Genomic DNA, 255,405 nt, shown 5'->3' on the forward strand with positions numbered 1-255,405 from the left:
TCTTGGTTGGTACGACTGTAATGAAACCCAATTTCCCTCAGGATCAATAAAGTATGTCTGTCTGTCTGTCTGTCAAGCCAAAGACAATATGTCAGGAGAGGAGAACTTATTCTGAGTGATCTAGTTTAGATCTAGCACCCCAGAGATAAAAGTAGCTCACCTTATTAAAGAGCCTCCGCATCCAGCACATAATTCTCCGTAACTTCCACCATTTCCAACGGGATCCCACCACCAAGCACATCTTTCCCCCACCCCCTCACTTTCTGCTTTCCACAATTCCCTTGTCCATTCCTGCCTCCTCACTGATCTCCGTCCTGGGATTTACCCCTGCAAGAGGAACAATTGCTATACCTGCCCCAATAACTCCTCCCTCACTACCATTCAGGGCCACAATCAGTCCTTCCAGATGAGGCGACACTCCACCTGTGAGTCTGTTGGGGTCATTTCCCGTGTTCGGTGCTCCCGGTGTGGCCTCCTGTATATCAGTAACAGCCGACGTAGATTTATGTGCTGGACTCAGAATATTAAAGAAGAGTGCATCTACCTGCCCACAAACTAAGAGGTGCAAATAACATAGTTACATCACTCACGACCTGCTTGCTTGTAGGAATGAGCGCAGAGATCACCTGTATATGGCCCTGTTCCAGATCTGCTGACTCACTCTCCTCCAATTCGACCCCTCTGCGCTTTCACCCCATCCGTCCGTCTGGTCTCCTGTTGTCCTTGCCTTCTTCAAACAGAGAATCTACTAAGACAGACAATATTCTCTGAGAGTTTGTTACAAATAGTACTGATAATTTGCTGTCCATCACTGATCTGCTGGCTTGATTTTGAACCTTGGCCTTCTGGCAGAATGAGTCAGTGCCACATCAGTTATTAAAGCTCCCGCATCTCTTTTGTGTATGTCTCTCTCACTCTCACACTCAACCTCACACCCTCACACTTGCACTCACTCACACTCAAACTTGCACTCACTCTCACACTCACAGTCAAACTCACACATTCTCACTCACACTCATTCTCACTTACACTCACAATCACACTCATAGTCACACTCACTCACAACTCCTCTCACTCTCACACTTGCACATGCACACTCATACTCAAACTTAAAATCACTTTCACTTGCACTCACACTTGCACTTCTACTCACACTCACACTCTTGCATTCACACTCGCTCTCATTCTCACTCACACTCTTGCACTCATACTCACTCTCATACTCGCATTCACTCCCACACTCAATCTCACTCTCACTTGAACACTTTTGCATCACACTCTCACTTACATTCACACTTGTACTCGCGCTCACTCTCACACTCACTCTCATTCTCACTCACACTCTCACACTCACATTCTTGCACTCTCATACTCTTGTAATTGCACTTGCACACACTCACTCTCACGCTGACATGATCACACTTGCAGTCTCTCTCTCACTCACACAAATTAACACTCACTTTCACCCACACTCTCACACTCGTGATCACACTTGCTCTTACACCTACTCTCATTCTCATTCACACTCACACTTCCGTGCTTGCACTCAACACTCACTCTCACTCACACTCATACTTGCACTTGCTCACACTTGCACTTACTCTCACACACTTGCACTCACACTCACACTCTCATACTTGCACACACAAATCACACTCACTCTTGCACTCAAACTGACTCTCATACTCACTTGTACTTGCACTCTTGCACTCTCACTCACTCTTACATTCACACTCACTCTCCTCACTGCCCCTCATACTAGCACTCTCGCACTTGCACTCACTCTCACATACACTCTCTCTCCTTCTCACTGTTACTTGTACTAGCATTCTCGCATTCACACTCACTCTCACTCGCACTCCCGCACACACTCATGTTCTCGCACACTCACATTCACATTCACTCTCACTCTCACATTCACTCATACTGTCACTCTCACTCACTCACTCACTCTCACACTCACACACACATCTTCCTCACACATTGACAACATCCTCAAATGGTGCTGCCTCACTATCTGCGACATGCCCTCTTTTCATTACAACTCTCAGGAAGGCCTGTAGACCCATATTTAACATTTTAGTATCAGCTACTTTCCCTCTGCAATCAAAGAATGGTCCATGAACACTGCCTCACTATCCACCTTCTGCAGATTTCTGTAATTTACTGTAATTATTTTATGTCTTGCATGCTTCTGCTCCCACAAAACAAGACATTTCACAATGTACATCAGTGATAATAAAACCAATTCTGATTCTCAGCTTGATCTTTCTTTCTCTCTCTCCACCCTCCCTCTCTCCCTCTCCCTCTCCCCCTTCTCTCTCTCTCCCCCCTCCCTCTCTCCCTCTACCTCTCTCCCCTTCTCTCTCTCTCTCTCTCCCTCTCCCTCCCTCCCTCCCTCTCCCTCTCTCCCTCTCCCTCTCTCTCTCCCCCCTCCCTCTCTCCCTCTCCCTCCCTCTCCCTCTCTCCCCCTTCTCTCTCTCTCTCTCCCTCTCCCTCCCTCCCTCTCTCCCTCTCTCTCTCTCCCCCCTTCTCTCTCTCTCCCCCTCCCTCTCTCCCTCTCCCTCCCTCCTTCTCCCTCTCTCCCCCTTCTCTCTCTCTCTCTCTCTCTCTCCCTCTCCCTCCCTCCCTCCCTCCCTCTCTCCCTCTCATTATTCCTTCTGTTTTAGCTTTAGAATTCTTACTTGAGGAGGTCCCTGTAGCTTTTGACACATGTTGCTATGCAGTCTTTTTGTAGCTGAATAAAAATCAACAATCAATTGCCAACAACTGTAAAAGTAGCCAACTTTGAAATCATTATAAAGAGCAGAACATGTGAATCAGGAGAGTGCTAATCCTTTCTCTCTTCCCTTGATCCTATAGTCTATTATCAATCAGATGTGCATTTGTCACGGATTTGCCCAGGGACACATACTGTATGCACAGTCATCCATTCAGCAGCCTGTTGATGAGATTACTAATCTCCCACAGGAGAAAGACAGCTGCTGCTCTTATTTTAGAAAACCCCTGTTGTCTTCAGTGATCTCTGTCTGCTTCCCTTGCACCCTCACAATGTGAAGACTTTGTTCATAAAACAAAAATTCTAACATAGAAACAGAAAGACCTACAGCACAATACAGGCCCTTCGGCCCACAATGCTGTGCCGAACTTGTACTTTATTTAGAAATTACCTAGGATTACCCATAGCCCTCTATTTTTCTAAACAATTTTTAAAAATTCTAATACTGGGGAAGGCTAATAATCAGTCAATGCAGTTTTTAGAAGATGTCAAGGAGAGATAAAGAGAATTTCATTGCTAGTTAGTAAGATGGTTTGGTCTGGGAGGTACTGTCTCAGATGGGAATGGAAACAGGTTCAGTGTTAACATTCAGAAGAGGTATGGATGAAACCTACAGAGGAAAGGGCGGTGTGAGTGGACCATGTCTGGAAACAGAGACGTGGGGAAAGCCAGAACACCTGGAGGAAGCCCACACAGTCACAGGGAGAACCGGAGTCCAGGTGTACACTTGGGATCCCAGAGTTGTAATGCAGCATCTCTACTTGTTACACCAGTGTGCCAGCTACATTGGATCCCTCCTTCAAAGAGCCAGTCAGGCACAACAGGCCAAATAATCTCTTGTGTATTTTCTATGATTCTAAAAGCATGGGTCCCTGATTCTCTCTGTCCTTGTTATAATTTTTCAAAGGTTGCCCCTCCAGTTCAGAAGTTGGTGGAAGCAACAAACTCTTAAGTGGTGAAGTAGTTGTTTTTAACAATAGATACAGTTTTAGGGGTTGGTGCACTTAACTTTTAGCTCTGCAACCTGTCCTGTGAGTGCCTGACTCCTCGCCTGTACTGTACCGCCTGTACTTTCCTGTACTCGCCTGCACTGTGACCCATTTGCTTTTTGAATCTTCATAGCTGGATTCCTGTAGAAAACTAACTCTGATTCAGAAGTTACGAGTCCTCTCATTCACCATACTTGCAGCTTTCATTGAGACTCCATCTGCTACACTCAAAACTCCAGCCACTATTTCTGTCTTTGGGCTGCTCTTCAAAATATCACCAAAAACCCTCCACTAATTCCCTAGGAATTTAGAATTTAGAACATATCTAGTCTTGCAAACATTAAGACCTTAAGACCATAAGACACAGGAGTAGAATTAAGCCATTTGGCCCATCAAGTCTGCTCTGCCATTCAATCATGGCCGATCCTTTGTTTTTTCACCTTCCAAACCATCTTTACCAGTTGAGGATTTTGGAGATTTGATTTTTGCAAATTGATAGGCAGAATCCCTTTACACGCTAGTACTCTGCAACCCAATAGCAGCAGAGTCTCTGTTCAGAATAACTAGAGCCTCTCTGTTCTTCGTCTTCCTCTATTATTTATAGATCTAAACCATTTTAACTCTTCTGTTAAGTTGGAAGTTGATCTTGCCACTTCTCCATGATTTTATCCTAATTGGTATTTTGCGAGAAACTTAACTCACCCCGTTTTGTTGCTTCTAAAACTCCAACAGTGTTGCAGTTCTCACAATGCCAAGCATTATATCGATTGTTCTTCCTCTGGCGTGGTACCTGAAAACACTCCACTTCTTTCATTTTAAAATTCAATTTAACAATCAGGCCCTCTACAATATTTCATCAATCCCAGAACCAATTATAGGAAAACATTTATGTTTTATTGCTGCAAATGTATTTGCTCCCAGTGGAGGGTCATCTGCTGTTCAGTTAACAATATAAAAGTACCATTCATATCTCTCCCTGCAGTCCTATTCTATTCTGCTTTCAAACATACAACCATTCTGTCTGTTATATCACTGGCGTTTAGGGCAGCAATGATATAGAAGGATTTTTCATTGCTGTTTCCATAACAATTCTTTTTTTGACCAGTCAAGGTTGTTAGCCCTGAGCTGTACCCCCAAACCTGAAGGACTGGTAGACCACTCTTAGTCTGCCCTCTACCCTTTGACGTGTTTGGAATGGGTGACCCTACCGACAGCCAAAGCACAAGGCCCTGACTCCAGCCAACATAGCTCTCTGGGTCATTGAAGCATGCAAGCCTCCAAAACCTACACCAAGCTATAGCTCCCTTCGAGTTTCAAGCACTCAGGTATATGGGTTATGAGTAGGAGTATGGTCATCAGCCCCTCAGACCTGCACAGTGTCCTCATGGACCATTTGTCTGCAACCTCAGCTCTGCTTTCCCATCTATCTGCAGTAACCTGTCACCCGCTTGCGTTTCAAGCATTTGCTCTTGCTTTTAAAATATTCAAAGATACTGCTTGCACTGTGAATTGTCCTCAGAGAGTAGGCCAGAAGTAGAATTTGGAACCAGATGTGAGGAGAATAAAGTGAGATTAGATTGGTGATGCATCTTCACTGCAGAATTTTGGCAAAACATTGTGGCCAAAGGGCTTCGAATGTCACAGTGTTGGCAATCTAGTCACTTAACTAAGATGTGGAACTAACAATCTAGGGATATGAATTCATATCCCGGCAAGTGCGAATTCAGATCAATAAATACATCTAGAATAAAAGTCAATGCTGGAACCATTTAGAGGTTTTAGAGATTCTTTTAGAGGTTCGTCTGGTTCACCAGTCTTCTTTCCCAGGGTAGAAATGTCAAATAACTAGATGGCATGGATTTACAATGAGGGGAGAAAGTTTAAAGGAGATTTACAAGATAAGTATTTACACTGAGAGTGATAGGTGCACGGGTGGTGGTGGCAGTTGGGAAGCGTGGGGCAGTAGAGTTGGGATGAGGGCAGTGGGGTCGGAGTGGTGGTAGCAGATGCAATACAATTGTTTAAGAGGCATTTGAACAGCAATACAAACAGGCAAGGATGGAGGGATTATGGATCATGCATAGGGCAATGAGATTAGTTACAATTGACATTATGGTCAGCACTGACACAAGGAAGTTTTTCTTTAGCTAAGTACCAGAACAAAAATGAGAAAGCATTTTGGAGTGCGCAGTACAACATATTGGTGGAAATAGATTCAGTAATAACTTCTGTAAGAAAATCAAATGCATAGCTGAAATTAAAGACCTATAGAGACCAAGATTACCTTACCGCACTGTCATGGGATGACAGTGGAGCAACACACAATCTGCTGGAGGAATTCAGTGGGTTGATCTTTACCTGTGGGAAAAAGAGATTGGTGAAGTTTCAACTTCTGATTCAGGGTTTAGACCCAACACATCAAACGTTCCTTACTCCCCACTGGTAATGCTAGATCCACTGAGTTCCTTCAGTAGATGGTTTGTTGTTCCAAATTGCAGACTCTTGTGTCCCCAGAGACCAGCATGGGTTCTGATGCCTACCACAAGTCCAGAACAGGGCTGGGCTCTTCTGCCCCTTATGTCATAATAATCTACTCTACACCTCCCCCTCACTGTTCTGTTTCACAACCAAAGAGTGGAAGAGGTTCGAACAGCTGTACAAGCAAGTACAACACCATTGCACCAGACCAGATGATCCTTGCTCGAGACGGCATTGCCAGCGAAATGTCAGGTTGCAGGAACATGTATTTATATAATGGAAAGATGTGAGAAAATGTTCCACAGTGACAGGCTATGGTCAAAGTGCTCTCTCTCCCACTGCATGGTCAAACTGAACACGAGCAGCCAGTTCACTCTGTAACAACTCTTGGTGAGTGCTGTGTATGGTCAGGATTTAAGAGGTACCCTCCATCGAGCAGGTAGAGCATGGTATCTCTGCCTCTCTGTGGCAAAGGCCAGGTTAACTTAACAGGCTGTCACAAAATAGAAATGTTTCAACTTATTGTTCATCATATAATTTGTCACAGGACACTGTATATAATGAATACATGTATGATAACTCACCTGATATTAAACAGAATAGAATATAAAGTTGGCAGCCAATCAGCTCCAGTCACTCCTGCAGAAAGTGGCACTTACAACAACGTAGCATCCCTTCTAAATTGCACTGGGACCCACAGCCTGGGTAGGGTGTAACTATGGCAGTTAAATTATGGGACTCCTAATCTCAGGGTCTGAAATAACAATCTTCTGAGCTGAGCTCAAATCCCATCACATGGTAGTTATGAAATTTAAAGTTGCTAATGATAGGGATGATTTAAAAATTGGCCATTAGTAACAGTGGCCTCAGGACTGTTGGAACTTCTGTAAAAAAACATTGATACTTTTCAGGCATGGGCACGCCATACCCAGCATGGTCTCTGTGTAACTCCAATCCCACCAAAGTGGTATATTCTTCAATGCCCTGGATGGACAATAAATGCTAGGATTGACAGGGGTGCCCAGAAACAGAAAACCACAAACTAATTTCAGGTAGAGAATCTGGTCTGGTTTAAACCCCTCTGGTTCAGGTGAGTGATAAAACCGATCCACCTAACAAGGCAGGCCTTTCGACATGTGATACATTGTCAGATGATGTAATAGCACACAACAGTTAAAGCGTTCTCGGTGTGTGGTGTGTTTAACACTAAACCATGAATTTTGCTGTGCACTAAATAGTTATTTTAACAATAGATTGTTTTTGCACAGAAAGAGCAGATTGGAAAGTAATAACTACAGGTTTTAAAGAGTGACTCCTTGCAGCTGGTAGCAGAGCAGCAGAGATCCCTATTATTCGAGATTAGAACAAACTGAAGTGCAAAAGATTTTTATTTATTTTAATTTACTCTATTTGTCTTTGTGTTTATATTGCAGTTTATGATTCAGAAGTGCTGATAGCTGATGAAGTAGCTTTTCAAATGCAGTTATTGTTGTAATGTAAGAAAATAATAGGTATTTGCTTTGTTAACCATTGGCATTGGAAGAATAGACTCAGGAATGTAGGGATAGAGCACCTCCAGTTTCACACACGTTTCAATTTGCTTTCACCCCTTCATCTTTGAATTTGAATCTTTCATTTTCCCATCCTCACCTATCCTCCCGCATGTTCTGCCTACTCACCCAAGCTGCGTACCAGCCATGACACAGCTGTAACATGCTTATTTCTTAATTGGGAAGATCATGGATTCGAGTTCCTTTCTGGGAAATTAAACACATAATCTAGGTAGAGCAGGAGGAAAGGGGCCTTGTTCTTTGAGGTACATTTGCACAGATTATCTGCCACAATCACCAGCACGTCACTGACTACACTGCAATACGATTCATTGACCGTGGAAAGCTGACCCATAAAAAGAGACGTTCAAATGAAAGTTTTTGCTTTAATTACCCTGCATCTTCATACAGCTCTCCATGAAGCAGCCTGGATGGATTACCCTCACTAAAGGCACCGTGTAAATGGAGGTAGTTCAGTTGCGCTTTGATGGTTTATGCTGACATTCTAAGTGAGTTGTGTACATTTCCGCAGGATTCCACATCGGGGGCTGTCTAGCTGCCAGACAGGCAGGCTGTTATCCTGGGTATCATTCAATTTGCTTCACTCTCAAACACTCAGCTAGCTGCCTGGGCTGTCCAGGAACTACATGGAGATACTGCTCCCTCCTCACCACCATCTCTGTGAGCGGCTTACTTCATGCCTCTCCTTAGTTAGGAAAAGTGAAATGAGATACTCTGTAATAGTGGTCACCAACCTTTTTAAGCCCAAGATCTCCCAGTTCGGCCTTACTGAAAGGCAAGATTGTTTAGAGAAAAAACAGCTTAGATTGTACTTCCAACTTGAGGCCCTTTATTTGGGCTAATTGTATTTTAATTACATAAAATGCTTTTGGCAAACTTTCGAATTAATTCAACCAAGAAAACACTGTAACTGGCATATCAAACAGGCCATAGTGGCATCAAGCTAATCCAATAACGCCTTGAATAAGCGGTGCTGAAGCGCTTTTGCTTTAATCAAGTTTATCAGTTTGACCACCAGTGTCATGCTGTGAGAAAAGTCCACGACCTTCCAGCCAAGGCCTGCTGATGAATCACATAGTGATAATCCAGGAAGTCGGGAAAATCAGGGTCATTACGGCACAGTGCTATAAAAGCAACGCACACACCGTGCATTGCTGGGGCCCCATCATAGTAATTGCCATCAGTTATGAATGGGGATGTCATTTTCACAGACATTTTTTTTAAACTCATTATAAATATTCTCACCTCTCGTTCTCTCCTTTAATTGCAAAAGTGTGAGGAAGTCCTCCTTTGTTGTAAAATCCTGGAAAGCCATTCTGACAAATACAACAAGCTGAGCTATTTGCATTACATCCAGGGATTCATCGAACTGTTGTGAAAAATATTCACAGAGTGACAAGTCCTCAAATATTCACAGAGTCAATCCACGTCCTCTGAGCCTTCAACCCCGATTTCAGCTCCTCAACTTTCCTGGTATTAGTAAACTGTTACTGAGACACTAGTGTAAGTTTCAGGGGTACGCACACTAATGACACCACTGTTTTTGTTTCCCATTTCTTTACATTTGGGGAATGTTGGAATTTTAAGGGGGAGAAGGGTTGTAATGTGAGCATTATAAAGATAAGTTAATACCAGTTAGGATCATGGTAACATAGCAATACTCCTGCTACGGAAACTGTTTGTAAAGAGAGATTGTTTCCAGCACTGTGGGGCTTTCCTTCTGGTCTTTTCTGCGCATTAGTGAAAACTTCAGTATGCGAATATCGTTTTACCGTCCCAGATAAAGTTGTTCCTTTTGGGCACGAAGTTGTCAAGAGGTCCTTTTCCAAAGTAGAAGTTACTACATATTTGCATCACAAGGTTTATCAGGCATAATGTATTTGTGTATTTATTTTTCATTTTTTTCGGGATCTACTGGGAAAGTCTCAAAGATCGACCGGTCGATCGCGATCGACTGGTTGACGACCACTACTCTGTAACATTATTCAGCTGCAGTTTGAATGCTACCCAAAAAGTGAATGGGACAAATCTCCTCCTTCACTAGTACGGACCCAGCCAAAAACTGTAAAAGACCAGGAAGGTCTTGTAAAATACAGGGTACAATGTCTTTTCTTCCGAAGTTGTAATTGCGCAATTTCCATGAGATATGGAAAGAGTGAGGACTTATTTGCATCCACTCAGCTGATAATCCCAATGCCTTGAAAGCCCCAAAGCATTCTACAAGTATGTGAAGAGCAAGAGGATAGGAAGTGAAAGAATAGGAGCTATCAAGTGTGACACTGGGGAAGTGTGTATGGAACTGGAGGAGATAGCAGAGGTACTTAATGAATACTCTGCTTCGGTATTCACTATGGAAAAGGATCTTGGCGATCATGACTTATAGTGGACTGAAAAGCTTGAGCATATAGACTTTAAGAAAGAGGATGTGCTGGAGCTTCTAGAAAGCAGCAAGTTGGATAAGTCACCCGGACCTGATGAGATGTACCCCAGGCTACAGTGGGAGGCGAGGGAGGAGATTGCTGAGCCTCTGGCAATGATCTTTGCATCATTAATGAGGACAGGAGAGGTTCTGGAGGATTGGATGGTTGCAGATGTGGTTCCCTTATTCAAGAAAGAGAGTAGGGATAGTCCAGGAAATTATAAACCAGTGAGTCTTACTTCAGTGGTTGGTAAGTTGATGGAGAAGATCCTGAGAGGCAGGATTTGTGAACATTTGGAGGGATATAATATGATTAGGAATAGTCAACATGGCTTTGTCAAGGACAGGTCGTGCCTTACAAGCCTGATTGAATTTTTTGAGGATGTGACTAAACACGTTGATGAAGGAGGATCAGTAGATGTAGTGTATATGGATTTCAGAAAGGCATTTGACAAGGTACCCCATGTAAGGCTTATTGAGAAAGTAAAGAGACATGGGATCCAAGGGGACCTTGCTTTGTGGATCCAGAACTGGCTTGCCCAGAGAAGGCAAAGAGTGGTTGTAGACAGGTCGTATTCAGCATGGAGGTCTGTTACCAGTGGTGTGCCTCAGGTATCTGTTCTGGGACCCTTACACTTTGTGATTTTTATAAATGACCTGGATGAGGAAGTGGAGGGATGGGCTAGTAAATTTGCTGATGACACAAAGGTTGGGAGTGTTGTGGATAGTGTAGATGGCTGTCAGATGTTACAGTGGGACATCAATAGGATGCAAAACTGGGCTGAGAAGTGACAGATGAAGTTCAACCCAGATAAGTGTGAAGTGGTTCATTTTGGTAGGTCAAATATGATGGCAGAATATAGCATTAATGGCAAGACTCCTGGCAGTGTGGAAGATCTTGGGGTCCGAGTCCATAGCTGCTACACGGGTTGACACTGTGGTTAAGAAGGCATACGGTGCAATGGCCTTTATCAATCGTGGGATTGAGTTTAAGAGCCAAGAGGTAATGTTGCAGCTATATAGGAACCTGGTCAGAACCCACTTGGAGTACTGTGCTCAGTTCTGTTTGCCTCACTACAGGAAGGATGTGGAAACCATAGAATGGGTGCAGAGGAGATTTACAAGGATGTTGCCTGGATTGGGGAGCATGCCTTATGAGAATAGGTTGAGTGAACTTGGCCTTTTCTCCTTGGAGTGACGGAGGATGAGAGGTGACCTGGCTTTTTCCCAGAGCTGAAATGGCTAACACGAGAGGGCACAGGTTTAAGGTGCTGGGGAGTAGGTACAGAGGAAATGTCAGGGGTAAGTTTTTTACTCAGAGAGTGGTGATTGGGTGGAAGGGCAGTGGTGGAAGTGGAAACAATAGGGACTTTTAAGAGACTCCTGGATGGTAAGATGTTAAGGACATGTTTGGCACAGCTTTGTGGGCTGAAAGGCCTCTATTGTGCTGAGGGTTTTCTACGTTTCTAATTTGAATGCCAAGTGGTTGAACCTTCCTGACCAGCCTCCTATGCAGGACCTTGTCAAATGCCTTCCTGAAGTCCAGGTACACAACATCCAGTGCCTTACCTTCATCAACTTTCCTGGTAACTTCCTTGAAAAACTCTGTAAGACTGGTTAGACATGACCTCCCATGCACAAAGCAATGCTGACTATCCTTAATCAGTTCCTATATACCCAAATACTCATTTATTTGATTCCTTGGAAAACCTTCCAATAACTTTCCCACTACTGAGGTCAGGCTCTCCGGCCTATAATTTTCTGGTTTATTTTTAGAGCCTTTCTTAAGCAGCAGAACAATATTAACTATCCTCCAATCCCCGGGCACCTCACCTGTTGCTAAGGATGAATTAACTATCTCTGCTAGGGCCCGGCACTTTCTACACTTGCCTCTCACAGGGCCTAAGGGATCCCCTTGACAAGCCTGAGGAATTAGTTTGTCTCAAGACAGCAAGCACTTCCTCCTCTGTAATCTGTATAGGACCCATGATCTCATCGCTGCTTTGCTTCACTTTTGTGTCTTTCTACTGAGTAAATACAAATGCAAAAAAAAAATCTATTTAATATCCTCTCCATCTCTTTTGACTCCATTCTGATCTTCCAGAGGACCAATTTTGTCCGTTGCGATCCCTTTGCTCTTAACATATCTGTAGAATCCCTTAGAATTCCACTTCACTTGCTCTGCTGGGGCAAACACTTGCCCTCTTTTAGCCCTCCTGATTTCTTTATTAAGTGTTCCCTCGCATTTCTTATACTTCGTAAGTACCTCAGTACTTGAGGTGAGTAAAATCAGAGCTCATGGCATTGGGGGCAGGGTTTCAACATGGATAGAAAACTGGTTGGCAGATAGAAAGCAAAGGGTAGCAGTGAATGGGTGTTTCTCGGACTGGCTGGAGGTGACTAGTGGGGTACCACAGGGCTCTGTATTGGGACCACAGCTCTTTACGATTTATGTCAATGATTTAGATGAGGGCATTGAAAACTATATCAGCAAGTTTGCTGACGATACTAAACTGGGTGGCAGTGTGACATGCGAAGAGGACGTTAGGAGAATACAGGGAGACTTGGATAGGCTGGGTGAGTGGGCAGATACTTGGCAGATGTCATTCAATGTGAATAAATGTGAAGTTATCCACTTTGGAAGCAGAAACAAGAGGGCAGAGTATTGTCTGAACGGTGTAGATTTAGGTAAGGGAGAAATGCAAAGAGACCTAGGAGTCCTAGTTCACCAGTCAATGAAGGTGAATGAGCAAGTGCAACAGGCAGTGAAGAGGGCAAATGGAAGGGGAATTGAATACAAGAGCAAGGATGTTCTTTTGCATTTGTACAGGGCCCTGGTGAGACCACACCTGGAATATTGTGTACAGTTTTGGTCTCCAGGTTTAAGGAAGGACATTCTGGCAATTGAGGAAGTGCAGTGTAGATTCACTAGGTTGATTCCTGGGATGGCAGGGCTGTCTTATGCAGAGAGATTGGAGAGATTGGGCTTGTACACGCTGGAATTGAGGAGATTGAGAGGGGATCTAATTGAAACGTTTAAGATAATTAAAGGATTTGATAGGATTGAGGCAGGAAATATGTTCCAGATGTTGGGAGAGTCCAGTACCTAAGGGCATGGATTGAGAATAAGAGGTCAGTTATTTAAAACAGAGTTGAGGAAGAGCTTCTTCTCCCAGAGAGTTGTGGAGGTGTGGAATGCACTGCCTCGAAAGACGGTGGAGGCCAATTCTCTGGATGCTTTCAAGAAGGAGCTGGATAGATATCTGATGGATAGGGGAATCAAGGGATATGGGGACAAGGCAGGGACTGGGTATTGATAGAGAATGATCAGCCATGATCTCAGAATGGCAGTGCAGACTCGAGGGGCCGAATGGTCTACTTCTGCACCTATTGTCTATTGTCTATTGTCTATACCTCGTTTGTTCCTATCTGCCTGTATCTGCCATGTACCTCCTTTTATTTTCTTAAACCAGGGCCTCAATATCTCTTGGAAACCAAGATTCCCTAAACCTGTTATTTTACCTTTTATTCAGGCAAGTACATGCTTTGTACTCTCAAAACTTCAGTTTTGAAAGCCTCCTACTTAGCAAGGACACCTTTGCCAGAAGACAGCCTGTCCCAATCCACACTTGCTGGATCCTTTCTGATACCATCAAAATTGGCTTTTCTCCAATTCAGCATCTCAACACATGGCCCAGAACTAACTATCTTTTTCCACTTTTACTTTCAAACTAAAGACATTATGATCACTAGATGCAAAGTATTCCCCTACACAAACTTTTGTCACCTGTCCGATCCCATTCCCTAATAGGAGTTCAAATGTCACACATTTTCTCATTAGGACTTCAATGTACTGATTAAGGAAATTTTCCTAAACACACTTGACAAACTATCCTATTTATTCCTTTTACAGTACCGGAATCAGCTAATGTCTGTCATTATTCTTTTTCTCCACAGACTATACTAGTGGGGGACAGTGGAGTGGGGAAGACTTCATTGCTCGTACAGTTTGACCAAGGGAAGTTCATCCCAGGATCATTCTCAGCTACTGTGGGAATCGGATTCACTGTAAGTTACTGGTTTGGGGTGGTCATTGTACCTGGCAGAAGTGTCTATTTCTTGGCTCTATCCTGCTGTTTCGAGGACAGTGAATGACCCATCTTGTATCTTATGGGCAAAACTATTACTCTATTGATTGTTAAAGGCTTGTTGCTGATCTCAGAATGGCAGACAGTTGGTGCAAGTGCAGGGCTGAGTGCTGGGCTAACAGCAACTATAGTAGTTATTGAAAATAGCTTTTGTTACTGTGATAAAAAGTATAATAATTGTGTATTTATCTTCTTGAGATATGGATGTTATTGACAATGCCAACTTTAAAACCCATCCAGTCATTGTTGAGGGGCTGATGTGATGGCTACTTGAGCTGTTACACCTCATGTAGGGAAGCTGCTCCCATTTTGCTTGACATCACATGGTCCAAAAACAAAGAAAAAGTGGTCAATAAACGTCCAGTTCTGGCACATGAATGTGAAGAGAATTGGACCGTGATACTCCCAACCATGTACCGGGCTTGTCCTTGTGGAGTAAGGAAGTCACAAATATGGGTGTGGAACCTATCATGGAATACAATGCATTGGAACATTCAGAATTAGATTTATTATCACTGACATATTTTGTGAAATTCGTTGTTTTGCAGCAGCAGTACAGTGTAAACAAAGTAAAATTTTAAACTGTGAAAATGTAAAACCATTGAAGCAAAGTGTGTGGAATTGAGGAGAAAGGGGGAGTGATAATACATGAGAATGTTGGTGCATGGGACTGATCAATGTGGAGAGACTAGGGAATGATGAGAAAATGGAGAGCTAGATTTGAGGAATAATGTGAGAACGTGTCTAAATGGAGAAATGTGGTAGGTGTGTGAGGTCGAAGGGTCTGGTCAGACTGAGATTAAATTTAAAACAAGAGACAGATCCTCGCTGTTTCTTAAATTGCACAGAGGGCACTCTTAGGTGTAGGAGTCACTGAAACCCAATCAAGATAAAGACTTATTCAACTACAAAGAAAATCATGTCTGTTGGTGGTGGTTACATATCTTCTAGTTAAAGCTGTTCATATCCTGCAGATCAGGCAGCATACAGCATCATATCTCATAGTGTAATTAGTACTTACTTCACCCTCAAACAATGTATAGTCCACCAGATATCAAATGGATTAATTCACAAATATCTACAGACCAGACAATCTGATCTGCCTATTGTGTGGTCAGTAGGTATGTACCCATCTTGTACATAACCCTGAAAGTAAAGCTGTCTTGTATGTATGTATGCCACTGCTGACTGTTTGGAAGGTGCATTTTAGGGAGTCTTAATGAGTTGCTTCAGTACTAGACACTAGACACTAGAATACTACAGCACAGTACAGGCCCTTCGGCCCTGGATGTTGTGCCGACCCATATATTCCTTAAAAAAAGTACTAAACCCACACTACCCCGTAACCCTCTATTTTTCTTTCATCCATGTTCCTGTCCAAGAGGCTCTTAAATACCCCTAATGTTTCAGCCTCCACCACCATCCCTGGCAAGTCATTCCAGGCACTCACAACCCTCTGTGTAAAAAACTTACTCCTGATATCTCCCCTAAAATTCCCTCCCTTAATTTTGTACATATGCCCTCTGGTGTGTGTTATTGGTGCCCTGGGAAACAGGTACTGACTATCCACCCTATCTATGCCTCTCATAATCTTGCAGACCTCTATCAAGTCCCCTCTCATTCTTCTACACTCCAAAGAGAAAAGTCCCAGCTCTGCTAACCTTCCCTCATAAGATTTGTTTTCCATTCCAGGCAACATCCTGGTAAATCTCCTCTGCACCCTCTCTGTAGCTTCCACATCCTTCCTATAATGAGGAGACCAGAACTGAAAACAATACTCTAAGTGTGGTCTCACCAGAGATTTGTAGAGTTGCAACATGACCTCTCTACTCTTGAACTCAATCCCCCTGTTAATGAAGCCTAGCATCCCATAGGCCTTCTTAACTACCCTATCAACCTGTGCAGCAACCTTGAGGGATGTACGGATTTGAACCCCCAGGTCCCTCTGTTCATCTGCACTCTTAAATAACTGACTATTAACCCTGTACTCAACCTTCTGGTTTGTCCTTCAAAAGTGCATCACCTCACACTTATCAGGATTGAACTCCATCTGCCACTCTTCTACCCAACTCTGTATCCAGTCAATATCCTCTTGTAACCTTTGACAACTTACAGCTTCATCCACAACTCCTATCTTCGTGTCATCCACAAACTTCCTCGCCTATCCTTCCACCTCTTCATCCAGGTCATTTATAAAAATCACAAAGAGCAGGGGTCCCAGGACAGATCCTTGTGGCACTCCACTAGTCACCGACCTCCAGGCAGAATACTTTCCTTCCACAACTACTCTCTGCTTTTTTCCTGTAAGCCAATTTTTTATCCAAACAGCTAAGAATCCACTGATCCCACGCCTCATGACTTTCTAGATGAGTTTCTCATGAGGGACCTTGTCAAATGCCTTGCTAAAATCCAGGTAGACCACATCTACTACCCTACCCTCATCAATTTCTTTTGTTACCTCTTCAAAAAACTCAATTAGGCTTGTGAGACACAACTTTTTCCTTCACAAAACCATGTTGACTATCCATGAGTAGACTGTACTTCTCCAAATGCTCGTAGATCCTATCCTTAAGAATCCTTTCCAATAGTTTGCAGACCACCGACATAAAACTCACTGGTCTATAGCTCACAGGATTCTCCCTATTACCTTTTTTTAAACAAGGGAACTACACTTGCCATTCTCCAATCCTCCAACCAAAGAGGATTCAAAGATCATAGCTAATGCTCCAGCGATCATTTCTCTCACCACCCACAGCAATCTGGGGTGTATCACATCCAGCCCTGGGACTTATCAATCTTGATGTTTTTAAGAAGATCCAACACTTCTTGCTTAATCTCCACTTTGTCCAGCACACAAAGCCGCTCTACTTCAACCTCACCCTAATCAAGTCCTTTTCACTTGTGAATACTGAAGCAAAGTATTTATCTAGGACCTCTCCAACCTCCTCTGCCTCCAGGCACATGTTGCCGCCTTTATCCTTTAGTAGCCCCACCTTCATTCTTGTCATCCTTCTGTTCTTCACATAGGCATAGAACACCTTGGGGTTCTCCTTAATCCTACATGCCAAGACCTTCTTGTGCCCACTTTGAGCTCTCCTAAGTCCTTTCTTCAGCTCCTTCCTGGCTACCCTATATTTCTCATGAGCCCCTCCTGCTTCCTGCTTCTTATATCTAACATATGCTTCCTTTTTCCTCTTGACGAGTTGCCTCACGTGTTTCGACAGCCATGGTTCCCTTTTCCTACCATTTTTTCCTTGCCTCAGTGGGACAAACCTATCCTGAACCCAGCACAAGTGGTCCCTAAACTTCCTCTACATTACTGCTGTGCTTTCACCCTTGAACATCTGTTTCCAATTTACTCTCGCTAGTTGCTGCTTCATCCCTTTGTAGTTAGCCCTTCCCCAGTTAAGCACTTTCTCATTTTGTCCATTTTTATCCTTTTCCATAGCTATACTGAAGCTAAGGGAGTTGTGGTCACTCTCACCAAAATGCTCCCCCACCAGGAGGTCTGTCACCTGACCAGGTTCAATACCCAGAACTAGATCCAGTATAGCCTCTCCTCTCGGCCAGTCCACATACTGTGTCAGGAATCCTTCTTGAACACACCTGACAAGTTCAGCCCCATCCATTCTCCTTGCAGTCAGGAGGTGCCAGTCAATATGGGGGAAGTTGGAATCACCCGTAATTACAGCCCTGTATTTCCTGCACCATTCTAAAATCTGCCTGCTTATCTCAATAACATTGAATGTCCAGGGTGATAGCTGGATTTCCTCGTTAGGTATCATCATTGCTTGGCACAAATGTTACTTGTCAGGACAGACCTGGATGTTGTCCATGCCTTGGTGCTTTTAGTTGTGGACTGATTCAGCATCTGTGGTGACTCAATGGTATTGAAAGTTGTGCAAACATCAGTGAATATCCTTACGTCTGATCTTACAATTGAAGGAGGGTTCATTGATGTAGTAGTTGAAGATGGTTGGTCCTAGCACACTACACTGAGGATCTCCTGCAGTGCCGTCCTATGCCTGATTTGATTCAATCCAATCACCACAACAATCTCCCTTTGGGCAGGGTATGGTTCCAACCAGTGGTGTCTTCCCCCAGTTTCCTTTGACTCGTTTGCTACAGTCCATTGATGCCTTGTAGGTAATATGCCACAATCCAATTAATACATATCATAGTCCAGATCTCATCAAAACTTACTGCACAATTGATCAATGTGTAAACCCCAGTCCAGCAGTAATTAATGCTGCTGCATCTATATATCAGTGTATGGTATTGTCCAGTCTCTACAAACACTATTTTTGGAGCAGTATTTACAGCTACTCAGTCTGTATTTTATATCTGAAGCTATTCAAGCTTAAATGATCATATGGAGTTGAAGATGAAGGAAAGTTTAAGAAATGAAATCCAGAGTTTAGCACTTCCGCAGTCAATAGTGAAGTGAAGAAATAGAGACTAAACCACATTTGCAAAGCAATTGAATTCTTAAATAGTTAAAATAGATGGGGATGGTTCTGTAAAATTCTTCAATTTTTTTCCTCAGTCTCACCACCAGGCAACGAGAACAAAGTTCAGGCATTTACTTATAACTCCCACACTCTGGTCATCTGGCTGTACCCAGTCTGCGGACATAGATCCAGTTGTGGAATGATCAGGCATGCTGTAAATGACTAATGCTGCAGCTTTGTAACTCATTCTTTTGTCACTGCTAGAAAGTGTCAACCAAACAAACTCACACATCTTTCACTCAAAAACTGAAAGTTTAACTGGAACTGAAAGAGAAGAAATTATGAAAGTAGATATTCCAAGACTGAACCTTATCTGACAGCATGCTAAAAAGCAAGTCTTGTATCCCAAAGTGAGTCATAATTGAATGAAGTACTGTATTTTGCCTCAAAGCTGTTTGATATGTAAATGATGTTGAACATCTACACATAACTAGATGCTATACACAGACTGAACAAGATGAGTAAGTACTCAGAAACAGAATTAGGTTTATCATGCTGACATATGTCATGATGTTTGTTGGTCTTTGGTAGCAGTACTGTGCAAGATATAAAATTACCATAATTTACAATCAGAAAATATATAATAAAGCTATAGTGCAAACAAAAGGAGCAAAATAGTGAAGAGGTGTTCAAGGTTCATGATCCATTCAGAAATCTAATGTCAAGGGGGAAGAAAGTGTTCCTAGAACATTGAGTGTTGGTCTTCAAGCCCCTGTACCTCTTCCCTGAAGGTCACAATGAAAAGAGGGCATGTCCTGGATGGCAAGAGTCCCTAATGATGGATACCGCCTTCCTGAGGCATCGCCTTTTAAAGATGTCCTTGATGATGGGTTGGAGTGTGCCTGTGAAGGAGCTGGCTGAGTTTACAACCCTCTACATCTTTTTCCAATCCTGCACATTGGAGCTTCCATACCAGACTATGATGCAACCAGCCAGAATGTTCTCCATGCTACATCCGTAGAAACTTGCAAGAGTCTTCAATGACAAACCAAGTCTCCTCAAGCTCCTACAGTCACTTTGACCAATTTGTTGATTTTGGCATGCCATCAAGATCTTGATAGATATTGACACGTAGGAAGTTGAAGCTGCTGACTGAAGTGTGTTCTCTGATGTCTCCTTTCTCCAGTCCACAATCAATTCCTTAGTCTTACTGACGCTCAGTGCAAGGTTGTTGTTGTGGAACCACTCAACCAGCTGATCTACCTCACTCCTGAACACCATATGAGATTTTGCCACAACACTGTGTCATTGACAAATTTATAGATAGCATTTGGGCTGTACCTATCTACAGTTGTGAGTGTAGAGACAGTAGATTAATGGGCTAAGCATGTATCATTGAGATGTGCCTGTGTTGATTGTCAGCAAAGAGGAGATCTGCACTGACTGTAGTCTCATCATGAGGAAGTCAAGTGACAGAGGGGGAGTTGGAGGCCCAGATTTTGAAGTTTGTCGATTAGTACTGAGGGATGATGGAGTTGAACGCTGAGCTGTAATCAATAAACAGCAGGCTGACAGAGATTTTGTTGTTGTTCAAGTAGTCCAAGACCAAGTAGAACACCAGTGAGATTGTATCTCCTGTAGACATGCTAGCTGGTAGGCAAATTGCAGTGAGTCCAGATTCTTGCTCAAGCAGGAGTTAATTCTAGCTTGACCAACCTCTGAAAGTACTTCATCTACTTCATCACAGTAGATGTAAATGCCTGGGCAATATTTGCTGAGGCAGCTCACCCTGCTCTTCTTGGACACCGGTGCAATTGATGTTTTAAAGCAAGCGGGAACCCCCGACTGTAGCAGTGGGAGATTGAAGATGTCTTTAACAACTCTACAGGTTATCACTGCCCTGCCAGGTACAGCATCGGGGTCTGACACATTGTGAGGGTACACCCTCTTGAAAGGTGGTCTGACATCAGCCTCTGAGACAGGATATTACAGGGACACCAGATTCTGTGGGGATTCACAGGGATTGTAGGGCTATAGTTTAATTCTCCCTTTCAAAGTTTGCTCAAAAGGCTTTTAGCTTATCAGGGAGTGAAGCATCACAACCATTTATGATATTAGGTTTTTCCAAGTTACTGTCCCATCCCACCATTCAAATGAACCTTCTCCATCTAGTTCACAAGGACGATGCCTCCAGAAGTGAGATGAGACAAGATAGATAACAGGGACACATGACCCCAGGAGATACATCAGTCTGGTACCGTGCAGGGAGCTTGATACAAGGTCTTAATGGAGGATGAGCCCTTACATCAGTTGGATACCATTACTGCACTGAGTCCATGACTGCACAATGAGAGCATGTGGCATGCAGGAGATGGCAGGGACTGAAGTGTCTAACTCTCACTGGAGGGTGTGCAGAGACGAGCAGCCACTTTGCATATATGGGATGTACTTGTGTGCGTGACAATAGATTCTGACTTTGAAATGAAACCCAAACCCAAACCCTTCTGCCACGTTAACTTCCTTAAGCTGCATGTCTCAGTTCCAACCTCTAGGTGGCTCACATTCAACAACACTGGGATTGTGTCAGCAGTGGTGCTGTCTTGCGACAGAGCTCAGAATTACAATTTTAGCTGAAGTCAAATAAAGAGGAGTCAGGAAATGGAGAGGTCACCTGACCCAAAAGTAGAGCAGAAGAGACAATTTAGCAATAAATGATATTTTTGCCTATAGACAGAAAAATAACAAGCCAATAGGGACCACAAAACATGAGAGAACAGAAACTAAACACAACAGGCATCAAGATAAACTTTAGGCAGGGAGAGTGAAAGCTCAGAGCAACGAGTTGAGGCTGGTTCAATGAGTGAACAAGAACTGTGAATGAGAATTGGGATTAAATAGGCTGCAGGTGATGAGTCTGGAATGAGCGACAGGTGAATTCTGACAACACACACAAACTGCTGGTGGAACACAACAGGCCAGGCAGCATCTATAAGGAGAAGCACTGTCGACATTTCAGGCCGAGACCCTTCGTCAGAATTAACTGAAGGGAAAGATACTAAGAGATTTGAAAGTAGTGGGGGGGCGGGGGAAAAGCGGAATGATAGGGGAAGACCGGAGGGGTTGGAATGAAGCTAAGAGCTGGAAAGGTAATTGGCAAAAGTGATGCAGAGCTGGAGAAGGGAAAGGATCATGGAATGGGAAGCCTCAAGAGAAAAAAGTGGAGGGAGCACCAGAGGGAGATGGAGAACAGGCAGAGTGATGGGCAGAGAGAGAGAAAAAAAAACATACAACTAAATATGTCAGGGATAGGGTAAAAAGGGGAGGAGGGGCACTAACGGAAGTTAGAGAAGTCAATGTTCATGCCATCAGGTTGGAGGGTACCAAGCCAGTATATAAGGTGTTGTTCCTCTAACCTGAGTGTGGCTTCATCTTGATAGACATATCAGAATGGGAATGGGATGTGGAATTAAAATGTGTGGCCACTGGGAGATCCTGCTTTCTCCGGCGGATTGAGCATAGGTGTTCAGCGAAATGGTCTCTCAGTCTGCGTCGGGTCTCACCAATATATAAAAGGCCACACCGGGAGCACCGGACGCAATATACCACACCAGCTGACTTACGGGAGAAGTGTCGCCTCACCTGGAAGGACTGTCTGGGGCCCTGAATGGTGGTGAGGGAGGAAGTGTAAGGGCAGGTGTAGCACTTGTTCCGCTTACAAGGATAAGTGCCAGGAGGGAGATCGGTTGGAAAGGGGGGGAGGGAACGAGTGGACAAGGAAGTCACGTAGGGAGCAATCCCTGTAAAATGCAGAAAGGGGGGGGAGGAAAAGATGTGCTTGGTGGTGGGATCCTGTTGGAGGTGGTGGAAGTTACTGAGAATTATACGTTGGACCTGGAGGCTGGTGGAGTAATAGGTGAGGACAAGGAGAACCCTATCCCGAGTGGGGTGAGGGCAGATGTGCGGGAAATGGGAGAGGTGAGTTTGAGAGCAGAGTTGATGGTGGAATTCTACAGGTGAATTCTATTAGCTGGGTGGAGAGTGGGACATGCCTGTCTGTGTAGGCCTGACTCCTGATGGCCCAAGATGATCCAGATGGGTTCAGTGGAAATCATAAATGAGCACTGGATCCAGGATGTATCTGAAGGCACCAAAGTCTCCTCCTCCAGGCCGTACCCTTCCCAGTTGACCAGCTACTGTGCACCTTGCCCATGGCGATGTAAATCCATCAATCAGCAAACTGTGTACACTGAACCATCTTCCACCATCATAGGTCCTGGGTGTACAAGCTCAGCTGGATTGAGTGGTCCATAGTCAATGGCTTGACACAAGACATGTGGAAGGCAAGTGGGATCTTGAGGGATGGTGAAAGCAGGAGATCATAACTGACTCGATTGAGATGATGGGTGATCTGAAGATATCAATGAATTGGGGCAATAGCTTGTGGGAGTCAGTGCGCAGGGGCAAATCTCGGGTGGACAGCCAGAAATGTTCCCCAGGCCAACCAAGCATTGACAGCAGTTGGCCTGGTGGCAGTAGGTGTGGATGGCAGCTAGAATGGCCTTCCTTGCCCTCCTCCACTCCAGCAGTGGTGAACCAGGGCTCTGGTGGACAGAACTTCCACCTTGGGGAATGATGGGGGTTCGTAGCCACGAAGCAGTTCAAAGGTCATATCCTTGGCAGAGGAGAAGTGTAGAGTATGGGACAGCTCTGCCCAGAACACATACTTTTTCCATGTGGAAGGGTTAGAAGCGATGAAGCATCATAGAAACTTCTCCACTTGCTGATTGTCTCTTTCTGACTGACTGCAGATGATAGCCAGAAGTGCAGAGGAAGCTACAGGAAGTAGGAGATGAATTAACCATATATACAGCACAGAAACAGGCCATCTCAGTCCTTCTAGTCCGTGCCAAACGCTTACTCACGATTACAAATTGTGAGCCCTGGTCTGAGACAATGTGCCAAGGGAAGCCTTGGAGGCAAACTACATGTTGGAGAACCAGGTCTGCCATCTCAGCAGCTGAAGGAAGCTTAGGGAAAGCTGTGAGGTGGGCTGCCTTGGAGTACTGGTCCACCATTGTCATGATCACCTTGGCCCCATTGGAAGGTGACAAACCTGAGATGAAATCCATGGCAATGTGTGATCATGGATATTGAGGGACTGGTAGGGGATGCAGGAGCCCAGAGGCACAATGAGTGGAGGAAATGGACCAGGCACATTGATGGTAGGCAGTGATGAACTGTCATATATCTATGATTATGATGGGTCACCAGAGTCGGACTGCAGAAAATCCAGACTTTGTCATATGACTTGTTGGCCAGAGAGTGGTGAAGAGTGGGTCCACTGGAGTGCTTCAGAGTGCACGGACATGGGCACGCGCATACAATTGTTGGGTCTGTCAGCTGGAGCAAGCTCATGCTGTAGGGCCTAACAGATCTGGTTCTCAAGGTCCTAGATGATCTGAGAGGATGGAATGATGGACTGAAGGTCAGATGCCATTTCATCTGGGCCAAGCTATCGTGACAGGCCTTATCCAGGTCGAGAGGAGGTGGTGAAGTTGAATTGTTCAATGAAGAGGTCCAATGAGTCTAACATGGGTTGAGTTGGCAGGTTTGTTATATGAATATGAGGTTCTGGTGGTCAGTCCAAATCAGGAAGGGCTTAATGTTTTCCATCAGTCCAAGGCCCATTTAATGGTGAGTAGCTCCTTCTGTCCTACTCCTTAATAGAGCTGTGCGGGCTTAAACACAAGGGTGTGTCTTTCCGCCCATTCCTCGCAGGGAAAAGATGGCCCTGGTACCCACAAATGGTCTGGAGGGGTTTGCATGTCATCGTGTGGATGTGATGATGAAGGATGTCTTTAACTCCTTAAATGCATGGTCCACAGCAGCACACCAGGTTATCCAACAAGTAGGTGACTTGGTGAGGGAAGTGAGAGGAGCAGCAATTTGGCCGTAATTTCTGATGATACAACAGTAGAACTTGGAGAAACCCAAGAAACATTGTAGTTGTTTGAGAGTGCATGGTCAGGGCCATTCAACGATACTGCACATTTGGTTATGCTTGCGCTGAAATGACATAACCCAGGAAGGAAATGACTGGGGTGTGGAACTGTCATTTTTCTAACTTGCAATACAGTTGGTTTTCAAGGAGGCCATAAGACAATAAAACAAAGAAGCAGAATTATTCCATTCAGCCTATTGAGCCCTCTGGCATTCCATCATGGCTGATCCCAGATCCCACTCAACTCCATTCACCTGCCTTCTTGCCATATCCTTTGTTGCCCTGACCAATCAGGAAACTATCAATTTTCACTTTAAATATACCCACGGACTTGACCTCTTCAGCTGCCTGTGCAGAGCATTCCACAGATCATTACTCTCTGGCTAAAAAAATCCCTCCTTAACTCTGTTCTAAATGGTAGCTCCCTCAATTTTTAAGCTGCGCCTTCTAGTTCTGGATATCCCCACCAGAGGAAACATCCTCTGCACAACCACCTTATCTAGGCCTTTCAACATTTAGTAGGTTCATTGAGATCCTCCTGTATTCTTCTAATTTCCAGTGAGTACAGACCCAAAGCTGCCAAACGCTCCTCATTTGTTAATCCCTTCATTTCCAGAATCATCCTTGTGAACCTCCTCTTGATTCTCTCCAATGATAACACATCCTTTCTGGGATACGGAGCCCAAAACTGTTGACAATATTCCAAGTGCGGCCTGACTAGTGTTTTATAAATGCTCAGCATTATCACCTTGCTTTTATATTCTATTCTACTCGAAATAAATGCCAACATTGCATTTGGCTTCTTTACCACAGACTCAACCTGTAAATTAAACTTCTGGGAGTCTTGCACGAGGACTCCTAAGTACCTTGGTACCTCTGATGTTTGAATTTTCTCCCCATTTAGATAATAATCTGCACTATTATTCCTTTTACTGAAATGCATTATCATACATTTCCCAACACTGAATTCCAGCTGCCACATTTTTGTCCATTTTTCCGATTTATCTAAGTCCTTCTGCAATCACAAATGCTTCCTCAGCATGATCTACCACTCCACCTATTTTCATATCATCCACAAACTTTGCCACAAAACCACCAATTTCCACTATCCAGATCATTGACAAATAGGCCCCAGTACTGACCCCTGAGGAACACCACAAGTCACTGGCAGCTAACCAAAAAAGGCCCCCTTTATTCCCCCTCACTGCCTCCTGCCTGTCAACCATTCCTCTATCCATGCAAATATCTTTCCTGTAATGCCATGGGATCTCAACTCGCAAAGCAGCGTCATGTGTGGAAACCTTATCAAATGCTGTCTGAAAATCTAAGGCAATGAATTCACTGCCTCTCCTTTGTCCACCCTGCTTGATACTTCCTCAAAGAACTCTAACAGATTGGTCAGGCAAGATTTCCCTTCACAGGAACCATGGCGACTTTGAATTATTTTACCATTAGTCTGCAAGTACCTCAAAACCTTATCTTAATAATGGACTGCAACACTTTCCCAACTACTGAGCTTAGGCTAACTGGCTTATAATTTCCTTTCTTTTCCCTACCTCCTTCTTAAAAAGTGGAGTGACATTTGCAATTTTCCAGTCCTCTGGAACCATGCCAGAGTCAAGTGATTCTTGAAAGATCATGACCTATGTATCTGCTGCCTCTTTAGCAACCTCTTTCAGAACTCTGGGACATGGTCCATCTGGTGACTTATCCATCTTGTAGTTTGCCATGTATTTTATTCCTTTCTCCTGCTCCCTGACACTCACAGACCTCTGGCAAGGTGCTGCTGCCTTCCACCGTGAAGGCTGATGCAAAGTGCTTAGTGATTGCGTCCGCCATTCCTTTGTCCCCCAGTACTACCTCACCTTCCTTTTATTCTTTAACTGAAAAAACTTTTAGTATCCTGCTTTATGTTATTGGCTAGTTTCCCGTCATATTTCATCTTTTCCCTTCTTTTGGCATTTTTAGTTACCTTTTGTTAGAGTTTGAAAGCTTCCCAATCATCCAACTGCCTAGCCACTTTTGTTACATTGTATGCCCTTTCCTTGGCTTTTACGCAGTCCTTAACATCCCTTGTCAGCCACGGTTGCCTACCCCTGCCATTTCAGAATCAGAATCAGGTTGATTATCACTGGCATGTGTCATGAAATTTGTTAACTTAGCAGCAGCAGTTTAATGCAGTACATAATATAGAAGAAAAAAAACAAAATAAAATAATAATAAATAAATCAATCAATTAAAAATCATGTAAAAAAATAATATATACTAAAAAAGTGAGGTAGTGTTCAAGAGTTCAATGTCCATTAAGGAATTAGATGGCTGAAGCTGTTCCTGAATCACTGAGTGTGTTTCTTCAGGCTTCTGTACCTCCTACCTGATGGTAACAGTGAGAAAAGGGCATGTCCTAGGTACTGGAGATCCTTAATAATGGACACTGCCTTTCTGAGACACCGCTCCTTGAAGATATCCTTTTGGTAGGTCAAATATGATGGCAGAATATAGTATTAATGGTAAGACCCTTGGCAGTGTGGAGGATCAGAGGGATCTTGGGGTCCGAGTCCACAGGACACTCAAAGCAGCTCTGCAGGTTGACTCTGTAGTTAAGAAGGCGTACGGTGTATTGGCCTTCATCAATCGTGGAATTGAATTTAGGAGCCAAGAGGTAATGTTGCAGCTATATAGGACCCTGGTCAGACCCTACTTGGAGTACTCTGCTCAGTTCTGGTCGCCTCACTACAGGAAGGATGTGGAAGTCATAGAAAGGGTGCAGAGGAGATTTACAAGGATGTTGCCTGGATTGGGGAGCATGCCTTATGTTGAATGAACTCAGCCTTTTCTCATTGGAGCAATGGAGGATGAGGGATAATCTGACAGAGATGTATAAGAAGATGAGAGGCATTGATCGTGTGGATAGTCAGAGGCTTTTTCCCAGGGCTGAAATGGTTACCACAAGAGGACAAAGGTTTAAGGTGCTGGGGAGTAGGTGCAGAGGAGATGTCAGGGTAAGTTTTTTACTCGGAGAGTGGTGAGTGCGTGGAATGGGCTGCCGGCAACGGTGGTGGAGGTGGATACGATAGGGTCTTTTAAGAGACTTTTGGATAGGTACATGTAGCTTAGAAAAATAGAGGGCTATAGGTAAGCCTAGTAATTTCTAAGGTTGGGACATGTTCAGCACAACATGGTGGGCCGAAAGGCCAGTATTGTGATGTAGGTTTTCTATGTTTCTATGTCCTGAGTACTTTGTAGGCTCGTACCCAAGATGGGGCTGACTAAATTTACAATCCTCTGTAGCTTCTTTCGGTCCTGTGCATTAGCCCTCCATTCCAGACAGTGACGCAGTCTGTCAGAATGCTCTCCACGGCACATTTATAGAAGTTTTTGAGTGTATTTGTTGATATACCAAATCTCTTCAAACTCCTAATGAAGTATAATTGCTGTCTTGCCTTCTTTATAACTGCATCGATATGTGGGGATCAGGTTAGGTCTGAGTGCAATCACTCTATTTATTCTTCTCATGATTGCATATACATCTATATACAGCTATATTTTTTCATCCTTGCAATTTCTTAACTCTACCCGCAAAGATTCGACATTCTCCAACCCTATGTCACCTCTTTCTAAAGATGTAATCCCGTCTCTCTCCAACAGAGACACACCACCGCCTATGCCTTCCTGCCTGTCCTTTCCATACAAAGTATATCCTTTGATGTTAAGCTCCCAACTATAATCTTCTTTCAGCCACGACTCAGTGATGCCCGCAATGTCATACTGACCAATCTCTAACTGCGCCACAAGTTCATCCACCTTACTCTGAATGCTACGTGCTTTTAAATACAGAACTTTCAATCCTGCTTTCTTCATCCTTATGAATTTTGCCTCTGATACAATTTAACTCTTTGCTCTGTCTACATTTGTACCCAATCATTGGCTTGTCCTTCCTTACATTCATATTACACCCGTCATCTAGTTGTAAACCTGCTGGTTCATCCTCAGCTCTGGGTCCCATCCCCCGCCATATAACTGATTCAGAAATCTGAATACCTGCCCTTTGCTCCAATTCTTCAGCCGTGCATTTATCTGCCACCTCATTCTATTCCTATCCTCACTGTTGCATGGTAAGGCAGTAATCCCAAGATCTCAGGATCCCAGGACCCGTGAAGTCCTGCTTCTGAACTTCCTTCCTATTACCCTGTTTTCTGTTTTCAGGACCTCCACCCTTTTTTACCTGTGTCATTGGTACCAACATGTACCACGATTTCTGGCTGATCATCCTCCCTTTTCAGGATATTGTGGATGTGGTCATAAACATTACAGATCCTGGCACCCAGAAGGCACACTACCATCCATGTTTCTTTAGCGCATCCACAGAATCGCCTATCTGTCCTCATAACTACAGAGTCACTTATTACTGCTGCCATCCTCTTCAGTTTCCTACCCTCCTGATCCACAGGGCCAGACTCAGTGTCAGAGGCATGGCTGCTGTTGCTTCCCCACAACAGTACTCAAAATGGAGTACTTACTGTTGAGGAGGATGGCCTCTATCTGACAGTCACCCATTTATCTGTCTCATGCAGCCTTGCGGTGACTACCTCCTTGTAACTTCTGTATCACCTCCTCACTTTCCCTAACAAGCTGAAGGTCATCAGGCTCTAGCTCTAGCTCCCTAACACCGTCTCTAAGAAGCTGCATCCTGACTCCCACACCCCCTGGTGAATAAGGATCAGGCTGTCCTCACCCCATAGATCAGGCCTGGGGACTCCACATGGTGAAGGGTCTCAGCACGAAATGTCAACAATACTGTTTGCCATAGATGCTACCTGGCCTGCTGAGTTCCTCCAGCATTTTGTGTGTGTTGCTTGGATTTCCAGCACCTGCAGATTTTCTCTTGTCTGCAGATACCTCGCTGACTACTAAAGACCTGTGTTGTTCAGCTGGCTGAAGTGTTCACTGATATATTTAACCTCTTACTTTGGGAGTCTGAGGTACTCACCTGCTTCAAGCCGCCTTCAATTATACTGACGTCTAAGAAGAATATGGTAACCTGCATCAATGGCTGTTGTCCAGTAGCACTTAGAGTGCTATGTAAAAGTCCTGGGCATCCTAGATTATTTTAATCACAAACAAGAGAAAATCTGCAGATGCTGGAAGTCCAAGCAACACACACAAAACACTGCAGGCCAGGCAGCATCCATGGAGAAGAGTACAGTCGATGTTTCTGGGAAGGGTTTCGACCCAAAACGTCAACTATACTTTTTACAATAGATACTGCCTGGCCTGCTGAGTTCCTCCACCATTTTGTGTGAGTTGTCTAGATTATTTTATGTTTTCAGATGGTTTGGCCTTCACAGATCCCTGAACTCAACATCATCATGGCTGTCTGGGATTACTTGGAGAGGCAGAAGCAAGTCTTCTCCAAGATGCTTGGAACAACCTACCAGGCAATTTTCTTATAAAACTGCACAACAGAGTACCTAAGAGAATTGATGCAATTTTAAAGGCAAAGGGTGGTCACACCCAGTATTGATTTGATATAGTTTGCTACTATTTACTGCTCTTTATAGTAACTTTTTGATATTTAGACAATTTTCATTTCATTATTTTTGAAAGCATCTTCACTTTACAGAATATTTTACATGTGTCTAAGATTTACGTAGTACTGTACATCATCTGTGATGAAGTGCTTTGAGAGGTTGGTGATGAAGCATATCAACTCCCCCCTGAGAAGTGACTTGGATCCATTCCAAGTTGCCTCTGTCACAACAGGCCAACAGCAGATGTCATTTCATTGGCTCTTCACTCAGCCCAGGAACATCTGGTCAGTGAAGATGCCAACAGTGCAATACTTCAGTGTAATGCCCCCCCAGTACACACTCGCAACACAAATATCAGACAATACACCAAAGGCGAGTCAATAATTACAACTTTATAGTTATTTCTTAGTGATGGGTTAGTAGAAACAGATAACCTGAAGGTGTCAAATCTGTAATTACACATAATATTTTATTACGTTGGAGCTCATGCCTCCGGTTCCATCCACAACGACCTTCCGTGCCTTCGGCCACCGTCCGAACCACCAACTTCCAGTATCCGCTGCCCTAGAACCACCGTCCGCTCCTCACACGTCCGTCCTCCTTGCTCGCTTCCCGAAAAAGACCGCGAACGCCCGCTCAGCTCACGCATATACAACAGTTTAACAATTCTCCTTTGGTTAGTTCCCTCCTTATCTGCAGTTATAACCCAAACATTCCAGCTACAGAAACCCACTACAGCATTAAATAACATTACAGAGAAGCCATTTTGTTAGCCTGAATAGTTAACACCACAGTTAATGGTACTGAGAGCCCTACATATGGTTGAATGACAATTTTTAAACTTGAATTTGATTTGATTTTGAATTTTGATTTGAGACTCATAACCTGTAATCCACACATGCATCATCATTGTTCAAATGATTGGACAGTGAAGATTTCTGTGTTGGACATTTATAGCAGGCCATGTATACTGGACAATGAAAGGAAGGTCTGCTGGTGAGGAGTGTAAGCAGTGCTCAGGTCAGACCTGGGCAACTTGCAACAAGCTGCTGGAAGAACCTGTTCCACTTCATGAGATAAGGTAAGCTCTGTTCAAGATCATCCAGGGTTAAAAAGTTATTGAAGTTACCAAATAGCAAGTGAGGGAACTTCAAACAGACTTGACCAACTGTGGAAACAGAGAAGGGTGTAGGGGAATGTGTACAACTCAGGTTATAGTTAAAGAATAAGGCTGTGTAACGTAGAGAATACCGAGATTGCTATAGAGTACTCTCCTGCTTATACTGCCATTCAATATCACATCTGATCTTTCATCTCAACGCCATTTTCATACACAATTCCTACTTTTCTTGATTTCCTTAATATCCAGAATATTGTCAAACTCTCTTTTTGGTGAAGAACTCCAAATATCCACTACTGCCAGAGAAAGTGGAAGAGGTGAGTATGAATGGAATGTTTAAAAGACATTTGGACATGTTCATGCATAGGAAAGGTTTGGAGGGATATGGGCCAAATGGGACTGGCTCAAGTAGGCATCTTGGTCAGCATGAATGTGTTGTTCTGAAGGGCCTGTTTCCTGTTGTATTAACTAGAGAACTCTGATACTATGACACTCTCTGATACTAAGACATTCCAGGTGAGGTCACCTGTTGTATAACTCGAGGACTCTCTGATACTAAAACAGTCCGAATGATGAATTTTCCTCTGACCTGAATTGTGAGTATTTCACACCTTGTTATTTGACTTGTGACCTCTGGTTCTAGACTCCACAGCCAGAAAAACAAACACTATCCCTACATCAATCTCTAAAGGCTATAGGAACTTGGTATGTTCCAGTGACATGGTGTCTCATTCTTCTCAGAGAGTACACACACAGTGTGCTGAATCTCTCCTTGAAAGGACAAAAGCCCCATCCATACCAGGAATGAAGGAGTGAACCTTTCCTGCATTCCCTCTCATCTGACACGCTGTGTCACCGTGAATCTCAGTGACTTCACAACGAAGCAAGGAAAGTAACTAAATCCACACTTTTTCTGGCAAACAGTCACTTTGCTGTGGACTTGGAGGTGATTCAATGTGGTAGAACCGAGGCAGAGAGGGGATCACCCAGAGCAAGGAGGCTAATGAATTGGAAAGGTTGATCCGAGGAGGTGGGGTCCAGGCACCCACTGCGTATTGGGGTGATTGAACCTGACATTGGAACATTATTTAGGCGCTGGCCAGATTGAAACTGTTAGGGTGTCGGGGCAGAGGCAAGGGGTGGGCCGGGTCAGTATGCTGCTCTGCGATGTTTGCTCCGTTCTGCAGACTTTCTTTTTAGGCCTCAGAATGCTATCTGCTTGCGGCTATTTGCATGATTTGTTTATTTTCTCTCTGCGCGTTTGGCGTTCAACATCTTTTTTGCAGGGGCTCTTTTGAGTTTCGTGGCTGCCTGTAATGAGATGAATCTCAAGATTGTATAATGTACACATATTTTGAAAATAAATGAACTTGGACCGCTGAACTATCCTTCTTAGAGCAGAGAGGCCAGAAGTGATACATGAAAACTTGTTGATACCATCGGAATTGGAAAAGGAGGCGGGGGTGCAGTCTGACCAAAATGGCCGGACCGAGTTGGAGGCATTCAACACAAACAAAATCCTGCAGGAACTTAGCAAGTCAGGCAGCATCTATGGAGGAGAATGAACAGTTGACCCTTCATCAGGACTGGAAGGTAAGAGAAGGGGGCAGGAGCCAGAATAAGAAAGTGGAATGGAGGGAATGGGAAGGAGTACAAACTGGCATTTGATGGGCAAGACCAGGTGAGGGAAAGGTGGGTGAGTGGGGGGAGGGGACGGAGTGAGAAGCTGGGAGGTATACTCAGAGGGAATCAGTGAGAGGTTTCACTGGTAAATACCAAGAAGATGGGCAGAGAGAGACTAAATCTGTGGGATCAAAGAAGACAGAACAGAATGAAAATCTATGATGGTGAATAAGTATTGGTACAAAGAATCAGAGACCTAGGAAGAAAAATAAGAAAGAGAGGACATGAGGAGTGAGAGATGGATCACGTTCAGAGGAGCTGCAGTGACACCGTGTGGTTGCTGCTGAGTGTAGCAGCCTCCAGGGACCAGGGACTGTGAATTCAGAAAATTATTACTCATATCAGCCATGTTATTCCTTCTCCTAAATACAAAACAGAGAAAAGGTACCAGGTATTCCTTGTCAGACTAGCACTTCACAACAGTCTGCCCGGTACAGGACTTTTTGCACTGGATCTCAACGAACTGTTCTCTTCACTCAAAACCTGTTGCATTTCCTGCACATCTCAGCAGCTCCACCTGAAGAGTGCCCTCCTCACTGACTTATTCACCCTCACCCCTAATCCTTAGAGAAGCATCTACCTTTTCTAACACAGTCAAGACCCTCACTCCTCAACTCCAGATCCCTCATTCCAGAATCCTCAGATCCCTTATTCCTCAATTCCAGAATCTTCACTTGTCAATTCCAGAGCCCTCACTCTTCAGTTCCAGAATTCTCACTCCTCACACTGCCAGACTCTCACCCTTCACACTCACAGGCCACTCCCTTTTATCTTTTAACCCCACACACACACACCCCTCACTCCTTGCATTCCTGACCTTTCATTATGTGTCAGATGCCTTGTTCCTCACACTCCCAAATCCTCTACTCCTCTAGTGCCCTCACTTTTTGCATTCCTCACTCCCAGAATCTTCACCCTGTACACTCTAACCCTTTGCATTCACCCTCCAGACTCTTCATTTCTCACACTTATTAACTCCTCATTCCTTAGACAGAGACTCCTCACTTTCCTAGGCTCCTCATTCCTGACTCCCGGACCATTCATTCCTCTCACTCCCAGATCTTTGAACTGCACACTGAGACCCTTCACCCTCCCACTCCCAGTCCTCTCATTCCTTATAGAACAATGGAACAGTAGACCACCACAGCACAGGAAACAGGCCGTTCGGCCCTTCCAGTCTGTGCCGAAACTTTATTCCACTCGTCCCATCGACCTGCACCCAGTCCATAACCCTCCAGACCTCTCCCATCCATGTATCTATCCAATGTATTCTTAAAACTTAATAGTGAGCCCGCATTTACCATGTCAGATGGCAGCTTGTTCCACACTCCCACCTCTCGCTGAGTGAAAAAGTTCCCCTTAGTGTTCCTCCAAGCCATTCCCCTTTCACCCCAAAGCCATGTCCTCTTGAATTTATCTCTCCTAATCTAAGTGGAAAGAGCCTACTTGCATTTACTCTGTCTATACCCCTCATAATTTTGTAAACCTCTATCAAATCTCCCCTCATTCTTCTACGCTCCAGGGAATAAAGTCCTAACCTGTTCAATCTTTCCCTGTAACTCAACTCCTGAAGACCCGGCAACATCCTCGTAAATCTTCTCTGCACTCTTCCAATCTTACTGATATCCTTCCTGACCAGAAGTGACCAGAACTGCACACAATACTCCAAATTTGGCCTCACCAATGTCTTATACAACCTCACCATAACTTCCCAACTCCTATACTCAATATTTTGATTTATGAATGCCAGGATGCCAAAAGACTTCTTTTATAACCCTGTCTACCTGTGACGCCACTTTCAGGGAATTATGTATCTGAACTCCCAGATCCCTTTGTTCCTCCACACTCTTCAGTGCCCTACCATTTACTGTGCATGTCCTACCTTGATTTGTCCTTCCAACCTTGTCTGCATTAAACTCCATCTGCCATTTTCTGGCCCATTTTTCCAGTTGGTCCAGATCCTTCTGCAAGTTTTGAAAGCCTTCCTTGCTGTCCACAACGCCTCCAATCTTAGTGTCATCAGCAAACATGCTGATCCAATTTACCACATTATCATCTACACATTATCATCTACAATTCTCTTTTGGAACGAGACAGCGAGGCTTTGAGAGGAAGTGCGGAGGCGGCCATTTTCAAATTGCTTCTCAGATCGGAGTTCTGAGAGGCAGGACTGCGCAGGCGCGTGAAGGAGGCCTGGGAAGGACGGAAGATATAAAAAGAACACAGCCTTAAGCAGCGGGCAGTGGAGTGAGCCAGGCGCAGAGTGTAGGGCTTGGGCTCAGAGGGCGTAGGCGGAAGAGGGCACAGTAGGCTTATCTTTTAGTTCTCCTTGTATTTTTCAGTTATTCGGGAAGTATGAGTGTGAGGGCAGCTTGTTGTTCTCGGTGTCGGATGTGGGAGATCCTGGAGTCTCCGAGCCTCCCGGACGTCCACATCTGCGCCAGGTGCGCCGAACTGCAGCTCCTGAGGGACCGAGTTAGGGAACTGGAGCTGCAGCTCGATGACCTTCGTCTGGTCGGGGAGAGTGAGGAGGTGATAGAGAGGAGTTACAGGCAGGTGGTCACTCCGGGGCCACGGGAGGCAGATAGGTGGGTCACGGTCAGGAAGGGGAAGAGGCAGGTACTAGAGAGTACCCCAGTGGCTGTACCCCTTGACAATAAGTACTCATGTTTGAGTACCGTTGGGGGGACAGCCTACCTGGAGGAAGTGACAGTGGTTGGGCCTCCGGCACAGAGGACGGCCCTGTAGCTCAGAAGGGTAGGGATAGAAGAAAGAGGACCATAGTAATAGGGGACTCGATAGTCAGGGGTTCAGACAGGCGGTTCTGTGGAGGTGATCGGGAGTCCTGGATGGTAGTTTGCCTCCCTGGTGCCAGGGTTCGGGACGTTTCTGATCACATCCAAGATATCCTGAAGTGGGAGGGTGAGGAGCCAGAGGTCGTGGTACATGTAGGTACCAATGACATAGGTAGGAAAGGGGAAGAGGTCCTGAAACGAGAGTATAGGGAGTTAGGAAGGCAATTGAGAAGAAGGACCCCGCAAAGGTAGTAATCTCGGGATTACTGCCTGTGCCACACGACAGTGAGAGTAGGAATGGAATTAGGTGGAGGATGAATGTGTGGCTGAGGGATTGGAGCAGGGGGCAGGGATTCAAGTTTCTGGATCATTGGGACCTCTTCTGGGGCAGGCGTGACCTGTTCAAGAAGGACGGGTTACACTTGAATCCTGGGGGGACCAATATCCTAGCGGGGAGGTTTGCTATGGCTACAGGGCAGACTTTAAACTAGTAGGATGGGGTGGGGGGGCGGGAATCAATTTGAGGAAACTATGGGAGAGGAGGTTAGTTCACCAGTAGAGCAAGTAAATAGACAGTGTGTGAGGGAGAAAAGGCAGGTGATGGAGAAGGGATGCGCTCAGCCCGAAGATGTAGGGGAGAAGAAAGAAAAGGATAATTAATTTGAATGCATTGTTAGGGATGAAAAGAGAGGAGGATGTGGAGAGTATTTTAAATGTATCTATTTTAATGCTAGGAGCATTGTAAGAAAGGTGGATGAGCTTAAAGCGTGGATTGATACCTGGAATTATGATGTTGCAGCTATTAGTGAAACATGGTTGCAGGAAGTGTGTGATTGGCAACTAAATATTCCTGGATTTAGTTACTTCAGGTGTGATAGAGTAGGAGGGGCCAGAGGAGGAGGTGTTGCATTGCTTGTCTGAGAAAATCTTATGGCGGTGCTTTGGAAGGATAGATTAGAGAGCTCCTCTAGGGAGACTATTTGGGTGGAATTGAGGAATGGAAAAGGTGTAGCAACACCGATTGGAGTGTATTATAGGCCACCTAATGGGGAGTGTGAGTTGGAAGAGCAAATGTGTAAGGAGATAGCAGATATTTGTAGTAAACACAAGGTGGTGATTGTGGGAGATTTTAATTTTCCACACGTAGACTGGGAAGCTCATTCTGTAAAAGGGCTGGATGGTTTAGAGTTTGTGAAATGTGTGTAGGATAGTTTTTTGCAACAATACATAGAAGTACCGACTAGAGATGGGGAAGTGTTGGATCTCCTGAGGGAATGCGATAGGTCAGCTGACAGATGTATGTGTTGGGGAGCACTTCGGGTCCAGTGGTCACAATAGCATTAGCTTCAATATAATTATGGAGAAGGACAGGACTGGACCTAGAGTTGAGATTTTTGATTGGAGAAAGGCTAACTTTGAGGAGATGCGAAGGGATTTAGAGAGAGTGGATTGGGTCAAGTTGTTTTATGGGAAGGATGTAATAGAGAAATGGAGGTCATTTAAGGGTGAAATTATGAGGGTACAGAATCTTTATGTTCCTGTTAGGTTGAAAGGAAAGGTTAAAGGTTTGAAAGCACCATGGTTTTCAAGGGATATTAGAAACTTGGTTCAGAAAAAGAGGGATGTCTACAATAGATATAGGCAGCATGGAGTAAAGGAATTGCTCAAGGAATATAAAGAATGTAAAAGGAATCTTAAGAAAGAGATTAGAAAAGCTGAAAGAAGATACGAGGTTGGTTTGGCAAATAAGGTGAAAGTAAATCCGAAAGGTTTCTACAGTTATATTAAAAGCAAGAGGATAGTGAGGGATAAAATTGGTCCCTTAGAGAATCAGGGTGGTCAGCTATGTGTGGAGCCGAGGGAGATGGGAGAGATTTTGATCGATTTCTTCTCTTCGGTATTCACTAAGGAGAAGGATATTGAATTGTGTAAGGTGTGGGAAACAAGTAAGGAAGTTATGGAACCTATGACAATTAAAGAGGTGGAAGTACTGGAGCTTTTAAGAAATTTAAAAGTGGATAAATCTCCGGGTCCTGACAGGATATTCCCCAGGACCTTGAGGGAAGTTTGTGTAGAGATAGCAGGAGCTCTGACGGAGATCTTTCAGATGTCATTAGAAACAGGGATTGTGCCGGAGGATTGGCGTATTGCTCATGGGGTTCCATTGTTTAAAAAGGGTTCTAGAAGTAAGCCTAGCAATTTTAGACCTGTCAGTTTGACATCAGTGGTGGGTAAATTAATGGAAAGTATTCTTGGAGATAGTATTTATAATTATCTGGATAGACAGGATCTGATTAGGAGTAGCCAGCATGGATTTGTGCATGGAAGGTCATGTTTGACAAACCTTATTGAATTTTTTGAAGAAGTTACGAGGAATGTTGACGAGGGTAAGGCAGTGGATGTAGTCTATATGGACTTCAGCAAGGCCTTTGACAAAGTTCCACATGGAAGGTTAGTTAAGAAGGTTCAGTTGTTAGGTATTAATGCTGGAGTAATAAAATGGATTCAATAGTGGCTAGATGGGAGATGCCAGAGAGTAGTGGTGGATAATTGTTTATCGGGATGGAGGCCGGTGACTGGCGGGGTGCCTCAGGGATCTGTTTTGGGCCCAATGTTGTTTGTAATATACATAAATGATCTGGATGATGGGGTGGTAAATTGGATTAGTAAGTATGCCGATGATACTAAGGTAGGAGATGTTGTGGATAATGAGGTGGGTTTTCAAAGCTTGCAGGGAGATTTATGCCGGTTAGAAGAATGGGCTGAACGTTGGCAGATGGAGTTTAATGCTGAGAAGTGTGAGGTTCTACATTTTGGCAGGAATAATCCAAATAGAACATACAGGGTAAATGGTAGGGCATTGAGGAATGCAGTGGAACAGAGAGATCTAGGAATAACAGTGCATAATTCCCTGAAGGTGGAGTCTCATGTAGATAGGGTGGTGAAGAAGGCTTTTGGAACGCTGGCCTTTATAAATCAGAGCATTGAGTACAGAAGTTGGGATGTAATGTTAAAATTGTACAAGGCATTGGTAAGGCCAAATTTGGAATATTGTGTACAGTTCTGGTCACCGAATTATAGGAAAGATATCAATAAATTAGAAAGAGTGCAGAGACGATTTACTAGGATGTTACCTGGGTTTCAGCACTTAAGTTACAGAGAAAGGTTGAACAAGTTAGGTCTCTATTCATTGGAGCATAGAAGGTTGAGGGGGGGATTTGATCGAGGTATTTAAAATTTTGAGAGGGATAGATAGAGTTGACGTGAATAGACTGTTTCCATTGAGAGTAGGGGAGCTTCAAACGAGAGGGCCTGAGAGAGTTAGGGGGCAAAAGTTTAAGGGAAACACAAGGGGGTATTTATTTACTCAGAGAGTGATAGCTGTGTGGAATGAGCTTCCTGTAGAAGTAGTAGAGGCCAGTTCAGTTGTGTCATTTAAGGTAAAATTGGATAGGTATATGGACAGGAAAGGAGTGGAGGGTTATGGGCTGAGTGCGGGTAGGTGGGACTAGGTGAGATTAAGAGTTCGGCACGGACTAGGAGGGCTGAGATGGCCTGTTTCCGTGCTGTGATTGTTATATGGTTATATGGTTAAACCACATTTCCAGAAAAGTTGGGATATTTTCCAAAATGCAATAAAAACAAAAATCTGTGATATGTTAATTCACGTGAACCTTTATTTAACTGACAAAAGTACAAAGAAAAGATTTTCAACAGTTTTACTGACTAACTTAATTGTATTTTGTAAATATACACAGATTTAGAATTTGATGGTTACAACCCTTCATTGGGAAGGGGTCTCAGCCCGAAACACTGTTTATTCATTTCCACAGATGCTACCTGACCTGCAAAGTTCCTCCAATATTTTGTGTGTGTTGCTCTGGATTTCCAGCACTTGCTGAATCTCTTGTATTTGTGCAGTGTATTGTAATATATTGAGATGTTAACAGGCAGAAGAGCCAAAGACTAGGAATTCCCATAGTCATAGGCCCCTGCTCCTCATAGTCTGAGGTGCCTCACTCCTGACATGATGAAAATATTCAACATGTCAGGCAGTATCTGTGGAAATCCTATTCCTATTTAATAATGCTGGTTAAAGGGCCGATGCTCAGACTGTGTTCTTGGTCTCCATTGCGAACTTTGATCTACAATCTCGAACAAAGGCTCATGCATGTGCACTTTGGTGATGGAGGTATGCTCACTGTCATCCTTAGATTCCTATTCTATGAACAATCCCAGACTGTAGATCTCTGTCACATCTCAAAGTCTGCTCCTCAATACTGCAGTAGTAACGTCTCACAGCAAGAAGGAGCTGGATAGATATCTGATGGATAGGGGAATCAAGGGATATGGGGACAAGGCAGGGACTGGGTATTGATAGTGAATGATCAGCCATGATCTCAGAATGGCAGTGCAGACTCGAGGGGCCGAATGGTCTACTTCTGCACCTATTGTCTATTGTCTATTGACTTACTCAAGGAGAGTGCACTTCACCTACTTTTGCATTCAGCCCAGAAAAGCAGGCAGCGTGCCCACAGAAAACAGCATTACTGACTTTCACAAGGAGCAAACATTCAGAGATATGTTCACTTGCAACTTTTAAACTCAAGACTATTTGTCCTTTCCTGAGAGGTATAATCTCACATTTCTGATTTAATTGTGGTAAGTTTTTTTAGGTTCCCTCACTGGCATCTTTGCATCCTGTTCACTCAGGAACCCCATTGTGCTCTGGGTATCATTCACTCAGGGGCCCCATTGTGCTCGGGGTATCGTTCACTCAGGGGCTCCATTGAGCTCTGAACATCGTTCACTCGGGGCCCCATTGTGCTCTGGGTATCATTCACTCAGGGGCCCCATTGAACTCTGAACATCGTTCACTCAGGGGCCCCATTGTGCTCTGGGTATCATTCACTCAGGGGCCCCATTGTGCTCTGGGTATCATTCACTCAGGGGCCCCATTGTGCTCTGGGTATCATTCACTCAGGGGCCCCATTGTGCTCTGGGTATCGTTCACTCAGGGGCCCCATTGTGCTCTGGGTATCATTCACTCAGGGGCCCCATTGTGCTCTGGGTATCATTCACTCAGGGGCCCCATTGTGCTCTGGGTGTTATTCACTCAGGGGCCCCATTGTGCTCTGGGTATCGTTCACTCAGGGGCCCCATTGTGCTCTGGGTATCGTTCACTCAGGGGCTCCATTGAGCTCTGAACATCGTTCACTCAGGGGCCCCATTGTGCTCTGGGTATCATTCACTCAGGGGCCCCATTGTGCTCTGGTATCATTCACTCAGGGGCCCCATTGTGCTCTGGGTATCATTCACTCAGGGGCCCCATTGTGCTCTGGGTATCATTCACTCAGGGGCCCCATTGTGCTCTGGGTATTATTCACTCAGGGGCCCCATTGTGCTCTGGGTATCGTTCACTCAGGGGCTCCATTGAGCTCTGAACATCGTTCACTCAGGGGCCCCATTGTGCTCTGGGTATCATTCACTCAGGGGCCCCATTGTGCTCTGGTATCATTCACTCAGGGGCCCCATTGTGCTCTGGACAAAACATTTACAATATTTCCACATTTCAGTCCTGTCCCTCCACAATTAAATCCTGGTGCTTGCTTTGTCTTTTTCCTATGTTGCAACTTCCACCCTCCCCCCACCTTCTGTAAACAAGGGCCAAGCCGGTCACATAGCCTCATCGTGCTGCTGTTTACTATGTTGCAACTTCCAATGATTTGCGTATTTATCCTTTCCAAATCTCTTTTCTTCATTACCCTACAAGGATGACTAAAGCAAAGATTCAAAGTGTATTTATTATCAAAGTACGTAAGCAGTGTACAACCCTGAAATTCATCTTCCCACAGCAATGAAACAAAAAAAGACCTTAGAACACTATTTAAACAAAAGTCTCAAATCTGCCCCCTCGCCAACGCACAAAACAAATCATGCAAATGGCAAAAAAAACAAGCAAGAAACAGCAACCCTTAAAGTCATCAAAATAGTCCAGACATATTCACTTCAGCTCAGAACAGTTCAATCTCGCGCTGTTACCCGCGGGACACCCTGCTCAAAATCGTACAAAATAACAACAAAAATCAGGAGCAACCTGAAACCAGAAACACTTCCCAAGGTGAACTGCAGGCTCCAGTCCACCAATGGCATCGATTGTTCAAAGCAGGTTTTAGTAAACAGCAGCAGGATGAGGCTGTGTGACCGGTTTGGCCCTTGTTTACAGAAGGTGGGGGGAGGGTGAAGGTGCCAGGTGAAAAACCAATCAGAGGAAAGATCAAGGGGTGGGGGAGGGGAAGTAGGGAGGGGATAGGCCGGAGAGGTGAAGTGTACTGTTTAGTGTATTGTGGCATCTTGATGTCAGGCTTGAACCCGGCACTAGGAGCAATTACCCCAATTCTATATTTTGTATTGCTTTGAACTGCTGACGACACATACCAGTGATAGTAAACCTGATTCTGATTCTGATTCTGTTTCTGAAAAGGGCTGATAGTTAATTAAATTTGCCCACTGCCACTCATTTACCACCCTTACCCCACAATGCCGACTGGCAGAAAACATTAAAGCTGCATCATGTTGCTGGAGTCTGAAAACAAACCTCTAGGTGTAGCTTGGCCAACACTCTCATGGCATTTACTCTGGAAATTGTCCAAAGGTTGTGGTAAGAAATGAGGTTCATTGTGTTTGTGAGCCACCAGTGGAAATGTTGTGGATTGTTTCTAGTTGGGAGGATGTGAAGTAGCATCGGCTGGGTGGGTAGAAAAGTAAAGCAGATACTGGAATAGGAACTGGTTCATTATTGCCACATGTACCCAAGTACAAAGAAAAGCTTATCTTGCTGTAGATCAAACCATTACACAGTGCATTGAGGTACAGCAGGGTGAAATAATAACAGAATGCAAAATAAAGTTACAAACTGCACTGTAGGTAAGCATTAAGGTGCAAGATCATAATGAGGTAGATTGTGAGGTCAAGTGTCCATCTTATCATAATAAGGAATAATTCAATAGTTTTTTTTAACAGCAGAGTAGAATGGGCTAAGCTTTAGCTCTACAACTATTAACTCCAACACACATCCCAGCACCTCTCACTGGCTCCCTGAGCATATTCAAACTAATGCTCGTACCAGTGGTTCTGACTCCTGGACTAATCTGACCGTTTCTATTTCTCTCTCTCCTCTACCACTGGGGTGTTCCCATGCCTCAATACTGTTGCTCTCTGCAGCACTGTTCAAACTGGATGTGAGAGATTGGAGCCCTGAGTTCTGCATCAGTGGGGCTGTGCTTGCATATTCCAGCACTGGATGGAGCTCTGCCCATTGCAGAGGGAGAAGGGGAGGCAGCGTGGGAATAGGCTACGAGGTGGCAAAGCGGGAAACTGTTAGGAGAGGAAGGTGGAGCATGGGAACAAATAGGGTGCATTTATGACACAGGTTAAAAAGTAAACATAACTCTGCTGGTACTTCATGCGTGGTGGCTGGGAGCTCACTAGTGTTACAGTCTGGGGGCAGAAGCTGTTTCCCATCCTAACCATTCTTATCCTACTGCTACTGTACATCCTGCCTGATAGTCAGGGGTAAAAGAGGTGTTTGTGTTGCATCTATGTGCTGGGCCCAAGAATTTAAGCTGCTGACTCTCTCCACTACCTATCACCAATGAGGTTGTTTGCTCTCAACCACTCAACCAAGTGTCCTATCTTACTCTGGGAAGCTGACTCATTGCCACTTGTGATTCATCCAGCAAATTTGAATATGGCTTTGGAGCTGTGCTTAGCCACTCAAAAATCTGTGTATGAGAGTTAGGCAGGGATCTAAGCATGACACCCTGAGGAGCAAAATGTGCCTCCTCCTCCTCCTCCCTTGTTCCCTGTAACCTTTGGTACACTTTCATTTTCACATTTAGTACTAAGTGTTGGCATGAATTGCAACTTAAAGCAAAGGAGTCCAAACTGCATGAAGAAGTGATTCCCGATTCTCAAAATGATTTGACGCAAATGAGGTGGTGGGAACTAGATTAAGGAACTAGACTATCTGGATTACGCGGCACCTGGAGTCCAAGTGTTATAAGAGAACCTGTACAAATTAGGGTTGCATTTCACACATGATTTGATTGAGCTTTCCAAGTGTCTGAGAAGAATTGATGGGATAGAGTTTGAGAGCATGTGGGTTGATAATGAGAATGCAAGCCATTGACTAGAAGTTGAATCCACACTAACTCAAAGTGAAGTAACAATACAAAATCTAGACAGATTGGTTAATAATGGGAACTTTCTTCACTAGTTAATTTTAAGTTTGGGTTTGATATATTTTTTGCTAACATAAAATGTCATGGAATGTGGAAAGGACAGCCATGTGGGATCAGATAACAAGCCATCCAAGGCTGTTGAGTAATGGAGGGGGGTAGGTCACAGGCACAAGCTCTGCTTCCTCATCTAACACCTCTGACTGTGAGACACTTCACTCTGCACCCTGTCCTCACTCCACACTTGCCCCGTCCTTCAACTCTCACGAGGCCTGCACCCATGGGTGTTGTAAAGCCACTGGTCAAAGCTGTTGCTTAGATCAAGTCGGCTAACAGTTTGAATCTTGTTTTTCTCCTTTAATGAAAGTAAATGTCAAAAATATTTTGAATGCTGTGAATCATAACTTGCATTGAAGTATTTTTATAGCATTTAATGGAGGTGATGAGATTGGTTACCATGGAGATGGCAGTGGCACTCTGCTTAGTTCATTGTGGGATGTTGTTAATGGATGGAAGTGTTCAGCTTTAATTCAAACCGACAAGATCGATGGCAAAAGCACAGACAGCTTCTGGAGTTTTAGAAACTGACAAAGTACATTCCCCGCCCCCACTCCTCCAAGAAAGCTTTTGTTACGTTGTTTTGTCTCAGAGCCCTGAGCACTGCTCTGCTCTCCTGGATGGCACAGTTCATCACGTTTCACACGAAGCTGGAATCCTGCTGCTCCCGGACAGTGTGATGCCCATTCCCATGTTTCTTTCATTACCAGCTCACCAGATGTTTAGAGGCTGAAGGTATTTTCAGCAGTAAAATTATTCCCTTTGCAGGATCCGTGTTTACTCCCAGTTTGAAATTATTCCCAACAGTAAGTTACTGCACATTAAGAATTCCTGCCTCCCCGTATTCTCAGTTTCTGGAATTACTTTCTTAGCACATCTCCAGTGAGTGAATTCAATCATGCACAGTGGAGTCGCACTAAAGTCCAATGTGAGAGCTCTGGTCCAATAATGCTCCTCAAACCCGAGAAAAAGAAGAGCTACATTTAGGGTTTTTTGTTTATAATCATTCAAGGAATGGAGTTTTGCCAGCTGACCCAATACTTAATTGCCATTCTAGCTGCCCTTGCTAAGATGCTGATGAGCCACTATAGTCCTTGAACCGTGGGTATAAATAAGTAAGAGTTACTCATTGTGATTACTGCCATTACTCAATCAGGCAGTAAGTTGGAGCTAGGTTGGTCTTTCAAATAAATTACACTATTCAAAGCAAATTTACTCAGCAAACAGAGTTTATTTGAAAAGAGTCAATATGAACTAAACAAACATTGGCAAAACTGTGGCGACACCTCCTGATGAAAAGAAGGTGATTTCTTCAGCAAAATTCAGGGAGCAGAGATTAGAAACACAATACATACTGTGTGCATAAATTCATCGAGGTCAGCAGTGATCTAATTGAATAAAAAGCAGATCGGAGGGGCTGGAATGTCTGAAAGCCCCATTGAGTCCAATGGACAATGATAGAATTGTGTTAGAAATGTACCATAAGCCCTAGTTTAGATGTGTTACTATCAGAAATGCTCCATCAGTGACTCATTGGTGAAAGAATTATCTAGATATTTTCTCTCTGGCCAAAAAATTAGTATTACCATATGTGGTGAAAATTCTCGTCAGGTTCAGTACTTGAAAGACACAGAATTAAGATGACAAAAGTCAGCGAGGAGATGAAAACTTTACTGATTATGTATGGGAGCCCAGCAGCACAGTAAGTAGAACCATTGCCTCACAACTTGAGTGTGATCCTGGCCTCAGATACTGACTGTGTGGAGTCTGCATGTTCTCCCTGTGACTATGTGGGATTCCTCCAGATTCGCCAGTTCTCTCTCACATCCCGAAGATTAGTAAGATAGTTGGCCATTATTAATTGCCTCTACTGTGTGTGAATGGGTGGTAGAGTGTGAAGGGGGTTCTGTAGCTGTTGGTACTGAGGGGAGAATTAGAAAGGGGATTAAAGTAGGATTATTATAAATGAGTCATCAGCATGGACTTAATGGGCTAAATGGCCTGTTCTTGGGCCACATTTCTTTATGACTACCTAGCAAGTTACTATAATCTACAATTCATTGCCTGAAGGGCTGGAACTGGATTTAATAGCAACTTTCTAAAACAGACTTCATGGTACACTTGAAGGGTAAAATTTGCAAGACTATTGAACCATGGATGAATAGGCCAGTATTTTGAAAGAACTTGCAGTCACACATATCAGATTATATCATTGCTCAGGGTAAAGTTTCCACAGCATAGTGGTTTGTATATTCTATGGAGGGTAGAAATGTGGAGAGGTGGGCTTCACACTGTTTCTCCAGAGAGAGTGGGCAGCATCACCTGAAACTACATTCTAAATTTAAACAAAAAGTGAGGAATTCCAGATATGGAAATCTGATTTTTCCTGTTTTACAGGGTATTTAGACATTTCTACCCGAACCTGGTCTAGTTTTTCAGCTGGTTATATTTGCACTTCCCTTTACTTTTTTTCCTTTTCAAACACAAAACCAATGCTTCCTTTTGAAAGGAAGGACTGAAATTGACAGCATAACATGGGCTGCAGTGAATCAGAAGCCCACTTTATGCCCAGTTTCCTTCTCCTGGTGTGTCAGGGATCGACTTATTCACTGTCTTTCTATTGCATCTCCTAGTTCAACCGCATTGTCTCCATCTCAGAGTCCCACTGTGGTACTGCAACACACACAAGATGCTGGAGGAACTCAGCCTACCAGGCAGCATCTATGGAAAAGAGTAGAGTTGATGCTTCGGGCCGAGATCCTTTCAGTGGTACTGTTGTGTGTGTTTTGGACAAAAAGAAAAGCAAAAGAAGAAGAAAAGAATAAATACTTTAATTAATGTAACACCCTTTGAGTCATCAGGAGATGTCAAAGTGCTCTACAACCTATACAGCGCCTTTGAACTGAGTGCAGTGTTAACATGTGGAAGCGTGGCTACTTGCTGCCCTAAACACTAGAGGATTCCAAGGGATAGATAAAGGACCAACAGAATATAAATCCTGATCCAACCAATAGCAAGGCCACTTTCCCCCATAGGGTTTAACAAGTGCCACCCACCATTGCGAGAGCTTTCAACCACTGTCCTACTGCATGACTGAACATTCAGGTTGGAACGCTGAGACCTACCTGTGAGAAAACCCTGCCACCTGTGCTCAGTTCATCAGCTGGGTAACTAGCACCAGGGGCACCTCGTACTCTCAGCTTTCCACCAACTTACATTGTCTTTGTTGTCTGTACTCTACAAAGACAATCACAGAGTGTGGACTGACATTTGTACCCTGACAATTACAGACCTGATATTGTTAACTCAGTGGGTATCCTTAATACTGTAATATCTCGTTTTCTTTCTTGTGGTGCCAAGAGGCAATAGTATGTGAGAGTATAGAAAAACTTACAGAAGACAGAGGGTGAATTCCTTAATAATGCATATCATTCTCTTCATCCCTTTTATGATGCTGGGTTGTTGTTGTCCAATGTTGATGAGCAGTGGAGTGTGGGTGGCTTTACTGATACCAGGGAGTGCTTTCAACTTTCTTTCAGTGAGTTGTGATTTGAAGTCCCATTGCACGACACGGGTTACTACTCCATTGCTGAGCTGAGTGAGTGCAGCAGAGTCATTCAAGGTAACGAAGCAAGGCCTCCCAGATGGGCATAAATGTTTCAATGACTTTCTTTTAAAAAAGAATAGTGGAATCTTGTAAAAGAGTCCTAGGAGAGCATTTCAGCCAGAATATTTTACAATTGAAAAGAGCAGACAGAGTCAGGAATCTAATGAGCTGATTCACTGGTGAAGCACAATTCTTCACAGTCGTAAAATGTCTTATACTTCAACAAGTTTCAGCAACTTACATAACAGGAACACTGGGAGGAAGATTGACGTCAGTGCCCTGTTTTCTCTGCCTCAACATGTACCAGATCTTGCAGAGTTTCTTGCCTTGCCTTATTTTGTTGCTTGTATTCTTTTTAATCTGCCAATTGCAGTGACTGCCTGGTGGCTTCTTGTTGGAAAACTTTTAGAAGTACTGAGCCTTTCCACGGGTGTACTGGTGTCAAAGGTCTACCCTGGTAAAGTTTCCCTGGTACCTTGGCCTTTTAAATTTGTTACCCAATGTTACCAAATCCAGTTCTGGTCAATAGTCTCAACTGATGTTTAGGGGGTTGTGATTATGTGGGCAGTAGGAAAGTCATTCATCTTGTGCTTTTTGATCTTGTCACTGGAGATTCGGTGTCACACAACTCTGCCACTTTGACCTGGTCCACACCTTCATTAACCAGGTCCAAAACTTGTCTTTATTGGAGTTTGCTCCTCCTTACATGAGTCAGCTGGTTTGTGGGGTGTGGTCAGTGTTATTTGGGATGTGGTCTGGGTTAGCTGGGGTGTTAGGTTTAGGTTTGAGGGGGTGGTAGAGGGATGTCTATGTGGGGCTGGAAGAGATGGGGTTGGCCATTGGGGAGTTTGAAACAATTCTAGGAGATGAAAGGGAAACTCACATGGTTCAAGACCCAGATCATACTCACGCCAATGAGATCATTTCCACATCAGGTGCACAAGGATGAGCACTGTTCCCTGTGCAAGGCTCATGCAGAATGCGGTAATCAAGTTACATGAGCGACGAGAGGTACGTCATCTAAACAAATCAACAGATCCATCCTGACCTCAAATGTTATCTATCTGGAGTTTGTGCTTCCTACCTGTCTTCCTGCCACATCCTCAGGACATGCATGAGTTGGTGAGTAACTTGGCCAATTTAAATTACTCCTTGAGTGCTTGGGTGGTAGAATTGATGGGACAGTGGGGAGAAGAGGTCATGGGCTAAAATAGTAGAGAAGTGGGATTGTTTGATGAGCCTGAACAGATTTGATGGGCAAAGTGGCCTCTTTCTGTATTGTAGGAAAATATGGAAGTGTAGAAGAACTGAATCAGCTTAGCTACTTGGATCGGCTGCACTTTTTATGTAGATTACAACAGAAATTAAAATGGTTAAAATGGTTAAAATGGTTTCACTTGGGGTGCCAGTGTGTAGACATACTTTTTTTCTTGTCGTTTGACCAGGTAAGGCCTGTGTGTAAGACTGGATGCAACATGAGCAGAAGCAGTTTGATACATACCTTTGTAATTGCTCGTTCTGACACTCACATTCCCCCAAGAAGACATCGAGGACAATGCACTTGAGCTCCCTTTTTATAATTTGTTTTCTGATATGTGTGTAACACTTTACCCAAAGGCTGGTATATGTCTAGGGGAAAAGGAGATCCAGCCACTCACCAACCCACCTCCCATACACGCAGGTGCTGTGAGAATCAAGTTTATGCCTCGCGCCCGCCAACAGTATCAAATCCACAACAAATACCGTTATGAAATACACTTTAAAGAGTTTACTAAAATTAAAAGAGTAGTAGGCAATACAATATATACAAGGAAAAAAACAAAAGGCGCCAACTTATCTAAGTTCAGTCTGTTTAGTGCACTCGTTGGAGCTCAATCAACGAACCAATCGACCCATCCGGCCGTCGCACCTGGGACCACCCCGGTGGTCTTACGAGCAGTCCAGCACACGTCCATCTTCCTTGGCGTCTTCCTTGGCCTCCTCCTCACACCCAAAAACCTGTGAAAACCCCTCCCCCAAGTTCCCAGCATCACAAGACACAATAACATTCCCCATTGATTAACAAATGAATACAATTACCATATCAGCCATTCTAAAACGAAACAACGGCGAGAGAAACACTTATCCGACAAAGAAGCATTCCTGCTCGTAACAAACCAAAGAAGCCATTTTGAATAACATACACAGGACATTGTACATTCTCTCCCCACCAGCAAATGTCATGCCCTCATGGCATTACTAGAGTTCCCCAAAGCTTCTTGCAACACACAAAACCCAACCCAGGTGCAGAAAGCAGTGATATAACTACCCAGAGCAGTAGAAATCACACTCGGTTCTCCCGGTACCACATATGACAACTGCTCCGGGGGGCGCCTAATCCTCTGAGATCTCCATACCCCTTCTGCCCCACTGGGCTCCCTCGTCACCTGCAAACCCACTGTCTCGGACACCCCAGGTCTACCTGACAGACCCGCACCCCCTTCCTCACAGGGGTCCTCCCTCACCTGAGATCTCTCCGGCTCACGCTCGGGTTCCACCCTCTCTCCCACCAATGTAGGCTGCCTCTCCATCTGTCCCTCAAGACTTTCCCTCCCCTCACCCAATTCAGTATGGGAAGGGCCAGGAGCCTCCTCTCCTGGTACTGGAGCACCAGCAAATGGGAACGGGGCCCACTCATCTGAGTCATCCTCTTCTGAATCGGTAGCCATTCCCGGGTGAGGGACCCGTCCCCGCTCTTCAGCAGCGGGCTCTTCCCTTTCTCCGCGCCCTCGCAGGGTCCTTGTACTAGGCGTAACCTCCCACTCGGGCTCCTTATCCACCTGCACCGCTTGACCCAGTGGCAGCAGGTGATTCCTATGGAGTACCTTGATAGGCCCTTTCCCATCCTCAGGTTTCACCCAGTAAACTGGCAGGTTCGGCATCTGGCTCTCTATTACATAGGGGCTGGCCGCCCATCGATCTGCCAACTTGTGCTTACCAAGGAGTCCCAAATTCCGTAAAAGGACCCGGTCGCCTGGTAATAATTGTACATACTTCACTTTTCGATCGTACCGCATCTTATTCCTCTGATTTTGTTTGGTAGCTGCCGCCTCAGCCAACTCGTACGCCCGCTGTAACTCCCTCTTAATGTCGGACACGTACTTTAGATGGGACTTCCCGGGTAATTCACCCACTCCACCCCCAAAACACACGTCAATGGGCAACCTCGCTTCCCGCCCGAACATCAGATAATAGGGCAAATACCCTGTAGCATCATTGCGAGTACAATTGTAACAGTGAACCAATTGTCCAATATGACGACTCCACCTGCTTTTCTGCCCAATCTCCACCGTCCCGAGCATATCCAACAGGGTCCTGTTGAATCTCTCTGGCTGAGGATCTCCCTGTGGGTGGTAAGGGGTAGTCCTGGATTTCTCAACCCAAGCATAGTCAGTAATTCATGGATAAGGCGGCTCTCAAAGTCCCGCCCCTGATCACAATGGATTCGCCTGGGAAGGCCGTAATGCACAAAATACTTCTCCCATAACACCTTCGCCACTGTCGTCGCCTTCTGATCCTTGGTGGGAAATGCCTGAGCATAGCGAGTGCAATGATCGGTGATGACTAATACATTCGCGGTGTTGCTGGTGTCAGGCTCAATCGACAGGAAATCCATACATACCAGGTCCAGAGGTCCCGCACTCTGCAAGTGCGACAGTGGAGCCGCCAACGCTGGCAGGGTCTTCCTCTGGATGCAACGACGGCATCCCCTACGTATTCTTCGACGTCCCCCCTCATCCGGGGCCAGTAGAACCGGTCTTTGAGTAATCCATATGTCTTTTACACCCCAAGTGTCCAGAATCATCATGTAAGGCCTGGAGTACAGCCTGGCGATACTCCTCCGGCAGGACCAGTTGCCAACAGCAGGGTTGGTCCGGAGGTGTCGTTACCCGGTACAAGATCTGGTTCTTTAACTTCAACCAAGACCACTCCTTCAACAACAGAGGCACGACGCCCCATCCCCCTTCGCGACCGCTCTCCACACTGTGCCACTGCCCGGGTCATTTTGCTGAGCAGTTGCCACTTCCCCCGGACTCAGTTCTGGCAACTGTTTAGTCCGCAGTGCGGTCAGGTCACAGTAAACTAGGGGTATGGCGTCGTCAAAAACCCCCAAATGGTCCACGGCTCGTTCCAGCCTCCCTCTTCCCTCGGCCTTCACGGTGATAGCAAACTGACACATCGCCTTCACTCCAGGGGCAGGGACACTCTCCCACTCCTCGTCCCTCTCCTCCTCCCCCGGCTCCTGACGAGACAACGCATCCGCATCGACATTCTTGCTTCCGGGGCGGTACCTCAGGCTGAAATCATATACCGGCAAGGCCGCCAGCCACCGATGTCCTGTGGCATCCAGCTTCACTGAAGTCAAAATATAAGTGAGAGGATTGTTATCCTTTCTCACCTTTTTGACCCTATGCCAATTTGCACATGGCTCAGGATCCACCATTTTGGTTCTGCTTTTTAATTAAGTCCCTAGCTGCTCAAATTCCCTCAGCAGAACCTCTTTCCTCATTCTACCTATGTCATTGGTACCCACATGGACCACGACGACTGGATCTTTCCCCTCCCACTCCAGATTCTTCTGCAGGTCAGGTAAGATGTCCCAAACCCAGGCACCAGGCAGGCAACACAGCTTTCAGGACGCTCTATCCTCATGACAGAAAACTTTGTCTATTCCCCTGTCTATACAATCCCCAATTACAGTACCACTACATTTGTCTTCCCTCCCCCCTCTTGAATCGCTTCCTGAACCATGGTGCCACAGTTAGGTTGCTCATCCTTCCACTCTCATCCACACAAGGAGCAGGTATCTCAGACCTGTTGGACAAGCTCAAGGCTGAGGCTCCTCCAGCACCGTCTCTGGGATCCCACTACCTGCCTCACTCACAGTCACACCCTCTTGTCCCTGACCACAGACCGAATTTGAGGCAGCTAATCTAATGGGTGTGACTACCTCCTGGAACAGAGAATCCAGGTAGCCCTCCCCCTCCCTGATGTGGCACAGTGTTTGAAGCTCAGATTCCAGGTCATCACTTTGAGCCTGAGTTCCTCGAGCAGCCAGCACTTGCTGCAGATGTGGTTACCAGGAACCACAATGGGGTCCACCAGCTCCCACAACATGCAGCACCTGATCCTGCATCACCCCTATTTTATTTAATTAGCTGTAAATTAGTGACTTTTTATTCAACCACTACAGAGGCCTTACTTCCTATTGACCTGTGCCTCCTCACTGAAGCCTCAAGTTCTCACTCATGTACTGGTCCACTCACACAATGGCTGCTCAGATTTGACCCTGCTTTACTTTTATTTACTCCAGCTAATGATTGGTCCACTGCTAATGCTTTATTTAATTTAAATAAAGGTTGTAAATTGACTTCAATTAATGCTATTTATAACATGCAAATTTATTTGCAATATTGAAGCAGTATGTTGCGACAAGATTAGGATTTTCTTTTCTTACAGGAGAAACAAACCCTCTCATGGAGCTAACCACTGATGGGGCCCCATCAGTACAGATGCCAGCTCAGTTCCTCCAAGACAGACCTTTTGTTTCCAGATATGAAAACCAAACATATCTTGGTCTTCGCTTGTCTCAGGTAGTTATTTACAACAGAAAAAGCTTTCTTGAATTTCACCATCATTTATAAATTTTACAAGTATTTGTTGGTGAAATCAGTTGACTCATCAACCTGGATAGAGAAGCTGTTGTTTTTCAGCTTATCACACACAACCTCTTCAGCATCATGTGACATGTCATCAATACATCGACTTATCATACTGTTTGAGCGTGCAACCTTTCCAGTTTATTGTACTGCATCTTGTCCTAGCATTTCACCCACTATATTTTCACATTCTGCCATTATTAGGTTCTCACCAACTGTGTGATTTTTCCTTTTTGGGGTAGTAAGTTCTGCTACTAAACAAGTTGCCTCCTGAGTCATTTTACTGACTGTGACTTAATTAACGGAAGTTTGATAAGGGAATTACTCTGTTTGTTTTGATGTTCCAATAGCCATTTAAAATTATCAGCATTCTTTCGTGTCATCTGGCTGTGAATTGTCTTTTCAATTTTGCTGGAGCCATAGCTGTATTTGTAAAGCTGTTTGCCACAGACTGGGCAAAATGGAATGGGACAACTTGGATCCCACAGACTGGGCACAATGGAATGGGACAACTTGGATCCCACAGACTGGGCACAATGGAATGGGACATCTTGGATCTGGCCCATGGAAAGCCCATTGAGAAGTAGCTTTCAATGTAAAGACAGACTTTTTCTCTGTCCGTTGCTGCATCATAAGAATGGCATAATAAATAACTAAATGAAAAAACCACAAAAAATACAAAAGCTTCACAGTACAATTTACATCTAACCCACACAATTCACCTTTTGCAACATTTACAATGACAGCTGCTGAGTTGTGGCATATACAAATTCCTTCTTTAGAATGAAAATTCCCCTCCAATTTTCTACCTCACCGGGTGAGTTTGTTCCCTTCCGTAAGTCAGTCGATAGCATGGACGGGGAAGTTGAGGGACATAATTCAGGAGAGAGAGGCTGACACCTCAGCCCAAGTTGGGCAAGTCCATTCAATGCTCGGAAAATGCATTTCACACTCCTCATCGGCCTGCCATCCTCCCCTCCGTGCAATAAACCCTCACCATCAGCCTACTGGCTTAGCCTCTGTATAATACAGCACTCACCAGTTATCAGCCTACCATCCTCCCCTCCGTGCAATACAACCCTCACCATCAATCTACTGGCTTAGCCTCTGTATAATACAGCTCTCACCAGATATCAGCCTACCATCCTCCCCTCCGTGCAATACAACCCTCACTAATTATCAGCAGCCTCCCCTATCTCGCATCAAACACTGAGAACGGGCTCAACCAAATAAACACGGTCCTACTGCGTACTGCCACACTGGCCTGAGAGACCGCTAATGAGATTGCTAACAGGGCTGCTTGGTCACCGCCCATCACTGCAAGCGCTAGCATTGCGCCAAGTTCAAAAAGGAATGTTTATTTATTTAATTACTTCCCACGGAACCCTCATTGAGAAAGATTACAGTATGAAAAGGATAAATACTTTTTCAGCCTCACATGTTGTTTTTTTATTTCTAGTAAATTATTAACAGGCTTTGGATTTTTTCTTTTATTTGACATGATCCACAATGATTTGTAGACAAGCTCCAAAAAATCCCAATCAGAATCAAGTTTTATATTCCCGGCATATTTCATGAAATTTGTTAACTTCGTTGGAGCAGTACAATGCAATATATGATAATATAGAAAAAAGAAGGCAATTACATTAAGTGTGTATGTGTATATATATGTGAATGTATATGTGTGTGTGTGTGTGTGTGTATTAAATAGTTAAATTAAAAATAGTGCAAAACAGAAATAATAAAAGTAAGGTAGTATTTAGGGGTTCAATGTCCATTCAGGAATCAGATGGCAGAGGGGAAGAAGTTGCACCTGAATCACTAAGTGTATGCCTTTAAGCTTTTGTCCCTCCTTCCTGATGGTATTAATGAGAAGAAGGCATGTCCTGGATGATGGGGTCCTTAATAATGGACACTACCTTTCTGAGACACCGCTCCCTGAAGACATCTTTGTGTTACGGAGGCTAGTACCCATGATGGAGCTGACTAGTTTTACAACTTTCTGGAGCTCCTTTCGGTCCTGTGCAGTAGCCCCCTCACCCTCCTCCCACCCCCCATACCAGACAGGGATGTGGCCTGTCAGAATGCTCTCCATAGAAGAGCTACAGAAGTTTTCGATTGTTTGATGTGACAAACCATATCTCCTCAAACTCCTAAGGCTGTCTTGCCTTCTTTAGAGCAGCATCAATATATTAGGAGCAGGTTAGATCGTCAGAGATATTGACACCCAAGAGCTTGAAATTTTTCACTCTCTCCACTTCTGATCCCTCTTTGAGAGTTGGTTCATGTTCCCTCAAGTTACCCTTCCTGAAGTCTACGATCAGCCTTTTTGTCTTACTGACATTGAATGCAAGGTTGTTGCTGCAACGCCACTCAACCAGTTAATACGTATACCTCATTCCTGTACGCCCTCTCATCTCCATCTGAGCATCTACCGACAATGGTTGTATCGTCCACAAATTGATAGATGGCATTTGAGCTATACCTAGCCACACAGCCATGGGTATAGAGAGAGCAGAGCAGTGGGCTAAGTACACATCCTGTGTGTTGATCTTCAGCGAGGAGGAGATATTATTACCAATCCGCACAGATTATGATCTTCCGGTTAGGAAGTCGAGGATCCAATTGCAGAGGGAAATACAGAGGCCCAGTTCCTGTAGCTTACCAATCAGGACTGTGGGAATAATGGTGGGAATAATGCTAAGGTATAGTTAATGAATGGCATCCTGACATAGATGTTTGTATTTTCCAAGAGATCTAGGGCATTGTGAAGAGCCATTGAGATTGTGTCTGCCATAGACCTACTGGTGATAGGCAAATTGCAGTGAGTCCAGGTTCTTGACTCTAGCAATGACCAACCTCTCAAAACATTTCATCACTGTAGATGTGAGTGCTACTGGCCGATAATTATTAAGGCAGCTCACACTGCTCTTCTTGGGCATTGATTGCCCTTTTGAAGCAGATGGGAACTTACGACTGTAGCAATGAGAGGTTGAAAATGGTCTTGAATACTCCCACCAGTTGGTTGGCACAAGTTTTCAGAGCCTTACCAGGTACTCCATTATCCTACTTCAATATATTTTAAATTTAGAAAATGAGACAGCAAATTTGAAAATAGATTTGGGGGCTAAATACTTTTTCAAAGCACTCTACCATATCATTTCAGATGCATGTAAATGCAGATGGTTGGATTGGCAAATTTATGGATGACACCAAGAATAGTGGAGTTATGGACTATGTAGAGCACAATCAAAGAATACAATGGGATATAAATCGATTACAGATATGGATAGGGAAGTGACAGATGGGAGTTTAATCCGGGCAAAGATGCAGTTATGCATTTTGGAAGATCAAATGAAAGGAGAAAGTATTCAGTTAATGGTAGCCCCTTAGTAGCTTTGAAATACAGAGGAATCCTAGGGTCTAAGTCTATAGTTCACTGAATGTGGCTATGCAATTGAATCAGATGGTAAATACGGTGGATAGCATACTTACCTTCAGTAGTAAGGATGGTAAGGATGAGAATAAGGAAGTCATGCAGCAGCTGTATAAAATGTTAATCAAACAGTACTTGAAGTGTGTATGCAGTTCTGGTTACCTCATTATAGGAAGGACAAAGAAAGGGTGCAGAAGATGTTTATCAGGATCATGGGTATCAGTCACAAGGAAAGGTTGGACAACTTTGGGTTGTTCTCATAGAATATTGGAGGCTGATGTGAGAGCTGATAGAGGTTTGAAGGCAATGTGAGGGGCAGGTAGGTGTTTTAACACAGAGAGTGGTATGTGCACAGAATGGATTACAAGGGATAGCAATGAAAGTAGACAGTCTTGTAGAATTTAGGAGGTGTTTAGATATACATGAATATGATGGGAATGAAGAGATATCAATGACTCACAGGAAGAGGAGATTTAGAATAAATTGGCATATCATTGTGGGCAGAATGGCCTGTCCAGTGCTGTGCTGTTCTTGTTCTATGCATAGTTGACAGAGCAGATTGAGGAAGTGGCTGGAAAAGCAAACAAGATTCAGGGTGCATAGGCAGAACAGTCATGAGCATTGGCAGAACCTTCACCAGTGCGGCCACAGCTCGAGTATTATATCAGGTTCCAAGTGCTAGATTTTAGGAAAGATGTAAAAATTTTCAAGAAGCTGCAGAAGACATTTCCAGGAAAGAAGGGTTTTAGTTTTGAGCATATCCAGGAGAGGATTCAAAAAGATTGATTTTTCTGAGAAGGTAAGAGGGTAAGGTGTGAGAGAATAGGACCAATCAAGTGTGACAGTGGAAAAGTGTGTATGGAACCGGAGGAGATAGCAAAGGTACTTAATGAGTACTTTGCTTCAGTATTCACTACAAAAAAGGATCTTGGTCATTGTAGGGATGACTTACAGTGGACTGAAAAGCTTGAACATGTAGCTATTAAGAAAGAGGATGTGCAGGAGCTTCTGGAAAGCAACAAGATGGATAAATCACTGGGACCGGATGAGATGAACTCCAGGCTACTGTGGGAGGTGAGGGAGGAGATTGCTGAGCCTCTGGCGATGATCTTTGCATCATCAATGAGGACAGGAGAGGTTCCGGAGGACTGGAGGGTTGCGGAAGTTGTTCCCTTATTTGAGAAAGGGAGTAGAGATAGCCCAGGAAATTACAGACCAGTGAGTCTTACCTCAGTGAGCTGAAGGAGAAAATCCTGGGAGGCAGGATTTATGAACATTTGGAGAGGCATATTATGATTAGGAATAGTCAGCATGGCTTTGTCAAAGCCTGATTGAATTTTTTGAGGATGTGACTAAATACATTGATGAAGGAAGATGTAGTGCATATGGATTCCAGCAGGGCATTTGATAAGGTTTATTGAGAAAGTAAGGAGGCATGGGATCCAAGGGGACAATGTTTGTGGATCCATAACTGGCTTGCCCGCAGAAGGCAAAGGGTGGTTATAAAGGGGTCATATTCTGCATGGAGGTCGGTCACCTGTGGTGTGACTCAAAGATCTGTTCTGGGACCCCCACTCTTTGTGATTTTTATAAATGACCTGGAAGAGGAAGTGGAGGGATAAGTTAGTAAATCTGCTGATGACACAAAGGTTGGAGGAGTTGTGGAAAGTGTGGAGGGCTGTCAGAGGTTACAGTGGGACATTGATAGGATGCAAAACTGGGCTGACAAGTGGCAGATAGAGTTCAACCCACATAAGTGTGAGGTGGTTCATTTTAGTAGGTCAAATATGATGGCAGAATATAGTATTAATGGTAAGACTTTTGGCAGTATGGAGGATCAGAGGGATCTTGGGGTTTCAGTCCATAGAACACTCAAAGCAGCTGTGCAGGTTGACTCTGTGGTTAAGAAGGCATACGGACCATGGAATTGAGTTTAGAAGTTGAGAGGTAATGTTACAGCTCTATAGGACCCTGGTCAGACCCCACTTGGATTACTGTGCTCATTTCTGGTTGCCTCACTAAAGGAAGGATGTGGAAGCCATAGAAAGGGTGCAGAGGAGATTTACAAGGATGTTGCCTGGATTGGGGAGCATGCCTTATGAGAATAGGTTGAGTGAATTCAGCCTTTTCTCCTTGGAGCGAAGGAGGATGAGAGGTGACATGATAGAGGTGTATAAGAAGATGAGAGGCATTGATCATGTGGATAGTCAGAGGCTTTCTCCTAGGCTGGAATGGCTAGTACAAGAGGGCACAGTTTTAAGATGCTTGGAAGTAGGTACAGAGGAGATGTCAAGGGTAAGTTTTTTATGCAGAGAGTGGTGAGTGCATGGAATGGGCTGCCAGCGATGGTGGCGGAGGTGGATACGATAGGGTCTTTTAAGAGTCTCCTAGACAGGTATATGGAGCTCAGAAAAATAGAGGGCTATGGGTAACCCTAAGTAATTTCTAAGGTAGGGACATGTTTGGCACAGATTTGTGGGCCGAAGGGCCTGTATTGTGCTGTAGATTTTCTACGTTTCTATGTAATGTGTATTAACTACTCAGAATGTATATTGAAGGTGGCTGTACAGCAGGTGTGGTTTATATGGACTTCAGTAAGGCCTTTGATGGTCCCACATGGGTCACTGCTACAAATGGTTAGGGCCCAGGGAATCCAAAGAAAGTTGACATAATGGATTCAGAAACTGAGGGTGATGGTGGAGGGTTGTTTTTGAGAGTAATGGTGTTTAACATGGATAGGTATTAGAACCCTTGGCTGCTTGTGTACGAATGTATTGGATGTAGATGTAGATAGCATGATCAGTCAGTGCACAGATGGCACTAAGATTCACAGAGTTGTTGACACTATGGATTGTCATTTCTATCAGCCCTGTATCTGAGGATGTATTGGCCCTCGTCTGCAGGAGGTTCACAGGAATGAAAAGTTTATCATATGAGGAGTATTCAATGTTGCTGGGCTGCACTTGATGGAGTTTGAATGATGAAGGGGCATCTCATTGAAATCTACCAGATACTGAAAGTTCTGAATAGAGTGAACGTGGAGAGAATGTTTCCTTTAGAAGGAGAGTCAAGGAGCCTAGGACACAGCTGTAGAATAAAAGGCTGGTTCTTTAAAACTGAAAAAATAGGAATTTCATCAGCCAGTGAGTGATGAATCTGTGGAATTTGTAGCCAGAAGTCTATCAAAATCAAGCTATTAGATGTACTTAAAACAGAGGTTGATTGGTAAACTCTGGTTAAGGGGAACAAACAAAAGGCAGGAGAATGGGGGTTATAAAAACAGAGCGATGACTGAATGGCAAAACAGTCTTGATGGGCTAAATTGTCCAATTCTGCACCTGTACCTTATGGTCTTATGAAAGTCTTGCGCTATAGAGTGATATCAATGAGTTGGTGAAATGGGCTGAGAAATGATGGAGTTTAATCGAGAGAAGCGTGAGGTGATACATTTTGGAAATACTAAAGAGGTTAGGACATTCACCATGAATTGTATGTTCCTTGGAAATATTTAGGAACAAAGGGACTTTGGCGTGCAAGTCCCTTGAAGATAGATACATGGTTAAAAATGCATCTACCTTTTATGATACTGTCTTTCATAAATGGGGCATTGAATACAAGAACAGGGAGGTTACGTTCCCACTTTCTGAGATATTGACCCACCCTCAGCTAGAGTACTGCATGTGAATCAATGAAGAGTGAAGTGGGGATTCAGCTCGATGTTAGTAGGAATGTTTAGTTATGAGGGGCTGGAGCAGAGGAGATTAAGGGGCTTGTGACTGAGGTACATAAAATCATTAGGGTTATAGATAGGGTAGACCATAGGAATCCTTTTCCCATATCAGAGTTGGTTCAAGCTACAGGAAATAGAATTAGGATAAGGGAAACATGATTTAGAGGGGAAACTTTTTGACATAGTGAATGGAGAGTACAGGTGGAGAGACTGTAGAACTAGATTTGCTGGCAGCATTTAAGAGGTGTCTAGGTGACCATTTACTGTAAATTGTGTAAATTGATGATTACAGGCCATGTGCTGGAAAATAGGATTAATACAGATGGGAACCCACAGATCAGCGTGGCTGGCATTCACTGTAGGGCCTGTTTCCATGCAGTATGACTCTATGACAAATAAACCGTTCACCAGAATCTCCAGCAGTCCCGCATTGTAAGATGTTACTGTTGGTATCATTTACCATATACAGTATTCCCAGAACAGTGCTAATTTCCTTTTACTAATTTCTTAATTATACTCCTAAAGTCTCCTCTGCCTCCTTACTTAGTAAGGAATGATAATCAAGACCAATTAATATAATGAGAGAAGAAAATAAATTGTTTTATTTTCAAAATTACGTATGGCATACCTAAATACAAACAATTACTGTAAGATACATTAAATAGCAGTTGAAACACAGAAGAAAATAAATAAGAAGTGATATTAATGGAAAGAAACATTGAGAATATATTATAGAAGTTCTAGGGAAACCATCCAGTAGAACACTTAATTATCACTTAATTGTTAATTATTCCCCCCCCCCACCTATTCAGCAGTCTAAACATTCACTCCCTCTGCCACCAGTGAACAGAGGCTGCATGGCATATATAATACATCTACAAGTGCGCCTGCCTACTCCGAGAGTTTTCACTGAGAAAAGAGAATCAAAGGAGTAACGCCCTGGGAAAGAGTTCACTGCTAATGTAATGGTTTCTCTGTGGCTACAGTGTTTGAGTTATGACTACAGAATGTGCACTGGCCAATGAGGGGATGTGTTTATCTTTCTTATGTGGCCGGGAGAAGGGATTTCACGGGCTTTTGGTTTGGTAGAAGATGGAGATAGAAAATGCCAGAACAGGAAAGTCATAGACTGCAGGACTGAGCGGACTTGGAACGGGGCCGGGAGTCGACGATGGCCGGGCGAAATCGATGGAGAATGAACGGATGGAAACAGTGATCTCCAATGTGCGCATTAAACTGTTTCATTACAATGGGCCCGTTTTCTTTTTGTTTTCTTTTTAACCCTATAGTCAAATTAAGAATTATAAATCTCAATTGTTTAATTGCATATTGAGTACTGTTTGTTATTTCGTGGTACTGATTTGTAACAGGGGAACACATCACACAGCATCCACCCAAACAAGATTTCTCAAGTTTGGCTCTAGATTAGCGCAGCTGGCCAAACCTGAGGGTCACAAAGGATTTGCAGAGTGATTGATCCTGGGACTTCTGGTATTTACAATACCTAGAGTTAACCATCTGAATTAGAATTATTAATCTTTCTGTTGATGTAAAACTCCACAGGCAAGTGATAACATGAAGATCAATTCCTATTTTAGATCCATCACTGATGCAATGGATTCCCAAGTGACTTGAGTACAAGAGTTTGGATATTGCACAATCTAAAATTACCTTCCATGATAAGAGAGGCAGCCTATTTTGCTTTTGTTTTCTAAACGCTAGATGATCTTCAGATGAACCTGGGTGCTTTGTTCTTGGATTGTAACCACATACTTTAATCTCTACTTAACCAGAAGAGTAGAGCCTTGGACTAATCATTCATCCAAACAATAGATAGTACCTGACTTTGCCAAATATCTAGGATCAGATGAAATCAGTGCAAAAGATCAAACTTGCACATACAGTATTTAACTGCCAATGGATTGTTCTCCTCTCTCTATACCTAGTTACTTTGAAGTGAATGAATACAGGAAAGGTACTAGCATGGACAGAAGATTGGCTGACTAGCAGAAGGCCAAAAGTAGAAATAAAGCAAGTCCCTTATGGCTGGCTGGCAAAGACTAGTGGTTTTCTGTAGTGGTTGGTGTTGGGTCTTCTACTTTTCACATTATATGTTCATGATCTGATGACGGAATAGATGTCTTTCTGGTCAAATCTACAGATGATGCAAAGAAAGGTGAAGGGGCAGGTCGTGCTGAGGGAGTAGGGAGATAAGCAGAAGGATTTAGACAGATTAGGAGAATAGATAAAGAAGTGGCAGCTGAAATAGAGTAGAAAATTGTGTGGTCATCTACTTTGGTAGAAGGAATAATGGTGTACAGTATTTTCTAAACAGGAAGCATACTTTGAAATCAAAGGAATTTGGGAGTCCTCGTGCAGGATTCCCTAAAGGTTAACTTGTAGGTTGAGCTGGTGGTAAGGAAGAGAAATGTAATGTTAGTATTCAATTCAGAAGGACTAGAATGTAAAAGCAAAGCAAAATGCTGAGGCTTTTTAAGGCTTTGGTCAGACTGCACATAGAGAATTGTGAACATTTTGTGGCCCCTTATGTTTAGAAAGGATGTGGTGGCATTGGGGAGCATCCAGAAGAGATTTACAAGGATGATCCCAGGAATGAAAGGGGTAAGATATGAGGAGTGTTTGATGACTCTAGGGCTATACTTGGAGTTTAGAAGAATGAGGGGGATCTCATTGAAACCTACAGAATACTGAAAGCCCTTGATTGAGTGGATATGGAAAGGATGTTTCTGTTAGTGGGAGAGTCTAGGACCAAAAGGCACAGCCTCAGAATAGAAGGATGTCCCTCTAGAAAAGAGATAAGGAGAGAATTCTTTAGCTAGAGGACGGTGAGTCCATGAAGTTCATTGCCAGAGTCAGCAGTGGGGGCAAAATCACTCGGTATATTTAAAGCAGAGGTTGATAGGTTCTTAATTAGTATGGGCATCCATGGTTATGGGGAGAAGGCAGTAAATAGAGTTGAGGAGAATAACAAATCAGCCATGATCGAATTGCAGAGTAGACTCAAGTGTCCTAATTCTGCTCAAATGGAACTATGGTTCAGAAGTGGTTGCAAAGTGCAGCTGTTCTTATGTTAGTAAGCTCAGTCAAGTGGCAGAGACTTCAACCCTGCTGATCTCCTGTTAAGATTCATTTCTACACTGCCTGTGGATCGTGACTACAGTGTGTGCTACTTACAAGATGCACAACACCTTCCAAATCTACAACTTCTAGGACTAAGGATAAGGTAGTATGTATCTGAGAATGATCTTGAATCCAAGTGACACACCCTGCTGGACTGAAGTGTAGTACTGACTGGATCATCTGTTTTAGTGATTGTTGGCCAGAACTCTGAAACAAGCAACCCTGTCCATTTCTGAATTAGTGCCATTCACTCAACATATTGCTTCAGTATTGTACCGGGGAGACAGGTTGGATTAAATGTCTCAGAAACCACAATATGTATGAGACTGGGACCATAGAGTGAAAGGGAAACTCCACAGAGCTTGTTCATGTTGACAGACAGGGAAAATGTTTGCTTTCACAACGAGAAGGGGACCGAGGAAAAAGCACAGTGGAGAAGGAAGGACTTGCATTGATCTCAGAACTACCCAAGCTGTGTCTCTTCCAAAAAACCATCCAAAGGGCCAGCACTGGGGCTGAAATAGGGACAAGATGCACCTAGTGGAACACACACAAAATGCTGGAGGATCTCAGCAAGTCAGGCAGCATCTATGGAGGAGAATAAGTGGCCAATATTTTTGGTAGAGACCCTTCATTAAAGCCTTTTGGACCAGGGCTGGATTGACATTGACCAGGGCTGGTCATGAAATTGAGAACAATAAAGAGACAAATAATATTTCAGCAACATTAACATCTCCCGCATTAAAATGTAACATTTACATTAAATGCAATATTATTTAGCTGATATGAGCTTCCAGTTTTTTCCAGATAATGGCAAAAACTGACATTTAAGTGCACTTGATTGCTGTAATGGGTACTGTAGTATTTGCACAGTGCAAAGAAGAGTGCATTCATTTTGCTGTATGCTTCAGTGAATGAATCAACAATGGTCCCAGTGTCCCAGGGAGAGCTAACACAAGTGTCATCTGCAAACTGCAGCTCTGTCACCGAGTGTAGGTGACCTTGGTTCTGGAGTCCAGTCACTGCACATTGAACTGTTTCTCTGAAGTTTAGCTCCACTCCTGCCGGAGGTCTGCTGATGATGTAGTACAAACTTGTAGCAAGAAGATTTGACAAAGGTGTTGCAACCTCGTTTGATACCGATCCAAAAAGGTTAAAGGTCAAAGGTTCATTTATTATCAATAAATTGAAATTCTTCAATTCTCCAGGGAGCCATGAAACCAAGAGAAAAAAGAGAGGCAGCATGATCATTAACCTTCAAATCCCAACTCTCACAAAAAAAAAGACAAAAACGGAACAGGCACGTTCAACCCCCAAATCCCTACTCCCGCATAAAAACAAGCAAAGTGGATCAGACACCCTCTGCACTCGCTTCAATGCTTCAATCTCCCTTGTCACTTTAATCAGCGAACATTGGAAGCTCTAATCAGATCGGGATCAGAATCAGGTTTATTATCACTGGCATGTGTCGTGAAATTTGTTAACTTAGCAGCAACAGTTCAATACAATACATAATATAGAAGAAAAAAATATATTATAACAATGGTAAATAAATGAGTCAATCAATTACAGTATATGTATATTGAATAGTTTAAAAATTGTGCAAAAAACAGAAATGATATGTATTAAAAAGGTGAGGTAGTGTCCAAGGGTTCAATGACCATTTTGGAATTGGATGGTAGAGGGGAAGAAGCTGTTCCTGAATTGCTGAGTGTGTGCCTTCAGGCTTCTGTACCTCCTACCTGATGATAACATTGAGAAAAGGGCATGCCCTGGGTGCTGGAGGTCCTTAATAATGGACCCCACTTTTCTGAGACACCGCTCCCTGAAGATGTCCTGGGTAGTTTCTAGGCTAGTACCCAAGATGGAGCCGACTGAATTTACAACCATCTGCAGCTTCTTTTGGTCCTGTGCAGTAACCGCCCCACCCATGCCAGACAGTGATGCAGCCTGTCAGAATGCCCTCCACGGTACATCTATAGAAGTTTTTGAGTGCATTTGTTGGCATACCAAATCTTTTCAAACTCCTAATGAAGAACAGTTGCTACCTTGCCTTCTTTATAACTGCATTGATATGTTGTGACCAGGTTAGGTCCTCAGAGACCTTGACACCCAGGAACTTGAAACTGCTCACCCTCTCCATTTCTGATCCCCCTACGAGGTACGTGTTCCTACATCTTATCAATTCACAATCAAGTTTTCATCTTACTGATGTTGAGTGCCCCGTTGTTGCTGAGGCACCACTTCACTAGTTGGCATATCTCACTCCTGTACGCCCTCTCGTCACCACCTGAGATTCTATCAACAGTGGTTGTATCGTCAGCAAATTTATAGATGGCATTTGAGCTATGCCTAGCCACACAGTCATGGGTATAGAGAGAGTAGAGCACTGGGCTAAGCACACACCGCTGAGGTGCGCCAGTGTTGACCTGCGAGGAGAGTATGTTATCACCAATCCGCACAGACTGTGGTCTTCCAGTTAGGAAATGGAGCCAAACATTGTCTTGCACTCCATCCTACAGCCTTCTCTCCATGAGGTTTACGCACCTTGCCCCTGCCTCCCGGAATCCCGGAATCCTCCAGAGAGTGCAGAGTACTGGAACACCCAACTGATCTCCGAACTTCCGCACTTGCTTTGAAGTTTCGATCACCCTCGTCACTTTAATTGGTGAACAATGGAAGCTATAGTTGGTGAAATGGGGTCAAACATCAGCTCGTGTACCATTCTGCAGCCTTCTCACTACGAGGTTCATTCACACTGCCTCTGCCTCCCCAATTCCTCTTGGAGACTGCAGAGTGCTGAAGCACCCAAACTATCTTCAAACAGCAAAACACAGTCTCCAACAGTTCCAGCATCACTTTTAAGAGGAGAACCAAATGTAAAAGGCATAAAAGAAGTGAAAAAGATGGTTTCATGATCAATCCAGAAGATGTTGGCCAAAGGAAGGTTGGATGTAGGTGCCATCTTGACCAGAAGTCAATGATCGAAGGTTTTCGCTGTTATTGGCTCTATCGTCGTCTTGTCGGTTACAATCACAGCTTGTAGGAAATATAAAACGGAGATTAATTTGAAGATTGTGCACTACAGCATCTTCCGTTCAATGGAGTGGAAGCCTTCAGTGAGGCCAAGAAAAGTGAAGTGTAGTGATTAGTGTTCCCTTCTGAATTTCTCTGGATTATGCCAGCTATTCCTCGAAGACGTACAGATTCACATTGATTTGGGATGCAGTTGTTCAGCCACTGGGTGACAGCATTTGAAGAAGAATTAGGGGGAGTTGCTTAGGAGACAATGGTGCCTAACGGTGACTCCTTTGCTTGCATTTTTGGAAACAGCTCTATTTTCATCTTTAATGTCTCTATTTTTTCCCCTCAGGGTTCCCTTGAAGACCCTGACCTGGAGTCACACGCTGACTTCGGTTCCTTACGAGAATGGGACCCCCTCTCCGGGTCTCACGACTAGCCGTTGTTTGATATACCAAAGACACACCCCAGAAGATTAGCTCGCCTCCAGAATTCAGGATTTTGTGGCTCCAGAGGCAGGTGGACTTGAGATCGGTGCCTCTGCAGGAAATCGATGTGTCATGGGAGACGGAAGATCGAAAGCAGCGAGCTGGCTGCTGGCTGTATGCCCAGAGACCCGAGTTCCTTGGTCACAGAGCTCGGAACAAGCGACACAATGGACCTTTAACATCGTAGATCAGCAAGTTGTTTGCTATGTCTCCCCTCTTGCTGTGAAACAGGGACACCTCTTTTTCCATTATTAGGGGGAGAGAGAGCCTGTGGTATGTTGAATTGCCGGGTGAACAAGTAGTCTTTGGGGTACTGCAAGTCTGTGTCTTTACTGATGCTTTACAGCACACTTGTGTGCTCGATAGGGGGTGCCGAGGCTTATTTTGATAGTGGGGGAGGGGGATAATCGCTTTGCTGCTGCTTATGTGTGGGAGGGGGGACTGGGGGGGGCAGTCTTTAGGATTCTAACATTTAACTGTCATTCCTCTGTTCTCGTGGATGGTTGTGAAGAAAAAGCATTTCAGGATGTGTATTGTTTACATTTCTCTGATATTAAATGTACCTTTGAAACCTTATTGATGAGTTTCCCTGGGATAAACAGGAGTTTGCACTTTCCTCTCTTGGAGATCATCCTAGTCACAACCTCCCTGAGGTCCCTCAGACTGTCCGTAATCCACAATTTACAACTGTATCAATGCTCCCTCCTAAGCTAGCATTCCCAAAGTTACATTCAGTTGCCTCCATTGGGTAGATCTTACCACAGACCCTGAAGCAGAAACTCTATTCCAATCGCTCTCATGGGAGAAAGAGTACTGGGTGGACAGAGCAAATGATTCAAAGAGGTGCTCAAAGTTTCCTTGAGGAAATGCAATAACCCAGATTGACTCTGGGAATCCCTGGCCATGGCAGCTTGTGGAGAAAGGAACATTTAGGATGAGATCAACAAACTCAAAGACACTGCATCAGGAGTACTTTGTAAGTGAAGGAGTGGATCACCTTATAAAGAAGCCTGCCCACCTTATTTCCTATCTCCTGCCCCATCTGTGTGAATCCCACACCATCTTCGGGTCCAACAAAACCACAATGGAGGCAAATTGTCCTCTGTTCTGAAGAACAGCCGAAGAAGATGAAAGACCATGATTCCTGTGTGATCTGGATGCAAGTTTGTTCATTTATTTTTACTTTCTCTTTTTCTCTCTTAATCCTTTTCTCCCTTCCTTTCTCACTCTCCTTTATTTTTTCTCCCCTCTTTTCTATCTCATCCATTCATCCTTTCTTTCTTTCTTTCCATTTTTTCACAGCCACATTCCTGTCTTTGTCCTTCTCTCAGAATTGCAGTGCTTTCTGCCAGTCTTTGTAAGAAAGATAAAACTATAAATTTCTATGGCAATGTGTCCGTGCAGACTCTGTTGGTGATGACATGTAACTAGTTTTCTCTCTGTTCAAACCCTGAATGGCCATTTTTAGCAAGGATGTGTGCACAGACATAATATGGCTCCCTCTGTTACTAGGACATGGTGGTGGAAACGAACCCAAGTGCAGAACATAGGCATGGAGGCAGAGTCAAGAGGCATTATTAATATAGCAAGCATGGAGTCAGTATCCAGGAGCAATGCTTGACCTAGAACTGGTAGTCCTAAGAACCATGAGACAAGGTTACTCACACTGGAGTTGACCAACGAACTGGCAGCTCCTTGTTGTGATTACAGGGTTTTTATTCTGCATTTGCTAATGGAAAGCAGGTGTATGTAGTTAGTGGAACCTGGGAATGATTATGAACTAAACGAGGGGATTGAGGCCCAATTCCTGAGGTAAATAGCCAAGTGGCCGATAGCCAGAAGGGACCATGTTACCCTCTAATAAATGCAAGTAGTTTTTTTTTTAGGATTTGTCCTTGCAACACAGTCAATATATTTCCAGTACATGTGGAGAGCTCTTTGGTAATACTTTATATGGGAAACATGGAATCTTAAAAAAGTCACCTTTTCTAAAAAATCTGGACATGAGACTAAACAGTCTGATTCAGAACTAGACAAGTGGGTACCAATAGGTAGGAATGGAGTGACTCAGATGTCTACAAAGAGGGTGTTCCCTATCACTATGGATGCTGGGATAAAGCTACTACCATCACGTCCCAATAAAAGGACTGCCCAAAATTATTATTTACACCAAGTTACTGAATCAATAATGAGAGATTCCATGTGAGACTTCCATCAAACCCATGAGATATGTCTGTCACTATCACTAGCTACAGACATGTGCCTGATCTTTAACAGTTCATCTTCAAGATGTGACTCGATACTGCGTACAGGCCCTTTGTTCCAACTCATCCTTGTCAGTTGAGTTGCCTTCCTGATCAAATCTCATCTGGCCCATTTCCCTCTGAACCTTCTGTTTCCACATACATGTCCAGATGTCTCAAAGTTGAAAGTAAATTTATTATCAAAGTACAGTATGTATATGTCATCACAAACTTCCTAAGATTTGTTTTTGCAGGCTTTCACAGTAGAACAAAAAATACAATAGAATCAATGAAAAACGAAACACAAGCAAAGACTGACAAGCAACCAGTGTACAAACAAACATGCAACTAGAAAAAAATAGTAGAGCCCTTCAAAATGAACCCATAAGTTGTTTTCTGTGATCAGTTCAGTGTTGAGGTGAGTGAATTTATCCACGTTGTTTCAGGAGACCATTGGTTAAAGGGTAATAATTTCCTGAACCTGGTGGTGCTCCTGCACCTCCTTCCTGATAGTAGAAGAGATCATGGCCTAGATGGTGGGTATCCTTGATGACAGATGTTGCTTTCTGGTGGTAGTGCTCCTTTTAGATGTGCTCAATGATGGGGAGGGGTTTTTCTATGAAGGACATTGTCTGCAGCCACCACCTTTTGTTTTTTTTCTTTTAAACTTGTAATTGTCCCACCTCTACAGCTTCTTCTGACAGCTCTGGACCCAGCACCAATCTATGTGGCACACCATTATTCACAGGCCTCCAACTGAATCCTTCCTCCTACCAGCTCTGAGAGGCTGGTTATCAGGGACTGTTGATCAACTATAGATGAGAGGAAGAAGCATATCAATGGCTCTTTTCGGTCGAGGTTGGCAGAATCTTTATCATACAGTGATGGAATAACAACATACCTTTGAGCTGGGTTGGTGCATTTCAAACCACAGTACAGATACAGCATGGTGAGGGGATGACTTAATTCCTCCTCCCACCCACCTTCTCCCATCACCCTGATGGCATACTCCAGCCACTCCCTCCATGTTCTGTGTCTGGTTTGTGTCCCTTTCCTTTCCAGCCCCAACGAACCGACTCAGCTTGTGTCTGGAAATGTGAGGATGAGATGACATGTGTGATATCATACATGTGAAAATTCACATGGGAGATTACAGTATATGGAAGCCTGTGTGAGTATGAGGAAGAACATGCATGTGAACTTAAATTTCCATATAATATTTTACAAATGAAAATGCAACTGTTCAAAGATTTTATGTGCAAGAATGAATGTATCGGAGAATTCATGTGCATTTAAGATTGTAAATGTGAGAATCTGTCTATCCATGTCTTCACATGCATATACATAAGTACATGGATGGATGTGGATGGGAGCAGGCAAGAGTGACTACTGTATATGCATGTATTTGTGTGCTCACGTGTGTGTACCTGTGTTTGAGAGAGAGAGAGAGTGTATGTGTATGTGTGTGTTAGAGAGAGTGAGGGAGAGGGGGAGAGAGAGAGAGAGGGAGAGATGGAGAGAGAGAGGGGGGAGAGAGGGAGAGAGAGAGGGAGAGAAAAAAGAGAAAGAGAGAAAGAGAAAATGTACCTGCCTGTACATGACAGAGGCATAACTGTAATGGCTTATACAGCTGACTTGTCCAGACTCAGATAAAAGATGGCCATTTGGATTTGGAACTAGCAACAGGCTCTGGAGCTACCATCAGTGAGAAATGGCTTTAAACATCACTGAATCATGGCTAAAAGAAGATTATAACTGGGAGCTTTATGTCCATGGATACACGTTGTATCAAAAGGATAGGCAGGTAGAGAGAAGGGTTGGCGTGATTCTGTTGGTAAAAAATGAAATTAAATCATTAGAAAGCAGTGACTTAGGTATTGAATCGTTGTGAATAGGTAAAGAACTGCAAGGGGGAAAGACCCTGATGGGAGTTGTATACAGACCCCCAAACAGTAGTATGAATGTGGTCCACAAGTTACAATGGGAGATAGAAAATGTATGCCAAAAGGGCAATTTTACAATAGTCATGGGGGATTCCAATATGCAAGAAGATTGAAGATAATCAGGTTGGTGCAGGATTCCAAGAAGGGAATTTCTAGAATGCCTACAAGATGGATTTTTAGAACAGCGTGTGGTTGAGCCCACTGGGGGATCAGCTATTTGGACTCAGTGTTGTGCAATGAACCGGAATTGATTAAAGAGCTTAATGCAAAAGCACCCTTAGGGGAAAGTGATCATAATATAATCATCTTCACCTTGGAAGTTGAGGAGAAGATAGTCAGAAGCATCAGTATTACAGTGGAGTAAAGGGAATTACAGAGGCATGAGAGAGGAGTTGGCCAGAATTGATTGGAAAAAAAACACTGGCAGGGGTGATGGCAGAACAGCAATGGCTGGAATTTCTGGAAGCAATTTGGAAGGCACATCCTGTAGAGGAAGAAGTATTCTAAAGGCAAGATGACACAACCATGGCTAACAAGGGAAGTCAAAGCTAATGTAAAAGCCAAAGAGAGGGCATATAATAGACCAAAAATTAGTGGGAAGTTTGAGAATGGGAGGCTTTTAAATACCAACTTTACTGTGGAAGATACTAGCAGCAGGCTGGAGGTTCCAGGTGTCAGGGCTCTTGAAATGTTTGAAGTTACAATTACTAAGGAGAAGGTTTTTGGGAAAATGAAAGGTCTGAAGGTAGATAAGTCACCTGGACCAGATTGTTACACCCCAGGGTTTGGAAAGAGATGGCTGAAGAGATTGTGGAGGCATTAGTAATGATCTTTGAAGAATCACTAGATTCTGGAATGGTTTCAGAAGACTGAATAATTGCAAATGTCATTCCACTCTTCAAGAATTGAGAGACAAAGAAGAAAGGAAATTATAGGGCAGTTAGTCTGACCTCAGTGGTTGGGAAGATGTTGGAGTTAATTATCAAGGATAAGGTCTCAGGGTACTTGGAAACACATGGTAAAATAGGCTGTCGTCAGCATGGTTTCCTCAAGGGAAAATCTTGCCAGACAAATCTGCTGGAATTCTTTGAAAAAACAAACAGAATAGATAAAGGAGAATTGGTGGATGTTGTCTGAAGGCCTTTGACGAGGTGTCACACAAGAGGCTGCTTAACAAGCTATGAGCCCAGGCTATTACAGGAGAGATTCTAGCATGGAAAATGCAGTGGCTGAGTGGTAGGAGGCAAAGAATGGGAATAAAGGGAGTCTTTTCTGGTTGACTGCCAGTGATTAGTATGACCCACAGGGGCCTGTGTTGGGGCCAGTTCTTTTTATATTATATGTCAATGATTTGGTTGATAGAATTGATGACTTTGTTACAAGGTTTGCAGATGCTGCACAGATAGGTAGAGGGGCAGGTAGTTTGAGGAAGTAGAAAGGCTACAGAAGGACTTAGACAGATTAGCAGAATGGACAAAGAAGTGGCAGATGGAATACAGTGTCGGAAAATGTACGGTCACGCACTTTGGTAGCAGAAATGAAATGGTTGGCTAGTTTCTAAATGGAGAGAAAATATAAAAATCTGAGGTGCAAAGCAATTTGGGAGTCCTTGAGCAGGATTTCCTAAAGGTTAATTTGCAGGTTGAGTCTGTGGGGAGGAAGGCAATTGTGATGTTAGCATTCATTTCAAGAGGACTAGAATATAAAAGCAAGGATGTAATGTTGGTACTTTATAAAGTACTGGTGTGTCCTCACTTGTGAACAGTTTTTGGCCCATTATCTTAGAAAGGATGTGCTGAAACTGGAGAGGGTTCAAAGGAGGTTATAAAAATAATTCCAGGATTAAGTGGTGTGTCATATCAAGACCATTTGATGGCTTTGGCTTGTATTCACTGGAATTCAGAAGAATAAGGGATGACCTAATAGAAATGTGTTGAATGGTGAAAGGCCTTGATAGATTGGATGTGTGTTCCTATGGGAGAGTCCAAGACCAGAGGACACAGGCTCAGAATAGTGGGGTGTCCTTTTAGAACAGAGATGAGGAGGATTTTCTTTAGCCAGAGAGTGCTGAATCTGTGAAATTAATTGCCACAGGCAGCTGAAGAGGCCAATTCTTTAATTTTATTTAAGGCAGATGTTGATAGTTTCATGGTTAGTCAGGCATGAAGGTATATGAGGAGAAGGCAGGAGATTGGGGATGAAAGGAAAAATGGATCAACCATGATGAAGTGATGGAGCAGACTCGATGGGCCAAATGGCCTGATTCTGCTCCTATAGCTTATGGGCTTAAGTTGAGGCATATAAGAAATGTGGGTAAAAGCAGCTATTTGCAACTCAAATCAGAATACTGCTCAGCAGCAGTTTGTTGAACCTGCCCACTTAGATGAATCATTAATGAGGTTATGAGAGTGATACCTTACAGATTCTGGATCTTTTGTTGCTAGAGTGATTACCAATTGCAAACCTGGAACCTCTCAATAACCTAAAGCCAGCACAGATGAATCACAATGAAAAATTGCTCAAATTCTCTGAAGATCAAAGCACTTGACCACTACCATTATAAATACTATAAAAGTTAAAAATGGGAGGGGAGAGGACCAGAAGATCCATCAGGCCTTCTCCTGCACTTCGTTATTGGGTAAGCTCAGTGTCCATGAGAACACACAGATACAAAGGACCATAAATAATCACCAAAAATTCAGTGGAGAAGCAGCTTCACACAGAGAGTGGCTAATGTGAACTTCGTTAGCAGATAGAGAAATGGGCTAGACAGGATTGATCCATGTGGGAAAGGAACATGAGCTGACTGGTGTAGCTATAACAAGGTGGGCAATGTCTCCATCGGAACACAAGCAAAAAACCACTGGGGCTGCATCACTGGTTTCCTAGAAACAAATTTGATATAACTTAGTAAACATTCCTGAGAACTTCCTATCCCATCCCATAATCAACCACACAAATTATATACACCAAAATAGTATAGTATAGGTATCCGTTAGTCCTGTGAGACCATGGATTTGCGCCTGGAGTTTCCAGGGCGCAGGCCTGGGCAGGTTTGTATGGGAGACCAGCAGTTGTCCAAGCTGCAGGCCTTCCCCTCTCCACGCCACCAATGTTGTCCAAGGGAAGGGCACTAGGACCCAAGCAGCTTGGCACCAATGACGTCGCAGAGCAATGTGTTGTTAAGTGCCTTGCTCAAGGACACAAACACGCTGCCTCAGCTGAGGCTCGAATCAGTGACCTTCAGGTCACTAGACCAACGCTTATCCACTAGGCCACATGCCAACGCAAAATGTAAAGGCTGATGGATTCTGTGAAAAAACTTGCTGTTTCACACATGGAAGCTGCCTGTTCATTTCAATGAGCTGTTTGGTGTTTTAAAAGGTCATCCGATCACTCCTACTCCTCCGCTTTTATCCCAACCTACCTGCCCTCCCCCACCAAATATCTTCTCCTTCAATTACTTTGTAATGTTATTATTGATTCTGCTTCCACCACCCAGGGCTTGTCTAAGAATAAAGGTGTATGTGTAAGCTTGTAGGTCAATGCATACAACCACAACACAGAAAAATTCTATTAAATTTGTGTTATTTGATTACCAATCCACATTCCAGTGTAAACAGTTTCTCCTTCCTTCTCTACTTTATGCAGTATCATTGCAGAAGCTTTAAACAAGGTTTTCCAATGTTTCCTGTTGCCATAAAGCCAATGAGCTAGATATTCTGGTCAGCAGAAAGTGACTATTGCTCAAGTCTACATTCAAGCTTCCAGTGGGAACTTCCAGCCAAAGTCAACCGAATCCTAATCAGTGACTCCCAGTGTGAAACAGGGCCTTCTTCCCAGAGGACAATCCATCAACTGACAAGACAATAAGATATAGGAGCAGAATTAGGCCATCTGTCCCCATCCAGACTGCTCCGCCATTTCATCATTTTTTCTCTCAGCCCCAATCTCCTGCCTTCTTCCCATATCCCTTCATGTCCTGACCAATCAAGAAACTATCAACCTGTGCCTTAAATTTACATAAAGACTTGACCTCCACAGCTGCCTATAGCACTGATTCACCACTCTCTGGCTAAAGAAATTCCTCCTCATCTCTGTTCTAAAAGGACACCCCACTATTCTGAGGCTTCTCCCTCTGGTCCTAGACTTCACTACCATAGGAAACATCCTCTCCACATCTACTCTACTGAGGCCTTTCACTATTTGATAGGTTCCAATTAAGTCACACCTCACTCTTCTGAATTCTAGTGAATACAGGCCCAGAGCCATCCAGCACTCGTGGTATGACAAGCCATTCAATCCTGATGTCAGAATACTGTCCACAGCAGTGCTTTGACAGCCCCCTTGCTTAGCTGGTTCACAAATCTGTGAAAAATTAAATATTCTGTTTTGATGAAATTATAATAAAAATTGTGCTCTTTCAAATAATATTACAAAATTTAAAATTAAAAAACCACTGAAAGTCTATAAATAAATTGGAATAATTAACAGAAGTGTGTGCAAACTAATGTAAAATTGAAATTGCTGTACGTGATCAGCGGGTTAGTCAGCATCTCTAGGGAGAGCCTTCCTTCTTTTCTCCAATCTTCAATATCCTTTATATTCCTTAAACTACCATCTTTGGTTCTGACCTTTACAGAGACACGCTGAATGAATGCTTCTAAAGGCCTCCCACTTATCAGATGTTGTTTCCCCTTTAGCAGCTGCTCCCAATCTACTTCCACCAGGTTCTCTCTTATGCTATCAGTGTTGATACTACTTTATTATTGGTGCATGTACCGAGGTAATGGTGAAAGTTTTTGTTTTACATTCCAAGCAAACAAATCATGCCAGACTTAATTACCTTGAGATAGTGAACAAAAAACAGAATGCAGGGTTAAATTATAGAGAAAATGTAATGCTGGTAGACAAATACAGTGAAAGGACCACCAAAAGGTAGACCGAGAAATCAAGAGTTCACCTTTTTGCATCCATTGACAATCTAGTAGCAGTTTGATGTTAACTATCTTTAAGATTGGTGGTTCATACTCAGGCTTTCTGCCTGATGGGAGAGGGAGAAGAGAAAATAACCAGGGTGTTTAGGTCCTTAACTCGAAGACCAACTTCTCCTTTCCCATGACCACTGAGACTTCCTGAACTATGGTCACTGACCCAAAGGGTTCCTCCATAGTTAGTTCAATCACTTGCCCTTTCTCATTCCCTAATATGAGGTGAAGTACAGTCTTATTCCTAGTAGGACTCTACATACTGCGACAGAAACCCCTCTCAGATACGTTTTACAAATTCCTCCCTATCTCAACCCATTGCTCAAAGGCAAACCCAGTCAATACTGTGGAAGTTAAAATCCTCCACTACAATCCGGTGACATTTACACCTTTTCCACAGATGCTGTCTGCCCTGCGGAGTATTTCCACAATTTTCTGTTTCCAGTTTTCCAGCATCTGCAGAATTATACCTTCAGATCAGCTAAAAATGACCTTATTCCATAGGGACCATGCATCACCATTATGAATCAACATTATTCCCAGTGTTGCCTTATCTGGAGGACCTGAGTTACAAGGAAAGATTTAATAGGTTAGAACTGTATTCTTTAGAATGTAGAGGATTGAGAGGAGATTTGATAGAGGTTTACAACATTATGAGGAGCGTAGATAGAATAAATGCAAGCAGACTTTTTCTATGAGATTGGGTGGGACTACAAGCAGAGATCATGGGTTAAGAGTGAAAGGTGAAAAGTTTAAGGGGAACATGTGGGGAAATGTCTTCAGTCAGAGGGTCATGAGAGTGTGGAATGAGCTGCAACACAAGTGGTCCATGCAAGCTCAATTTCAATGCTGAAGAGTAATTTGGATAGGTACATTGTGGGGAGGGCTGTGGTCCAGGTGCATGCTGATGGGAGTAGGCAATTTAAATGGTTTCAGCATGAACTAGAAGGACTGAAGGGTCTGTTTCTGTACTATACTTCTCAATGGCTCTATGACTGTTCTGCTCATTGAAATCAATGGCATTGTTTGTGAATCCATTGCATATCACTCAAACAGATTTCCTATTGTAACTGCTGGAACTTCACATTTCTTCACTCAATCCCAGGAGGAAATCAATGTCAGATTGTACTTTAGAAATACCAACTGTTGTCAGAAAGTTTTGGAAATCCAGAGTTTGTGCACGTACAGAAGTCCTTATTCCCTGTAACCATTTCCTATTCAGATTCCTATCCAAATGTTAAAATTGAGCTTATTATAGACAATAGACAATAGGTGCAGAAGTAGACCATTCGGCCCCTCGAGTCTGCACTGCCATTCTGAGATCATGGCTGATCATTCACTATCAATACCCAGTCCCTGCCTTGTCCCCATATCCCTTGATTCCCCTATCCATCAGATATCTATCTAGCTCCTTCTTGAAAGCATCCAGAGAATTGGCCTCCACCGTCTTCCGAGGCAGTGCATTCCACACCTCCACAACTCTCTGGGAGAAGAAGCTCTTCCTCAACTCTGTTTTAAATAACTGACCTCTTATTCTCAATCCATGCCCTCTGGTACTGGACTCTCCCAACATCTGGAACATATTTCCTGCCTCAATCCTATCAAATCCTTTAATTATCTTAAACATTTCAATCAGATCCCCTCTCAATCTCCTCAATTCCAGTGTGTACAAGCCCAATCTCTCCAATCTCTCTGCGTAAGACAGCCCTGCCATCCCAGGAATCAACCTAGTGAATCTACGCTGCATTTCCTCAATTGCCAGAATGTCCTTCCTTAAACCTGGAGAACAAAACTGTACACAATATTCCAGGTGTGGTCTCACCAGGGCCCTGTACAAATGCAAAAGAACATCTTTGCTCTTGTATTCAATTCCCCTTGTAACAAAGGCCAACATTCCATTTGCCCTCTTCACTGCCTGTTGCACTTGCTCATTCACCTTCATTGACTGGTGAACTAGGACTCCTAGGTCTCTTTGCATTTCTCCCTTACCTAACTCGACACCGTTCAGACAATACTCTGCCCTCTTGTTCCAGCTTCCAAAGTGGATAACTTCACATTTATTCACATTGAATGACATCTGCCAAGTATCTGCCCACTCACTCAGCCTATCCAAGTCTCCCTGTATTCTCCTAACGTCCTCTTCGCATGTCACACTGCCACCCAGTTTAGTATCGTCAGCAAACTTGCTGATATAGTTTTCAATGCCCTCATCTAAATCATTGACATAAATCGTAAAGACCTGTGGTCCCAATACAGAGCCCTGTGGTACCCCACTAGTCACTTCCAGCCAGTCTGAGAAACACCCATTCACTGTACCCTTTGCTTTCTATTGTCAGATGAGCAAGTGCAGGCATACACAGGATCATATAAGTAGCATTCACAAGAAAATATAAACATTAGAGGGCATGTGCTATCCAGAGAGGCTGGACAAACTTGGGTTATTTTCTCAGGAGCAGCAGATGCTGAGGGGAGATCTGATAGAGGTTTATAAGATTATGGGAGGCAGAAATAGAGTAGACTGAGAGTATCTGTTTCCTGGGGTTGAAATTTCTAATACCAGGGGGCATGCATTGAAGATGAGAGGGGGTAGGTTCGAGGTGGATGTGAGGGGTAAGTTTTTTTACTCAGAGAGTGGTGGATGGCTGGAATGTGCTACCTGGTATGGTGGCAGAGGCAAACACATTAGAGGTTTTTAAGAGATGTTTGGATAGGCACATAAGTACGAGGAAGATGGAGGGATATGGATATTGTGTATGTGGAGGGATTGGGGAGGGGTTGATTTACTTTTTTAGCTGGTTTAGCACGACATTGTGGGACGAAGGGTCTGTTCCTGTCCTATACTGTTCTATGTTCGATAAATTATACAATACAATATACAATAGGCAATACAATAAAAGAAGAAAATGTCCATTTTAGTGCAAAGTGATCAAGGTGGTCATAGTGATGCTGAACTGTAGTGATTAGGGTTTATCCAGTTGGTTCAAAACAGAGGATCTAAACAGAAGATGTCCATCTCGTTACTGCCATTACAAAGAAAGCTTGGCAGCATCTCTACTTTCTTAGAAGTTTGCAAAGATTTGGCACGTCACCTAAAACTTGGGAAACTTCCATAGATGAGTGGTGGAGAGTATGCTGATGAGTGCACCATGGCCTGGTACAGTAACACCAATGCCCTTGAACAGAACAGCCTACAAAAAGCAATGGATACAACATGGTCCATCACAGGTAAAATCCACCCCAGATTGAACACTTGTATAAGAACATTGTGGCAGGAAAATCATCAAGGACCCCCACCATCCAGACCACGCTTTCTTCTTGTTGCTGCCATCAGGAAGGAAGTGCAGCAGCTTCAGGACTCACACCACCTGGTTCAGGAATAGTTAATACCCGCTAGCCATCAGGCTGCTGAACCAGAGGGGTAACTCACTCAACCTCAATCACCCCAACACTACCTATAGACTCACTTTCAAGGACTTTTCATCTCATATTCTCAATATTTATTGCTTGTTTATTATCACTTTGTTTGTTTATTTTTCTTTTTGTATTTGCACAGATTGAAGTCTTTTGAACACTGGTTGTTCGGCCATGTTGGGTGTAATTTTTCATTGATTCTATTTTGTTTCTTTGTATTTACTGTGAATACCCACAGGAAAATTTATCTCCGGCTTGTATATAGTGACATGTATGGACTTTGATAATAAATTGACTTTGAAATTTGAATAGTTGAAGGGAAGTAGCTGTTCTTGAAGCTGGTGGTGTGGGACTCCTGCTCCATGGTAACTGTGAAAAGATGGCATGTTTTTTTAATGTCAGTCTGTACCCACTTCAACTACTTTGCTTAGCAATTCATTCCTTTTACACACCATCCTCTGCGTGAAGGAGTTGCCCTCAGGCCTTTTACAAATTTTTCCCCTCTCACCTTAAACCTATGCCCACTAGATTTTAATTCCCTTTCCCTGGGAATAGGACGGTGTGTATTTAGCTCAGCAGAAACCGTTTATAAATCAGTAGCAGTAACCAGACATCAATTTCTCCCACTGTATCAGAGTAAGATGTTGACGATTCAGTATCACACTCATTGATAAGCTATGTTTCAGAATTATTTCATGTGATACTTGATCTGCTATTAGGGAATGAAGCAGGGTAGGTGACAAAAGTCTGTGTAGGGGAAAAAATTTCAATCTAGTGATTGAATAATGCTATTAGTTTCAAAGTAAATATGGAAAAAGATAGGTCTGGTCCATGGGTTCAGGTTCAATGCCAATTTTGATGGCATCAGAAAGGAGCTAGAAAGTATGGATTAGGTCAGGCTGTATTCTGACAAAGGTGTACTCGGTATGTGGGAGCCCAACAAAAGTGAAAATTTGCAAGTACAAAGCTTATACGTCACTCTCTGAATAAAAGGTAAAGATAACAGGTGTAGAGAACCTTGGTTTTCAAGCAATATTGACACACTGGTTAAGTAAAAAAGGAGGTGAAGAGCAGGTATGGGTAAGGAGGAACAAATGAGGTGCTTCTGAAGTATAAAAGATGCAAGAAAATACTTATGAAGGAAATCCAAGGGCTAAAAGAAGGCAAAGAGGTTATTCGCAGACAGTGTGAAGGTGAATCCTAAGGATCCTAATAGATATGTTAAGAGCAAAAGGATTCCACGGGACAAAATTGGTCCTTTGAAATATCAGAATGGTAATCCATTTGTTGAGCCAAAAGAGATGGGGAAGATATTAAATGTTTTTTTCCCATCTGTATTTACTCAGAATACAGACACAGGGTCTATAGCAGTGAGATCAAGAATCCTATACAAATTACAGAGGAGGTTTTTGCTGTCTTGAGGCAAATCAGGGTGGATAAATCCTCAAGGCCTGACAAGGTGTTACCTCGGACCCTGTGAGAGGCAAGTACAGAAATTTGAGGGGCCCTAGCAGAGGTAATTAAATCGTCCTCAGTGAAAGGTGAGGTGCCGGAGGATTGGAGGATAGCTAATGTCATACTGCTGTTTAAGAAAGGCTCTAAAAATAAACCAGGAAATTCTGGACCAGTGAGCATGTGGGTAGTGTGAAATTTATTAGAGGGTATTCTAAAACACTGAATATATGAATATTTGGATAGATATGAACTGACTGGATATAGTCAACATATACATATACAACACGCTGGAGGAACTCAGCAGGTCGGGCATCATCCGTGGAAACGAGCAGTCAACATTTCAGGCCGAGACCCTTCATCAGGACTGAAGAGGGAGGGCAGGGGCCCTATAAAGAAGGTGGGGGGAGGGTGGGAAGGAGAAGGCTGGTAGATGCCGGGTGAAAAATCAGTAAGGGGAAAGATCAAGGGGTGGGGGAGGGGAAGCAGGGAGGGGATAGGCAGGAGAGGTGAAGAAGCAATGTGAGGGGAAAGCAGTATGGGTAGTAGAAGGAGGTGGAACCATGAGGGAGGTGATAGGCAGCTGGAGGAGGAGGCAGAGTGAAACTGGGTTGGGGGAAGGGAGGGGGAGGGAATTACAGGAAGTTGGAGAATTCGATGTTCATGCCAAGGGGCTGGGGCATATATCCCAGATGGTATATGAGATGTTGCTCCTCCAGCCTGAGTTTGGCCTCATCATGGCAGTAGAGGAGGCCGTGTATGGACATATCTAGATGGGAATGAGAGGCAGAATTGAAGTGGGCGGCAACCGGGAGATCCTGTCTGTTGTGGCGGATGGAGCGGAGGTGCTCGACAAAGCAGTCCCCCAATCTGTGTCGGGTCTCGCCGATGTAGAGGGGGCCGCACCGGGAGCACCGGATGCAATAGATGACCCCAACAAACTCACAAGTGAAGTGTTGCCTCACCTGGAAGGACTGTTTGGGGCCCTGAATGGTGGTAAGAGAGGCGGTATAGGGACAGGTGTAGCACTTAAGCTTGCAGGGATAAGTACCAGGTGGGAGATCTGTGGGGAGGGACGTGTGGACCAGACAGTCGCGGAGGGAATGATCCCTGCGAAAAGCAGAGAGGGGTAGAGAGGGAAAGATGTCCTTAGTGGTGGGGTCCTGTTGAGGGTGGTGGAAGTTGCGGAGGATAAAATGCTGGATCCGGAGGCCAGTGGGGTGATAGGTGAGGACAAGGGGAACATGGTCCCTGTTATGGTGATGGGAGGATGGGGTGAGGGCTGAAGTGCGGGAAATGGAGGAGATGTGGGTAAGGGCATCATTGATGATGGCAGAAGGGAAACCATGATCTTTAAAGAAAGAGGACATTTGGGATGTCCTGGAATGGGAAGTCTCATCCTGGGAGCAGATGCAGCAGAGGCGGAGGAACTGGGAATAGGGAATAGCATTTTTGCATTTTGCAGGGTGGGAAGAGGTATAGTTGAGGTAGTTATGAGAGTTAGTGGGTTTATAGAAGATGTCAGTGGACAGTCTGACTCCTGAGATGGAGACCGAGAGATCGAGAAAGGGGAGAGAAGTGTCCGTGATGGACCAAGCGAATTTGAGGGCTGGGTGGAAGTTAGAGGCAAAGTTGATGAAATTGACAAGCTCAGCATGGGTGCAGGAAGCAGCACCAATGTAGTCATCAATATAGCAAAGGAAAAGTTGGGGAGCAGTATCAGTATAGATTTGGAGCATAGACTGTTCCACATAACCCACGAAGAGGCAGGCATAGCTGGGGCCCATGCGAGTGCCCATCGCTACACCCTTGGTCTGAAGAAAGTGAGAAGAGCCAAAAGAGAAGTTATTAAGTGTGAGTACCAGTTCCACCAACCAGAGGAGTGTGGTGGTGTTGGGGAACTGGTGAGGTCTATTGTCCAGAAAGTAGCGGAGGGCTTTGAGGCCTTCTTGATGGGGAATGGAATAGCTTCACACATAGTCGGTCATGTTTAATCAATCTTAAAGAGCTTTTCAAGTAAGTTATCAGGAGAGGTGATGAAATCAAGACAGTGGATGTTGTCTATATGTCTATACTTTAGCGAGGCACTTATCAAGGTCCTGCTTGGGAGTTTGGTCAAGAAAGGTCAGTCAGTCAGCATTAAATTTGCCAACAACACTACGTCGATTGGTCTTATCTCTAACAATAATGAGGTGGCCAACAGGGAAGAAGTCATCTCTCTGACACAGTGGTGTCAAGAAAACAACCTCTCCCTCAATGTTGTAAAAACAAAGGAGCTAGTTGTGGATTACAGGAGGAATGGAGACAGGCTAACCCCTATTGACATCAATGAATCTGGGGTTGAGAGGGTGAACAGCTTCAAGTTCCTCGGCATCCACATCACCGAGGACCTCACGTGGCCTGTGCACACTAGCTATGTAGTGGAAAAGGCACAACAGTGCCTCTTCCACCTCAGACGGTTGAGGAAGCTTGGTATGGGCCCCCAAATACTAAGAACTTTCTACAGGATGCAGTTGAGAGCATCCTGACTGGCTGTATCACTACCTAGATGGGAACTGTACTTCCCTTAACCGCAGGACTCTGCAGAGAGTGGTGCAGACAGCCCAGTGCATCAGTAGTTGTGAACTTCCCATGATTCAGGACATTTACAAGGACAGGTATGTAAAAAGGGCCCGTAGGATCATTGGGGACCACAATCTATTCCAGCTGCTACCATCCAGGAAGTGGTACCGCAGCATAAAAGCCAGGACCAACAGGCTCCAGGACAGCTTCTTCCACCAGGCCATCAGACTGATGAACTCATGCTGATTTGAGTGTACTTAATATTAGATTGACTGTTCTATTTATTATAAATTACTATGATTACACATTGCTCATTTAGAGGGAGACATAACGTAAAGATTTTTACTCCTCATGTATGTGAAGGATGTAAAAAATAAAGTCAGTTCAATTCAATTCATTCAAGATGAGGTAGAAATTGAATTAGACATTGGCTTAGTGAGATAATTCAGAGAGCGGTAGTCTCTCTGACTGGAGGTCTGTGACTTGTGGAGTGCCACAAGAATGGTGCTGGATCTGATGCTGTTTGTCATCTATACCAATGATTAGGATGATAACATGGTTAAATGGATCAGCAACTTTGCAGATGACACCAGGATCTGGGGTGTAGTGGACAGTGAGGAAGACTATCAGAGCTCGCAGCAAGATCTGGACCAACTGGAAAGATGTACTGAAAAATGGCAGATGGAATTTAATTCAGACAAGTTGCTGCACCTCAGTAGGAACAACCAGGTTAGGTTTTGGCACATTTGGCACAATGGATTGAGTACAGGAGATGGGATGTTACATTGAAGTTGTGTAAGATGTTGGTGAGGCCTAATTTGGAGTATTGTGTGCAGCTTTGCTCATTTACCTACAGGAAAGATGTAAATAAGGTTGAAAGAGTACAGAGAAAATTCACAAAGATGTTGCCGGGTCTGGAGGACCTGAGTTATAAGGAAAGATTAGGACTTCATTCCTTGGAGATTTGATAGAGGTATACAAAATTTTGAGGGATATAGATAGGGTAAATGCAAGCAGTCTTTTCCCACTGAGGTTGGGTTGGGCTAAGTCATGGGTTAAGGGTGAAAGGTGAAATGTTTAAGGGGAACATGTGGGGAAACTTTTTCACGCAGAGGGTCATGAGAGTGTGGAATGAGCTACCAAGACAAGTGGTGCATGCTGTTACGTACCCTTGTCACATGACTGGGGTTGAAGCTATGCTGGACTTGAGGTAATGTGATGGTGGAATGATGTCATTTTCCCACCAGTAGAGGTCATGTGACAGGTTTTTTTTACAGGGTATAAAAGGAGGACCCCTCCCTGTGAGGAGGGGCAGTTCGTGGCTGGATTTGCCATGTTGACTTCATGCCATTTCGTGATTTAATGTTATGATGCAGTTTAGTTGAAAGATGAAGTTTTATCTAATGCCTAAAGTTTAAAAGGTCATTGCCAGCAGTTTCTTTATAACACTGCTAGTTGAGAATCAGTGTAGAGTGAAGATCGGAGTTCTGGAGATAGAAGATCAAGGAGAATTGATTTTGACGGTGAAATGGGTTCGACCTTGTTTGATCCTCATTCGGAAGGAATTCGTTGACTGTTCTCGTGTTAATCCCTGCGAAATAGCAGAAAGGATTGAGTACAGTGTTGTAAAGGAAAGGTCAGAGCCTTTAAGCCGTTTCGTTACGTAAATTCTTCGAGGGAAAGGTTTGATTTGGGAACCAAAGCAACACGACGTGAAAGAGAATTTAAATCGTCTTAAAAAGTCTCTCCCTTAAATGGACCGTGAGCATTTTGAACTTTTTGCAAAATTACTTTGAAGAATGGTTTTGGCAACATCGCTTTAAGAACTATTTAAGCTTCATTGCTTTAAGAACTATTTAAGCTTCATTGCTTTAAGAACTGTATAAGCTTCATCGCTTTAAGAACTATTTAAGCTGCCGCACAACAGCTGATTTCCGGTTACGTTAGTGATTTGTTTACTTTTGGGGGGTTTGTTTTCAGTGTTTAATAGATGTGCTGTTTGTTATAAAAACCCCTGCCTAACTCATATATTTATTGTTGCCTGAATCCGTAACAATGCAAAATCAATTTCAATGTTTAAGAGAATTTTGGATAAGTACGTGGATGGTAGGGGTGTGGGGGGGGGGGTATTATTCTGGTGGAGGTCAATGATAGTAGGCAGTTTAAATAGGATGGCAAAGACTAGATGGGCCAAAGGGCCTGTTTCCATGTTGCATTCTATGGTTCTTCTGTGTTGTATGACTATATTGAAAATAACGTTTTAAACCATGTCGCTTGCTAATTGCAATGAATTAGTATACCCAATTAAATTTTTCTTAATACCTTTATGAAGGTATCAGATTTTTGTCTAGGGCTTCTGTTAATATGAATCTGCTTTTTAAGAATATCAAAAAGCATTCTTTTTGAATGCTTTCAAAAAGAAAGCATTCTTTCTTTTTGAAAAGAAAAAAATATTTTTGGAACTTAATGCAGGATGTAAGGTAAGGCACAAGCACGTGAAAGCAGACATTGCATAATGCATTTCTGTCTTTACTATAGATTATCACAAAGAAATTATTTCTAAGATAAGTTTAATTTAGTTCCTCATGTCGAATGCAGTAATACCATATTCCCTCCAGACACTGGTACATTTTAAGTTGTTGATGTAAGTTATTTTGCAGAAGACAATAAATAACATAAATCTATTTAGAACACATTACTAGATTGTAAAATTAATTACTATCAACATTGAAAGAGTACAGATTTTTTCACATGAAGTGAATTCAGGTTAAATTGGTTAAATTGCTTCCAATGATAAGTTATTGCTATCCATGTCAACAGACAAGAAAGGGAAGATCATTTCAATATAATCTGGTGAATAGACAGTCTTCTTCTCAGTTAGAAAGATCACTAGATGCTGTAGGCAAAATTATTCATTACATTGTTCATGCTGAGAGAGGTAGCCCTTGGCATCTTCATAAAATTAAGTTCATAAACGTAAATCTCTGAGGAGATTTCTGCTTGTTTTTTGTAAATGGTATTGTAAATATTTTAGAGACAGTATTTTTACTGGAAAAACGAGCTTAGAGAAGAAAACAAAGTATTGGTAAGAAAACTATTGCTCAGCATTTTGAGCAATTGCATTGAAACTTTTTCTTTTAAGTTGGTAGCATTTGCTAGCTAATTAATCAGGATTGATTGGTTACGCCCTTTCACTCATTGATTTGATTCTGTCACATCTGATTAGTTATTTGCTTCCCTTATAGAGATTATGAATGAATATAAAGTTCCCGCAAAAAATGTAAATAAATGTAAAAATGTAAATGTAAATTGCTAGTGTGAGGAAGTTTTTTCTTATTGAGAGTGAGCCAACACAGAATGAGACAGACAGTAGTAGGCATTTGAGTTACTTTTCAACTTAAAATGGAGGCTCTGAGAAAGGCAAGGTAGCATCATCATTGGGGATCCAAACCATCTAGGACTTTTTTCGTTACTGCCATCAGCAAGGAGGTACAGGACCTTGAAGACCCATACTTAAAATCTTAGGAACAGCTTCTTCTCCTTACCATCAGATTTCTGAATGGTCCATCAACACTACCTCACTATTTTGCTCTACTATTTATTTGTCATAAATTTCTTAGTAATTTTTAATGTATTCCACTGTACGATTGTCACAAAACAAAACATTTCATGATATTTGTCAATGATAATAAATCTAAACTTGATTCTGAAGACATAGACCTTATGTGGGCAAGTGGGTTTGGTGCAGATGGGGAGAAAGGTTGGCATGGATTTGTTGGGCTGACAGGCCTATTTCTGTGCTATACAACTCTGTAACTGTACAAGAAACTACATGTGTTGGAAACCAGAACAAAGAGCAAACTACTGGAGGAACTGAGAGGATGAGGTGGCATCAGTGAAGGCAAGAGGATAGTCAATGTTTTGGGTCGAAACCCTGAATCAGGACTGGGAGCTAGAGCTCTTGCCTCACCCCACCCTCTCATGCTTTAATTCTGCCTACCTCCCCCTAAGCTCTGAGTCTTGATGCAGAGTCTCAACCCATAACATTGACCACCCCACTTCCCTCACAGATGCTGCTCTGTGACTATGACCCTTCACCAAATTTCACAACCAATTTGCAATAGGATGAATATGTTCCATTATCTGTGCGTAAGACATAAACTGAGTTTAAGTTCAGGTATATCCTGTTGAATTCAATTTGTGCACAACTCCACAACATTAAATTGCATTCCTTAATGTCTGAAACACACATGAGCAATGGGTTCTTTATCACACATTTCACTGGTCAAGGACATTTGTAGAGCAGAGGTGTTTAACAGGCTTTGTTCCTGAACAGCAAAGGTAGAGCCGCAGGAAATAAGCAACTCGTGGGAAATTTCCAGCTTCTTGTTTTTCAAGGAATTTTATCTGCCGACCTTTTCATTTTTATTATTAGCATGCAACCAATAACAAGTGAGGAAGTACAGGTACCAGTTGCTGACAGAAAGTGGGGCAGTATAACTAACCCCCTTACCAACCTCCAAACTCAGTGGTACTGAAGGATTACATTGACTGAGTGACCCAGGGAACATGAAAATCCATTCCATCGGAATAACTGACAGACTTTCAAAACAAATAATGTGGAATTAATGTGGTCAATAAACTATTTCATTCATGATTAACTAGCTGGCGTCATCAGTTTTATAGACAATAAACAATAGACAGTAGGTGCAGAAGTAGACCATTCGGCCCCTCGAGTCTGAACCGCCATTCTGAGATCATGGCTGATCATTCACTATCGATACCCAGTCCCTGCCTTGTCCCCATATCCCTTGATTCCCCTATCCATCAGATATCTATCTAGCTCCTTCTTGAAAGCATCCAGAGAATTGGCCTCCACCGTCTTCCGAGGCAGTGCATTCCACACCTCCACAACTCTCTGGGAGAAGAAGCTCTTCCTCAACTCTGTTTTAAATAACTGACCTCTTATTCTCAATCCATGCCCTCTGGTACTGGACTCTCCCAACATCTGGAACATATTTCCTGCCTCAATCCTATCAAATCCTTTAATTATCTTAAATGTTTCAATCAGATCCCCTCTCAATCTCCTCAATTCCAGTGTGGACAAGCCCAATCTCTCCAATCTCTCTGCGTAAGACAGCCCTGTCATCCCAGGAATCAACCTAGTGAATCTACGCTGCACTTCCTCAATTGCCAGAATGTCCTTCCTTAAACCTGGAGACCAAAACTGTACACAATATTCCAGGTGTGGTCTCACCAGGGCCCTGTACAAATGCAAAAGGACATCCTTGCTCTTGTACTCAATTCCCCTTGTAATAAAGTTTTGGTCTAAACCTGACAGTAACTTCGTTGACTCTTGGCCATTATCTGCAGTGGTCTAGCAAGCCATTCTATAATGTCAGATCAAGACTGGTCGTGAGTGCCAGTCTTGCCAGAAACTGTCGAAAGCTGGGATAGTGGGATGAAATATTATATATTCTTTTCTTTTTCAATATTTTATTGATTTCTACATAGAAAAATACAGAGTTCAAAAAAATACATTATAAAACAAAAGAAAGATGTAATAATACCAAATACATTATATTTGAATCACTTTGACAAACTCCTTACCCTATATTTGTGTAGATTAGATTAATACATATGTTGAGATATGAATAATTTTTTTATATAGGAAAAAATCTATACCCACTACCAAAGCCAAAGCTGGTAAAGAAAAAAAGGGAAAAAAAAACCTTATCAGATAAAGAAATATGCTATTAACCACCATCCAGGAAATCATAGGTTTTGAAAATAATTTAAAAACAGTCCCCACAAATTTTGAAAATCTTGATTAGATTCAGAAATGGAACAACAAATCTTTTCTAAATTTAAGCGTGCCATAACATCTCATAACCAATGAGTAGGCAGAGTAGCATCCTTCCATTTAAGCAAGAGTGCCCTCCTAACCATAAGAGAGATAAAAGCCAGAACGTGCTAGTCAGATGTCCCTCCAAAAATACCAAATAAAGCAGTCAAAGGATTAGACTTAAAATTTACTTTAAAAAGTACAGAAAAAGTTTGGAATACTTCCTTCCAATGTTTGGACATGTTCAAAACATACGAATGAAAGAAGCTTGTTACACCTATCACAGTAGGGAGATATATCTACATAAAAACGAGATAATTTATCCTTGGTCATATAAGCCTTATGGACCACTTTAAATTGTGGGAGGGAATGACGGGTACATAACGACGAAGTATTAACCAGTTTAAAAATTTCATTCCAAGTTTCTTCAGAAATTGAATCTGTAAATTTTGTTCCCAAAGATTTTTGATTTTGTCTAAAGAATCATTTCTCATTCCCATCAACATATCATAAATAGTGGATATTGAACCATTATAAAAAGGTTTCAAATTAAGAAGTTCACCTAATGTTCTTATCAGGACGTTTAGGAAATGTATATAATTGAGATCACAAAAGGTCTCTAATTTGTAAATAACGAAAAAAATGGGTTTTTGGTCATAGAGCGCTTAAGAAAATAATTAAGAAAAATGGGACGAGAAAGGGAAAATCTCAATAAACCAAAGTGTTTTCTAAATTGTATCCAGTTCCTCAAGGTATGTTTAACTACCACATTTTCAGTTATTTTACTTAAAGGTGAAGGAAGTAAAGATCCCAAAAGAGAGATGAAAGAGAATTTATTAACAAAATTCAGAATTTATTCAGAAAGATACCCATGCTGGATAGTCCTCATGATTACTATAATATAACCAAAACATAAGATTCCATATATTATCTGCCCAATAATAAAACCTAAACTTTGGTAAAGCTAAACCTCCATTCTTTTTAACTTTCTGGAGATGAACTTTATTCAGTCAAGGACATTTATTTTTCCATATATAAGAGGATAAAATAGAGTCAAGAGAATCAAAAAGGATTTAGGAATAAAGACGGGCAAGGCCTGGAAGAGGTATATAAATTTAGGTAAGATATTCACTTTAATAGAATTAATTTGGCCAATCAATGATAACGAAAGAGGCGACCAATTTGATAATATTCTTTGTTTATAATTTAATAAAGTTAGAAAATTTTCTTTAAATAGGTATTTATAATTCTTAGTCATTGTTACACCCAAATAAATAAATTGGTTTCTTACAATTTTAAAAGGAAGATTAGTATTATTCAAAGGAAAAAGTTCATTCTTATGTAGGTTCAATTTATATCCAGAAAACTGGCTAAAATGAGAGAATAGAGAAAGTGCAGAAGGCAATGAAGTCTTGACGTTGGAAATAAAAAGCAATAAGTCATCCGCATAAAGTGAAACTTTGTGGATAGTACCCTTCCGCAAAGTACCAGTGATATCACTAGATTCTCGAAAGGCAATAGTGTCGGTGCAGGCAGCGGAGTGCGTGGGAGCAGAGTGCTGGACTTTGGCTCAGTGGGCTTCGGCGCAAGGGGACTTCAGTGAGAGGAAATCGGTGAGCCTGAGTACATGCTTGCTGAGGTAAAAAAAAGGTCGGTAGGTACATTTTTCATTTATTCTGACTAATCTGGGATCAGGTAATGGGGGAGACAGTCAGAGCAGTGGTGTGCTCCGTATGCAGTATGTGGGAGGTCAGGGTCAACACAGTTGTCCCTGATGACCACACCTGCAAAAGGTGCATCCAGCTGCAGCTCCTATCAAACCGGGTTAGGGAACTGGAGCAGGAGCTGGATGAACTATGGATCATTCGGGAGGCAGAGGCAGAGATAGACAAGAGTTATCGGGAGGTAGTCACACCGAAAAGACAGGAGGTAGGCAAATGGGTGACAGTCAAGAGAGGCAGGGGGAACAGACAGAGAGAGCAGGGCACCCCTGTGGCTGTTCCCATCAACAATAACTATACCGTTTTGGATACTGTTGATGGGGATGACCTACCAGGAACAAGTTGCAGTGGTCCTGTCTCTGGCACTGAGGTTGGACCCTCAACTAGGAAGGGGAGGAGGGAAGAGAAGAGAGCAGTAGTGATAGGGGATTCTATAGTCAGGGGGCGGATAGGAGATTTTGTGGGGAAGATCGGGAGTCTTGGATGGTATGTTGCCTCCCTGGTGCCAGGGTCCGGGACATCTCAGATCGGGTGCAGGTTATTCTCGAGAGGGAGGGCAAGAACCCAAATGTTGTGGTCCATGTAAGGACCAACGACGTGGGTAAGATGAGTCCTGCGTAGTGAGTTCAGGGAGTTAGGTGCGAAGCTGAAGGGCAGGACCTCCAGGGTAACAATCTCAGGATTGCTACCTGTGCCACGTGCGAGTGAGGCAAGGAACAAAAGGATTATACAGATTAATACGTGGCTGAGAGGATGGTGCAGGAGTGAGGGCTTCAGGTTTTTAGATAATTGGGCTTTGTTCCAGGGAAGGTGGGATCTGTTCCGATGGGACAGTTTACACCTGAACTGGAGCGGTACTAACATTCTTGCAGGAAAGTTTGCTAGTGCTTCTTGGGGGGGGGGGGAGAGTCTAAATTTGCAGGGGGCAGGGACCCAGAATGCGAGAGAGGATAGCGAGATGAAGAATAAAGGACAGGTGGGGACTACACAGTTCTGGAATATTAAATGTGTAGTAGAGAAAGTTGAGGCAGAACAAGTGATAAGGAGGACACATGTACAGAGGGATGGTCTGATGGAACATGGAGTCAAATGTGCAGAAATAATAAGTAAATTTAGGAAGGACAACAAAATTCAAGGGGCGTATAGCCCGATAGGAGTTCAGGGAGCTGGGTTAAGCACAATAGGCAGTGATTTAAACAGAGAGAGGAGAAATGGGCTAAAAATTCTATATCTGAATGCACAAAGTGTCAGAAATAAGGCGGATGAGCTTGAAGCTCAGGTGCGAATGGGTAACTATGATGTTGTTGGGATAACGGAGACATGGCTGCGGGGAGATCAGACCTGGGAAATGAATGTACAAGGGTATACGTGCTATCGTAGGGACAGAAATGTGGGCAAAGGGGGTGGGGTGGCCCTGTTGGTGAGGAATGAGATTCAGTCCTTTGCAAGTGGGGACATAGGATCAGGAGAAGTAGAGTCTGTGTGGATAGAACTGAGGAACAGTAAGGGCAAAAGAACCCTAATGGGTGTTGTCTACAGGCCACCAAACAGTAGTATGGATATTGGGTGCAAGTTGAATAGGGAGTTAACATTGGCATGTGGCAAAGGTAATGTCGCAGTAGTTATGGGGGATTTCAACATGCAGGTGAATTGGGAGAATCTGGTTGGTGCTGGACCCCAGGATAGGGAGTTTGTAGAGTGCCTACGGGATGCATTCTTGGAACAGCTTGTACGAGAGCCGACCAGGGACAAGGCTATTCTGGATTTAGTGTTGTGTAATGAACAGGATTTGATAAGCGATCTTGAAGTAAAGGAGCCATTAGGAGGTAGTGACCATAATATGATAAGTTTTTATCTGCAATTTGAGAAGGATAAGGGCAGATTGGAGGTGTCAGTTTTGCAGTTGAACAAAGGAGTCTATGGAGCCATGAGGGGGGAGCTGGCCAAAGTTAACTGGACGGATATCCTAGCAGAAAAGACAGTGGAACAGCAATGGCAAGTATTCTTGGGAATAATGCACAAGGTGCAAAATCAGTTCATCCCCCGGAGAAGGAAGGATTCAAAGGGGGGAAAGGGGCCACAGTGGTTGACAAAGGAAGTCAGAAATTGCATAGCATTAAAAAAAAGGAAGTATGACAGAGCTAAGGTGAGTGGGAGGACGGATGATTGGGAAATTTTTAAGGAACAACAGAACTTAACTAAAAAGGCAATACTGGGAGAAAAAATGAGGTACAAATGCAAGCTAGCCAGGAATATAAAGGAGGATAGCAAAAGCTTTTTTAGGTATGTGAAGAGAAAGAAGATGGTTAAGAACAATGTTGGGCCCTTGAAGAATGAATTGGGTGAAATTATTATGGGAAACAGAGAAATGGCAGAAGAATGTAATAAGTACTTTAGATCTGTCTTCACTAGGGAAGACACAAGCAATCTCCCAGATGTATGGATGGGCCAAGGACATAGGGTAACAGAGGAAATGAAACAGATTGACATTAGGAAGGAAATGGTGATGAGTAGATTGATGGGACTGAAGGCTAACAAATCCCCAGGTCCAGATGGTCCATCCTAGGGTACTAAAGGAGGTGGCTCTGGAAATTGCCGATGCATTGGTAATCATCTTCCAAAGTTACTTAGATTCAAGGATCAGTTCCTGAGGATTAGAGAGTGGCTAATGCTATCCCACTTTTTAAGAAAGGAGGGAGAGAGAAAACAGAGAACTATCGTCCTGTCAGCCTAACATCAGTAGTGGGGAAGATGCTAGAGTCCATTATTAAAGATAAAATAATGGCATATCTAGATAGCAGTGATAGGATTGGGCCAAGCCAGCATGGATTTACCAAGGGCAAATCATGCTTGACTAATCTATTGGAGTTTTTCGAGGATGTAACCAGGAAGTTGGACAAGGGAGATCCAGTGGATGTAGTGTACCTAGATTTTCAGAAGGCATTTGATAAGGTCCCACATAGGAAATTGGTGGGTAAAATCAGAGCTCATGGCATTGGGGGGAAGATATTGACATGGATAGAAAACTGGTTGGCAGATAGAAAGCAAAGGGCAACGGTGAATGGGTGTTTCTCGGAATGACAGGTGGTGACTAGTGGCATGCCACAGGGCTCGGTATTGGGACCACAGCTGTTTACATCAACTATTTAGATGAAGGCATTGAGAATAACATCAGCAAGTTTGCTGATGATACTAAGCTGGGTGGCAGTGTGATGAGGATGTTAGGAGAATTCAGGGTGACTTGGATAGGCTGAGTGAGTTGGCAGATACTTGGCAGATGACGTTTAATGTGAATAAGTGTGAGGTTATCTACTTTGGGAGTAAGAACAGGAAGGCAGGTTATTATCTGAATGGTGTAGAGTTAGGTGAGGGAGAAATACAAAGAGATCTAGGAGTCCTTGTTAATCAGTCACTGAAGGTGAATGTACAGCAGGCAGTGAAGAAAGCTAATGGAATGTTGGCCTTTATTACAAAGGGAATTGAGTACAAGAGCAAGGAAATCCTTTTGCATTTGTACAGGGCCCTGGTGAGACCACACCTGGTATTGTGTACAGTTTTGGTCTCCAGGGTTAAGGAAGGACATCCTGGCTGTAGAGGAAGTGCAGCGTAGATTCACAAAGTTAATTCCTGGGATGTCTGGACTGTCTTACGCAGAGGGTTTAGAGAGACTGGGCTTGTACACGCTGGAATTAAGGAGATTGAGAGGGGATCTGATTGCAACATATAAGATTATTAAGGGATTGGACAAGATAGAGGCAGGAAATATGTTCCAGATGCTGGGAGAGTCCAGTACCAGAGGGCATGGTTTGAGAATAAGGGGTAGGTCACTTAGGACAGAGTTAAGGAAAAACTTCTTCTCCCAGAGAATTGTGGGGGTCTGGAATGCACTGCCTTGGAAGGCAGTGGAGGCCAATTCTCTGGATGCTTTCAAGAAGGAGCTAGATAGGTATCTTATGGATAGGGGAATCAAGGGATAAGGGGACAAGGCAGGAACCAGGTATTGATAGTAGATGATCAGCCATGGTCTCAGAATGGCGGTGCAGGCTCGAAGGGCTGAATGGTCTACTTCTGCACCTATTGTCTATTGTCTATTGTCTAAGGGTTCTAAGGCCAGGTCAAAGAGCAAAGGGCTCAAAGGACAACCTTGTATGGTTCCACATTGAAGTGTAAATGGTTTAGAGTTCTGAGAATCAGTAAGAACCCAAGCAGAAGGAGATAAATAATTTAATCCATTGAGTAAAATTGGACTCAAAATTAAATTTTTCTGATATTTTAAATAAACAGTGCCATTCAACCCGATCAAAAGCCTTCTCAGCATCTAAGGATATCACAGATTCTGGTATCTCCTTAGAAGGAGATAACATTTAATAACCGGCAAATATTAAAATGGGAATATTGGTTTTTAATTAATCCAGTCTGATTGTCAGGAATGATAGATGGTAAGATATTTTCAATCCTATGATCCAGAACTTTACATAGGATTTTAGTATCAACATTAAGTAAGGAAATTGGTCTGTATGAAGAGCTTTCAGTTGGGTTCTTATTCTTTTTAAGGATAAGCGAAATAGAAGCTTCATAAAAAGATTGCGGCAACCTATCCAACTTAAAGGTGTCTGAAAAGACTGAACATAAATGAGGTATAAGCAGTGAAGAAAAAGCCTTATAAAATTCTCCAGAATATCCATCAGGACCTGAAGCCTTCCCTGAGTGCAATTAAAGTACAGCCTCGACAATTTCTTCATGAGAAATAGGTTGATCCAACTGTTTTCAGTTATCCAAAGAAAGTGTAGGAATATTTAATTGGTCTAAAATTTATTCATTACAGTATTATCTTTAGGAGGGTCAAAAATATAAAGTTTAAAATAAAAATCTCTAAAGGTATCATTTATTTCTAAATGATCAGTTGGCCTGACACCATTAGCTTTACAAATTTTACAAAATCTGTCGTTAGCAATAGAAGTTTTAATTTGGTTAGCCAATAATTTAGCTGATTTATCTCCATGAATATAAAAATGACTTTTATCCTTTAGGAGTTAAGTTTCAATAGGATATGGTAATAAAAGATCATATTTAGTTTTAATTTCAACCTGTCTTTTATATAGAACAGGATCTGAAGCCAAGGCATATTCTTGGTCTAATTCTTTCAGCTGATTGGCTAAATTAATTCTCTCTCTTTATTAATTTTTTTCTTAACATTTGCAGTATAAGAGATGATTTGTCCTCTAATATATGCCTTAAAGGCATCCCGTAGAACAAGGCGAGAAGTCTCCTCCACCTTATTCTCTTCAAAAAAGAGAATCATTTGTCTCTCCAAGAACTTTAAAAAATCCTTGTCAGAAAACAAAGTTAGATTAAAACACCAGAATCTGTTTGATTGAGGAAAACCAGAAAGATTTAAAAATAAAAACACAGGAGCATGATCAGAGATAGCAATCTCTTTATATTCACAAGATCGAACCAGTGAAATCATTTGGCTATCAAGAAAAAAATAATCAATTCTGGAATACGCATGATGAATATGAGAGAAAAATGAATATTCTCTGTCTGCTGGATGTAGAAAGCACCGTACATCAACAATAACACACTTCATTGAAAATGAATGAATAAACAAAGCTGATTCATTAAGTGTCACTGGTTTAGCAGATGACTGATCTAAAACTGGATCTAATCAGCAATTAAAGTCTCCTGCCATCACCAATGAGTACAAACTCAAATCAGGCAGAAACAGAAAAAAAAACGCTCAAAGAATCCTGGGTCATCTATATTTGGGGCATATACATTAGCAAATACCATTAATTTATTCTCTAATTTCCCTGATACTATAACAAAACACCCTTTAGTATCAGAGACTACCTTGAGTTGAACAAAGTATTATCTATAAAACTCGAAACTCCCCTAGACTTGGCCTGAAATTAAGAGTGAAAGTGTAATTCTCTCCATCGGCTAAAAAGGTGTGAATTATCAGAGATACATACATGAACTTCTTGCAAAAAAAATAATTGGGACCTTAAGTTTTTTAATATATTATTGCATTTTACAGGGTGATTTAACCCCTTCATGTTAAGACTAAGTAAGTTAGTAGTATAATCCATTTTAAAACTATTTAATTGAAAAGTTAGAAGATGAATTAGAAAATTTTAGAAAAGTTAGAAAATGATTACTAAATCTAAACAATGACCTTTGAGATAAGGTAACCAAGCAACAGATTTGGCTAAGAATCCAAAACAGCTTCCAGGGGGAAAAAACAACCCCCCCCCCCCCGCAAAGAGAGAAAGTCCACCAAAGAAAGTCGACACCTACAGCTAATGATAACATCCCCCCAGAGAACCTGCTGGCTTAGCTCCAAATTAATTTGGAGGTTAGTAGTATTCCAACCTAGTCAAAATAACAGATAAAAAAGAAATACTGATAACAAGAACTCCTGAAAAATAGGTATAATATAAAATAATAGGAACACACAAAGTATTAGCTAATTAAAGTCTTATTCTCAAAATAAAGACTTAAAAGGTTCAAACAGAGAGTTGACTACAAGGTTTACCAAAGGTAAAATACACAGTTATTCATGTAAAAAATAATAAACAGTCAGTTTTCTGACTTAAAAATTTCTGAGGCTCCAAACTCCTGCAAACTAGCCCTCAGTATAATTCTGAGCCGAGCCGGATACGTTAAAGAAGGTTTAAAATTTTTGTTGAACAGCTCTGACATGACACTTTTAAACTTAACACGTTTCCTCATGATCTGTTCTGAGAGATCCTCGACAATCCTAATCTTCTTGCCATTGTAATTGATCATACCTTTCTGACGGGATTCACGAATTATAAGGTCCTTTGTTTGAAATTCATGAAAACAGATTATTACTGAACAAGGTCTATTTCCAAGCATTCTATTCCCAGGTACTCTGTGAGCTTGGTCAATCATTGGTGTCAACTTTAAAATATTAGGGAATAGCTGAACCAGAAAGTTTGCAAAGAATTCCATAGGGTCATCACCTTCAGTTAACTCTTCGAGACCAAGAATTCTTAAGTTATTTCTTCTGCTTCTGTTTTCTAGATCAGTAATCCTCTGTCTTAATTCTTCATTAGCCTTGGATTGTTTTTCATAACGCTTTTTCAGGTCATCCATTTTCTCATCCAGAATTGACAGGATTTCTTCATTCCCTTTTATTCGTTTATCGTGCTCAGTTAAGGTTTTTTGAATAGAATCCAATTTTATACTTAGTTGTTTAATTTCAGAGTCGAGTTGCTGGAACTCTTTGGAGGAGTCTTTTCTGAATCGCTGAAATTCCTCGGAAGCTTCTTTTCTGTGTTTTTGCAGCAATTCAATAACAGAATCCAAAGATGTAGAACAATCTTTTTTTAGTACCTTTAGTAGTTCTTGTACCCATGGTAAGACAGTCTCACGTTCAAAAGTAAGGTTTCAAATCAGGTTGAAAAATAAGAAAACTAGGAGCAGCTGAAAAAAGCTGCTGTTCCACCCACAGCCAGCAGGAAAGTCAATATTATATATTCAAAAGAGAATTGGATGTAAATTTGAAAGGGGGAAGGTAGATGTTCTAATTTTACAGTAATGTACTGCTAATTATGTCCTACCACCCCAAAACACATCATGACATCCATTGATTTTGGTCCTTACGTGTATCAAGTATTAAATCTCTGCCTTGTAGCTCCACCACTAACAATCCGCTCCCCACCCACCCCCAGCATCTAGGTGCTTTCCTCTTTTACTAAAGGAAGCTGGCCAAAGGAATCGCCATAATCTCAATGGCTGCTGTGCCGTAGAATGGAGTTTTCACTACGTATTGATCTGGGTGCCATGCACAACCAGAACAGATGAGAGTCAAGATGTTCTTCTATCTCACTGGGCACAAGGCAAGAAAACTGTATCATTCCATATGATACTCAAATGTGATTCTGGGGAGGACATTATATCCTTTGCAATCACATAGTAACATACCTCGAATTCATAAAGAGGTAGAATCATTCCTTACTTTATGGAGCCAAGGTCAATAGTAGATAACTGATCTGATCTGAAGGTCTTGCTTTATGGAGCCAAGATCAATAGTAGATAACTGATCTGATCTGAAGGTCTTGCTCAGCAGAAATCAGACTACCTGTAGAGCTGAGAGACCCACCCAAGGGAACAGCTACCAAGTGCGACAAAATTATCTCTGGAAGCTGAGCCAAAAATATTGAATGGACAAGAGCAGGAGGCAGATGAAGTGAAGCACAAGAGAGAGCTGGGAAGATACACACAAGGTGGTTTGGGTATTTTAAGCTGATAAAGAAATTCTTGTGTATGGTGGCTGGTTCACAAAGTGCACATCGAAGAGGATATTGGAAATTTGTGGAATGGTCAAGATGAGCCTTGCAAGGATCGGGGCAGGGTTGAACACAAGGCATCAGGTACCAAACGTGTCAATTTCACTTCTGTGAAGATCACCTACTAGGCGTGGCTACCCCAAAATGTTGGCAGAGTTAACCTGCACAGGTCAACTTGTGTTTGGAGTAGCTGTTTGTACTCCTAAAGCCAGCCATCAAACTTGAGGGTGCAGTTAACAGCATTGAGTCAATGTACAAGATTACACTGAAGCTCACTGGGAAATGCTCTCTGATAGTGGTGGCCCCAAGAATCAAGAAAGCTCTAAAGTGCATTCAGACATTACAAGAGTCTGAGAAACCTTATGCTCTACTTGGGAGCACTGCAACCAGTAGATGGGACTGGTGACTGTAATTTATGGCAGGGTTATGAAGGTTGCTGCAAGAACAAAATAATTGAGTGGCTAAATTGGTTCATGTACCTAGATACAGTGAAAAATGTTGTTTTGCATGCCATCCATACAGATCATTTCATCACACCAGAGCTCTGATGTAGCACAAGAAAAACAAAAGCAGAATGCAAAAATGGTGTTAGAGTTTCAGAGGAAGTGTGCAATACTGGCAGACAGTAGTGTGCTGAGGTGCTATGATGAGGTTAAGAGTCTATCTTATCTTACAAGGGGACCATTTAATAGTCTTACAACACTATTCAGAAGATGTCACTGGAGAAGAGCACTTCCTGGGTAGCAACCCAGCAACAAAAGAATTCAGGCCAAGGCTGATACTTGTGGGAAGTGCTCAGTGGTTTACAGATTACAGCGGGTGATATAGAGGTCATTGACAATACTAGGTTAGACCATGAAAGAATCTGAGAGGTCTGAGGAACAGATACAAAGAGAAGCAACTGAAGGCAAAATTCAGAATGCAGGGAATCTACTTCACTTGATCACCAGAGCTGGTCTGAAGCAAGATCCATCCACAGGCAAGATATTGAAAAAGATCCTAAGAAAGCAGGTGGATACAATACTTAAATAAATCTAGAATTTGTCAACTATCTGAGCAAGTTCCTGGTATTCTCCCTAGGACATGTGAGCTTCTCAAAAGGTTGACCAGGAAGGATAAACAATGGTTCTAGTTTGCTGATTATGAGCACTGTTTCAAACTAATTAAACAACAGTAACCAAACTGGGTTGTGAAACTTTAATGATAAGAAGTAGCTAACAATACTTGCAGATGCCTCAGAGGAAGATCTCAGAGAAATAGTCCTGCAGGAAAATCAGTCACAAACAGAAATGTGATAGATGAGGATCTGCTGTAGGCACAGATTAAGAAGAAGCTACTCATTGTGATCTTTGTCCTGGAGATGTTTTATCTACACACATGGGAGATGTACACAATGCTCCTTGGCCATTGAGTAACTCCCATTATGCCCCTCCATAGAGCACCATTGTTTGGGCAGACTGCAAACAGAACCAAAATGTTGAGCCAAGCCGACATATATGGGACACAAGCACTGCCTAGGGTTCTGAGACTATCAGTCATTTGTGCAGGAGACTGAGAAGGCTGTTGTGCAGGAGGAAGTGAAGAAACAACTAAAGCAGGTGATTCAAACATAACAGAAGGAGACGCAGTATGAAAATGAGGATAATCTCTGACTGCTCTTCTGATGTGAGAAGACACCTCAAGTCAAGTCGAATTTATAGTTCTATGTGTGATACAGGTGCAATGAAAACTTATTTGCAGCAGCATCACAGGCACATAAGTACACACAGCACAGAACATCAATTATTCATAAACTTTAGAAGACAGTAAAGTAAGAGAAATAAATGCCTATGCAAAATTAAGACCTTAGTGGAAAAAAATACACAATCTGAGACAAGGCCACATTAGTGCAAGAGCTCCATATTGCTACATTGTTGAGATGGGGTCAGGGTTGTGCAGGTTGGTTCAAGAACCTGATGGTTGCAGGAAAGTAGATGTTCCTGAAGCTGGCGATGTGGGACCTCAAGTTTCTCCACCTCCTGCCTAATGGTAACAGCAAAAGGAGTTGATGTCTCGGATGGTGGGGGATCTTTAATGATAGTTGCCACCTTCTTTAGGAAGCACCTCCTGCAAATGCTGCCTGAAGAAAGTGGCATCAGCTTATGGACTGGGCTGTGCCCGCTACCCTCTGCAGCCTCTTGCATTGCTGGGTATTGGATTAACCATAACAGGCTATGATGCAATCAGTCAACATACTTCAAACTATCCAGTGACCCAAGTAGTTACCAAGCTACCCAAAATAAAACACATAGAAACCAGTCAGTTATCTTGGAAAATTTATTTTCCTTGTTTGATACTAAGAGATGTAGAATGTTATTTAAGTAATTCTAGATCTTCATACCATTAAGAATTTAACTAAGTGACCATCTGATCTCTATGTACATTATTCATCAAGCAGGGACTGGTTTGCCTGCCAGTGATTGAGTATGCACTCTCCTTCTGTAGGTTTACCTGTTGAATAAAGCACATCGTTATTTTGACTTACTGGCTGTCCTCCAGTTTCATGGAGAGTGATATTTAAACACTTACAACAACATGTGCAGTGTGCCTAATGTAGTAACACATCCAAAGATGATTCACAGCAGCGTATTAACAAAAAACTTGACAACAAGAGGGAGATATCAGAATATAGCTAAAAGCAGTGCTGCAGAAGGAGGGTTATTGAAATTTATATAGTCATTCAGCATAGAAACAGGACCACCTTGTCTATGTTGACCATGGAACGCTTACCTACACTAAGCACTTTCACCACTTTTTCTAAGCACTCTTGCCTTTTAAGACCATAAGATATAGGAGCAGAAGTAGGCCGTTCGGCCCATCGAGTCTGCTCCACCATTCAATCATGGGCTGATCTAATTCTTCCAATCATCCCCACTCCCCTGCCTTCTTCCCACACCCTTTAATGCCCTAACTAATCAAGAACCTATCTATCTCTGCATTAGATGCACCCGATGATTTGGCCTCCACAGCTGCTCATGGCAACAAATTCCACAGATTTACCCTCTGACTAAAGTAATTTTGCTGCATCCCTGTTTTAAATGGACATTCTTCTAACCTAAAGTCGTGCCCTCTTGTCCTAGACTCCCCTACCTTGGAAAATAACTTTGCCATATCTAATCTGTTAAGGCCTTTTAACATTTGGAAAGTTTCTGAGATTCCACCCCCCCACCCACCCAAATTCCAGGGAATTCAGCCCAAGAGCTGCCAGACATTCCTCATACGGTAACCCTTTCTTTCATTCCTAGAATCATTCTCGTGATTCTTCTCTGAACCCTCTCCAATGTCAGTATATCCTTTCTAAAATAAGGAGCCCAAAACTGCACACAATATTCTAAGTATGTTTCACGAGTGCCTTATAGAGCCTCAACATCACATCCCTGCTTTTATATATACCTCTGGAATATATTTCCCAGCATTTGGTCCATAGCCTTCAATGCCTTGCAGCTTCAAGTCTTTGTCCAGGTGCATATTAAATTTATCACCAATGCCCACTCAGGCTGTGCTTCCAGATAATAGCCACCCTCCGTATGAAAAGATTTTTTCTTAGATCCTCTCACCTTAGACCCAAAGAAACTTCTTTCCTTGAACTCTTAAGCCTTAGGAAAAGAAGTTTATTTTACCCTCATGATTTTGTACAGTTCTATTGGGTTCTCCTTCAGCCTGCTCTCCTTCAAATACAGCCTATGAAGTCAAAAGTTCAAGGTTCAAAGGTCAAGTTTAATGTCAGGGAAGCGTATACAATATATACCCTGAAATGCTTTTTCTTCACAAAACATCCACAAAAACAGAGAAGTACCCCAAAGATTGAAAGAAGTTTAAATGTGAGAGCCCCAAAGTCCCCTCCAGCTCCTCCCTCCTGCGTATAAGCGGCAGCGAGCAACGATACCCGCTACCCCCACCAGCAAAATAAACATGCATCGGTACCATCACTGAGCACAAGCATGTACTATGCAATAGCAAAGACGCAGACCAAAGATACCCCAAAAAGCTTTGCATTTCTTCTGAAATTCGACAACCCACAGGCAAGGGAGAGGGAGGTGTCCCCCATTTTCACAGTGAGCGGGAGACATAACAACAACCCACTGATTTATGATGTTGAAAGTCCGTTTCATTGTATTTTTCAAGCTTAGTGTCCAAGGATCACAAAGACTTCGGGTCTTCGGGCCCACAGCGAAAAATTTTCCGGCCTCCCCGACAATACACGAGTCTCCTGCCGTGACATCAATCTTCGATCCACCTGTCTCCAGAGCCCTGAGATCTTAAGGCTTCCAAACGTGATCGAGGTTCTCAGGCCAAACCCTTGGCATGTCGAATAACGGCCAGTCGAGGAAGCCTGAAAACGGGTCCTATTCCCACAAAGAACCGAAGCCTGCATGTAGCTCTAGGTTGGGGTCTTCAAAAGAACCCTGAAAGAAAAAAAGAAAGATCTTAAAGGTAGAAATAGAGTTGTTTCCAAAGATGAAAGCAAAAGAGTCGCCGTAAGGTGCCAGCATCCCTCCTAAGGCTCCCTTATAAAGGAAATGTTTCGTCCCAAGCAACATCATGGTGAATCTGTTCTGGAGCAACACAAAATTCTGGAGGAGCTCAGCAGGTCAGGCAGCATCTCTGGAGAGGAATAAACAGCTTGTATTCTTCTTTTCCCCCAACCTTCATATTCTGGCTTCTGTTCCCTTCCTTTCCAGTTCCAATGAAGAGTCTCGGCCTATAATGTCAACTGTTTATTTCCCTCTGCAGATACTGCATTCCACCAGCATTTTGTGTGTGTTACACAAGATTTCCTGCATCTGCAGAATCTCATATGTCTATGAATCCCTTTTGGACACTCTCCAGTGCTGTCCTATAGTATGGTAAGCAGAAATACACACAATACTACAACTGTGCCATCACTAATGTTTTATAAATATTCAATCAAAGCCTCCCTACCCTGGCAAAGGTGTATCTGCTTCATCATCCAATCTATCTATTCTTCCTGCTTCACTGATCTTTTGACCAATACACAGAGCTCCCTTTATTGCTGAGGATACCATTCATCATATATATCCTGCACTTACAGATCTTACCCAAAAGGCATCTCCTTACATATATTCCATGTGCCGTTACACTGCCCACTTGACCAGATGATCAATTTTGTTCTGTAGTTGTGGACTACCTTCTTCACTTACAACACCAATACCAATTGTTGTGTCATTTGCAAACATATCAATCATATCACTTATCTAACCACAATCAGTGAGCTGCTGAGGTTGAGAGCTTCATGTTACTAGGAGTGAACAGTCCTAGTCCGATCACATTGATGCCATGGCCAAGAAAGCTCACCAATTCCTCCACTTCCTCAAAAGATTAAAGAAATTTGGCATGAACCCATTGACCCTCACCAACTTTGATCAATGCTTCATACCATGCTGGACGCATAACAGTTTGGTATGGCAACTGCTTTGCCGGTGACTATAAGAAACTGCAGAGTTGTGGACACCATGGAAACCAGCCTCCCCTCTATTCACTCTGCCTATTCTTCTCGTTGCCTCTGTAAAGCAGCCAGCATAATCTAAGACCCCATCCACCCAGTCATTCTCGCTTTACCCCTCTCCTATAGGACAGAGGATGCAAAAGCACAAATAACCAGGCTCAAGGTCAGCTTATACCCTGTTTTCATAAGTATTGAATGATCCCCTAGTAAAGTAAGATGGCCTTTTGATCTCACAATCTATCTCATTGTGATCTTGCACCATTTGTTTACCTGCACTGCACTCTCTGTAACTATTACACTTAATCCTGCATTGTTATTGGTTTAATCTATATGAAAAGTATGTAGGAAAAGCTTTTCACTGTATTTCAGTACATTTGACAAAAATGAACCCTTTTCAATTACAATAATCTGTTAATGTATATAGTACAGAAGGGTCTCAGTACTGATCACATGGTATACCACAACCACTAAAACGGCCCTCTGTTTCTATCACCAAGTCGACTTATTCCACATGGAAGCCAAACAAATGGATCCCTGTGCCTTCTCCCAGTCCCTTCTCCCAGTCCCCGACAGGAATCAATTCACTCCAGGCAAGGCATAAATTAAACCAGGGTGCTTTCAGTATTTGCATTTCAGAACCATAAACAGTGTCATGCATATGGAACAGATTCTAGGGAGTAACAGATTTACATCTTCCACAGCCGTCTGCCAGAGGGGAGGAAGATAGACAATGATGCCAGATGTATTTTTAAATATCTCCTCCTAAATACTATTTTTTCCTCTTTACACCCAGAGATGTAAATATTAAATTATTTCTTTCTTGCCAGGGTTATAAACATCATTTTAGCTTTCAGATGCTGAGGGAGAGTCTGTCAGTTGCTAAGCAACAGGTTGTCTCAAACACCGAACACTAAGCTGTGGTGGGGGGGAGGTTTGGTGACTGGTGTCAATTATACCAACAAGAGTTTCAGATTTGAATCAGGGAGATCTCAGGCAGGAACAATCCTCTGATTTATAATTCCCCTTTCTTCTCCTTTTACCCCTACTTTGGAGAAGAGGGGGATGGCTGACAGCTGCTGAGTAATTCCATCAGTCTCTCTCCATCTCCTTCGGAACCGTTGTTGCATCCCGGTCTTCATTTTTGGGACCATAGGAGGAGACCCGGCCATGTGTTGAGACATCAGAGAGAGAGGAATGATTCCACAGAGGCACTTGTGTATTTTCCATGAAACAGATAGGTATCCTATCAAACATGAGAAACAGAGGCAGCAGAAGGCTTCGTGTCTGCTCCAGCATTCAATAAGACCATATCTGATACTTCACATCCGCACCATTTCCCTGCAATCACCCCTTATCTCTTGATTCCTTTGGTGGTGCAGACAGAAGCATGCTCTTCAGCCCACACTAACTATTGTACTTATCTATACTAGCCCCATTTATCCCCATTACATCCACAGCCTTCTATGCCTTGATGATCCAAATGCTTACCTAAACAATCTTAATTGTTATGACAGTTCCTGCCTCCACCAATTGGCCCATCGAGTCTGCTCCACCATTCCATCTTGGCTGATTTATTATCCCTTCAACCCCATTCTCCCACCTTGTCCCCATAACCTCTGACACCCTAACTAATCAAGAATAATTCTGAGGTTATGCTCTCTGGTTTTTGACTTCCCCACTGTAAGAAACATCCTTTCCATGCCCATTCTGTCTGTGCCTTCCAATATTTGACAGATTTCAATGAGATCCCCCTTCATTCTTCTAAACTCCACCAAGTACAAGCCCACAGCCATCAAACTCTCCTCATATGTTAGCCATTTCATTCCCATGATCATTCCCATGAACCTCCTCTGGACCCTCTCCAATGCCAGCACATCCTTTCTTAGCTAAGGGGCCTATTAAGGAGATAGATGAAGGTAGAGCAGTGGTTGTTGTCTGCATCGATCTTAGTAAGGCCTTTGACCAAGTCCCTCATGAGAGGCTAATCCAGAAGATTAGGATGCAAGTGGTCCACAGCAAATTTGCTGTTTGGATTCAGAACTAGCTTGCTCTTAGAAGAGATAGTGGTCAATGGAATTTATTTGAACTAGAGGTCTGTAATTAGTGGTGATCTACAGGGATGTGTACTGGGACCTCTGCTGTTTGTGATGTATATTAATGATCTGGATGAAAATGTAGATGGTTGGGTCAGAAAGTTTGCGGATGATACCAAGATTGGTGGAGCTATGGATAGTGTAGGAGACAGGCAAAGAGTACAGGATGATACAGATTAGTTGCAGATATGGGCAGAGAAAAGACAGATGGAGTTGAACCCAGATAAATGTGAGGTGTTGCACCTTGGTAGGGCAAATGCAAGGAGACTGTACACTGTTGAAGACAAGATCATAAACGGTGTTGCAGAGTAGTCAGATATTGGGATCCAAGTTCATAGCTCCTTGAAAGTGGCTACATGGGTTGAACGGGTGGTTAAGAAGGCTTATGGTATGTTTTATTTTATTTGTCGAGGTATTAAGTTCAAAAGTCAAGAGGTTATGTTGCAACTTTATAAAACTCTGGTTAGGCCCCATCTGGAGTTCTGCTTGCCTACTATAGGAAGGATGTTGAGGCTTTGGAGAGAGTTCAGAAGGGGTTTACCAGGACACTGCCTGGTTTAGAGGGCATGTGCTATCATGAGAGGCTGGATGAACTTGGGTTGTTTTCCCTGGAGCGGCAGATGCTGAGTGGAGATCTGGTAAAGGTTTATAAGATTATGGGAGATAAAGATAGAGTAGAGAGTGAGTATCTGTTTCCCAAAGTTGAAATGGCTAACACCAGAGGGCATGCATTCAAGGTGTGAGGGGTTAGGTTCAAGAGGGATGTGAGGGTAAGTTTTTTACTTAGGGAGTGGCGGCTGCCTGGTATGGTGGTAGAAGCAAATACATTAGAGGCTTTTAAGAAACATGATGAAGATAGAAGGGTAGGGGTTATTAGTTTTTTGGGTTTTTTAGCTGGTTTGGCACAATATTGTGTGCCAAAGGGCCTGTTCCTATGTTGTACTAAGTTCAATATTTAAAACTGATCACCATATTCCAAGTGTGGTCTGACCAATGCCTTATAAAGCCTTTGTGGCCCAATGAGCCCACATTGTCCAATTTCACACATGTGACCAATTAACCTGCTAACGTGTGTGTCAGAGGAAACTCTTGCAGTCATGGGAGAACATACAACTGTGAAATTGAACTCAGGTCACTGGTACTGTAATAGCATTATGCTAACTGTTAGACTTCCTTCATGGATCTCCCCTGCACCCTCTCCAACAAAATCACATCTTTCCTATAATGTGGCAAAAGTCTCACTAATCTTGGCCAAGAAAAGGAACATTTGCTTGATTTGCACATCACTGCATCTCCCTTCTCATTCCTGATCCTGATCTTTACAAGCAAGGGTTAAGAAAGTGTCCAGAGAAGGATAATTTTCACAAAATGTGCAGTCGGCTCAAGCAGTAGAGGTCCTTTTTGCACAGCAGGGGTCCTGAGCCATTTGATGGTGGAAGACAAATGAAGGATTCTGTGGTGACACTTAATATTCATTAATTAGTTTAATTATTCTGAAGTATTATTGACTTTTACCATGTAGATTCTGTTGACTATTAATACTTGTTTCATCACATGTATGTAAATAAGGAATTTGAACATCCACGTGATTACCAATCAGTTAATATCTGTATCCAACTAGTCAACTTCTGTCTAAAAATGACATATCTTTGTTCAACCTTCAGAACAGTTTGGTGACAGGCTGTGCTGTTCTCCTTGGCCACAAGTAAATTAAGTGTGATTGAGGAATGAATACAATTTTTCTGAGTCCATTTGATCAATGACAGCACTGGCACTCAACAAGTAGTAGTTTGATGAATAGACAGTGACAACTGTCCAATGTAGCACCCTTTCCATCAGGTCAGAGGGTTTTATTCCAGAGACCTGAAGCCTTGGCTGCTCTGTTCTTCTAAAAAGCTGTTAAACTGAGATCTGGCCTATAAAAGACCCTGTTGCAGGATCTTGAAGAAAGGCAGAATTCTCTGAAGAGGAATTTTAATCCAAAGAGCTGGCCAATATTTATTTAGCAATAAACATCATTAAAGATACATTTTCTGGTCATCATCTCCTTCCAGCTTTTGGGAGTTTGCTGTGACAAACTTGCCTGCCATATTTTACACTTCTAAAGCTGTGAAATTCTTTGGGATGGTTCTACATTTATGGAAAGCATGATACTGAAAGATGGTGAGTAAATTCTTTATTCCATCTCTTCATCTACTGCAAGTTGACATCTGAAACCAGAGACCAGTCCTATCACCTCTTCATGTCTCAATGCCATGGTTGGTGACACTGAGGTCCATGAGAAGAGATGAGATTTTATCACTGAATTCCTTCTTTAAAAAGATGGTTTACGTAAAGGTAAATCCAAGAAGGTAAGGCAGAGAAGTAATATCATTGTGAGGGGTCTTGAAAATGAACCAGAAAAAAAGAAAAAAATTGCATTTAGGTAGCACCTCCTTTGCTATAGGAAACAAGATAATGTTGAAAGCACAGTAGCAAATTGGCCCAGAGCCAGGTCTCACCAAGTAGAAAGTGGTAAAGACCAGATCCTGTTTCGTGGTATTGGCAACAGCATGGTTAAGTAACTGGTCTATAATCCAGAAGCTTGGATTATGGACATCCTGTAGGCATGAGTTCAAATTTCCACCAAGCAGATGCTGGAAGGATTCATTGAAACTTTGTGATTAGTCATGTGCTACAGGAATTGGTGCTGGGTCCTTTGTTACTGACAATATATATGAAAAACTTGGACCTGAATGAAGAAGTTATGATTAGGAAGTTTACAGTTGACCTGAAAATCGGTGTTGTTTTGGTTAATTATGTTTGTCTGAGGCCAAACTACAGGAAATAAAGCAGTTGGAAAATTGGGTTGAGGGCTGGCAGATTGAATTTGTTTTGAGAAGTCAAATTGCATGTGACATATAAAACAAACAGCAGGGGCTAAGCAACATTGATGAATAGAGGGACCCAAGAGCCTGAGTCCATAGTCTCCTGTAAATTTTAATAGAGCAGGATAAGGTGGTGAAGAAAGCTTATGCATGTTTACCTGCATAGATTAGGCCACAGAATATAAATGTAGGGACATTATGTTGCAACTTTGCAAAACACTGGCTAGGCCACACAATGTGCAGATCTGTTTGACACGAAAAGACAAAATGTGTATGCGCTGGAAAGATTCACCATGATATCCCCTGCATTGTTGGAATTTAGCTCTGGGGAGAGATTGGGCTGAGCTTGAGTTCCCCAGAGCAAAGGAGGCTGAGGGTGACCTGAGGGTACACCAAAGTATGAAGACATGGATAGGGTAGATAGGCAGTATCCTTTTTCCGTGATGGGACATCAGTTTAAGGCAAGAGGTTGGAGATTTAAAGGAAATTTCCAAGTGTAATTCTTTTACACAGGGAGAGACTTACAATAGCATGCAAAAGTTTGGGCACCCCGGTCAAGATTTCTGTTACTGTGAATAGCTAAGCGAGTAAAAGATGACCTGATTTCCAAAAGGCATAAAGTTAAAGATGACACATTTCCTTAATATTTTAAGCAAGATTACTTATTTATTTATTTTTTTCTGATGACTCTTCTAGTGCACCACCATTCCAGAGTCTGCTAAATCTTCTTGAAGCTCTTTTACAGACAAACGGGGGTTTTGATTTGCCTTTCTAGCAATCCTACGAGCAATTCTCTCAGAAAGTTTTCTTGGTCTTCCAGACCTCATCTTGACCTCCACCATTCCTGTTAACTGCCATTTCTTAATTACGTTACAAACTGAGGAAACGGCTACCTGAAAATGCTTTGCTATCTTCTTATAACCTTCTCCTGCTTTGTGGGCATCATTTAATTTTCAGAGTGCTAGGCAGCTGCTTAGAGGAGCCCACGGCTGCTGATTGTTGGGACAAAGTTTCGTATTATTCTTCTTCTTCTACTTCCGGCAGTTTAGACGCATCTAGGGGTATTATTGCAATTTCTTTTTTGTACAAAGGATGTACAATTCATTACAGAATTTCAAGAAACTCAAATTCTCGAATATAAACTAGTGACATGTAGAAACGGAATAATAAACTTTTCAATCAGATGGTGGTTCTCTTGGTGGCCAAACAAAGATTTAATAGAAAAACAAAATACATTTAAGTCAGACAGCCTTTTGAGCAATATTCTTCTTTCAATTTTATACAGATTACAACTCAGCAAAACATGCTGAACTGTCTCTGAACTACCACAGTCACATAATCCAGTTGGATGTTTTCCTATTGTCTTTAATTAATAGTTTAGCCCACAATGTCCCAACTTAAGTCTTGTTAATTTCACCTTATCTCTATGATTTAAAGAGTAACAGTCTGAGAACCTTTTAACTAGAGGGTGACTAGAAAAGAACTGCCTTCCCTTTAATTCATTTTTCCAATCTTCTTGCCATTTCTTCTCTATACCTTTTTTTATCGTACCTTTTAATTCTGCTCTGCCTAGGGGTATTCAAATTCCTACTTGCCTGCTCTGTAAGGAAGACTTTTCAATGCCATCCACAATTTCATTTCCCTCCACCCCAGCATGCCCAGGTATCCATGTAAATCTAACTTCACAATCCATCTTCCCTACTCTAAACAAAACTAAGAGAATCTCAATAACTATGTCAGGAGAAGCTTTCGATTTATTCCCTTTTATAGCCTCTAAGGCAGCAGCAGAATCCGAACAGACGACAACCCTGCATGGTCGAGAGTCTTCTATCCACCATAAGGCCCAGAGGATTGCTAATAATTCTGTTGCAAAGACAGAAACACCATCTGAAACCCGGTGACCATTCTCAACTCCAAGTTGAGACACGTACATCCCAGATCCTGTCTTACTGCTCTCTGGGTCCACTGGGACAAGGTTTGAGGAGTCAGGGTATTTATAAAGCTTTGAAATTTGCATCATCTGGCCTTTCCTAACGATGACTGTGAACAAGCCATAGCCCTAACAAGCTAATTAAGGACTGAGACCTTGATAAAAGTTATCTGAGAGCTCAAATCTCCTGGGGTGCCCAACTTTTGCATGGTGCTCCTTTCCTTTTTTTCACTTTTAAATTGTACAAAACAAAAATAATACACTAATCTTGCTTAAAATGTTGAAAAGAATGTTTCATCTTTAACTTTATGACTTTTGGAGATCAGTTCACCTTCTACTCACTAAACTATTCACAGTAACAGAAGTTTTGTCCAGGGGTGCCCAAACTTTTACATACAACTGTATATCTGGAACATATTGCCAGAGGAGATGGTGGAATCAGATACAAACACTACAGTTAAGAGGCTTTTAAAAAGACATTTAAGTAGGCAAAGCATAGAAATATACAGTCCTGGTACAGGCAAGTGTAGGTGGGCAAAAGGGTTGGCTTGGACATGATGGGCCAAGTGGTCTGTTTCTGTGCTGTACAGCTCCATAAGTCCAGTTAGTGATTTGAATGACAATGTCTTAGTAATAATGGCTGCAAAAGCCATTGGTTTGTTGTAAAATTTCATCTAGTTCACTAATGTCCTTTGGAGTAGGAGAACTCTCGTCTCTTATCTAAACTTGCCTACAAGTGACTCCAGGTACCCTCTATGTAGTTAACCTGAAACAGCTAAGCAAGCAAGCCAACTAGCTCTGGGCTAATTAGGGATGGTCAATAGATGCCAGTGATGCCCAGAGCCCCAAAAAAAATTACTGAGGAGAACCCATCAAACACAAACCCCCAATAACTCCCAAGCAGGAGAGCTCTCTCTTATTGCGTACCAGTTAAGTCAAAACCAGATGCACAGGAAAAGAGGGCAAGTATTTAAACTGAGCAGGATTGTAAGAGGAGAGGAACCAACCTAGTTTTCCATTCTTGATCACTGTCCAGAAATTCCTCCATTTACTTGTAACTTCAACAACTTAAACTCTATATTCACAAGAATATGCAGTGAGAGTGAAGGGTTAAAAGAGGAAGACATTCCATTATGGCAACACTTCCACATATTCCTGAGAAGTTCCAATGTTTTTCATACATAATTAATTATTTTAAATATTAGTGCTTACAATGTAGAGAGGTCATAGGCACAGGAAGGTTCTACAAAGACAAGTCAAGCAGTCCTTTTGCAAGGGTGGGGTGCGGCCTCAACCAGAAACATCATCTGAAACTTGTTACCTCCACAGATGTTACTTGACATGCTGACTTCCTCCAGTGCCCTGTCTTTTGTTCCAGATTCTATGCCAATTCATCCATTTTAATGTTGCTATTGCTAAGAGAGGATGCCTTTTAAAATCATACCATGTCACCTGCACTAGCAAACATTAAGATTATCCTGCCACGATTGAACACACCCCAGAGGACCAGATTAGGTTATCTGTACAAGGTCCTGGATCAGGCCCAATGCCCACAATCTGCAGACCAGTGGAGCTGATCTGGGCAGTGAGGGGGTGGGAATGCTGATCAAGAACAGGATCAGTCAGGTAACTGACAGTTTTAGACTTCATGTTTTGTTTTTAACAAGTAAGGAATCTACAAAATAAGAATCATCCTTTAAATTGAACTGTACAGAAATTCCTTCGATCAGAGGCTAGTGAATCTCTTCAATTCTCTTCCCCTGAAAGTAGTGGAGGCCAGATCATTAGATATATTTAAGATGAGGATGGATAAATATTTGAAAGATTGAGGAATTAAAGATATTGGGGAATTTTTACAAAAGGGCCTGCTTCCCCTTCAGGTCAGCATAGATCATCCATGATCATATTAAATAAGTGGTACAGGCTTGAGTGCATTGCTCCAAGGTGCGCGGGTGCATGGCCATGCATTAGCTGAAATGCTCCCACACAGATAGCCTTTGTTGCAGCACAGCTAGAATTTTCTCCTGTATAATGGTAATATAATTTTGAAATTATGTTAATATAATTTTGAAATCTATGTTAATATAATTGTGAAATGTCCTGTAATCAATTATGTGTTAATGAATATAATCCATAATTTTTCTAAATAATAAATGTACCACATCCTTTACTTTGTAACATTTTAGAGCTTTGACATATTTACATTGTCAGGCAGTGTTTCAGGTTACAACCATAAACACAGAATGGAAATCCGTAGCTTGTTGGTAATAAATTGCTGGCCAACTAAACGCCAATGCCATCTCGTCAAAATCTTTTATTTTTGCCTTTATGCCTGGTGGTTGTTTTGACTGCCTGACATCATTTACTTGTGTTGTGAGTTGTGCTTTGTGTTTGTTTGATCTGAAAACCTCTAAATTCTGTTTTAGTAAGTGATCTTTCATAATCTAACAAGAATTTTAAAAAATTGATAGAACAAGGTAAATTTGTTTCTTTAAATGTTATGACTGTGGTTATTTTATTAAAATTATAAATTTTGACTTAACCTTGATAAATGTTTCAACTAATAATAATCATTATTTTTAGTATTCACAAATAACAATTATTATTGTTTTTAGTATCCTAAGGATATTGAAAAGCAGAAGCGTTAAATGCTTTGAAGAACGAAGTTCATACAAAATTTATAGTTTATTCATAGTATGCATATTACAAAAAAAATTTAAAGTGTCGTGCAGGTTTCAGGCCATGTAAAAATTTCCTGCTCAGTGCAATGGTTAGTCTGCACAGCTGTAAAAAAAAGTTAGAGGTGTCATTGCTTGAGGGGCCTAGTGACCTCCTACTCCTATGTTCTTGTGTTAAATGGAGGTACTAGCCCCAATTGCTGTAAAGTGTGCATGGTAGAGAGAGCAAGATACATCATGTTAGGATGCTCTGCTCCCCATAGTCAGAAACTGGTTGTCAAGCATTTGAAGAACAGTGGGAGACTGCAGGTGCTGGAATCAGAAACAACACTCAAAATGCTGGAGGGACTCAGAAGATCTGGATGCATCCGTAAAAGGAAATGAACAGTCAACATTCTGAGTGGAGACCGTTCATCTGAACTAAAAGATGAATAAGAAATAGTCAGTATAAAGACAGGGGTGGAAGGGATGGAGCAAGAGCTGGAAAGCAGCAGGTGGATGCAGCTGAGGAGGGGAAAACCAGGTGGAGGAGGGGAGAGTGGATGATGGGCAGATGAAGGGGTGGAGGAGGAGAAAGAAAGTGGGTGATGGGATCTGGGTGGGTTTTTGGAAGAACTGGATACATAAGGAGGAGAGAGAAAGGGGACAAACAGGAAGCAGGTCAACTGAAGTTGCAGAATTCAACATTAATGCTGTTGGATTCTGGACTATCCAGTTGGAGTGTGATGTGCTGTTCCTGTAGTTTGTGGTTAGCCTCACTCTGGCAGTGGAGAGAAGGGTAGGGGAATTAACAATGAAGATCAATACACAGACATTAGATGAGGGGGACAAGAGTATAGAAGCAAAGGTGAAGGGACAATGGATGTAGGGGAGAGAGTGGGGGATGGGGAATGTTCTAGAGAGGGAGTATTGGAGAAGGGCAAAGGAGAAATGGAGAAAAGGTGGTGCAGAGGGTGAGACTGGATAAGATGTTGAAATGAATTGGAAAGAGAGAAACCCATAGATAAATAAGTGACAAGTATGGGGAGGAATGGAGTATAAAGGGTGTGAAGCAGGGGACATAGGGAGGGAGGTGGTCTCTGAAGGGAAATGGGTGTGGAGATGAAATTGAGAGTGACCAGTAAGGGAAAGGGTAAGGAGGGAAGGAAGGGGAGGAGGAAGGCAGACCAGGGAGTTAAGAGGAATAGTAGAGGGACGAGCGAGTTGAGTGCAGAAGGCTGGGAACGGGGAGGCAACATGGATAGCAGTTAATCAGCCCGTTGCTGAGGTACAAGACCAGGCGGGAGGAGACTGCTCCTGTGAGAGTTAAACTGAAAGTAAAGTGCCTGAGCTCTGATGACTAATGTTGCAGCCCCTCCCTCCTTTGCTTGAGATGATCACCTGTAGATGAGCGAGAGAGAGGGAGGGGGTCGGCACTACACATACGGAGCCAGTCTTACTGGGCTAGGATCCCGGAGCCGGGATTGGACATGGAGCTCCCTCTGTCCGGAGCTCCCTTTCGCTAACCCGGGCCAGGGAGTGCCGAAGCCCGGGGCGGTTCTACCATCGCGTCGCGTCTCTCGATTTTACTTCCTTTCCCTCAACCTGCCATGCCTCGCAAAAAGAGTTCCCAGCCGAGCCAGAGCAGCGTCGACCTGTCGAATGGAGCGCCCAAGTCTCCTTTGCACCGCTCCGGGTCCAGCAGTGAGATCCACGACCTGACATACAAGGTGTGTAGTTCTGGATGCGAATATGTTTTTTTTTAAAACTAGCAGCAAGAAATCCAGCAAATTAGCTGTTTAACCAGTTCCGTGCCCGCGAGGGGTCTAGGAGAGGTTTGTTCGGATACTGAGTGTATTAGGGACCGAAGGGGATTGGAGTTGGAGGGGTGAGGAGTCTCTCAGTCTCCGCCCCCCCCCCCCCCCCCCACACCCCGCCTGCTAGTCTCTCCGGGTCTGGTGACGAACGCAAGCTTTAGTAATTTTAGTCATCGAGCTGGTATAAACAGAGAACTGTTGAGCATTTTAACAAGGTTTGTTTTCCATCTTGGAATCCTGCAGCGTAGAAATAGGCCACTCGGCCCATTCGACTTGAGTTGCCCCAGGCAGTTTGACCAATTCCTCCCAGCCCCTTTCGGTGATGGACAGAGGGAAAGGAAAACCAGTGTTAGTACAGGCAGAGCTGCAATATTGTCATTTAAAAAAAATCTGATTCACTAATTCCTCCAGAGAAGAAAGTCTACCATCCTTACCTAATCTGTACCAGACCAACAAGTCCTTCCCTGTCATGATGTGATATTATCACTCGCAAGTACTCCAACAGGAGGTCATTCACTCTCCCCCCCCCCAAATATAAATACCTGCAGATCATATACAAGGCTGGTATCCAGCAATGAGTGATTTACTTAAAGGCAACCCACCTTCCACAAGATACAAGTCAAGATTGTGTCTATATATTTTCCTCAAAACCATTCCGGCCAAAGCAGGCCACCCCCCCCCCCCCCATCATCCTAAACATCGATCCCCTCTGATACTAATGCACAGTGACTGCAGTGGGTAGAATCTACAAAATGCACTGCAGTTATTAGCCATATCTGCTGTGATTTTTTTAAACCTTGTGTGGACATCCCAATGCATCTTATTTCTTCTCTTTGATATCGAATGGCAAATTCACCAGATTGGATAAGTAGCCTGCCATCTCCAAAGTCCTTAGGGCTACCATTGGCCAAAAAAGTAACTGGACCAGCCAGATAACTAGAGATTCTGTGGCTGCTGGAGGTCTTTACTTATTGTTTATTCATTGAGATACAGTGTGGAATAGACCCTTCGAGCCAAGAGGCCCATCAATCCCCCAATTTAATCTCAGCCTAATCACGGGACAATTTATAATGACCAATTAATCTACCAACCAGGATGTCTTCAGACTGTGGGAGGAAACCGGATCACCTGGAGGAAACCCACGCAGTCATGGGGGAGAACGTACAAACTCCTTACAGGCAGCAACAGGAACATCTTGAGCAACACATGCAAAATGCTGAAGGAACTCAGCAAGTCAGACAGCATTAATGGAGGGAAATAAACAGTCGATGTATTAGACTGAGACCCTTCATCAAAACTGAAGCTGAGTTCTTTCAGCATTTTATGTGTACTGCTGCAGCCAGTCAATCGCCTGTCACATGAAGCAAGTGACATACCTTCTGACTTTGCAGATTCTTTCTTGTGCCTACAAGCCAGGGATCAGCTGGAATACGTTCCACTTGTCTTACTAGGTGAAGCTGTACAAACACTCAAGGAACTCTATCATCAACACAGTAGGAGGACAGTTATGTATCATCTATATTGGACATTGGTGAGGCCTCATTTCATCCAGTTTGAGCAAGGAAACGCTAGTCAGACTAGGCTTCTATCTACTTCAGTTTAGAAGAGTCAGAGTAGATTTCACTGAAAGGTGTAAGATCTTGCAGTGTCTTGACAGAGGATGTGAGGAACACATTTCTTCTTGTGGAAGGATCCAGAATGAGCATTCACGGTTTAAAAGTAAGGACTTGCTCTTTTGTGTTTCTCCTAGAGATTTCTGATGGACTTCTCCTTGGGATACCAAAGCCAGATTTTGAACATTAAGGCAGAAGTACGTGGATTCTTGACAACCAAAAGGGTGAAGGATTACCAGTGGGGATGTAGAACTGGGGTCACGTTGGCAGTGGAAAAAGCTGGAGGGACAAAATGGCCTTTTCCTCTCCTACTTCATGTGATCAGCTCCCAATCCCCAAATATCACACAAGCCGCCTTAATTCCAAGTGCCTAGTGTGATGCATTCCAGATCAGCTTTGATCCTATCCTTTATAAACCTGAGGTCATTCAAAATCTTCAGTGTGAGGGAGCGAAGAATAGCTCCAAATGTAAATAAGGGAGAGGTAGGAAAATAGAGACAAAGTTAAAGGATCAGTCAGTCATGATGCAGTGACAAACATTTTCAGGAATCTTTCAAAATACGCATAATAGATACATTCTAACAAGTAAAAAAAGTTTCGGGGGAGAACCTAGCATTCATGGTTAATCAAAAATGTTAAAAGCTATATAAAACTTAAAGGGGACATGAAAGTATATGATTGTGCGTAGACAAGTGGCAAGTAAGAGGATCGAATATGAAAATAAACAGCAAAAATTTATCAAGGGATTACTAAAAAGGAAATGAGAAAAAAATGAATTTCTAAAGAAAAGAAAATAATTTATTAAGTAGGAATTGATTCTGTAAAATCTGTGTTTAGGGGATTGCTATTGGAAGATGGGGAGGTTACAGGTGAATTAAACAGGTATTTTGCATTAATCACTTGGGAGGTTATGCATGATATTCTAGGAATTGCCATAAATAAGGGATCAGAAGGAATGAGGAACTAGGGGAAATTCCAGTGGAATTCCAGCCAAATACAGTGGAACTGAACTGAACTGAACAAATAGTTGGAGTGCAGGCCAAGTCTTGAATCCTTGGACTTCAACCAAGATCTTAATAGAAGAGACTAGTGAGAGAGGTGATGTGTCAGTTTTAACTTTCCCTCAATTGGAGAGATGTTCTATTAGATAAGAAAAAAGTAAAATCTCAAAAAGGGAAGGAGACAGAAAACAGAAAACTATAGGCCAATTTGCATAACATCTATCCCAGGGAAAATGCCAGGATTATAATTAGAGTATATAACAGAACACAGAAAAAAATTCCAGTGTAATTAGGCAAAATTAACATGGTTTTGTGAAAGATAAATCACATTTGACCAACTAGTAGGCATCTTCTGAAGTGATGTGCTGTGGGTATGTTACATTTATATTACCAGAAGACACTAGGTAAGGTGCCACAACAAAGATTATTGTAAAAAGTAAAGGCTTTTGACATGGAAGGGTAATGTACTGGCATGGGACACAAGATTGGTCATCTGACAGAGAACAGATATAGGCAATGAATTTTTCTCTGGTTCACAGGCTGTCCAATTTGTGGTACACCACAGGGGTCATCACTGGGTTTCAACATTTTTACAATGTATATAAATGACTTGAATGAAAGTACCAAAGGTGTGCTTGCTAAGTTTGATGATGTTACAAGGAAGTAAGTTATGAAGAAGACATGGGGAGGTCAGGAAGGGCTATAGTTAGGTTGAGTGGGCAAGGTACTGGCAAACTGACTTGCTGTAGGAGGATAGGAAATTGTCTATTTGACAGGAAACTTTTTTCAAAAATATGTTATCTAAATAGTTTAATATTCAGAGGGATCTAAGGTACACTGTCGCATGATTCACAAAAGGCTCGTATACAATTATGACAAGTAATTAAGAAAGTTAACAGAATGTTATCATTTATTGATTGGGTTTCCTTATTTAATAATGACTATGAGTAGTGGAAGCAGTTTGAAGAACGTTCACTGGATCAATGGATGGAACAGGCAAGATCTCTACTGAAAAAAGTTTGGAAAGGCTGCGATTGTCTCTGAACTTTAAAAGAATGAGAGGGGATTTGAGTGAAATGAGGGATGTTTCCACTTGGAGTGTTCAGAACTAAAGTTCATATTTAAACAATAAGGAGTCATCTGTTTAATATAGAGAACAAGTGAAATTTCTTTGAGGTTGCAAACAGATTCAATGGCAAGGCAAATTCAAGGGGTCAATAGGCTTATTCTTGCCTCCCCGTGTGTTTGATCCCAACCATAGATGCTGTCTGTATGGTTGTACTTTATCCCATCCATGTTCCCAAAGACACGTGAGTTGGCTACAATCTGACTGCAAACACCCATTAATATAGGGAAGTGCCAAAAAGTAGTTTCTATGTGAAGTGGGGTATTCAAATGGACTGCATATAATTAAGAAAGTTAACAGAATGTTGTCACTTATTGCTTGGGTTTCCTTATTTGTTTGGGTGGAATGCAGTGTGTATTGGTATTGAGTTAGGTGAAAAATTAGATCTGTATCTGGGATTAGTGTGGATGGGCAGATGGTTCGGCATGGACAAGGTGGGCCAACAAGCCCGATTCTACGCCTGTGACTCTTTGAATCTAGGAGCAGACTGAAGAACAGCCACAACAGATGTTCGCTTCAAATGCACCCAAGCTGGGACAGCTTGGAATAGGCTCAGAAGATGGCTTGCTCTGCATTTTCCCATAAAACTCTCCACAGGCATTATTCAGATGTTCATATCTTACACCTTATCTAGAGTGAGATTTGAGCTGTTGATATTAAACTTCCCTCTGAAGAGGTCAACAAAGTTTTAAAACAGGGCAGTTGGACTGAATCAGAATCAGGTTTAATATCACAGGCATATGTTGTGAAAATAGTTGTCTTGCAGCAGCAGTACATTGCAATACATAATTTATAAACTATAAATTACAATAAGTATATATAAAAATAAGTTTAAAAAGTAGTGCAAAAAGAGAAGGAAACATAGTGAGGTAGTGTTTATAGGTTCATTGTCCATTCAGAAATCTGATGGCAGAGGTGAAGAAGCTGTTCCTGAAACAGAATTTAAGTCTTCAAGCACCTGTGCCTCCTTGCCGATGGTAGCGAAAAGAAGAGGGCAAGTTCTGGGTGATGGAGGTCTTCAATAATGCCTTTTTGAGGCGTCACCTTTGAAGGAGCCCTGGATGCTGGGGAAGAAATGTGCCCATGTGGAGCTGACTGAGTTTAAAACTTCCTGCAGCTTTCTCTGATCCTCTGCAGTGGCCCTTCCATACCAGATGGCAATGCAACCAATTAGAGTGCCCTCCATGTCTTGAGTGACATACCGATTCTCCTCAGACTCCTAATGAAACATAGCTGCTATCATGTCTTCTTGATCATTGCATCAATATGTTGGATACAGGATAGATCTTCAGAGATGTTGACACCCAGATCTTGAATGTCCTCACCTTTTCCATTTCTGATCCCTTGATAAGGACTGGTGTGTGCTCCCTTAGCTTTCCTTTGTAAAGTTCAAAATCAACTGCTTGGTCTTAATGACATTGAGTGCAAAGTTGTCGCTACAACACCTCTCAACTTGCTCCTGTATTCCTCCTCATCACCATCTGAAATGCTGCTAACAATAGTTGGAAAATGTATAGACACTGAGCTGTGCCTAGCCACATAACTGTGGGTGTAGAGGGAGAAGAACAGTGGGCTAAGCACACATCCTCGAGGTGCGCCAGTGTTGATCATCAGTGATAAGGAGATGTTATTTCTGATCTGTACAGACTGTGGTCTCCCAGTGAATAAGTCAAGGATCCACTTGCAGAGGGAGGTAAAGAGGCCCAGTTTTGGAGCTGTTTGATTAGAACTTAGGGTATGATTATGTTGAACACTGAGTATAGTCAATAAACATCAGTCTGACATAGGTATTGCTATGTTCCAGTTGATCCAAGGCTGAGTGGAGAGCTAGTGAGGTTGTATCTGCTGAAGCCCTAATGTGGCGATAGGCAAATTGCAGTGGGTCCAGGGCCTTGCTTAGGCAGGAGCTGATTCTAGCCATGACCAACCTCTGAAAGCACCTTATCACAGTAGATGTTAGTGCTACTGGGCAATAGTAATTGAGGCTTAATATTCACCCTGCTCTTCTTGGGTACTGCTATGATTAGCACCCATTTGAAGCAGGTGGAAACCTCTGACTGCAGCAATGAGAGATTGAAGATGTCCTTGAATATTTCCACCAGTTGATTTTCAGAACCCTACGAGGTACACCATCAGGGGCTGCTGCCTTGCAAGGGTTTACCTCTTGAAAGGTGTTCTGATGTCAGCCTGTGAGACAGAGATCACAGAGTTGCCAGGTGCTGCAGGAATTCACACAGGTGTCATTTTATTCTCCCTTTCTAGCTGTGCATAAAAGGAGTTGAGCTCATCTGGGCGTGAAGCATCATAGCCATTAATGATGCCAGTTTTCAAACCCTGCCAGAGCTGATATATATCCAATTCCATCTCTAGCCTCAATCGGATTGTTTTTTTGGCCCTTAAGTTGGCTTCCATAGATTGTACCTGGGCTTCTTGTGTAGTTCTGAATCATTGGTCTTGAATGCCACAGATTACATCCCTCAGCAGACTACAAATCTCCTAGTGCATCCACAGCTTTTAGCTTGGGTATGTCCATTATGCTTTTGAAGGCATGTACATATCCATACAAGTTTTGATGAATTGTAATGTATTCATTCAGAGTCAAAGATGAATCCCTGAATATTGTCCAGTCCTCTGACTCGAAGCAGTCCTGTGAGCACCAGCTTCCAGGCATTTCTGAGTTATGCATTTGTTAAGCCTGGCCTAACGTGTGAACTCTGAACTACCGTGCATCAACATGGCAACCTGTCCAGCAAAGAGTCAACAAGTTTAGATCATAGAGGTTCACTGATTACACTGATTCTATTTGAAGGTCATCAAAGTCATCTCCATTTGCCACAACTGACAAATTTCTGAGGCTATTTAAGGATATCCGTGTGCTCTATGAGAACTATGTGTCATCTTCTCATTATGACCATCAAAGAAGCTTGAAGACCCACACTCAACCTTTTAGGAACAGCTTCCACACCCCCCTCCACCCTGGGAACCAGATATATGAATGGTCCATGAACACTACCTCTTTTGCACTTTTTAATATTGTAAATTATAGTAATTTTTATACCTTGCTACTGTACTGGTGACACAAAACAATAAAATTCACAATAATGAAATGAAAAGTTTCTGAATAGCAAAAAAATTACTATACAGAGCAGTAAACAGAAAAAAATAAAATCAATACTTGGTGTGACTACCCTTTGCCTTTAAAATTACAGTACATCAATTCTCTTAGGTACACTGTTGTGCAGTTTTATAAGAAAATCAGCTGGTGGGTTGTTCTTGGAGAAGCATCTTGGATAACTTGCCACAGTTCTTTGAAACTTTGGGTGTCTCACTTGCTTCTGTCTCTTCAGGTAATCCCAAACAGCCTCAATAATGTTAAGACAGAGCTCTGTAGAGGTCAAACCATCTGAAACCAGATTAAAAAAATCTAGGGTGCCTGAGACGTTTGCACAATATTGTATATATACCCTAAACCCACAAATTCCAGGTTCAGAGGAAAGGAGAAATCACAGTAGCTGGAGGTTGAATGGTGTTACAAGAATATGAGAAGCTGGGAGAATTAATAACAAATGGGAGCATTTGAAAATCTAGCAGCTGGAGTTGGTTTGCAAGTATGAGTGTGCCATGGAGAATGAGAAAGTGAGGACCGGAGTTTTTAATTGAGCTTGAAACTTATGTTGTCAGGTAGCTAACCAAATTGCATTGGAACTGTCAACCCTTCATCAGGATTGGAAAGGAAGGGGACAAAAATGAGAATAAGGAGGTGGGAGGAAGCTGGCAGGTGATAGGGAAGACCTGGTGAGAGAGAAGTGGGGAAGAATGTGGGAGGTGATGCTGCCTGACTTGCTGAGTTCTTCCTTTTTTGTTGTTGTCCAAGACCTCCAGTAGCTTGGATTAATGGCCGAGGATTACTGTATCGGAGGCAGATTCGAGAAAGGTAGCTTAAGGAGGAAATGGCGGTCTTGGTCATGGTACTGATCTGTGATCGGAGGTCTATCTTGTGGTCAAGTTGTCAGTATGTGATGTTTACTTGTGAGAAGAATCAAGTGGATCTGCTAAGAATGAAGCTAAGGAAAGCTTTACTCTTCTTCAGATTTAACTGGTGACAATATTTGCTTAAATAATACCGAATGATGGACAAACATTTCTTCACGTTAGTAGTTGGACACAAGTTAGGAATAATTTATTTTAGAATACATTTTACCAAGAAATTCATCTACTGTGTCTAAAAAACCTCAAGGGAGAAGTTGGATCTAGATGTGTTTAAAATGTAGAACTCGCACTCTTAGTGCTCATTACCCATCAATATCCCCACAAGCATCTCAGTTGTGAATTGCTATGGACATTTCAGAGTCATAGAGCAATGCAGCACAAAAACAGGGCTGCCTTGTTCATAAAAACACAAAATGCTGGCAGAACTCAGCAGGCCAGACAGCATCTATGGGAGGAGGTAGTGACGACGTTTCGGGCCGAAACCCTTCATCAGGAGTGAAGTAACATGGGATGGTGGAGAGGGGATAAGAAGTGGGGGGAGGGATGAAGTAGAGAGCTGGGAAGTGATAGGCTGGAGGGAAATGGGCAAGGGGGAAGGTGGAGAATTATGGGAAATAAAAGAGAAAGAAAGGTAGGGCTGGGGGGGAGATTATAGTGAGGGGGGGAAAGAGAGAGAAAGAGAACCAGACTAAGATAATAGATAGGGATGGGGGTGGGGGGGGGCAGGAGTATCAATGGAGGTCTGTGAATTGAATGTTCATGCCGGCAGGTAGGAGGCTACCTAGGCGGGAGATAAGGTATTGCTCCATCGACCTGCGTGTGGCCTCATCTTGACGGTAGAGGAGGCCGTGGACAGACATGTCGGAGTGGGAGTGGTCTGTGGAATTGAAGTGTGCGGCCACAGGGAGATCCCGCCACTGCTGGAGGACCGAGCGCTGGTGTTCGGCAAAACGGTCTACCAGTCTATGGCGGGTCTCCCCAATGTATAAATGGCCACATCGGGAGCACCGGATACAGTACATCACCCCAGTTGACTTGCAGGTGAAGTGGTGCCTCACCTGAAAGGACTGCCTGGGGCCTAGGATGGTGGTGAGGGAAGAAGTGTGGGGGCAGGTGGAGCACTTCTTCCGTTTGCAGGAATGAGTGCTCAGAGGGAGGTCAGTGGGGAGGGATGGGGGGATGAATGGACAAGGGAGTCATGTAGGGAGCGATCCCTGCGGAAAGCCGAGAGTGGGGGGGAGGGGAAGATGTGGCTGGTGGTGGGATCATTCATGCTGACTTTGGTGCCTCCTAAACGAGTCCCACTTGCCTTGTTTAACATAAATGCCTCTAAACCAGGAGATCCCAGCTGGGGTCCATGGATCCTTTGCTTAATGCTATTGGCCCATGGCGTAAAAACGTTGGGAGCCCCTGCTCTAAACCTTTCCTATCAATGTATTTATCCACAAGTTGTTTAAATATTGGTATCATACTTGCCTCAACAGCTTTCTCTGGCAGATCATTCCACGTACTTAACACAGTCTGCGTGAAGAAGATGCCCATTCAGGTCCCTTTTAAATCTTTCACTTAGAGGCTAGGGTTTCACTGTCAGTACCTGACATGGTCACTCAGGAAAATGTAAGTCTATATTTACTCCCACATTCTCATTTCTCAGCATTAATAATAATGGAATATTAAAATCTGCAGTTCCACTTAAACACATCTCATACCCATTACACCCCTTGTAGTTGCACAAGTTCAGGCCTCCATAGAGTTCCCTGGGTCAAGAGTTATCCCATAAATAATTACTAAAACAGAGTATCTAGCCATTATCCTATCGCATTTTGTGGAATCATGCTGTGTGTAAATTGGCTTTGCAGTTTACAAGTAGCCCCTGAGCTTTAGTTGATTTGGAAAGTCATGAACTGAACAATGAATCAGAATCAGGTTTAATACCACTGGCATATGTCGTGTAAATCAAAGTCAGCCTGCCCTTTCACTCCCTGTTTTAAAATTCCAGGATAACAACCAACTCATTCAGTCTGCTGATTGATAAATGTGCAGAATGCGTTGCATGAGCCAAACCACCTTTAGTCGGTGAATCAACACCGGCTAGGGGGGATGACATGGGAAAAGCACATCAGCTTTTCCATGGGAGCTCTACACAGGGGTGGGAGCACTGGATTCCTTCAACCGAAAGTTTAATTCTTTTCCTTTATACCTGGCATGTGCTGGGTGTTCAGTACTGAAGCACAGAGAATTAAAAAAAAATCTCATTCACCTTTCTCCAAAGGTGTGGGGCAACAGTTCAGACCCTCATGTATGGAGGGAAGAGGGTGTTCTACAAAGTTAGCTTTTCTTGCTCTCTGACACTGGATGCAATATGGTAGTGAGATGATAATGGAATAAGATGCCTTTTATCATTCCTGCCAGCAGTGAGCTAATTGTTTGGCTCAACCACTTAAATAGCAAACTCTTTGCTTCAGTATCTGATCACTGTCACCCAGTTACCAACAGAATTGGCATTTATTACACATGCATCACTATCCATTGTTAACTGGTTCTCAGCTGCAAAGCTGCCTTCAGTTCCTACTCTGTCTGAGCCTGGCTTCACAGCTTAACTTCTGAGAGCAGTGCTTGGTACAAAAAAGGGGCGTAGCTGTGTTGCGAAAAGTACCAGCAAAAGTTATCCTGTTCTCTATGGAAAACATTAAGATATTGCATATTGTCAGCCAGTTCTCAGTGTCTCCTGCAACAATTTCTTTCCCCACCATCTTCAGTCCACCTGATCTTGCTCTCCTCCCTGGAACCACTGCTCTATCTACACTCTCTTCGTATCTGCCCACGTCTCACCTTCCCTTCACTCTGTTCCCAAGCCTAAACTCTCTCATTGTAAGGCATTTCATTTCTTCCCATCCTAACAGTCCCCACCTCTTTGCCCATTACTCTCACCCTCTCCAGGTATACCATATAATACCATATAACAATTACAGTACGGGAACAGGCCATCTCAGCCCTTCTAGTCTGTGCCGAACGCTTACTCTCACCTAGTCCCACCTACCTGCACTCAGCCCATAACCCTCCATTCCTTTCCTGTCCATATACCTATCCAATTTTTTTTAAATGACAAAATTGAACCTGCCTCTACCACTTCTACTGGAAGATTGTTCCACACAGCTACCACTCTCTGAGTAAAGAAGTTCCCCCTCATGTTACCCCTAAACTTTTGCTCCTTAACTCTCAACTCATGTCCTCTTGTTTGAATCTCCCCTACTCTCAATGGAAAAAGCCTATCCATGTCAACTCTATCTATCCTGCTCATAATTTTAAATACTTCTATCAAGTCCCTCCTCAACCTTCTATGCTCCAAAGAATAAAACCCTAACTTGTTCAACCTTTCTCTGTAACTTAGGTGCTGAAACACAGTTAACATTCTAGTAAATCTTCTCTGTACTCTCTCTATTTTGTTGACATCTTTCCTACAATTCTGTGACCGCAACTGTACACAATACTCCAAATTTGGCCTCACCAATGCCTTGTACAATTTTAACATTATATCCCAACTCCTATACTCAATGCTCTGATTTATAAAGGCCAGCATACCAAAAGCTTTCTTCACCACCCTATCCACATGAGATTCCACCTTCAGGGAACTATGCACCATTATTCCTAGATCACTCTGTTCTACTGCATTCCTCAATGCCCTACCATTTACCATGTATGTCCTATTTGGATTATTCCTACCAAAATGTAACACCTCACACTTATCAGCATTAAACTCCATCTGCCATCTTTCAGCCCAATCTTCTAACTGGCCTAAATCTCTCTGCCAGTTTTGAAAACCTAATTCACTATCCACAACGCCACCTATCTTAGTATCATCTGCATACTTACTAATCCAATTTACCACCCCATCATCCAGATCATTAATATATATGACAAACAACATTGGACCCAGTACAGATCCCTGAGGCACACCACTAGTCACCGACCTCCAACCTGACAAACAGTTATCTACCACTACTCTCTGGCATCTCCCATCTAGCTACTGTTGAATCCATTTTACTACTTCAATATTAATACCTAATGATTGAATCTTCCTAACTAACCTTACGTGCGGAACCTAGTCAAAGTCCTTACTGAAGTCTATATAGACAACATCCACTGCTTTACCCTCATCAATTTTCCTAGTAACCACTTCAAAAAATTCAATAAGATTTGTCAATCATGACCTTCCACATACTAATCCATGTTGACTGTTCCTAACAGGTTGTTGGTTCAGGTGTAAGATACTAAACCAGGAGTTAACCACTGTGACACCTTTCCTTAAATGTCTTTTTACACCTTTAAGTTTATCACCAGTTGGTCATGGCCCCCCCCCCACCACAAATGAGCAAGGACAGTTGTATGGAAGTGATAAATATAGCCACAGTACATCAAGAGAAAGGGAACTAGAAAAACATCTTCTCAACCCTTAGTCATCCTCGTTCTCTCATCAGCACCTCAGTACTCCCTTAAGCTCACCAGTCAGTTGTCAAGGATCCATCATGCCTTGCACAATCATCTAAAGGCATCCATGTCCAAAAATCAGTGATCATATTCTTGGTGTCTCAGTTGTATGGCTGAAAGACCTCTGCTTCTCATTTTCTGCATCCCAGGTTCAATCCTGACCTCTGGTGCTATCTCTGTAGAGTTTGCATATTCTCAGGCAAGCACAGGAAGAGGATACGAAGAGTGTTAGCTGTGGATCAGAAGTCCCATTTCCCAAATAAACTTGGTTCATAGGAGCTAACCTGAGGGCTTGAGGCCTTACTGCAAGCTGGAACCTTAGTGCAGAACTCAGTATCAAAGGTGTCATCCCTCAGCTGAGATATGATACTGAAGTCCTCTCTCTAGTGAATGGAATATATCTGAGGAAGAGTAAGGGAGCTGCCCCAAGATTGCGTCATATTTATCGCTCCACAAATAGCAAAGAAGCAATTTCACACTGTTTCTTTTTGTGGGGTTAGGCTGATGCAGTACTATATCTGTTCTAACAGTGGCTGCATATACATGTAGGTACAGAGCTGGTTGTAGAGCAGTTAACGTTGTTGTAAGGCAATGAAAAGTGCTATCAGAATGCAAGATCAATGTTTTGGTGAGCACTGTTGCTTTTCCCCACCTGTTGTGATCTTAAATATAGAATGCTTGAAAAATGTCTGTGGGTCTTCAAGCCCTGTATGTAAAGTCAGGGGCATATCACTATGATTACTGACAAGTTGAAAAGGCAGGGGATGTGGCCATTCACTGTAGTGAAGCTAGGTTAGAGATAGCATTAAACCAGTTACCTCATGGTCGGCATTGTTGAAGCAACAAATGGATATTTTCTTTGTGTTATAGGTCACGTGTGGCATTTTGGCTGTGTCTGCAGAGATTCTGTATGTGTTGTAGAACATGACTGAGAAAATGTTCATTAATACGATGTTTGTGGTGGAGCAAGTGTTGCTGTGAGGGCCACATAGTTGAAGCACCATTGGGGCAGACTTGGGAAGCACAATTGCTGAATCATTCCAGAGAGCTCAAGGAACCCTTCCTTCCATGTCGGCCACTTGAATGAAGATGAGGCAAATAGGAGATGCAGTTTCACTGCTTTCCTTGGGAGATGCATGTGTGTGGCATTGCTTGCCCTTGGTGAGTTTGTTTCAATGATGTTCTTGGGCACACCACCCCTATCTAGCCACTCACAGTACACCTTTCCACCCTCACAGTTACCTATCCAACATATGAACCCAGATGAGCCAAAACTTTCTCAGGAGGGAACTCCCTTCAGCGCCAGTGCTCCTACACGTGGGATGATGATTTTTCTCTCGTAGTCATCACTGGTTTCTTTCACCTTTGTTGTGACAGAAGGGTGATATAGAACCTTAGAGCTCTGATCCTTGCCTGCCCCTCTCATCATTTCCACAGCACAGCTCTCCTTGAAGCACCCCAACCTCCCAACAGCCTTATGACAACTGTCCTTTGGTCAGTCTCCCCTCTAACTTTACCTGTGGACCACATCCATTCACGCTATGATCTCTTACTGTTACACTCTCTCGCAAACTTCCACTCAATGACACTGAACTAATCCAGTTCCCTCATGTCTTCTGGTCCTCTCCTTCTGTCTACATAATCTTTACATCCTGGTATGTTAACTACAACTCCCACAGGAATCCTGGCTTACAATATATTAACTGACATTGTATATTAAACAAAAATCTTTAAAAATAGTAAGGCATCCCAGGAGTGTTATCCAACTGGCGTTGACATCAATGTGTCTAAAATTTTGAAGAAATCAGTTTAAAGGAATTGTTAGCAGAGGGGTTCCAGGTCTTGGAGCCATGCTTCTGAAGGTCCTCTAGTGAAGCAATGTAAGTGGGGGGGTGGGGGGTTAATTAAAGGGTAAGTTCAGAGGTCACAGAGTTTACCCTCTAGGCCAGAGGGGGTTATTCATCTCTCTGTAGATGGTGGGGATGGAGGAAGCTACATAATCCACCTACATTTGCATCCACTCATCTTTGAAAAACCTTGCTGAATTAACTTGAAAATTTTTTTGTGTGTTTGTTGATCCTGCCTGTGAGACAATAGAAGCTAGTGAAGTCTGCTGCCCCAAGGCAGATAATACACAGTATTTGTGTGTGAGTCATCCTCAAGTAATCCTGTTCCTGAGTAAATATTGTATATGCAATAGGAGGAGGATCAAAATTGCTTTTCAGATCCTGCATTTCAAACACCTGCAAAAGCTTTCCAGTCAAAGCAATATTTTCAAGGTGTGGGGTCTGCTGTGAGTGGCACAGCTGGCAGAGCTGCTCTCCCACAGGTCCAGTGACCTGGGTTCAATCTGTGTGGAGTTTGCATGTACTCCGTGACCACTTGGGTTTCCTCCAGATGCTCCAGTTTCCTCCCACATACCAAAGATGTGTCCGTTAGTTTAACTGGCCAGTGTAGGTGAGTGGCAGAATCTAAGTCGGGAGAACTGATTCCAGGGAAAATTAGTGGGGAATGGGGATGCTCTGTGAATGGGATTATATTGATGAACTGGACTGGCTTCCTATGTTTAAGGAAATTGGGAAATATGGCAACTCATTCATGCACTGTAAAGATCCTACACACAGCAGAGTGATGATGACCATCATAAACACATGAGATTCTGAATATGCTGGAAATCCAGAGTAATATGCATGAAATGCTGGAGGAACTCAGCAGGTCAGGCAGCATCTTTAGAAAAGAATAAAGAGTCAATGTTTTGGGCAAAGACCATTCATCAGGACTCTGGATTCCTCTCCACATGAAAATGAAAGTCTCAGCCTGAAATGCCAACTTTTTAGTCATCGCCTTAGGCGCTGCCTGACCTGTTGAGTTCCTCGAGCATTTTGTGGATGATGATCATCGTCTCCCATACAGTTATACCCTGGAACTACTCACACCTCAGTATTATGCCTCATTATGAGATGTGGCTTTGCAGTTTAGCATTCCCTCAGTACTTCCAGAAGCCTCAGCTCAGATCCAAAGTTTTGGTCTTAAATATCTGCCCTTCTAAACTGGAGTCAGTGACAACCAGCTGAGCAAAAGCTTTTCCTAAAAGCAACAGAGGGGAAGGATTCAGGAACATCCTCTGGTTTGCACCAGCTCCTGCACCTTTCAATGCAATAGAAAACTCGACCTACACAACTCCAAGAAAATTTCAACCTGAATCACAACACCCTCCTTTTGAGATTAGTGTGCAATGTGGAGAGAAATTTTTGCTGAGATCTCTTTGGATACTGCTGGGTCTTTGGATCTTTATAAAAGGATCTTTAGATTAAGGATAATCTCCAAAAATGTTGCTGGATTTCTTGCATTAAACTGATTTGTTGAATAACTGTTTCATTCACTCCTTAAGGAAGGTTCTAATGAGACTTTGCACGCATTGTAGGTGATGTTAATTGGAGATTCTGGTGTGGGCAAGACCTGCTTCCTGGTCCAGTTCAAAGATCACGCCTTTCTAGCAGGGAGCTACATTGCCACTGTTGGAATAGACTTCAGGGTGAGATTTATACTCATTTCGTAACCTGATTTGTATTTTAAAATGAGGAGTTTCCTCATCCCCCAGCTATCCAGAATGGAGTGATTTAGAGTGGACTTGATTTTGCTGCATGTGCATCCTAAGAAAGACCTGAATTAGGATCAAAATTGAATAACACTTACCCTTCAAAGGTCTTCACCCTCAGGCATGCTTATAAACAAGGTCCATATGATGAATCCCTTTCATATCTCCCATGTGGCCCAGGGATGCAAAGGCTTTTTTTAAAGGGCATCTACAGTGCAAATCCCCCAATTTGATATCTGAGGCCACATTAATTTGTGTTTTAACTACACACTCTGTTATTCATCAAGGGCTTATTTAAGCCTGCACTGTACCTCACAGTTCAAAGTACATGTATTATCAAAGTACATACACCATATACAACTCTGGGATTAATCTTCCTGCAGGCAGCCACAACACAAAGAAACACAATAGAAACCTGAAAAAGCCACACCACAAAGACAGGCATACATCCAATGTATGAAAAAGAAAGACCAAATTGTGCAAGCAAACAATCCACAGAACAGGAACCACAGAGTCCCTGAAAGTCCACAGCCATGGAGACATTTCAGTGCTGCAGATGGTCCAGAAGCCTGATAGCCGCTGGCCACAGCTACAAAGCTAGATTCAGCACTGAGGTGAGTAGTGATCTGAACACTGGTTCGTCCTCTACCCTCGGCCTTGATGCCTTAGTCTTTTTAATCTCACTCAGTGCTTAAATCTGCTAAACATCAGTTCATTTTCTACTCTCGAGCCCAGAAGCCACCACTTAAGTCTCGCCCAAGTTCTCCTTAGCAATGACTGCCAGTCATACCTGCATTCTTGAGAGTCCATTCGATAGGTTTCAATGAGGTCACCCCTCATTCTTCTGAATTCCAGTGAATACTTGCCCAAAGCCATTAAACGCTCTTCATATAACAAGACATTCAAACCTGGAATCATTTTTGTGAACCTCCTTTGAACCCTTTCCTGTTTCAACACCTCCTAAGATAAAGGGCCAAAAACTGCTGCCATGGGTGCACTGCACACTGTGCCATGATCTCCAGTGGCATTGAATGTATCCAGTGATTGCCTCTGTGTCAGGCTGTAGCTCCTCCGATTGCACAGGAGATTGGGACAGGGGGTGCTGAAGGCAACCGTTGAATAAATGTGGATGGATTAGTGGAGTTAGAGGAGATCAGGAAATCTATGATTCACGTTACCATATCACAGTCAAAACACGTCCAGGTAGTGGACAGCTTGGTGTTAATAATTCAAAACACTTCTCAATCTATTTCTGTAAACCTTCTCTAGACCTACAAATTTGCCTCTGAAATTGCCCCTTTTGCTGAACTTTTGTGGATCTCTTTGCCCTGCTATAGCCATTCACCCTGAGCCATTCTTCAAGACCCCCTCAACTTTCCATCAACCCCTCCTTCTGTTTTGTTAAAACTTCTGGAAGATCAATTATTCAAACACACAGAACATGCAAAATAGAAACGGTAGGAAATCATTTGGTCCCTTGTGCCTCCTTCACTGTTCATTAAGATTTTGACTAATTTTTTTACCACAGCATCACTTATCTATATCTATCCCATATCTCTTGATTCCTTTAATTATATAAAAAATATAAAATTCTAACTTGAATAAAGTTAGTAAATGAGCCCTCATAGACTTCTTAAGCAGAGAATTACAAAGATTTACTGTCTTCTGGATGAAAGAGTTTCTTTTCATCTTTGGTTAACCTTTTATTGTGAGCTTGTGAATGTCAGCTACCTGTCTACCCTGTCAAACTTCATGAGAACTTTGTAAATTATTCCCATAATTCCCATAAATTCTAGGGAGTACAGAGCCAGTCTACTTAACCTCTTCTCATGAGACAACCATCCTATTCCCAGGAACCAATCCCACAAACACTCACTGCATTCCCTCTATCATACACGGTACGGTTCCACACAGTAGGCTTATTCAGAAAGTCAGAAGGCATGGGATCCAGGGAAGTTTGGCCAGGTGGATTCAGAATTGGCTTACCTGCAGAAGGCAGAGGGTCGTGGTGGAGGGAGTACATTCAGATTGGAGGGTTGTGACTAGTGGTGTCCCACAAGGATCTGTTCTGGGACTTCTACTTTTTGTGATTTTTATTAACGAACTGGATGTGGGGGTAGAAGGGTGGATTCACAAGTTTGCAGATGACTCAAAGATTAGTGGTGTTGTAGATAGTGTAGAGGATTGTCGAAGATTGCAGAGAGACAATGATAGGATGCAGAAGTGGGCTGAGAAGTGGCAGATGGAGTTTAACCCGAAGAAGTGTGAGGCATTGCACTTTGGAAGGACAAATTCCAAGGCAGAGTACAAAGTAAATGGTAGAATACTTGGTAGTGTGGAGGAGCAGAGGGATCTGGGGGTACATGTCCATGGATCCCTGAAAGTTGCCTCACAGGTAGATAGGGTAGTTAAGAAAGTTTATGAGGTGTTAGCTTTCATAAGTCGAGGGATGGAGTTTAAGAGTTGTGAGGTAATGATGCAGTTCTATAAAACTCTGGTTAGGCCACACTTGGAGTACTGTGCCCAGTTCTGGTCACCTCAATATAGGAAGGATGTGGAAGCATTGGAAAGGGTACAGAGGAGATTTACCAGGATGCTGCCTGGTTTAGAGAGTATGCATTATGATCAGAGATTAAGGGATCTAGGGCTTTATTCTCTGGAGAGAAGGAGGATGAGAGGAGACATGATAGAGGTGTACAGGATATTAAGAGGAATAGATAGAGTGGACAGCCAGCGCCTCTTTCCCAGGGCACCACTGCTCAACACAAGAGGACATGGCTTTAAGGTAAGGGGTGGGAAGTTCAAGGGGGATATTAGAGAAAGGTTTTTTACTCAGAGAATGGTTGGTGCGTGGAATGCATTGCCTGTGTCAGTGGTGGAGGCAGATACACTAGTGAAATTTAAGAGACTACTAGACAGGTATATGGAGGAATTTAAGGTGGAGGATTATATGGGAGGCAGGGTTTAAAGGTTGGCACAACATTGTGGGCTGAAGGGCTGTGCTGTACTATTCTATGTTCTATGTTCATAGGTACATCCTTTAGAACATGGAACATAGAATATAGAAATCTACAACACATTACAGGCCCTTCGGCCCACAATGATGTGCCGACCATAGAACCTACTCTAGAAACCCCTAGGATTTCCCTACTGCATAGCCCTCTATTTTTCCTAAGCTCCACATACCTATCTAAGGGTCTCTTAAAAGACCCTATTGTACCCACCTCCACCACCATTGCCAGCAGTACATTCCATGCATCCACCACACTCTGTGTGGAAAAACTTACCCATGACATCTCCTCTGTACCTACTTTCAAGTACCTTAAGTCTATGTCACCTCGTGTTAGCCATTTCAGCCCCAAGAAAAAGCCTTTGGTTATCCACACAATCAATCTCATCATCTTATGCACCCAAGTCTTCTTTGCTAGGTACGGAGACTAGATCTGGACACAACATTCCAAGTTACATGCAAAATGCCTGGAGGAAGTGAATAGGTCAGGCAGCATTTATAGAGAGGAGTAAGACGTTTCTGGCCAAGACCCTTCATCAAGACTGGAAAGGAAGGGGGAAGAAACCAGACTAAGAAAGTGTGGAGAGGGGAAGGAATGTAAGCTGGAAGGTGCAGGCAAAGCCAGGAGAGGGGAAAGATAGACGGGTGGGGAAGGGAGGATGAAGTGAGAAGCCAAGAGGTGATCAGTGGAAGAAGTAAAGGGCTGAAGAAGATGGATTGAGATAGGAGAGCAGAGTGGACCATGAGAGAAAGGAAAGGAGGGTGGTGATAGGCAGGTGAGGAGAAGAGAAGGGATGAGGGGATCCAAACTGGGAAATGGAAAGGAGAGAAGAGAAAGAAATTACTGTGTTAGAAAACTTGATGTTCATGCTGTCAGGTTGGAGGCTACCCAGATGGCGGATGTTGTGGAGAATGACGTGCTGAATGTCGTGATAGGTGGAAATGGGGAATTCTATGGCAGCGGGAAGATGAGGTGGGGGTGGATGTCCAGGAAATGGAGGAGATGCAGGTTAGGGAAGCGTCAATGGTAGAAGAAGGGAAACGCAGTTCTTTGAAGAAGAAGGATATCTTAGATTTTCTGGAAACTGAACACTCATCCTGAGAACAGATGTGGCAGTGACAGAAGAACAGAGAAAAGTGCATTACATTTTTACAAGTGACAGGGTGGGAAGAGGTATAGTCAAGATTGCTGTGAGAGTCAGTAGGTTTTACAAAAGGTATCAGTGGACTGTCCATGTCCAGAGATGGTAACAGAGATAGAGAAAGGGGAGAGAGATGTCAGAAATGGACCACGAGTTTAAGGCAGGGTAGAAGTTGGAGGCAAAATTGATGAAATTGACAAGTTCAGCGTGGATGTAAGAAGCACCACCAATGCAGTTGTCGGTGTAGTGCAGAAAGAGTCAGGGAGCATTACCAGGGAATGTTTGGACATGGACAAAATGGCAGGCATTGTTTGGCCAGGCAAGTGCTCATGGCTACAGCTTGTGTTTGGATAAAGTGGGAGTATCTGAGGGAGAAATTGTTGTGTGAGCAACAAGGAGCAGCATTCTTGATGTGGTCGTGCCCGCAGTTTGTGTATTTGCAATGGAACATTTGCAGTTCTGCTTGCTTAACCTGCATGTTAACTTTCATTGAAATATGCACAAAGACACCAAGATCCATCTGAACTCCAACACCTTTCAATTACTCACTACTTTAAAAAAAATACTCTCTTGTTTTTACTTTTCTTTCAACCAAAGTGGATAGCCTCACATTATATTCCACCTATCATGCCCTTGCCCATTCACGTAGCCTGCCTGTTACTGATTAAAGACTCTCTGCATCCTCCTCACAATCCACACTATTATCCAGCTTTGTATAATTAACAAACATGGATATTTTATAATTAATCCTCTGGTCTAAATTGTTGGCCTATATTGTGAACAGCTGAGGCCTTGATACATACTGATACCTGTGGCAGCCTACCGTTAAAAGTGGCCAGCTGTTCCTAGTCTTGTTTCCTGTCCAATAACCAAGCTTTGAATCAGACCATTAGGTTTCCCATACATCCTAATGCTGATGGGTAACATCGTTTGGGACATCTCCTCTAACATCTCTGTCACATTTGTTGTTTTGATCACTTTGGGGTATTTTCTTGACACCATTGCTGCATGGTCCAAGCAGTAACTGTGCTGGTTCAGAAGCTTTTGCTGTTTTTAAAAATTCTGACATGCACAACTGAATTTCTCAGGGTCCAAGGGGAAGTTAGCTACCTAGCAAAGGCTGTCTCCCTTGTCCTCACTTCAGCTGAACAGACTTACAGAAAACCACAGAAGCACAATACAGTCAAAATGTTGACTCACTCAAGCAGATGCTAAAGGCAAACTGGCTGTAAACAGGTTTTCTGCACTGGCACAGCAGGAAGAACCCTCAGAGATGCTCTTTGAGGCATTTGCTGCATGTCTTAGCAGCAGCCGTACAGTTGGAAATGAAATTGGCCATGCTGAGCTATTTGAAGTTGCTATTGGCAACAATGATTTACATTTAAGTAGCACCTTTAACATTCAATTCAAAATTAACGGAAGTTGTTCCCTAGGCAAAAAGTGACAGGGGGATCTAAATCAGTCAATAGTTTCAGTATCAAGACAGGACTTAACTAAGAAGAAAAGGAGATATGAAAAAGAAAGAAGGAAAGAAAGAGGAAAGATGAAGAAACAGGCAGAGAGAGGGATGGGGAAAGTGAAGGGGAAGGGGATTAGGAAAGAGAGTGAGAAGGGGAGTTTTGGAGGGGAAGGAAGATTTGGGGATAGAAATCTAGAGTTGAGGGCATAACTATAAGGCTGTATGCTCACCCTTGCTCTATTCACTTTACACTTATGACTCTGAGGCTAAGCACAGCTCCAATGCCACATTCAAGTTTGCTGCTGACACCTCTGTCATAGGTCGAATCAAAGGTGGCGATGAGTCAGCAGTTAGGAGAGAGATTGAAAATCTAGCAGTGTGTGCCATAACAACCACCTCTCCACTTAATGTCAACAAGACCAATGAACTGATTGTAGACTTCGGGAGAAGAAAACCAGAGGTTCATGAGCCATCAGCCAGTGTTCACTGGAGAGTCAGAGGTAGAGGGGGTCGGCAACTTTGAATTCCTGGATGTTATTATTTCAGATGACCTGTCCTGAGCCCAGCTTTCTTTTTATAAAGAAAGCACAGCAGTGTCTCTACTTCCTTAGAGTTTGCAGGGATTCAGCATGACTTCTGAAACTTTGATAAACTTCTATAGGTGTGTAGTGGAAAGTATAGTGACTGGCTCTTGAATGGAAAGTCCTACAAAAAGTAGTGGATACAGCCCGGTCCATCACAGGTAAAGCCCTCCCCACTATTGAGCACATGCACATGAAACACTATCGCAAGAAAGCAGCATCCATCATCAGGGACCACCACCACCCAGGACATGTGGTATTCATGCTGCTGCAGTCAGGAAGAGAGCACAAGAGCCTCAGGACTCACACCATGAAGTTCAGGAACAGCCAACAGGCTCTTGAACGAAAGGGATAACTTCACTTGCCCCACAACCAATGGACTTACTTTCAAGGACACTTCATCTCTTGTTCTCGATATTTACTGCTTACTGATTTAATTTATTGTTTCTTCTTTTTGCATTTGCACAGTTTGTTGTCTTCTCTCTGCTTGAACGCCCTGGTTGGTGGTTGTCCATTGATTCCATTATAGTTACAATTCTATAAAGTTGCTGAGTATGCCCACAAGGAAATTAATCTCAGGTTGTATATGATGACATATATGTACTTTGATAATGAAATTTACATTGAACTTTGAACTTTAAACAAAGGAGGTGACATTCAGATAGATAAAGGACTACAGTTAATTGAAAGACAGGAAAAGAGGATTAGGGAAGTAGTTCTGAAGCTTAGAGCCTAGGCAGCTTAATGCATGGTGACCAGTGATGAAAGACTAAATTAAAATGGTGCATAAGAAATAAGAATATGCAGCTGGAATGAAGGAAGCCGGAAGCTCACCTGCGTGACTCTTAATTCACTTGCTACATCTTCACACAGAGAGTGGTGAATCTGTGGAATTCTCTGCCACTGGAAACAGTTGAGGCCGATTCATTGGCTATATTTAAGAGTAAGTTAGATATGGCCCTTGTGGCTAAAGGGATCAGGGGTATGGAGAGAAGGCAGGTACAGGGTTCTGAGTTAGATGATCAGCCATGATCGTACTGAATGACGATGCAGGCTCGAAGGGCCGAATGCCTACTCCTGCACCTATTTTCTATGTTTCTATGTTTACATTCAAAGGAGTGGCTTCAGATTCCAACAGGGTCAACACTAAGACACCATGACCTATGACCCTCTGGAGATGACAGGAGTGTCCCACTCCATTACACTCTGTGCAGACATGATGCATATAGGACATGTTATGAAATGCAATCCTTTGCACTAACCTTTGACGCTTGAACTACAAGGAAGCAGAAGACAGAGTAAAATCCTCCTAAGGATGGATTTCAGAGAAGAGGACTGCTTTTGATTTTCCCTCCTTAGCTTCCAAAAGAATGCTCCAGGAGGATAAAGTTAAAAATATCAGATCAGCCATTCCATCCACAAATTCCCCCTTCCACTGAAGATAAGATTATGTAGCTGTTGCTTCTGTCTCCTGAAGCCTTCACACTTCTCCATTGACCCAGTGATTCACCCTCACTTGAGACGCATCAGTCAAATGTGAACATTTGTTCAGTGATCCTTATCAATTTTTGTCATCTTGTGGTCTGTGTGCAAATCACAAGGTACTGGTTTCACAAGCCCACATCCTTTTCATTACTGTTCAACGCATGTGCTTACTCAGAGAGGGCTTCTCATTGCTGTAACTTTACATTGAAATCTACACTCCTTTCTCAAATAAATCTCCATTTCTGTCTCCAGACTTCATTCCATTATCACTGTCTTTCCTACCTGCCTGTGACCACAATTCACTTACAGCAAAGGTCTGCTCACTCTCAACCTCTCTTGCTTCCCCTCTTCCCTTCATTTCATTGCTTGCAAAGTTAAAGGGGAAGCAAGAGGAGGAAGCAACTCATATAACAAGAATAGACAAAGAAGACCTTTCAACAAACTAACAAAAAGCAGGTTGTTGCACCCAGTTCCCAGTGGTTTAGCTCAGAAGCTAATATTTTTCATTTTCCATAAACTGTTAACTTGCCTTTCCTTGCAAAAGAGCAGACATTAAAAAGTGGATTGTGACTGGTGTGTAACTTCCTTGAGACTGTTTGATAGATGCTTCTAGACATAGCAAGATATTTAGACCACTCTATTCACAGAATGAGCGAATTCCATCCAGATCCCTAACCCACTACAAATGGTCCACACCCACTGTGCTCATGAACTGAAGAAATCGGCGTGAGTAGAAGTCAGAAACAGGAAGGAAGTAATCACTCTATTGAGGGTATTATAGATCCCTCAACAGCCACAGAAACACTGAGGAACAGATTTTGGAAAGATGCAAAAAGAACAGGGTTGTTGCCATGGGGGACCTTAACTTCCCTAATATGGATAGACACCTCCTTAGTGCAAAAGGTTTGGATGGGACAGAACTGGTTAGATGTATCCAGGATCGATTCCTGACTCACCCTCCCACTTAAGAATGGTGATGACTCAATCCAGTATGTCCTGGATTCTGGCACCCATGAGGCAACATACCATCAGGGGATTTCAATCTCATCCACAGAACCTAACTAACGAATCCACTGCCACCACAACTCATCTCTTCTCCCCTCTTCCCTTCTGAGCGACAGAGACAGACTCCGTGCCCAAGACACGACCACTGTGTCTTTTCTGTTAAGTCATTTCCCCACCCCCACCCCAAACAGTATCCAAAGTGATATACCTCGTGTTGAGGGGGATGGCCACAGGGTTTTTCTGCACTGGCTGTTTAATCCCTTTCTCCTTTTTCATTGTCACCCAGTTTCCTGTGTCTTGGACCTTGAGTGTAACTACCTCTCTATATGTCCTGTATAACACCCGCTCAGCCTCCCAAATGATGCAGAGTTCATCCAGTTCCAGCTCCAACTCCTTAACGCAGTGTTAAAAGCTTCAGCTGGATGCACTGCTCACTGCTGAAGTCATCAGTGACACTGGAAGTCTCCCAGCTTTCCTACATCCCACAAGAGGATATTCCACTATCCATGACATTTTCTTTGACTAGTAACACCAGCTCTCCTTTAAGCCCTCCTACTCTGTTGTTTCCAAAATGACAGAACCCCAGAATATTGAGATATTGGTCCTTCCCTCCTGCGACCAAGTCTCACTATTGGCTACACTATCATCATTTCATATGTAGATCCATGTCCTGAGCTTATTTGCCTTTTCTAAAATACTTCTTGCATTATGTGGACAGACCAAATAGAGGAGTTGCCATTTGGTGCAAGGTATAGACATTAAGTGAGAGGTTGCTGTTATGGCACACACTGCCAGATTTTCAATCTTTCTCCTAACTGCTGATTCTTCGAGGCTTCAATGAGGAGAGGCTTGAGTGAGAGAACTCTGTAGATTTTTTTTCTAGTTTATTTATTGTTTCCTTCCTTGTATTTGCACAGTTAGAGCAGTAGGGTTGCCAGACAGGATAGTGGAATGGCATTGCTCAGTAGGGACAGATTGGAGAACTTGGCTAGTGAGGCTTAATGGATGGAACTGAAGAATACAAAAGGTACGGGGCCATAGAGAGTGCGTAGTACTTAATCTCCTATTAGGGAATGAGGCAGGGCAGGTAACAGAAGTTTGAGTAGGGGAACACTTTGCATCTAGTGATCATAATGTCATTAGTTTCAAAGTAAATGTGGAAAAGGATAGGTCTGGTTCAAAGGTTGAAATTCTAAATTGAAGAAAGGCCAACTTTGATGGTATCAGAAAGGGTCCAGCAAGTGTGGATTGGGACAGGCTGTTTTCTGGCAAAAGTGCACTTGGTAAGTGGGAGGCCTTCAAAACTGAAATTTTGAGAGTACAAAGCTTGTATGTGCCTGTGAGTGTAAAGGGTAAAGAGAACAGATTTAGGAACCATGGTTTTCAAGAGATGTTGAGGCCCTGGTTAAGGAAAAAAAAGAGATGCAGGTATAGACAGTTAGGATCAAATGAGATGCTTATGGAGATACAGAAGAAACTCTGATGAAATCAGGAGGGCTAAAAGAAGGCATGTGGTTGCCCTAGCAGACAAGATGAAGGAGAATCCCAGGGGGTTCCACAGATATGTTCAGAGCAAAAAGGATTGTAAAGGGCAAAATTAGCCCTCTGGAAGATCAGAATGGTGATCTATGTGTGGACCCAAAATAGATGGGGGAGAACTTGATTTGAATGGATTTTTTGAATCTGTATTTACTCGAGAGATGGACACATGGTCTATAGAAGTGAGGCAAAGCAGCAGTGAGATCATGGACCTTCTTCAAATTACATAGGAGGAGGTGTTTGCTGTCCTGAGGCAAATTAGAGTGGATAACTACCCAGGGCCTGACAAGGAGTTCCCTCAGACCTTACGGGAGGCAAGTGCAAATATTGCAGGGGCCCTAGCAGAGATAATTAAATCATCCTTAGTGTCAGATGTGGTATCAGAGGATTGGAGGATAGTTAATGTTGTTCTGCTGTCTCTAAGAAAGGCTCTAAGAGAAAAACAATGAACTTATAGACCAGTGAGCCTGACATCAGTATTGAGAAAGTTATCAGAAGGTATTCTAAGGAACTGGATATATGAGTATTTGGATAGACAGGGACTGATTAGGGATAGTCAGCATGGCTTTGTGGTGGTAGGTCATGTCTAATCAATCGTATAGAGTTTTTTCGCAGAAGTTACCAGGAAAGTGTATGTTGTCTACATGGACTTTAACAAGGCATTTGACATGTCCCTTGTGGGAGGTTGGTCAGCAATGTTCAGTTGCTTGGTATTCAAGATGAGGTAGTACATTGGAATAGACATTGGCTTTGTGGGAGAAGCCAGAGAGTTGCTTCTCTGACTGGTGGCCTGTGACTAGTTGTGTACGGCTGGAATCATTGTTGTTTATCATCTACATCAACGATCTGGATGATAATGTTGTTAACTGGATCATCAAATTTGCAGATGACACCAAGATTGGGGATGCAGTGGACAGCAAGGAAGACTATCAGAGCTTGCAGTGGGATCTGGACCAAGTGGGAAAATGGGCTAAAAAGTGACAGATGGAATTTAATGCAGATGTGTGTGAGGCACTGCACTTTGATAGGACTAAGCAGGGTAGATGAACAGTAGGGCACTGAGGGGTGTGGTAGAACAAAGGGATCTGAAATATAGGTCCGTAATTTGTTGAAAGTGGCGACACAAGTAGATGGGAATGGTGGCCTTCATAAATCAAGTTATTGAGTACAGGAGGTGGGATGTAATGTTGAAGTTGTATAAGACGTTGGTGAAGCCTAATTTGGAGTATTGTCTGCAGTTTTGGTCACCTACCTACAGGAAAGATGTAAATAATATTGAAAGAGTACAGAGAAAATTTACAAGGATGTTGCCGGAACTGGAGGACCTGAGTTATATGGAAAGATTAGGAATCCTTGGAACATTAGGGGGAGATTTGATGAGGTTTACAGAATTACAAGGGCTATGGGTAGGGCAAATTCAAGTAGGCTTTTTCTACTGAGTTAATGAGTTAAGGGTGAAGGGTGAGAAGTTAAGGGGAACATGAGAGGAAAGTTCTTCACTCAGAGGGTCAGAATGTAGAATGAGTTGCTAGCACAAGTGGTGTATGTGAGCTTGATTTCAATGTTTAAGAGAATTTCGGATAGGAAGGGTATGGAGGGCTATGGTTCCGGTGTAGATCAATGGGACTACGCAGTTTAAATAGATTGGAATAGACTGAATAGATGGGCTGAAGGGCCTGTTTCTGGGCTGTACTTCTCTACAACTGTACTTCTGACACTGTTGCTCTTGGCTACTCAGAGGGATAGGTTGTTAAATGAAACTCACCTTGTGAAGAGGTGCCTGAATTATTGGCCATCAACAAATCAGCTGCTGCCTTAGACAAGGAAATGTATTTTATTTCACAACTCAATTTTTTATTCAGTTTTTGGAGCCTGGGTGTCAGACAAGTCCACCACTAGTCACCCTTGAGAGGATGGTGGTGAAATACCTTTTTACCACTGGAGTCCTTCTGGCAAAGGTTCTCTTGTGGTGCCTTTGGGAGGGGTATAGAGCCAGCAGTGGAAGGACCAGTGATATCTTTCCCAGTCAGGATGTGTGTGCATTGGACAGGACCTATCGGGTTTGGGAGATGGTGTCAGAGTAGCCTCGGTGAGTAACTGTGCCAGTGGAGAGGATTACTGTAGAGTGGTGGATGGAGTGCCAACACAACGGGCGGCTCCATCCTCGATGGGGTCAGACATTTTGAGAGAGATTCAAGCCCACTCATTCAGGCAAAAGGAGAGTTACTCCTGACATGTATTTTACTGATGGTGGAAGAGCTGTGAGACAAACCTCTTGCCACAGGATATCCAACCAGTGACTTCTCTTGTAACAACAGTACTAATGTGGCTGGCCTATCATTTATTTCCTGCTCTCTATTCAGTGCCATTCTTTATAGTTACTACCCCTCGGGATCAATAAAGTATGTCTGTCTGTCACTGCACTCTCTGCCAACCCATGGAGTGGCCATGAGCCCAAATGTTCTTGAGCTGTTGGTACAGTCTCTGCTTTGTGTGAAGGTGAACTGTGGCCCCAGGGTCTCAGTAATGAAGTCTCACATCTTGGACAATAAATCTAGGAAGTTGGCTCGGGTCCCACACTGTCCTGTAATATATTGTTTTCTTGGTAAAGACCCCCAAAGAGTAGAAAGCATTTCTTCATTTAAGGGCCCTGTTAAATGGATCTCTTTTTGTTATGTCCAGGATGGTGATGTAATTGGCTTTCCCCAACCTTGCATTCAAATCACCCACCAAGCATCAGGCAAACATTAAGTGTGAATACTTCCAAATTCATTACTTCACTGGTAGATCTCGTGCTTTGTGTTGCATCCAACCCTGCCTGTCTCAGCATTTCTTTAATCTCCTAGCTAATCTCCCTCCTCGGGAAAGTTACAATGAAAGTGACAATATGGCTGTGGAAGGTTCATCAGCATTTTAATAAATTGGTGGGCCTCAGAGCAACCCTATAATTTCTGTTCTTCCACTTATATCCCTGGAATTATTTCTTTCACGTTTCCCAATTCTGCTGGTACACACCTGCACTGGGAAAAGATTACAGAAGGTCATTTAACCTTCCCACCATATCCTAGAGATGTGGGAGAAGAAGTCAGGGCAGATTCACACAGAACATGCAAACTCCACACAGACAGCACCAGAGGCCCGAACCAAACCCAGCTGCTCTGCAACAGCTGAGTATGCAAAAGCTGAGATATTGAGATACAGGTCACCACTTTATGCCAGAATGGTATATTGGACACACAAGGGAGGTTGTTAACAGTTCAAAGGAATGAAGTTTACAGGAGAGGGTGGGTGGTATGGTCAGTTTTTTTTTCTGACTGAAATTGATTGATGGCATCCATTAGTCTCATGAGACCATGGATCTGCGCCTGGAAAGTCTTGCTTCAGTCTGTGTTGTTGGAGCAGCGTCTGTTGTGGTTGTAGAGGCCCACACGGGAGTGACGGTCTCAGCTGCAGCGACTGCTCTTGAAGGCACTGTCCTCTGGTGTTGTCTTGGTGCTGTTTTAACGGTGAGTGCACTTTTCTTCAGCAGCAAGCCTCAACTTCTCTTTTCCGACCTCTGCGTAGTTCCAGCCTCCAGCGAGAACGATCGGTTGCAATGTCCTCCCACCTCTCAACGTTCATGTTCAGTGACTCCATGTCTCTGTTGCAGACATCTTTGAAACAAAAATGGGGTTGCCCTTGTGCTCTCTTGCTGGAGGCCAGTTCCCCGTACAGCAGGTCTTTCGGGATCCTCCCGTCTGACATGCGGTGTACGTGGCCCAGCCAGCGGAGACGGCGTTGTTGGGGCAGGGTGAAGAGGCTAGGTATCTGGGTCCAGGCCAGGACCTCATTGTTGGTGACTCGGTCAGTCCACTTGACGTCCAGGCTGCGTCTCAGGCTGCGAAGGTGGAGACGTTGAGACGCCGCTCCTGTCTGGAGTAGAGGCTCCAGGTCTCGCTGCCGTAAAGCAGTGTGCTGAGGATGCAGGCCCTGTAGACTGCAATCCTGGTGTGCGTCGTCAGCTTTCTGTTCTCCCAGACTCTCTTTGTCAGGCTGGCGAATGTTGAGGCAGCTCGTCTGACCCGCCGGCTGATCTCGGGGCCTAGGGAGAGACTGTCCGTGATGGTGGAGCCGATGTACGTAAACTTGCGAACTACCTCCAGCTCATTGTTGTTGATGATAATGGCAGGAGAGCACTCAATGGCTTGGCCCAACACGTTGGTCTTCTTCAGGCTGATGGTCAAGCTGAGGTCCTGACAGGCTCGTGAGAAGCTGTCCATGAGGCGTTGCAGTTGCTCTTCAGAGTATGTTGCCAGTGCTGCCGCATCTGTGAACAACATGTCCCTGATGAGTACTTCATGAACCTTGGTTTTCGCCCTTAGACTGAACAGCCTCCCATACGAGCTGGTGTGGAGGTAGACGCCATCAGTTGATGTTCCAAAGGTGTGCGAAGAAGATGCCGAGCAGGGTGGGGACAAGCATGCAGCCCTGCTTCACACTGCTGCGGATGTTGAAGGCCTCCAAAGAAGAGTCGTCAAACTGAACGTCGCCCGTCATGTCTGTGTGGAGTGATTGGACTATCCTGAGGAGCCTCGGGGACAACCAATCCTGGCGAGGATTTTGAACTGGCCGTCTACGACCAGCTCTCAATGATGATACAGGAGATCCCAAGTCAGGAACAGTTGCTGCTACTTGGCAACTTCAACGCCAGAGTGGGCGCCGACTACGACTCCTGGCCAAGCTGCCTAGAGCGGTATGGGATTGGCAGCATGAATGATAACGGGCAACGACTGTTCAAGCTTTGCATGCTCCACGAATTGTGTGTCACCAACACCTACCTCAGAGCGAAGCTCAGCACAAAGTGTCTTGGCAAAGTGTCCCCGCTCCCAACACTGGCACCAGCTAGACCTGATAATCACAAAACACTGAGAAGCATGCTCGTGACTCGCTCCTTTCAGAGTGCCGACTGCAACACAGATCACTCTCTGGGTTGCTGCAAGATCAGACTTCGGCTAAAGAAAATGCACTACGCCAACCCTCCAGACAAGCAGCGCATCGATGCCAGTAAGACACAACACCCAGACAAAGTGGCGGAGTTCGTCAGGAGGATGCTGTCCTTGCAGACCCACCAGAAGGAGATGCTCAGCAGAGATGGGACTCTCTCGGGGACACTATCCACAGCACTGCACTCAAGGCCTTCGGGAAGAAACGGGGCAAGACACAGGACTGGTTTGAAGTGAGCTCAAGTAAGCTCACTGCTGTCATCAAGGTAAAGCGTGTTGCACTACGAGAGCACAAACGCCACCCCACCCAGGAAACACTGTAAACCCTAAGGACAGCAAGAAGCAAGGCCCAGGTAACAGCCAGACACTGTGCAAATGACTACTGGCTACAACTATGCGAAAGCATTCAGTCAATCATTTGACACGGGCAACATCCACGGAGTGTATGAGGGGATCAAGAAAGCCATCGGTCCAACCCAGAGCAAGATAGCTCCACTGAAATCCATAACAGGCAAGACCATCAAAGACAAAGGCAAGCAGATGGAGAGATGGGTGGAGCGTTACTCAGAACTCTTCTCCAGAGAAAACAGTATCTCGGACAGCACACTAAATGCCGTAGAAAACAGTATCTGACTGAAATAATGGTATAAGAACCAAAGATGCTAGAATCTGGAACAAATGCTGAACCTGTGAATTGGCAATGTTTAATTTGTTGTTCTTTTCATTTTTCTGTTAGATTAACCTATTTATTCTGAAGTGTGAAAGTGTTCAAAATAACCAGTCATGTTTAATATAGAATCCATGGTGTCAGGGAAGCACTTCCCAAGTGTTACTCTAGGATAATTCATAAAGCTGAAACACAAATAAGAAATTCTGGAAACACTCTCAGCACATCAGGCGGCATCTAAGAAAAGGGAACCAGAGGTTGAAGACTCTTCATCAGAAACTTCAGTTACTTGTTAGAATCCTGGCAGTCTTCCAGGAGCTTTGTTAGATGTTCAGTTGTCCTTGGTAATATCTAATTCAAACCCAGTGATACAAATGGACCACTTCTTCACATCCTGGTCCATGGCAGATCAAGTCCATTGCCTCCCTCTGTCACCATCATCATGAACTGTCACAGCTGAGCTTCTGGAGATGTTGCTATAGGCAAATCATTGCCTACCCCAACTTATTAGGAACATGTCAGAAATCCAGGGCAGCAACTGCCAACAGTATGTCTGACCATTGACAATGCAGATTTCAATGTGTGCTACTTTTGACATTAATTCTGCCAGTCTGAAAACATTCTCATTTCTGTGTCAGAATAGCAGCTCAAGTACATTTCTTTTTTTTTAAATGGTTCGTGGTAGGATGAAGATTATTCCATGTTTTAATTGTGCAGGGGAAGAATGAATTGCTGTGCACATCTGACTTGGTAGTTATTATTTCAAATTGAAATGAGTGCCCTCGTCTGCTCCTAAAGGGTTTGGGTTTGGTGTAGGATTGGTAGTCTATTTAACATTTTGTAAAAACAGGTCAGACGGTGTGCTTCACGTCTATCTTGGAGAGAGTTCCACTTTAATGAATTCAAAAGTTGGGTAACACTCTCATAGGTATTTGTGACAATTCGGGCTGCCTGTCTTTGGACTCACTCGATGGAAGTAGTGTTTTAGTTTGTGTATGCAGCAGCTGCATATTCCAGATGTGGTCTAAAAACTTCTCCTTGACAGAAGCTGAACACTGATGAAAATTGCATCTCAGGAAATTTAGGACTCCTGTTGCATTCAGTGTTGCATGATGCGCCTGACCATTCCAATGCAGATCATTCTGGATTTTGATGATAAGATGCTTGATCTGTTTGGTTTCTTCAAGGGTGACACCCAGGATTTTATATGACGTTGTACCTGGTTTTCTCTTCCTGGTGACACGCATGGTTTCACATTTGGCAGGATTGAACTGCATGCCCCATTGTTGTGACCACTCAACCATACTATCAAGATCTTTTTGGAGAGCATCTTCATCATCAGCTGACTTAATTGGATGGTATGTCAAACAGTCATCAGCAAAAAGTCTCATGGTTCTTGTGACCTTTTCATGGATGTCATTAATGTAAAGTGAAAACAAATGTGGGCCCAGCACTGTCCCCTGGGGTGGGGGTGTGCCAGTTAATACTGGACGCCATTCAGAGCTTTTTCCATTCACTCACACATGCTGAAGACGTTTTGTCAAGAAAATGGAAATCCATCTTTTAGTATTAAAGCGAACACCATAGAAGTCGAGCTTCCTAAGTAATCTTTGGTGGGGAATGACATCGAATGCTTTAGAGAAGTCGAGCACTACTATATCAGTGGTGACATTGTTATCAGAGTTTTTGGCCAGACAATTTGTTGTCAGAATAAGCTGAGACATGCATGATCTATGCTTCCTAAAAGCATGCTGGTTGTCAGCAAGAATGTTATGTCTGCTAAGGTGCCTCATCAGACTGCTGTCAATTATATGCTCCAAGTGCTTGTTAATGAAACAGGATGATAACTTGCTGGGTTGGTGGTTGAACCCTTTTTAAAGAGAGCGGTGATGTTTGCCTTTCTCCAGTCCAGAGGAAGATCACCTGAGTCGAACGACTGCTGGAAGATAAACTGCAGAACAGGAGCTAGTTCGTCAGCTGCGATGTTGAGGGCTTGATTCTGGATCTGGTCTGGCCTGATAGCTTTTGTCATATTGATGTTGAGCAGTAACTTTTTTACACCTTCAACCTCAATTTCAATAGGAGGTATATCGATATACGGGCTGGGCGGCAGATCAGGAAAAGATGAAGGTTCCGTATCTTCCCGGGTAAAGGCATTTTGAAATTGGTTTGCAAGAGCTTCTGCTTTCTCCTGGTCCTCAGTGATCTGACAGTTGTTCACCTTAAGCATCTGGACACCAGTGTTGTCTGTCCCAGTTGTTACTCCTGTAGCAGAATGAATCCATTCACTGTGGAATTTAGAAGAATGAAGAGGATCCCATTGAAACATAGAAACTTACTATGTGGCTTGAATGAGGGAGGAGCAGGGAAGATGTTTTCCGGACTGAAACCATGGGTCACCGTCTCAGAGAAAGGACACGGTCATTTAGGACTGAGAGGAAATTTTTTCAGCCAAGTGACAGTGGGTTACCAACCAAGATAAAGAGACTCGGGCACGGAGTATGTTCAGTAATGTGATCAATTTTAAGGGAATTGAGGACTGGCTGAGAAAAGCTGCTCCTAAGGGATCAGCCATTGAATGGTGGAGCAGATATGAAGGGCTGAATGGCCTATCACTTACCACGCTTTACATTGGTAATGTTGCCAACATTGCAGGAGTGACTACGAAGGTACTTCAGTGAATCTGGGTTGTATTATGTGAAAAGGAAGCAGTATCCTGAGTTCACTACTAATTGAGGTTATGCGTACAGAGTGTATGGACTGATCCAGAGACTGGGGTTCAATCTGCCCTCCAGCACAGTCTGTGCAGAGAGTGTGTTTGTTACTGACCGGGGTTCAATCTGCCCTCCAGCACAGTCTGTGTGCAGAGAGTGTGGTTTGTTACTGACCGGGGTTCAATCTGCCCTCCAGCACAGTCTGTGCAGAGTGTGTGGTTTGTTACTGACCGGGGTTCAATCTGCCCTCCAGCACAGTCTGTGTGCAGAGAGTGTGGTTTGTTACTGACCGGGGTTCGATCTGCCCTCCAGCACAGTCTGTGCAGAGTGTGTGGTTTGTTACTGACCGGGGTTCAATCTGCCCTCCAGCACAGTCTGTGCAGAGAGTGTGGTTTGTTACTGACCGGGGTTCAATCTGCCCTCCAGCACAGTCTGTGCAGAGAGTGTGGTTTGTTACTGACCGGGGTTCAATCTGCCCTCCAGCACAGTCTGTGTGCAGAGAGTGTGGTTTGTTACTGACCGGGGTTCAATCTGCCCTCCAGCACAGTCTGTGCAGAGAGTGTGGTTTGTTACTGACCGGGGTTCAATCTGCCCTCCAGCACAGTCTGTGCAGAGAGTGTGGTTTGTTACTGACCGGGGTTCAATCTGCCCTCCAGCACAGTCTGTGCAGAGAGTGTGGTTTGTTACTGACCGGGGTTCAATCTGCCCTCCAGCACAGTCTGTGCAAAGAGTGTGGTTTGTTACTGACCGGGGTTCAATCTGCCCTCCAGCACAGTCTGTGTGCAGAGAGTGTGGTTTGTTACTGACCGGGGTTCAATCTGCCCTCCAGCACAGTCTGTGTGCAGAGAGTGTGGTTTGTTACTGACCGGGGTTCAGTCTGCCCTCCAGCACAGTCTGTGTGCAGAGAGTGTGGTTTGTTACTGACCGGGGTTCAATCTGCCCTCCAGCACAGTCTGTGTGCAGAGAGTGTGGTTTGTTACTGACCGGGGTTCAATCTGCCCTCCAGCACAGTCTGTGTGCAGAGAGTGTGGTTTGTTACTGACCGGGGTTCAATCTGCCCTCCAGCACAGTCTGTGTGCAGAGAGTGTGGTTTGTTACTGACCGGGGTTCAATCTGCCCTCCAGCACAGTCTGTGTGCAGAGAGTGTGGTTTGTTACTGACCGGGGTTCAATCTGCCCTCCAGCACAGTCTGTGCAGAGAGTGTGGTTTGTTACTGACCGGGGTTCAATCTGCCCTCCAGCACAGTCTGTGCAGAGTGTGTGGTTTGTTACTGACCGGGGTTCAATCTGCCCTCCAGCACAGTCTGTGTGCAGAGAGTGTGGTTTGTTACTGACCGGGGTTCAATCTGCCCTCCAGCACAGTCTGTGCAGAGAGTGTGGTTTGTTACTGACCGGGGTTCAATCTGCCCTCCAGCACAGTCTGTGTGCAGAGAGTGTGGTTGTTACTGACCGGGGTTCAATCTGCCCTCCAGCACAGTCTGTGCAGAGTGTGTGGTTTGTTACTGACCGGGGTTCAATCTGCCCTCCAGCACAGTCTGTGTGCAGAGAGTGTGGTTTGTTACTGACCGGGGTTCAATCTGCCCTCCAGCACAGTCTGTGCAGAGTGTGTGGTTTGTTACTGACCGGGGTTCAATCTGCCCTCCAGCACAGTCTGTGCAGAGTGTGTGGTTTGTTACTGACCGGGGTTCAATCTGCCCTCCAGCACAGTCTGTGTGCAGAGAGTGTGGTTTGTTACTGACCGGGGTTCAATCTGCCCTCCAGCACAGTCTGTGTGCAGAGAGTGTGGTTTGTTACTGACCGGGGTTCAATCTGCCCTCCAGCACAGTCTGTGTGCAGAGTGTGTGGTTTGTTACAGAAACTCTGGGTGCTCCAGTTTCCTGCACTTGGGGGTTAGTTGGCTAATTGACCACTGTGAGTTACCCCAGTCATGTGTAGATTGGAACAGACTCTGTGGGCTGAAGGACTATTTCTGTACTATCTGACTTTGTGACTTTGTGAATTTCAGGTGGGAAACAAATTCAGTTCTTCCCTTTACGTAGTGCTCTCAGAATCCCTAACAGGGATTCCCTGCTACCACAATTCTCAGGCCACTCACAGTGGTTCACCCTTGAGATGAGCTGTTTTACAGAAGGTTTCTGTACAACTTCACAAGAATCATTCACAGAGCAGCAAGAGATCAGCTCCAGCTATAGGATTAATGATACAATGACATAGTCAAACGTGGTGAAACTTCTCAGACGCGGCAAGTGATCCTTCCTTTGCTGCTTCTTTGGATGATTTTGAATTGGGTTGGCCTTAGATAAGGATCACTAAGCTGAACTGAAATGTGCCTTTTGATTTTGTGTTTTATATTCTGTGGTTTTTACTTGTGTTTTTTGTTGCCACTTGTTTGATTTGTACTTTTTAGAGTAGGTGAAAGGCGGGGTTTGATTTGTTTTTTCTCTTTCAACGGGTTCCATGGTTCAACTTGTTTCGTGGCTGTCTGTGGGAAAGACAGATCTCAGTTGTATACCGCATACATACTTCAATAATAAATGTACTTTCAGGTTGACTTTGTACAAACAGCAAGATGCTTCCCTTTTAGAGCGTATCTTCAGGAAAATATTTAGGAACAGATGAGATTTCAAATCCCCCTGCACCTCCCTCTACCCCACCCATTGGTAATGAGCAACATACTTTCAACCTTCCAGACAGCTCTAAGTGATGCAACTGACGCATTGGAAAAACTTGGTCCTTTTCCAAAACAAATGTACACAAAAGTGAAGGTGGATTTGTGACCTAGGCAACCATAGAATTACTCATAAATTTCATTTGATATATGTCATTAATGTAACGTTTGTTTTGTCATCAAACAAGTTTGGCAACTCCAAACTGCAAGGCAACTTTGAAAAATATCTGTTCAGCATTTTGAAAGTTAGAGTTGGTGCCCTTTATATTGGGAGTTCATTGACCTCTTAATGCAATTCCTGAAATAAGACAAACTCAGGTGTAACTTTAAAAACTGAGAATACTATAGAGATGTGACTTCTGATATATTGCTGTACCATACTTACAGGTTGCAAACTTACTGCTTTCTATGAATGATGGATGGCTACTCTCATGCAACACAATATATGTGACACTGATGATGAGTTTAGAAACACAGAAATATATAAAACCTACAGCACAATACAGGCCCTTTGGCCTACAATGCTGTACCAAACATGTACATTAGAAATTACCTAGGGTTACCCATAGCCCTCTATTTTTCTAAACTCCATATATCTATCCAGCAGTCTCTTAAAAGACCCTGTTGTACCTGACTCCACCACAGATGCCGGCAGCCCATTCCACGCACTCATCACTCTCTGCATAAAAAAACTTACCCCTGACATCTCCTCTGTACTACTCCCAAGCATCTTAAACCTGTGCCCTCTCATGTTAGCCATCTTAGCCCTGGGAAAAAGACTCTGACTATCCACACGATCAATGCCTCTCATCATCTTATACACCTCTATCAGGTCACCTATCATCCTCCATCGCTCCAAGAAGAAAAGGCCGAGTTCACTCAACCCATTCTCATAAGACATGCTCCCCAATCCAGGCAACATCCTTGTAAATCTCCTCTTCACCCTTTCTATGGTTTCTTCATCCTTCCTGTAGTGAGGTTAACAGAACTGAGCACAGTGCTCAAGTGGAGTCTGACCAGGGTCCTATATAGCTGTAATGTTACCTCTGAGCTCTTGAATTCAACCCTACAGTTGATGTAGGCCAATAGACCATACGCCATCATAACCACAGAGTCAACCTGCGCAGCAGCTTTGAATGTGCTATGAACTCAGCCCCCAAGATCCCTCTGATCCTCCACAATGCCAAGAATCTTACCATTAATACTATATTCTGCCATCATATTTGACCTATGAATATGAACCACCTCACACTTATCTCGGTTGAACTCCATTGGCTACTTCTCAGCCCTGTTTTGCATCCGATCGATATCCCACTGTATCCTCTGACAGCCCTCCTCACTATTTACAACACCCCCAACTTTTGTGTCATCAGCAAATTTATGAACCCATCCCTCCACTTCCTCATCCAGGTCATTTATAAAAATCACAAAGTGTAAGGGTCCCAGAACAGGTCCCTGAGGCACACCACTGGTCATTGGCCTCCATGCAGAATATGACCCATCTACAACTACTTTTGGCCTTCTGTGGACAAGCCAGTTCTGGATCCACAAAGCAAGGTCCCCTTGGATCCCATGCCTCCTTACTTTCTCAATATGCCTTGCATGGGGTACCTTATCAAATGCTTTGCTGAAATCCATATACACTACATCCATTGCTCTACCTTCATCAGTGTGTTTAGTCAAAAAATTCAATCAGGCTTGTAAGGCACAACCTGCCCTTGACAAAACCATGCTGACTATTCCTAATCATATTATGCCTCTCCAAGTGTTCATAAATCCTGCCTCTCAGGATCTTCTCCATCAACTTACCAACCACTGAAGTAAGACTCACTGGTCTATAATTTTCTGGGCTATCTCTACTCCTTTTCTTGCATAAGGGGATTACAACTGCAACCCTCCAATCCTCCGGAACCTCTCCTTCCCCATTGATGATGCAAAGATCACCGCCAAAGGCTCAGCAATCTCCTCCCTTGCCTTCCACATCAGCCTGGGGTTCATCTCATTTGGTCCCGGTGACTTATCCAACTTTCCAAGAGTTCCAGTGCATCCACTTTCTTAATGTCTATATGTTCAAGCTTTTCAGTCTGCTGTAAATCATCCCTACAATCACCAAGGTCCTTTTCTGTAATAAATACTGAAGCAAAGTATTCATTACCTTCACTACCTCCTCTAGTTCTATGCATACTTTCCCACTGTCACACTTGATTTGTCCTATTCTCTTGCGTCTTATCCTCATGCTCTTCACCTACTTGTAGAATATGTTAGAGTTTTCCTTAATCCTGCTCGCCAAGGCCATCTCATGGCTCCCGTCTGGCTCTCTTAATTTCATTCTTAAGCTCCTTCCTTCTAGCCTTATAATTTTCCAGATCTCTATCATTACCTGGTTTTTTGAACCTTTCATAAACTTTTCTTCTTGACTAGATTTTCAACAGCCGTTATACACCACAGTTCCTGTACCCTACCATCCTTTCCCTGTCTTGTTGGAACGTGACTATGCAGAACCCCACGCAAATATCCCCTGAACATATGCCACATTTCTTCCATACATTTCCCTGAGAACACCTGCTCCCAATTTATGCTTCCAAGTTCCTGCCTGATAGTGTAATATTTCCCCTTACTCCAATTAAATGATTCCCTAACTTGTCTGTTCCTATCCTTCTGCAATGCTATGGTAAAGGAGACAGTTGTGATCACTGTCTCCAAAATGCTCTCCCACTGAGCAACCTGACCAGGTTCATTTCCCAATACCAGATCAAGTACAGCCTATCCTCTTGTAGGCTTATCTACATATTGTGTCAGGAAACCTTCCTGAACACACCTAACAAACTCCACCCCATCTAAACCCCTTGCTTTAGGGTGATACTAATCAATATTGGGGAAATTAAAATCTCCCATCACAACAACCCTGTTATTATTGCACTGTTCCAGAATCTGTCTCCTCGTCTGCTCCTTGATGTCCCTGTTACTATTGGTTGGTCTATAAAAACACCCAGTAGAATTATTGACCCTTTCCTGTTCCTAACTTCCTCCCACAGAGACTCCGTAGACAATCCCTCCATGACTTCCACCTTTTCTGCAGCCCTGACACTATCTCTAATCAGCAGTGCCATGCCCCCACCTCTTTTGCCTCCCTCCCTGCCCTTTCTGAAACATCTAAAGCCTGGCACTTGAAGTAACCATTCCTGTCCCTGAACCATCCAAGTCTCTGTAATGACACAACATCGTAGCTCCAAGCACTGATCCACGCTCTAAGCTCATCCACTTTGTTCATGATGCTTCTTGCATTAAAATAGACACATCTGAAACCATTGGTCTGAGTGCATCCCTTCTCTGTCACCTGTCTATCCTCCCTCTTACACTGTCTGCAAGCTTTCTCTATTTGTGAGCCAACCACCCCTTCCTCTATCTTTTCAGTTCAGTTCCCACCCCCCAGTGATTCTAGTTTAAACTCTCCTCAATAGCCTTAGCAAACCTCCCTTCTAAGATATTGGTCCCCCTGGGATTCAAGTGCAACCCGTCCTTTTTGTACAGGTCACCCCTGCCCCAAAAGAGGTCCCAATGATCCAGAAATCTGAATCCCTGCCCCCTGCTCCAATCCCTCAGCCGTGCATTTATCCTCCACCTCACTCTATTCGTATACTCACTGTTGCGTGGCACAGGCAGTATTCTCAAGATTACTACCTTTGCGGTCCTGCTTCTCAGCTTCTTTCCTAACTCTTTGTAGTCTGCTTTACGACTTCCTCCTTTTTCCTACCTATGTTGTTGGTACCAATACGTACCATGACCTCTGGCTGTTCACCTTCCCACTTTGGGATATCGTGGACGCGATCAGAAACATCCCAGACCCTGGCACCTGGGAGGCAAACTACCATCCTTGTTTCTTTCCTGCATCCACAGAATCGCCTGTCTGACTCCTATAGATTATAGAGTCTCCTATCACTGCTGCCATCTTCTTCCTTTCCCTATCCTTCTGAGCCACAGGGCCAGACCCTGTGCCAGAGGCACGGCCTATTGTTGCTTGAGGGATTGAACAGACAGTGACCTAGGGTGATGGAAAAAGAGGATGGGTTTTTATAACTTTCTAATCACTTCCATCAATATTATACTACTTTTAAATTCTTGAATTGGCCACATATAGATCACTGTTCCTGAAGTCGAGATTAATTTTACTTAGGGCTGGAAAGGAAGGGCAGAAGTCAGCATCGGAAGGTGAGGGGAGGAAGAAGTACAGGGGATACTCAGAGAGGAGGAGCGATGAAGTAAAGAGCTGGAAAGTTGATTGATAAAAGAGATAAAGGGCTGGAGAAGGAGGAATCTGGTCGGGGAGGGCAGAAACCAAAGAAGAAGGGGAAGTCGGGGGAAGCACCAGAGGGAGGTGATGGGCAGGTAAGAAGATGAGGTGCACATTTTATCTCCATAAGACATGAGACATAGGAGCAAATTTTGGTCATTTGGCCCATCGAGTCTGTTCTGCCATTCAATCATGGCTGATCCTTTTATTTCCTCTTCAGCCCCACTCCCCAGCTTTCCTTCTCCACCCCCCCCCCGTAACCTTTGATGCCACGTCCAATGAAGAACCTATCAATCTCTGCCTTAAATACTCCCAATGACTTGGCCTCCACAACTGCCTGTGGTAACAAATTCCACAAATTCACCATCCTCTGGCTAAAGAAGTATCTCTGCACCTCTGTTTTATATGGATGCCCCTCTATCCTGAGCCTGTGTCCTCTTGTCCTAGACTCCCCCACTATGGGAAACATCCATTACACATCCACTCTGTCTAAACCCCTGCAGAATACCACTAGTCACTGGCAGCCAACCACAAAAGGATCCTTTTATTCCCACTTGCTGCCTCCAACCAATCAGCCAATGCTCTAACTATGCCAGTAACTTTCCTGTAATACCATGGGCTCTTATTTTGGTAAGCAGCCTCATTCGTGGCACCTTATCAAAGGTCTTCTGAAAGTCCAAATATACAACATCCACTGTATTACCTTTATCTATCATACTTATAAACTCCTCAAAGAATTCCAACAGGTTTGTCAGGCAAGATATTCTCTTAAGAAAACCATGCTGACTTTGTCCTGTCTTTTCCTGTGTCACCAAGTACTCCATAACCACATGCTTGACAATTGACTCCAACTTCTTCCCAACCACTGAGGTCAGGCTATCATTTCATTTCCTTTCTGCTGCCTTCCTCCTTTCTTAAAGATTGGAATGATATTTGCAATTTTCCAGTACTCCAGAACCATGCCAGAGTCCAAAGACTCTTGAAAGATCATTATTAATGCCTCCACTACCTCCTTCATTCGCCCATTGAATATGCCTTATGGTCTTATGGTCTCTTTCAGAATCCTAGGGTACAGCTTATCAGATTCGGGTAACTTGTGTACCCTTAGATCTTTCAGCTTTATGAGCAACTTTCCCTTGTAACAGTAAATTCTCTTCCTTCACACCCTTCCACATCTGGCACACTGCTAGTGTCTTCCACAGTGAAGACTGAAGCAAAATACTCATTACTGCCTATCACCTCCCTCTGCTGCTCCTCTCCCATCCCTTTTTCCATGATCTCTGTCCCCTCCTATCCAATTTCACCTTCTCCAGCCCTTTATCTCCTTCATCAATCAACTTCTTAGCTCTTTACTCCACCCTCCCCTCTCCTGGTCTCACCTATCACCTGCCACCTCATGCTTCTTCCTCCACTCCCCCTCCCCCCACTTTCTTACTCTGACTTCTGCCCTTCCTTTCCAGTCCTCAGCCCGAAATGTTGACTGTTTACTCTTTCACACAGATGCTGCCTGACCTGCTGAACTCCTCTGGCATTTTGTGTGTGTTGAATTCCAGCATCTGCAGAATCTCTTGTGTTTGATTAGCTTTAGTTGTAAAATATCAGTGAAATTTGTCATTTTGCTTGAAATTGGATCTGTGAGGACTTTGCTGGGCAGCCTACAATTGTTGCCATGCTTCCAGCGCCAAGATAGCATGCCCACAATGTACTTCTTTGGAATGTGGGAACAAACCAGAGAACCACACAGTCACTTGGAGAACATACAAACTCCTTATAGACACTGGTGGGAATTGAACCCCAATCTTAGAGGTGGCACTGTAAAACATTGCACTAGCCAGTATATCATTGTGCCACCATAGAATTCATTGAGAATTAATTGATTTTTCTTGTAATGTCTGTCACTGCATTTCTTACGGTTGTAAATTCATAGAAACATAGAAATCCTACAGCACAATACAGGCCCTTCGGCCCACAATGCTGTGCCGAACATACTTACTTTAGAAATTACCTAAGGTTACACATAGCCCTCTACTTTTCTAAGCTCCATGTACCCATCCAGGAGTCCTTATCTTTTAAGACCCCTATCATATCTGCCTCCACCACCATCGCCAGCAGCCCATTCCACGCACTCACCACTCTCTACGTAAAAAAAACTTATCCCTGACATTTCCTCTGTACGTACTTCCATTCACCTTAAAATTGTGTCCTCTCTTGTTAGCCATTTCAGCCCTGGAAAAAAGCTTCTAACTATCCACACAATCAATGCCTCTCATCATTTTCTACACCTCTATCAGGTCACCTCTCATCCTCCGTCACTCCAAGGAGAAAAGGCCGAGTTCACTCAACCTATTCTCATAAGGCATGCTCCCCAGTCTAGGTAACACCCTTGTAAATCTCCTTTTCACCCTTTCTATGGCTTCCATATCCTTCCTGTAATGAGGTGACCAAGTAGAGTCTGACCAGGGTCCCATATAGCTGCAAAGTTACCTCTCAGCTCTTGAACTCAATTCCACGGTTGATGAAGGCCAGTACACCATACGGTTTCTTAACCACAGTCAACCTGCACAGCAACTTTGAGCATCCTATGGACTCGGACCCCAAAAGCCCTCTGATCCTCCACACCGCTAAGGGTCTTACCATTAATACTATATTCTGCCATCATATTTGACCTACCAAAATGAACCACCTCACACTTATCTGGGTTAAACTCCAGCAGCCACTTCTCAGCCCAGTTTTGCATCCTATCGATGTTGTGATGTAACCTGACAACCCTCCACACTATCCACAACACCCCCAACCTTTGTGTCATCAACAAATTTACTAACCCATCGCTCCACTTCTTCATCCAGGTCACTTATAAAAATCACAAAGAGAAGGGGTCCCAGAACAGATCCCTGAGGCACTCCACTGGTCACCGACCTCCATGCAGAATATGACCCGTCTACAAACACTCTTTGCCTTCTGTGGGCAAGTAAATTCTGGATCCACAAAGCAATGTCCCCTTGGATCCCATGCCTCCTTACTTTCTCAATAAGCCTTGCATGGGGTACCTTATCAGATGCCCTGCAGAAATCCATAAACACTACATATAACCATATAACAATTACAGCACGGAAACAGGCCATCTCAGCCCTTCTAGTCCGTGCTGAACACTTTCTCTCCCACTGGCCCGCGCTCATCCCATAACCCTCCATTCCTTTCCTGTCCATATACCTATCCAATTTTACTTTAAATGACAATACCGAACCTGCCTCTACCACTTCTACTGGAAGCTCATTCCACACAGCTACCACTCTCTGAGTAAAGAAGTTCCCCCTCATGCTACCCTTAAAATTTTGCCCCCTAACTTTCAAACCATGTTCTCTTGTTTGAATCTCCCCTACTCTCAATGGAAAAAGCCTATCCACGTCAACTCGATCTATCCCCCTCATAATTTTAAATACCTCTATCTATCAAGCTCCCCCTCAACCTTCTATGCTCCAAAGAATAAAGACCTAACTTGTTCAGCCTTTCTCTGTAACTTAGGTGCTGAAACCCAGGTAACATTCTAGTAAATCTTCTCTGTACTCTCTCTATTTTGTTGATATCTTTCCTATAATTCGGTGACCGCAACTGTACACAATACTCCAAATTTGGCCTCACCAATGCCTTGTACAATTTTAACATTATATCCCAACTCCTATACTCAATGATCTGATTTATAAAGGCCAGCATACCAAAAGCTTTCTTCACCACCCTATCCACATGAGATTCCACCTTCAGGGAACTATGCACCATTATTCCTAGATCACTCTGTTCTACTGCATTCTTCAGTGCCCTACCATTTACAATGTATGTCCCATTTGGATTATTCCTACCAAAATGTAGCACCTCACATTTATCAGCCTTAAACTCCATCTGCCATCTTTCAGCCCACTCTTCTAACTGGCCTAAATCTCTCTGCAAGCTTTGAAAACCTACTTCATTATCCACACCACCACCATTTGCATACTTATTAATCCAATTTACCACCCCATCATCCAGATCATTAATGTAAATGACAAACAACATTGGACCCAATACAGATCCCTGAGGCACACCACTAGTCACTGGCCTCCAACCTGACAAACAGTTATCCAACACTACTCTCTGGCATCTCCCATCCAGCCACTGTTGAATCCATTTTACTACTTCAATATTAATACCTAATGATTGAATCTTCCTAACTAACCTTCCGTGCAGAACCTTGTCAAAGGCCTTACTAAAGTCCATATAGACAACCTCCACCACTCTTCCTTCATTAATGTGTTTAGTCACGGCATTATTGAAGCATTTATTTCTATTTCTTCTGTAATTGTTGTGCTTTTCATTATATTCTGTTATTTCTGCAAATGGGTCTCTTTTATATGTGCATAAGTTGTTAGTCTGTCCGTGTTCATGTTCAGGTTTACAGTGGCTAATACAGAAGGTTGCAAAACTTTGTAGGAAACATTATAAATTGAATATCAAAACTATTCCAGCTGGGTAGGATATGGAAAAGTGTAAAGTCATAGCTTTGTGTCCTAGAAAGTTAGATGCAACAATGTTCCACATAATGGGAATCTTGGAACTGTGGGAGAGCTGAGATAAAAACTACTGGGTATTTACAAAAGTATAACTAATAATTCTGATGGGTTGATAGAATACAGATGCAGAATACAGTGGAAGGATTGATATAACTGTGGTTACAATACTGCACCTTAAAATGGATTTGGTGGCCTTAGTCATAGACATACAGCACAGAAACAGGCCCAAGACAACCAAGCCAAGCCAAGACAACCATCAAATACCCAACTACATGGATCCAATTTTATTCTTCTCATATTCTTATTAATTGCCCTAGATGTGGGTAAAAAGCCAAAAGAGCAATTGGGAGAAGCACGTGGTCACAGGAAGAATGTGCAAATGCCACACACGGTATTGGAGGTCAGGGTTCACCTGAAGCTCTGAGGTAATACTTTAACCAGCTGTACCACTGTGCCACCCCAAAGCCACAGTACATGGGAAATGAGTCAGAATCAGAAACAAGACTGTTCGGTCCATCGTATCTCTGCTGTTTGGATGAACCTCAGCAGCCTAATCTATCCTCCAATACTGGTCTGTAACCTGCTGGTCATGGCTCTGCCTCTCAAAACCTTTCAGGCTGTAAGTTCCAGTACCCACCTTCTCAGAGCAAAATAAGCCCCTGTGTCCTCTCTAATCAATCCACCAACTACTTTAAATCTCTGTCCCCTGACTTTTGTCCCCTTTGCTAACAGAAGGTTCCTCTTGCTTACTATCTCTATGCCCCTCATAATTTGTTAAAAACACTTTTTGCAGAAATAACAAGGAGTGTGATGGAAAGAATGAGTTGACACGTGTGGTTACAGAAGAGATGGAAATGTGTGATTGAATAATGCAGTGTCTTTTACAAGCTTGAGTCTGCTCTCAGCCTTGTAAACTCCAGGAAAAACCAACAGGTTTATCCAAGCTCTCTTCATATTCATGGTTTTCTAGTCCTGGCAACATCCTGGTAAATCTTCTCTGGCAATCGCATCTTCCCTGTAATGTAACTGCCAGAGTTGTAGAACTTGCTCACACACAAGGTCTAATTACTGCTGTGTACGAGTGGGATTACTTTAACTTGATCCTTCTGATCCAGTGTTATCCAACCTAAAATAAATATTTGCAGGAGAGGAAAGGGAAGAAGCTGATGTTGGAAGTACAGGGGATGGGTTATAAATGTTGGCCATGCAGCTTAATAGGGGACAGTTATCACAGAACTAGTAACTGTTGCCATAGAAATCATATCATAGATGCTTAAATATGCTAATTTTCAGACAGCACTGGTGAATCAGATTGGAAATGGGACCATAAGACATGGGAGTAGATTTAGGCCATTTGGCCCATTGAGTCTGCTCTGCTGATCTATCATGGTTGATTTATTATCCCTCTCAGTCACATTCTCCTGACTTTTTCCCGTAACCTTTGATGCCCTGACTCATCAAGAGCCTAATAACCTCTGCTTTAAATATACCCAATGACTTGGCCTCCACAGCCAAATGAATTCCACAGATTCACCAATCTCTGGCTAACAAAATTCTTCCTCATCTATGTTCTAAATGGACATCTCACTGTTCTGAGGCTGTACCCTCTGGCCTTGGACTTCCCATGATGCCTTCCTGACGATGCCTCTACCTAGAAGTTAATGTTTAGGGAATCCTACTTGAGGATTCCCAAATCTCTTTGCACCTCTGGTTTTTTAAATTTTATCCCCATTTAGAAAATAGTCTATGCCTTTACTCCTTCTACCAAAGTGCACAACCATACACTTCCCTACACCATATTCCATCTACTGCTTCTTCTGTCCGTCTGCAGACTCCTGCTTCCTCAACACTAGCAGCCCCTTCACCTAACTTTGTATCATCCACAAACTTGGCCACAAAATCATTGATTCTGTCATCCAAATCACTGAATAATAACGAGCAGTGAAGTGGTCCCAACACCGACCCTTACAGCATCAGCAGCCAACAGTAAAAGGCCCCCTTTATTCCCTCTCTTTGCCTCCTGTCAGTCACCCAATCATCTACCCATGCTGGTATCTTTCCTGTAACAACATTGACTCCTATCTTGTTAAGCTGCTTCATGAGAGTCACTTTGTCAAAAGCCTTCTGAAAATCCAACACCCACTGACTTTCCTCTTCACACTGTAACCATCAGGAAGGAGGTACAGAAGCCTAAAGGCACACACTCAGTGATTCAGGAACAGCTTCTTCCCCTCTGCCATCTGATTCCTAAATGGACATTGAAACCAATGAACCTCACTTTCTTATTATTTCTGTTTTGCACTACTATTTTTAATTTAACTATATATACAGTACTTAATCTAATTCATTGGTTTACTTTTTTCTATATTTATCATGTATTAGCTGCTGCTAAGTTAACAAATTTCATTATATATGCCAGTGATAATAAACTTTTTACTAATATTGATTCTGTTTCCTTTTCTATCTACCTTGTTATTTCCTCAAAGAATTCCAACAGATTCGTTAGGCAAGATTTCTGCTTAAGGAAACCATGCCAACTTTGGCCTATTTTATCATGTGCCTCTTAAGTACCCTGAAACATTATCCTTAATAATTGACTCCGACATTTTCCCAACCACTGAGGTCAGGATAACTGGCCTATACTTTCCTTTCTTCTGTCTCTCTCCCTTCCTAAAGTGACATTTACAAATTTACAGTCCATTGACACCATTACAGAATTGTGTGATTCTTGCAAGATCATTACTAATGCCTCCAGAATCTCTTCAGCTACCTCTTTCAGAACCTTGGGTGTAGTCCATTTGGTCCAGGTAACTTATTTACCTTTAAACCTCTCAGTTTCCCAAGCACCTTCTCCTTAGTAAATAACAATTGCACTCACTTTTGCCCCCCAACATTCTTGAATTGTCTGGCATACTGCTAGTGTCTTACACAGTGAAGACTGCCACAAGATCTTTGTCCCCCATTAATACCCCTCTAGCATCACTTTCCAGCAGGCTGATTCTTTTATTCGTTATATATCTGAAAAATTTTTGGTATTGGCTCTTATATTATTGGCTAGCTTATCTTCATATTTCATCTTTTCTCTCCTTATGGTTTTTTTAGTTGCCTTCAGGTGTTTTTTTTAAAAGGTATCCAATAATCTTCTAACCTCACTAATTTTTACTATATTATATGCCCTCTCTTTTAATTTTATGCTGTCTTGGACTTCCCTTGTTAGTCACAGTTGTTTAATCCTCTCTTTAGAATACTTAATCTTTGTTACATATCTATCCTGTGCCTTCTGAATTGCTCCCAAAAACTCCAACCATTGCTAATTTTTAGCTTCTTCATCTCAAACTGCAGCGTGAATTCTTTCATCTTAAGATTACAACCTCCTAAAAACTCTTTTACCTTAAGCTCCTAATCAAATCTGGTTCATTACACAACACCCAATGTAGAATTAGCACATACAAACAAGCTGGATGAACTCAGCAGGTCGGGCAGCATCCGTTGAAATGAGCAGTCAATGTTTCGGGCCGAGACACTTCGTCAGTGTACTTTGTGCTTACCCAATGTAGAATTGCCTTTGTCCTTGTGGACTCAACCACCAGCTGCTCCAAAACAGCAATCTGAGGCATTCTACAAATTCCCTCTCTTGGGATCCAGCATCAACCTAATTTTCCCAATCTACCTTCATATTTGAATCCTCCATCCCTATCATACGATTGCCTTTTTTACACGCCTTTTCTGTCTCCTGTTGTGATTTGTATCCCACATCCTGGCTACTGTTCGGAGGCCTGTGTATAATTCCCATCAGTGTCTTTTTACCCTTGCATTTCTTAACTCTATCCACAAGGATTCTTCCAATCCTATGTCACCTCTTTCTAAGGATTTGATTTCATTTTCTACCAACAGTGTCACCCATCCTCCTGAGCCCCCCCCCCCCCACCCTACGTCTACCTGCCTGTCCTTTCAATAAAATATGTATCCCTGGATGTTAAGCTCACAACAATGACCTTCTTTCAGCCACAACTCACTGATGCCCTCAACATCATAGGTGCCAATCTATAACTGTGTTATAATAAGAATTAAATTGCACAATACACATTTATTTGCGATAATGGACAGATAATATACCGGTATTTTGGTTATATTACTTCACCATTAATTTAGATATTATGAGTTTAAATCCAACCATGGTAGTTCAGTAGTTTCACCTCCAGTTCAAGTTACATGTATCAGAAAAAGTAACTATAAAACAGTAAAGCTGTTGTATTAATCCATTGATTGCCTTTAGGAAATCTGTCTTCCTTCCCCTTACAAACCAGTGTGTGGATACAACCCCAAATTAGAATGATGATATTTAATCCTCTGAACAAGTCGAGCAAAGTTTGGTTATAACAAAACCAACACTCACAATGCACAGAGGTACCCTTGACCACTAATATCAAGGAGGTCATGCCATCTTGACTAGTAATTTCTCTTTGACCAGGAAGGCCATCTCCTTTTATCAGTCATGTCATGAAGGCCGCATCTTCTTGTCCAGGAATAGCCAACAAATGAACTCCTGATTTTTGCAGCCCAAGGACACAAGTCATTGCATATATTTTGCCTGGAGACACCAGATGCAAGTTGCCACGTGTCCAACCACAAATCCTCCCTCCCATTTATTAAGCTTCGACATTCTTTAGTGAGCTTGGCCACTGTGGCATTCTTCGTGATGTTTTTATTTTTAGTCATTCTGATATTTCCTCTTGCAAACTTCCATACCACCTCTCGGGTCCCCACGGAACAGTTTGGAACAGCCCAGGTTGCTGCACCAGATCCTGAGGGGACCATCCTAGGACCCCTCCCCCCCACCCCGTTTATTGGCCTCGCTTTCTGTTGCCTGCCATGGCTCCATATGGAGAGGGGTGGAGAGATCCCAACACCAACCCTCCTCACTGGGCTGGTTTGCCATTTGTGAGCCCTGAGACTGATAGTGACCATTGCACAAGAGCCAAGGGTCTCACCCTGTGTAACATTTAGATCATTGTTTAATAACTATTGTCAAGCAGCCATCGAGTATTACCTGCAGGCACGAATGTAAGCCAACCCACCTCTACATATCATCACACAGACCAACAGATCAGCTCATCTGGACATGCACACAAACACTCATTCTAACACGAGAGAGTAATGTCATGTCAGATGGGTGTCCACCCGGACCCTCCTGGTAACTGTCATTGAGTTGACCTATGAGGTGGTGAATTTTCAGCATGGATTACAAGCTGATCACCGGCTGCTTTACTGAGCCAGTGAAAAGTATAAACAGACTCCACAGAGGGGAGGCTAGTTTCCATGATGTGCTGAGCTGTTTCCACAACTCCCTGCGATTTCTTGTAGTCACTGGCAAAGCTGCTGCCATTATGCATCCAGGCAGGAAGCTTTCAATAGTTCATTAATAAGGATCGATGGGGACATGCTGAATTTCTTTAGCCTCCTAGAGAAGTGGAGGCATTGGTGAGCTTTCTTGGCCATGGTGATAGAGAGCACTATAGCCTGGAAACAGGCTCTTCAGCCCATCTAGTCCATGCTGAGCTGTTATTTTGTCTAATCCCATTAACCTGCATCTGGACCATAGCCTTCCATACCCCTCATGTCCATGTACGCATCCAAACTTCTCTTAAATGTTAAAACTGAACCTGCCTTCACTACTTCCTCTGACAGTTTGTTCCACACTAGTACCACTACCTGAGTGAAGAAATTCCCCTTCAAGTTTCCCTTAAACATTTCACCATTTATGCGTAATCTATGACCCCTAGTTCTAGTTTCACCCAACCTCTGGAAAAAGCTTGCGTCCCTCATTCTCCTATGGTCCAAAGAATGAAGTCCAAATCTATTCCTCCTTTCCCTTTAAGAGGCTATATCCTTGCAAATTTCCTCTGTACCCTTTCAATCTTTTTGATATCTTTCCTGTAAGTAGATGGCCAGAACTACACACACTACTCCAAATTATACCTCACCAATGCCTTACGTAATTTCAACATAACATCCCAACTCCTCTTTTCAAAAACAAAGTACCAAAGTCGCTCTTTACAACCCCATGGACCCCTGACACCAATTTCAAGAAATTATGGATCTGCATTGCCAGATAACTTTGTTCTACCACAGTCCTCAGTGCCTTCTGTTCACTGTGTAAGTTCACCTTGGTTTGTCCTCCCAAAGTGCTACATCTCTCGCTTGGCAGCATTAAATTCCATCTGCCATTTTTCTACCCATTTCCCAAACTGGTTCAGATCACCTTGCAAGCTTTGATATTCTTCCTCATTGTCCACCACGCCCTTCAGTGTTGGTGTCATCTGCATAATTGCTGATCCAGTCTGCCACATTATCATCCAGGTCATTGATATAGATGACAAATAACAACAGACGCAGCACCGATCCCTGTGGCACTCCACTAGTCAGAGAGGCAACCATCTACTACCTTATGTGGTTGGAAGCAGACAGGCTACTAATGAGACACACAAAATGCTGGTGGAACACAGCAGACCAGGCAGCATCTATAGGAAGAAGTACAGTCGACGTTTCGGGCCGAGACTCTTTGTCAGGACCTTGCTGAAAGAAAAAAACATGTATTTCATGACATGTGATAATAGCCCTGATTTTGATTCTGGTTTACTACAGTAAAATTAACACCACCTCCCTTTTTATTCTCTGCCACCTTCGGAGAGCTCCAAGCAGCTTCAATGTGAACTGCTGCACGTGGACACCATGAGACCCTTTGGGTTTAGCTGCAATGCAGATATCTTGCCTTACGAGGCATTACGTGTTGCTTTGGAGTCAATCGAAGTGCCAGTGGTTGACTGTGTGTCTGCTCTTTGGGGTAGATATCCCAAATCATGGAACTGCCTGTATATGGTACCAGGTGCCCAGTGTCCGGCTGCAACTCTGTATCTGACTTTGTACCTCCATAGACTTCCAGCATCCTCTTCCTTGTATATTTTTTGAAATGATTTTCTAGCCCTCTCATTCCTATGTTCCCATATATTTGTCAGTCACCTGTGTTGCATTCCATGATACAGCTGAACCTTCTGTTAGCACATAATACACTTTAGTAATATTGTCTCATGCTTCACCCCATTTACCCTTAATTCCCATCCACCTGGCCCAGCTTTGGGGCATTCTATAGCTCCTGGAGGTAACTCCGTCTCACCAAATGACTGAATACTTGGGCTGGTCCCTCAGTTCCACAACTATTCAGAATCAGAATCAGGTTTATTATCACCAGCGTGTGACGTAAAATGTAATTCTAAATCTAACAGAGAAAAAAATTATAAATAAAAATATTAATAATAATAAATAACAAGTAAATCAATTACATATGTTGAATAGATTTAAAATGTGCAAGAACAAAACTTTTTTAAAAAGTGAAGTAGTGTCCAAAGATTCAATGTCCATTTAGGAATCGGATGGCAGAGGGGAAGAAGCTGTTCCTGAATCGCTGAGTGTGCGCCTTCAGGCTTCTGTATCTCCTACCCGATGATGATAATGAGAAAAGGGCATGTTCTGGGTGCTGGGGGTCCTTAATAATGGATGTTGCCTTTCTGAGACACCACTCCCTGAAAACGTTCTGGGTACTTTGTAGGCTCGTACCCAAGATGGAGCTGACTAGATTTACAACCCTGTCAGATTCTTTGGGTCCTGTTCAGTAGCTGATCTCTGCTGAACAAATCATTCAAATCTGTGGGGCCAAAGTTATCTGCTAATGGTCTTGGCACCATAAAGAAAGTACTCTCTCTCTCTTTGTCTCTCTCTGTTCCAGGCTATAAATAAAGAACTGCTACCCTTCAACAGCAGCGGTAGCAGTGTGCTCATAAAGCACCTACTACCCACTCAACGGTCTTCTCTCAGGACTTAATGGATCAGTACAATTCTCTCTTTGTACTTATGAGATGGAAAATGTTGTGCTATCCTGCTTTACTCAGTATTCCCAGCTCAGTATGTAATACAACGATTTCATCACTTAGATCCTTTAGACAGCTTGGGCATGTTTATTTGTTTTGTTGTCCACTGAGTCCTCTGAATCACTTAGCTTACTGTTGCGCGGCACACCTCCACACATTAACTTAGATGGGAGACGTCATGCTGGCTGTTCAGCACTCCAACTCAGGTACAGAACAGACGGACAGACAGACATACTTTATTGATCCTGAGGGAAATTGGGTTTCCTTACAGTCGCATCCTTTCCCCTCACCTCTTTACATAGGCTGTCTCCCCTTTACACTTGCAGTCCAGCTGAAGGGTCTTAACCCGAAACATTCACTGTCCATTTCCCTCCACAGATGTTGACTGACCTACTGAGGTCCTCCAACAGCTTATCTTTTAGCTCCAGATTTCTTGTGTCTCAAAGATCTCAGTGACTTAAGAGAGATTTGATGATTCTCACTGACTTGAGAGAGGTTCCTCAAAGTTTTTATACCACCAAGGTACCCAGTTTGTCCACCTGACTCTTTGTCCACTCTGTGCAGGATACATCTCACAGCATATAGTTTGTGGAGTGGCCTCTTTATGAATAACTCCACACCTCGGATTTAAATCAGTCATTCTGCTTGGCTTGATTTCCAACATTTGTTAATTCGTTGACAAAGACATCACTAACTTAAGGGGGGGGGGGGGATTCGAAACTTGATTCAAACCTTGCCCACCTGTCCGCTCAGGACTTGGGGATAAATGTACACAATGACTAATAGGCAGCAGCTCACCTGAATCTGTTCTGCTCTTTGCCAAGCGAGAGTTAAGTGATACTGGTGAGCTGCTTGTAAGCCAGCATCAGATCACCATGACAACTGTGGGTCAAGCTGAATGAAGTAGAAGGCAGCAGATTTAACCTTTTCACGCAACACCACTTAGCAAACAAGTGTCGACAATCAAGCCAAGGTGAATGAGTGATCTAAATCCCCTTGTGGCTATTCACCTACGTTGTGTAAAAGGGCCACTCCTCAAGCCCCTTGGCCGTGAGATGAATCCTGCACAGAGCAAAGAATGAGTTGGGAGGACAAACTGAGTACCTTAGGTGGTATAGGGATTCTGAGGAGCCTCCCTCGTCAGTAAGAACCAGCAAATGTCTCCCTCTCAAACTACTGAGATCTTCAGAGACACAGGAATGAAGATGCTCAGCGGGTCAGGCAGCGTCTGTGGGGAAATGGGCAACTGATGCTTCAGTTTGAGACTCTTCATCTCAACAAGAAATAGAGAGAGGAGTTGGTCACAGTAAAGAGGTGAGGGGAAGAGGTTGGAGGAAAAGCTGGAAAATGCTAGATGGAAGGAGGATCTGATGGCAGATACAGTTGGAACACAGTCAGTGGCCACTTTATTAGGTACATCTGATTTCTGCTTATTATTTCAAATATCTGATTTGCCAATCATGTGGTAGCAACTCCTTGTATAAAAGAATGCAGGTGTGGTCAAAAGGTTCAATTGTTGATCAGACCATCCACCAGAAAGGGGAAGAAACGTGATCTAAGTGATAGCACTGTGGAATGATTGGTGTTGCCACATAAGGTGGTTTGGGTATCTCAAAAACTGCTGGTATCTTGGGATTTTCACATAAAATGAGCAGAGATTACAGAGAACGGTGTGAAAAATAAAACAAAAAAATCCAGTGATTGAGCAGCAGTTCTGTGGGTGAAAATGGTTTGATAATGAGAGAGGTCAGAGCGGAATGGCCAGACTGGTTCAAGAGAAAGGAAGGCACATGCTACAACAGTGATGTACAGAAAGGATCTCTGAACACTTAACATTTTAACCCTGAAGGTGGATGGGCTACGCAGCAAAAGATCACAAAAATACACTCAGTGGAACTTCATGATGTCCAGATGGTATACTGTACCTCCTCCACCTAAAAAAATGGCCACTGCATGTATTAAAGACTCGTAGGCACATGAATGTAAGAGAAATGGAGGGTTAAAGCTGTGTAGGAGGAAAGGGTTCGATTGACTCTGAAGTAGGTTTATATAGGCCGGCAAAACATTGTGGGACAATGCTGTACTGTTCGTTTTTCAGATGGACTCTGAAGGTGACCTCAGTCTTATCTTGAGGGTCTCAGTTGGATGTGGGCAGTAGAGACAAGTAAATCACTGTGCCTAGAGAACAGAAACAATGAAATGGTATAGCATCCTTCTCTTTCTCAGGAAATCCCAAAGATTGACTGAGATGTGCTTTAGTGCTGTCATTCCTGTTGCCAGATAGACAACACAGCAGAAAGTAAACTTCCTCAGATTGCAATGTGATAATGATCTATGAGAGCAGCTGAGGCATAATTTTTGCAGAACATACCTGTTCTCCTTAAGGATAGTGCCTGAGTAGGTAGCCAAGGTCATCTTCCAAATTATAGTACCTCGCACTGTGCAGCACTCCCTCAGCACACAACCTCCTGACATGGCCACTAGTAACTAACCCAGGAAGAAAGGAGAGGAAACTCACTAGCCACTATCTGAGGTTGAACCCCTTTACCATCAGGTTTGACCTGGAAATTGCTGCATATTTTTCCCCTGCTGTTAAAGCACCCACATGCATTATTATAATGGTGCACAGAAAACAAGGGATTTGATGGCAAAGTTCACAGATTGACTCGCCCTGCATACCTCTGAGCTGAAACTGCCATTGATATCCCATATTGATGATCTCTCATTAGTCTGCATGTGCAATCTTTGTAGCCAGCTCTTAAGGTGATCTCTAACAAAGCAAACATGCTCCGTGCTATTGAATGAATGGAGCTCTAGACCATAGGACTATAAGATATGGGAACAGAATTAGGTCATTTGGCCAATTGGATCTGCTTCACCATTTCATCATGGCCAATCCATTTTTCTTTCAGCCCCGATCTCCTGCCTTCTCTCCATAACCCTTCATATCCTGGCTAATCAAGAATCTATCAACTTCTGCCTTAAATATATCCAATGACTTCGGTTCTACAGCAACTTGTGGCAACAAATTCCACAGATACACCACCCTCTGGCTAAAGAAATTCCTCCTCATCTGCATTCTAACTGAATGTTCCTCTATTCTGAGGCTATGTCTTCTGATCTAAGTCTCCCCCAACATAGAAAACATCCTCTCCACATCCCCATCCACTCTAGTCCTCATGACATGTGTTGGTGCATGGCCATGTGGTTAAGGCATTTGTCTGGTTATCTGAAGGTTGCTAGTTCAAGCCTTGACTGAGGCTTGTGTGTGTATCCTTGAGCAAGGCACTTAACCACAGACATTGCTCTGCGATGACACCAGTGCCAAGCTGTATGGGTCCTAATGCCCTACCCTTGGACAACATTGGTGGTGTGGAGAGGGGAGACATGCAGCTTGAGCAACTGCTGATCTTCCATTAAAAAAAAAACCTTGCCCAGGAAAACCCATGGTCTATCAAGACTAACGGAGGCCTACTACAGTCCTCATGAAATGAATGCTAACATTGCAATTACCTTCCTCACCAACTCAACCTGTAAATTAACCTTTAGGGAATCTTGCATGAAAACTCCCAAGTCCCTTTGCACCTCTGATTTTAGTATTTTTCTCTCCATTTAGAAGAGTCTACACTTTCATTTCTTCTACCAAAGTGCATGACCACACACTTCCAATACTATATTCCATCTGCCACCCCTTTGCTCATTCTCCTAATCTGTCTAAGTCCTTCTGCAGCCTCTCTGTTTCCTCAACACAACCTGCCCCTCCACCTATCTTTGTATCATCCACAAGCTTGGCCACAAAACCATTAATTCCATCATCCAAAACCTTGACGTATAATGTAAAGAAATTGCTCCCAATGTAAACAACTGCAGAACACCAATGATCACCAGCAGCCAATCAGAAAATGCTCCCTTTATTGCCACTCTTTGCCTCCTGCCAGTCAGCCAATGCTCCATCCATGCTAGTATCTTTCCTGTAGTACCATGGACTGTTTACTGTATTTGTTGAGCAGCATTGTGACAGCTTGTCAAATGCCTTCTGAAAATTCAAGTACAGAACATCCACCAATTCTCCTTTAGCTATCGTGCTTGTTATTTTTTTTTCAAAGAATTCCAATTGATTTTCCCTTAAGGGAAACCATGCTGACCTCAGCCTATTTTATCATGTGCCTCCAACTACCCTGAAACCACATTTTTAACTAACCAACATCTTCCCACCCACTGAGGTCAATCTAGCTGACCTATAAATTTCCATCCTTCTGCCTCTCTCCCTTCTTGAAAAGTGGAGTGACATTTGCAGTTTTCCAGTCCTCCGGAACCATGCCAAAATCTTTGATTCTTGAAAGATCATTATTAATGTCTCTACTATCTCTTAAGCCATCTTTCAAAACCCTGGGGTGTAGTTCATCTGGATCTACCTTCAGACCCTTCAGTTTCCCAATCATCTTCTCCTTAGTAATAACAACTTCAGTCACTTCTGCCCCCTGACATTCTCGAACTTCCAGCATATTGCTGGTGTCTTCCACAGAGAAAACTGATGCAAGATACTTATTCAGTTTGTCCGCCATTTCCCTGTCCCCCATTACTACCTTTGCAGCATCATTTTCCAGCGGTCCGATATCTATTCTCCACTCTCTTTTACTCTTTATATATTAGAAGAAACTTTTAGTATCCCCTTTAATGTCACCTTCACATTTCTTTCCTTCTTTATGACTTCATTAATTCCTTTCTGTTGGTTTTTAGAAGGTTCTCAATCCTTTTACTTCCCACCAGTTTTTGCTCTGTTACTTGCCCTCTCTTTGGCTTTGATGTCTCTTGTCAGCCACAGTTGTGTCAACCTTCCTTTAGAATGCGCCTTCTGAATTGCTTCCAGAAATTCCAGCCATTACTGCTCTGCCATTATCCCTGCTAGTATCCTCTTCCAATCAATTTTGACCACCTTCTCTCTCATACCTCTGTAATTCCCTTTTCTACACTGTAACATTACTTTTGCTTCTCCCTCTCAAACAGCAGGGTGAGTTCTATCATATTATGATCACTGGTCCCCTAAGGTTTCCTTTACCCTAATCAATTCCAGTTCATTGTACAACACCTAATCTTGGAGGATTCCACAAATATCCCTTCTTGGGATCCAGCACCAACCTGATTTTCCCAGTCTACCTGCGCATTGAAATCCACCTTGACTATTGTAGCATTGCTCTTTTGGAATGTATGTTCCCATTGCAGTTGTAGCCCACATCTTTGCTACTGTTTGCAGGTCTGTATCTAACTCCCAGCAGGCTCTTTTTACCTTCACAGTTTCTCAGCTCTACCCTCAATGATATTTTACCTTATATGTCACCTCTTTCTGAGGATTTGATTTCATTTTTTTTACCAACAGAGCCACCCCTATCTGCCTGTCCTAATACAATGTGTATTAGTGATAGTGGATTTCAGGAGACATCCCCCTGTTATGTCCCCCCTCACAGTCCTCAGCAGCCCTGTGTCCACTGTGGAGAACTTCAGGTTCCTGGGAACCACCATCTCTCAGGATCTGAAGTGGGAGCAGAACATCAGCTCCATCCTGAAGAAGGCCCAGCAGCAGATGTACTTCCTGCAGCTCTTGAGGAAGTATGGTCTGCCTCAGGAATTGCTGCTGCAGTTCTACACTGCAGTCATTGAGTCTGTCCTGTGTACCTCCATCACTGTGTGGTTTGGAGCCGCCACCAAGCAGGTTAGAACCAGACTACAGCGCACAGTGAGGACTGCCGAGCGCATCATTGGAGCCTCCCTGCCCTCTATTGTGGACCTGTACTCTTCCAAGTTGAAGAAGAGGGCGGGGAACATCATAAAGGGCTCCTTCCATCCTGCACACGGACTGTTTGAACTCCTTTTGTCTGGTAGGCACTTCAGATCCCTCCAGACTAAGACTAATAGACACTGGAGAAGTTTTTTCCCTACTGCGGTCACTTTGCTGAACAGTTAACTGCCGGTTAACTGTTGGCTAACTATTACTTGGATTGCACTACCTGTATGTGTAATCTATATTTTCATTTATATTTATCATCAGTTATGAGCAGAGAGACAACATCTGCCGGAAGTAAATTCCTTGTATGTGTACAGGTACTTGGCGATTAAAGTCTGATTCTGATTCTGATTCTGATCCTTGGATGTTAAGCTCCCAGCTATAATCTTCCAAAATTCCCACAATGTCATATGTGCCAATCTGTAACTGTTCTATAAGTTCATCCAGCTTATTCCGTATACTGCGCGCGTTCAAATATAACATCTTCAGTCCTGTATTCATCATCCTATTCGACTTTGCCCTCTTTCACATTGCAGCATGCCGTTGTCTGACTTTTTTCCCTATCATTAGCCTATCCTTGCTAGCAGTCTCACTACACACCTCCTCTGCTCGTAAACCAACTACCCCATTCTCAGCCCTATCACTCTGGTTTCCATCCCCCTGCCAAATTAGTTTAAACCCTCCCAAACAGCTGTGACAATCTGCCTGCACGTATGGGAGCTGGATGGGTGAAGGTTTCCAAAGTGTCTTGGGAACCCAAAACAGGCTGGTGAAGAAAATACATGCAGGGGCATATTCTCTGTGCAAAGGGGTCACAGGGACTGCAAGGTTAGAGCCAGGTGGTCCTGGCAGCAGATTGCCAGCAGGGTCCCTGTCAGATATGAGTAAAGTGTCTGATGGCCTGTATTTTGGAGAAGAGTGCAACGTAAGCAAGTCTCTGTGTCTACACTGGCAGCTGAGGGAAAAGTAGATGAAGTCTCCTCTCCCTGAGAATGAGAGACCTTCCTAATGCAAAAAACTGGGACATAAATCAGAGATCAGCAGTATCCTAGAATGGTTCTGAGGCCAAGCAGTGAGTGACCAATGCGTGCACAGTGAGGCTGCGCCCTACATGCTGATCCTCACAGCAGCGTGTCTTGGGGGGATTGGGGCTGGTAAGGCAGGTTACTGTTGTACTATTGCCCCATTCAGTTCAGTTGGGTGAGGAGCACAGGCAGAGGATTGACAACTCAATCAAAGAGGAAAGGAAAGAAAATTATAACTATAATCTCTAGACGAGCACTTGATTCACTAAGGCTTAAAAGGCTACACAGCTGCTAAATGGGATTAGTATAGATGGCACTTTATGGTTATGGATAGGATGAGCTAATTGGCCTGCTGTATGATGATATCAGTCATATTGCTTCAAAGCAGCAGCCAGGCCCCAGAAGCATTCCAGACAGAATCTAAATTTGTGTGTCCATGCCTGATTGTAGTAGAATTCAACCTGGGCTCATTCTTCAATGTATTGCATGAAGATGCCACCATTCCAATAAGATATTCAAACAAAACCCAGAGCAACACGCACAAGATGCTGGAGGAACTTAGCAGGTCAGGCAGCATCTATGGAAATGATAGTCAACGTTTCGGGCCGAGACCCTTCATCAGCACTGGAAAGGAAGGGTTCAAAAGCCAGAATAAGAAGTTGGAAAGAAGTACAAGCTGGAAAGTGAGAGATGAAATCAGGTGGGTGGGGGAAGGGGACGAAGTAAGCTGCAAGCTGGTAAGTGGAAAAGCCAAAGGGCTGGAGAAGAAGGAATCTGATAGAAGAGGAGAGTAGGTCATAGGAGAAAGGAAAGGATGAGAGGCAGGTGAGGAGAAGAGATAAGAGGCTAGAGCGGGGCAGTGAAGAAGGGGGAAAGAGAAGGGGAAAAATACCATAAGTTGGAGAAATCGATGTTCATGCCATCAGGATGGAGGCTACCTAGATGAAATATGATGTGTTGGTCCTTCAACCTGAGAATGGACTCATCTTGACTACTGGTCAAAACCAAAACCCCAGCTATCTTGGCAAATAAATACAAGAAGAAATCATGTGATATTGTTTCAAAGAAGAGCAGGGAAGTTATCCTGATATCACAGTCTACGCACGTATCCCTGACCAACAACCTGGTCACTGCCACATCACTGTTTGTGAGAGCTTCTCCGCATATTTAGGTGGTGACTCCATCTCAAAAGTAAATAATTATAAAATGTTTGGCTAGCTTCAGGCTAGAAGAGCATTTTATAAACATGTCAGTCTTACTTTGTTATTGCTAACGTTTAATTTAAAAATTGTATTTTGAGAGAAAGAAATGTCCATCAGTTTGATGGTTAACAGCTGTAGTGTTTCTCTTCATCTGTCATATTATGACACATGACACATTAATGCATCTGAATTAACTCGGAATAGCAAATTAACTTTGAAAGAGAGACTACTGTTAGCTCACATTCACCATGGCTCTTCAGGGGTGACCTTTGTACACTTTTAGATTCTGTTAAATACCACTTGGAACTTAATTGAGCAATTACATGGGGAGTTATTAATGAGACTTATTAATCCTGAGCACCATTATGAAAATTGTGACATTTTGATGAACAAACTATTGCGTTAACCTCTTTAATTGATTTGCTGAATCACACTGCAGGGATCAGAAGAGGTTAAATCCCCAACTGTTCCTCCAAGAAAAGCAATCGACAGCCTACACGTTCTCTGCTCTCTCTGTAAGAATGATACATGCCCAGACCACAGAAATTTCTGCACTGAGCAAGGGTAGTGTTGATGGTATCCAGGCCAGCTGAGGCAGAACATGTGATTCAGGCAAGATGGAAGCTCAGACCAGCAAAGGTGCCAGAGGTTCCCCAGAGAGTTTCTCCCAGTGACAGAAACTCAACAGAGAGGTGAACCATGAAATAAGCCCAGCTGATAGAGGAAATTCCCACCACCAACCCCCCCTGCACCCAACTATAAACAAGGAATGAGAAATCTCAGGGAGCAGATAGTGGGTGATGTAAGAAGAAAAACTGAACATAAATAAATGAAAGGATCAAGAGGGCTGTAGTCAGATTTACTGATGATATGAAACAAAGTGGATTATTGAGACAGAAGGGGCACTAATGGAATAGAAAGAGATTAAACAGACAGGCAGAGTATAATGTGGGGAAATGTGAGGATAGACACTCATTTTAGAAGAATGAGAAAGCAAATTGTTATTTAAGCAGAATAAGATTGCTAAACATTTTGGCAGAAAGGAATTTGGTGCATAACACTAAGGCTGGCATGCCACTGCAGTAAGGAATTGGAAGGGTGAAGAGGAATGTTGGCTTTTACTGAGGGAATACATGGAGTATCAAAGTGGGAAGGTTTTGATGAGAGTATGTACTCAAGTTTAAAGAAGGGTACAGTTACATTGGTGCCAGTGCAGAGAAGGTTCACTTGCTTGATTCCTGGAATGGAGGGGTGATGTACCAAAGGATTGAACAGATTAGTGATAAATTCACCGGAATTTTAAAGGATCAGAGTTGAACTTTATCAAATTCTAACAGGGATTGATGAGGTGGACACTGAGAGGGTATTTTCCCCCATGTAGAATATCTAGAACCTGGAGCATAGTTTTAAAGGTCACCCGCTTAAAGAGATGAGAAATTTCTGCTATGACATTCAAGGTGGACATTGACATACATTTAAATAAGGGGTATGGAAAGAGGGCACAAAGTGGTGTGAAAAATTAAGATCAGGTGGCCCACTCCTGTTTCTTCAGATTTCAACAGAGCACATAACAAAGCTTGTGAAGTTTAGCCTTAAGAGTGTAGAACATTAAGCCCATGTTTACTTGGCTTGGAGCAAAAGAACCAGAGTCTATGGTGAAGAGGTTAAATGCAAAACTAACCCACAGAAATAACATCTGAGTGAATGAAAGGCCAATCTAAACAACAGGCTTCCAAGGGAGATAGTGGAATCAATTAGTATTGATTCTTTCAATTGCAAATTGGATAGATTCAGAAAACAGCATTTTGGGATATTGTTTCTGAGCATTTAAAAGATTTGAGGTAGGGTGTATGTAGTGGGTTTCAAGTAAACAAAATGAAGCTCTTTCCCATAAGATTTGCTCCTATCTAGTTTGAATCTGTTCAAAGACGTAAGGTATAATGATGAATGAAACTCTACTGTCAGTGCAGTATCCACCTCCCAAAATGGGAGATGGGACTGAGGCCAGGGCTGGGACCAGAGGTGAGGGATCAGCTGATTCTCCTCACTGCCCCACCAACTTTACTTGGCTCAGTGCTGAACTGAGGCTGTGGCCTGCTCCAGCTGCACCGAGGACTGGTTATGGCTCACCTTGCTAAGACTTCAGTTCTGAATGTTATTCTTTCATTGTTTATGTGTTTTTTTCCTCTCTCCACATCATTCTGTCTGTGGAGAATGATGTGTTGCGTGCAGAGGCTCATGAGATGATAAGTAAGGACAAATGCAATTCCATCCTTTTTAAGGCAGCAGGAAGACGTGGTGAGCGCAAATGCCCAGGAAATGGAGGTGATATGGGTGAGATCAGCATTATGCTGGAGGAAAGGAAACCCTGTTCTCCGAAGAAGGAGAGCATGTTCTGATGTTCTTGAAAGAAAAGACTCAAGCTGAGAACAGATGCAGTGGAGTGAAGGAACTGAGAAAAAGGAATAGCATTTTTATGGGAGACAGGGTGGGAAGCATAGTGAAGATAGCTGTGGGAATCTATAAGTTTATAAAGGATATCGGTTGACAGTTTGTCTCCAGAGAGATCAAGAGAGTGTAGAGAGGTGTCAAAAATGGGCCAAAAGAATTTAAGGACAGGGTGAAAGTTGCTGAAATTGATGATCTCAGCACGGGTGCATGAAGCAGTGCAGTCATCAATATAGCACGGAAAGAGCATTACATAGGCTTGGAATGGACTGTGCCACGTAGCCAGCAGAAAGACAGGCATAGCTGGGGGCCATGCAGGAATCATGGCTACCATTACTAAAATAACATGTCTGGATGGATGCTGACAAAGTTGGCCAATGGCTTAGTGTGGTAAGAAAAGTTGGCCTTCAGGGGAGTACTTCAAACTCTTCCTTCAAAAGCAGGGAGAATATGGCAATTTTAATAGAATGGAGTCAGGATCCTTATTTGTAGAAACCAATGGGAGAACCTTCAAAAGTGGGGTAATCTGATTTATTGGCTCCCGACATGCTCAGCCTGGAAGATTATGGTGCAAAAGGTAAGATAGACTGTAGTGGAGTTGGCAACCAGCCTTAAGAGACTATAGCTCTTGTTCTAATTGTGCTGGGAAAACCTTACACTCCTACTGTATTAAAATATTCCATCTGGTTTGAAGCTGGCTCTTGAGTTCACCAAAGTCCTTATAAATGTGTGGTTAAGGATGCGGTTTCGGGGTAGTCACAAGCACCTAATAAAATAGGCCGCAGTTAGTATGGTTTCCTTAAGGGACAATCTTGCCTGCCAAATCTTTGAGGAAATAACAAGCAGGATAGACAAAGGAGAATCAGTGAATGTTGTGTACTTGGATTTTCAGAAGGCCTTTGACAAGGTGCCACACATGAGGCTGCTTAACAAGGTAAGAGCCCATGGTATTACAGGAAAGATGTGAGCATGGATAAAGCATTGGCTGATTGGCAGGAGACAAAGTGTGGGAATAAAGGGAGCCTTTACTGGTTGGCTGTCAGTGACGAGTGGTTTTCCATGGGGGTCTGTATTGGGACTGTTTCTGGTCACATTATATGTCAAGGAATTGGATGATGGAATGGATAGCTTTGTGGCCAAGTTTGCAGATGATACAAAGACTGGTGAAGGAGCAGGTCATTTTGAGGAAGCAGAGAGGTTACAGAAGGGCTTAGACAGATTAGGAGAATGGGCAAGAAGTGGCAGGTGGAATACAGTGCTGGGAAGTGAATAATCATGCATTTTGGTAGACAGACAGACAGACATACCTTATTGATCCTGAGGGAAATTGGATTCTGTTCCAGTCACATCAACCAAGAATAGTGTAGAAATATAGCCATATAAAACCATAAATAATTAAATAATAATAAGTAAGTTATGCCAAGTGGAAATAAGTCCGGGACCAGCCTATTGGCTCAGGGTATCTGACACTCCGAGGGAGGAGTTGTAATGTTGATGGCCACAGACAGGAATGACTTTCTATGACGCTCAGTGTTACATCTCGGTGGAAGTAGAAGACTATTTTCTAAATGGAGAGAAAATTTAAAAATCTAAGGTGCAAAGGGACTTGGGAGTCCTTGTGCAGGATTTCCTAAAGGTTAATGTTCAAGCTGTGTCAGTGGAGAGGAAGGCAAATGCAACGTTAGCATTTATTTCAAGAGGACTAAAGTTTACAATCAAGGATGTAACGTTGAAGCTTTACCAGGCATTGTCAAGGCCTCACTTAGAGTATTGTCAGTGGTTTTGGGCCCTTTATCTAAGAAAGGATGTGCTGACTTTAGAGACGGGACAAAGGAAATTCATGAAAATTATTCTGGGATCAAAAGAGCCATTTAATGAGGAGATGGGGAGCATTTGATGGCTCTGGGCTTCTACTCACGGCAATTTAGAAAAAGGAGGGGGGCTCTCATTGAAACCTATCAAATGTTGAAAGGCTTCAATAGAGTGGATGTGGAGAGGACATTTCCTATAGTGGGGGAGTCTAGGACCAGACAGCATCAGAATAGAGAGACATCTATTTAGAACAGAGATGAGGAGGAATTTCTTTAGCCATAGAGTGGTGAATCTGTGCAATTTTTTGCCACAGCAGGCTTTAATGGGCCAGTCATTGAGTATATTTAAGGCAGAGATTGATAGATTCTTGATTAGTGAGGGCATGAAGCAACAGGGGAAGAAAGCAGGAGATTGGAGCTGAGGGAAATGGATCAGCCATGTTTAAATGGCAGAACAGACTCGATGGGCCAAATTGCCTAATTCTGCTCCAATGTTTTATGGTCTTACAGTCTAAATGTGACCCTTTAATTAGTCACCAATACGCTGATACCATTAACAGACGAACAATTATGAGCACAGCTTCAAAAGCACAGGTGAAGACTGGGCATGAAGATGTAGAATTTTACCTGAGAAAGAAGATGTGCCTTCATTAACAGAGAACAACACTGTCATTCCTGGTGTTAAACCGAATAAAGCTGTTATTATTCACAAACAGTGGCAACTTGTAGTAAAGTGCTTGAACAAGCTAGGGGCTTTGGTGGTGCCAGACTCTCACATATACCAGATTAGGATATTGCTCTGCACCCCAAACCGAAGGCCCCACCCCAGCCCAGAGTCCCCACCCCAGCCCAGAGTCCCAACTCCAGAATCCTCACCCCAACCCAGAGTCCCCACCCCAGCCCAGAGTCCCCACCCCAGCCCAGTCCCCACCCCAGAATCCTCACACCAACCCACAGTCCCCACCCTAGCCCAGAGTCCCAACTCCAGAATCCTCACCCCAACCCAGAGTCCCCACCCCAGCCCAGAGTCCCAACTCCAGAATCCTCACCCCAACCCACAGTCCCCACCCCAGCCCAGAGTCCCCACCCCAGAATCCTCACCCCAACCCAGTCCCCACCCCAGCCCAGAGTCCCCACCCCAGAATCCTCACCCCAACCCAGAGTCCCCACCCCAGCCCAGAGTCCCCACCCCAGAATCCTCACCCCAACCCACAGTCCCCACCCCGTCCACAGTCCCCAGCCCACCTGCAGCCTCAATTCCAGTCCTGGCTGTGGTGGAGCGTGACCCCACACCGCACTCTCTGGACCCCCGCTCACAATCCTCACAAATAAGTGCTCCTGGACCATCAGGATTTCCAAACAATTGGATGTCAATTTAATGGAGATTTACAGTACCCCTTGTAAAAATTAATTACTATAATAATCTTTTTTTTAAAGAGGCAACATATCTTCCCTGGACGTGGCTCCTCAGTAAAGGAGCCACACTCACAGAGGTTTCAGAAAAGGGGTGAGCTGGACAGGGGGACACAGTGAAAGGTCACTGTAGTACTGACACACTGAAAACATGGAGCTGAGTAACCAAGCCAGCTAACAGAGCTGGGTGAAGCAGGGTATTGCTTGTGTATATTAATTGTTTGACAACAGTGTCTGATGACATTCTACCTCTCTTCATTTCTTAGATATTTCAATGTTAACTAGTACTACTTCTTGTTTTGCAGAATAAGGTGGTGGTTGTGGATGGGGTCAAGGTCAAGTTGCAGGTAAGTGCACTGTAGTGGCAGGTGGAATGACAGCAGTGTACACTGCTAGACAGCAGCCCCTAAATCCGTCAAATTTCAGTTCTCATTCCTACGGGATTCATTTCTCTGTGTGAGTTAATCAACAAATAAAGATGGAAGAAATGACTTAACTAAACTGCACCCTTCTAAAAATCTTGTTTCTATACACACAGGACACTTTAAAAACTCCCAGGACCTGCAATATTTACAAATTCCCTGGAATGCTTATTAGCAGGCTTTAGGATCCTTCCGACCACTGAGATATTCCTGTGATGTGTGATTGCGGTCACATTAGCCATTAGCCAATTCGTCCATGCTGACAAAGTTACCTAACCAAGAAACCTCCTCCAGCAGCTTGTTCTATTTATCCACCCTCCTTTGTGGGATAAAGTTGCCCCACAGATTTCTTCTAAATCTTTCTCCTTTCACTTTATACCTATGCCCTACCGTGGGGGAAAGATATTCTAATGGATCCCTTCAAAACCACTCCTACAACTCCGTCAAACACGGGTTTATATTTATTGAAATCCTTTGCAAGTTTCAACATACCAGATGCACACCTAGGGACACCTCAAAACTGTCACCTTATCTGAAAGACTGATTCAAAGACTATGTAATGGCCAAAATGTCTCTCTCTCTCTCTACGAACAAAAGCAACTTTCTACATGGATGCTGGACTTTTCCCACATCTGCTCCTTTTGTGCTGGCCATTTGTTACAATTGGGTTGTGGCCATTTTATACAGGATGGAAGGAGGATGAAGTAATATATTTCCAAATGCTGACAGATTTACCTTACTGAAGAGCTCCTCCTCCGTTCAGGTCTTCGAAACAGTCCCGCAGGTCAGGTGCCAGTTTTCTGTGAATGTGTGTGACAAATATTTTTAAACTTACAGGAGATCCCCAATAAATATCAACCAGTGTTTACAAGAGTTGTGGGAGTATTTAATTTTCTGAAGGGATCCACTGCACCAATGTTAGAGGCTTCTCAATCCTGGTTCGCCAAAGTATTAGCAGCAGCCTGTCTGAATCCTCCCTCTGATCTCAGCACGACTTAACAATCTCTCACCTTTTCTTTCCCACTGATACCCATGCCTTGCTCTTCTACAAAGACAGCAGCCCTCACCACCTGTCGTCCTTGCTACCTCTCATTCTTCATACAGGGTTCAGGACAATTACTGGGACAGGTTATTCAACCACACAGTGCATCACCGTCAGATCCCCTAGATTAGATTCCGGTTTGTAATTCACTCTTAGCCATCTGTTACTCTATATATAAACCACTTGGGCTTCTTAATTGGATTTCTTCCTGTAGTTCACTGTCAATTATCCGTTATTCTATATATAAATCAGAGGTTCCAAACCCCTTCCTCACTGATGTACTTCAGCACAGGGACTCTGCAAACCCAACCCTGGCAAGTGTGACACCTGACCCCACTATATCGATTTAACCTTCTTATTTACTTACTGTGGCATGGAAGAAGATTGTTTGGCCCATCAGGTCCATGCCAGAAACTCATCAGTTCCACTCCTCCTCTTGTATCCCTATAATCCTACAGCTCTTTCAACTCCCTTTGAGAAAATACAGCAGCAAGCACTGACTTACCTGCAATGCCCTTCTGAGAACAACTTAACCAACTAATGGCCCATGTTGTAACTGTGAGTGTATAAACGGATGTGTTCACATTTGTAAAGAAATCAGTCACAGCCCACAAAGAAGTAAAAAGCAAAGATGCTGAGAATCTGAAGTGAATAGCTTATGTTGCTGGGAACACAGCTGGTCAGGCAGCACCATCTATACAACAGATTCTGCAGATGCAGGAAATCCAGAGCAAAACATTGAAGGAACTCATCAGGTCAGCATCTATGGAAAGGATGACATTTCAGACCAAGACCCATCTTCAGGATTGGAAAGTTAGAGCAAAAACACCAGAATAAAAAGGTGGGGGGGAAGGAAAGGAAGACAAACTTGAAGGTGATGGGTGAAGCCAGGTGTGTGTGAAAGGTAAAGGCCTAGGGAAAAAGGAATTTGATATGAGAGGAGAGTGGGCATAGGAGAAAGGGAATTGCAGAACAAGCAATTCCTGCAGAAAGCAGAGAATGGGCTGGGGTAGGGGGAGGTATAAGATCATAAGACGGGAGCAGAATTAGGCCCAGCGAGTCTGCTCCACCGTTCCATCGTGGCTGATCCTGGATCCCACTCAACCCCTATACATCTGCCTTCTCATCATATCCTGTGATGCCCTGGCCAATCAGGGAACTTCCACCTTAAATATACCCCATTGACTTGGCCTCCAACGCACTCTGTGGCAGAGCATTCCACAGATTCACTACTCTCTGACTAAAAAAACATTTTCCTTAGCTCTGTTCTAAAAGGTTGCCCCTCAGTTCTGAGGCTGTGCCCTCTAGTTCTGGATACCCCACCACAGGAAACACACTCTCCACATCCACCCTACCCTACCCTTTCACTATTCAGTAGGTTTCAATGAGATCACCCCACATTCTTCTAAATTCCAGTGAGTACAGGCCTAAAGCTGCCAAACACTCCTTGTATGTTAACCCCTTCATTCCTGGAATCATCCTCGTGAGCCTCCTCTGGACTCTTTCCAATGACAACACATCCTTTCTGAGATATGGGACAATACTCCAAGTGCAGCCTGACTGGTGTCTTACAATGACTCAGCATATTTTCTTTGCTTTTATATTCTATTCTGTGTGGCGATGGGGGTCACACAGATGGCCATCTCAGATCCTACAGTCTCTGACCAATGTGAGTCCACGCTGCTGGCTGGTGATTCCAACAAGGGTTAAGGCACAACTGAATCACAACATCTCTGTTTCTGTTTGCAGATCTGGGATACAGCGGGGCAGGAACGGTTCCGGAGTGTCACTCACGCGTACTACCGGGATGCACAAGGTATGGCAACTGCATCTAGAGGTTTGCCAACAGGCCCCAGAGTCGAAGTTCTCTGATGGCAGCACAATGATTTGGCAAGGTACTCTCGGCATCTACACAGGCACTGAGCTACCCCTGTCCCAGACACGTGGGAGAGCTAACAACAACAGCATCATTTATATATTGCGTTTAGTAGCTCAGAGACATAGTGTAACACTCATATCTCCCACAGAGTGTAGATCAAAACAGTCTTGGCTCTTACACACTGTCTGCCTCCCTTGAATTCATTCAGAGGGTTTCTTGCAAGACCCACAGAGCTCGCAGAGCTGCGTTGCATACAGAGCTGCGATCTCACTCCTCCCCAGAAAGCTGCTGTGTTTCTAGTAAGTCCTGCCCATCCTCAGGAACATGACAAAGAGAGATGATGGGGCAGGAGTCTGAGATGGTCACTATAGTCTCAGCTAAACTCATCCCCACAAGTCTGCTTCAGTTTGAAACCAGTTCTGTTTCCAATCAAGGTATTTTAGTATTCTAAGCACAAGGTGGCTAGTCTTTCCAATTGTGGACGATCATTGCTTGGCAGTGCAGTGGGCAAGAAGGCTGCCCACCAACGAATTCTGGTGACACATACAGCCAGTAATTCAATAAAAAACACCCTGGTATGCTGAGGCATCACTGGGCTTAATGGTGGAGGTACCTGGGATGTTGTCTGTAAGGTACAACACCATCAGCTCAGGGTTTTGTTCGACTGATCTGGGGAATAGTTCTCACGGGAGGAGGATTTTTTTCAAAGGGTGTGGGCAGAGAGCAGGATTATAACATTGAGACAAGGAGATCAGCCATGGTGCAGCCATTGAGGTGTGAACTGATTACTGCTGTTCCTATTTTCTGTTTCAATGCATAGATTGTAAGAAGTTTCTTAAAGGAGGAGAGTCAAATAAGGAAGCAGAGAGGTTTAAGGAGGGAATTGTGGAATCCAACAGGTTCCATTCAGGCTGGGGGTGGGGGGTAGTCTATGAAGAGGGGAGAATTACAGGGATGCAGTGATCACTGAGGAAGCAGAGATGGATGGACTGGAGCCATGGAGGAACTGTAGGGCTGGAATATTGTTCTGGACTGAGGTCCTTTAACATCTGCCGGACGTTGCTGAGGATGTTCTACGAGTCTGTGGTGACCAGTGCTATCATGTTTGCTGCTGTGTGCTGGGGCAGAAGGCTGAGGGTAGCAGAAACCAACAGAATCAACAAACTCATTCGTAAGGCCAGTGATGTTGTGGGGGTGGAACTGGACTCTCTGACGCTGGTGTCTGAAAAGAGGATGCTGTTCAAGTTGCATTCCATCCACTCCATAATGTACTGGTTAGGCACAGGAGTACATTCAGCCAGAGACTCATTCCACCGAGATGTAACACTGAGCGTCATAGGAAGTCATTCCTGCCTGTGGCCATCAAACTTTACAACTCCTCCCTCGGAGTGTCAGACACCCTGAGCCAATAGGCTGGTCCTGGACTTATTTCCACTTGGCATAATTTACCTATTATTATTTAATTATTTATGGTTTTATATTGCTATATTTCTACACTATTCTTGGTTGGTGCGACTGGAACAAAACCCAGTTTCCCTCGGGATCAATAAAGTATGTCTGTCTATCTGTCTGACTCCCTGGTGCCAGGATCAGGGATGTCTCAGATCGTGTCCATGCCATTCTCAAGGGAGAGGATGAGCAGGGTCTTGGTACATATTGTCACCAATGGCATAGGTAGACAAGGTGAGAAGATCCTGAAGAGATATTTTAGGGAGCTGAGAAACAGGATCTCCAGGGTAGTAATCTGCTCTCCATGCCATGTGCCAGTGAGGATAAGATTAGGATGATTTGGCAGGTGAATGCATAGCTGAGGAATTGGTGCAGGGGGCAAGGGTTCGGATTTTTGGATCACTGGGGAAGGTATGAGCGGTACAAAAGGGACGGGTTACACTGAACCCGAGAGGTCTACTATCCTTGCAGGCAGGTTGGCTAGAGTTGTTCAGGAGGGTTTAATCTAATTTGGCAGGGAAATGGGAACCGGAGTGATAGTGCTGAAGGTGAGGTAGTTGGTTTACAAACAGAGGCAATGTGTAGTGAGAGTCCTAGCAAGGAGCGGCTGATGATAGGGCAAAGAGGCAGAGCTACAATCGAGCTTAACAGCAGCTCCTTCAAGCTCATCTGTGGAATCAACTTAATTTCTACCCTTGATGTCTCACTTTTTCCTTTTCAGGGCGGATGTGGTTCTGTTGAAGACCCTGACCGAGAGACTTCTGTTCTTTGTGGTGGTGGGAGATGTTCCCGAGGGCTCACAATCAACCACTTTTCGAAATCTCAAGGACACAGCCAAGAAAAGGAGTAGACCTTAAGGGTTCCAAGACTTTGTGGTCCTTTGGACAGGCTGATTCTATGCCGGTGCCACTGACTGAAGCATGGCAAGAGAAAATAGAACATTAGGAGTAGCGGATCAGCTGTTGTGGGCTCAGTGAATCACACGTTCGCTCTCTCTCTCTCTCTCTCTCTCTTTTGTTATGGGGAAGAGTTTGTTTGCAATTCTCAAGTCAGAATTATTATCACAAATCAGTGAGTTGTTTTCTTATGTCTCCCCTCTTGCTGTGAGAGGGCACACCTCTTTTGCCCTTGATTAAGGAGAGAGAGAACCTGTGGTATGTTGAATTGTCAGATGAACGGTTGTTTTTTTGTTGAATTGCAGATCATGGTCTTTATTGGGGGGCCTTGCTATTGCTTGCTTGGTGGGTGGAGGGTGCTGTTGCTTTTTCACAGAAGTGGGTGGGGCTGGGGTGTCATTGCTTTGCTGCTGCTTGTGTGTGGGAGGGGGAATGGGGGACTTCGGGGTTCTAACGTTTTAACTGTCATTCATTGAGGCACTCTTCTGTTTTCATGGATATCTGTGAAGAACAAGACTTTCAGGGTGTATATTACATACATTTCTCTGATATTAAATAGAATTATTGAACTATTGAAATTGCAGTCAACAGGATGAGCTACAACATAAAAGGCAGGCAGACAAAATCGAGGAGTGTGAATATTGGACTGAAGGTGTTATATTTGAATGTGTGCAGTATACAGATTGAGGTAGATGAACCTGTAGCATAGTTACACATTGGCACGTATGATGTTGTTGGCATTACTGAATCGTGGGTGAAGGAAGACTATAGCAGGGAGCTTAATGTCCAAGGATACACATTGTATCGAATGACGGGCAGGAAGGCAGAGGGGGTGGTGTTGCTCTGTTGGTAAAAAAATGAAATCAAATCATTAGAAAGAGGTGACATGGGGTCAGAAGGTGTTGAACCATTGTGGATAGAGCTAAGGAACTGCAAGGGTAAAAAGAACCTCATGCAGTTGTATGCAGACCCCCAAACAGTAGTAATGATGTGGTCTACAAATTACAACGCGGGGATAGAAAATGCATGTCAAAAGGAAAATAGTCATGGGGAATTTCAATGTTTAGGTAGACTGGGGAAATCAGGTTAGTTTAGTGCTTGATTCCAAGGGGGGAAATTTCTTGAGCGGCTTGTGGTTGAGGATACTAGGGGATCAGCAATGCTGCATTGGAATTGATTAGAGAGTTTAAGGTAAAAGAACCCTTAGGGGATTATTGATCATAATATGATGGAATTCACCCTGAAATTTGAGAGGGATAAGCTAAAATAAGGTGTATCAGTATTATGGTGGAGTAAAGGGAATTAGAGGCTTGAGAGAGAAGTTGCCCAGAATTGATTGGCAGGGATAACACCAGAGCATCAATGGCTGGAGTTTCTGGAAGCAATTTGGAAGGCACAGGATATATACATCCCAAAGAGGAAATATTCTAAAGGCAAGATGACTCAACTGTGGCTAACAATAGAAGTCAAAGCCAACATAAAAGCCAAAGAGAGGGCATAAAATAGAGCAAAGATTAGAGGAAAGTTAGGGGACAGGGAACCTTTTAAAAAACAACAGAAGGCAACTAAAAAGTCATTAAGAAGATAAAGATGGAATACAAAAATAAGCTAGCCAATAATATTAAAGAGGATACCAAAAGTTTCTTCAGATACATAAATTGTAAAAGAGAGGCGAGAGTGGATATCGGCCTGCTGGAAAATTATGCTAGAGAGGTGGTAATGAGGGACAAGGAAATGGCAGACTAACCGAATAAGCATTTGGCATCAGTCTTCACTGCAGTATAATGGAAGTTCCAGGTGTCAGGGGTCATGAAGTGTGTGAAGTTATCATTACCAGGAAGAAGGTTTGTGGGAAACTGAAAGGTCTGAAGGTAGACAAGTCACCTGGACCAGATGGTGTACACCCCATGGTTCTGAAAGAGGTGGCTAAAGAGTTGTAGAGACATTAGTAATAATCTTTCAAGAATCATTAGATTCTGGAATGGTTCTGGATGACTGGAAAATTGCAAATGTCACTCCACTCTTCAAGAAGGGAGAGAGGCAGATGAAAGGAAACTGTGACTTCAGTGGTTGGGAAGATGTTGAAGTCGTTTCCTAAGGATGAGGTCTCAGGGTACTTGGACGCAGATGATAAAATAGGCCAGTCAGCATGATTTCCTCAAGGGAAAATCTTGCCTGACAAATCTGTTGGAATTCATTGAAGAAATAACAAGCAGGAGGGATGAAGGAGAATCAGTTGACATGTACTTGGATTTTCAGAAGGCCTTTGACAAGGCAGCACACGTGAGACTGCTTAACAAGCAATGAACCCATGGTAATACAGGAAAGATTCTAGCATAGAGTATTGGCTGATTGGCAAGAGGTAAAGAGTGGGAATAAAAGGCACCTTTTCTGGTTGACTGCTAGTGACTAGTGGTGTTCCACAGGCGATTGTGTTGGGATCAATTCTTTTTATGGTATATGTCAGTAGTTTTGATGATGGAATCGATGGCTTTGTTGCAAAGTTTGCAGACAATATGAAGATATGTGGAGGGGCAGGTAGTTTTGAGGAAGTAGAGAGGCTACAGAAGGACCAGGTTATGAGAAGAAATGGCAGATGGAATACAGTGCCGGGAATATATGTTCATGCACTTGGTAGAAAAAATTAAAGGGTTGACTATTTTCTAAGTGGAGCGAAAATACAAAAAACTGAGGTGCAAAGAGACTTAGGAGTCCTTGTTCAATAATTTAGTAGTTCCTCTTTGTATCAGGGAATGTATACAATATACAACCTAAAATGCTTCTTCTTTGCAGACGTCCTCAAAAACAGAAGAGTGCCCCAAAGAGGAGTGACAGTAAAAATGTTAGACCCCAAAGCCCCCTCCTCCCCCCTCCCCCACTTATTTCAGCAAAAAAGCATCAGCACCCTCCACCCACCCTGCAAGCAACAGTGAAGCCACCAAGAAAAACCACGACTTGCAGTGCAACAAAAACCAATTGTTCACCCAACAATTGGTTACCCAGGCTCTCCCTCCCCAATAAAGGGACAGAAAGATGTCTCACAGCAAGAGGGGAGACTAACTAGACAAAAAACAAACACTCACAAGAGAAAATCTACTGTTGCTGGAAATCCAAAGCAACACATACACAACACTGGAGGAACTTGATAGACCAGGCAGCACGTAGGAAAAAGAATACAGTCAACGTTTCAGGCCGAGATCCTTTGGCAGGACTGGAGAAAAAAAGATGAGGAGTAGAATTAAAAGGTGGGGGGGGGGGGGGTGGAGAGAGAAACACAAGGTGATAGGTGAAACCGGAAAGGGGAATGATGAAGTAAGGAATTGGAAAGTTGGTTGGTGAAAGAGATACAGGGCTGGAGAAGGGGGAAGCTAATAGGAGAGGACAGAAGGCCATGGAAGAAAGTAAAGGGGGGAGGAGCACTAGAGGAAGGCAGCAGGCAAGCAAGGAGATAAGGTGAGAGAGAAAATGGGATGGGGAATGGTGAAGGAGAGGTGGGGAGGCATTACCAGAAGTTTGAGAAATCAATGTTCAAGCCATCAGGTTGGAGACCACAGACGGAATATAAGGTGTTGCTCCTCAACCTGAGTGTGACCTCATCAAGACAGTGCAGGAGGCCATGGATAGGCATGTGGGAATGGGAAGTGGAATTAAAATGGGTGGCCACTGGGAGATCCAGCTTTTTCTGGCGGATGGAGCATAGGTTCTTAGCAAAGGGGTCTCTCAATCTACATCGGGTCTCACCAACATACAGGAGGTCACAACTGGAGCACCGGATACAATAGATGACCCCAACAGACTCACAGGTGAAGTGTTGCCTCACCTGGAAGGATTGTTTGGGGCTCTGAATGGTGGTGAGTGAGGAGGTGTAGGGACAAGTGTAGCACTTGTTCCACTTGCAAGGGTAAGTGCCAAGAGGGAGATCAGTGGGGAGGGATGAAATGACAAGGGAGTCAAGTACAGAACAACCCCTGCAGAAAGTGTGGGGGAGAGATAGGTGTGCTTGGTGGTGGGATCCCATTGGAGATGGCGGATGTTTCGGAAAATTATGTACTCGACACCGGACTGGTGAGGTGGTAGGTGAGGATGAGGAGCCCATCTGTGGTAGGGTCATGGGAAGATGGGATAAGAGCAGACATGCATTAAATGGAAGAGATGCGGGTGAGGGCAGTGTTGATGGTGGGGGAAGAGAAGCCCCTTTCTTTGAAGAAGGAAGACATCTCCTTTGTTCTAGAATGAAAAGTCTCATCCAGAGAGCAGATGTGGCGGAGACGGAGGAATTGAGAAAGGGAGATGGCATTTTTACAAATAACAGGGTGAGAAGAGGTATAGTCCAGGTAGCTGTGAGAGTCAGTGGGTTTATAATTTTTAAATTAATAAAAAAAACTTTGTTGATTTATGATGTTAAAAGTCTGCCATGTTACTTTTTTTCCTGAGTTCTCGTGACTTGAAAATCGGCAACAAGCGCTCTCCCCAGTAACGAGAGAGAGCTGTTCACCCTCCGACAGCTGATCTGCTGATCCTGACATTCTGTTTTCTCTGGCGTGCTTTAGTTGGCTTAGAATTGCCTAATACCTCGGCCACAAAGCCTCAGAACCCTGAAGGCGTGCTCATTTTCTGAGCCACATCCTTAGGATATCAAAAAACTGCCATTCGGTGAGCCCTGGGAGTGGGTGAGCCCATCACTGCAAAGAACCAAAGTTTGACTGCAATTCTAGGTCAGGCTCTTCGACAGAACCACATCCACATTGAAAAGGAAAAGAGAGGCCTTAAAGGTAGAAATTAAGCAGTTTCCACAGATGAACTGGAAGTAGTCACTGTCTAGCATCATTGTCGATCTGCTCATTTTTACAGAATTCGGGAAATACAATGCATTTCAAGAGGACTAGAGTATGAGAGCAAGGATTTAATGTTGAGACTTCATAAAGCACTGGTGGGGCCTCAATGATGAGTACTGTGAGCAGTTTGCGGCCCCTTGTCTTAGAAAGGATGTGCTGAAACAGGAGACGGTTCAAAGAAGGTTTTCAGAAATGATTCCAGGTTTGAACAGCTTGTCATATGAAGAGTGTTTGATGGCTCTGGGCCTGTATTCACAGAGATGACGTCATTGAAACCTATCGACTGGTGAAAAGCCTTGATAGAGTGGATGTGGAGAGGATGTTCCCTACAGTGGGAAGGCCTAAGACCAGAAGACACAGCCTCAGAATAGAGGAGTGTTTTAGAATGGGGATGAGGAGGAATTTCTTTAGCTAAAGACTGGTGAATCTGTGGAATTCATTGCCACAGGCAGCTATGGAGGCCAAGACAATGTATATTTAAGGCAGAGGATGATAGATTCTTGATTGGTCAGGCATGAAAGGATATGGGGGTGGTGGGGTGGGAAGGTTGGGGCTGAGAGGAAAAATGGATCAGCCATGATGAAATGGCAGAGCAGACTCGATGGACCAAATGGCCTAATTCTGCTCCATGTCTTGTGGTTTTATAGTCTAAGGCAAGGCAAGGATGAAAATGTTAAACTGAAGTGTTTCTGGACTGCAAGAGACTCGGGTGCAGAAGAATTCACATCGTCATAACATTCCTGCTCAGCTGAGGAAAATGTGTTCAGATTATCTGTGAAGTGAGGGGAGCCATTGGTGATTGTCATGTCCTTGAATTTTAACGTCCCTCTTTCTCTCTCTCTCTCTCTCTGCAGCTCTCCTGCTGCTGTATGATATTACAAGCAAATCATCATTTGACAACATCAGGGTAAGATGCCTTTAACTTTGCTCTTTGGAAGCAAACAGATCTGGTTAAACAGAGCACTGAACTAAGTAAGCCCATTTTCCGGGCTCCTGACCCTGCCCAAGTAAGGGGTCAGTTGTGACTTAACTGGAACCCTCACATCCTTAATAGCCCTCAAAACCTCACTTTCCTTTGTCCTCTCTTCTTCTCACAAGCTAAAGGCTTTAACAGTAGGAGTTTTAAGAATAACTTCTTTCCCTACACCATCAGATCTTTTAATAGTTCATGAACCCGTGAGCACTACCTCACTATTCCTGTTTTGCACAATTTACTTATTTTGTAAATTATACTAATTTTAATACCTTGCACTGTACTATTGCCATAAGACAGCAAATTTTGCAACATAGCAGTGATGATAAACCTAATTCTGACTCTAGTTACCTCCCTACACCTTTTGGGAGAGATAAAGAAGCTAAGGGAGAGAGTACCCAGAGTGGTCTGGTGGAAGTCAGAAAGGAATACAAGGCTGTGTTACCACAACTGGAAACTACAATGTTCACATCATGATCCAATGAAATATGAGTTGTTGGTCTTCAAGTCCAGGTTTTGCCTCTGCAGATGCTACCTGACCCACTGAGCACTTCCAGTAGTTTGTTTTTGATTCCAGATTCCAGCATCTGCAGTCTTTTAAGTTTCTAAACTAATTTATTTCTGTTTCCCAGTTCTGAAGAAGGCTCCTGGACTGTTTCTCTCTCTACAACTGCCGGCTGTCCTGTTGAGTGCTTTCCGCATTTATTTCAAATTGCCAATGTCTGTAGTGTTTGGATTTCCAAGCCTGGTTTGTTCCTGTTATCACCTGCGGAGTCCCAGCCCGTCCCGAATAATTATAGCCAATTACAGTCATCATTTGGAAATGTGATCACTATTGTAGGGCATACTTGTATCAGACAGCAAGTGGCCAAAAGACAGAGTGCTAATGAGGAGAGCTTCCCAGTGCATCTCTGAATACTGTTCTGGTTCACCTCTCATTAGGGCTGGTCTCCACTATCACCATAAACCACTTCTCCCTCCAACCATTAGTGCCTCTGCCACCTGATCCAACACCTCCCCCTCGACCCCAGTCCTCGGCACCTCTCCTTCAACCCCTGAACCTGGCACCCCTCCCAGCACCTCACTTCCCTCCCAACACTGGCACATCCCCTCCCGACACAACCCCAAGCACTTCTCTCACGACCCCAGTCCTTTCCCTGCAACCCCTCCCATTAAATCTGTCCAGATTCTAGCACACTGGGGACAGTTTACAGTGTCCAGTTACATTTTAGACCTGCACACATTTGGGAGTTGGGAAGGACCCAGAGCGTATAAGGGAATCCATGAGGTTACAGAAAGAACATGCAAACTTCATCCAGCACTGGACGTCAGTGTCCAAATGGGGCCTGCTGGAAAATAACTGCACTACCACCAGTCCTCGCAGATTTCCAGAAAATTCTTGAGCGGTCAAGGATGAAGCAGGGTTGGAGATTGTGCAAAGAGTCTTGAAGTCAGCGCTAAGAAAGGAGCGTTGCAACCCTTTCTGTACTGCAAGAGGATGACCCTACAATATACTGCCACCCTTGATTTGCAACCATAAACCTGGTGAGAGGCATTGCATCAAATGAGGCTCACTTGTAGAGCTTCAGTTCCAGAGGTGACACAGGTGGGTGTACGTAAGTGATGTCAAACAGGCAGACGTGGGCTGGCCAAGCTGAGGAAATTCATGAGCACCGCAGCACAAAAGCCAGGTTAGAGAGGTTCAAAGCCCCCTCTTTGCCCTCCCAACTCATTACTTAATGAGCTGTAATGCTGTTTTGAGCAGCCAGGTCTGAGAATATCATATTAGGTTCTCTTTATCTGTTTCTAAACAGTGTGCTGATGAGTCAGGCTAGCTTGAAGAGGTCCTAAATTTAGCCCATGTTTTATCTTTCCATTCAGGATACAATCAAGTGCCATTTCCTGAGTTTGTTTCCCTCTCTCACTCCTAAATAGAAACATGGAAAGCCTACAGCACAATACAGGCCCTTCAGCCCACAATGCTGTGCCAAACATGTACTTACTTTAGAAATTGCCTAGGGTTACCTGTAGCCCTCTATTTTTCTAAGCTCCATGTACCTATCCAGGAGTCTCATAAAAGACCCTATCATATCCGCCTCCACCACAGTTGCCAGCAGCCCATTCCACGCACTCACCACTCTCTGTGTAAAAAAAAATGTTCTTCTTCCATCCAGAACATGAATACATTTAGCTTCTCGAGTGTGGTCCAAAGTTCAGCTGATCTGTGCATTTACTAACTTAGATCTGTAATGTTTATAGCATAAATTCAACACTTTATGATCTCCACAGTCACTAGCCTCTCTTCGCAGGGAGCCCCAAGTCTCCTCTGCACTTGGTGCCGGGATCAAGTCTCAGGGCTTCTATTTCTTATTGTCACATTAATGGTCTCTCTTTAACTAACCAAGAGCAGAAAATGGCCAGTGAATTAGACAAGATCTATGCAGATAGAAACTGTTTATATAACCATATTAACAATTACAGCATGGAAACAGGCCATCTCGGCCCTTCTAGTCCGTGCCGACACTTACACTCACCTAGTCTCACTGGCCCACACTCAGCCCATAACCCTCCATTCCTTTCCTGTCCATATACCTATCCAATTTTACTTTAAATGACAATACCGAATCTGCCTCTACCACTTCTACTGGAAGCTCGTTCCACACAGCTACCACTCTCTGAGTAAAGAAGTTTCCCCTCGTGTTACCCTTAAACTTTTGCCCCCTAACTTTCAAATCATGTCCTCTTGTTTGAATCTCCCCTACTCTCAATGGAAAAAGCCTATCCACATCAACTCGATCTATCCCCCTCATTATTTTAAATACCTCTATCAAGTACCCCCACAACTTTCTACGCTCCAAAGAATAAAAACCTAACTTGTTCAACCTTTCCCTATTCTAGTAAATCTTCTCTGTACTCTCTCTATTTTGTTGACATCTTTCCTATAATTCGGTGACCAGAACTGTACACAATACTCCAAATTCGGCCTTACCAAAGCCCTGTACAATTTTAACATGACATCCCAACTCCTATACTCAATGCTCTGATTTATAAAGGCCAACATACCAAAAGCTTTCTTCACCACCCTATCCACATGAGATTCCACCTTCAGGGAACTATGCACCATTATTCCTAGATCACTCTGTTCTACTGCATTCTTCAATGCCCTACCATTTACCATGTATGTCCTATTTGGATTATTCCTACCAAAATGTCGCACCTCACACTTATCAGCATTAAACTCCATCTGCCATCTTTCAGCCCACTCTTCTAACTGGCCTAAATCTCTCTGCAAGCTTTGAAAACCTACTTCATTATCCACAACGCCACCTACCTTAGTATCATCTGCATACTTACTAATCCAATTTACCACCCCATCATCCAGATCATTATGTTTCAGGTCTGAGATCCTCACCAGAATGGATCTCTTTGTGACTCTCAGCTGTTCTTGAATGTTGTTGGGCCCCTTTCACTGGACCTTCCCATCAAAGTTTTTAGCTACACCATGGTTGCTCAGCAGATAGTGCTGCTGCCTGACAGATTCTGAGAAATGGATTTGATCCAAACCTCCAGCTCTGTCTTTGTGAGTTTTCACATTCTCCCTGTGATGGTTTCCCCTAAATTCTCTGGTTTCCACCGTGTCTCAAAGACGTCCAGGTTGGTAGGTTAATTGTCCACTGTAAATTACCCTTGGTACATTTGAGTGGCAAAAGAATCTGTGAGGATTTGCTGGGAATGTATCAGGAAGTTGAACAGGTTAGGACTTTATTTCCTAGAATGTAGAGCATTGAGTGGAGATTTGAGGGGTATAAATAGGGTAAATGCAAGCAGGCTTTTTCCACTGAGGTTGAGGGAGACTACAACTAGAGGCCATGGGTTAAGGGTAAAAGGTGAAAAATGTAAGGGGGACATGAAGGGAAACCTCTTCACTCTGAGGATCACTTACATTGGTCCACACAGGGTCTCTCACCTTTTCCATCCCTCCCCCCGCCCAACTGGTTCCTTCTGCCATCAGCCCGTCCTAACCTATCACCTACCATAGGTACGTTCCAATGAGACAGGGAAAGGATGGTAGGGTACAGGAACTGCGCCTACAAAGGCTGTTGTAAATCTAGTCAAGAAGAACAGAAGAGCTTACGAAAGGTTCAAAAAGCTAGGTAATATTAGAGAGCTAGAAGATTATAAGGCTAGCAGGAAGGAGCTCAAGAAAGAAATTAGGAGAGCCAGAAGGGGCCATGAGAAGGCCTTGGCAGACTGGATTAAGGAAAACACCAAGGCATTCTACAAGTATGTTAAGAACAAGAGGATAAGACGTAAGAGAATAGGACCAATCAAGTGTTACCTTCCTTCCCCACAATCCCAACCCCCACATCCCCCTTTGGTTATTCATTCACACAGTGCTTTAGGGTGTCTCTTGCTGCTTTACACTAAACTTAAAGCTTGAAAAGACTCTGCCTTGGTGCTTTCTAGATATCTAGTTGTATGTAAGACCCAAGCTAAACCTGCTTCAGGAGTATTTGATGAGACAGCAGGAAATTTTACTCCTTAATGTGTGTGATTTCCTACCCTCGAACTCATTGCTGTGACTTTGCACCTAACCCATAAAACACAATGTTCTGTGTCTCTGATAGATCATGCACTGGAGCCATGCCATTTGATGGAACGGTATCTACCGATACTACTCTTCTCTGGACCATTTGATATAACAGGGCCTTTACACTTCCTGAGAAGCATTTTGATGAAAGGATGCCAGGGAGCTTTCCTCTAACCAACCCTAACTGGGCCTACTCTGAGTAGTTTATTTAGCAGACAGTTATTCCACAGCCCATACCTAACCCTTGGTCCTGCTACCTTGCCGATACCATTGCTGTCATTTCTACAATGCTCAGTGTTCTTCATTGATGCCTCTGCCACTCCGCAACTTCTAATTGGTGGAGATAAAAATCTTTTTAAATAAGAGTATTTTCAACATTTTATCTGTCTAATCTTGCAGGCCTGGTTAACAGAAGTACATGAATATGCACAACAGGATGTGGTCATCATGTTGCTAGGTAACAAGGTGGGTATTGTACTAATTTCTTTGGTATGTGTTGTGTAATTGAATTTTAATGAACTGTCACAGCCAGAACCTCAACTTTGCTTTATCATTTCCAACGGGAAAGCACATTAATGTCTAATTAAATACAAAGCTGGATGATTAGTCATCTTAAATATAGAAACAGAGAAAACAAGCGTGGGTGTAGGCCATTCAGTCAATCAAATCTGCCTCACCATTCAATATGAACATGTCCTGCTCCTGTTCCACCTTCTCCTCTTATTCTACTGCTTTCATTGCCTGTCTCTTCAAACTTGTGACCAGAGTCAGCTGGAAGTGAATCAACACTGAACTATTTTGAGTATGGCCAGCTCACTTTCCAAAATCCTGAAATTAGAAATGGCACTGCAGGTTTGAACTGAACATTAGCTGCCAGGCAGCCATATGGGCACACACATGTCACCCCTTGGCTGAGTCTGTGCAAGACAACCAGGGGTGCAACCTGTGAGTCAGGGACATCCACTGGAAGAGGTTGAGTTAACTTGTGTTGCACAGAAGCTACCAATGATCACATGGTCTGAGATGCTTTGTAGACTATGAATGAGTGGGGCAACAGACATCACTGGTTCTGCTGTGGATGGATAGCATTGCAGCACAATGGAAAAAAGCGAGGAGTGCAAGTGGAAGAGCGTGAAGATGAAGAGCAATGTCACTGTAGTGTCAGGGAGACTGCAATTAGGAGGTTCAATGAATCCTGTGAAGTTCCATCACATTGTCACTGTTAAGCTGCCCCAGGCATATAGCACACAGACTATAGCCTACCAAGGCCATGCCAACCTGCAATCATCAGTTAAACTACAACTCACTGTAAACAAGGGGACAGTTTACAGTGGCCAGATGCCGAACAACCTGCAGAGCACCAAGGAAAAGTCCACATCATCACAGGGAGAGTGTGTAAAACTCCACACTGACCAGACAAGAGGTCAGGATTGTGCCCAGGTCAGAAAACTCACTGTGCTGCTGATGTCTTCCCAATCTTCATCCTAAAACCTCCAACCCTTTACTACATGTTTACAACACTCAGCACCAGGTTTGTGTCCACCTATTGCTTTTGACATCAGCCGCTCCCTTTGACCACAAGAAACTGCAGAGAGTTATGGACACAGCTCAGCACATCATGGAAACCAGCCTCCCATCCATAGACTGTCTATATTTCTTATTGTCTCAGTAAAGAGGCTAGCATAATCAAAGACCTCTCTCACTCCAGATGTTCTTTCCTTTTCCCCCATCCTAACAGTCAGAAGATGCAAAACCCTGAAGGCAGGCTCCGCCAGGCTCAAAGACACATACTATGCCACGGCTATAAGGCCCCTAGTATGATAAGATGGATTCGACCCTACAGTCTTTCTTGTGACCTTGCACCTTATTGTCTGTCTGCACTGAACTTACTCTGTACTCCTTACACTTTATTCTGCATTCTGTTACAGTTTTACCCTTGTACTACCTCAATGCACAGGTGTAAAGAATTGATCTGCATGGACAATATAGAACATAGAACAATACAGCACAGTACAGGCCATTCGGCCCACAATTTGTGCCAACCCTTAAATCCTGCCTTTCATATAACCTTCCAACTTAAATTCCTCCATATACCTGTCTAGTAGTCTCTTAAATTTCACTAGTGTATCTGCCTCCACCACTGACTCAGGCAGTGCATTCCACACACCAACAACTCTCTGAGTGAAAAACCTTCCTCTAATACCCCCCTTGAACTTCCCTCCCCTTACCTTCAAACCATGTCCTCTTGTACTGAGCAGTGGTGCCCTGGGTAAGAGGCACTGGCTGTCCACTCTATCTATTCCTCTAATATCTTGTATACCTCTATCATGTCTCCTCTCATCCTCCTTCTCTCCGGAGAGTAAAGCCCTAGCTCCCTTAATCTCTGATTATAATCCATACTCTCTAAACCAGGCAGCAGCCTGGTAAATCTCCTCCGTACTCTTTCCAATGCTTCTACATCCTTCCTACAGTGAGGCGACCAGAACTGGACACAGTACTCAAAGTGTGGCCTAACTAGAGTTTTATAGAACTGCATCATTATCCTGCAACTCTTAAAAATCTATCCCTCAACTTATGAAAGCTAACACTCCCATCAGCTTTCTTAACTACCCTATCTGTGAGGCAACTTTCAGGGATCTGTGGACATGTACACCCAGATCCCTCTGCTCCTCCACACTCCCAAGTATCCTGCCATTTACTTTGTACTCTGCCTTGGAGTTTGTCCTTCCAAAGTGTACCACCTCACACTTCTCTGGGTTGAACTCCATCTGCCACTTCTCAGCCCACTTCTGCATCTTATCAATGTCTCTCAGCAATCTTCGACAATCCTCTACACTATCCACAACACCACCAACCTTTGTGTCATCTGCAAACTTGCCAACCCACCCTTCTACCCCTACATCCAGGTCGTTAATAAAAATCATAAAAAGTAGAGGTCCCAGAACAGGCACCACTAGTCACAACCCTCCAATCTGAATGTACTCCCTCCACCACGACCCTCTGCCTTCTGCAGGCAAGCCAATTCTGAATCCACCTGGCCAAACTTCCCTGGATCCCATGCCTTCTGACTTTCTGAATAAGCCTACTGTGTGGTACCTTGTCAAATGCCTTACTATAATCCATGTAGATCACATCCACTGCACCACCCTCATCTATATGCCTGGTCACCTCCTCAAAGAACTCTAATAGGCTTGTTAGATGCAATCTGCTCTTCACAAAGCCATGCTGACTGTCCTTGATCAGACCATGATTCTCTAAATGCCCATAGATCCGATCTCTAAGAATCTTTTCCAACAGCTTTCCCAGCACAGACATGTCTATAATTACCCGGACTATCCCTACTACCTTTTTTGAACAAAGGGACAACATTCACTCCAATCCTCCAGTACCATTCCCGTAGACAACGAGGGCATAAAGATCCTAGCCAGAGGCTCAGCAATCTCTTCCCTCACCTCGTGGAGCAGCCTGGGGAATATTCCATCAGGCCCTGGGGACTTATCCGTCCTAATGTATTTTAACAACTCCAGCAGCTCTTCTCCCTTAATATCAACATGCTCCAGAACATCAACCTCACTCATATTGTCCTCACCGTCATCAAGGTCACTCTCATTGGTGAATACCGAAGAGAAGTATTCATTGAGGACCTCACTCACTTCCACAGCCTCCAGGCACATCTTCCCACCTTTATCTCTAATTGGTCCTATCTTCACTCCTGTCAACCTTTTGTTCTTCACATAATTGAAGAATGTCTTGGGGTTTTCCTTTACCCTACTTGCCAAGGCCTTCTCATGCCCCCTTCCTGCTCTTCTCAGCCCCTTCTTAAGCTCCTTTCTTGCTACCCTATATTCTTCAATAGACCCATCTGATCCTTGCTTCCTAAACCTCATGTATGCTGCCTTCTTCCACCTGACTAGATTTTCCACCTCACTTGTCACCCATGGTTCCTTCACCCTACCATTCTTTATCTTCCTCACCAGAACAAATTTATCCCTAACATCCTGCAAGAGATCCTTAAACATCGACCACATGTCCATATGCAAGACCTCGATATACACTCAGTGGTCATTTTATTAGGTACACCTGTACATTAATACAGATATCTAATTAGCCAATCATGTTGTAGCAACTCAATCCATAAAAGCATGTAGATATGGTCGAGAGGCTCAGTTATTGTTCAGACCAAACATCAGAATGGGGAAGAAATGTGATCTAAATGAATTTGATTGTGAAATGATTGTTGGTGCCAGATGGGGTGGTTTGAGTATCTCAGCAACTTCTGATCTCCTGAGATTTTTACACATGACAGTCTCTAGAGTTCACAGAGAATGGTGCAGAAACCAAAAAAGCATCCAGTGAGTGACAGTATTGGGAGGAAAATTGCCTTGTTAAAGAGAGAACTCCGAGAAGGGCCAGACTGGTTCAAGCTGACAAGAAGGCAAACGTAACTCAAATAAGCATGTGTTACAATGGTATGCAGAAGAGCATCTCTGAATACATAACACGTTGAACCTTGAAATGGTTGAACTACGGCAGCAGAAGACCACACTGGGTTCTAGTACTTCATGAAGCAGCCGCTAAATGAATGTGACAATAGTAAGCCAGTTCATCATTTTGCCACCTGTCACTCATTGGCTGTCTGTCATACTTCAGCTGTCTCTCCATACTTCACAAACTGCCCCTCACAGTTTTTTCCCCCACACACAGTGTCATTCTGTTGTTATATATTCATCTCTCAGGATTGGTGCATCGCTGGCAAGGCCAGCATTTATTACCCATCCACAGTCGCCCTGAGAAGGTGGTGGTGAGCTACCTTCTTGACATGCTGAATTCCCTCAGGTGAAGGTGCTCCCACAGTGGGGAGATAGTCCCAGCAACAAAGGGAGAACAGTGACATTCTTCCAAGTGAAGATGGCATGCATCTTGGAGAGGAAACTCCGTAGGTTTAGAAATGCCTGGTGTTTTGTAGATGGTGCATGCTGCAGATCTGTGGTGATGGAATGTATAGGATAGTGAATGGTGCTTTGTCCAGTGTGGCACTGATCTTTCTGAAGGTTGTTGGAGCTGTATTCATGCATGCAAGTGGATGATATTCCACCACATTCCTGACATGCCTTGAGGTTGGGGGTAAGGCCTTGGAGCATCAGTCTTCACAGGATTCCCTGCCTGTCACCTTTTCCATGGTAGTTATGTAGTTGAATTTATGTGGGATTCACCACAAAAAGCAGAATCTCCCAGTGGCCACCCATTTCAAGTTAACTTCCCAGTCTCATTCCGACATGACAGTCCGTGGCCTCCTCTACTGCCACAATGAGGCCACACTCAGGTTGGAGGATCAACACTTTATATTACATCTAGGTAGCCTCCAACCTGATGGCATGAATATCGACCCCGAACTTCTGGTAATTGCCCCCACCCCCCTCCACCATTCACCATTCCTGTTTCCCTCTCTCACCTGCCTATCACATCCCTCTGGTACTCCTCTCCCTTCCCTTTCTTCCATGGTCTTCTGTCCTCTCCTATCAGACTCCCCCTTCTCAGGCCATTTCACCAATCAACTTCATCCCTCCCCTTCCCGGGCTGACATATCACCTGCCACCTTGTGCTTCTTCCACCCCTCCCCCACCCACCTTCTTATTCTGACTTCTCCCCTTCCTTGCCAGTCCTGCTGAAGGTTCTCAGCTGGAAATGTTAACTGCTCCATGGATGCTGCCCGGCCTGCTGAGTTCCTCCAGCATTTTGTGTGTGCTACTTAAGCCTTTGTGATGCCATGGGATATCATGTAGTGGGTCAGACTCTCATTTGTTGCACATGGTCATTGTCTGCTATTTCTGTGGCACCTGTCAGCTACCCCGGATATTGTTCCAGTCCTGTGCATGCAGGCGTTGACCATTCGTTTGCTGAACAGTTGCAAATGGAAATTAATGTAATGTTATCATCCACTTCTGAACTCGTGATAGAAAGAGGTCACTGTTGGAGTTGCTGAAGATGGAAGGCCCTAGATCACAGCATTCCTGGAGGAAGATCCCACGGTTGGGATGATTAACCACTAACAACCACAACCATCTTTCTCTGTTTTAACTCCGACCACTGATCGCCCATTGATTTCAGTTTTACTATCTGTCCTTGGTGCCACACCCAGACAGCTTGACATCTTGACATCACTACGCCTACCCCTTCAAAGAAAGTTCACTCAGGTTATTAAATAACCTGATCAATATGCATAGATCATCACTCTCCTAGTAATAATGAGGTACTGTCTGAAGACAAAGTGGCTTGAAGTCATTTTTAAATCCAATTTATCCAATCTCTCAAAGGTCAGATTAGGCAATGGAATCTCTCTACTTTACCTCATCTATCTTTCTGTTTTTACTCCAAACTATTTTTAGCCCTCCATCTTTTTTGCTGTCTTTTTCTCTGCTTCAACACAAAATAGCCACAGGCACCAGCACAGAGCACACAGACAAATGACTCGGAGCAGGAGACGCAGAGCACAGACACAGGACTCGGAGCAGGAGACGCAGAGCACGGACACAGGACTCGGAGCAGGAGACGCAGAGCACGGACACAGGGAGCAGGAGACGCAGAGCACAGACACAGGACTCGGAGCAGGAGACACAGAGCACAGACACAGGACTCGGAGCAGGAGACACAGAGCACAGACACAGGGAGCAGGAGACGCAGAGCACAGACACAGGGAGCAGGAGACGCAGAGCACAGACACAGGACTCGGAGCAGGAGACGCAGAGCACAGACACAGGACTCGGAGCAGGAGACACAGAGCACAGACACAGGACTCGGAGCAGGAGACGCAGAGCACAGACACAGGACTCGGAGCAGGAGACGCAGAGCACAGACACAGGGAGCAGGAGACGCAGAGCACAGACACAGGGAGCAGGAGACGCAGAGCACAGACACAGGGAGCAGGAGACGCAGAGCACGGACACAGGACTCGGAGCAGGAGACTCAGAGCACAGACACAGGGAGCAGGAGACGCAGAGTACAGACACAGGGAGCAGGAGACGCAGAGCACAGACACAGGACTCGGAGCAGGAGACGCAGAGCACAGACACAGGGAGCAGGAGACGCACAGCACGGACACAGGACTCGGAGCAGGAGACGCAGAGCACAGACACAGGACTCGGAGCAGGAGACACAGAGCACAGACACAGGACTCGGAGCAGGAGACGCAGAGCACAGACACAGGGAGCAGGAGACGCAGAGCACAGACACAGGGAGCAGGAGACGCAGAGCACAGACACAGGGACCAGGAGACGCACAGCACGGACACAGGACTCGAAGCAGGAGACGCAGAGCACAGACACAGGGAGCAGGAGACGCACAGCACGGACACAGGACTCGGAGCAGGAGACGCAGAGCACGGACACAGGGAGCAGGAGATGCACAGCACGGGCACAGGACTCGGAGCAGGAGACGCAGAGCACGGACACAGGACTCGGAGCAGGAGACGCAGAGCACGGACACAGGACTCGGAGCAGGAGACGCAGAGCACGGACACAGGGAGCAGGAGACGCACAGGACTCGGAGCAGGAGTAGGCCATTGGGAGCATCTAGCCTGCTCGTCCATTCAATCATTCTATGGTGGGTCTGAACCTTGTGCACAATCCCATCTTATCTATGCTCTTGTATATTAAGATCTATCTACCTCTACCATTAAAGACATCAAATAGTGTGCTTCACCACCCTTTAAGGAAGATAGTTTCAAAGACTCATAGTCCTGACAGAGAAAAACAAAATTCCTTATCTGCAACTTAAATGGATGACTCCTTTTTAATCAGGGTCTCGGTTCTAAATTCTCCCCTAAGAGGAAATGACCCTTCCACATCCACTTGGTCAAAATGCCTCAATGCCTTAAATCAACTCCTCTAAACAACTCTATCCAATCCAAGCCCAGACTGCTGCCATCTATTCCATGTATCTGTCTGAATCAGAACCAAAATCAGGTTTAATATCACTGACATGTCATGAAAGTTGTGGTTTTACAGCAGCAGGACTGCAATATGCAAAAAAGCTACAAATTACAATAAGAAATATATTTAAATATTGAATAATAGTACAAAAAAGAGCAAAAATAGTGAGGTAGCATTCATGGTTTGGTTCATTGTCCATTCAGAAATCTGCTAGCAGAGGGAAAGAAGTTGTGCTTAAAATATGGAGTGTGTGCCTTCAGGTGCCTGTATCTCCTGTCCTGGGTGACATCGTTAACCATCTTTGAATTGCTGCCACTGTATTAAGATTCATTCTTAAATACCCAGACCAATACAATATGCAGAATTCCAGTTGTAGCCTTATATATATCCTTTACAATTATCTTTATATTCAGATATTAGCAATAAATGATACATTTCTGTTCAGTTTCTTAATTACTTGCTATACCTGCATACTCTCCTTTTGTGAATCATGCACTGGGACCACCTGCTTAAATTAGTCCTACTCCAGCTGACTTTTAAGTCTCAGGAAAACTTACTGTTAAAATAGTCGACAGCCACCCAGAACCATTTTGTTTTATTGTTACAGGCTGACATAACCAGTGAGAGAGCCATCAAGAGAGAAGAAGGAGAGAGACTGGCCAGGGTAAAGTTAATTTAACTGCCTTCCATCCTGACCTTATCTCTCATTTCCATAGAAACACAAGAGACTTCAGTACTGGAATCTGGAGTAGAAAATAAACTGCTGGAGGAACCCAGCAAGTTGAGTAGCATCTGTGAAGGGAAAAAGGTGTTTCAGAGTTCAAAGTAAATTTTATTATCAAAGTACATATACACAACTCTTGAGATTTATTTTCTTGTGGGCATACTCAGCAAACTCGATAGAATTGTAACTATAACAGGATTAATGAAAGATCACCCAAAATGAACAATGCCAATGCAAATATAAATAAATAGCAATAAATAATGAGAACATGAGATAATGAGATGAAGAGTCCTTGAAGTGAGATCATTGGTTCTGGAAACATTTCAGTGATGGGGTGAGTAAAGTTGAGTGTAATTATTCCCTTTTGTTCAAAAGCCTGATAGTAGTGGGGTAGGAATTGTTCTGAAACCGTGTGGTGTGAGACCGGAGGCTCCTGTACCATCTACCTGATGGCAGCAGTGAGAAGAGGGTGGCCTGGGCAGTGGATGCTGCTTTCCTATGACAGCATTTCATGTAGATCTGCTCAATGCTTAGGGAGGGGGGGGGGGGGGGCTGTACTGTAATATTCTGAGCCAAATCCACTACCTTTCGTAAGCTTTTCCGTTCAAAGGCATTGATGTTTCAGGTGGAGGCCATGCATCATGGCTGAGGGTGTAGCTAGTGAGAGGGGTGGATGAGACAGGACTGGGAGGTGATAGCTGGAACTAGGAGAGGTGGGCAGATGGAGGTGGAAGGGAGAGGAAAGTTAGGCCAAGAGATAGGAACTCAGTTGGATAGGTGGGTGGGTGCTACCAGGTCATGGTGGAGAATGGATCTAGGTAACAGGAGGAGGGAGTGGATGAGATGGGAAAGGTGAACAAAGGGGGGGGGGATACTGGGTTCAATTTTCAGATGCAGATTCTTGAGTACAAGCCGCAGACTGGGAAACCTGAATGTGAGAGGTACCTGGTTAGTAAGTTCATGGGTGTCAGAGGCATTGAAGATAATTATCAGGATTTACAGAGGGATCTACATCACTTGGTTAAGTGGTCTGAGGAATGGCAAACAGAGTTTAATTCAGATAAGTGCAAGGTGTTGTTGCCAGGAATTAAGGATCTGAGTTATGGGGGAGGAGAATGAGGGGAGGTCTTACAGAGGCATTCAAGATTAAAGAGTATAAGGGTGAATGCATGCAGGCTTTTTCCTCTGAGGTTAGGTGAGACTAGAATCTGAGGGGGAACTTCTTCACTCAGAAGGTGGTGCGAGTGAGGAACAAGCTATCAGCAGAGGTGTCAGATGTGCATTCAATTATAACATTTAAGATAAATTTGGATAGGAACATAGATGAGAGAGATATGCCAGGCTAAGGCCCAAGTGCAGGTAGATAGGACTAGGCAGAAGACCAGACTAGATGGGCTGAAAGACCTGTTTCTGTACAGTAGTACTCGATTACTATGACTAAGTCAAATGAGGATAGGACTCACATTGAATGGTAGCCCTTTGGAGAGTGCTGTAAAATGCAAACCCTGGTAAGACAAGTACAGGGTTCTCTGAAAGAGGCATTGCTGGTAGACAGGGTAGTGGTGAAGATTTTTAGCATGCTGGCCCACATCAGTTGGGGCACTGAGTCGAGATATTGGGATGTTGTGTGCAAGAAGAGGATGAGGCCCCATTTGGAATATTGTATTCAATTTTAGTCATTCCGCTGTAGGAAAGATTTATGTAGATGGTGCAGGACTAGATGGGCTGAATTACAGAGATAGGGTGATCAGGCTAGGACTTTGTTTAATTAGACTGTAGGAGAATGAGGGGTAATCTTACAGTAGTGTATAAGTTCATAAGGAGCACAGAAAGGTGAAGCAAGAACAACAAAGAGCTGGTCATGGGAGGCAGGGGAACAGCTAGACTGCTTCGAGTAAGTGGACTGGGCTGTGTTCAAGGAATCATCAGAGGATCTGAACAAATACACCATGGTTGTCGCAGACTTTATAAATACAAGTGCATCCCTACAAAATCATTCAGAATCTTCCCTAACCAGAAGCCCTGGATGAACTGTGAGATCTGCAGTCCACTGAGGGCCAGGTCACTGGTGACCAACAAAGTTACAGGAGGTCCAGGTACAATCTCTGGAAAGCCATCTCACATGCAAAGTGGCAATTCCAGACCAAACTTGAATCATTGGAGGGTGATCAACAGCTGTAACTGGACTTGAATGCTATCACCTCCTACAAAGTGAAACCAAATGACACCAAGGTGTCAACAGTACTAAAGACCTGTCTGATCAACTGGATGGAGTGTTCATTGATACCTTTAAACTCCTGATTTGGAAATCTGAACTATCCACCTGCTTCAATGCAGGCTTCAATTATACTGGTGTCAAAGCAGAATGTGGTAACCTGCCTCAATGACGATCATCCAGTGGCACTGACGTCAACCGTGATGAAGTGCTTTGAGAGGTTAATGCTGAAACATAATCAACTCCTGCCTGAGAAGTGTCTTGAATCTGCTCCAGTTTGTCTACCTGCACAGCAAGTCAACAGTGGATGCCATTTGATTGGCTTTTCACTCATCCCTGGAACATTTGGACATTGAAGATTAATACATCAGGATGCTCCTCCTTAACTACAGCTCAGCAATTCAATATTATCATCTCCTCAAAATTAATCAATAAACTTCAAAACCTGGATCTAAATTTCTCTTTGGACAATTGGATCCTTGATTTCCTCACTTGAAGATCCGAGTCAGTTTGGATTGGCAATGACATTGCCACTTTAGCCCCTCTCTCCTCACCTGATATTTATAATTGTGAGGCGAAGCACAATTCTAATTCTATACACAATACACTGTCTTAGGCCTAATTAAGGGTGGTGATGACTTAGCATATAGGAGGAGGGAGATGAGTGGTGCCACAACAACACAATATTAGCTAGACCTAGGAGCTGGTTATTGACTTCAGGGGGACAAAACCAGAGGTCCATGAGCCAGTCCTCATCAGAGAACTAGAAGTGAAGAAGGTCAGCAACTTTAAATTCCTTGTCTCCAGTAAGGAATTTGCTGGAAGTGCCATTATGAAGGAAGCAGAGCAGCACCTCTACTTGCTTAAAAGTTTGCAAAGATTCAGCATGTCATCTAAAACTTTGAAAAACTTCTATAGATGTGAGGTGGAGAGTATATTCACTGGTTACATTGTGTTCTGATATCGAAACAGCAATGCCCTTGAACAGAAAAGCCTGCAAAAAGTAATGGAAATGGCCCAGTCCATCATTGAGCACGTTTACAGAGAGTGCTATCACAGGAAAGCAGCGTCCATTATCCAGGCTATGCTTGCTTCTCACTGCTGCCATCAGGAGGAAGGTACAGGAGCCTCAGGACCACACCAGCAGGTTCAGGAATTAGTTATTCCTGAACCATTACTCATCCAGTTACTCAACCATTAGCTCCTGAACCAGAGGGATAACTTCACTTGGCCCAACATGGCTCATTTTCAAGGACTCTTCATCTCATGTTCTCAATATGTTTTGTTTCCTTTTCTTTCTTGGGTATTTGTAGTTTGTTGTCTTTTGCACATTAGTTGTTTATCCTGTTGGATGCAGTCTTACACTGATTCTATTGTGTTTCTTGTACTTACAGTGATTGCCCGAAAGAAAATAAATCTCTGGGGGCTGTATATGGTGACATAAATGTACTTTCATAATGAATTTACTTTGAACTTTGCAGTGTTTTCCCCAGGGTTGGGGAGCTGAGAACTAAGGGCATAGATTTAGATTTAAGGTGCAAGGGGAGAGTTTAATGGGTACCTGAGGTGCAGTTTTTTCACCTACAGAATAGTCAGTACATGGAATAAGCTGGTGGTTGAGGCTGATAAATTAACAACATTTAAAAGGCACTTAGACAAGTACGTGGACGGGAAAGGTAGAGGGGTGTGGGGCAAATGGGATCTTGGTTGACGTGGTTGAAATGGGCTCAACAGCCTTTTTCTGTGCTCTACATTGTCGGTCAGGTCAGATACGAAGTTGAGATCACTGTGAGGGCTGACAAGCTGCCATTGCGTCTTTTGAAGTAGAGGACCCTTCCAACCAGGATCAATAACATTGCATATTTTCTGTTTTCGGGATCTCACTGTCTAGAATTGGCTGTTATGCTTCTTACAGCATTAACTGCTCTTGCAAGTACTTCCTTGGTCTATTTGGTCATGAGAAGCATTGATGGCCCATTACTGAACCCTGCAAAATAGGAGCTTACACATTGGCTAATTTCTGTGGCGAAGGTAGAAGGTAGTTGGGGAAGGATGTCCAATTCTTACCACTGATGTTGTCCTCTCATCAACAAATATATAGAAGGAAATACACTATGATATCTACACTAATGAGAGATACGTACAGTGATATTTTCACTAGGGTGTGGTATACAGTTGGTAATACTGATTACAAAATAATGAGTTCCTTGTTTCTGACCTGCAGGAGTATGGTGTTCCTTTTATAGAGACCAGTGCCAAAACAGGCATCAATGTTGAACTAGCATTCCTTGCTGTAGCAAAGTAAGTTTTTATATAAATTATGTTTGTGATAGGGGCTGTGTTGTAGTTTTTACTGATGAACCCGAGTTGCTCTGGGGATATCTAAGGGCATAGATGGGTTCAGAGAATGTTTGGAACAGGGGAGACCGTACAACCTCTACATGAGAACATTCCTGATAGTCCCACTCCCCCTCCTCTCAGCCCTGAAAGTTCTTTCAGTTCTGATATTTATTCAGTAACATTTTGAATACCACAATTGAGCCTGCCTCCAGAATCCCTAGCAATACATTCCAGACCAATGGTTTTCCTAAGAATTGTATTACTTTTCAATCTTTGACCAATCACTTTCATTTGAACTTCCCACCAATGCAACAGCTTTGTCTTTTTTGTAACAATCACAATGTGAAACACCAAATCTCCCTGCTACTTCCTCTGTTCCAAGGAGGCCAATCACAATTTCTCCAAACTATCCCAATAAATTTCCTCATCCCTGGAAGTATTAGTTAATATTCCCTGAAAGCCTTGCCACCTTTATGTGTAGCACACAGAACTAAACACCATACTCCAATGGAGACAAATGATTCAGCAGATGCTGGAAATCTTGAGCAACACACACACAAAATGCTGGAGGAACACTGATGTTAACTTCGATGAAGGGTCTCTTCCCTCCATAGAAGCTGCCTGGCCTGCTGAGTCCCTCTGGTGTTTAATGTGTTATCATACTATGGCTGTGGATGAACCAGTATTCAATAAAGGGTTATACTGACCTCCTTGTTCTTGCCTGTATGAGTAGAGTCCACTACTATGTGCACTTTCTGAACAACTTTCTCAACCACCCTAACAATTATAACAAACTGCATATTCAGCTTCACTTCCAGTTACGACCTCTAGTTCACATTGTCCCTTCTCACTCTGACCAACAAAATCTAACATTCACGTTTCCCAGTATTAAACTTCCCCTGCTACCTCTCCATCTATTTCCACCTGGCACATATGTTGCCCAACTGGTTTTGACAAATGCCTCAACTCCCCACTGTCTGCACCAACAGAGGATGGTCTCAGGAAGAGCCTTTGCTAGAAACCAGTCATGGGGTTGGTAGTAAACTGAACCCAGTCAGGTGTGAAGTAACCGACTTACTGTTTCCTTCCAGGGAACTGAAGCACAGATCTGCCAATCAACCCAATGAGCCCAAATTCCACATCCATGAATACATTGAATCTCAAAAGGAAAGGTCCAGATGTTGCGGTATTGAATAAATGGCTGATCTCATTGGAGGACTCAGGGTGTGGCACAGTAATCAGCTTCACCGTTCAGCTGTGAAGCATGCACCAATTGTATACCTACATTCACTCTCAGCTTGGTGTTGAGCTTAAGCACCCTCAAACATTCTATATTACCTCCATATTCACTCAATGTCATTCTCATATCCTTAGTCATTTAGTATTCCTTTCATACCCATCCAGTCCCTGTCCCAAAGAAGCTCCCCAACTGGCCACTCATCCACCCAGACATTCCTTCCCCCCACCTCTAAAACTCCTTAAGCTAGAACAAAGACACATCCCTTGAATTCTAACCCCTTTCTCTCCCCAATGTTTTACCCTTTTAGCTGCCCAGACCCTGAACTCTGGACTTCTCTCAATGACGAAGCACATCTGCCCAGGGAGCCAATGGGAATTGGAGAAAGGCTGGGAATTTTCAGGCCTGAAACAACCAACCACTCCACATTCTCCTGTTGTGGCCACGTTCTCACCCACCCACCCCCAAAACTCCAACCTTTTAATGGATTCAGTTAATGGGTTCCCATCAAAGTTACTGAAACCACTGGATCCTTCAACCTGTTGTCAGCACCCACTCCTCTCCCCTTATCTGGGTTGGAGAATTTACCATTAAAATGGTGGACAGGTAGGATAGATTGGTCCAAGACAGACTGGTCCAGCTCACCAGAGTAAGACAGAGGGTTAATTATCAAGCCAGGATGCATCAAACATTCTGCTCAGTACAAAATACCAGAAACTACCTGACAGACAAGATAACTAAAGGGTAAACTTGAGTCAGGGTAGCTAAGCAACTACTTCATCATAGAAAGGGAAGTGGAATGCCAGAACAGTCTCTCACAAAGATGGGAATCTGTTGAAAATTTCAAAACTAAGATTTATTTTTTCTCTTGGTATATTACATTAAGAGTTATGAAAACAGAATGGGTTTGACAAGTATAAAGTGCATGTCTGCTAATTGAAAGGCAGAACAGATAAGAGCTGAATGGCCTCGGCCCTATCTAACCAGTCAGTACAGGTTCAATCTCGTCTGTGGTGTATTTCAGCTATGCACATAACCTGAGGCAATCCCTTCAACACAGCCAACTGGAGATTCAAACCTAAGGTGCCCCCGCCTCTCCCTCCACCTCACAAATAGACCAGTTTGACTATGAGCCCAACACTGTTGTTCAACCATATTTGCCCCTCCCTTCCCCAATTATAAAACCCACCTCTGTTCCTATTCAGCAACGCTGTTTATTATCTCTGCACAGCATTCAATGCCCAGTGTCCCAGGGAACAAATGCTCCAAGCATTACCTTACTCCAATCTCTCCTTCATGCTGCAATGTATATTTTTGCTTTCCAATAAATGTTACCTCCCCCCCCCCCGCCCCACCCCTTGGTCACCAGTGGCTCCATTTGGCTGTAAACATATACAGATATTTATAAAAATGCCTTTTTAACCATAAGATGAAATAATTGTACATAAAATGCTCTTTGCTTTGTACTTGCTAATGAGATCACTGTTCTGATGTTTAACTGGAATGCATTTGTTATACAAGTAAGTTTCCTCAGTCGTAGCTTTTGGAACAATGGTGCCTACAACAGGAAGTGAAATAACAGTATTTCCTGGAAAGTGACCTTTGACTTCTTGCTGACAGTGGAGGTGCCTTTCAATATAAACTGCTAAAGCAATCCTGGCATCTCTACTAGAGTGCCCCAGATGCCTTTAATCCTCCTGTTGCTTGGTTTATTGTGTTAGACTTGCCTCGTGCCCCCTTTTTCCAGACAACATCATGGTTGGAGACTTGGGCCCACATGGATTTGAGGAGATGGTGTCGGATTTTATCACAGCTCCTCATAACCTGACTCCACAGAATGAACTATATATACATAATGAGGCTGCGCCGATTCAAATGACCAGCTCACACCCAAGGGGTTTAGTTATCCTGTCAAGGTCAGTCTCAGCTAGGAAGTAGCATGCTTGGATTTCAGATGCTGTAAGGAAAAGCTTGAAGAAGATCTGGAGTTCCATGCCTGAGTTCTTGTGGTACTGGGGCATTGCCCATGCATAGGTTATTCCTCATATTCCAGTGGATGGATGAATGAAGGCAAGCAGCCAATCATGGGCATGCTCTTCATTCTGGCCACACTGAAGGGGCAAAAGGAGAACAATTCCCATCAATCTGGGTGTGAGATGTCCCACCCTGTCCCATTCTCGCGCCCTTCCTTCCCCACCACCACCATTCCACCACTCCTGTACCTAATGTGAGCAGAATGGTCAGTTAATTGGCCACTGTAAATTGCCCCATGTGAGCAGTGGTACAATCTGCAGGGAGAATGGAAAATGAGATCAGGGCAGACTTAATAGAAATGGGTAGATGGTGGAGCAGAAGTGGCCATTTTCCCAGGCTGCAGCTCGATGAGGGAGTTACACTGGAGAATTCCAGGAACACTTCTGGTTGCCTGGCATGATGAACCAAACTTACCATCCAGGCTCAAAATGAGGCTGCTTTCCCGAAGTGCTGAAGGAGTAAAGAGAATGATCTGTGGAGGTGGTTCCCCCACCCCCTCTCCACTCATCACAAACACTGGCGATTGTGGCAGCCTCATTCTCAGGAACAGTAGTGCAGGATTGTCCCTCTGGTTCCTGGCCCTCCTCGTTCCTTAAAATGTCTTCTAGCCAATCCTCCCTCATCACACTGGTTAACTCCAGGAGCAGGGCTGTTGTGGGAATTGCGAAAGAAATTCCTTTGTGTTTGCTCTGTGTAGGAATTAGACCTATGAAAGGTTTTGCCTTTGGGAAATAGTTCCTTGCATGCTAATCATTATTTAAGGGTTTAGTGAACTATCAGTGGTGAGCTGTACCACACATTCACAGCAGTATCTGCACTGCCGTGTTAGCAGCCGTGGAGCTGATTCCCAGACCTCCCTCCAGTGCAGTAGTGAGGGAGCACCACCCTGTCAAATTGCTCTCTCAACTGGATGTAGAAGATGCAAAGATAAAGATGATTTCACCCAGTGTCGTCACTGAACAAATTATCACTGTGACTTTTCATTTATCTGAGATTTTGTCATTCAGCAGTTTATGAGCACTTTGTATTATCAAATAGCGATTCTGCCCGTTGTTTCAAAGTATGTGGACAACTCTCTAACGGAAAAACAGATAAGAGGAACCTCTCTTGCTCAACCATCCTCTGGACAATAAAATTGGGGTTGGCTCCATACGCAGCCTCATTTTTGTCGAGTCCTCCGCACCGGCCAACACTTGGCCAGGTTGTCGTGCAGGAGACATTAGGGAGGTGGGGTCATTCACGAACTTGCACATGCAGGCCAGCTCATCTGTGCCAATGCAAGACGCACTCCCCTGCCCCCCCCACTATACCCGGCAGAGCCCAGAGAAAAAGTGAGGCACCCCCCTCCAAAGCCAAGCTCCTTCTCCATAACCAGGGCACCTCCACTTCCCTCACCCTACTTTATCCACTTGCTCCGCTGTATTGTGCTGACGTTGAATGAATAAAGTACCTTGTTTGCCACGTGTGACTCACTGGTTCTCTGCTGCTCACTTGTGTTTGGCCCATCCTCTTTTGATTGGAGTGGATAGTATCTGAAACAGCAGGAGCCCGGGGAGAGGAACTAGGGATGCTGCCTAGATCCTGCCATCTTCCGCCTCTGCATTTAGAAGAGGGAACAAGCATGGTGGGTGGTGCAGTGACGAAGCATTCGGGCTGTGGGTGGGGTGGGAAGAGACCATGTGAACAACCCATACCTGTGGTGCAGATCAGGCCACCCAGTTTGCTGGGTCACAGAACCTAAAGGATTTACCAGAGACTGCAGATGCTGAAGTTAAAAATCTACTGGAAATACTCAATGTCAGGCAGCATCTGTGGGAGGGGGAAAGGAGTTGAACATTTTTTAAAACCCTGTATCAGAGGAGATGGTCAGAATAAGAGGGCATATGGTGGGATAGGGCTGATAGGTGGATGGATAAAGGATAACGGAATAACAGGCCGATTGAACCAGGTAGGGGAGAGATGAAAGTCACTCCCACATCTGGTTCTGGTTCCGTTTGCTCTTCACATCTCCACCCCCTCCCCCCCCAAAGGCCTCTGTCTTACCACACTTCGCTTTACATCAGCTATTTCCCCCCTCCACTCTAGTCCTGATGCAGGGTTTCAAGCCCAAACATTGACAATTCTCACCCCCCCCCCCCCCAAGAGGTGCTGCTTGACCTGCTGAGTTCAAGTTCTGTGAAGGTAGTGGATACCTACTGCTTTGCTGGTGAACAATTGTCCAAGGCCAAGAAAGTGTCTGTGCTTGTGTCTCCAGGATGACAGAAACTGAGAGTAAAATTACTTTGCTTAAGTGGCCAGTTCTGAGGAGTCAGAACTTTAAACTCAAGCCAGGCCTGGGAGCTGATGTTGAGAACTTCCTTACATGGACAGGCAATGGAGCTCTCTCCAAAGAGATTGTGAATATCAAGAGCTTCAAAGTCAAATTTAGCAGATTAATTTGTTAACAACATCACAAAACATGACACAGCAGGTAAATGAATGAAGTACAGGTCAGCCCTGATCCAATGGGTAGACAATAGACAAGGTCCTCCTGCACGACCTCACTCAGATTGGCCTTCAACCTGTTGATGACTTAATGAAGGGTAAAAAGGTGTGAAAATTTGCAAGAAGTGAAACTAGTTTCTTTATTTAAGCAAAGCTTCTGAAAACTGATCAGATGTAACTAATGCGAAGCAAGTGCTGAGGGGGAATGGGGAGGAGTCACACCATCTGTCGATGTCAAACGTTCTGACTGACAGGGTGGGCTCCTGCTCAGACGACCTTGCAGTCAGTGGCAGTCAAGGGCATCAGGGTCCTGGTCAGAATGGAGCTTCTGGGCCTCCACCTCTTAGACCATGTGCAGATGAGGCTACAGCAGAAGAGGGCAGGTGTGGGTTGTGGCTGCTGGGGTACAGGGGCAATGAAGACCATCTAGCAGGAAGGGACCACTGACAGGAGAGAACAAGGCACTTGTTACTCTGCTCATATGTAATGTCTCCCTTGTGACTGATGTCCATCGGTGGTGGCATCCGTCAGTCTCGAGAGACCATGGATCTGCGTCTGGAGTTTCCAGGGCGCAGGCCTGGACAGGGTCGTAAGGGAGACCAGCAGTTGCCCAAGCTGCAGGCCTTCCCCTCTCCACGCCACCGATGTTGTCCAAGGGAAGGGCACTAGGACCCAAGCAGTTTGGCACCAGTGTCGTCGCAGAGCAATGTGTTGTTAAGTGCCTTGCTCAAGGACACAAACACGCTGCCTCAGCTGAGGCTCGAACCAGTGACCTTCAGGTTACTAGTCTGATGCCTTGTCCACTAGGACACGCGCCAACACTGATGTCCATCACATGAGAGCAATCTGGCTCCATAACCCAATCTTGCTCATATGAAACTCCAGACCCAAAGTGGTAACTGCCCTAGCTAGCTGCTTAGTCCATGGGGGATAAGTGATGGATAATAATAGCTGTCCTCTGATTTTGGAAAAGTAAAACTTACACAGACTGTGGTCTAGTGGTCTGGTCTGTGGCCAGCTTGTTCACAGCACAACGGCCACTGGGCCAGGGGCAGCAGAATGTGAATGAACTGAGTGTAGTGACCGGTCTGCACACACACTCACCCAGTACAATGTCCAGCAACAATGCAGCAGTGTGCCCAACATGAGCCTCAAGTTCATATACAAGCAGCAGAGCAAAACGCTGAGAACCGCCCAGAAGTCAGTTCATTGTTACTTAAAGTGTTATCAAAAAAGTTAAATCCTCAAGCATGGGAACTTGAACTAATAGCTCCCTCAGCTGGTGAATCTCCAAAACATGTTCAGCCTTGGAATTTGAAATACTGCCTCGTGCTGAAGCTAAAGTCAGTCTCCTGTCAATCAACCACCTCACTATAGTAGTATGTCTGGGCACTGTCGGACATCTTCCACCCTCCCGCCCGGAACTCAATGATCTCCAACAGCAGGAGTCGGGACAGTGGGGAGGGTCGGTCCTGCAGCAGGAAGCCATCTCGCAAGAGGCAGAAGAGGTCATCCATCCGCTGGGTGCAGGTCCTCTGCAGCTGCTCTCCGATGCGATGCAACTGCTGTACCAGACAGTCTACCTGGAGAACGAGGTGCAGAGAGAAACAAGGGACACGGCATGAACACCACGCAATTCCAGACAGACAGCAGAAACACAAGAGGTTCTGCAGATGCTGCAACATGCACAAAGAGCTGGAGGAACACATCAAGTCAGGCAGCATCTGTGATAAAGCAAAATTGTTGACATTTCAGGCCAAGACCCATCAGCAAGACTGACAAGGAAAGGGTTAGAATCTCCAACTTACTATTCTGCCCCTTTCCTTTATAGTCCATAAAGACCATAAGGAGGAGGCCATTCAGCCCATCGACTCTGCTCCACTACTTCATCACGGCTGATCCCGGATCACACTCAACACATCTATCTATCCTCTCACCATATCCCTTGATCCCTGACCCATCAGGAATCTATCTATCAGCTTCCACTTTGAATATACCCATGGGCTTGGCCTCCACCGCAGTCTGTGGCACAGCATTCCACAGATTAACCACTCTTTGGCTAAAAAGATTCCTCCTTACCTCTGTTCTAAAAGGTTTTGGATATCTGCACCATAGGAAACACCCTCTCCACATCCACCCTATCTAGTCCTTTCAACATTCAGTAGGTTTCAATGAGATCCCCCCTACATTCTTCTAAATTCCAGTGAATACAGACCCAAAGTTGCTAAAGCGCTCCTCATATATTAACTCCTTCATTCCTGGAATCATCCTCATGAACCTCCCCTGGACTCTCTCCAATGATAATACATTCTTTCTGGGATAAGGGGCCCAAAACTGTTGACAAGTGTGGCCTAAGTAGTATCTTATAAAGCTTCAGCATTATCTCCTTGCTTCTATATTCTATTCCCCTTGAAATAAATGCCAACATTGTATTTGCCTTCTTTACCAGACACAACCTGTGAATTAACCTTCTGAGTCTTCCACAAGTCCCTTTGCACCTTTGATGTTTTCATTTTCTCCCCATTTAGATGATAGTCTGCACTATTGTACCTTTTACAAAAATGCATTATCATACATTTCCCAACACTGTATTCCATCTGCCACTTTTTTGCCAATTCTTCCAATTTCTCTAAGTCCTGCTCAATCACATTGCTTCCTCAGCATTACTACCCTGCGAGTTAAGATAAAAGAGGGGCTGCAGGGACAGCCCCTCAGACGCACCAGAAGAAATGCTAGCGATTCCGTAATAGCGGGAAGCCATTTGAAGGAAGCCACGTGTGTTCGGTTCCCTTGCCTGGGGACTGGTGGTTGGTACCACAGAAAACGACTTGGAACTAACAATGGGGAACCAACTCCCCCCGACTCAACAGATTGGCCTCATAAAAGACCCAGGCAAGTTTAAAACCGTCTCTCTCTTAAACCCAAAGAGCTGCAGCTTGAAAGGACAGTGACTTTTTTCTTTCCATCGGACAATACAATATCCCCTAGACAAACGATAGAGCTATTGCTTAATTGATGATTATTATTATAGCCGCATTTTTAGATTGAGTATTGACGACGTATATTATCTGAATGTCTGTATTAATCTTATTTTCGTGTCCCTTTATAAATAAAGACTTTTAAAAATAGTATCATCAGACTTCAACGGACCTCTCTATCTGTGCTGGTAAGTGATACAGTTACCGGAATTTCTTAACAATTGGGGGGCTCGTCCGGGTTTTGAAACCAAATTGGGGAGCCAGTGAATCGGGCTTGTAAGTCCAAACTTGGATCTGGTACGCGGGTAGCCAGACGGGAAACCAGCAAAAGATGGACGTGGATGAATTTATAGAAACCCAACTCTGGAGGCGCTAGAGGCGGCCACCAAATCAGACTTGATAAATTTGGCGAAAGGGTTAAACCTCGCAGAGGTGAGGTCGTCAATGAAAAAGCAGGAGGTGCGAAGGGACATAATTCAGTATTACATCGAGAAGAATGTGTTTGCAGCTGAGGTATTGGAAAATATCCCTGAAAAGGTACCAACTAGTGGGACAGCTCTGTTAGAGTTGGAGAAATTAAGGTTGGAACATGAAATTAAGTTAAAGCAGCTGGAAGCAGCCGAGAAAGAGAGAGAAAGAGCCGAGAAAGAGAGAGAGAGAGAGAAAGGGCCGACAAACAAAGGGAGCATGCATGCCAGCTAAAGGAGTTAGAGGTGAAACGGGATCAGGAGCTCCAGCTAAGGGCGTTAGAGATGAAAAGGGAGCAGGAAAGAGCTGAGAAGCAAAGAGAGCATGAACTTCAGTTAAAAAAGCTGGAAGCAGCTGAGAAGAAGGAAAGGGCTGAGAAGGAGAGGGAGGCAGAGAGACAGAGGAAACATGACTTGGAGATAGAGAAGTTAAAGCAAGAGCAACGCGGTCAGGTGTCAGACCAAGAGGAGCGGTTTGATGTTAGTCGGGCGTTGAGGTTAGTACCCCCGTTCGAGGAGACGGATGTTGATAGTTATTTCTTGCTTTTGAAAAGGTGGCAGTGAATCAGAAGTGGCCCTGAGAGCAGTGGGTGGTATTGTTACAAAGTGTGTTAAAAGGGAAGGCCCAGCGGGCATATACGGCGTTGTCCATGGAGGAGGAAGAGGAGGAGAGTTATGACAAAGTAAAGGTGGCCATTCTCCGGGGTTACGAGCTAGTACTTGAAGCATATAGACAAAAGTTCAGAAATTTACGGAAAGGGTGGAATCATATACCGAGTTTGCCTATGAGAAGGGGGTGCTCTTGGACCGTTGGTGCACCACAGTAATAGTGGACAAGGATTATGGGCGTCTCAGGGAGTTAATTCTGATTGAGGAATTTAAAGGTTGTGTTCCGGAGGAGATCCGGATGTATTTGAATGAGAAGCCAAATAAGTCCATCTCAGAATTTGCTAGGTTCGCAGATGAATATGCCCTAACCCACAAGACAAAGTTTTCCTCGAATAAACGTTCCCCGAGAGACCGTGGGAACAATCGAGAAAGTCCGCCGGCTGAGGCAGAGGTCCCGCCGGGAGCTAGTGGTAAGGTTGAGGGGGAAAGGCCAGACGGCCAGAGATTTCAGGGCTTGACCTGTTTTAATTGTGGGAAGAGCAGGCATGTTGCGTCTCGGTGCTTTGCTCCGAGGAGGTAGACGGGAAAAGGGAAAGCAGCAGTCCCTCTCGGGTGTGCAATGGTAATCAGTAAATCGACAAGAAAGCCCCGGGCAAACAGAGTACGAGAAGGGTCTGAGACTTGTCTGTCACACGGAACTGTGTCTGTGAGGGAGGGAGACACACCAATTCACGTACGAATCTGGAGAGACACGGGGGCTGAGCTATCGTTGATCAGCAGCAAGGAACTAGAGTTTGGTCAAAAGACGAGAATGGTAGCTGTAAAGGGAATAAGTAAAAGGATAGAAATGGTGCCCTTACATGAGGTCATTATGGATTGTGAGCTGGTGTCTGGACCCGTTGAAATAGGGGTGCCATCAGAATTCCCGAGAACTGACACGGACGTCCTTCTCGGTAACGATTTAGCAGGTGGTAAGGTTGGGGCAGCCATGACGAGGACCGGTCGGCCGGTGAGTGTTGAGGCTCCGCCCCTAGAGTCCCAGATCTATCCCGCATGCGTGGTCACTCGCAGCCTGTCGAGAAAGGCAGCTGAGAACGAGAGCAGTTTAAATCCGGCCAGTTTTGATTTGGCCGAGACGTTTCTACCGACCCTGTACCACGAGGGTTTAGAGGGTGGTAAAACAAAGAGTAGTAAAGTGAAAGAGAGTAAGGGAGCGGAGGTAGATCTGCCCTTAGCGAGGAGAAAGGTCCTAGTGGCAGAAAATAAAGATGAGGAACCGATAGAGCGGTTAAGAGGTCCAGAGTTGGACAGGGATGATCTGTCTGGTTTGGCAGAACTGTTTGAAGAAGTTGAAAATTCTAAAGGTGTTCCCGATAATGAAATGAGGGCAGCCCTAGATGAAAAGGGTGCCCTTACATCTCCCATTCTGGACACTCCCTGGTTCAGTCAGAGGATCGTCTCCCGTTCTGATCACTCCCTGGTTCAGTCAGAGGAACATCTCCCGTTCTGATCACTCCCTGGTTCAGTCAGAGGAACGTCTCCCGTTCACATCACTCCCTGGTTCAGTCAGAGGATTGTCTCCCGTTCTGATCACTCCCTGGTTCAGTCAGAGGAACATCTCCCGTTCTGATCACTCCCTGGTTCAGTCAGAGGAACGTCTCCCGTTCACATCACTCCCTGGTTCAGTCAGAGGATTGTCTCCCGTTCTGATCACTCCCTGGTTCAGTCAGAGGAACGTCTCCCGTTCTGATCACTCCCTGGTTCAGTCAGAGGAATGTCTCCCGTTCTGATCACTCCCTGGTTCAGTCAGAGGAACGTCTCCCGTTCTGATCACTCCCTGGTTCAGTCAGAGGAACGTCTCCCGTTCACATCACTCCCTGGTTCAGTCAGAGGATTGTCTCCTGTTCTGATCACTCCCTGGTTCAGTCAGAGGAACGTCTCCCGTTCTGATCACTCCCTGGTTCACTCAGAGGATTGTCTCCTGTTCTGATCACTCCCTGGTTCAGTCAGAGGATCGTCTCCCGTTCTGATCACTCCCTGGTTCAGTCAGAGGAACGTCTCCCGTTCTGATCACTCCCTGGTTCAGTCAGAGGAACGTCTCCCGTTCTGATCACTCCCTGGTTCAGTCAGAGGAACGTCTCCCGTTCTGATCACTCCCTGGTTCAGTCAGAGGAACGTCTCCCGTTCTGATCACTCCCTGGTTCAGTCAGAGGATCGTCTCCCGTCCTGATCACTCCCTGGTTCAGTCAGAGGAACATCTCCCGTTCTGATCACTCCCTGGTTCAGTCAGAGGATTGTCTCCCGTTCTGATCACTCCACTTAGAGAAAGCTGTGAAGGAATTACTGCAGGCCGAGAAGTGACTTTGCGATGCGTTATGTGGATTCTTGACGAGCTTCTGAGACTATTCTTGGAACAGCAGATGATGTGACGGGTTTGTGAACCAGATTACTTGTGTGGCACCTCTAGCTTAACCACGGGACAATTTACAATGACCAATTAGCAGTCTGGACTGGGAATAAACTGGTGCACCTGGGGGAAGTAACACATTCCATGGCGAGGACATACAACCTCCTATAGAGTACACAGAGATGGAACTCCAAAGTTTCGAGCTGTTACAGCCTCGTGCGAACCGTGGCGCCTATGGCACCATAATGTCATAGAGGGTAAATCTGGAAAAAAACTTTTCACATTGGTGGAGTGACCAAGTTTGAAGGAACATCAAATGAAGATGATTGGCAGGGAACGAAAATGAATTGCACAAGGACCAAGTTCACACAGTGAGTGGTTAGAGCTTGGAACGTACATCAGGGGGAATACTGAAGGCAAATTCAATGTAGTGTTCAGTAGAGAGCTACTGGAAGGCAGGAGTGTGCAGGGCTGTGAGGACAGCACAGTACAATGGGACCAAGCTGGACTGCTACACAGAAACTCAGTCCCCTCTATGAGTGGACAACCTACCTACAGTCCGACAGCGAGAGGGAATTGCAAAGAGGGAATGGGCTCAGATAACAACAGCTGGCAGGGGGCCAATCTCCTTCCTCACCTCTTCTTCGTTCTGCAGAGCATCAGGCTGGGCAAGGCGCATAAGGCAGTCGTACACTGGGTTAACCAGCGCCATCATGGGCATATTATTCACCTGAAACACAAAGCAGCAGTGAGACCTCAGTGGCAGGCAGGCCCTGACCATATCCCCGCCCATCTCTGCTCCCAACGCGCTCTGGTGACAGAGGCTGTGACTGAGCAGTGTTGATGGACACCAGGCAGGGCTCCAGATGCAAAGTGGAACGTCCTCATCCTCCCTCACTCCAGAACCAGCTGTGCCAGAGCTGAAGGCAGGCAGCAGGGGACCCACACTCAGCGAGAGTCCCAGCATTCCTCAGCGGGGACCAGCAGCAACATCTCCGAGGAGGGTCCTACCATCAACCCCCAATGGAACAATGGAGATCAGAGAAACACCAAGCTGACCGAACTCCACAGCTGACATCCCAGACAAGTCACAGGGTCTGGAACACAAGCAGGGTGTCTCATCACAGTAACTGTGTCTGTTACTCTGCATTCTTTAAATCAAAGCAATGCACAGAGGCACACCGTTACCGCCAGGCCAGGGGCAGCATCACAAACAGTGGGGCACTCACTCCGAGATCTGTAGTAACGGGGAGTGAAATCTGCAGTCAATAGGGATGACAGAGACAGTCCCGTAACCAAGGGCCCCAGAGTGAGGACCAGAGAGGTTGGGGGTGGGGAGGGAAAACTTGGGGTGCAGAGAAGGGAGGGTGCATTGCAACTGAATTTTTTATAATCATCTTTTGGGGTAACACAGCACACAGCTGAGCATCTGACACTGAGAGAGATAACAATGGCTATAATGCGAGACAAACTCTGCAGTGATTACGTGCGACTGGAATCAGGCAGAGTACTAAACCTCATGACATTACGGAATGGATTTGCTGTCATTACCAGAAGCTCAATCCAGGGAGAGCACTATTAAACGAAGATCTTACACTGAGGGCAGGGGTAACTGAGTGAGGACTGGTGCTGGGAATAATGATCCAAAATCTGGTCGCAATAGGACCCAGTGATCCACTCTGCCCCTGTCAACAGACAGCACAGTAAACAAGGGACTGAGGCTTGAGGGCTCTGACAGGGGACTCCACACCAGGGGAGACCTGCTCCCAAGATTCTTGCCCAGTCCACGTCAAGTTCATTGTCATTTAACTACATACCACAGAACCATAGAACACTACTGCACAGAACAGGCCCTTCAGCCCTCCAAGTTGTGCCAACCCATATAATCCTTAAAAAAAGTACTAAACCCACACTACCCCACTACCCTCCATTTTTCTTTCATCCATGTGCCTGTCCAAGAGGGTCTTAAATATCCCTAATGTTTTAGCCTCCACCACCATCCCTGGCAAGTCATTCCAGGCACTCACAACCCTCTGTGTAAAAAACTTATCCCTGATGTCTCCCCTAAAATTCTCCCCCTTAATTTTGTACATATGCCCTCTGGTGTTTGCTATGGGTGCCCTGGGAAACAGGTACTGACTATCCACCCTATCTATGTCTCTCATAATCTTGCAGACCTCTATCAAGTCCCCTCTCATTCTTCTACGCTCCAAAGAGAAAAGTCCCAGCTCTGCTAACCTTGCTTCATATGACTTGTTCTCCAAACCAGGCAACATCCTGGTAAATCTCCTCTGCACCCTCTCCATAGCTTCCACATCCTTCCTATAATGAGGTGACCAGAACTGAACACAATACTCTAAGTGTGGTCTCACCAGATTTATATAGGTAATGTTTATATCCATATAATGTACATAGAAACAAGACAGTGTTGATTTGAAACAAGTAAACCACAGTAATATGCATAACTTATGAAGGTAAAGATAAAATGAACAGATAAATCATGCACAAATAACAAACGGAAGTGCATTAATATTGAACACTGCAAAGTACAGAACAGATTAACCAGTGACACTGTGAATATGATGCAGCAGGGAGTTCAGAAGTCTGATGGCCTGGGGGAAGAAACTGTTCCCCATCCTGACTGTTCTTGTTTTAAAAATAGAAACTTAGAAAACCTACAGCACGATACAGGCCCTTCAGCCCACAAAGCTGTGCCAAACATGTCCCTACCTTAGAAATTACCTAGGGTTACCCATAGCCCTCTATTTTTCTAAGCTCAATGTACCTATCCAGGAGTCTCTTAAAAGACCCTATCGTATCTGCCTCCACCACCGTTGCCCATTCCACGCCCTCACCACTCTCTGAGTAAAAAACTTACCCCTGACATCTCCTCTGTACCTCACCTTAAACCTGTGTCCTCCTGTGGCAACCATTTCAGCCCTGGGAAAAAGCCTCTGACTATCCACAGGATCAATGATCAATGATCTCATCCTCCGTCGCTCCAAGGCTGAGTTCACTCAACCTATTCTCCTATCAATGTCCCGCTGTAACCTCTGACAGCCCTCCACACTATCCACAACACCTCCAACCTTTGTGTCATCAGCAAACTTACTAACCCATCCCTCCACTTCCTCATCCAGGTCATTTATAAAAATCATGAAGAGTAGAGGTCCCAGAACAGATCCCTGAGGCACTCCACCGGTCACTGATCGCCATGCAGAATATGACCCATCTTCAACCACTCCTTTGCCTTCTTGTGGGCAAGCCAGTTCTGGATCCACAAAGCAATGTTCCCTTGGATCCCATGCCTCCTTACTTTCACAATAAGCCTTACATGGGGTACCTTGTCAAATGCCTTGCTGAAATCCATATACACTACATCTACTGCTCTTCCTTCATCAATGTGTTTAGTCACATCCTCAAAAAATTCAATCAGGTTCATAAGGCACGACCTGCCCTTGACAAAGCCATGCTGACTATTCCTATTCATATTATACCTCTCCAAATGTTCATAAATCCTGCCTCTCAGGATCTTCTACATCAAATTACCAACTACTGAGGTAAGACTCACTGGTCTATAATTTCCTGGGCTATCTCTACTCCCTTTCTTGAATAAAGGAACAACATCTGCAACCCTCCAATCCTCTGGAACCTCTCCCGTCCCCACTGATGATGCAAAGATCATTGCCAGAGGCTCAACAATCTCCTCCCTCGCCTCCCACAGTAGCCTGGGGTACATCTCATCCAGTCCTGGCAACTTAACCAACTTGATGCTTTCCAAAAGCTCCAGCACATCCTCTTTCTTAATAACTACATGCTCAAGCTTTTCAGTCTGCTGCAAGTCATCACAACAATCACCAAGATCCTTTTCCATAGTGAATACTGAAGTATTCATTAAGTACCTCTGCTATTTCCTCCAGTTCCATACACACTTTCTCACTGTCACACTTGGTAAGTCCTATTCTTTCATGTCTTATCCTCTTGCTCTTCACATACTTGTAGAATGCCTTGGGGTTTTCCTTAATCCTGTCCACCAAGGCCTTCTCATGGCTCCTGGGCTATCCTAACTTCCTTCTTAAATTCCTTCCTGTTAGCCTTATAATCTTCTAGATCTCTAACATTACCTTGCTCTCTGAACCTTTTGTGAGCTTTTCTTTTCTTCTTGACTAGGTTTATTAGAGCCTTTGTACACCACAGTTCCTGTACCCTGCCATAACTTCCCTGTCTCATTGGAACGTACCTATACAGAACTCCACTGAACATTTGCCACATTTTTATGAGTCCTAGTCTCCTGCCTGATGGTAGAAAGTCAAAGGGGATGCTGGATGGATGGGTGGGATCCTTAGTAATACTAAGGATCCTGTGTACATAGCACTTGTGATAAATGTCCCTGATGGATGGTAGGTCCTCTCAACTGTTCTCACTGTCCTTTTTAGGGACTTCTGGTCTGATGCTCAACTGCCCCCAAACCAGATGGAGATACAACTTGTCAGGACGCTCACAAAGGTGCTCCTGTAAAATGTAAATAAGATGCTGAGGGGTGGGGGGACCCATGCTTGGCTCAATCTTCTTAAGAAGTGGAGGTGCCTTCTTGTTCAGGGAGGTAATATTGAAGGATCTGTGACGTGAACTCCAAGGAACCTGGTGGACTTAACTCTCTCTATGCAGAAGCCATGTATTCACAGAGGGGGATAGTTTGTCTGCACCTTCCTGAAGTCCACAATGATTTCCTTGATATTCTCCATGTTCAAGGGTAGGTTGTTCTTCTCACACCAATCCACCAGTTGCTCCACTTCCTGCCTACACTCTCTCTCGTCATCGTTCTTGATAAGGCCAACCACTGTTGTTTCATCTGCACACTTGATGACACGGTTTGGGCTGGTTCCCTCTACCCAGCCCCTCGCACCACATGGCAGGACAAATCCAAACCGGGAAATTACAGCGTGCTTGAACTACTCTCAGTCAGCACCACAGTTGTGGAAGGTGTTGTCAAGCTGCTCAGCTCTCAGCTCAACTCCTCCCGGACTTGCTTTGAAGAGCTGAAGTCTGGAGGAAGATGAGAGTGATCAAGGCAACACGTGACTGAGCGTGGCTTTGAAACATTCTGTCAAAAGCAGTCACAGTCATGACAGGAAAACCATCCCGCTGGCTCTGGTCTCATTCACACAAAGGGGATGACTGTGCAGGACATTTCCTGCAATTCATTGTTTAGTTATTAGTGCTCTACAATTCTGCTTTGTATAGCATTTGCTGGATGTTTAGTTAGTTTTAATAAACTTCTAGAAAAGGTCTGGGTTGTGTTGTTCTGTGAGCCTGGAATAGCCAGACTTAGGGAAAAATTGAGAGGATAATGAAAGTGAGAAACAGCAACAGGCCTGGCATGGGGCCTAAACATCACTCGGAACAGGACAGCACAGTAACAGGCCCTCCGGCCCAGAACTATTTAAACCAGTAATTAACAGCCTAACTAAACTTGTCCTTTCTGCCTACAAAGTCCACCTTCCACCATTCTCTGCACAGTCACATGCCTATCTTTCAGCCTGTATTTGCCGGGCCAGTCCTGGCAGCACATTCCAGACACCCACCACTCTCTGTAAAAAAAAAACTTGCCAGACACATCTTTCAGTTTAACCCCCCTCACCCTCGGGGATTAGCACAATGCTTTATATGACCAGATACACGGGTTCATTCCACACTGCTGCCTGAAAGGAGTTTGTACGTTCTCCCATTGACCATTTGGGCTTCCTCCAGGTGCTCTGATTTCCTCCCACAGTCCAAATGCACACCAGTTATTAGGTCATTATAAATCGTGCCATGATTAGGCTAGTGTTAAACCGGTGGTTGCTAGGTGGCACTCCTCCAAGGCCCAGAAGGGCCTATTGTGCGAAGTATCTCAATAAATAATTAAAATAAATAAGATACTGACTCTCTGTCATAAACACAAGAGTTCTGCAAGTTCTGAAGGGACTCAGCATCTACATAAGCTGTTGACGAGATCCTTTTTCAAGACCGGCATAGATGCTGACTGACCTGCTGAGTTCCTCCAGCATTTTGTGCGTGCTGCACAGGCGGTTCATCTAGGCCTCTCAATCTTATAAATCACTATCAGATCTCAGACTCCATCAGTCCAGAGTAAACAACCTAAACTTGTCCAACTTTGCCCTATAGCACATGCCCTCTAATCCAGGAAGCAGCCTGGTTGAACCCTTCAGCAGACCCAACGCCCCAAGGGCAACACAAACTGAACGTGGTTTGAGCAGAATTTGAACAAGAGTTGGCTGTGAAAGATGAATTGCACATACTGCTACGTGGTCAGACGGAACACCGGAATGGCGCATTGGACAAAGGAGGACAGGACGTCACTGCAGAGAACACAGCCGGCAGTGCAGGAGGATCAGGAGAAAGATGACTCGTTCCAGGGATCTGGGTGAAAAGGGAACAACGAACAGGGGTGTAACTTGGGATCTGAATGTGACTGTTGCAGAGAGAGCCTTTGCCACCAGCTCCGAGCTCCTTTTCCCAGCTGAGGGTGAGGGGATAAGAGGGAATGCTCACCTTCAGGTAATCAAAAACGTTGCAGATAAAAGTGACCAGGCAGATCCAGGCATTCACTGAGCCCTCCCGGACCTGCTCCTTCACCAGGAACTCCTGTTGCAGCCGGTTTAGGATGCCCCGCCGGAAGTTACTGTTCCCACTCTGCTTGCTCTCAGCCTAGAAACAGGAAAACAGCTCTCAGAGCTGGAGAAGGAGTCTTGAGCTGAGGGCCACCCTCCCTGGAGGCTTTCAGGCCCCCAGAGGCAACATGACACTGAAATGAAGGAGCCTGACTATGGGCATCCAGGAGCAGTAGCCCTGGCTGTCTTCAGTGAGACACTAGTTTCAGGGGCAGGCACTGGCAAGAAAACAACAACATATGGCTGAAATCGCCTTTAACAGAAACAGTGAAGGGGTTAAGAAACCCTCACTTACACCACCTTCGCAGAATATCCGAGTTCCCCAAAGCAGAATTTGGCCCACTGTCGAATGACGCAGCCAAGGCCCCTGATGCCCCAATCCCGGTTGCTGAGGCCCGCTCCCTATGAGTGTCGGCTGTAGGGCCCCATCGTTACTGAGTTAACTATATCACCTGGAGAACCATACAACTGAGCAATAATGAGATCAGAGCCTCCCCACGACAGGCACGCTCCGGCACCCTCCACTTGGCCAGAACACAATTGCTGGTACTCAAAGTACAGACGCTGATCTATCAGGGGGCCCCATTTTTCTCTCTACAGCTGCAGCCTGAACTGCTGACCATCCTCTCTTGTTTTTAAAGCGGAGGGAAGTCCTCTACGCTGCTTCAAAGCAGTGGTTGTGAAGTGGCAGGTGGGTCTTTAATCCAGCAAGTGATCTCAAGCGGGCTGCAGAATACGGATCTGCACTCTTAACACAACCCCCAAGTGCCAACACAGCCTATGCATCCAGGATTAACTACCTCTCGTCTCTGGACACACAGCTGGGACCCTGCACCCTACCTGAACAATGGTGTAGCAGATGCGGCCAGCTTCCTTGCTGAACACCAGGTCTTTCAGGGACTGTTCAACTATCACCGAGGCCACTTTCTCCAAGTCAACCAGTGCCGGTTCTGTGAAATGACAGTTACAGAAGCTTTTAATTCATGCTTTTTCCTGCCTGATTTCCCACTGTTGCTCGGACCTAATCCTCCCTCAGGCAGGGACTAAGCGTCGGCACACATGAGCCGCACTGGTTTGGGAGCGAGGAGGGAGGAAAGGTCCAAAGCCTGGATGTAGTGAGTGCCACCCACTCACCTTTCAGCGCCATCTTCAGCAGCTTCTGTGTGTCGGCATCAAATGACTGGATCTTGTAATCTTCCCCGTGTGAATTTTCCATGGTTGCTGCTTCGAATCATGTGACAGATAGGGACTGAGGAGAGAGAATAAACAAGCCAATAGGAAGATGCCCCAGCAAGGAAGAACAAGAAACTAAAGTCGGAGGAAGCCACATACCCTTTGGCAGCTTGGCAAATGGTAAGGTGCAGCAAATCCCGCGTCTCATCCCCTCCTTCACATACTCACAGCCTTTCCTTCTCCTTCCGCAGAGATCACAGCCCCATAGATAATTACCTTCTTCTAAAGCAGAGTTCCGACTAACATCTTGTTCAAGATTCAACAGTGGTTAGATGCCTTTGAATCTCTTGGTAATTGGTTTATTATTGTACTTGACCAAGTGAAAAGCATTCGTTTGCACGCTGTCCAGATGTATTGTTTCATACACAAGTACGGCAAGGTAGTGCACAATGTCAGAATATAGTCTTATAGTTGCAGAGACAAATACATTCAGCAGCTAGTTCATTTCAGTCCCTCCTAAACCCCTGTGTGGTTGTCCATTGTGTCCGACGAGGACAGGAGACCTGTGCCGGAGAATATAGTCTTATAGTTGCAGAGACAAATACATTCAGCAGCTAGTTCATTTCAGTCCCTCCTAAACCCCTGTGTGGTTGTCCATTGTGTCCGACGAGGACAGGAGACCTGTGCCGGAGAATATAGTCTTATAGTTGCAGAGACAAATACATTCAGCAGCTAGTTCATTTCAGTCCCTCCTAAACCCCTGTGTGGTTGTCCATTGTGTCCGACGAGGACAGGAGACCTGTGCCGGAGAAAGCCCTGTGAACACGAGATAATCTCACAGCTCTTCACCATAGAACAATAGCCCAGGAAACAACCAAGACCAAAGTTTCCTGGGAACCTTCCCTTTCTCACTGCAGTTTCACAGGCAGCCAGGGCCATCATTTTGCTTGTAGACCTACTCTGCCACTCAGAATCCGTATCCCTGACATGAGCTGTATTGTGACAGCAGTACAGTCAGACAGAACAAATTATTACAAGTTACAATGAAAGAATAAATAAATAGTGGGAAAGAGTGTCAAGGTAGTCTCCACGGACTGTTCAGAAATCTGATGGAGGAAAACTGTTCCTAAAACTTTGAAAGTGTGTCTTCAGGCTCCTGTAGCTCCTTCGCAACAGCAGTGATGAGAAGTGCCGTGTCCTGGGTGGTGAGGGTCCTTAAGGATAGGTGCTGCCTTTGGAAGATGATGTGCTTGTCCGAGTCCACACCCTCTGAAGCTTCGTACAATCCTGTGCGTTGAGCCTATGCAACCACTCATAGCATACCTGTAGAAATCCGTCCTCTGGCAAACTAGCTCTGCTTCCAATGTTCATTCCATTCCCATTATTTATATCATATTAAATTCCAAAGCAAACTGGACTGAAAATTGACTGTAATCATAGTTACGATGGGGAGGTGACACAGGAGCCTGAAAATGAATATTCAACAATTCACAAGAGCTCTTCCTCTCCACTATCAGATTTCCGTGAATAGTAACTCTTCACTCCTTTCATTTCGGCACCACTTACTTTCTGATTCACAGCAATTTTCTGTCTTTGTACTGTGCAGCTGCAGCAAACCAGCAACGTTCACATCACACAAACACAAGCGATTCTGCAGTCTTGAGCAACACACACAAAATGCTGGATGAAGGGTCTCGGCCAAAAATGTCAACTGTTCCTTTCCCTCCATAGATGCAGCCTGACTTGCTACATCCCTCCAACATTTTGTGTATAAAGTTCACATCACGTAAATCACCGTCAATAAACCTGACTGTGATTTTGAATAAATCACACCGGCAACCATTATGTGGATTTGCACCAATCAGATCACTGAACCGGGTATTTTTGTGTAATTGCACCAATCAGATCACTGAACTGGGTATTTGTGTGGAATTGCACCAATCAGATCATTAAACTGGGCATTTGTGTGGAATTGCACCAATCAGATCACTGAACCGGGTATTTGTGTGGAATTGCACCAATCATTTCACTGAACTGGGTACTCATGGCTGGGCAGTAAATGGCATGTGTCATGAGGTTCTAGAGTTGTAACAGCACAACACAGGCAATGCAGACCATATTACCACCTCCTCCCTACACTGATCCCATTTGTCCATATTAGGACTGTATCATAACACCATAAAACATAGGCACAGAATTAGGGCATTCAGCACATCAGGTCTGCTCCGCATTCCATCATCAGTAATTAGCCCTCTCAACCCCTTTCCCTTGCTTTCCTCTCCACACATAACCCTTTGACGCCCTGACAAATAAAAACCCTATCAACTTTTGCTTTAAATGTACCTAATGACTCGACTCCACCGCCGTCCAGGGCATTGAATTCCACAGATTCACCACCCTCTGGCAAACAAATTTCTTCCTCATCTCCTTTCTGAATGGACACGCCTTTATTCTAAGGCTGTGCACACAGACAGTGCCAGACAGCCAAGTGATGTTCACAGCGCATAAAGCCAAGGTAGAGCACTCCAATGTAGTATGCATGACAGACATTCCCCGGCATTACCCCAGACCGGGGGTCGGCAACCCGCGGCTCCGGAGCCACATGTGGCTCTTTTACGTCTGTGCTGCGGCTCCCTGTTACTTTGGGAAATAATTGGTTGTGGCGACTCTTTTCCTGGCACATCCGAACCGACTCACAATTAGCCAGCGTTCAGGCTAAGGGAGATAGCCTACGGGGGTTTGCGAGCACAGAGCTTTGGAGCCTCTGCGCCATGGGGGGGCAGGTTGAGGGAGGCTTAAAAGTGAGGCTGAAGATTTCGAATAAGGTTTTTTCCTTCGACTGCAGTTACCGACTCCGTGTCGTAATTTTAGCGCTGCGTGTAGCACACCGCTACATGGTCAGTATTTAATTAAAATGTATTTTATGTTAGTTTGTTAGTTTTTGAAATGTAAATCTAAATTTGAAGATTATGGTGATCTTGTACAATCTAAATAAGATGTTGTGGTGACCCATTTCCTGACACATCCGAACCGGCTCACAATTAGCCACCGTTCCGGCTAAGTGAGATAGCCTACGGGGGTTTGTGAGTACGTGTCTTTTGCAGCATCCGCGCCCACGGGGACGGGTTGAGGGAGGCTTAAAAGCAAGGCTGTTTAGTTCAAATAAAGCTATCTTTGACTGCAGTTTACTGACTGCGTGTAGCAACCGCTACGTGTTTTTATCGCTGGCTGTCCAGAGGGGAGGTGCTGAAACGCTTTGTCGCGTGTCTGGAAGAAGTGAAAACTTTCCTGGGCAGCAAAGTGCTCAACTTTCCTGAGCTGGAACAGCCAGAGTGGCTGGAAAAGCTACACTCCATGGTAGACATGACAGCGCACCTGAACACGCTGAACACAGCTCTTCAACGGGGTAAGGACGTACAGCCCTGCACATGTTGGAGGATGTTTTGGCATTCGAGCGCAAGTTGACGTTGCTTGCCAGAGATTTACAGAAAGGCACATTGTCTCACTTGCCCAATTTGAGAGAGTTCAAACAATGTCACGACATGATAAATTCGGAGTATTTACATTCTGCAATCATCGCAATGCAAACATCGTTTGGGAAACGCTTCTGTGAGTTCAGAGAGGAAAAAAACACATTATCCTTCCCGGTCACTCCCCTAAGCATCGATCCATCCCTACTGAATACGACTGCATTGTCAGGTGTGAGTCAACCTGAAAAAGTATGATAAATATTTTAATTGCCTATTATTTTATGTATATTCATATGTTTTCATTGTTCAGTGAAATAGTCCTTTTATTTTTCAGGCTGACAGCTGGCTGATGTTATTTTTGATTTGCTGCTGGCGGACAATTTAAGTTTGGCGTTTTTCATAAATACAAGAAGGACTCAAATAGACGTTGAGTATTTTACTTAAAAGTAACCTTTAACCTAACGTCTTTTTTTCGGAGTTCAAAATGTTTCTGTTGCATGCAGAAATGTAATTTCGTTTTCTCTGCAGGAGTTCATCAATTTCATAAATGCAACACATTATAGTTTGTTTATACATAGCATAAAGGCAAAACAAAACGTTGTATGCAGTGTTATTTCATTTTAAATGTCAAACGGGTTTTGCGGCTCCCAGTGTTTTCTTTTCTGTGGGAAACGGGTCCAAGTGGCTCTTTCAGTGGTAAAGGTTGCTGACCCCTGCCCCAGACCCAGGCCCAAACACTGCCATACAGGTCCAGTAAAAAAAACCAACAGCCGGAGGAACTCAGCAAGGCAGGATTTATCCAAGGAAATGAACAGTCGAGGCTACAGGTTCATCTGCACTGAATTAACACGGTCTGGGATACAGACACCTTGGAGTACTGTACGATCACAGTCTGGGATACAGATACCCTGGAGTACTGAACGATCACAGTCTGGGATAGAGATACCCTGGAGTACTGAACGATCACAGTCTGGGATACAGATACCCTGGAGTACTGAACGATCACAGTCTGGGATACAGAGACCCTGGAGTACTGTACGATCACAGTCTGGGATAGAGACCCTGGAGTACTGTACGATCACAGTCTGGGATAGAGAGACCCTGCAGTACTGTACGATCACAGTCTGGGATAGAGACCCTGGAGTACTGTACGATCACAGTCTGGGATAGAGAGACCCTGCAGTACTGCACAATCACAGTCTGGGATACAAATTCAAATTTAATTATCATTCATCCAGACGTAAAGATCTCCAAACGAAACAGTGTTCCTCTGGGGCCAATGTGCAAAACATACGCAGCTCATTCAAAATAGCAAGCATAAAAAACTTAGTCACAGAAAGAAAAATCACATATTTTTGCTGTCCCTGAGCACCATGTCCTGAAAACTGAATGTACCCTTTCCCAGCAGCGCAATCCAGCCTCTCTTTCCATCCATCGCAACTTTGCCTCCAGGCTGCAGAAGCAGACAAGATCACTGTTTGAGGCCATGCAACGCCCACACTGCCTGATTTACCACCAAACAAGGGAAACAAGCCTGTGGCATCTTACATTATACAGATTATTGTCATTTATAAACCACAAATACAATGCAGTTAAAAAATGAGACAACGTTCTCCGGAATGATATCACAATAAAGCACAAAATGGACCATACAAGAAAAACCACATCACGTTTGGTAATCCCCAATCCAGAGTCCGGAGAGGCTGCTGCGTATCGATATTGCGCTACCGTCTTAGCACGTTCCCCGGAAAGCAACTACAAACCCATCAGCTACAAGACCCACACAAAACCACATAGTTACATATAGTTATAGTTACCATATAGTTTCAACAGTGCAGACAAAACCATAATTAATAAAAGACTAACTGACAAAGACCACATAATTATAACACATAGTTTTGTTATGCCCGTGGCCCCCTCCTTTTTGAGAATCGCAGGATCGCTATTGATTCGGGTCAGGAGACCCAGGAAATGAGAGAGAGACACGCAGATTCCTCAATGTTTGGAATGTGTCCTGGGCCTCCGAGTGACAAATCCACAGTTAACGGCCATTATCTCTTGGAGACGGAGTTGTGTATTGAGTGCTATACGATTCATCGAAGCCCCCCGGCAATGAACCAAGGGGGGTTGGTGGAGGGATTGCATCATCCCACCCTGATTGACATCTGAAACCCCGTGAGTGGGGATAAAAGAGGGTCTGTGGGAACAGCCCCTCAGACGCACCAGAAGAAACGCTAGACCTTTTCCATTTGCCTCAGAATTGGTGGGCCTTTACCACGGAAGCACGGCTTTAGCTAACCACAAAGGGGAAATCAGCCCCCAACGACTCTCGAAGGATTGACATCATAAATGGAATGGGCAAGTTAAACCTCCGTCTTTCTCTCCAACCAAAAAGCTGCAGCTTGAATGAACTTGAGTGACTTTTATATTTCCATCGGACAATACATTATCCCCTAGACAACGACAGAGCTATTTCTTATCGATTATTATTATACCCGCGCTTTTAGATTTAGTATTGACGATGTATATTATCTGTATGTTTGCATTGATATTTTTTGTGTATTTTTATCAATAAATACTGTTAAAAATAGTACCATCAGACTTCAACGGACCTCTCTATCTTTGCTGGTAAGTGACCCAGTTACGGGGTACGTAATAGTTTCAACAGTGCAAAGCAATACCGTAATCTGATAAAGAGCAGTTCATGGCACAGTTTAAAAGAGAGTCTCAAAGTCCTGACAGCCCATCATCTCACAGACGGTAGAAGGAGGAAAATCTCTTCCTGCCATGAACCTCCAGCGCTGCAGCTTGCCGATACAGCACTCTGGGAGCCCCGAACATGGCCAACTCTGAGTCCGTCCGAAAACTTCAAGCCTCCGACCAGCCCTCCGACACGGAGCACCATCTCTGCTGAGCGCTTCGACCCCGGCACCAGCCGCCAAGCAACAGGTAAAGCCGAGGATTCGGGGCCTTCTTCCCGGAGATTTCTCCGATCGCACAGTAGCAGCGGCAGCGAAACAGGCATTTCAAAAGTTCCACCAGATGTTCCTCCGTGCTTCCCACGTCGGTCCCCATCAAATCAGGATTGTACACGGCCCCTACTTACAGATAACAGATATTGTAACTGGTCTTGTGATCACAAACGAAACGTCCAAAGGAAATAACCCACAGTTACACAGCAGGCTGCCTTCGAGTATCAGGCGGGCCCACTCCTCCGAACGCAGTCCAGCTCCTGACGTGCTGGCGAGCTCCAGTTTCGACAACCTGGACACCCCAGCCAGCTCCTCCCATCAATGAGCAGCTCACTGAAGGGTTAGACCCACAGTACCCAAAGCTCTTGGATCCCGGCACTGTCTCGCAACAATAAAACACACAGAGGAAAAAACGCCTTTTGTTAGCCCGAGTAGCTGCTAGGTCCGAAGGTCAGATGTTGCACCACCACGGCTTGGGTTATCGATGTCTGTCGTATTGCAGTACCCACAACCTGGATGTGGGGCTTGGAACCTCAGTGACACTGCTGAGCCACACACGGATCTGTGGGTGTGCGTCACCCCAGGCACAATGCAAAGCTCTAAATACAGTGGGTTCCGATTAATTGGGACACATCGGGACCAGTACATATTTTCCCAATTAGCCAGAGTCTCATGAAAATAGTTTTTAAAGAATCAAAAAGACAAATTACCATTTAACTGAGGAACAAATTATGTATTTAAATGAAATATAGAACAAATTAGAACACTACCAATACAACTGGAGGATGCTTGCTGCATCTGACAATGACAGGAAACCTGTGTGAGAGAGTTTTTAAAGTGGAAAAGCTATTCCACCGGGACAGCTCCGCTCTCTCAAACTCAGAAATCCGAGACCAGTGGTACACGTAGTTGTCACAACTGGGGTCCTCCTTGGTGCAGTGGACAACCATGATGTATTGTGTGCCTTGTCACACCATTCAAGCGTTGAAGAATGGCGTTCCTGCCCATTGCACCTCACCCACCCAGTCCGCCGGAGCTGACTTTGCATGCTAGGGCAGCCATGGTCCCCATCTCACCGTGGTACAAGACCCACTGGCTACGCTCACCCGGTTTAGCCTACCTGTTGGAAGTGGTGTGGCTGCTGTCACATGCAAGGAGCCACAGATGAGAGCTGAATGTCCAGTGGGGACAGAAGGGAATATTGAAGATGACTGTCAATACCTTCAAGTTCATTGTAGTTCCGAATTTGTTGAAGTTGTGAAATTGGTTCATGTTTTTCTCTCGGTCGTTTGTGGCATCTCCAAGTCTGAATGCTTGAAACCACAATGAGCAAAACAGTTCTGAATGGTCACCAATTGCTTATTTCTCACCAACAATCAGTGATAAAAATCACCGTTTTTGGAACACAAACACACACAACTGATGCTATTTAAAAACAGTGTGGTGATTAACGGCCACACAGCGCATGCAACTGACACTAGTTAGAAACTGTTCAGCAACAGACTCCTGTCCCAAATAAGCAGCATAGGGTCTCAAATAAACAAAGGGAATCCTAGCTATTTTCTACATTAGTTTTTGTTCATTCAGAGTTATCCCAAATAAGCGATTGCCCGATTAACTGATGGCCAAGTTAATCAGAATCCACTGTATATAAGACAGTGAATAGACCAACCATAGATCCGAAACAAGATGTCACTTACTTCCATTTTGCGTTAAACCCAAACTGTAAGGCAGTGAATAAACAACAGTCACTCATTTACTCCAGAGGCTTCAGCTACTCTTTAGTTAAAGTGTCACGTTACATTCCTGTCAGTTTTGCTCACCTCTGTAAGAGGGGGATGAATGGTGGTGTGTAGGTCATTGTGGGTGAGGGGTGTGTAGGTGTGGTGTGGATTGAGGAGGGTGTGTAGGTGTGGTGTGGATTGAGGAGAGTGTTGTAGGTCATTGTGGGTGAGGGGTGTGTAGGTGTGGTGTGGATTGAGGAGGGTGTGTGGGTGTGGTGTGGATTGAGGAGGGTGTGTAGGTCATTGTGGGTGAGGGGTGTGTAGGTGTGGTGTGGATTGAGGAGGGTGTGTAGGTGTGGTGTGGATTGAGGAGGGTGTGTGGGTGTGGTGTGGATTGAGGAGGGTGTGTAGGTGTGGTGTGGATTGAGGAGGGTGTGTGGGTGTGGATTGAGGAGGGTGTGGTGTGGATTGAGGATGGTGTGGTGTGGATTGAGGAGGGTGTGTGGGTATGGTGTGGATTGAGGAGGGTGTGTAGGTAGGTGATGAGGCCATGTAGATTCAGCGAGGTATGACGATGAGTGAGGATGTGGGATGGTGTGTGGGACTGTTGTGGGAGAGGGGTATGTGGCGTGTTTGGTTGCTGTGGGTGAGGTGGAGTGAGGAGGTGTCCGGATGGCGGAGGAGGAGGCTGGAGAGGAAATCTCGACCCAGTTGTCCACCTGCAGACCCCGGAGCGGACGCGCACTCGCCCCCGGCCGACCTCAGTCACGTACCTAGTGGAGCGGCCGGGCGCTCCTGGTCTCAAATCCGCTTGGAGTCGGAGTCGGGCCGCTGCGTGTAGAGGAAGACGAGGATGAGGGTGAGGAGCAGCAACAGGAGCAGGAGGAACGGGACCAACTCTATCATCGAGTGCAGGTGCGGGATGGGCATCGCTGGCTGGGCACTGCCCGGTCCCGGCACACCTGTGGGCACAGGGACGCTGATCTACGGGCACCCTTAGGCGCTCGGAACTGCGGTCCCGGGACACCTATGGGGCGTTGCAGAACGAGCCACTCCCCAGTGCCCGGCCTAGGCGACCGCTTCCTCCTCGTCATTTCCTTACACGTGAAAGTCCGCCGGACTCCCCCAGCTGTGTCCGGCCCCTCTCCCCGCCCCTGTCCCAGCACAGCCCCCCGACCGGACCAGCCCTCTTCCCGTCTCCCCGCCCCTGTCCCAGACGGGGGCGCCTGGTGCTCCCGAATCAAGTTGGGCAAGGCAGTGCAATCGATGCGGGGAAGTCCGCTGTGTGTGTACACAACAGGCTGCGGGAATGTTGCGCACAGGAAGATCCCGCAGCGCTGGTAGGGAGGGGAAAGGACGGCCTGAGAATTGGTGCCGGGGTTTCAATTACATTCCTTTCATAAAGGGGTCAAATCCAACAGCACAATACTCTGAACCCTCCAGCGTAAACAGCAGAAACATCGGGTTAACACACAGGCTTGCTCATCCAGCATTTAGTCAAACCCTTGCAGCACCCAACCTCCTCAGGATGTAAATGTATCTGTGAATGGCAAAATTTGTTATTATTGTGACAGCTCCCGAGGCTCAGCGAAAAACTGATGAACCTCATTCATACAGGTTATTTCATTACCTCACAAAGTACACTGCTGTGATACCATAGGGTCTTTTAGATAGGCTCATGAAGTTTACTGGGCTATGAGATAGGGAAATTCTAAGCAGTTTCTGGAGTCCTGACGAAGGGTCTCGTCCCGAAACGTGCCCGACCTGCTGAGCTCCTCCTGCGTGTTGTCCGCGTTGATTTCATTACATCAGTGCTTTGAAGTACAAGGAGAAAAATAACAGAATGCAGAATAAGGTGTTACAGAGAGTGCAAGTCAAACAGACAATAGATGCAAGGCCATAATGAGATAGGTCTGAAGTTGTGTCTGCCTTTTAACAGAGGGACAGAAGCTGTCCTTGAGTCTGAACATAGAAATGTACAGCAGGTTACAGGCTCTTCGCCAACATTGTGCGGACCATGTAACCTACTCTAGAAACTGCCTAGAATGTCCCTATCGCATAGCCCACTAAGCTCCATGAGCCTATCTAAGAGTTTCTTAAAAGACCCTATCATATCCACTTCCACCACAGTCGCGGGCAGTCCATTCCACGCACTCACCACTCTCTGCATGAAAAACTTAACCCTGACATCTCCTCTGTACCTACTTACAAGCACCTTAAAACTGTGTCCTCTCACACTAGCCATTTCAGCCCTGGGAAAAAGCCTCTGACCATCCACACAATCATCACCTCTCATCATCTTATACACCTCTACCAGGTCTCCTCTCATCCTCCATCACTCCAAGGAGAAATCTCCTCTGCACCCTTTCTGTGGTTTCCACATCCTTCCTGAAGTGGGGTGACCAGAACTGAGCACAGAACTCCAAGTGGGGTCTGACCGGCGAGTCTGGTGGTCCATGTTTTTGGAGGTTTGTATATTCTGTCTGATGGGAGGGGTAGAAAAGGAATTCTGGGGTCTTTGATCATGTTGGCTGCTTTATGGAGGCAATGAGAAGCATGGACAGTCAGTGGAGGGGAGGTGATGTGCCCACAGCTCTGTAGTTTCTCACTGGCTGGGGCAGAGCAGTTCCCACACTGAGCTGTGATGCACTCAGATAAGATGCCTTTTGTGATGAGTCAATAAAGCTGATGAGAGTCAAATGGGGCAGGCCAAATTGCTTCAGCAAATCGAGGCACAGGTGCACTTTCTTTGCCTGGTTGGACAAGGACAGGCTATTGATGTTCACATCTGGGAACGTGAAGCTTTCAATCCCCTTGACCTCAATGCTTATTGACGTAAGCAAGTGCTTGTGTACCCCCACACCTTGCTGAAGTCAATGGCCTGCTGTATCTTGTATCTAAACTGGGGACCTTAAGAACACTGGCTGCTGAGCGGGATAGGGCAAAGAATAAACACACTGTCCTCTCTCAGACCTGACGCAGGGTTCCAACCTGCAACAGTGACAACTCCCACAGATCCTGCTCCACCAGCTGGGTTCCTCCAACAAGGTGGGGTTTTTTTTTCCCTCCATGAACAATTAAAATTAATAGGTCGTCTCCTAACAGGTTCCTCATCTAACCCACCCTCAGGAGTGTCCAGAGTACACTGTAGGGCAAGGCACAGTGGAGCGCAGGAAAGGGAAACGGAGATCCTTACAGCCTGTGCTGAGGACTCTGGTGCCTGTACAGAGAAAGAGTTAGACCCATTGTAATTGAGCTCCATTAAAACAGCCATTTGTATCAGATATCTTACTATAGAGTTCAAAAGGAACATTTGAATTAATAAGAATAGAACCCCCCCCCCCCCCCACCAAGCTTTGGCCGGGAAGGATGAATGAGAATGCTGACCCACCCACCTTGACATAAGATGGGAATTGTCGAAACTACGAATATGAGTTTCTTGGAGGAAGGCAATGTCAGCTTTGAGTTGTTTAATATGGGAGAAGACCTTCCTTCTTTTAACAGGATGATTCAATCCCTTCACATTCCAGCTCACAATTTTCAATGGACTAACCATTATCAATAGTTAAAACATAAAAGGTAGTAGGCATATATCAGGTCAGACATTGAAATAACAGTTTGGGAGCAAAAATATAAACATAGGTCAGTAAGATCAGGACACAGACAAGTCCTGAATAACAAGGAAAAACAATAAAAACATTAGATAGTGTTGGTACTGGAGAATCCACCCCACCCTCGCAACCCAAAACTAGATGGCTACCCAAAAAAGTAGCTAGCTCTACAAGAAAAAAGACACCCCAAAAACCAACTTCCAGTTCCGTGCATTGACATAAGCTCTGTTTAAATAATATAGCAAAAACTAGCTAACTTATGCACTACAAATCAGAATTGCAAACAGAAACAATAACATCAGAGAAGATATAAGACTTAATACGAAATAATAATCGAAAAATAATCTACCCACGAGAAACTATGAAAAAGTATAAAAAGGGGTAAATTTAAGAGAAAAAAAGAAATAAGGGGAAAAAAGAGTAGGGAAATTTTATATATAAAGCAAGTATATAGCAGCGGTTTGAAAAAAACAAATCAGATACAATATATTGGCAGGGTGACCTTCAGTAAAAACTCTAATCCTCCTGAATAAATTGAGACTAATTATGGTTCTCAGTAGATAACGTTATTTAAAAGTAACAAAGTTACACAGATTAAATCTGAGTCCACAGGAAAGCTTTTTTAATTGATCATTTAAGAAAATCGCACCAAGTCCAGAAAGAAACCAACTAAAACCATTTATGGTTCTCAGTAATTAAAGATATTCAAAAGATATTTAAGGATACTCAAATAAATTCTGAGTCCGCAAAAAGGCTTTTATTTAGAAAGTACTTATCGGTCATTTTAGAAAGTCAAACTGGTCCAAAGAAGTCGAAATGGCTGGGAGACTTTCAATAAACTTCTCAGCCTCCTTGACCGACTTAAACCATTTATAGTGCCCAGTAGTAAGAGTATTTCGAAGATCGGCAGGATTATGGGAAGATCGGCAGGATTACGGAGAGAAGGTTTGAATCCATGATTAAAGAGCTCTTTCATAACGCCTTTGAACTTGGCACGCATCTTCAAAACCTGGGGGGCATAGTCTTCAACGATACGAATGGTATTGCCTCGATAGGTCAAGGGACCTCTCCGGCGTGCCTCCATGATCAGAAGATTTTTCACCTGCTAGCGATGAAAACGCAGGATAATTGGCCGTGCTCTAGAACCCAAAACAGCTCGAGGAGTAAACACTCCATGGGCTCTTTCTAACTCAGGTGGAGTCGGAAGAATTTATTTCCTGAAGATCTCATGTAGGTAGGAAAGAAGAGAAAAATTCAACGGGAGAGCCTGTTTCAGTTACGTCTGCTCTGATTTTCGAGATCCACCATTTTGGAAGTAAGTTTGCTGTTTTGCTCCGTTAAGTTAGAGCAGAGAGTTTCCAGCTGCTGAAAGCGGCGCTTTAAATCTTCGGAAGTTAGGTCGATGCGAGATAATTGTTCGGCTTGGTATTCCACTCTGGCGTGAATCTGGCCCAATTTTGACTCCAGCTGACTGATAGAAGCCCTAAATTCAGTCTTAATATCAATCATAATGTCCTGTCGATTCTGTTCCAGAATAGAGAGAATCTCGGCAGACAGAGACGTAAAGGCTTCTTTTTCCCAGATTTCGGAATCTTTGTAGCCATTGTGAAATAGACGTATTCGCAGGCAGATAAGAAAGACAAATAAATTAACAAACTGAAATATAAAAAAGGGAGGTACATCGTGCGAAGGTAAGAAATGTAACGGAGCAAAAGTTTGAAGCAACTATACAATCACCATCTTACCGGAAGTCCAGAAATGGCTTCCCTTTAATTCATTTTTCCAATCCTCCTGCCACTTCTTCTCTATACCTTTTTTCATCCTACTTCTCAGTTCTGCTCTGCCTAAGAGTATTCTAATTCTTACTTGCCCGCTCTGTAAGGAAGACTTCACAATGCCATCAACAATTTCATTTCCCTCCACCCCAGCATGCCCAGGTGTCTATGTAAATCTAACTTCACAACCCATCTTCCCTACTCTAAACAAAACTAAGAGAATCTCAATAACTATGTCAGGACGAGCTTTTGATTTATTCCCTTTTATAGCCTCTAAGGCAGCAGCAGAATCTGAACAGACAACAACCCTGCATGGTTGAGAGTCTTCTATCCACCATTAGGCCCAGAGGATTGCTAATAATTCTGTTGCAAAGACAGAAACACCATCTAAAACCCAGTGACCATTCTCAACTCCAAGTTGAGACACGTACATCCCAGATCCTGCCTAACTGCTCTCTGGGTCCACTGAGCCATCTGTGAAAATCTTCAGTTAAGATCCCCATTTATTATTCAAATATTCATTTATGATCATTGCTGAAGTTGCTCTGTGATCGGATTGGGCCGAGCCAGCGTGGATTTACCAAGGGCAAATCATGCTTGACTAATCTATTGGAGTTTTTCGAGGATGTAACCAGGAAGTTAGACAAGGGAGATCCAGTGGATGTAGTGGAAAATCCAGTGGATTTTCAGAAGGCATTTGACAAGGTCCCACATAGGAGATTGGTGGGTAAAATCAGAGCTCATGGCATTGGGGGATATTGATGTGGATAGAAAACTGGTTGGCAGATAGAAAGCAAAGGGTAGTGGTGAATGGGTGGTTCTCCGAATGGCAGCTGGTGACTAGTGGGGTGCCACAGGGCTCGGTATTGAGATCACAGCTGTTTACGATTTACATCAACGATTTAGATGAAGGCATTGAGAATAACATCAGCAAGTTTGCTGATGATACTAAGCTGGGTGGCTGTGTGACATGTGATGAGGATGTTAGGAGAATTCAGGGTGACTTGGATAGGCTGGGTGAGTGGGCAGATACTTGGCAGATGACGTTTAATGTGAATAAGTGTGAGGTTATCCACTTTGGGAGTAAGAACGGGAAGGCAGATTATTATCTGAACTGAGTAGAGTTAGGTAAGGGAGAAATACAAAGAGATCTAGGAGTCCTTGTTCATCAGTCACTGAAGGTGAATGAGCAAGTGCAGCAGGCAGTGAAGAAGGCTAATAGAATGTTGGCCTTTATTACAAAGGAAATGGAGTACAAGAGCAAGGAAATCCTTTTGCATTTGTACAGGGCCCTGGTGAGACCACACCTGGAGTATTGTGTACAGTTTTGGTCTCCAGGGTTAAGGAAGGACATCCTGGCTGTAGAGGAAGTGCAGCGTAGATTCACAAGGTTAATTCCTGGGATGTCCGGACTGTCTTACGCAGAGAGGTCAGAGAGACTGGGCTTGTATTCACTGGAATTAAGGAGATTGAGAGTGGATCTGATTACAACATATAAGATTATTAAGCGATTGGACAAGACAGAGGCAAGAAATATGTTCCAGATGCTGGGAGTACCAGAAGGCATGGTTTAAGAATAAGGGGTAGGTCATTTAGGACAGAGTTAAGGAAAAACTTCTTCTCCCAGAGAGTTGTGGGGGTGTGGAATGCACTGCCTCAGAAGGCAGTGGAGGCCAATTCTCTGGATGCTTTCAAGAAGGTGCTAGATAGATATCTTATGGATAGGGGAATCAAGGAATATGGGGACAAGGCAGGAACCAGGTATTGATAGTAGATGATCAGTCATGATCTCAGAATGGCGGTGCAGACTCGAAGGGCCGAATGGTCTACTTCTGCACCTATTGTCTATTGTCTACTTCTGGTTCTGGCAAAAGCCAAAAAGGAACAGGTGGCAAGCAAATTTGGTCAGCTATGTCTTCCTCAATCAATTTCAATTTCACAGCCCAGTTATTAACCAGATCTAAAAATGGATATCTTTTAATTTTACTTTGACACTCTGACATCTCCTGAAAAAGACAATTTGATGGACAGCTGTGATTGAAGCCATTTAGTTTTGCCCAATACTACAGGCCCAACCTAACTCATCTTAAATGTAGAGGTGCTTCTCCCATCTCCACACATAATGTAGGGACTGATGTTGTTCTGAAAGCTCCACAACAGAGTCTAAGGGCTTTGGACTGCACAGTGTCTAATTTTCCAAGCACTGCCGTAGCAGCGGAACCATAAGCAATGCAACCATAATCAATTACTGGTCTAATCATTGCTAGATATATTAAGTACATAGTTTCCAACCCTGCTCCCCAGTCACATCCGGCAATAATTCTCATAACTTTCCAATTATTTTATCTATATGAACCCTCCAAGTAAGTCTTTTAAAAAACCAGATGCCTAAAAACTTGAATACCTTGACTTTTTCTAATGGAGAATCATATAGACACAATTCACAATCAGGAATCTTTCTTCTAAAGCCAAAAATCATATATTTGGACTTAGAAGCAGAACTCCTGAAACCCCATTTATTTGCCCAGTTTCCAACTGATCTTAAAGCCTTTTGCACCCGCTTTAACATATACTTGATGTTTCTTCCTCTTTTCCAGATTGCACCATTGTCTGCAAACAACGATTTGCCAAATCCTGTTCCTATCTGATCAAATATATTGTTTATCATAACATTAAAAAGAACTGGACTAATGATGCCTCCTTGAGGGGTACCATTATCTATTTTAACTGGCTTGGAGCTTGTACCACCTATTCTTACTTGAATTGTCCTTTCCTTAAGAAAACCTTTGATCCAATTAAACTTTCTACCTCTAATTCCCACATCATAGAGTTTAATTAATAAACCATTATATTATTAATAATTAATAGTGAGTCATATGCTCTTTCAATATCTAGAAATACACTTACTATTACTACTCTATTTTGAAACACTTTTTTAATATCATGATCTAAAAGGGCATCAGATTCCATTGTTGATCTTCCAGTTCTAAAACCATTTTGATAGTGTTACACCTGCAGCCCCCTCCTTTTTGAGAATCGCAGGATCGCTATTGATTTGGGTCAGGAGACCCAGGAAATGGGAGAGAGACGTTCGGAATGTATTGACCCCCCCCCCTCCCCGCCAGCGATATAAAGTTACGGGAAATGGCCATTGTCCCTTGGAAACGGAATTGTGTATTACAATACTGTGCTACGTGGAAGCCCTCAGGCAAAGTGGGCTGGTTGAGGGAGGAATTGCATCATCACAACCTGATTGACATCTGAGACCCTGTGAGTCAGGATAAAAGAGGGTCTGTGGGAAAAGCCCCTCAGACGCACCAGAAGAAACACTAGCGATCCCGTAATAGCGGAAGCCGGTGGGGAGGCCACCTGCGTTTGGTTCCATTTGCCCCGGAACCGGCGTCCTTTCCCACAGAAGAAGGGCTTTCAGCTAACAACGGGGAAACCAACTCCCAACGACTCTCAAAGGATTGACATCATAAAAGGACTAGGCAAGTTTTAACCCGTCTTTCTCTCAAACCAAAAACGCTGCAGCTTGAATGAACTAACACTGACTTTTATATTTCCATCAAACAATACATTATTCCCAGACAATGATAGAGCTATTTCTTATTGACTATTATTATACCCGCACTTTTAGATTTAGTATTGACGACGTATACTATCTGTACGTTTGCATTGATATTATTTTGTGTATTTTTATCAATAAATACTGTTAAAAATAGTGCCATCAGACTTCAACGGACCTCTCTATCTTTGCTGGTAAGTGACCCAGTTATGGGGTATGTAACAACTTGGGGTTCTTGTCTCAAGATTTGACACCAAATTGGAGGGCCAGTGAATCGGGCTTGCAAGTCCAAACTTGGACCTGGTACGCGGGTAGCCAGACGGGAAACCAGCAAAGATGGACGTGGATGAACTTATAGAAAACCCGACTCTGGAGGCGCTAGAGGCGGCCACCAAATCAGACTTGATAAATTTGGCGAAAGGGTTAAACCTCGCAGAGGTGAGGTTGTCCATGAAAAAGCGGGAGGTGCGAAGGGCAATAACTCAGTATTATATTGGGAAGAATGTGTTTGTAGCTGAGGTATTGGAAAATATCCCTGAAAAGGTACCAGCTAGTGGGACGGCTCAGTTAGAGTTGGAGAAATTAAGGTTGGAACATGCAATTAAGGTAAAGCAGCTGGAAGCAGCTGAGAAGGAGAATGAAAGAGATGAGAGAGAGAGAGAGAGAGAGAGCATGCGCTCCAGCTAAAGGAGTTAGAGGTGAAACGGGAGCAGGAAAGAGCTGAGAAACAAAGAGAGCATGAAATTCAGTTAAAACAGCTGGAAGCAGCTGAGTAAGAGAGAGAAAGAGCTGAGAAACAAAGAGAGCATGAAATTCAGTTAAAACAGCTGGAAGCAGCTGAGAAAGAGAAGGAGAGAGAGTATGGGGAGGCAGAGAAACAAAGGAAACATGACTTGGAGATGGAGAAGTTAAGGCAAGGGTGAAGAGATCAAGGGTCAGACCGAGAGGAGCGGTTTAATGTTAGTCGAGAGTTGAGGTTAGTACCTCCGTTCGAGGAGACAGATGTTGATAGTTATTTCTTGCTTTTTGAAAAGGTGGCAGTGAATCAGAAGTGGCCCAGAGATCAGTGGGTGGCGCTGTTACAAAGTATGTTAAAAGAGAAGGCACAGCAGGCTTATATGGCATTGTCCATGGAGGAGGAAGAGGAGGAGAGTTATGACAAAGTAAAGGCAGCCATTCTCCGGAGTTATGAGCTAGTACCTGAGGCGTATAGACAAAAGTTCAGAACTTTAAAGAAAGGGTGGAATCAGATGTATAGCGAGTTTGCCTATGAGAAGGGGGTGCTTTTGGACCGTTGGTGCACAGGCAGTGATAGTGGAGGAGGATTATTGGCGTCTCAGGGAGTTAGTTCTGATTGAGGAATTTAAAGGTTGTGTTTCGGAGGATATCCAGATGTATTTGAATGAGAAGCCAAATAAGTCCATCTCAGAATTTGCTAGGTTCGCAGATGAATATGCCCTAACCCACAAGACAAAGTTTTCCTCGAATAAAAGTTCCCAGAGAGACCGTGGGAACGATCGAGAAAGCCCACCGGCTGAGGCAGAGGTCCCGCCGGGAGTTAGTGGTAAGGTTGAGGGGGAAAAGCCAGACGGCCAGAGATTTCCGGGCTTGACCTGTTTTAATTGTGGAAAGGGGGGGGGGGCATATTGCATCTAAGTGCTTTGCTCCGAGGAAAGAGACAGGAAAAGGGAAAGCAGCAGTCCCTATCGGATGTGCCGTGGTAATCAGTAAATCGACAAGAGAGCCCCGGGTAGACAGAGTACGAGAAGGGTCTGAGATTTGTATGATCAACCGTGTCTGTGAGGGAGGGAGACACACCAGTTCCAGTACGGATCTGGAGAGATACGGGGGCTGAGCTGTCGTTGATCAGCAGTAAGGTACTAGATTTTGGTCACAAGACGGGAACGGTAGCTGTGAAAGGAATAGGAAAAGGGACGGAAATGGTGTCCTTACATAGGATCATTATGGATTGTGAGCTGGTGTCTGGACCAGTTGAAATGGGGGTGCGATCAGAATTCCCAAGAACTGACGCGGACGTCCTTCTCGGTAACGATTTAGCAGGAGGTAAGGTCTGGGCAGCAACGACGCTGACAAGCCGGCCGGTGAGTGTTGCGGCCCCGCCACTAGATTCCCAGATCTATCCCACATGCGCGGTCACTCGCAGCATGTCGAGAGAAGCAGCTGAGAAAGGGAGCAGTTTAAATCCGGCCAGTTTCGATTTGGCCGAGACGTTTTTACCAATCCTGTACCACAAGGGTTTAGAGGGTGGTAAAACGAAGAGTAGTAAAGTGAAAGAGGGTAAGGGAGAGGGGGTAGACCTGCCCTTAGCGAGGAGAAAAGTTCTAGAGGCAGAAGATAAAGATGAGAAACAGATAGAGCTGTTAAAAGGTCAAGGGTTGGACATGGATGATCTGTCTGGGTTGGCAGAACTGTTTGAAGAAGTTGAAAATTCTAAAGGGTTCCCGATAATGAAATGAGGGCAGTCCCAGATGAAAAGGATGCCATAACCTTGAAGAAGTCTGCTGGGTTGGCAGATGAGGTTGTTTCAGCCCGTGGGGTTGAGTTTACTCCGTAAGGGAGTTGCCCAGAGAGTAGCTGGGAGAATCAGGGGAATTTAGAATTTGGACAGGGTACGGATATTGAAAGCCCGGAAGAGGCCAATGTCCCGTTTGAGTGTGTCCAAGATGTGGATGCATGTGGTACTGAACCTAGTAATGGAGCTCAGAAAAAGTCTGAGGTATTTGATTTAGTTGAAAAGGAATGCAGTCCTTGTGGGTCAGATAGACTTGGTTCAGTGAAGAAAGGGTTAACCTTGGTAATAGTGGGAAGTGAGAATTCCCAGGTGTTTGGGCTCGACGGTGTGTTAAAAGTTAATGCGGAGATCAAAAGTGGGGAGATGAATATTATTATTGAAGGAAACGGGAAATATGTAGTTCCCAAATCGAATGAAGAAAATTTAAAGCCTGCGGATCGCTTACAGGTTGAGTTGGAAGATGACGGGCCCTCCATGCTATTGTTATTCCAGAGTGTGGTGTGAAAAGGCAGAGTTTGAAATGCTGCTTGAATAAAGAGTTCGAACTGAAAACTAATAGCCTGAAGGGTCCTGAAGAGAAAGCTAACAACGTGTGTAAAATTAAAGAATTGGGTGGAAATTCAGAAGAAGGTCTAAGTTTGGGACACAGTGTTGATAAAATAACTCCTATGAAAGGAGCGGACGAAAGCCTATTTCACCAGGGTACCCAAGCTCCCCACGTGGGGATTAACCGGAAAAGAGGCGAGGGTTAATGGGGACGCCATTTTTAAATAGCAAAAGCCGGTCTTACAGGATTTCGACAAAGCATGTGAGTAATCAAGACAATCCCATGGAAGCCTGCCTGTTAAGTTTGAAAGCAACAGAAAGATTAGTATTTGCATGAACTTTTGTAGATACACATAAGCTAAGATCACCACTCCTTAGGTTTTGTTTGCTGAAGGAGAGAAATAAAAATAGGTGGTTATTAAATTGAAGTCTGATGCTACAAGACTTTAGTAAGGTACAAGATATTAAGATATTAAAGGAAGTGACACTGTAATCATTAACTGTTTAGATGCTGAATTGAATGTATAACTGTATTACTCTGTAGTGAAAAGGAAGAGCTTTTGTATTGGGTTAGATTCTACAATCCTGTAAGACTCTGTACTACTTCGTTTTCACCGCTGGTGAAAACGCTTTGAAGAAAGGGGGTGTTATGCCTGCAGCCCCCTCCTTTTTGAGAATCGTAGGATCACTATTGATTTGGGTCAGGAGGCCCAGGAAATGAGAGAGAGAGAGACGTTCGGAATGTCTTGACCCCCCCCCCCACCCCACTGCAATATAAAGCTACGGGAAACGGCCATTGTCTCTTGGAGACGGACTTGTGTATTACAATACTGTGCTACGTGGAAGCCCTCGGGCAAAGTGGGCTGGTTGAGGGAGGAATTGCATCATCACAACCTGATTGACATCTGAGACCCTGTGAGTCAGGTTTAAAAGAGGGTCTGTGGGAAAAGCCCCTCAGACGCACCAGAAGAAATGCTAGCGATCCCGTAATAGCGGAAGCGGTGGGGAGGCCACCTGCGTTTGGTTCCATTTGCCCCGGAACCGGTGTCCTTTCCCACGGAAGAACAGCTTTTAGCTAACAACGGGGAAACCAACTCCCAACGACTCTTGAAGAGTTGACGTCATAAAAGGACTGGGCAAGTTTTAACCCGTCTTTCTCTCAAACCAAAAACGCTGCAGCTTGAATGAACTAACACTGACTTTTATATTTCCATCAGACAATACATTATCCCCTAGACAACGATAGAGCTATTTCTTATTGATTATTATTATACCTGCGCTTTTAGATTTAGTATTGACGACGTATATTATCTGTATGTTTGCATTGATATTATTTTGTGTATTTTTATCAATAAATACTGTTAAAAATAGTACCATCAGACTTCAACGGACCTCTCTATCTTTGCTGGTAAGTGACCCAGTTACGGGGTTCATAACAATAGGCAGCAAAATGTCGCTAATTTTCTAAAAAATAAACAAGTCTGATTGTGATCATTTGTTCCATAGTTTTACAAAGCACTGATGTTAAAGCTATAGGCTGATACGAACTAGGACAAGGCACGTCTTGACCTGGCTTTAAAACTGGAACTACCACCACATGCTTCCAT

At 43.9% G+C, this 255,405-nt stretch overlaps 2 protein-coding genes across 3 annotated transcripts; one reads left to right on the forward strand and one right to left on the reverse strand.

Moving 5' to 3' along the window:
• The first annotated feature begins 116,102 nt into the window (after window positions 1-116,102).
• LOC132380216 (ras-related protein Rab-37-like) lies at window positions 116,103-218,816 on the forward strand. Of its 2 annotated transcripts, XM_059948922.1 has the most exons (9): window positions 116,117-116,650; window positions 132,380-132,490; window positions 184,548-184,589; window positions 187,456-187,522; window positions 195,620-195,672; window positions 200,729-200,794; window positions 208,865-208,921; window positions 213,421-213,497; window positions 214,628-218,816. In XM_059948922.1, the coding sequence occupies exons 1-9, from the start codon at window positions 116,531-116,533 to the stop codon at window positions 214,731-214,733; spliced, it is 699 nt and encodes a 232-aa protein (XP_059804905.1). In that variant the 5' UTR covers window positions 116,117-116,530; the 3' UTR covers window positions 214,734-218,816. The 2 variants fall into 2 exon arrangements, with proteins under 2 accessions (XP_059804906.1, XP_059804905.1); XM_059948923.1 differs by lacking the exon at window positions 132,380-132,490 and having other exon boundaries at window positions 116,103-116,650.
• Window positions 218,817-219,230: 414 nt separating this feature from the next.
• LOC132380217 (MIF4G domain-containing protein B-like) lies at window positions 219,231-242,843 on the reverse strand. Its single transcript, XM_059948924.1, has 6 exons — window positions 242,539-242,843; window positions 233,561-233,675; window positions 233,267-233,376; window positions 232,308-232,463; window positions 226,390-226,482; window positions 219,231-220,874 (listed from the first exon to the last, which is right to left on the reverse strand). The coding sequence occupies exons 2-6, from the start codon at window positions 233,640-233,642 to the stop codon at window positions 220,647-220,649; spliced, it is 669 nt and encodes a 222-aa protein (XP_059804907.1). The 5' UTR covers window positions 233,643-233,675; window positions 242,539-242,843; the 3' UTR covers window positions 219,231-220,646.
• Window positions 242,844-255,405: the final 12,562 nt, after the last annotated feature.

The sequence above is a fragment of the Hypanus sabinus genome, chromosome 23 (assembly GCF_030144855.1).
Source record: "Hypanus sabinus isolate sHypSab1 chromosome 23, sHypSab1.hap1, whole genome shotgun sequence".
Classification (NCBI taxonomy): Eukaryota; Metazoa; Chordata; class Chondrichthyes; order Myliobatiformes; family Dasyatidae; genus Hypanus; species Hypanus sabinus.

Bases quoted from the DNA above. Each gene is read 5' to 3' on its own strand.
- LOC132380216 (XM_059948922.1), top strand. From the start codon at position 116,531: ATGCCTCGCAAAAAGAGTTCCCAGCCGAGCCAGAGCAGCGTCGACCTG. The intron at 184,590-187,455 runs GTAAGTGCACTG...TTCTGTTTGCAG, and splicing joins GGGTCAAGGTCAAGTTGCAG to ATCTGGGATACAGCGGGGCA. The intron at 208,922-213,420 runs GTAAAGTTAATT...TCTGACCTGCAG, and splicing joins AAGGAGAGAGACTGGCCAGG to GAGTATGGTGTTCCTTTTAT.
- LOC132380217 (XM_059948924.1), bottom strand. From the start codon at position 233,642: ATGGAAAATTCACACGGGGAAGATTACAAGATCCAGTCATTTGATGCC. The intron at 226,483-232,307 runs GTGAGCATTCCC...TTTGTGTTTCAG, and splicing joins ACGTTTTTGATTACCTGAAG to GTGAATAATATGCCCATGAT. The intron at 220,875-226,389 runs GTGAGGAAGGAG...CTCGTTCTCCAG, and splicing joins CTCTGCAGAACGAAGAAGAG to GTAGACTGTCTGGTACAGCA.